The sequence below is a fragment of the Ursus arctos genome, unplaced genomic scaffold (genome assembly GCF_023065955.2).
Source record: "Ursus arctos isolate Adak ecotype North America unplaced genomic scaffold, UrsArc2.0 scaffold_2, whole genome shotgun sequence".
NCBI classification, from domain to species: Eukaryota; Metazoa; Chordata; class Mammalia; order Carnivora; family Ursidae; genus Ursus; species Ursus arctos.
This window is the reverse complement of record NW_026622874.1, coordinates 72,474,465-72,708,160: the sequence shown is the minus strand read 5'-3', so window position 1 is coordinate 72,708,160 and position 233,696 is coordinate 72,474,465. Positions and strand designations below refer to the sequence as shown.

General features: G+C 51.4%; 7 protein-coding genes and 2 long non-coding RNA genes across 35 annotated transcripts; 5 read left to right on the top strand and 4 right to left on the bottom strand.

Annotated features, from left to right (window-relative positions):
• Window positions 1–1,156: 1,156 nt before the first annotated feature.
• Window positions 1,157–27,689, bottom strand: LITAFD (LITAF domain containing). 13 transcript variants are annotated; one of them, XM_057314793.1, is made up of 12 exons: window positions 27,405–27,689; window positions 27,092–27,255; window positions 26,858–26,962; window positions 16,542–16,670; window positions 14,028–14,132; window positions 11,485–13,249; window positions 11,027–11,134; window positions 7,660–8,157; window positions 6,005–6,106; window positions 4,660–4,795; window positions 4,346–4,471; window positions 1,157–4,114 (listed from the first exon to the last, which is right to left on the bottom strand). In XM_057314793.1, the coding sequence occupies exons 8-11, from the start codon at window positions 7,772–7,774 to the stop codon at window positions 4,363–4,365; spliced, it is 462 nt and encodes a 153-aa protein (XP_057170776.1). In that variant the 5' UTR covers window positions 7,775–8,157; window positions 11,027–11,134; window positions 11,485–13,249; window positions 14,028–14,132; window positions 16,542–16,670; window positions 26,858–26,962; window positions 27,092–27,255; window positions 27,405–27,689; the 3' UTR covers window positions 1,157–4,114; window positions 4,346–4,362. The 13 variants fall into 13 exon arrangements, 10 of the variants coding, with proteins under 10 accessions (XP_057170776.1, XP_057170775.1, XP_048080508.1 ...); XM_057314792.1 differs by lacking the exon at window positions 1,157–4,114 and adding an exon at window positions 18,168–18,370 and having other exon boundaries at window positions 4,332–4,471; window positions 16,542–16,673; XM_048224551.2 differs by lacking the exon at window positions 1,157–4,114 and having other exon boundaries at window positions 4,332–4,471; window positions 14,028–14,128; window positions 16,542–16,673; window positions 26,743–26,962.
• An 88-nt stretch (window positions 27,690–27,777) lies between these two features.
• CARHSP1 (calcium regulated heat stable protein 1) lies at window positions 27,778–39,812 on the top strand. The gene is made up of 4 exons (XM_026520353.4): window positions 27,778–27,845; window positions 35,270–35,434; window positions 36,144–36,266; window positions 37,991–39,812. The coding sequence occupies exons 2-4, from the start codon at window positions 35,277–35,279 to the stop codon at window positions 38,151–38,153; spliced, it is 444 nt and encodes a 147-aa protein (XP_026376138.1). The 5' UTR covers window positions 27,778–27,845; window positions 35,270–35,276; the 3' UTR covers window positions 38,154–39,812.
• A 1,787-nt stretch (window positions 39,813–41,599) lies between these two features.
• Window positions 41,600–63,083, bottom strand: PMM2 (phosphomannomutase 2). 3 transcript variants are annotated; one of them, XM_026520348.4, is made up of 8 exons: window positions 62,941–63,083; window positions 57,788–57,899; window positions 55,588–55,664; window positions 54,811–54,902; window positions 52,523–52,622; window positions 52,319–52,394; window positions 51,107–51,222; window positions 41,600–43,047 (listed from the first exon to the last, which is right to left on the bottom strand). In XM_026520348.4, the coding sequence occupies exons 1-8, from the start codon at window positions 63,019–63,021 to the stop codon at window positions 42,946–42,948; spliced, it is 756 nt and encodes a 251-aa protein (XP_026376133.1). In that variant the 5' UTR covers window positions 63,022–63,083; the 3' UTR covers window positions 41,600–42,945. The 3 variants fall into 3 exon arrangements, with proteins under 3 accessions (XP_026376133.1, XP_057171240.1, XP_044247474.1); XM_057315257.1 differs by lacking the exon at window positions 41,600–43,047 and adding an exon at window positions 49,924–50,397 and having other exon boundaries at window positions 62,941–63,063; XM_044391539.3 differs by lacking the exon at window positions 41,600–43,047 and having other exon boundaries at window positions 49,924–51,222; window positions 62,941–63,068.
• On the top strand, window positions 43,894–52,920 carry LOC123002180 (uncharacterized). Of its 2 annotated transcripts, XR_006411803.3 has the most exons (4): window positions 43,894–46,008; window positions 47,508–47,711; window positions 49,415–51,265; window positions 51,433–52,920. It is a non-coding gene; the product is annotated as an uncharacterized LOC123002180 (long non-coding RNA). The 2 variants fall into 2 exon arrangements; XR_008960427.1 differs by having other exon boundaries at window positions 49,415–52,920.
• A 162-nt stretch (window positions 63,084–63,245) lies between the features above and the next one.
• Window positions 63,246–69,612, top strand: TMEM186 (transmembrane protein 186). Its single transcript, XM_026520350.4, has 2 exons — window positions 63,246–63,284; window positions 67,102–69,612. The coding sequence occupies exons 1-2, from the start codon at window positions 63,282–63,284 to the stop codon at window positions 67,735–67,737; spliced, it is 639 nt and encodes a 212-aa protein (XP_026376135.2). The 5' UTR covers window positions 63,246–63,281; the 3' UTR covers window positions 67,738–69,612.
• Window positions 69,613–77,351: 7,739 nt separating this feature from the next.
• On the bottom strand, window positions 77,352–158,182 carry ABAT (4-aminobutyrate aminotransferase). Its single transcript, XM_026520355.4, has 16 exons — window positions 158,051–158,182; window positions 114,153–114,267; window positions 104,752–104,849; window positions 103,060–103,089; window positions 101,656–101,773; window positions 98,134–98,183; window positions 91,931–92,011; window positions 91,187–91,279; window positions 90,624–90,686; window positions 88,399–88,462; window positions 87,744–87,892; window positions 86,490–86,627; window positions 85,577–85,744; window positions 84,231–84,377; window positions 81,689–81,800; window positions 77,352–80,545 (listed from the first exon to the last, which is right to left on the bottom strand). Exons 2-16 carry the CDS (start codon window positions 114,220–114,222, stop codon window positions 80,424–80,426), a joined length of 1,503 nt encoding a protein of 500 aa, XP_026376140.1. The 5' UTR covers window positions 114,223–114,267; window positions 158,051–158,182; the 3' UTR covers window positions 77,352–80,423.
• A 2,016-nt stretch (window positions 158,183–160,198) lies between these two features.
• Window positions 160,199–190,664, bottom strand: METTL22 (methyltransferase 22, Kin17 lysine). Of its 11 annotated transcripts, none has more exons than XM_026520357.3 (11): window positions 190,564–190,647; window positions 187,408–187,573; window positions 185,423–185,779; window positions 182,897–182,937; window positions 182,664–182,808; window positions 180,025–180,096; window positions 178,563–178,616; window positions 177,654–177,734; window positions 177,341–177,443; window positions 175,501–175,669; window positions 160,199–162,368 (listed from the first exon to the last, which is right to left on the bottom strand). In XM_026520357.3, the coding sequence occupies exons 2-11, from the start codon at window positions 187,511–187,513 to the stop codon at window positions 162,327–162,329; spliced, it is 1,170 nt and encodes a 389-aa protein (XP_026376142.1). In that variant the 5' UTR covers window positions 187,514–187,573; window positions 190,564–190,647; the 3' UTR covers window positions 160,199–162,326. The 11 variants fall into 11 exon arrangements, with proteins under 11 accessions (XP_026376142.1, XP_057170846.1, XP_057170845.1 ...); XM_057314862.1 differs by lacking the exon at window positions 160,199–162,368 and adding an exon at window positions 167,644–171,730; XM_044391556.2 differs by lacking the exon at window positions 160,199–162,368 and adding an exon at window positions 174,071–174,328 and having other exon boundaries at window positions 190,564–190,664.
• Window positions 190,665–190,751: 87 nt separating this feature from the next.
• On the top strand, window positions 190,752–195,103 carry LOC125283431 (uncharacterized). The gene is made up of 3 exons (XR_007191289.2): window positions 190,752–190,838; window positions 193,741–194,076; window positions 194,741–195,103. It is a non-coding gene; the product is annotated as an uncharacterized LOC125283431 (long non-coding RNA).
• A 22,684-nt stretch (window positions 195,104–217,787) lies between these two features.
• Window positions 217,788–231,637, top strand: TMEM114 (transmembrane protein 114). Of its 2 annotated transcripts, XM_026520361.2 has the most exons (4): window positions 217,788–218,007; window positions 218,287–218,367; window positions 229,950–230,087; window positions 231,405–231,637. In XM_026520361.2, the coding sequence occupies exons 1-4, from the start codon at window positions 217,788–217,790 to the stop codon at window positions 231,635–231,637; spliced, it is 672 nt and encodes a 223-aa protein (XP_026376146.1). The 2 variants fall into 2 exon arrangements, with proteins under 2 accessions (XP_026376146.1, XP_044247537.1); XM_044391602.1 differs by lacking the exon at window positions 229,950–230,087.
• Window positions 231,638–233,696: the final 2,059 nt, after the last annotated feature.

The window sequence follows — 233,696 nt, the reverse complement described above, 5'->3', positions numbered from 1 at the left end:
GTGTCGGTCTTGCCTTTTCCTGCCCCAGCAGTTCCCACGGGGGCAGCGGGGGCGTCTTTGGAACGTGTTGCTGGCCTTTCTCGGAGCTCCAAGGCCACAGTCTCGGGGACCACCACGAAGGGGCGCATGTTGCTACAGTGGTGAACAGCAGGGTCTGTGTGTGTACCGCTGGGAAGTGAGGCTTGGGCGCAGACCAGAGCGCCAGGGTGAGGTGCCCCGACCCCAGGCCCAGGTTCTGTGCCTGACGGGGGACAGTGGAGTCTCACGACCGTGTCTTCCTAGCAGGCCTCAACCAGGGCTTTCCCGCCGGCCGTCTCTGTTTGCTTTGAGGCACATGGTGGAGGTGTGCTTGGTGCTGGGGACAGAGACCCGTGAGGTCGTTGCCGAAGTGCCCGGTGCGGGGCAGACGCTGGCTGTGGGGCCTACGCTCAGCTCCGCTGCTGAAATCTGGGGAGCAGCCACATGCCGTACGCCAAAAAAGTAAGCCTGGGTTCCAGGAGAACTTGATAAAACCGGACAAAAGTGGTCAGAGGTCACGGACCCCTGCGTGGAGGGGCCGGCAGCCCGAGGAGGGGATGCCGTCGGCCCAGGTGCAAGCCTGCCTGAAAACGCCCCTGGTGCCGGGCCCTGCCCCTCACGGACACCACGGACGGCCGTTCCAGATGTGGTGCGAGAACCTTGTGCCCCACGGAGTCCTGTCGGGGCGCCGCAGCCTCTTCCTGCGTCTTGCCGTGTCCTCGTGGCCCAGAGTGCGAGCTGTGGCCAGTGTGCCCGCTGAATTCCTGAGTGCTGCCCAAGGGGCTGAGTGTGGATTTTTTTTTTTTTTTTTTAAAGATTTTATTTATTTATCCGACAGAGATAGAGACAGCCAGCGAGAGAGGGAACACAAGCAGGGGGAGTGGGAGAGGAAGAAGCAGGCTCCTAGCGGAAGAGCCTGATGTGGGGCTCGATCCCAGAACGCCGGGATCACGCCCTGAGCCGAAGGCAGACACTTAACCGCTGTGCCACCCAGGCGCCCCTGAGTGTGGATTTTTAACTTAAATTGCTTCAAGTGGCTAACCTCTACCAGGTTGGAAAAGGCCATTTTTTGGTGTTATTTTCTTTCTTTTTTTTTTTTTAAGATTTCATTTATTAGCACAAGTGGGGGGAGCGGCAGGGAGAGGGAGAAGCAGGCTCCCCGCTGAGCAGGGAGCCCGCCGTGGGGGCTCAATCCCAGGACCCAGACATCATGACCTGAGCTGAAGGCAGACATGTCACTGACTGAGCCACCCAGGCGCCCCTGGAAAAGGCCGTTCTAACCAGATTTTCCCTATGTTATGGGTTGTTCCAGCAGTTAGTTCACTTGGAGCCTCAACTTAAGACCTCAAACACTAGTAGGTTTGCTTGACCCTTTTCATGAAAGCAGAGTCTTCCAGGGCTTTCACTCACTGGATGGAAGCAAAGTTAAATAAAGACGAAGCGTCCCGAGGTCCCTTGCCTTACCACCGGGCACGGGAACGGGAACCTGTGCAGACTCGCCCTTCCCCACCTTTCTCTTTGAGGGAGGCTTTGAAGCCAGGCCCCTGGGGGATTTTCAGAGGGGTCAGAGCAAAACCGTAGGGAGGGTCCTGCCCTCCGAACCACCAATGGGTGGATTCCGGAGTGGGCATGCAGGTGTTTACAGCACCATCTGGCCAGACTTGATAGAGGCTCGAAGATGTGACAAAATGGGGGCGCCTGGGTGGCTCAGTCGGTTAAGCACTTGTCTTCGGCTCAGGTCATGATCTCCAGGTCCTGGGATCAAGCCCCACAGTGGGCTCTGCTCAGCGGGGAGTCTGCTGCTCCCCCTGGCTCTCGTATGCTTGCTCGCTCGCTCTCTCATAAATCAATCTTTAGAAGGAAAATGTGTTAAAATGTTGGAAGGGAAAAGTACACTCAGAGCCCCCTTGGCGCTTACCTAACCCCTTCCTCACCAGTGAAGAGCTGGTCCCTTCAGGCTCCTTTCTGCCGTCAGCCTCACAGCAGGCCGGCGGCAGAGACAGGTTCAGGGCCATGCCTGGCTGCTGCCCGGGGTGCATGCTTTCAACCCCCGGCCTGCGACCACAGGCCCTCTCTCCTGGCCTCTGCCCACACAGCACAGCCTGGCCTGGGTGCCCACAGCTACCCGAGGTGGCTTAGCTTCTTGAGCGCTCCTGGGAGTGGTTGGCCCCCCGGCTCGCTGGCTTCTTAGCTCACCTGCCCCTGGGCAGCAACACACTGTCCGGCCTGCATCTGTGATGCGGGGTGGGGCCCCTTCCCATCTCTGGGCTTTGGCCATGCTTGTGGGAGAGAGTAGCTAAGAAAACTGTCAGCTGTCCTTGTAACAGTCGTCACTGTGGAGCACGCTGTGATGCCTCTGGGCAGCCCAGAGTGACTGGTTGTGCAACCTGGCTGGGCTGTCGACCTGCCACTTCCCAGGTGCTCCCCAGCCGGCCATCTGGGGTGGAAGGAGCGGGGCTGTTCCCATTTCCCGGTGAGGGGGGCTTGCAGGACCCCAAGGTGGGGGCTCGCTCTGAGCTCCGGGCCCTTGTGGCTACGCTGCCCAGTTGGCCCTCATGGAGAGGTGTGTGCCGGGAGGAGGCCATGACCCCCCAGCCTGATTCTACAGTGAGATCTGGGGACAGGACTACCAAGGCAGTGAGGAGGCCCTGGGATCATGGGGACAGTAGGGAGTGGTGGGGCGGAGCACCATGGACATTATTTAGCCCAACCGTTGCTGGAGGAGGAGTCTGTGCATCAAGTCAGAGTCTGGGTTTTCATTGTGAATCTCTGGATTTTTAAGTTTTCGAATGACATTTTCTTAACCCTGGGCAGTCTGAGTCAGGCCCCGGGACTGATCATGGGCTCACGGCTGGGTGCTGGCCAGAGCTGCGCAGGACCTCGGGGACCCACAGCCTTGGAAGAAGGGTACGGTGACGGCGGAGCCAGGCCAACAAAGGAGGACCCGGAACCCCGGTGCCCTGAGGCATCGAGAGCAGCACTGCATGGGCCGTGACAAGTCCCTGTCCTAGGACGGAACACTCCTGTCTGCGGACCCATCTGGGAATCCCAGTCAGAACCAGCGAGCTGCTTGCTGAGCATGGAACCCGAACAGACCCTTGAGGTGAGTTGGGCAGGTGCAGCCAGCTCCAGCTGAAGACCGGTTGTGGCCTCGTCAGCAGGGCCAGCACGCCTAGCACGCCTCTGACTGTCCCCACGTGGCTGGGGCGCCTCTGCACAGGGGTGGAGCTCCTCCACACCCAAGACAGGCCCAGTCCCAGTGACGTCTCTTGGGTGCTCGTGGCCGGCAGGCTTGCTCACTCGCCTCCCCTTGCCGTAACTGTGTCCCGCCGTGGTGATGGCACCGTCGCCTTCAGACACGGAGCCCAGGCGGGTGGCCACCTGGTTGTGTGCCTGGGGCCTGTCTCCCTGGGTTCAGCCGGCACCCCACCCCGTCCTGATGAGACGCGGGTCCCTGGGGCCTGAGTGCGCACTGTGCGTCAGATGCTCGGGAGACCGGCCCCAGCGGCTGCGGCAGAGGGCCCTCCCGCCTGGGCTCCCCCATCTGTAGCTGGGGGCACGCTGCCCTCCTGGGGGGCGGTGCAAGGAGCATCACAGCAAATGTAGTTCTTTTAAAAAATATAAAGCGCCAAGAGGGGCACCAGTTCCCTGTCTTCCCTGCCCCTTAATTCACCCACTTTCCTTCCCCTTCTATAGGGAGTTCATTTTCCTTGAAAAGATGAATAACATTCATCTTATTTTGCAAAATAAAGTTCCCTTTTGCGGGGCGCCTGGCTGGCTCAGGCAGAAGAGCGCGGTCTCAGGGGTGTGAGCTCACGCTCCGCCTCAGGTACAGACGCTACTTACTAAAATCTTAAAATCACCTCCCTTCGTTGTGCCCCTGGATTCCCTGTAGGCTCTTCCAGCCCCTCCCCAGTCCCTGCAGACCCCAGACCCCGTGTTACCCAGAGGGGATCCTGTTCACCTGCTTGGGGCCCCTCATTGTCCCGAGCATTTGCCAAAGCCCGTTGATCTGTGAGGCTGTGGATCATGGGGAGGGAGGCGTCCCCCCCTGGCTGGAGGTACAGAGATGTTCCCGGAGCTGCCAAAGCTCGAGCTGATGGGAAGGGGCCGGGAAACAAAGAGTTAGCTGCACTCTGGTTTCTAAGGGATCAGAACGGCTGCTGGGGAGCCTGAGAAGGGGGGTGGGATACCCCGCTCGCCCAGATGCATTCACCAGTGGCTACCTGAGGACCTGCTGAGCCCTCAGGGCTAGCCCCACCCTCCCCAGGCCGGGAGGGACCCCAGCAGGACAGACTTGGGCACACACAAAGGGCACTTAACGGACCTTTATTTCGTGGACCTTCACAGGCGATGGTAGCGGAAGAGCTCTTGCTGGCACACGGGGCACGTGTGCTTCACGTCCATCAAACTGTGCACACAGAAGGGGAGGAAGCAGCAGCCCAGGAAGCACCTGCAGCCGCAGGAGCAGCGGGGTGTGGGCCAGGGCCCCGCCTCTGGGGGTAGGGGGCTCTGTCCTTGCTCTAGCCCTGCTGCCCCCAGGGGTGCTGGGGACCCTGCTGGGGCACCCCCCAAACCTAGCAGCCCCGTCCCTGGGGACGCTCTGGGCCCTTGCGGAGGCAAAGGGGGCGGGCCACTCACCCAAACACAAAGAGGCCTGTACACAGCAGCCAGGTGAGGACCCCTGGGACCGGGGTGGTCACTGTGATGATGTAGTTCCCACAGTACTGACATATGGACCGTATGGGGGTGGCATACCCCATCCTGGTGAACACTGCTAGGGGTGGGGGAGGGAGGCTCAGACTCTAGCCTCCTCCTCACCCTCCCCCGTGTCTGCCGCCGGCTGGGCCCTCCTGCAGGTTCTCCGTGCTCCCCTACGTGCCTGGGGCCCCCAGGGTGGGCTCCGGCTTCCCCTCACAGTTCCATTTCCCACCACCCACTGCCACTGGCCTTTGGGACCCAGGGACCTCCCTGTCAAGACACCCCGTCTTCCCTGGCCAGGGGACCCAGGGAATGTGTGAGCATCTCCGGGTTTAAACCAGGCCCCTACAAATCAGCGAGCCCCCCGGGATAGTGGGCTCATCTGTCCCCTTTCCAAGGTGTCCATGCCATCAGCCAGAGCGGCTGTGAAGTCCCTGCCCTAGGGAAGAAGCTCCGACACCGTGAAGCGTGGTGGGGGAAAAAAAAAAAAACCCGAGAACCCACCTGTTGGCATTCTCATGTCTTCCTCTTACATTTGCACAGTGGGGCCAAAAAAATGTGTGTTTAGCTATTTAAACAGCGCAGCCATTTCCACAATCTTGGGTGTGTGGAGAAAGGAGGGCTCTGGTGGTGGCTGAGTCCCAGGGAGCTTTGTGTTCTGGCCAAGGGCTGGGGGTCTGGTCTGGACAGGCTGTCTGGAGCTTATGGCCTTTGCAGGTGCCAGTCCCTCTGGGTTTGGGGGGAGGGGGAGCCGGGATTTGGAGCCCCAGAACCTCGACAGCCGGGGGTACAGATTCCCTGGTGGGGCAGGGAGCTAAGGAAAGAACTGTGTGGCTAGAATGGGCATCCCTAATGGTCTCTCCAGCCACGAGGGGGTCATCTTCGTCCTGCCCCCCCGGGGAACGTACAGCCCAGCCCTGCGGCGCTTGACCCTGGGAGACCTTTGAAGTGTTCTCAGTCTCTTGGCACGCTCATGAACCTGGGCAAGGGGCTGCTGTCCCCTCCTCTGGTTAGGGTGGTGCACGGCTGAGTAGGGAATGGGGTTTTACCAGGATTTCACTCCCAAAGCCTCTCCTGAGGCCCCCCGTGGACCAGTCCCCTCTGCCACTGATTTCATATCAGAGAGGCGGCGGCACGCGCCAGCTGGGGGGGTTACACGGCGGGGCGGGTCTGTGAAGGGCTTGCAGAGGAGGTGCCCTTGGGGCGCGGAGTCTTGGCGAGTGGTCACGGTGGTGTGAGTCTGAGCCCAGGGAAAACGAGGAGGGGAAAGGGTAGAGGCACTCACCCGACTGAACCCCCTGGGGGCCTTGGATGTACATCGGGGGAAGAACCTGAGTTCCTGGAGGCGGAGGACCGGGAGGAGGACCGGGAGGAGGCGGCGGCGGCTCTTTGGGGGAGAGAAAGGAAACACCCTCAGGTCCCAAGGCCTGCGGACAACGTGGCCAGCCTGAGGTGTCACCCATTTTACAGGAGGGCAAGATGAGGCCTGGAGGAATGAATGCCAGTGGCTGTACAGTCTAGATGGAGCAGCTGAGGTTTGAATCCAGAGATTTCTGGCTCCAAATGTGTCCTCTTGTCCTAGGATGTAAGAGCTTCCTGGAGGCACTGCCAGGAAGCTGAGGATATAAAAAAAGCACGGGGCCCACAACCTCTGTTTACCCCCCCCCCCAAAAAAAACAAACAAAACATTTGTTATGTGCCAAACTCGGCTAAACCTTTTATATATCTCACTCCATGGACTCTTGCCAAAACATCAATGAGACAGCCATGTGGGATCATTCTAATTTTGCAGACGTGGGGACCAGGCTCAGAGAGGTTAAGTAACTTGCCTGAGGTCCCCCCAGTAAGTATGTAAGTTGAGGACGCCCCCCTCCACAGCACACGCCACTGTGTGTGAAGCCCCCTGCCTCCGGTCAGGACAGCTCCAAGAGGGGCAGTGTTTCATCCACTCCTTCGGAGGAGGACTGTTTGGGCCCCAGGCCTGCCCACATTCCTCCCAACCTTGCTCCCTCCTGCCCCACAAGGGGCCGTCTTTCACACTGTGTGGACAGCCAACCTGGCCCCCGGCTCCCAGCCCTTGGCTGACCCTGGAGGCAGGTGCAAGGCTGTCTGGACAAGGAGTTCTGGGATCTGGAAACCCACAGCATGGTTCAAGAGGGAGGAAGATGGGAACCCCACCATTGTAGTGACTATGTGGTCGATGGATGGGGGTCCACGTGTCTCTGTGGGGAAGCATAAGGACCCTTTGCATGGGGACCTGCGTCTCCCAGGTTAGGGGCCTCATGGCTTAAAGGGAGCAGCGTGGGGATAGCCCCAGCCAGGGCCTCTTCCCACAGTGGGGGCAGTTGGAGCACAGGAAGCCCCTCTCCACGTTTTGCCACAGTCTAGACCCTGGGGGCCAGGAAGAGATTTCATACTCACCCAGTGCCCAAAGCAGCTCCATCTGAGGCTGATTTTTGTACCGATTTTATAGATGAGGAAAGTGAAAGCCAGGGAAGAAGTAACCAGTCACCTGGCCTCACAGCTGAGTTAGCAACTGTGGGCCCTGCATCAACCAGCTCTTAATCCTCTCAACCATTTTCCAGATAGAAAGTGGATCCAAAGAGATTGACTTGGCCAAGATCTCATCAGCAGGGTCACGACCCCCCAACCCCAGCCAGTCTGGGTTGTGTCCGGCTATGGGGGTGGGCAGGGGACAGGTCATACCTGATACGAGGGAGCAAATAGTCTTCTTCCTTGACTTCTTTTTAACACTTTGAGAGGGCATGGGATGTTGGAGACCCCACTTTGTCCCATTTGGGTCACACGGTCCCCAGGTTGGTAGGGGACAGCAGGAGGACTGGATTCAGCCCCCAGTTGAGCAAGGGGACCCAGAGTCTCCTCTCCTGCTTCCTGTGGGCCCCAAAGTCAACTGGTCACTGGAATTCGGGGGACTCTCACCTCGGGGAGGGTTCCATCTTGGTGGCCTGGGCGTCCTTTGTTCCAGCAACGGTATCCGGGCAGCGTCAGGTTCTGGACTCTGAGCGGCAAAGCGCTTGTCTCGAGGAGTCCCCATGATGCTGCCTGGCTGCCCTCCGACCGGAGTGTGGGCCTCCCTCTTCCCAGGCCTGGCTCAGGTGGAACAGCCATTGTGATGTGCGTCCTCACAGTGGCTGGGCTGGGTCTCCTCTCTCTGCAGGAGGGTGGGGTCTCCTGCCCGGCGTGAGCAGCCTTCGGAGGCAGCCCTTTTCCCACTACCTACTGCCCTCCCCGGGGCCCAGCCGAATCCAGACCTGAGTTTCCAGAACGCAGGGGTCTGGGCAGGGGGCGGGGGGCGGGGGGCGGGGGGGGGGACCAATCTGGAGACTTAAAAATAGGAATCCGAAGAGAGCTAGTGATTCTGCTCTGGGGAAGTCCTCGTCATGTGCGCGAAGAGCCAGCTGTGTGGATGGTCGTGACCTGTTATCGAGAAACGTACAGAGGCATATGGACACACGCAGCACACACATGGGCACTCGTGGACACACGTATGTAGTGTGTCCGCACAAGTCCCACCACCTCCCTCGCCTGGTTAGCTGTGTGAGTTTGGGCAAGACGCCAACTTTTCTCCAGCCGTCCATCCCTGGGCTCCCCCACCCGTGAAATGGGGTTGCTAGATGCTGCTTTCCAGGATTGTTACAAGATCCTGAGAGACAACCCAGGTACTGCGAAGGAAGCTGGCATGATGGCCGCAAAATGATTACTGGCCGAACAGCCCAGAAGAGACACTCCCAATTGCAGAGGGCAGCCTCTGTGTCCAGAGCTGGTCTGGGGCCTTAGGTAGGGTCATGGCCAGCAAGGACAAGGCCAGGATTTGTGCCAACAAAGGCACGAAGGGAGGGCTGTGTGCTCGGCCGGTAAACTCTCTCACAGAATATCGGGGAATGTCCCAAACAGCCCTGCTCGTCCCTCAGTTATGACAAGTCTGGGGGGAGATGGGATTTCCCATAGGACTCAATAAGGGGGATCTGCTGTAAGTCGCACACAATACTATTCCTAGAAATCCATCCTTAAGACAGACCAGCGAAAGTATCAAAGGACGTTGGCACAAGGCTATTTGATACAGCAGAAAAGACTCGAAATAACCCCAATGTCCATACATAGCCGCTCTGAAACTACCCAGAATGAAGGAAGGGTGGGGAAGGAAGGAAAGAGGAGCGAATGAGAAAAGAGGATACATTTCATAAATTATTATGGTGTACTCTCCAGGATATATTGCAAAAAAACCAATTTACATAATACTATTATAACCGTGTAGCCATATATGTATAAGATGTGTGCACACGTGTGCGTGTAAGGAAAGGGAGGGATATATATAACTTCCAGGATGACCCTTACCACCCATAATGTAGGAACTCAATAAATATGAACTGAGTAAATACAAACTAAAAAAAAAATTTCCAAGACGAAATAAAAGAACGAGTCTTTAAAAACTAAAGGTTGATGCTGCGGGAGGTGGGGTGGAAGCAGTTTCTCTCTCCGCCTTGCTTTATAGGTTTGACTTTGGAACCATATCATTACTTTCACTAATTTAAAAGGAAGCACGGACAAAAGAAAAAAGCAACAGCGAACAACGGACAGCAACGGAAAACACGGAAAACAAACAAATGTGGCAGCATATCAAGATTTCCTCCATGGGACACAAAGCACAAGCCATAAAAGAAAAACTTGAAAGACAACTTCATCAAAGCACCTGCTCTTCAAAAGACACCGCGGGGGGAAGAAAAAAAACCCAAAAAACGAAGTGGGGGGAAAGCTTAGCCACAGGCAGGAAGACAGTATTTGCAGTACAGGTATCCAGAATATAAAAGAACTCAACAATTTTAAAAATGCAATGTTGAAAGTGGACAACAAAGACCCAAACGGGTGCCTGGGTGGCTCAGATGTTTAAGCGACTGCCTTTGGCTCAAGTCATGATCCCGGGGTCCTGGGATCAAGTCCTGCATTGGGCTCCCTGCTCAGTGGGGAGTCTGCTGCTCCCTCTGACCCTCTCCCCTCTCCTGCACTCTCTCTCTCTCAAATAAATCAATAAATCTTAAAAAAAAAAAAAAAAACAACAAAAACCCAAACATATGTCAGGAAAGAGAATACGGCTGTGGCGAACAGACACCTGAGAAGGCATTCGGCACCACTAGCCACCTAGGAAATGTGAAAACCGTAGGTACCCCTGGTTAAATTTTTAAAAACAGACAGTCCTAAGTGTTGTCAAGAATGAGGAACAACTAGAACCCTTATAGGCTGCTGGTGTGCGAAATGACGCATCACTTTGGAAAGCTGCAGTTTCTTATAAAGGTAAACACAAGCCTGCCTGTGGCCAGCAATTCCACTCCCAGATTTTTGCCCAGGAAAGAGAAAAACTCATGTCCAAAAAAACACCCATATGAAAAGATTCATAGTAGCTTAGTATAATTATAGTATAGTTGCCAAAACAGTGTAATTGCCATAATTTAGAAACAGCCCAGTTATCTGTGAACAGATGAGTGGATAAACATTTATACCAAGGAATACTGCTCAACAGCAAAAGGAAGGAATTATGGATATACCCGGCAAGATGAGTATGTATCAAAAAAATAATTTTGGGGGAGGGGGAAGCCCTGACCTACATAACTTGTGATTCTATTTATTTGGAGTTCAAACACTTGGACGAAGCTAAGCTCCGGTGACGGAGCTCAGAACAGCGGTTGCTTCTGGGGTGGGAGTGGAAGGTTGACTGCAAAGGGCACAAGAGAATTTTCTAAAATGATGGAAAGATACCTGTCATGACTACATAACTAGTGATTTTTCCAATCTCCTGGAACTTGCACCCCTGGATTGTTAAGGTAAAAAAAACGAATATGAAGTGTGGCAGAGATGTCAAGCACCCCAAATTCTCATTTGTCATCAGTGGGAGCATATAAAGTCTGGAAGTTTCTTGCAAAACTAAACATAAACCTATCCTATGACCCAGATATATCATGCCTAGGCATTTCCCCAGGAGAAGGGAGACCTGTCCACAAAAAAGATACACATAATAAAGGCTCCTAGCAGCTTTAAAATAGCCCCAAACTGGGCACCTGGGCGGCTCAGTCAGCTAAGCGTCCAGCTTGGTTCAGGGCATGATCTCGGAGTCATGAGACTGAGCCCCATGTCTGGAGCTTAAGATTCTCTCTCCCTCTCCCTTTGTCCTTCCCACCTTCCCCTCTCTAAAAAAAATTAAAAATAGTCCCAAACCGGAAACCACCCTAGTGCCCATAAACAAGAGAACGGATAAACGAACTCCGGTATATTCACAGGCTGGAAAACTACTCACCAATGACAAGACGGCATCAGGCAGCCGCGTACGCGAGCCCCAAACGCGCTGTGTGAAAGCAGCCTTCCATAGGAGTGCGTACTGGACGACCCCACTTACATGGACTTCCTGATAAGACGAAAGTCACAGAAGCAATCAGAACAGTGCTTGCCAACAGTGGGCTTATTAATAGAAAGGGCATGGGGCGCCTGGCTGGCTCAGTTGGTGAAGCATCTGCCTGGGTGGTGATCCTGGGGTGCTGGGATCAAGTCCCACATCTGGCTCCCTGCTCGGCGAGGAGTCTGCTGCTCCTTCTGCCCCCCTCCCCCCCGGCTCATGCTCGCTCGCTCGCTCTCAAATGAATAAAATCTTAAAAAAAAAGGGGGGGGGGAGCTTGAGGGGACTCCGGGCTGGTGGAGATGTCCCACGTATTGACAGGGGTTGGCATTACACAGGCGTACGCACTTGTCAAAACTCACCGAATGGTACAGTCAGATTTGTATCTTTCATTCCAAACTTTTTCAAAAGCTGCAGATAAATACTGAATTCTAGTGTATGATCTATGGAGGCTGAAGTGTTAAGGAGTAAAGTGTGCTGATGTCTGCAGTTCACTTTTAGTCATCAAAAGGATTCTCAGATACATTTGTGAAAAAACAAATCTTGCAAAATGGTGACAGGTATAGGATTCGAGGTGGTAGCTCTGCGGGTGTTCACAATATCCACTTTTCTGTACGCCTGCACATTTTTTTACAATAAAACTGGGAGGGGGCAAAAAGTACTCAGATTAAAAGAAGAAGAAATCTCTAAAAGTGGAAAACAAATATAACTTCTATGTCAATTTGATGGTGAAACGATACAGAGCACACTTATTTAAATGAGGCACAGCACTGTAATATTAATGTGCAAAATCATACTTGAGCCACACGATCGCTTCTCTGAGGATCTCTCCCCACCGCAGGAATGGGCAGCAGCAGCCCTATTTGCTCCTCTGTGCCCAAGGCCGATTGAATCTGGTGGAAACGTGACCTGGATTAGGCCAATCAGATTTCCTCGTGTAGGACTTTGGAACTGGGGCAGCAGACCACTGGGTTTCTGCTGTTTGCATGAACTATGGGCATTTAAACCCCAGTGGCTGTGGGGGAGCTTTCATTACATTTCTAGAAAGGCAGAATGGCTCAGGTCACCCTTTTGTGATGGGGATGCAAAAAGCTACATTAACAATGGCAGTAGGAGGGGGGCGCCTGGGTGGCACAGCGGTTAAGCGTCTGCCTTCGGCTCAGGGCGTGATCCCGGCGTTGTGGGATCGAGCCCCACATCAGGCTCCTCCGCTGTGAGTCTGCTTCCTCCTCTCCCACTCCCCCTGCTTGTGTTCCCTCTCTCGCTGGCTGTCTCTATCTCTGTCAAATAAATAAATAAAATCTTTAAAAAAAACAAAACAAAACAAAAAAACAATGGCAGTAGGAGGGAGAACGGGCACCATCGATGTAATCTAACATATGGAGGAAGAGAGAATAGCATAAGCGCTCAGGGAGGATCTGCTTTATATATATACAGCGTGTGCAGGTAGCAATACAACTGTCCCCGGGCGGCCACAGCGCCATCTGCTGGCCATGGCTATTCCAGACGTCCGGCGGCTCCAGCAGGGAATTGGGCGAGACTAGGAGTGTGCTCTCAGGCGGCACATCTTCCTCCCCTGAAGCAGCTGCACCTTTCAGGATGTCCGCTGTGAGGTGTGGTAACCGTGAACGTGCCGTCTTCGAAGGGGGCGGATGTCTGGGCACGTAGGTGGGGTGCATGGCCTAACAGGAGCCCCGTACATCACGGGCACAGCAGATTTCTGCATTATTACAACTGTTTCTCAGCTGATGGGAGAAAAAGGCATCTTGAGGAAGCGCTTCCTTAATTCCCACGAAGGTGTCATCACGGGCACGCCCTCTCTGGCAGGGCCCTGAATGCAGCCCCATCTCCTCCGCAGTCCCTCTGATCTCTCTTGCTCCCTCACCGGTAACTGCGGCGCCCACACCCCGAGTCTTGAAAGCTCCGGTGCAGCATTCCTGCCCACATGCCTGGTCCCTTTTGCCTTCACCTGGTGACAGCTCACCACCACCTCTTCTCTGTTCCAAGGCAGGGCTGGGGGCATGTCCTCTGGAGCCTGTCCTCACCCTGTATGTACTGATGTCTGAGATTTGACGCTTGCTGCACCCCCTAGCGCCTGGCATGCAGAGGGTGCTCAATTAATGTAGGCTGAATGTGCGAAAGAAGGGAGGGAGGGAGGAAGGAAGGAAGGAAGGAGTGAGCTGCATGCTCCTCGCATCCAGACCACCCCATCTGGCTTAAAATCCCCTGGATATCCTACCCTGGGAAACAGGGTCCTTGTATAGAGTTGAGGCTATACATCTTGGGATGGGGTTGGGGACAGCCTCCTTCTCGGGGGGGTTCTGGGGGTGGGTTGTCCCCCTCACACAGGGTTGAATCCAGGTTGTGCCTCTGCACTGGGGCCCTCTGAGGGTAAATGAATGAGGGAGTTGATGGGCTGGGCTCTCAGCAGCCCCCACACACATATCCTGGCCACCGCCACCAGGGGGCAGCACCAGGCTGCACCAGTCAGCCTGGCCTTCTCCCTCGGGGCTCTGTGCGCCCCGCAGGCCAGGCTGTTAGGAGAAAGGGCATGAGGCCAGACTGTGGTGGAGTTGGCTTAGACCCAAGTCTCCGGCACCCAGACAAAGCCCCCCCCCCCCACAAGGGAGCCAGGAGGCCTAGCTGGGCTCCTCGGGGCCTCTCTGTAAGCACCAGCTCTCCACCAGACCCAGGACTCCTGGAGGAGTGGTTTTGTTTGTTCATTTTTCACCTCTGCATCCCCAGAATAAGGCCTGGCGTAGAGGAGGAAGCATTTAAAGTGGGGGCACTGTCACTCGCAACCATGTGTGACCCCGGGGCAGGCATCTTCACCTCTCTGCACAGTGGGTCTGATGGTAATCCTTGCTGCCAAGAGTGTTAGGAAAATTTCATGAGACGGTTCTACCTTGGTGGCCGATCCTTCCCGCAGGCCGACGTTCCATTCTATTCCTGCCCCTGGGCACTTGCACTCGCTGCTCCTGCCCCCAAACGCTCTTCCCATGAGCTCTGTCTGGAATGAACAGGTTCATGTATTCGGTTACTTGATCAGTGTCTGTTGCCCCTAAAATGCCAGCTGTGTGGGAGGAGGGACCTCATTAATTTTGCTCACATTCGTCTCTCCAGTCCCTACCACAGTGCCCGCGACACAGCAGATGCTCAATCAAGCTCTGTTGCATGAATGATGAACGCAAGATGTCCGTGTGAAGAACCCAGCTCTGTGCCTGGCCTGTAGAAAGCTTGCAACGCGTTAGCAATTAGTAATGTTAATAAGCAAGACACTAATACGCAGAGTCATAAAAGCCAGGGCGGAGGCAGGCCATCCCAGGAATGGCATGAGCCTGGAGTTTTGGCAGCTGAGGGTTCTGGGAGCCCCCTGGTCCTCTCCTGCTGTGTGACCCTGGGCCGCTCACTCACCCTCTCTGGGCTATGCTAGCTTCTTGAGCAGTAAGGCTCTGCTTAGAAGAAAAAGGCAATGCAACTGCCCCACCCTGCTTCCTGCTTATCCTCTCCTCCCAGAAGGGTCCACCTCGGGCAAGGAGGTGATGGGAAGAGGAAGGAATCTGGAGGAATGAGCTGTAACTGTCATTCTCGGGCAGGTGCGGGGCAGGGTTTTCCCCAGAGCCCTCCCTTCCGGCTGCTCTGTCTGCAGGGGTGCCGGGAGCCCTGGGCGGGGACTTGCTGGGTCAACTTGGGGCATAACCTAACCTCTCTGAGCTGAATTTCCAGCTCTGCCAACTACCCTGTCTGCTTTCTCTTCCCCCCAGCCTGGGGCGAGCTGGGGGCTGGAGGAATGTGAGGAGGTGTGAGTTGCTGTAAATGCCTCACCCCCCAAGCCCCCTGCCTCTGGGGGCCCCGAAAGGAAAGCAGGTTTCTCCTGCCCTGGGTGCCCATGGAGGCCTTCTCACTGAACAGCAGGCACCTCGATGTGAGGGGGTGACAGGGTTACTGCTTTCCTGGGTGGCTGCCGCCCATCCCGTGCCCGCAGAACTCCGGGATAGAGCCCCCGAGGCCTGCCTGGAGGAGAGGGGAACTTTCTAGACAAGAGAGAGCTCTCAGGGTCTGGGGGAGAGCCCCAGGAGCTGTGTGGTGGGGGCGTGTGGTTATGCACGCTGCTGTCTGCGTGTGTGCACATAGGGAGATGCTGGTGTTGCTCGTGATGTGAGTCCTGCTGGGTTGGGGGGCATGTCTTATCTGCATGGCATGTCTGTGTGCAGAGCAGGTCTGCACGTGGACATGTGTGTGTCCCTGCATCTGGGGTGGGCTGTGTGACCGGGACTTGCCCTGTGTGTGTGTCTGCATGGGAGAGCTGTGCAGACGTGGCATTTGGGTGTGGGGTGTATTCACATGGGTGGGCTCCTGGGCCCATCTTTTTCCTCCTTCGGCCAGCAGGCGTGACCAGCTGACCTGGACCTCGTCCTGAGCAGCTTCCAGCCTCGAGAGCTGCCTGGAGGGGGTCAGCCCAGGTGCAGCAGGGCCAAGGGCAGGACCCCCTCCACTGGCCTCCCCACCCAACTCCTTCTCAACTGCAGGCTCTCCTGGCGCCATTTTACAGAAAGGGAAACCGAGTCATCCGTCAGGCCCCTCATCCTTGACAGATCTCACTGCATCCTGTGGCACTGCTGCGGCCCCTATTTCTTCAATGTGTACTTACTGAGCACCTACTATGTGTCAGGCATACAAAACCACGGGAGACAGACAAAGCACCTGCCCTGGGGAGCTCACATTTCAGGGGGTACCACATTGGTTCAGGGTGGGAAAAGGGTCCCCTCTTTTGAGGTATAGTGACCAGAAGAGGCAGCCTGGGAAGATGCAGGGGAAGAGAGTTTCCAGCTGGGGGAACAGCATGTGCAAAGGCCCTGAGGTACCCGGTGGAGCTGCAGTGGTGTGAGCAGAGGGATGTGAAGTTGGGCAGGGAGTGCTGAAACTTGATAAGACCGCCTGGGGCTGCTGCACAGAGGGGCAGGGGCTGGAGGCAGACCAGGAACAGGGAAGCAGTGGCCCTAAAGAGACAAAGAGAACTAGGCAGGGAGAAGCATGTGTTCCCAGAGCCCAAGCTCCCATCCCTGCTCCAGCCCAGGGAGGCCCCTCTCTGAGACACTGGGTGGGGTGACACATCCTGGGGGAGGGAATTCAGTCTAAATGGCCTGGGGAATGAGCACCTTGGGGTGTCACATGGCAACATTCAAATCTTGGCCTGTCCAGTTAGTGCTGTGTGACCTTGGGTAAGTTGCATTGCCTATCTGAGCCTCCTTTCCCTGTTTGTAGAATGGCACAATTCCTCTGGGTTGCGCTGAGGCTTTAAGAAGTTCAAGTGTGCCGGGCACATTGTAGGGAGCAGAACTGGGTGGCTACCGTCTTTACGAGGGCCACACCTACATTTAAGCAACAAGTGTTTCAAAGTAATAATAATAATGCTTACAGTGTAGCAGGCTGTGTCCTAAGCATCCATGAGTTCTCTGACTTCTACGACACGACCGCCTTTGCTGACAGAGGTGCTGACGTCGTGCCCATTTCACAGATGAAAAACAAAGGTGCCGAGAGAGGGGACCTGCTGAAGAGACACCCAGGCGTTCAGGACTCCAGACCCGCCGGATCAACCCCAGCATATCCACCCCTGTCTTCTGACAGATCTACACCTCCAACTCGCTTATGCTCTTTACTGGAGTTCTCTTATGTAAACTCAATCCCAAGTGTTAGAGCAGATGAGTCTGGCTTTCATTTAAAGAGCAACAGGAAGTTGCGGAAGGGTTTTGAGCAGGGGAGGGACATGGTGACAAAGATTCTCTCCCTGGCCAAACTTTACTTCGGTCCCTCTGAGCCCTCTGCTCTACTAGGCAGGAATCTGAGCTTCTGACCCTGTCCTTGTCGAGTCTGGTTTTGGCAAGAACGCTGTCAAGCTGGTTTAGGCAGAATCCCCTTCCCTCAAGATCTTACCAAATCCCTCATCCCCGGCACAGACCGGGGGTGCCTGATTGCCCTGGCCTGTCTTTGTCCTCTGCAAGAATCAGCTTAGCCAGAATCCACCCCTTCCCGGCCATACTGGCTCCTAACGATTTCCCACTCGCTGGTCCTGCTCTTTGGCTATATAAATCCCCACTTTTCCGTGCCATATTCGGAGCTGAGCTCCCTCTCTCTCCCTTAGTACAAAGCCCCATTGCCGTGGCCCCTGCACCTTTCACGACAGTCCTGAATAAAGTTTGTCTTATCGTTTTAACAAGTGTCATAAGTCATTTTTTCTTTGGCAATAGTCGGATTTATGCTTTTGAAAGCTCACTCCGGTTGCTGCACCGAAAACAAGCACAGGCGCTGGTACTAGGGGGAGGCACAAGCCATGGGAGGGTGTTGCTCCTCCTGGTGAGACGGAAGAGGCCGCGGTAGCGATGGGAAGAGAAAGGGGGGCAGGTGGGACGACAGTTCTGATGAGGGAAAGGAAGGCAAGCTGAGGACAGAGCAGAATCTGACCCCCCCACCATGGGGTATATGTGACATTCCTTGTGCACTCCAGGCTGCCCTAAAGCGAAGGAAAGGAAAAACAAATAGGTAACCTACAGAGACCACAATCCTGCAAGAACTGAGTCTCCCTCAGTTTACAAATGTCTTAGCAATTTACAAGAACAAAGCATTCCTATCAATAACCTAGCTTCCAGAAGGAAATGTAGATACAATTACATGTCTTTATAATCTGCAGCCCATGGACAGATACTTGAAGCGGGCCAGGTGTAATGTTCCTCCAGGAAGCTCCCAACTATCGTACTGGTAATGCCTTCCTAGAGGGAAAAACCACCCTAACTTGATGAAGGCAAGGCCTCTGGTATCCTAAGAGTCTTCTTTAAAATATGAAAGTACTTTCTGGAAACCCCCCTCTTTCCTTACCTCCCCCAAGCCCACAGCATATAATCAGCCACCCCTCACAACCCTGGGGCAGCAGCTCTTTCTGCCCCTGAGTCCTGTCCCCGCGCTTTAATAAACCACCACTTTGCACCAAAGATGTCTGGAGAATTCCTTCTTGGTTGTCGGCTCCAGACTCCACCCCATTGAACCTCACCTATATTCCAAAACCCCATCATATGGCGTCCAATATGGGGCTTTGAGCCTTTACATCTGGACTCGGAGCTTCGGTGCAAACTTGGTGAGTACTTTCTCTCCTTTCCCTTTATTCTCATTCCAGGGGCTCTTCAAGGAGTAGGGTCTTACTGGAACACGTTCGTGTCGATAGGTCAGGCTGCAGTCCTCTAGCCCCTGGCTGCTCTATGGGGAGAAGAAAGCCTGCCTTTTGGCTGGAAGTTAGTACCCTGGTCGGGATGGTAATAAGACCCGGAAACTTGATGCCCTCTCTTTACTGCTGTCCTAATACAAAGTCGTCTGTCTTGGGCACGGGACAGCCACCTAAGTCACAGGACAGCTGCCAATCTTAAGACTCCCTTGTGAGGTTTCCTCCCGATTGATCTAACGTGATCCCTTCCACATCCCTGCTCTAGCCGCTTCTGGCTGTGGGGCCTCCACTGGGAACCGGCCAAAACCAGTACCCGATGGAATTACAACCACCCGGGGGCGTTTCCTAGGGAAGCTGGCTGTAAGGACCTCATGTGTTGGAATGTTGCTTAGACCATGATGGATTTCTACCTTTACTGTTTTCTGCCAATGCCCTCTACTAACTATTTAAATTACAAAATTGGGTAATTCCCCTTGTAAGACTTTTCTAATGTTCTCCATGGGTTTAAAATGGTGGGTTCTTCAAGGGGAGGTATTTCGGTCCAAATGCCGGCACCCATTGTAGTCCAGAATATGACGGGGAAGCGGGGGGAGGGCAGGCCTCCTTCCCACAGGGGCCTTTAACGGTGGTGGTGACCACAGTGGTTTGGTTAAGGGACGCCTTGGGTCACTCTGACACCAGGAACCTCTGACATATCCTGTGCGTGGGATGCCACCCGGGTGTTAGGAGGGGATTTTCTTTGGTAACGGACCCTCTCTAGCACCCTCTCTAGCATGGGATGGGAGCTTCTTCGGTCCCCAAGAATGCTCCCTTGGGATGACTTTTAACCCATTGGAATCAATTCGGATTGCAACACTTAGGAAAGTACAGATCTCCCTTAACACTGCACGGCCTCAGTGGGATCTGTCAGTGAGATCTCTTCTGCAAGGAGCAGGGCGAATGGACCTAGGGTTCCTTCTTGCTCGTACCTCGGCCTTTGTTGCTCTACTCCAGCACCCCAGCGGCCTCTGGCAGAACGTTATTAACTGTAATTATCTAAATAGGCCTCCGAATACACCCAGGTTGATGGAGGAAACGCAGGCCATTCCTAGCAAAGGGGACTCGGACTCTCTCACTGTTCCTCCTAACGGACATGGGGGCTCCTCCCTCACTCATTTCCTGGGTTAATGGCTGTAACTGGAGTCATCTGTGGTTAGCCTCCCTCGGGACTGGGACTTCAAGAATATTCCCAAGCAAGCTGCCGAAACTCCCTTTGTTTCGGGGAGATTCCCTGACCTCTCCGGCCTTTACATGGACAGCCTAGTCCCCCTTGTTGGCGGGAAGACAGGGCGTCTGCTCCTCTGTTGGAGCTGCTGACCTCTAGAACCGGGAACCCTTTCTCTGCCTTCTGGCAGCACCTGGCCTCTTCTGTGTCCCCCTCCCGCTTCTGCTGTTTCTGCACCACTTGGGGTGCGGCCTCCATGACTGGCTTCTGTGCCATCCTCGGTGCCTCAGGCACCACGGCTCCCTCTCCCTTCACTGTCAAGGCACGAGAGGAGCACCGCCCGGACTTCAACACCCCCCGCTCCAGATTTCCCCACCAGCGTCTCAGGTAAAAATCGAACATGGAGAGGACCCAGGTGGAACAGCGTTTGGTATTCAAACGAAGTTGAGTTTGTCGGTTTAATTAAGAAGGACAGGTCTGTCAAGTTATCAGCACTAAATGTGAAACTTATTCTATCGAGGTTTACTGAAGGGCAAGCCAACTCGTGTTATTTCTGTTTCAAGCTGTTAGTAAAAAGATGACTGAAACGATGGCTGTCTCACCAACGTGTTCAGGGGCAATTGTTAAAATAGCTTTCAGAAGTCTCTGGTAACCTGAAACCTTGAAGTTATTGGATGATAAATGGAATTGAATTCATTGGACATCTAGGTCTTTTCCAAACAGAACAAAGTGCAAAAGCATTGAGTCCTGGACGCAGGTTTGTACTTCTGACTACTTACTGCAAAAAACTAAGGATATTTGAGTCTGTTGGTAAACATGCTTTGCCCAACTGATTCACAAATTTGCCGTCTCCAAGTTTTGCTGCAGCAGTTCACAACTGGTTACGACTGAGTTTTCACCAGAGACTAAGGTTTCTCAAGAATGCAAAATTCTGCTAAATGTAATTAAGACTGGGGCGCCTGGATGGCCCAGTTGGTTAAGCATCTGCCTTCGGCTCAGGTCATGATCCCAGGGTCTTGGGGTCGGGCGCCCTGCTCGGCAGGGAGCCTGCTTCTCCCTCTCCATCTACTGCTCCCACGGCTTGTGCTCTTTCCCTGTCAAATAAATAAATAAAATATTTTTAAAAAGTCTAATTAAGACCTATGGAAATGAGGGAAGCAACTCTGTACGTAGAAAAGTAGGAGATGTAAGAAAGATATAAGCAAGGGGAATGTATTTTTTTGTTGAAGGGAAAAGAAGGTACTTTTGTCCATATAAGATGACTGTTTGGAAAGATGGCATGGGGACAAAATCTGAATGCAAAAGAAAGTTGTAAAAGGTTTGCGAAGGGAAATCTTTGGAAAGGAATTTTAGGTGTGGTCAGGACGGACTAAGATTGAAATGAATGGATTTGAAAGTACACTGGTAGACGACTGAAATTCTCTGCTCAAAAGAACAAAGGTTTCTTGAATTGTTCATCTGCTCTGGATAAGAAAATGTAAACAAAGTTTTTTTTCTCTTTTGTCTGTCCAGAAAGCCAGTTTCTATATAGGTTTTGTCTTTTACCAGGTTTTCCATTACTTGGTTAAAACTTCTCAGTATTAAAGGAGCTAAGTTTTGCTAACAACTATAGAACCCTACATACTTGCCTTTCAAATCTCTTATTGTCACCTTGGTTAAATAAAAATAATTTTTGTAATGACCTGTAATCCTTTTTAGTCCCGCGCTTTAAAACTTTCTAAGGTTTTAACAAATCTTCCCAAGATTTAAATTGTAAATGAAGTCTCCTCAACTCATTAGGCCTTTTTCTTTGGTATGCTAAGTTACCCCGGAAGTACTTATCATAACAAATGATAAGCCTTAGGTTACACTTGGGTAAATGCTGTTAACTATTCCAGAGATAATATGCAATTCCTAAAGTTTTAATACAAGATCATCACTGGATATTTTGATCAACTAAGTGTTATGTGTCACAGAAATAACCTGACTTCCTAAGAATTTCCAGAACTAACTAAAACTGCCTTCAAACTAAACAAGAAATAGTAACATGGGACTAAGTGAATTGGGAAAAATATAGTTTTTTCCAACTCTTAGTTGAAAAAACTGCTGGTTTTCTAATATTTGCTCTTCCAGAGAACTTTGTCTCAAGACATCTGTGACATACAGAAATAATTAAACAAATTAAAGCGGTTAACTTTTCTATCTAAACCCTCCAAAATTCAAAAGGGTCTCAGTAAGTATTCTTTCTTCCACAGCAACCATGGTCATTTGTATAAGTTCAGTAAGAATCTTCTGCTTGTAACAGGACACCACTGGAAACATCGGTTATTTTACCAAGGCTCTGACTGGAATGTCATTTGAGAGACATGCATAGACTCAGATATGACCAAACAGCTTTAAGGAACTAAGGCTGACTTTATGAAACCTGGAGCCATAAAGCCCCTTGGAAATGTTGACCTGATACCTTGCTTACAGAGTTCCCAGCAGCCTCACCAGGTGAGTAGAGGATGTCACTTTCTGGCAGGTGCAGGAACCTCGGGATACTTTGGGGACCTCGTGGAATCTGCCCACATCTACAGGAATTGCAGGCATGTCTGATGGCAAGTACTTGGCTTGGCTTCTGGCCTGAAGAGACTACTAGAAGTTCAACCTAGAAATTCCTTATAAAAAGTTCCAGCAAAGCAGATTCTAAAAGATCTGTATGATCAATCACTATTCTTGCTGAGCTCACGCAAATAATTACACCAAGTTTGTTAAAACTGGACTTGTTTTGCAAACAAATTAGTCTTGATTTGGCTATCTCTGATCAAAAATGAGGGTTGTTTTAGAGAGAAAAACTGTTTTATTAACAATACTTTTGTGGATGTTAAATTCTAGGTCTGATTGTCTTTAAATGTCTGTTTACCTAAGCTAGACAAACTTGAGGTAAACTTCAGAGAAACAGCTTTCTATTTCTACACAACAGCTCATGTATACATGATAATCTTCATGCTTTTTATTCTGTGGGGCTAATAACAGGACCCCATGGGCATAGGATTATTCAAACAACTGGGAAATGGGATAGATTCCCCAACAATTGTATAACTCAGCTATCACCTTGACCAATTCTATGTGGCTGGGATTACAAAGTCCTTCCTTAAAAGCCAGAGCATACCGCACTCCATAGGGTTAACTATGGGCTTGTGGAGATAATGGATGACCCCACTTTCCTTCTGACTGGACTGGATGATGATCTGGGGATGCCCTTATCTCTTGAGAAGTCTTTCCCCATTTGCCAGTGATTCCTCGTTAATTAAGACAGCAAGGCTAGACCTCCAACAAAGAGGGCTTCTTAGTGGCTTCATCCCTCATAGGTTTTATTTGCCCTGGAAGCCACCTCTATGGAGGCACAGTTACAAGTCGAGACTTCAGGCAAGCAAACAACAGCCCTTCCGTAAAAGGGGCCTTAAAGCTCGCTATGGCAGGGGGCGCCTGGGTGGCACAGCGGTTAAGCGTCTGCCTTCGGCTCAGGGCGTGATCCCGGCGTTGTGGGATGGAGCCCCACATCAGGCTCCTCTGCTGAGAGCCTGCTTCTTCCTCTCCCACTCCCCCTGCTTGTGTTCCCTCTCTCGCTGGCTGTCTCTATCTCTGTTGAATAAATAAATAAAAAATCTTAAAAAAAAAAAAAAAAAAAAAGCTCGCTATGGCAAAGTCCCTGACTGTAATGACGTCATGTCAGGTCCAGAACGTCTTGGAGACCAAAGGCCACCAACAGTTGATAGGACGTGGACTTATTAGCAGGCTATGCTTATAGATAAGCCTGAAATACCTGTCAGACTTTAAGCACAGCTACCCTTATGCCTGCACCTGACCACCACAATTCTGTAGTATAGAACGTAACTGTTCAGAGGTTATCGATTCTGTCTATGCCAGCTGACCAGAGTTAAAACATGCCCCTAGTGAAAATACAGAGGACAGTTGCTTTACTGACGGCAACAGATTCATGGAAAAGGGAATAAGAAAAGCGGGGTACACTACAGGGCTCACTCGTGCTTTGCAATTGCCAAAGCCTTAAAAATTGGTATTTATACTGACTCCAAATATGCGTCCCTAGTCCTACATGCTCACGGAGCCATTTGGAAGAAAAGAAGTTATTATCAAGCCATAACTCCCCAATCAAATATGGGCCTGAAATTATCACTCTTACGGCCGTACACCTTCCTAAGAAAGTAGTTGTAATTCACCTCAAAGGACATCAACGGATACGACCTTAGAATCTCTCTCTTTTTTTTTTTTAAGATTGTATTTATTTGACAGAGAGAGGCAGCGAGAAAGGGAACACAAGCAGGGGGAGAGGGAGAAGCAGGCTTCCCACTGAGCAGGGAGCCCAGAATGCCGGGGTCATGACCTGAGCGGAAGGCAGATGCTTAAGGACTGAGCCACCCAGGCGCCCCTGACCTTAGAATCTAAAGGAAATAATTCACTAGACCCTGCGGCCAAGCACACAGTACAAAATAAACGAATATTAAGTCTTTTACCAGTCTTAATTCCAATGAGGTCCGTAAGTCCAGCCTATTCAGACCAAGAAATGCACAGAACTGGCTTGTTAATAATGAAGGAAACAATCTTTATACCTAAAATAATCAATGGAAGGTAATACAGAGTTTATACCAGGCTACTGATTTGGGTTAAAGGCCATGCAGGTGACAAAAACTTTGTGAAGAAAAACCGTCCCTAGATTTGGACTCCCTTGGTCCCTACAAAGCGACAATGGACTGCCTCTTATTACACAAATTCAAAAGACGGCCCTCCAAAACTGGAACTGAATAGCGGTTGATATAGTGACTGCAGTTAAAGGAACCCAGAATTAGATGACTATCTTCTGATGGGGCCTAGTGGCTATGTGGCTCTGACTTGTGTCCATGGCTTCCCCCAGGCTGGAAAGGCCCTGTACTCTTGGGTTCTGCCTGGATGCATCATGAAAACCATAACCAAGCCAGCTAACCTTCGAAATTTAAAACCATGGTGGACACGTTCTGTGTCTCACTGGTATGACCACCTAGCAACCGTCCTTGTTACCTCTTTGAGACTGGAGAATGTTGTTTGACACAGGAAAACTCTTCAGTACATGGTCAAAGCCCTAAAAGACAGTCAAAATAGCATTTCTCTACTAAATACTAAAGTACTACAAATACGTGAAGCAGTTTCACCAAACAGAATGGCATTAGAAGTTCTAACGGTCACACAAGGCAGACCTTGCACTATCATGAAAACAGAAGGCTGTGCGTGCAGTCCTGATTACCACAAAATACTGCTGGTTTCTAACTGCTAAGGATACTCAAACTGGCCCTTTAAACGATCTCTTGCCTTTAGCGATTGCTTTAAACTCCTGGACTGGAGGCAAATTATCAAAGGTCAACTATCAAAGATCTTTTATTCAGACTTCTCTTTTTCGTTACAATATTAACCTTCTTTTGTCATTTCCGGAATCTCCCTTCCTCATGTCAAGCCTCCTCCATGGCCATAACTTCCAGCTGACAGATGATCCCTTCTACTCAAGGAGGTTCATCTGTGTCGACCTCACTGGATTCAGCTGCCTCGCCTTTCTTAACTCTCCTGTAAGTTCCCCAACTGACCAATATTGACTCAGAGGTAGGGACATCTCTACACCCCTATGCAGCAGGAAGACATTACAGAAAATGAGACCTTCCATCTTCAACAACGTTTAAGATTTAAGGGTCAAAAATGTTCAGGGGGGAAATGAGGGAACAGAAGGCAAGCTGAGGAAAACAGAAGCTGACACCCCTCAACACCCTCCCCATGGGATATACTGTGACATTCCTCACGCACTTCTGGCTGCCCTAAAGCGAAGGAAAGGACAAACAAACAGTTAACCTGGAGAGATCACAATCCTGCAAAACCTGAGTCTCCCTCAGTTTACTAATGTCTTAGCGGATTTACAAGAACAAAGCATTTCTATCAATGACCTAGCTTCCAGAAGGAAATGTAGATACAATTAAATGTCTTTATAATCTGCAGTCCATGGATACTTGAAGCGGGCCAGGTGTAATGTTCCCCCAGGAAGCTCCCAACTATCTTAATGTTAATGCCTTGCTAGAGGGAAAAACAACCTTAACTTGACAATGGCAAGGTCTCCGGTATCCTGTGACTCTTGTTTAACAGAAACCTCCCTATTTCTTTACCTCCCCCAAGCCCCTCACAACCCTGGGGCAGCAGCTTTCTGCGCATGAGTCCTGTCCCGTGCCTGTGCTTTAATAAACCATTTTGCACCAAAGACGTCTGGAGAATTCTTGGTCATCGGCTCCGGACTCCAGCCCACTGAACCTCACCTGTATTCCAAAACCACATGAGTTATACTTTGGGGAGAGGAGTCTCCACTTCATCCCTGCTCTTAGACTTTACCTGGCTGCCAGCAGTCTTCAAGATGAAGTTTCCTCATGGAGACCCATAAATTTAGACTCCTGCCACAGCAACTCACTCCCTCTCCGCTCTCCCTGAGTCCTAGCCCCAGCACACTCCTGCCTCAGGCCCTTTGCACTTGTTCTAACCTCTCAGGAATGTCCTTTCCTTTGTCTGTTTAATTCCTGATCTTCCAGAAGATCTCAGGTCAACCAGCACTTTCCAGAGAAGCCTTTTCTGGCTTCTCCATCCCCGTTACTGTCCCTGCTGTGGGTATGGCGGGATTTTTATACCATTGTGATTACTGGTTTAACATCTGCCTCCCCTCTTATTAGACTATAAGCCTCTGGGGTGGAGTCAGAACCCACATGAGTTTTCTGTAGTCCCAGGCTTGTAACAGAGCTCAGGTGCAATAAATATTTCTCAGGCGGCTGAATAGATAATTGGTCCTTACTGGGGAGAAAAGTTAGGTCAGATCTCATCTGCTGCTGGCTCAGGTCTGGCCCTTAGGCTAGTGCCATCGGATGGTGGGCTGAGGTCTCGAGTCGCAGGAGGCTCAAGCTGTAACAATTTGGGAGAGAGAACTCCTCCCTGGGATCTGTCTTGTCTGACAGGGCTGAGGGCAAGGCCCTCACTGAGCCAGGGAGGCTTATCCAGCCCACCACCTGGCATCCTCCTTATCCACTGGCCTGCTGTCTCAAAAGGAGATGACTCCTCCTGGGCGGGGACTGGGTGGGCACTTTTTACTTCTGGATGCTCAGCACCCCAGAGCCTGGTGTGGACGGCACACCCAGGGAATGACTATAGCCCAGAACTGCACCAAACCTGGGTGTGAAATTCTCAGACTGTGATTAGTTGAGAAGGAAGAGAAACGCTGTTCCTCTTGCTGTAACAAACGCCACAGACTGGGCGGCCCAAGCAACAAAAATAGACGTCTCACAGTTCTGGAGGCTGGGAAGTCCAAAATCAAGGTGCCAGCAATTCGGTTCCTGGTGCAGGACTCTCCTGGCTTGTGGACGGCTGTCTTCTTGCTGTGGTCTCTTCTCTGTAGTGGATCAGAGAAGGAAAGGAGGGCAAGAAAAGGAGAGACTGAGAGGCAGGCACAGCTGGTGGGCTTCAGCAGGGCCTAGAGGCCCAGGACAGCTCCGGGATCCCTCCCCCACCTTCCACCAACCTGAGCCTCGGTCCAGGGCTGGGCTGGCTTTTAGGGGCTCCTCTTGCTGGGAAGTGCTGTGACGAGGTGAGGGCAGGGAGGTGTCACTTCTCTGTGCCTCAGTTTCCTCTTCTGTCACACAAGAGTCTTGTCATTTACTTGCACAGACAGGGGACTCAAGGACTCTAGGAGGGACCGAAAATTAAGTAAACGAGAACAAGTCAATAGCTTTCCCTTTTTGTTTTGTTTTGTTTCTTTGCTTTTTTTTTTTCCTTTTGCCCCCCTTTCTTCCCCTCTTTTCTTCCCTTCAGTTCTTGGCTTGTTTCCCTTCTACCTCTCTTTTCACTCCTCGACATTCCTGGAGCTCTTTCTCTCCGTCAAGATGGAGGCGTCCCGGGCCTTCCGGATTCTGGAGCGAGGGTCAGCTTCGGGCCGGACCTGCAGCGGCTGGTTAGGGGAGGGGCCAGCACGGGCCCTCCACTCCTCAGGGGGGTTGCCGACCTTACGTGCAGCACCGGAGGCATCTCCCCCGGCTCCCCCGCGGGGCGTGGGGCCGCGCTCCCGCCAGTCCCGCGCGCGGACACAAAGGTCCCGTCGGGGCTGCCCCCGCGCGCCCCGCCCCCTGGCCTTCCGCTGCTTGGACCCGCCGCCCCACTGGCTGGGAGCTCGTGGGGGCGTGGCCTCGGCCGGCCCGCCCCGCGGACCACGCCCCCTCCCCAGTTTCTCGGCTCTCGCAGTCGGAGGCGAGCAGCTGGCGGAGCGGAGCGGGTCGCGGGTAGGCAGCTTCTCCGGATCCCCCAGAGGGGTGTGGCGGGGTGTCCTCTCCCGGGCTCCGGGAGTGCGGACGGACGTCGGCCTCTTGCGGCCGCCGCCCGCATCCAGCCCCCTCTGGCAGTGTCTTCCTGGCCGCCGGCAGAGGGCTTCGGGCTGGGTCTCTAGGCCCCGAAGAAATGCACGGGCCGCCGCGGCCTGTTTGGGGAGAGCAGGTTACTCATCCCCGGGAAGGGGGCGGGTGTGGCAGCAGCGGGAGGGATTTGGGGCGGACGTCGGGCAGCGCTTGCGGCGTGCAGGGACAGCCTCCCCTCGCTTTCGCCCGTGGAATGGACCGCGAGTGGGGGACTCGCGGGGCGGGGAGGGGGCGCCGACCCCCAACCGGGTCGGGCTGCGCTGGCGGTGGGACTCCGGTTGCTGGGGCGGTGGGGGCGGAGGGAGCCGTCCTGGCGCCGCACGATTGGCCGCATCTGGGGAGGAGGAGTCACCGGGCGCTCGCCGAGTGTTTGCGCCCGGATGGGGGGCCTCTGGGCGGAGCACAAAAACTTCACCCGCGCCCACAGTCTCCCTCCCCGCGGGCCCCGCCGGCAGCCCGTTTGCAAGCCGGAAATGCAACGTTGTTTTTTGATTTTTTAAAAAGAAAACCCCGGCCCCCACATCTTCTCTGGGGTTGGAGTGGGTGTGTGTATGTGGGGAGGGAGCGACGATCAGCCGGTTCCAGGCAGGGCCTCCGTTCCCGTTGGTGGAGGTGTCTCACTGCAAAAGAAGAGGCCTCCCGCCTCAGTTTCCCCATTTGTAGACTAGTGGTATAACTTCTCTTCTCATAACGGGGTGTGAAAGAATAGAAAGAGGAGGCGAACCCAGCCCCAGGGGAAGCGTTAGCTACTGTCATATATTTTACTTGCTTTTTTGACATTTCTCTGTCTCCGCCTCCAGTCTAGCCCCTCCAACCCTCTCGCCTCTCCGAAGCCAGAGAGAACTTGTAAAAACAATCGGTTCAGATAACCCCCGCCTCAAAATCGTCGCTGATGTCCCTATTGTCTAAGCCCCAAACTTGTCCACAGGGTTTTCTGTTACCTTCCACGGCGACCTTTTTCCAGCCTCCGCCACCACCTTCCTCCCACCCTGCGCCTTGGCCCCTGATGGTCCCTCTGTCAGGAATGACGCCCCCCCCCCCACCAAGTGACCCTTTTAAGACCCAAGGCAGCCTCGCCTCTTCGGCCAGCTCCACCTACTTCTGGACTCCTGCTCCCCAGGGGGGGATTGGTGACCAGGTTCTCAGTGCTGGGCTGCTCGTCCTCCCGCCCCCACACCCCCACACAGGGCAAGAACAGGGCCCTGTAGCGTTGCGGACCTGAGCCAGACCCAGTGGGGCCCTGGGGCCCTGGGTGGCCGTTGAGGGTGGGTTCCCGTGGGAGGGGAACGGTCTTTCTTTGTGCCGCGGAGTGGCCAAGTCAGGGCTTTTGGTTTGTGTCCCATCAGCAGGGACAGCAATGGGAGGGATTATTCTAGATCGCCCCATGCCTGACAGTTTCAACATGAGCGGCTCAAGTATTGTTGGCTGAGCCCTTTGTAGCTGGCACCGTCTGCACCGCGTCCGGGGGCCATCCGGGATACTGCATTACTGTCCCATTTGACAAATGAGGAAACAGGCATGGAGCGGTGAGGTCGCTTGCCAGGGGTCAACGGAGAGCACAGTCAGGCCTGAAACGCGGGTCAGTCCCCCCCCCAAACCCGGGGGAGGGGGGAAGCTGGAGGCAAGGATGCAATACGGGAATGCGTTACCCCGGGGTGATGGGATCCAGAGTCAGCTTCTGGTTACGAGCTGGGGGATCGCAGGGCCCCTGGGTGGGGGGGCGCTGGGGGACCTTCTCCGTCGGGCGGGGCTGGTCCCAGCTGAGGCCATCGGGGTGCTCCGGGGTGGGGGGTCAGGCGGCCACGCTGGAGGGGCCGCGTCGGGTTCCTGGGTTGCCGGTCCTTGGGTTTCCCGCCTCTTCCAGCACATGGGCCCCGGAGGGCACTTCCCGGCCAGGGGTCTGGCCGCGTCTGGCCGCGGGCGGCACCCTCCCGCCTTGTTTGTGTTTCTGCGGCCGGCCCTGCTGGCTCCCGGCAGTGGCTGCCCCGCTGCAGCCAGCCGCCCCCGGCTACACTCCGCGCCCCTCCCCTGGCCGTCTCCGCCCCTCCTCTGCCTCCCCTCCATCCTCGCCCTCCCCGCCACCGCGGGCTCTCTCTGGAACAATGGAGTGGGAGGTGGCAGAGGCCCGCCTCGGGTCCCCTCCTGGGGCCTCTCCCACTTCCTAGGACCCCTCTGTCGGGCTCCGCCAAACTGAACTGCCCCTCCACCGCCAGCCCTCCTGTCTGCCGGGTGGGGGCCCAGCTGGCCTGGAGGTGGGGACGAAGTCACCGCGTCTCAGCCTCAGTTTACAAAGAAGGAACCCTGGTGCCCTAGAGTAACTTTGTGACTCATCCAGAGCCTGACCCCTGTCGGCCCCCCAGTTTCTCTTCCACCCTCTCACATGGGGTTGGCACCTGCCAGCCCACTGTCTGTGAAGGTGGGCAGGTCATCAAGCCGCCCCACTCTGGTGCTGCTCTGTTCCATTGACCAGTGGCACCTGCCTCACAGGGAGCACCTTAGAACCGCCCAATCCCATTCCCGCCCTTCCCAACAGAATCTGCATTTTATCACCATCCCCGCAGACTCTTGGGACTCCTAAAGTGTGAGACCCTATCTGGGCCTTAGTTTCCCCACCTGTAAAATGGGTGTGATAAAAGCTGTGCCGCCGTGGGGATGACTCTAGTTCATGTATGTGAACTGACCGCGTCGAGCCTGACACGGAAGTCGGTGGGTGGTGGGCAGTGGACATCCGGTGAATCAAAGCACAGCCTCACTCTTGTCCCCTTTCCTGGACCATGGCTGGTTCTCCAGTGCCCTGCCCCCCTCCTCTTGTGTGGGCTGGTTCCGAGCCACCCCCATGTGCCAGCAGCGGCCTGGCCCTGCAGCTGGGAAGTGTCCACACACATGATGCCCAGCCCTGGCTTCCCCCGGCCAGAAACCCATGCAAGGCTCAAGACCCCCAGTTTTCAGCCTAGGCTTGGAGTGGTCTGGCTTTGCCAAGAACCACACTGAGAAAGAAGCACCCAACGTGATTGAACCCAGTTCTTGTTCCCCTAGTCCCCCTTCCCCCCATCTTCCTGCCCTCCAGGAGAGGTGTGAAAGCTACCAAGAATGGGGTCTTGGGAAATAAACTGCAAACTCCCTCTCACTGAAGTATAAATGGCTGAGAACCGCTGCCAAAGCTCCCCTCCCTGGAGTAAGCACTTGGCTCTTTGGCCCAAGACTGATTATCCTTGATACGGTTGTTGGGTTCTCAGGGCAGGAGGTGGGGGTTAACAGGGGGTCTGCAGGTTGTCTGGAGTCCCCAGGTAGGTGGGTGGGCTGAGGGGAGGGGTGGGGAAGGCCAGAGCCTGGGGCCTGCCTGGACTCTGAGAACCTAATAGGAGGACATGCAGGGCCTGTGGAAAATTCCCACGCTATTTTGGGTTGAGGCCCCCTTCTCCACCCTTTCCGGGGATGAAGGCCCTGTTGACACACCCCTCCCTGAGGGCAGCAAGGGTGGGAGTGACTTCCTGGCTCCCTCACCTCCAGACCTTGGGTCCCCCTCCCCTGGCTCTGGGCACTGTTTAGAACCTGGGGTTGGAGCTGACTGAGGGAAGGGGAGCGTGACCCCCTGCTCACTTCCTCAGACCACCTGTTTTGAAAATGCAACCCCACACCCATGCTCCCCTCTTCTCCTTGCTTTTTCTCCAGAACATTTCCCAGTTTACTTACTAGCTGGGGGGCCCAAGGCAGGCTGCTTGACACTTTGTGGCTCAGTTTTCCCATCAGCGAAGTGAGGATGAACGAGTGGAGATGGGTGAAGTCCCTAGCTCCAGGACATGCTTCTTGTCCCGGTGGTTGTGGGTCTCCAGTCCCTGAGCCTAAGCTCCTGAATTTGCTGCCCTGGTGTCCGTTTCCTGCGCATAGTGGGTGGCCCAGTAACTGTTGGAAAGGATGTAGCCTTCGTCAAGGTCCTCAGGTGCCAGTGCAAGCCCCCAGCTGACCTTGTCCCCTGGTGTGCTCACATAGGGCAGCGACAAGCACTTGCTCACAGCACAGCAGCCGTGAAGTGCCCTGGCCGGGGACATTTGGGCCACTTCGCTGCCCGTCAGGGGCCCATCCCAGGTCTGGGCTTCAAGCACCTGCTTACAAACTGCTCCCAGCCATGGGAAGATGCAGGGAGTTGAGGGGTACATGGGCTGGTGGCGAGGGGGCTGGTCACAGAGGGTGGGCCCCACCTCAGCTGGAGACTCCGACTCTGCTGGGGGTGTGGCTGGCCCTCTGTACCCCCCTCCCCATCTGCGTGGAGTTGGGGGGGGCAGCAGCAGCAGCTGCAGGGTTGGCTCCGGGGTGACTGGCTACCCCCTCCCCCAGCTATTTTCCTTACAGCTGGACTCTGACCCTGGCCTCCCCCACACAGAGGCTATTCACTCCTCTTTCTCTCTGCTGGGTCCTGGCTGGCCCCCAGCCAGGCCTGCTCCAGCTGCCCCAGCTGCTTTCTAGCTCAGATGGGCTGAGAGAGGCAGGCAGGGCGGTGGTGAAGGCTCCCGGGTCTCCCCACGCTCCCCGCCCAGGTAGTGGTGCCCTCCGGGCCCCACTTTCTAACACTGCCAGGTGAGCATGGCCGTTGCCACTCCTGCTGGACTGTGCCAGCGAGAGCACACCAAATTCACTGTGGCTGCCAGCCACTCCTCAAGACTCCCAGTTTTTTGAACCCTTGTCATTCAAATACTGGTCAAGAAGGGAACCCTGCTTTCCTCCAGCCCCAGTGCTGGGCCCTAGGGACATGGAGGGACCCTGTGCTGCCCTCAGTTGCTCATCCCCAAGGCCACATGGGTTCCCATTGGCATCCGTGAGAGTTGGGTGTCTTTGGGGAATCAGGGATGCTGGGGTGGAGAGAAGGGGGCCCCCAATTTGGGCCTGTTTCATTAATTCAGGGGGGAGGTGGGCATAGTAAGGAGCATGGGACAGGCAGACAGACAGATGGGTGTGAAGAAAGGAAGAGACACATGATGATGATGCCCCATAATTTATCAGCTGGCCCTCGTCTCCCCATCCATGGTGCCCACACTGCCTCCTTGCTGGCCTTCAGCCACACCTGGGCCCTTGCCAACCTCAGGGCCTTTGCACAGGCTGTTCCCCCTACCTGGAAGAGCCTTCCTGTTTTTCAAATGGTTGACTCTTGTTGTTCAGGGCCCCGCGTGCACCCTCATTAGAAAAGCATTCCCACACTCTTACTTTTTATCTCCTGTGTATTTCTTACCAGCCCGTTTGGGAATCTGTGATGATCTTATTTATATACTTATTTACCTATTTATTTTCTGCCTCCAAATTCAGGCCCTGTGTCTCTAGTGCCATGACCAGGGCCTGGCACCAGTCACCTGTTCGTGGAATGACCATGTGATGACAGTCACAACAGTCCTAGCTGGTAGTACTGCTCACTTGTGCTAGGTAGATGCTGAGTGCTTAGCGTGGATTATGTGATTTCAACTTCGTAGCAGTGGTGTGAGGTCAGATGTGCCTGACTCCAGATGAGGGCAAGGAGATTGTGGCTGGCGGGTGTGTGTGTGTGCGTGTGTGTGTGTCCCCTGCCTCACGCTGCTGTCCCCCCTGCTGTCCCGGGAGGCCCCGGCAAGGCGCTCCTTTTTCTGGGCCAGCCCCCTTCCCAGAACCCCAAGCACTGGAACATTCCGGGACTCTATGACCTGTGCTGCTGGGTCATGCTGGAGCCCTGACCCCCAGCCCAGCAGCTGGGGCCTTTATGAGGTGGGGGCTCCCCGGTCCTCCCTGGCCACGGCTGCAGCTGAGAGAACGGTTAGGAGGTACTATGTCACTTCCTCCAGAAGGCCCGCCGGCCCTCTCTCTTCTGAGCAAGACAGAACTAAGGCCAGACAGGGGAGTGTGGGGGGCTGTGGGTAGAATGTGGGGGAAGGGGGCGGGGGAGAGGTTTGGCCCTTTCGGGGGAGAAACCAGGCCTGGGTCTTGGGTGGCTTGGGTTGTGGGCAGAGGGCGCGCTCCTGGGCGATGGAGGTTGAAAGCCCTGGGCATGGGGCCACAGAGTCACATCAGTGAGGGAAGCAGGGTGGCAAACGGGGGTTCAGGGTGATCAGAGCTTCGAGTTTTTTCCAAGAGTAGTTGGAAGCCCCTGTTAGAGCTGTGTTTAAGATAGCCACCGTTTTACTGAAAACCCTGTGTGAGCCCCACAGACCCGTCGGGGCTGCTGCCGCCCCACCTTGCTCTGCGTGCCTGGGCCAAGTGTGAGTTCAGGGCTCCTCTGCCGCCCCGGCCGTGGGGCCTGGCTCTGCTTCACCTGCCGTGCCATCACCAGCCCCGACCAGGTGCCCAGGGACGCCCACTCAGCGGCCCCACGTTGCAGATGGGGAGATTGGTCCCAGAGAGGGGGAAGGACTTACCCAAAGCCCTCCGGCTCCTGAGCTTTGCTCTTTTCCTGTGGGGCTTGAGCCAAGGCCGAGTCGGAGCAGATACCTTAGTGGTCACGTGTTCAGGGCAGCGGCCACGTCCTGCTCTTGGCACAAGTGCCAGAACAGGGCAGCAGCTATGGAGTCCGCTCCCCCCAGTGCCCCCAGCTGGGGCTGACCCCGCCTCTGATGCATGTTAAGGGTGACCGGAGGAATTGGCGTTCCTCACAGCCAGTGACCCAGGCAGGGTGCACTCTGAGCACCTGCATACGCAAGGGCCTTTGCAGTGGCCCGCCGCGTTGTGTCCCTCGGGCTCGCTGTCCCAGATGCAGGCTGGTGACAGCCCCTGGGGGATCCAGAGCTGGGGTCTGCGTCTCTGGTTTGTGTCCAGACTCCCTTGGAGGAACACTGTGTGCTCTTCTCTCCTTTGCCCCTCCACTTTCCCCACGGCGCCTGGCACTTAGCAGGTCAAGTTTGTTGGGTAGCTGGAGTGTGACCTAGGTGGCTGGCGCTAAAGCCTGCCTGCCCTGCCTCCCTCCCTCGCTGCCTCCTTCCCTCCCTCCCTCTCACGGGTATGGACTCAGTGCCCCTGAGTGTGCCAGGATCTGTGCTGTGTACTGGGGACGTAGAGGGGACTGATGGCGTCCTTGTCACGGGGCAAGCAGGCATTTCCCAGCAGAACGATGCCAGAGGGAGGCCATGGCTGCCACAGGGCCGTGGAGGCACCTGACCCCGCTGGGGTAAGCCAGGCATGTTTCTGGAGAAGGTGACCTCTGTGCTGAGTGAGCCTCGTGCCTGCGTTCCCCGGCCGAGAGCAGTGGGCCTCAGATGGCAGACTCTCAGACACGGGGGTGGGGTGCATCTGGGGGCCCCCTGTTGCAAGGCCCCTGAGAGCCCTCTGTCTCTCCCTAGGTTAGCCATGTCATCTGAACCTCCGCCGCAGCCACAGCCCCCAACCCACCAGACTTCGGTGGGGCTGCTGGACACCCAGCGGGCCCGTGATCGGTCACCGTCGCCTCTTCGGGGCAACGTGGTCCCCAGCCCACTGCCCACCCGCCGGACAAGGACCTTCTCAGCGTGAGTCTTGGGCTAGCCTGGGGAAGCTTCCTGAGATAGGTCTCCTGTCCAGACCCAGAGTCATTGTGTCTGGCCATCTCTGTGCCTCAGTGACCTTGTCTGTCAAATAGGGAGATGGGTTGGGGTAAGGACTGATGGTGAGAGACTGGGAAGGCATCCTATAAACTCGGTGGGAGGGGCACAGCCCCAGGTCCCCTTGAGCCTGCCCCAGCCTGGGGGTCATAACAAATGGGAAATCAGTGGGGTCTTAAATCATTGGGTGTTAACCACACACAAGCTTCTTCCTTTGCAAGACCTCAGCTTCCTCAGCTGCAAAATGGGGACAGTAGCAGGTTGGCCACAGAGCTGCAGAGGACCTGCACGGTGCCTGGCAGATCCAGATCTCAGGCCCAAGGAGTAGAGGCTGCAGTCCTCGGAGGGATGCTCAGAGAGCTTTTAGTCTAACCCTCTTTCCAGATGGAGAAACTGAGGCCTGAGAAAATTTGCCAGGGTCACCAGAGAGTCACTCTTGCTGGAATCTGTGTGAATGGTTCCCAGAGTTGTGCAGTGCACAACCTGCACAGCTGTACATTGTGGCCCTGGCTACTGACTGGGGCACAGCTTTTGCGTTGGGGGGGTTCTGATATGAGCTGGGTGTGCTGCCCGAGAGTGAGTGACTGTTTTGGAGGGCTGGTGGGGGCCTCCTCACACTTTCCCCATCTCTTATCAGGACGGTGCGGGCTTCTCAAGGTCCTGTCTACAAAGGAGTCTGCAAATGTTTCTGTCGATCCAAGGGCCATGGCTTCATTACCCCGGCTGATGGTGGCCCTGACATCTTCCTGCACATTTCTGAGTGAGTCAGGGCTGGTTTGGGTGGTTTGGAGGTGCGGCAGGTGCTGCCTAGGCCCCAGCGAGGCAGGGGAAGGGTGTGAGACTCTGCCTGTGACCTGTGTGTGACTGTATCTGGGGGTGGGGTGATGAGACTGTACTTGGCGGTGGTGTGTGGGGGAGGCTGCAGGCGATGACAGTCTGCCTATCTGTGTGTGCAACGGAGAGCGAGGGCGCGAGCGAGCACGCACTTGGGTGTGTTGAGAACCTCTGGGATGGATCTGAGTGCCCTTGTGTATCTGATGGATGGGGAGCGGGTGCCCCTGGGAGCTGTGGGAGCTGCGTTGGACCCGGGATCTGGTTTTCGGCTTACCGCGGGGGAGGCCACTTGGTGAGGTTGGGGGCTGCGTGACCTCTGTGCTCCAGGAAGGAAGTCTGGAACTGGACCCTCTCCCCTGGCACTTGCTCACTGACGTCCGTCCTTCCTTCCTGTGTGGAAACCCCTGGGAGGCCCAGGGCGCGGCTCACACATCCGAGGCCTCAGGGCTGGAAGGCAGCCAGCAGCCTGCGTTTCACTCCCGCCTTCAGCTATGTGGGGACCTCATCCGGCACCCCCTTTCCCCTGCCCCATTCTTTGGGCCCTGCACCCCCCATCTTTCATTTCAGTCTGTGGCAGCCCGAGTGCCACCCCACACAGCAGACCAGGCAATAGAGAAAAATCACGTTTTTGCAAATAGGTAGGATACTGCTGCACATGTCTGTCGGGATGGGCAAATGATCCCTTCTTGACGCCTTCCCCCCAACGTTCTTACACATCAGGCCTTACGTGGGCCTGTCTCCAGTGCACACACGAGAAAGATGCTGGGCAACGCATCTGATGTATGGATGCACACGTAAGTGGACGTGTACATGTATTTTTATCTTGCCTCTGTCCAGAAGGGATTTGTAGTGGTTTACAAGGATATGCACAGTGCACCATGAAAAATAAGTTAGTAAGGAAAACACGGGGTTGGGGACCAAATCAGAAAGGTGGAGAAATGGGGGTGTCTGCTTGCACGGCCGGAAGTGGACTGCAGCTGTATTCCTGAGATTCTGGGCGGCCAGATCCATCTGCTAGGGGATTCTTCAGTCAAGACAAACCAGTTCCAAGAGCTGGGGGGATGTTCCTCTTGGAGGTGTCTTCAAGGGGGCGTCAAGATGGGCACCTCACCAGGACGGGCAAGATGGTGGCTTATACCCCGTCGAACGTGAGGGGGATGTTCCTGGGGGTGGTCACAGGGAGAGGACGCTTTCTAGAACTAGCTTTAAGCATAGAAGGGACTTTCCTGCGAGCTTGCTGAGTGCCTGGGGAGTCAGAGGGCAGAGGTACACGCAGCTGGGTTTGGGGGGCTCCTGGGACCAGGGTGGATGTGCCGCAGGAGCTCAGGAAACTTGCTGCACCAGCGCTCGATGGTGACGGGCCGGCCTTGTCTTCCTCTCTTGGGCTCAGACCGGTTCTCCCTGCCCTTCTGTCCACAGGCCCATATTTAACGGACAGCGTGGGCCCCTGCACAGGCTGAGCCTGGTCTCGGCCTCCACGTCAGGGGAGGCAGAGGGGTGACACGGCGCCAGCGAAATGGCGTGGCTCCCTCTGGTGGCAGGGCAGGAGGGGCAGTTCCTCTGAAAGGGGTGGCCCTCTGACCAGCTGGGGCTGTGGTCCTGGGCCTTTCTGAGTGCTGGGCACTGAGTGCTGTCTCCCTACCCCTGCAGTGTGGAAGGGGAGTATGTCCCCGTGGAAGGCGACGAGGTCACCTATAAGATGTGCTCCATCCCCCCCAAGAACGAGAAGCTGCAAGCCGTGGAGGTGGTCATCACCCATCTGGCCCCGGGCACCAAGCACGAGACCTGGTCCGGCCATGTCGTCAGCTCCTAGGAGAGGCCGGAAGCACCCCTTTCTCCTCGGCTTGCGGGAGACTCTGGGGGGAAGAGGAGGCAGGACCAAACTGGAGATGCCAGTCTACCGCTTGAGATGGGGCTTCAAAGGGGGGAGCCCGGTCCCTTTCCAGTGTCTCCTGGAAGAAGGGGCATGGGGGGCAGGCATGGGGGTGCTCTCAGCCACCAGCAGAGCCTCTGACCATTGCAACAGCCTCTCACCATCTGAAAAGCATTAAAAGCATGGAAAAAGGAGGGGCACCCGCTGGTGGCTGAGTGGAGGGTCCAACCCCAGCCCGGGGGTGGGCCAGGCGGCGCTTCCCCAGCCCACAGAGTCCTTCGTTCCCCTGGAGTCTCAGAATCCCCAGGTCCAGTCCGTGCAAGGGCTGACGGGGGCCCTGCACATTTCCCAGGATGCATTCTTACCCATGTGGCCATCTTCCTTGTGCCCATGGCCCCGGGCCCAGGCCCTTCTGATGCTCCTTGTGGTTGGTTCTAGGGGAGCTGGCTTCATGGGGCAGCCAGGGAGCAGGGAGAGCAGGGTGGGCTCTGGTGCCTTGCAAGTGGGAAGTGTCACCACTGGGCACCTGGGGAAGAGAGTTTCCCTGGGAGCCCTGAGCTTCCCCCCGGCCATGCCCTGCTCAGCGGCACCCTCTCCTAGGAGCCCCGTCTCCTCCTGCCCTCAAGGTGAATGATCATCACTTAGAAGGCATTTCACATCCCTGGTCCTTTAGGTGGTGGGTGGGGGTGGGAGAAGGGAGGGTCTTTGTTTAAAATCCGACCTTGGTCCAGATCCATCCAGAAGAGAGTTGGTAGCTTGCTTCTGGGCAGCCCTGGTCAAGTCAAAAGTTGAAGGAGAAATGCACCTTTGGTGATGGGGTTTCTTGCAAGAAATGCTTAGGATTTTTTTCTTTCCTTTTTTAATAACGAAGGCTCTCAGCCAGAGCCAGCCCTGTGTGCACTTCGCTGCCGACATTTCGACCCTTTGTAGATATTTGCCGTAAACACATCCTTAGGAGTTTCTCTGCAGTGGTTTGGGTTGGCTTTCGTTGTGATTTAAAAATAGAAATAGCTGGGTAATAATGTTTTGAAATATGGGGCTTATGTGTAGTCAGGAAATTGTGTGTCAGTGCAGGGAGTGAACCCTGGAAAGCTTTGGGGCAGCCGGGGGTGTTGCAGACGGGGGAGGGTGGCCAGCGGGTGCCAGGCTGGGGGATGCCAGGGTGGGGGATGCTGGGAGCAGGAAGGCCCTCGTCAGGTGTTTCAGTCTGTGGTCCTGTTTGTCTTTCGGTCTGGAAAGGGCTTCCTTTGAAAGGGGTTGGAAGGTAGAACTATTTTGTTGACGACTGGTGAGTTTTTAAAATATACAAATAAGTGTGTTGACTGTGTGTGTGTGTGTGTGTGTGTGTGTGTATTGGCAGACAGCGCAGTGAACAGTTGGTCTGCTTTTTCCTGGCCTGTGGGGCCCCTCGAAGGGTCCGCGCACCCCTGCCTCCTGCTGGGTCTGTGGAGGCCTTTGTCGGCCACAGGCCATGCTTTCAGAGCTCCTTTTGGGAGGACGTCTGATGTTGGTGACAGAGCTGGGAATAGCATCGAGGATTCCATCCACATCTTTCCTCCCACCAGCCGCCTCTCTCTCAATAAAGTGTGTTTTGTGCAAGGCTCTGTGTTGTTTGTGACGGCGGAGGCCGGCTGCCTCTCCTGTGAGCCAGCAGGTAAGGGCGTCTCCCCCGAACGCGGCGGACACAGTCATGCTCCGTCATTCTGCTTCACAGGCTGGTTTTTTGGGGTGGTGAAGAAGAGGATGGGATCATGCCTTTTCCCTTAATCCTCCTTCTCCAGCATCGGGCAGCTTAGCAGTAGAGTCGGGCTTCGTGACAACAAAATGCCACTTGCTCCGTGGATGCACTTGAACTTTTACTGTGTGAGCATGAGTGGCGAGAGCAGGGGCAGGCAGACCGAGGGAAGTTTGGCAGTGGGAGGTGTGAAGGCCCAGGGCCTGGGTGGGTGTCCAGGAGCGCAGCGGGGAGGTGCAGGGTGTGGTGGAGGCTGGGCTGACAGGCAGGGCTGCTCTGGGTCGGACTTGCCCAGCCAGTGTCTCTGGAGGGAGGGTAGATCATTTTTGATGGTACAGACCTGACTATTTTTACTGCAGTACTGATTTTCAGAGTGTATTCGGAACAATTACAACAGGCCAAGGAACCCGTTTAGGCAGGAGCCAAAGTAGGCGTTCATTCCAAACAAGGAGATCTGTCGAAGTGCTGTGCTCAGCATTACACAGGTGGCAGAACCGGCAGGTGGGGGAATCCAGCTCTGAGAGAAGGGTGGGGTGGCAGTGGGACGGAGCCTGGGGGCCTGGCTGCTGGGACCAAGTGGCCTGATGGAGCCAAGGTCAGGGGGCTATGGTGGAAGAGGAAGCAGTCCTTGGAGAGGAAGTGATTCAAGGCGGCCAAATCTGCCAGATCTTCCTGACTCCGTCCTCTACAGCCTCGGGGCGCTCCTGCCTAGTGTCCCACCTATCCGAGCCTCCCCCTTCCCTCTCCCTCGGGATGGAGTGCAGGCGCCTCACTGAGTACAGGAGGGCCTTCCTGGGGGCTTCTCCCTCAGGCGCCCCGGGCTGTGCCCTTCACGGGGCCGCTTCCAGGGCCAACCTCTGCTTCCCTCTTGCTCAACACTTAGCCACCGTGTTGAAGTTTCTTGTGCTGGTGTCTGTGCTGCCAGCTCCGGAAAGCTGGGGGGTGACTTACCTGCACCTGGACAGCAGGGCTGGTAGTGCCCGCCTTACAGGCTTCCCGGGGCTTTGAGGAGTTAGTAACAGCCTGGCTGGAGGTAGCTCGGTTAGGGTTCCTGTGTGGGAGGGCCCGTACCCCACCTGACAGAGGAGCAAACAGGCTGAGATGAACCCGTCCTGAGTCATGTCGCTGGCCAGCAGCAGAGACAGGATGTGAGTCCCCCAGGACCAGTGTGGGTGAGGCGCAGCTCCTGGCTGGGGGCTGCGGGGGGTTATGGAAGACCAGAAGACAGAGGCGTGGAAGGCGGGGTAGGTGGGAGGCAGGTTGGGGAGATGCTGGCAGCACAGAGGGAGGCCCCCGGGGATGGTGAAAGGGGCCCAGGGGGTCTGCGGCTGAGTGGGAACCCAGGGAGGGGCTGGCCCAGCCAGTTTCAAAGGTTGGGGCAAGTTTGAGTTAAGACTCCATTGTCTTGCTTTGCTGTAACAAGGGAACTTGTGGATCCTTACCCAGTGGACAGGAAGGCGAGGAAGGATCTGTGGCAGCCAGGAAGCACAAGACCCTGGCGCTGCACAAACCCTGGGAACACCAGCATGAGACGCAGTGGCCTTCAGCTCTGCAAGGGCTGGGTTTTCCTTCCAGGATCCTAGAAGATAGCACAGCTGATCGTCCACTTCACCATTCACGTAACCGTCAAAGAAGGGAAAAGCCCTCAGAATGATAAATAGGAAACAAATCAATTTTAATTTGCTGCTTTTCATTGTGAAAGGTCATTACAGTATCATTGGCAAAATCCAACAAGGAAAGGTACCCCTGGGTGGCTGTGTCCTGGTAACCACGGAGCAATGTCCACCCTGTGTGTGGTCACACAGGCAGACTGCCCCCCAACTGGACCCCAAGCCAAGATAAGCCTGGGGGGCAGGGCTGGGAGGCTTGGAAGGACCCAGCGAATGCTGAGATGCAAGCACCTGGTGGGGTGGGGGTGGAGCGGCAAGGGTGCAGACCCCCAGTCAGATCAGCCAGCCCCAAGCAGAGGCCGTGCTGTGGCCTGGAGTGGACGGAGGGTTTGTGGGTCCTGCTGTGTCCAGATTCAGAAAAGTGACCTGTGAACCGTTTCCTTGGAAAGCGCTCTTCCACGGGGCCCCAGAGATGCCTTCCAGCAGCATCAGGACCTCGCCGAACTCAAAGCACAAGTGAGGGTCGCAGGCCCAACTGCCAGACGGCTCCCAGCCCTTAGGTCCAGGTCTGGGTGAGGCCAGGGCAGACAGGCTGGTTCACGAAAAGATCTGCAGAGCAGCCATGCAGCTCAGGCTCTCACGTGATCCCTGAGAAACTGGAGGGGAATGAGGCCCTCTGGGAGTCAGCCAGCTCCAGTGTCGGGGGCCCGGCTGTTGGGGGCCCACTTGCTCCCATCCCAACGGGTGGAGACCCAGCGGGTTCTCCTCTAAGTGTAGTGAATCTGGAACTCGCCTATGCTGCAGGCCAGCTGAGGTGCAAACTCCTTGGGGTCAGTGGTCACTTGGCAGCCATCTGTCTGCGTCCCACACGCTACTGAGCTCAGTACTGCCTGGTGGCCAAGGGTCCTCCCCAGGCTGACGCTCGGGCAGGAGCTTCCCTTCTGTCCTGGGGAGGGATGGCTGTAAACATCTTGTCCTTTCTCATCACCGGATGCCCCTGCAGTATCCACACAGGGATACCAGTTACGTTTTTCACAAGACCCATGAGGAGGGAAGGTCCAGGCACATTCGTTCTGTGTCACTTTAGAATGATGGGGAAGGTTCCCCCAAAACCGTGTGTACCGTGATTGCACGTATGGAGGGTCTGAGACTCGGGGGTGGGGGATGAAATCGGGTTGGAGGTATTCCTTCCAGCCATTCTTGACAAGTCTGGCTGCTTCTGGCACTGGGGGTGGAGGCCACATTATTGGGGCCACAGGACGTGTGGGGAGCCTGGTGTGGGCCGGGGGTTGTGGGCATGTGACGGAGGGAGGGATCCTGAGTGTGACCACCAGTGACCCTTCAGACCTGTCAGTGGACGCCCTGCCCACCCTCGGGAAAGGGGCTGTTAGGAGAACAGCTTTTCACAGATCCTGCGGGTGTCCTCAGGGGCCGTCACCGTGTAGCCCACGGTCCTCGGGTCGATGAAGATCTCATGGTCATTCCCACCCTGCAAAGACACAAAGATGTGGGCGCCTAGCTTCTCCTGGGCGCGGGCAGCCAGGGAGCTGAGGAATTGGCAGTTTTACCAGCGGGGAGGCCGGCTTCGGTTACCTGAGCCCCCGGGAGAGGAACAACCCGAGTACAGTCATTACCGAGAAAGGCTTTATCACCTTCCCTTGAACTGCAGTGTAGCTTGGAACGTGTAATTATGCCTATGAAAGGAATCATGACGCTCTTGTGAAGATCTGTCTGAGGCTCATTTTTCTATAAAGCAAGCATGGCAGGTGGCAGCACTCTCTGCTGCCGTGTTCTAACTGTGTGCCCAAGCTCTTCTCACAGGCAGTGTGGCAGGGCTGACAGCTCCCTGCAGCGCTGCCACTGGAACTTGCTGTGACACGGACACACCAGCCTCCGAGCTGACAGCAGCCACAGGTGACTACTGAGCACGTGATAGCATGTGGCCAGGGCGACAGAGGAACAAGTTGATTTGATTTTGATTCGTTTACATTTAAATATCCCTGTGTTTGCTGTGTGAGCCTGGCGCCCAGGTGTCGACCCTGCCTGTACCACGGACGAGGTGTGAGCCAGCTGCTGGATGGGGGGTAGTGCCGCACCCCGCCCGCAGCACAGTGGGGGTCACCAGGTCAGCACCCGCCCCTCAGCTCATGTGGCTCCAGGCGTGTGCACACATCCCTTCTCCTGGGCCACTTCCAAGAGTGGAGTGTAAGACTGTTTCTGCTGGGCCGTGTACCTGGGTTGCAGGTCCTCCAGTCCGTGTGGCATCCCTACCCCGCCCCTGGTCTCGGATGAATGAAGTAGCCTTCCTGCCGCTCCCGCACCCCGAGCTGCCAGAAAGCCCCTGCTTTGCTTCTCCTAAGGATTCTATAGGAAAAATCTGACATCCCTTTATAGGACTCGTGGACACAGTAATTCCTACTGCTCTCATTTTTGTGAGAATAACTTCTCCCCAAACTTCAGGACGGGCTGCTGCCGGGGCCCTAAGTGCGCCAGGTGGAGGAGTCAGGTTAGGGGGCCATGAACTCGGAGCCACGTCTGGGAAGGTCCCTTCCCAGCGCCGACTGGGGGAGCTGCTGGGGTCCTGCCCTGGCCTCGCAGGTTTCTGTGCTGTCAAGGGGCTCGGGGTCAGCTCTGAGCGTCATCCCCACCATGTGCTCCCCACCAAGCAAGTAAATGTAAAACCAGTTCGTGTAATTCTTAGAATCAAAGTTGGATTCCTCTTACAAATAGCACAGGAGGTAAAAACCACTGCAGAGAACCTAACATAGTAAAAACAGATTTGTGCACTATCCAGAAAAACCAAACATCTATTGGGGACACATTCACTCTGTCACTCATTCACTCAGGAGGGAGGAGTCTGTATACACGCGTGAACCCAACCAGCCCGGGGAGCACCTACTACCTGCCCTACCTGCCGGGCAAACCGAGGTAGGGGCAGCCTTCACAGCTTGCGTTGGGGGGTGGGGAGAGGGCAGGAGACGGAAGTGAACAACTCTGCAGGGCAAAGAACAGAGAGGAAGAAAACCCCGGGGGGACAAGGGAGGCACCCATGAGCAGAGGAAGTGAGGGGACAAGCCATGTCCAGGAAGGTGGCTCAGTGGCCAGCTAGGCCAGGGAGGTAAGGACTTGGGATTTTTTGTGAAGCCACCCAGAAAGCTGCAACCTGGGGACACGATCAGAGTCACCTTCTAGAAGACGGACTGGTGGGGGATGTGGGGGATGAGGACGAGGAGAAGCGCGGCGGTTAGGAGGCCACAGAGCCACCCTGGGTAGGAGGGCAGATGCCCTTCCCCAGGGGAACGATTCTGAAGCAGCTGCCCCACCTGTCCCTCCCAAGAGACCTGGTCCATGTGGGGACAGATGTGCACTTAACAGATGACAAATTTGGCATGACTCTCCCATGGCCCTGCTTGGGGGGGCGGGGGGAAGGGAGCTGCCTGTGGAATGGGACTGCGAGGCGAGCTCTGCCACTGTGTAACCTAATGGCACCAGGTCCAGAGACTGAAAACAGCCCCCCCCCCCCCCGGCTGGGGCTGGCTCTCCAGGCCCTGTCTCGGCTCGGCAAAGTTGGCAGCAGTGTCTCCAGCCCCACCGCCAACCTCAGACTTTAACTCCCTCTTCTGCCAGGGGACCGGCCTCCCCTCGGGCTCCCTGGGGCTGCACAGAGTTCGCCTGCGGAGTCAGAGGGAGGTCAGGAGAAGCAGAAGCGCAACGCAGAGCTGGTGTGAGCACCCTCCTCTAGAATCAGGCTTCAGAGAACCGGAAATTCCCGACATCGGATTTGCAGAGGCACCATGGGTCACTGTTCTGGGTGGGGAGGACCCGTTTCTGAGAGATCAGAATGCCGGATCACATTACCTGAGGGCGCAGAGAGGCCTGCAGCTCAGTGCAAACAGTCCATTAATATTTAAATCCCTACAAGGCCAAGGTCTGAGTGCAACGGAAAAACAGAAGGCAGTGCCGAGTGGGGTCCAGTCTCCCTGCCACCCGGCCATTTCCACACACGCTGTTGCTGAGCTGCTGGGGAGTGTCTGGTGAACCCTGAGAATCCTGGCGGTGGAGCTGAGGAAGGGAGCATGCATCAAGTGTCCTTGGCCTGTGGGCCCTGCTGGGCAGGAAGCAGGGCTGGGCGGCTGGGCCTTGAGGCAGTCTCTGCTGAGAACACCCATCTGGGGCTCAAGCAGACACCCCCCTAGCTGGGAGTCCACTCCTGGCTCACGTGGACGTTCATCTCTGGGCAGTGTAACAGGATTGATCAAATTTCTAGGTATCAGAGTACAAAGGCCAGAGGGACAAGGGCTCTATCCTCAAAGCCCTGGGAGAGTGGTACTCCCTGGGTTGAGGGGACAGTCAATGAGGGAGCTTTACCGACACTTCCAGGGCCAGTGTCCCTGGCCCATGGGCTGCTGTGTGGGAAGCCAAACGGATCTGAGTGCATGCTGCGTGACTGGTATGTAGCTGTTTTCTCAACGTGTGATCATTAGCTGGGGACGAAAACAGTCACAACTTTCTGATATATTTGAAACCGATGTATGCCCTTAGGTAACTGTACTGGTTTTTCCTAGAAGTCAACTGTTAAGCTTAAAAGAAAAAAAAACAACAAGCCTGACCCCATGGTCATGACGTTTTGAAAACAACTGGGTGATTCCAATGTACTTCCATGATGGGATCCAGTGGCTTACAATCTGGTGACTAATCAGCTTGGGGTGTGGTGGAAAGTGAGCTGGTTTGCTGTCCTGCTAATGCCCCTGGGGTGACCCTCAGGGTCTGCTCATGGCTCCAGCACATGCCCTCATCCACAAAACGGGGCTGAGCGCTGTGTGAGGGGGCTAGGCACAGACATGCATCCTGGAGAAGCTGATTTGTAGACACCAGTGACCATACCAGGGGTCTCCCTGAGAGCTGGCCACACTCTAGGGGCCTGAAGCTGGGGTCCCCCTGAACAGAAGAGCTAGAGCAGGGGGCTGTTCCTTCTTTGGGGCTTATCCAGTCCCCCCTCCCGATCTCAGGGGCGACAAGACCACAGATTCTGGTGTCCAGAAGGAAGGCGGGTCAGCTGAGACTGCAACAAACACCCGCACCCATGGTGCCCCTGTCCAGTGTCCTCCTTCCTGTCCTCCCATGGGGGAGCTGGTGGAAACCCCTAACCCGGTCCAACTTCCTTCCGTCAGATCTTGGGGAGCAGCGATTTTCCCAGGGGTCCCTCTGTGAGCAAGGGACTGCCCTCTCTGTGCTAACCTAAGCCTGCCGCTAGCCCCCTAAGACCTGGGTCTCAGATTTGGCACTGAAACACAGGAGTAGTAGGACAGGTCTGCGCACAGGACACATTCTGTGCCCTCATCAGCCCTCAGGCATCCTGAGAGTGAGCATGGGAGATGCCAGACATGGCGAGGATGCCCAGGCCATGCCCAAAGGCCAACTCCATCCAAAGCCTGAGCAGGAACTCAAGGCTCGTCAGTTAACACGATCACTCACCCTGTAGGCCCCCAATCTCTCAGAGCAATCTCATACTGAATGAGCTTTTCTTAACTTCATTAAAAGCTGCAGACTTGGTGGCCTGCTGGTTCCCCTGCTGGGAGAGGCAAGTCCTGCTGCCTCTCCTGAGCCAGCCCTGGGGTAGCCACCCTCCCTCCAGGACCTCCCTTTCTTCCCACTGCTTCAGAGGAACCCACAGGGCTGACAGGCACCATGGCTCACGGACACAGAGATGTGTGTGGTCACCAAGTGGGCAGCAGGGGCCAGATTTGGGTCTTCTGGGTTTCAAAGCTGCCTCTTCCTACCAGGCCGATGGGGACCTCTTTGAAGCTTATTTTAAAGACAGAGCTTCCTTTTTAACGTTTGTGGAAAACCAAGTGTTGCACGATTTAATAGCAGTTTGGAGGCGATGTGGGAGAGTGACGAGAGGCTTGCGGATGCCACCCAGTTGCTGACCCTGCACCTTGCCCCCAGCCCTGCACAGAGCCCGCTGCCGCCCATCCTGCACACCTCGCCAGGCTGCCCAAGGACCGGAGGACAGAATGTCCAAGTGCCCAGGGTCTGAAGTGCTTTAGAAGCTAAAAAATTTAGTTTTCTTCCTTTTCTCAATTTGATATTTTGAAGCTTCATTTTCAACAGACAGCACATTCACAGAGTTCAAGATTTAAAAACAGAGTGGTAAGTGTCTCTCCCATCCTTGTCCCGGGCCCTCAGGAGGTCTGTTGTCTGCTTTCTTGGGGGTCCCTTCACATTCCCTTTATGCACTTACAAGCAAACGTGAAGACAGATTACTTCCCCCTCTTTAGACAAAAGTGGCGGATGTTACTTCGGTTGTTTGCACCTTACTCAGCTCGCCTGATAAAACGTCCCAGAGATGGGTCGGCATCAGCAGTCTGTACAGCCACGGGGCGTTCTGCCATGTGCAGGCTGCTGTGTACTTGGTCGGGCCCCTCCTGCGGCAGGGCAGCGTGCCCCCCAGCGCTGCCGCTCCGTGTGTGCCCTTCCCGCACACAGGAGCATACAGAGAGCTCCATCACCCAAAAGGATCTGCTGAGTCAAAGTCAATCAGCTGTCGATGTTCATGACGTGTTAGAACGTTTTCATGTTCCAACTGCCTTAAAGCCAGGAGGCGTTAAGCCAGCAGAAGCTGTCTAGCCTGTGAACATGGAAAGCTGGGGGTGGGGGTATCGGTTGGCACAGTCCTCCCCCCCCGCCACCCCGCAAAGCCATGCAAAGCAGTGTGGGGTGCCTCTCTCTGTGCCCTGGCCATCCCTTTCCCTGCAGCAAACCACGGCACTCCAGGCCGGGGGTGGAGCCTCGAGGCTGCACTCAGAGCTGGGTTTTAACAGACCCTGGTTGTTGTGGCTGATGGGCAGGATGGGGGGCTGCTTTCCAGGACTGACAAGCACTTAGAAAAGCTTCACCCTGCTCTCTGGGGGTGTTCCAAGCAGGGAAGGCGGGGAGGGCCTTTGTGTAACATCAGATCCCGCCAGACGGAGGTGGCTGCTAAGGCTGGAGAGGCCACCAGGCAGGCCCGTAAGTCTATGGTGCTTGGCGGGGAAATGGTTTTTTTTTTTTTTAATTAAGTAGGCTCCACGCCCAGCATGGAGCCCAACATGGGGCTCGAACTCACGACCCTGAGATCAAGACCTGAGCTGCGATCAAGAGTCAGACGCTTAACCGACTGAGCCACCCAGGCACCCCTGGGAAACAGCTTTTTACTGACAGTTCTTAGTTCAAGTGCTGTTTCCTTGGAAACTGGCAAAAACATTTGTCCTGATGCTAAGAAAGAAAATCTATCACTGAATAGGAGAAGTTTAAAGCTAGTGTTTGGATGGCTCTGTGCCTGTTTAAAGGTTTAGATGGCTGGACTGTTACTTCCCATTTCCAGGAAAGCACTGACTGACAGCGTCAGAGAGGGCAGAGAATGGTCACCATGGCGTCGACCACCACAGTCCCAGGGCCTCTGCTGGGGAAACGGTCATACAGCCCCAGGAAATCTCATTTTCAAAGAATATTCACTAACATGGAGAAATAAAATACGTACTGAGAACAAAGGAGAGAATCAAGTAATGAGAATGCAGGGTTCACTTTGGGGGTCATGTACGCCCACAGAGAAAAGGCTGGGAGGCGCGTCAGCTGTGACCACATGACTTACGCTTTCTCCCTCGAACTTTCTCTAATGCTCTACAATGAAAATATGTTAAGAATCAGGGAAAAAAAAAAACCTCCGTAACTAGTATCCACTTTTAAAAAGTAGGTAAAACTAAAAACCAAGCACACAGAATCAATGTGTGGTCCTGTAGCAGCTAAACAGCCCAGAAAACGCTCTAATTCAGAGGGAGAATTCCCCAAAGCAGGCATTCTCTGCTTCTCTCCAGAACCGCATCCCATTCTGTGAAGTCCCCGCTGAGGCTCCTGGTGGCGACCCGCACACAGCAAGCATGTCACCACTGAGAAGAACCTGGCTTTGCCTGTCCCAGCAGCTCTCTCCTCAGCCCACCAGAGCTGGCACGGAACTGGGAGGGCTGCAGAGGCGCCTGGCCAGCCCTTAGATCCCGTGTGAGTGCATTAGCTTGCTTTCTCTAAGGACATCAAAGTCAGACGGAGGCTTCTTTCAAAGCCTGCATTCAAAGCATTTCTGCATCTGAAGAATTTCACCAAATGGACGCAGTTGTAAATCACTCTGTCATTAAGAACGAGGCTAAAAGACACAGCTCCAGAAAAGCTGTTGTCTGGGAACTAGAGAACGTTCCCCACCGCGATGGAGGGACGGTTTGTCAGACTGGAAAGCCCACGGGCTTAGAGACAAGGTGGTCTGTTCTGGTGACACCAGCTCTGGCACGAGCTGTGTGACCCCAGGCAAGTCACTTCCCTTTCTGAGTCCTGGTTTTTGTTTTTAAAGATTTATTAATTTATTTGAGAGAGAGAGAAAGAACACGAGCATGGGGAGGGGGAGAGGGAGAGGGAGAGAAGCAGATTGCCTACTGCACAGGGAGCCCGACATGGGGCTTGATCCCAGGACCCCGAGATCATGCCCTGAGCCGAAATCAAGAGTTGGATGCTTAACCAACTGAGCCACCCAGGTGCCCCTGAGTCCTGGTTTTATCATTTAGAAAGATGGACTCGAGCCTATACTGATCAGAAGTCCCTTTCATGCTAGAGGACCCTATGTGGAGACCTGGCTGAAAGGCGGGGAGGTCCACCCCAGAAAAACCTTAGCAGAACGGCAAGTACTCTGCAGTGGACCAGAGACCAGACGGTAAGAAAACTCCTGATGTGCAGCATTCAGGACACACCTGCTGGGTGCAGGATGGCCACAAAGCCCGAACCAGGACCTCCGATGGCAAGGTAACTCCCATCACTGGGCGGCGTGTGAAGGGAAGCAGAGGAGCCCAGAGGGCGACAGGAATTTAAAGGAAGAACCCAAACATGGGCCCAGGGCTGGGCAGGGAGTGGCTGGTGCTGAGCCTCCTCTCGGGGCCCACCTGTCCCAAGGAGAGCCCTGTCCTGGCACCACGGTGGCTCTGGGGAAATCCCTACTCTGCCTCCCTCCTCCTACCAGTGCTGGCCTTTGACACAGCTCTGCTCTCAGCCCTGATATAGATTCAGTCCTGGACCTGGGACTTCCGTCAGGGACAGCTCCCCAAACCCTCCGTGTGTGATGCCCACCGGTGAACAGTCCCTGGCATGGTCTCCTGAATTTCAGACTTGTGAGATTTCCTGTCTTCCTACCATTTAGGATGCCTTGTGCCCAACTCATAATGAATGCCCCTGGGGGAAAAACAGAGTGGAAAAATGACATATAAGTGGCCAAGGGCTTGGAAGTGCACAAAGGACTGGAGAGCAGCACCGGGAAAGGTGTTTTGGAAAGCTGCGAAGTGCCTGCCCCCAAGGAGGCATCCGGTGTCTGATTGCGAAGGGAGGGAGGCTGAATTGCATCTCTCACAGGACAGAAGCCACTGCTCAGTGAGAGCTGGGCCAGTGGGGGAGGGGAAAAGGCCCATGTGTTCATGTCCCCTTTTGCAGCGCAAACCGAATAGTCCAACTCCAATATATGCTCCCGTACTTACCGGCATGGTTTTGTCCCCGAAGAAATAGATGGTCTTATAGCCGTCATTTTCCACATGTCTCAGGCAATACCTTTTGTCCCAGCCATCAGGAAAGACATCAATGCTGATCTGGCCTCCTGCGCAGAGGGGAAAGATACAAAAGCTACAGGTGGAAAGGAGGTAAGGGCATGGGGCTGAATAAAACGTGTGGTCTACTCGTCAGCAACTGGAGGGCCGAGGTTGATTTTTAATGCCCTTTTTTGCTACTTATGCTACTTTAGGGACTGGTTCTAGAAATTAATGTAACATTGCTTTTTTCCAACATTATTTCACCTAAAATCAAAAAGCGAGACAGACCGCCAGTTCAGGACAAGGAATGCGTTTGTGTACAGCGCATGGGTCTAAATGAAGCACGCTGGTGGAAAATCTGGTAACAGCTTCATTCAGCTGGGCCGCCCCGAGCTTTAACACGCCCTGGTTCCCAGGCAACAAGGCCCAGGAGGCTGCATGCAGCTCATCTCGCAGGAAAAAGGAAAAGCACGTGGAAGGTGGTTTGCAGGCAGCTTTCAGGGGCCATGAAACCATCTGAAAGCTCTGTCAGACGTTCACCTCACGGTCCAAGAACACTTAAACATCTACCCGTTCGTCTATCAGACATGATCCCTTTGCAATTCCGGTTTTCCTACAACTGCACGCTTATGGAGGTGATAAAACAAGAGGGCTTGACGCAATGACTCATCAGCGCTCACAGAAATCCATTTGCTTCAAGCGTCTGACAAGTGTATTCTACCAAAAACCAAGGCAAGACACCAGCATCCCAGGAAGAACTCCGTCGGGCATCGGAAACGTTTGCACGCCAGTCCGCTGTTGTAGATACAAACTTTGTGAGCTCAGACGAGTCCCGGGCCTTGGTTTCTTAGTTTCTAAAACCAACCCAACTGACTGCTAAGGTTCCCTGCTGCTCATCCATCATAAGATTCTAGAATCTATTGGGCTGAGCGCTATTCTGGGCCAGGAGGAGAGGTGCGGAGGGTGGAATCCCGCCAGGTGAGACTTTAGAACCAAACCTGGCACCCGGCCCCATGAGGGCTGACCACACAGAAGTGCTTGCCCCTGAGCCCCTCTTGCCCAACTTCACACCGAGCACAGTCCCATTTCAAGAGCTCGCCGGTCCCCGGCAACCCCCTGGGCAAGCGGTTACTAAAGCCCAAAACCCGCCTGAATGCACGGTACCTATGGAGAACGTGACGCCTTTTCCTGCAAACTCTTTCTGCAGGTCTGCTACGAACTTCTGTCTGATATTTTCTTTCTGAGAAAAACAAGGAGATACCGATTATCTAGCGCATGGCAGTTTGGAAGGCACCCTTCAGCCGCCGGCCACAAGGCTACACATCTTATCTCCTCTCCAGAGACCCAGGCTGTGTCCGAGGGACTCACTTTATCGAGTTCATGAAACTCAATGCGTTCTTCTTGGCTGCAGCTTCTCCCAATCGGGGACACGTTCAACATCCCGTTTCGGAACTCAATGAAAGTACCCCTGGAGAGGAAAGGGGACGGGCCCCAGAGAGACATTATTTATGTGGGCGACGTTACAGATGGGTCAACAGGCTCAAATTTCCAGAAGGCAGGGGTTGGTGTGTTCGACATTTCACAGGGCTGGGCTCAGCCACACGGCAGCCATGGGCCACATGCGGCTAATCTGAATGGAGATTAGATTTCAAAGATGTAGCATGAAAAAGGAATGTCATCCTCATTCGAAATGTTCTATGTTGACTATGTATTAAAGTGACTGTATTTTGACCATACTGAGTTAAATAAAACATGATGAAAATTAATTTCGGGGGTTCCTTTCTTTTAATGCAGCTACAGGAAACTTAACATTGCACATGTGGCCCACATTATTTCTGTTGGACAGTGAATCTTATCGTTAATAAAGAGCTATGAGGGGCGCCTGGGTGGTTCAGTCGGTTGCGCATCTGTCTGCAGCTCAGGTCATGATCCCAGGATCCTGGGATCGAGCCCCATGTCGGGCTCCCTGCTCAGTGGGGTCTGCTTCTCCTCCCTCTGCCTATTTGTGTGCTCTGCCAAATTAAAAAAAAAAAGAGAGAGAGAGATGAAAATGATTACCATCTCTCAAGTTCCCTGAGGAGTCTGAAAATTCATGCACCTGACACCTTTACTAGTGACCTCTTGAACCCACCGATCTGAGCAGACAAAGCTACGGGAAAAGGCTCTGAGGGCTGCTTGGCGAGCCTCCATCATTACCGAGGAAACACCCTGTGGCCAGCTGCTACTAAATGACCTGATCACAGAAAACGAGAACAGCTTAACACTTTTTTAGCTACTTTGAATAAAGATGTTTAAAAAAAACCCCACCATTTCCCGCCACTGCGTTTCCAGTTTGAATCTCAAAGTAGTTTCTTAAAAGCTCAAATAACTGTGAGCTATTTATCCATTACAGTGCAGTTTAAGTGTTTTGTTACTGTGTGCTCAGAAGTATCTTCTAGTTCTCAACCCTGATGCCTCTCTTCCCTGGCCCATTTCTTCTGTCTTCCGCACACAGCCCTGATCTCGAGCCACCAGCCACCTGTGAATACCGGACACCCATGCCCAGCATTGAGCTGAGGGCCTGCTTCAAGGCCAATGCAACCTCCTGCGAGGCTGTGTGACTCTGGATGCCTCTTGGAACCTCACAAAGGGACTAATACAGGCATTCTGGTTACCTCTAAAGGGTCTTGAGAAAATCAAATGTCCCAGTTTTTGTTAACTGGGAAGCAATGAATACTCATTAGGTGAAGTAAAAGCAAAATCTCAACCGCTGAATCCTTTCCCCGGCTGTGCTCAACCTGCATAGAAGCAAATGATACAACAACACATGTGCATCTAAGATGCTTTTTCAAGATCCCCCACCTGGGATGTCCTGGAGCTGGTACAGACCAGCCCTGTCCCCTAAACCTTCTACAGGGACCCTGGTGATCATTCCTAGGGGTAACCCTAGGGCTGCGGGTCCTAAACTGTCAGAAAAAGAGCTCGATGATTTCTCCCCAACTGAAGGACATAGTATCCCTCTCATTCCCAAGGGAGGGAGGCTGATGCATTTTAGAAAGGCTTCTGTTCTCAAAACCTAGGATTAAGGAAGTTTATCAAGTGATTAATTCCTCCCTGAGAATCTGGACTCATCTGAAGCCTTCCTGCGCCTGTGTGACTTATCTGTGGGGTGTACAGTGAGACTGGCGAGGGTGTGGGCAAATGCTGATCCAGGTGGGTCTCAGCTCTGTTTCCTGAATTCAGGGGGTATCTTGTGCTCATTTGAAATTACAGGTCTTTGGCGACCACAGAAGCCAGAAGCGATGATATTTTACAACGTGAAATCTGACTTTCAAATGACAGCGATTAATGCAGATTTTACGTCACAGTGTGGGCCTAGTGAACAGGGCTGTGCATGGGGTCTGGCCTGGGCCTCTGGGGTGACTCCCGGCTCTGGGGCTCATGCTGCTTTTCACACTGCTGTTTTACAGGCCTTCCCTCAGACCCACAGCCTCATAAGTGTCTAGTTTCCGATTCCCATCATGTGGAAATGCCATCATTTATGGATTCATTCTTCCACTAGAAGGTTTCCAGCAATGTCTTACTAAGCACAGGGCCCAGGCCTTAAGTCAGCACCAACCCAGCCAACGCCACTTCTACCCAAGCCAGTGCAGCCTCTTTGCTGAAAGCAAACCCACCTCTTCTTCGGGAGTTTAATTTTCGCAATGTAGCTCAGACAGTAGTTGATTAAATCTTGGATTAGGGCCTCGCCCAGGTGACCTTGAATACTCTAGATAAAGAAAATACTGGGGTTACTTGATTTGGGGGTGGCCTTTTCAAAATAACTTTACAGCAAACCCGGGTCTTCAGCCACTACTGGCCAAGGGTCACTAGGCTGATGTGGTGGCCAGGGTGACACGCCCCACTACCTTTTTCCTTCTTTCCCTGCTTGAAAACATAAGGCAAACCATGAAGGGCTTCAGTTAAAGCATTTCCTGCTTCATGACTCAAGATTTTTGTACTCATTATCTTTCAAATGCTTCATGGAAGACCCAAAGAGGTTATTACTGCTGCTTTTATTCAATTAAAATATCTACAGACGCTGACAGAAAGTATATTCATTCCACTTAGGCTTTCTCTTATGTCTGAGTGGAATGATCTTGTTACTAATAAGAGCTACACAGGACCTCTTAAAAATGCTTGTAGCGAGGCAGCCTTCCCCAGTCTTTGCCAGCATAACAGAAATATCAGATTAAGTATCCTTAAAAAACAATGATAAAAATTTAGTTAACAATTTGGAATATGTGATAGTCATATGTTCAATATTCAAGATGTAAGAATACAGGATGGAGACTCACTCCTTCCCCTGCTCCTCGCTTCCCGGATACACCTCCCCAGAAGGATCCAACATCAAGTATCTTTTTAGAAAACATTTTAATAATAGTATATAGTCATCTGGACACTCAAGAACCTACCTGTTTACACAAGAGTTTCCCATCTTTGTATGCTACTAGGCCATTTTCGGGAAACACATAATCATATTTTTCAACCACTGCAACCGAAACAAAAGAAAAGTTAGTGTACAAGGAACTGAAGCTGGAGTTTCTATTTCTCGATTGACACGTATCGCCAATAAAATAGCTGAACTCCAGTAAGGACTGTGAAAGGGTATCTTGAACAGGTTCGGCAGGTGGGGAAAAAACTCCTTAAAAAAAATTCTTTTTTTTATTTTTTTATTTTTTAAAGATTTTATTTATTTATTTGACAGAGATAGAGACAGCCAGCAAGAGAGGGAACACAAGCAGGGGGAGTGGGAGAGGAAGAAGCAGGCTCATAGCGGAAGAGCCTGATGTGGGGCTCGATCCCATAACGCCGGGATTACGCCCTGAGCCGAAGGCAGACGCTTAACCGCTGTGCCACCCAGGCGCCCCAAAAATTCTTTTTTTTTAAAAAGACTCTCTAATTACAAATGTACAAGATGGCTGGAGATCGGGGACTTGGTGGCGGGCCCTCTGACTCTCTGCCTTCAGCCCCCTCTATCTGGAGAGGAAGATGGGAGCCAAGGACGGCCCCCAAGCCTCCCTGTGGACCCGCATCACCAGGGCAGCGATGAAAATGTGCAGAACAGGCTCTGCTCTCAGGCTTTCTGATTCAGAACATGCAGGACCAGGCTAAAAATCAGAATTAAAAAAAAAAAAAAAAATTTTTTTTTTAAAGGTCTTTAGGTGATTCTTATATGCAGCCAGATTTGGAGACCACTCACATAAATCTAACTGGGTTCTCAAACTTCACTTGCGTATTAAAATGCAGACTCCCAGGTGCCCTGTGTTGGGTGGGGCTCTCACATCTGAATTTTCACAAGTTCCTCAGGTGACTCTCATACAGCTGGGTCTTCAACTCTCTTCCAGCTTGTGAATGTTTTGATTCTGTTGTTTTGACTCACACTCTTTGAAATCTACAGACAGTGCCCTACCCTGACATAAAACCTCTCTGAGCCTGTAGTTAAAAACATGGCCAGAGGCAGAAAGGGCCATCAGGGCCAGGTAACAGGATTTCCGGGGCTTAATGCGCCCTCTTATGTCATTTCTAGCGTTTCTAAGTAGAGCATCTATGAGGAAAATGAAGTGTAAGCAGAACAGAGAGCTTTAAAGAGAATGCGCAGTAACTAATCCAGTACACACAGCTTATGCCGATCTGGACTGCAAGATACTACAGCTAAAACACTGGTTCCCCACTGGGGATCTGCCCCCCAGAGGGCATTTGGCAATGTCTGGAGCCATTTCTGATTGTCACACTGGGCGTGGAGGTGCTCCTGGCATCCCATGCGGGGAGGCCACAGGGGTGGTGCTGAACATCCTAAGTGCACAGGAGAGCCCCTACAACAGAGAATGATCCGGCCCCAAATGTCAGCAGTGTCCAGAACGATCATTTCATCCATCTCTCCACCCTCTAGTTCTTGTAGGCCTGGCACCCTAGAGGCCCTGGGGCTACAAGATGAGGAATCCATAGTCCTCATCTCCAAGAAAAAAGGATGGATAACCAGAGAGTTTCCAGCGAGCAGAGAGTGCTCTGAAGGCGGCAGGGCTGTGCATCACAATCTCCCAGGGGGGAGCTGCTGAAATACGATTCCCGGGCCCCAGAGACCTCAGCATCTCCAGTGAAGGGGCCAATAAGAACCCCTGGCTTCCTGGGGTCCTGCGCTGGAGATCCTGGTTCAATAAGGAGGGCAGGAGGCTAGGTGATGCATGATTAGGGAACTCTGGGAACACTGTGTTAGGGTAACAGAGAGGAGGCCCCTACACCCGGAAGGTGCCTCAACACCTGGGTGAGAAGGACGGTCAGGAGATGGAGCCTGAGCTGAGCTAGGAGAGTGTATGGGGACAACCCGAAGCATTCCAGGCAGTGACACACACACTCAAACTTCTGGGCGACCCCACCCATGAATCTGAGTACAGATGGAATGGTCCACCACCAACTCCAGAAATTTATTTATAGCATTAAGAACAGAGGAAAGAGAAAGCAGAGAGAATGTTTGTCTAAACAAGGCAGCAGGAAGTCTGCCACATGGGGAGGAGGGCTTGGGCCTGCCTAAGGTACTTAATGGCCACAGGTCCTAATGTCCTCATAGGAAGCTGTAATTAACCAAACATAATCAACAACGTAGAGTTTACTTACCATCCTTTCCCAGCTGCTCCTGCACTTTCTCAAAGTCCGACCCGCCTACTACTCCAATTTTGATCTTCTGTCTCAAGTTCTGTAGAAAGCCATCCATTTCTTTGGTAATTTTCTACATTTCAAAAAGGAAAATAAAAAGTCATGAGCCATACAGTAACCAGGAAATTAAAACTCTTAAGAGTGACGCAACCCGGAGCGCCTGGGTGGCTCAGTCGTTAAGCGTCTGCCTTGGGCTCAGGGCGTGATCCTGGAGTTCTGGGATCGAGCCCCGCGTCGGGCTCTTCCGCTGGGAGTCTGCTTCTTTCTCTCCCACTCCCCCTGCTTGTGTTCCCTCTCTCACTGGCTGTCTCTCTGTCAAATGAATAAATAAAATCTTAAAAAAAAAAAAAAAAAAGAGTGACGCAACCCTTATTTTCATATATGCCAATTCAGGCTCTAGGTGTGTGGTAAGTCCAAATATTTTAGTTGTGATCTGGGGACATCAAATTTTTACCAGAAAAAATGTGTTAAATTTTACTTATTTTTACCTATCTTAAAACACACAAGCAATATATTAACAGCTGCTCTGTGCTGGTTCCAGCTATTCCTCTCTGTGTTCATATGTAAACAGGTCTTATTTTCTGAAACACAAGTGGACTCATTCTATGTCTTGTGCAGTAACGTGTTTTGAGCGAGCTGCGATGACTGTTCCATGCCGATACAGACAGATCTAGAGCATTCCTTTCAAATGCTACACTGTGCTCCACTTACAGATATAAGCTGCTGATTTTAAAACAAAATACCATAAGATCAAAGAGGACGTTCAGAATTGATTTGTTATAATCATACAAAACCAAAAATAAATAAATAAAGTACAGGAGCAAGATCACTAGATTTTTTTAATCTCTCCTAAAAGAAAAGCTCCTATCTTTCAACAGTGGTCTCAATGGCATAATTTTATGCTTAAGTCCAAACTGTGCACTAATTCAACAGAAATTATGAACGTGAAAATATATTACTCTATTAAGATAAATCACAATTCATTTTTTAAAGTTATTTTGTTACTTTTAGCAATCTGAATTGTATATTTACATGGGGTATCTTTAATTTAATCTTTTTTTTTTTTAAAGATTTTATTTATTTATTCGACAGAGATAGAGACAGCCAGCGAGAGAGGGAACACAAGCAGGGGGAGTGGGAGAGGAAGAAGCAGGCTCATAGCAGAAGAGCCCGATGTGGGGCTCGATCCCAGATCGCCGGGATCACGCCCTGAGCTGAAGGCAGACGCTTAACCGCTGTGCCACCCAGGCGCCCCCCCCCCCTTTTTTTTTTGAGAGAGAATCTTAAGCAGGCTCCATGCCCAGCATGTGGCCGGGCTCAATATCATAACCCTGAGATCATAACCTGAGCTAAAATCAAGAGTAGGATGCTTAACTGACTGAGCCACCCAGGCACCCCCAATTTATTATTTTTTAAGTAAACTCTACCCTCGATGTGAGGCTTGAACTCATGACCCCGAGATCAAGAGTCACCTAGTCCACTGACTGAGCCAGCCAGGTGGCCCTCACACAGTTATCTTTAGAAATGAAGTTAGCAGAAATTAAAAACAAAAACAAAAGCAACTTCAATACATAAACTTCTAGAGTTCAACTCTTCTCTTTTGCTTAAACCATTTAAGAGTAACATACACATAGGATTAATAAAATTGCACAGAAGGGCTTATAACAGAGCACAATCTTTCCTACACCTTCCGTGGAATCTCAACTTAGCAGACAAAATCTAGAAGTGCAGTGGTGGCCTCTATGAATCAATGACTGTGAAAATGGGTCCTGGAGCCCTCCAAGTGGCTTACTTTCACCTGATGTCAGGATGGCAGGAATGGGGGAAGATTCCCTGGATTGCAAAAGATTAAAAGTGCAATACTTCCATCTTCAAGCAGAACCCAAAGCTCAGTTTATTTTATCTTATCCCCTGTGCACACTGATGAGCTCCATGGTACTGTGGCCATCAGACGCGTCTGCAATCTGTGTGCGTGTTAGAAGGCACCTTCTCATTTCCAAGTGGCAGCAAATTTTTTTTACAGGAAATAACACCCAGCTGCTTGTGAGCCCAACAGAGCATCTAAACTACCCAGGGCAGGAGAGCTCTTTAGAGCAAAATAATCACAGAGCCAAGTTGTTGTGACGTTCCCAAATAGCTCTTGTGTTGCTAATCACAAGGAATTCTTTTAAATCATCCTAGGCGAAATAAAACACAGAGAAAGATCCAAAAGCTTGAAACTGAGGTCGAAGTGTGTTAAAAATTCACCTTCTGAAAAAACCAACTATAAAAGACTTTTTGGGGGACAAAAGAGGAAAACTGACAGGAGCAAAGAAGAGTCAGCAGAATAGGGTGTATGGGCCGGCATGGACCCGCCGTCGGGTTCTGCGAGGTACGACTGCAACACAGCCACATCCATTCACTTGCGTAGTGTCTGAGGACGCAACGACACAGCCGAGTAGCTGTGACAGAGACCACGTGGCCCGCAGAGTCTCAACTCTTTACTATCTGGCCTTTTACAGAAAAATGTTTGCCAACTACTGGACTGGGGCATTAAATAATAGGAGGGAACTGGTGACAGTTTTCGTAGGTGATGGTGATGATAGCAGTATGGTCACCACACATGTCCTCAAGAGATCCAGGCTCAAATATTTAGGGGTGAACTACCATGATGACTGTGGCTCAGGAAGTGGTACAGTGAAGAGTAAGAAAGGAGGGAGTTAATGTCATTCGATGCTGAATTTAAGTGGTGGGGATGCGGCTGTTCTGTATACTAGTTTCTCAGGGATTCTGTACGTCTGAATTTCTTTTTAGTTTTAATTTTATTTTTTTAAGATTTAAAAGTAATATCTACACCTAACGTGCAGCTCTAACTTACAGCCCCGAGACCAAGAGTCACATGATCTACCGACTGAGCCAGCCAGGTGCCCGTTTGAATTTTTTATGACATAAAGCCGGAAAACAATTCACTCAGGTTTATGCCCCCCTTCTTTTGTTCTAAGTCTCAACATTTTTAGATGGAATAGCATTTCTTAGGAAAGTACTCAGCACAAGAAAATTCTACTAAAATAGCGATATGTGCGAAGCTCTGCACTCCATTCTAATTAGATTTTATCTACTTATATCGTATCGGGTTTCAGCAGGTGCAAGGTAACTCATTCTTCTGCTTCCGGACTGTAATATGCTTCTCAGTGTTTACGAATGCATGTATTGAGGGAGGGAGGGTATTGTATTATTCTATAATGAACAGATCTCTTGCTAAAATATTCTTATTTTTTACCTGGAACACCTGGCACACAGAAACAATTTTTCTTTTGTTAAGTTCTTTTTTTTCAGTGTTAAAATTATTAGTTGGCTGCAAAGACTATCATGTTTCAAATGTGTTATGGGAATACATTGTGGGTTTCTTTGCTATTTCATACTTCATGCTCATCTATCCTGATTCTTTCTGGAAGGCAGAAGCACCTTCAAGAATGGCATAACCAGTAGCCAGAACAGCTTCCTCTTAGAGCAGTGGCAGAAAATGGCAAACTTAGCAAATAACAAGGCCCAGCAGCCCAGAGCCTTGTACCAGATTTGCTGTGAGAAACAGAGGTCATGGTTTCATTGAGTCTCGGTTTCCTCATGTTTAAAAGGGTAAAAGAAATTATCCTATGTGGGATGAAAAAAGGAGAAAGGTTGAGAAGATCCAATTATATCATGTAAAAAGATGTGGAATGTGACCCTAGACCATCACAGCCCATGGGCCAAATTGAGCAGCTGGTTGTTTTTGTAACAAATAAATAAAATAAAGTTTTATTGGAACACAGCCACACTGTGCCTTCATAAGGTCTATGGCTCCTTTTGCATTAAAGTTGACTAGTTACAGACCACGTGGTTGGCAAAGACAAAAATTTTTGCTATCTGGCCCTTCACAAACAATGAATTGCTGTCTTTGGCTCCAGATGGCCACGAGCTTCTCTAACAGTCCAGAAGTGTGTGTTGGTCACTGAATCTGAGTCAGAAAGGGCCTCTGGGGGCGCCTGGGTGGCTCAGTTGTTAAGTGTCTGCCTTTGGCTCAGGGCATGATCCTGGCGTTCTGGGATCGAGCCCCACATCAGGCTCCTCTGCTGGGAGCCTGCTTCTTCCTCTCCCACTCCCCCTGCTTGTGTTCCCTGTCTCTCTGGCTGTCTCTCTGTCAAATAAATACATAAAATCTCTAAAAAAAAAAGAAAAAAAGAAAAAGAAAAAGAAAAAGAAAGGGCCTCTGAAGAACTTGCAGTTGGGTACTGTCACTAGATACACTGACCCTGTGTGGTTCAGAACGGCAAAGCAATGTTATCTAAAGTCACACACATTTAATGTGGACATGTGGAGAACACCACTGCCACCCTCCGGCCAAAATTAAGAAGGTAGGGATAGACAGAGAAGTTACTGAGGTCACTTGTGCCCAGTCTCAAGTTTGAATGGCTATTGTTCTGTGACCAGTCCATGCAAGGAGGTCAGCATGAGCTTCGTCACAAATGCTTAGCTTAACTTAATGAAACCTATATCCATGCCTGTAGCAGCAAAATCTAGAAATGGGAAGCAAGCTTCTGAGGGTTCAAGGGGGCTCTCAGCAGGCAATCTGAAAAAATCTAGGTCTCCTTCCTCACTCCTGCTGGAGAAGGGGGTGGAGAAAGGGGGTGATGGCAGCGGCTAATATTTATTGACTATTATTGAACACGGTCTACCATACCCAAGATACTTTTATCAATTTATTCGATTTCATTCGACCCTCACGAACACCATATGAAACTGGGAAGGTCCCCACTTAAAGCCGTGGATGCTGAGACTCAGAGGTTAACTGACTTGCTCAAGGTCAGACAGCTGTCAAGAGGGTACAGCTGAGACACTCTTAGGTCTGTTTGACCTGAAAACGTAAGTTTTTCCTATTAGGCTACAACGTACAGCTCACAGGTGACAGGACTGAGGAGGGCACACAGCTGGCAAGGGGGCTGAGCTGGGGTTCAAATCCAGGGCATGCGTTTTCCAGAACCGCGTTTTCCAACCCCATACAAGTTTTTCGCTTTCAAGGGTTTTTCGACCCCGTGCCATCTCTCCGAGCACCCTGAGGGTCTGCACCCGCTGCCACCAGCCCGCCGGGCGCTGCCTACCTGTCGCGGGGCCGTCAGGGTCCCGTCCACATCGAAGAGGCATAGCGCTTGGCCGGACGCCGCCATCTCGCCGGTTTCCATCCACTCTGGACAGGACTCGTTGGCAACCAGGAACCCGGCGCAGAACTTCCGGGTTCGGCCCCCCCCCCCCCGTGCCGCAGGGCACGCTGGGAGGAGGAGGATCCATTCCCACAGCGACGGGGACTTGCGCCAGATATTCCTTCGGAACCACAAATCCCAGAATGCAATGCGCCAAAACGGCATCCTATTCCGTCCGAGCAGTCACCGCTAGAGGTTCCGGGAGCAGAGGGCATTCACTTCCGGCAGCAGGCAGCGGGGCCATGGTAAGGAGGCGGTTGGCGGGAACTGCGGGAGGTGGTGCGCTTTGGGGGGTGGTGCGCTTTGGGGGTCGTGTTCCAGGCTGGGCAGGCAGGCAGATTCTTGGGGTTCTGATTCGGAGAATCCGGGGGGTTGGGGGAGGACTTTCGGCGTGGGTTAAGGCTTGCAGTGCCGCGCCTTCTTGCGCTTGGGTCACGTGGGCCGACAGTAGCGCTCACTGACATTCACTGAGCACTGTCCCCGGACTTCAGATCCTCGGGTCCATCAAGTGCATTTGAGGGCTGTGAAACCGTTGTCTCATTTGGTGTGTTGTGAATCCCCATTGTGAAAGGCGAAGAAACGGAGGCCCAGAGAAGTGGAGGGGTTTGCCCAAGGAGTCACAGCTAGTGACTGTAGGAGCCAGGATAGGAACCCAGATCTGGCCCCCGAGCCCAGAGAATCTTTAACTGCACTACTCGAGGTGTGCATCTGTGCACCTGATAAAACCCATGTGCTGTGGTTTGGCGCCTCCCCCCGACCCCCAAAACTGGGCTCAGAAAACAGCGCTTCCCCTTCACCGAAGATGATGCTTTAACCAGATAATCAGGAGGTTATTATAAGTATCGCAGTGATTTGTTACTCTTTAGGACATTGGTTCCTGCTGGGGAAAGTGTTCCCACAGCCTTATGCGTTCAGTGCCCAGCCCAGAGTTGGCTGTACCTAGGTATTTGTTGAATGAAGGAAGGCTCTGCCACCTTTCTTGTATCTCTTTGAACTGCCTGAAGGAAAGAGGACCAGTTTGAGAGTCAGACTCCGCGCCACTCACTAGCTGTGTGTCTTTGGGTAAATTTCTGACCTTCTCTGTGTTTAGTTTCCTCAGTGGTAAAGTGGAGGTACAGTTGACCCTTGAACAGTATGGGTTTGAACTGTGTGGGTCCGCTTCTGTGTGGATTGTTGAAAATAAATACATTGGAAAATTTTACGGAGATTTGCAACAATTTGAAAAACCTGGCAGACAAACTGCATAGCCTAGAAATACTGAAAAAATAAAAAGGTATGTCATAAATGCCTAAAATGCAGGTACATACCAGTTTATTTTATTTACACCCGTAGTACATACAAGTTTGTTTTAAAAAGTTTATCAGAATGCACACAGAGGGGGCGCCTGGGTGGCGCAGTCGTTAAGCGTCTGCCTTCGGCTCAGAGCGTGATCCCGGCGTTATGGGATCGAGTCCCACATGGGGCTCCTCCGCTGGGAGCCTGCTTCTTCCCCTCCCACTCCCCTGCTGTGTTCTCTCTCTCTCGCTGGCTGTCTGTCACATAAGTAAATAAAATCTTAAAAAAAAAAAAAAAAGAATGCACACAGAGACTTACAGACCATACATGGCATCATTCATAGTCGAGAAAAACAAGCCTGAAGATGCGGTATTAAATCCTAACTGCATAAAATTACAGTATGCTGTGCTACTGTAATAATTCCATAGCCACCCCCTGTTGCAATTGCTGTGAGCTCAGGTGTTGTGAGTATGTCCTTAATACGGTGTGTTGCTCACCATCTCCACGTGAACACTTCGTTACTAGTAAATTGCAAAAGGCAGTAAAAAGTGATCCCGTGGTTCTCGCGTATTTTTCATCGTGTTTGGTGCAATATTGTATACCTTGAATAACAACACCACGGGACCCATACGAAATGCCAGTAGTGATTCTGGAAGTGCTTCCGAGAAGCAGAGAAAAGTCATGACCTTACGAGAAAAAGTTGAATTGCTCGATATGTACTGTGGATTGAAGTCTGCGGCTGCATTTGCCCGCCATTTCAAGATAAATGAATCCAGCGTGAGGACCATTGTAAAAAAAGAAAAGGAAATCCGCGAAGCTGTTGCGGCAGCTACGCCAGCAGGCGCGAAGACCTTGCACTTTTTGCGAGATACTTTTTTATCTCGTATTGAAAATGCAGCTTTTATGTGGGTGCAGGATTGCTATAAGAAAGGCATCCCTATAGACTCTAATATGATTCGAGAAAAAGCAAAGTCGTTATACGACAACTTGGAGCAAAAGGAAGGAGAAGGAACTAAAGCTGGAGAATTCATTGCCAGCAAAGGATGGTTTGATAATTTTAGAAAGAGGTTTGGCTTAAGAAATGTCAAGATGGCAGGAGAAGCAGCTTCTGCCAACCAAGAGGCCGCCGATGAGTTCCCACCTCAACAGCTTGTAGACCGCCCAGCAGAGGAATTAACCGAAGGTGCCTCAGTGCTGATGAGAGCTTCCGGACCAGTGCCAGATGAGGGAGATGTAGAAGCAGCAGAGCCAGAAAACAAGTTGACATTAGACAACCTGGCAGAAGGGTTTCGATTATTCAAGACGGCCTTTGCCTTCTTTTACAACATGGACCCTTCTGTGATCCGGGCACTGAGACTGAGCAGATGGTGGAAGAGGGATTGGTACCGTACAGAAACATCTTCAGAGTAATGAAAAAGCAAAAAAGTCAGACAGAAATTACAATGTATTTCCGTACAGTTACGCCGAGCGTGCCCGCTTCTCGTGCCTGCCCTTCCGCCTCCTCCACCTGTCCCACCTCTGCCATTCCTGAGACCGCCAGGCCAGCCCCTCTGCCTCCTCGTCCTCAGCCTACTCGGTGGGCAGACGACAAGCATGAAGACCTTCCTGCCGATACGCTTCCGTGGAATAAAGAGTGAATGGTCTCTGTGCGGTACAGTTCAACCTACCTGTTGTGTATGTGAGTGAGTGTCTTCATGTGAAATCTAGTAACTGTATGGCAGGAACTGCGGGAGACGCTTTGTGTCCCCCTCTGCCTGGGTATTGGTCCTGTAGAACGTCATGAGCAAGACTCCTTTGCAAGTGGGTAGCCTATCCTTAGGGGCTGTAAGGTGAGTGATGTTTAATATAAAATTAGCAATGTGTCTTCTTAGTGTTTTGTAACTTTGCTTTTTGCTATCAAAGATTTAGTTACCCTGCAGTATACCCCTTCCCTCCCCCCCCCCCCCATAGGAGAAAATGCACATCAGCCTATCATGGGGCTAAGTGGTTTTTTAAAGAAGTAACAGTGTTTCCGATACTGTATTCGGAACCTGACTGTAATACTGTATGCCATAAGAATTGTATAAGGATTCATTCATCGGTGTACAGGCCAGGCTCCTGGGAAAAAATAGTATCGATTACACTAGGCTGCCATAAAGCAACCCCATTACTGCTTCTTTTTACCAATCCATGAATCACTGTCCTTATAAATAAATAGGAATCTCCCTTTCTTATTATCCTTCCTTTTTTGTGTCTAGTGTCAGTAATGTGTGTACTATTACAGTGTTTTGTGTCCTGTAGGACAATGTTGATGTGGGTACTGGCAATTCATCTTGGAAACAAGGTAAACTTAATGGTATCGATAATACAGTACTGTAAATGTATTTTCTCTTATGGTTTTCTTTATCACGTTCTTTTCTGTAGCTGACTTTATTGTAAAAATGTGGTATACAATACATGTAACAACAAATATGTGTTAATCGACTTAACCAGTAAGGCTCCTAGTCAACACTATGCTATTAGTCGTTGAGTTTTTGAGGAGTCAGAAGTTATATGTGGATTTTTGACTGCATGGGGGGGTTGGTGTTCGAACCCCTGCATTGTTCAAGGGTCAACTGTACTGGCACCTGTCTTGCACAGCTTGTGTGAAGCTCCCATGAGCTTAAAGCATCCTTCCCTGTGTCTCTGGCAATAGTAGCAACCTCACAGGATTGGCAGGAGCCTCTGGGTAAGATGCTCTGCAGATGTTTATTTTGTGATCAGCATGGTTGAGTTCTTGAGAGCAATGGTCTCCTGTCTCCCTTCCAGGCCACCCTCCTCCGAGCTGTGCCACGGTTGGCAGGCCCAGCTGCATGGAGAAGGCCTGTCTGCGGGCTGTGGTGCCGCACCGGGCAGGATCCTGGGAGGTGGGTGGGGAGCAGGACCCCCACCCTGAAGGAGAAGCCTGCAGGTACGGAGACAGAGAAATTCCAGATGGTCTACCGGTTCGACGCTATCCGAGCCTTTGGGTACTTGTCCCAGCTGAAGGTGGCACAGACGGCCCTGACGCTGCTGGCCCTGCCGCCTGGCCTCTACTGGTACTCGCACGGCCTCGTGACTCTCGGCTCCTTGTGCTTTGCGGGCGGGATAGCTGGCTTCGCCCTGGCCATGCTCTGCTGGATGAGCCACTTCTTCCGGAGGCTGGTGGGCATCCTGTATGTGAACGAGGCAGGCACTGTGCTGCGGGTAGCCCACCTGACCTTCTGGGGCCGGCGGCAGGACACGGACTGGCCCGTGGCCGAGGTGGTCCCTATGATGGAGAGCAGGGACCGGCCCCAGGAGCTATTTGTGCGTATCCAGCAGTACAGTGGGAAGCAGACCTTCTACCTGACCCTGCGCTACGGACGCATCCTGGACCGAGAGCGTTTCACACAGGTGTTTGGGATGCTGGACACCCTCAAGTGAGCCGGGAGCTGGGCCTCCAGCTGGCCCTGGGACGCCTGGATCTCTAGCAGGAAGGCCGAGGGTGTGGGTGAGGCTGAAGAAGGGGACCAGGCAGCTGGAGACTTTGCCAGGGCCTCCAGGCCCTTGTCTTTTGGGATGAGGAAAGTCATGAGGCAGGAGCTGGTAATCGGGTTTACAGGAGAGGTCCTTATACAAATTCTTACTGCCTTTGTGTGTGACATTCAGCCAGATAATGGCCAGAAGTTTCTGTTAACAGCCAGTTGTTGGAGGAAGCCATGTCGGGTTCACGCAAGCTGTGCTGTGCTGAGAAATCAGAAGGCAGGGAGGTGTGGCAGGGGGAGCACAGGATTCGGAGTGAGAACGCTTGAGTGCTGTCAGGTGTCAGTTCCCGGTCCGGGGGCAGGTTATTGAGTCTCGCTGAACCTTGGTTTTCACATTGGTGAAAGGGAAAGTCCTGCCTGTCTCATGGGATGGGTGTGAGAATAAACGGTAAATGTCAAGGTCAGTGCAAAGGTGATGGTGTGGTGCAAGGCTTCGAGGCAGTCAGGAGGGATTTCCCAAGCCCTGTGCAGGGCCCCCTCAGGGACTCAGCCTCAGAAAGGACCGGGAAGAAGCCTAGATAAAGGTGGGTCATTTGACCCCGCCAGGATGGTGACCGCACAGTGACTGGGACAGGTGTTGGCCTGGCGAGCACAGCACCCCTGCCAAGATGGTGTTCACCACCCAGACGTTGGGAGCCCTCCTTTCAGAAGGCTCTGCGGTGTCCTAAAGTGAGATGAACTGTATTCTGGTGCATTATTTTATAAACTAAAGCTAATGACATGCACTGCCTTTCCCTGTAATTAGTCATACACGTTTGTCATGCAGTCTGTAACAGAGTAACAAGGGAAGACGTGATCTTTATAATTCAGAAGTCAGTAACTACACGCTTTGTTGTGTGGACTTAAGAGACTTTTGTATTGCGGTAAAATATACAGAATGTAAATTTATTCTTTGACCGTTTTCCAGTGTACAATTCAGTGGGATTAAGTACATCTACAGTATTGTGCAACCGTCACCTCTGTCCATTTCCAGAACTTTTTCGTCATCCCCAGGAAAACTCTGTCCCCATTAAACATAACTCCCCATTTCCCCCTCCCCCTGGCCCTTGTGACCACTCGTCTGCTTTCTGTCTGTGTGGATTGGCTTATTCTGGACATTTCACATAGACGGACTCATAGACCCCGTGGTCTGTGATGTCTGGCTTCTTTCACTTGCCCTCCTGTTTTCAAGGTGCATCCAGGCTATAGTGTGTATGAGCTTCATTCCCTTTTCTGGCTGAATAATATATGTGTAGACTGTTTTGTTTATCCCTCCGTTGATGGACATTTGTACTGTTTCCAACGTTTGGCTCTTGTGGGTAATGCTGCTGTCAGCATGGCTGTATAGAAATCTGAGGCCCTGCTTTCGGTCCTTTGGCCTGTGTGCTGAGAAGTGGAACTCCTGGGTCGGAGGGTGACTCTACATTTAACTTTGTGAGGAACCGCCAGGTTTCCCACAGTGGCTGTGCGGTTTTATATTCCTCAGCACCGCGTGAGGGCCCCAGTTTCTCCATGTCCGTCTTTTGGATAATTGCCATCCTAGTGGGTGTGAAGTGGTCTCTTACTGTGCTTCCAGGCTTTTCTAAAAACATAGATGTTATCCTGTATCTGGAATTGCTGGGGTTTTTCCTTCCTGTAACACATGACTGTCTTAGCTGTAAACCATTAAAAATATTCTGTCACAAGAAAATAAAAACCTTGTAACGATGAGAGCTGTCTCATGTTAACTAACCATATTGTAATAATTGTTTTGCAACATATAGACATAAATAAATCATTACGTTGTACACTTTAAGTTGATACAGCGGTTATATGTTGGTTATAGCTCAGTAAACTTGGGGAAAACAATAGGCAGCACACCTTCCCTAAAACAAAATATGTAGATAATTTGATTTTTTCATTTAAATACTGTGTAAAAACAAATTCAGAAATTGCAAAATACTCCACTGAGTGGCTGTAGCTGGTCCCTTAACCTTTACAAGTCATTGCCGTTTTTCCCGTTGTTACAAAAGAACGTGGCATATCACGGGGTGCCAGGGTGGCTCAGGTGGTTAAGCACCCGACTTGATTTCGGCTCAGGTCATGATCTCACGGTTGTGAGATCAAGCCCCGCGTCAGGCTCCATGCCCAGTGGATTCTCTCCCCCCTCCACCCCTGCTCTCCCTTCCTCCCTAAAAAAAATGTTGGCATATCAAATATATGGAGAGAGAGCCTTCTCTGTAGGCTGAAAATGGCATTTTGAGAAAAGTCGCTAATACGAAAGAAGTTGGTTTTCTTAGTTAATTTATACCATTTCACAGACACGCAAGTAAAGCCTGTAACGCAAGACTGTTCTGTAAGCTTCCACATCAGCCCTTCATTCTGCCCAAATCTCTTGTGCCATGCCCTGCTCAGCACTAGCCACAAAGAGGGGCATTTGGGTCCCTCTGGGGGAGTGCGGGGGAGGGAGGACAGCCGGTAAACCAGTGCACATGCGTATTTAGGTGACCGGGAGCAGTGAGTGGGAGTGGGTCGCCATGAGGAGGCAGGGACAAGAGCAAGAGTGGGGTGCATGCTGGCGGCCGGCCCTGATTTGATCCTAACCTCTGGGGAAAGCCTGGAAGGTGAGAGAAAGGCGAGAACGGTGGAAGGAAGTATGAAGTGTGGGAGCTTTTATTTTTGTATATTTTTAAAGATTGTATTAGAGAGAAGGCACATGCTTGGGGGAGGAGCAGAGGGAGAGAGAGAAGCAGGCTCCCTACTGAGCAGGGATCCTGATGGGGGCTCAATCCCAGGACCCCGAGATCATGATCTGAGCTGAAGTCAGACGCTTCACCGACTGAGCCACCCAGGTGTCCCAAAGTGTGGGATCTTTTAGAAAGAAGAAGAAACAGCACTTCGTAGTTTGTATTCAGTTGTAGTTAAAGATGCAAATGTAAAGTCGTTGGCTTGTGGGTTTGGTTCCTGAGGTTGGAGACCCTAGTCTGGGGTGTGTGTGGTTGTGTGCCTCAGGTGTTCGGGGACGCTGGGCATCCACTGTCTGGGCATAGCTGTGGTTTTCCCAGACCCGAGGGCCCTGCATGCAGGAGAACACTCTCCCTGAGCCCTGATCCAGAGCCTGGGCGTCCTTGGGGGCCACCCACCCATTCAGAAGCACTGGCCCTTTCTTCAGGGGAAATGGCATGTGGTTCCATTGACTTATTGTTTCAGGCTGACTCTCAAAAATGGGACCAGAAGCTGAGCACCTTTCCCCCTGTGCACCCCTGCCGTTCTGATCCACCACCCTCATGTTTCCTCTGGGTTGTTGCAACCTGCTGCTTCCATTATCCTTCCCCTTCTAGGGTCTGTTCTCCCAGCAGCCAAAGTGATCCTCCGATTTTGTTTTTGTTTTTTAAGATTGATTTATTTAGAGATAGAGCAGGAGGAGGGGCAGGGGGAGAGGGAGAGAGGATTCTCAAGCAGACTCCCCACTGAGTATGGTGCCCCAATGCAGGGTTCCATCCCAGGACCCTGAGATCACCAAAGTGATCCTTTATTTTTATTCTTTTACTGTTTTTAAAGGTTTTTTTATCTATTCATTTGAGAGAGAGAGCATGCCCACAAACAAGAGCATAAGCAGGGGGAGTGGCAGAGGGAGAGCGAGAAGCAGACTCCCCACTGGGCAGGGAGCCTGACCTAGGGCTTGATCCTAGGACCCTGAGATCATGACCTGAGCCGAAGACAGACACTTAACCCACTGAGCCACCCAGGCGCCCGTAAAGTGATCCTTAAAAAATAAATAAATAAAATAAAGACTCGCACAGCTGTTCTAAAAACTGAAGTCCTTACCGTGGCCTGTAAGGCCTGATGTGGTCTGGTTCCACACCTACCCCCTGCTGTTTTCTCTCATCCAGGACTCTGCCCGCAACCACTTCCAGTCACATCCAGCCTGCGGTCCCTTCAGCAATCCAGGGCACTTCCGCCTCAGGGCCTTTGCTTAGGCAGTTCCCTCTGCCTGCAAACCTTTGTCCCTAGATGTCTGCATAGAGCTTGCTCCCTCTCTCCAGTTTCTGTAACAGGTATTGTTATTTATGCTCAAGAAGTTGCAGTGAAGATTTAATTGTACAGAGAAGAGTCAATTATATGTAGCCGTTGGTTTCCTTCCATACTGTTCCCTCACCTCCTTACCAGCTCTTTCAATGACTGTGAGCCCCTTTCCCCAAAGACAGTCTTTGCCTATAAAATGTCTTTTTTCAAAAAAAGATTTTATTTATTTCACAGAGGAAGCACAAGCAGGGGGAGCAGCAGGCAGAGGGAGAGGGAGAAGCAGACTCCCCACTGAGCAAGGAGCCCGATGCAGGGCTGGATCCCAGGCAGACACTTAACCGACTGAGCCACTCAGGCCCCTATAAAATGTCTTAAGAGGTATAAATGTTTTGACTTTGACCTCATTAAAGACAAGAATTAGCTCAAATAATCTCTGGTGTTGGTCTAGTTGTAAGCTATTACCTGAGTGAACCTCACTCCTGGAGATTCTGGTTATGTCTGGGATGGGTCCCCAAAATCTTTTTGACAAGCTTGAAGGCAATTCTGAAATGCAGTCAGGCTGGGAATTTCAGAAATAGACTATCAGGACAGAAAACCCCAGAGTAACTCGTGCCTCTGTGGACGTCGTGTTCTTGGGTCCAATTTTTTTTACCTAAAGAATAGGTTCTCAGCTCTGGCTCCACGTGTGGAATCACCTGGAGAGCTTTTTAAAAATATTGTTGCTCGGGGCATCTGGGTGGCTCAGTTGGTTAAGCGTCTGCCTTCGGCTCAGGTCATGATCTCAGGGTCCTGGGATTGAGCCCCGCATCAGGCTCCCTGCATAGCGCTTCTCCCTCTCCCTCTGCCTGTCACTCTGCCTACTTGTGATCTCTCTCTCTCTCTGTCAAATAAATAAAATCTTAAAAAAATATATAGTTGCCCAGGCCTATAACCAGGCATTGCTGTTGTCAGGGCTCCCCAGGGGATTCTCACTTGTAGCCTGGGTTGATAGTCGCTTTCCTGAGGCATCCTCACACTGGAGGTTAGAACCCCGTTCTCACCAGCCGTGGCAGGAAAGAGCCTCCATTTCGATGTGTTGTCTGCTCACACAGCACCAGCAGAGGGCACACACAGCAAATGCATTGTTCCCTCCCCTCATTCCAAGCCAGAACCACAGATTCTGGCTTGACCACTGAAGGGCTCCTGCCGTGCACCAGGAGGGCAGTACCTGGCAGCTGTCCGAACTCACCTGTGCTCAGCCCCTGTGGATTCTGGCAGATGCTGGGGTATCTGTATTTTTATGCTTCCCGGGTAATTCTGAGGCACCCCGACTTTTGAGAATCACTGGGATTTACCCTTCCTGAAAGCCGTGCAGATGATAAAGCAGCTTCTCAGGAGATACAGGTGGTCTTGAGATTGAGCAGGTGGGTATATTGGCAATTCCCCCACTTTGACGACAATGCCAAAGTAATAATCTCATAGAAATACCCAAGCAGACTTACGAGGATGTTCACTGAATGTTTTTTTTTTTTTTTTTAAAGATTTTATTTATTTATTTGACAGAGATAGAGACAGCCAGCGAGAGAGGGAACACAAACAGGGGGAGTGGGAGAGGAAGAAGCAGGCTCCCAGCAGAGGAGCCTGATGTGGGGCTCGATCCCACAACGCCGGGATCACGCCCTGAGCCGAAGGCAGACGCTTAACCGCTGTGCCACCCAGGCGCCCCTCACTGAATGTTTCTAATAGCAAAACGAAGGAACAGCAGTGACAAAAGTGGAAGTAAACTGAGTTTTTGTTAGTAGGTAACATGGGTGAATAACTGTTGGTAGAGCCACACTATGGACTATGACATGGCCCTCAGAAAGATGATGTTGAGGGGGGCCTGGGTGGCGCAGTCAGTTGAGCGTCCAAATCTTGGTTTCGGCTCAGCTCATGATCTCCAGATTGTGGGATTGAGCCCCACGTCGGGCTCTGTCCTCAGCGAGGAGTCTGGGTTTCTCTCTCCCTCTGCCCTTCCCCACCATGCACATGTTCTCTCTTTAAAATAAATAAATACATCTTAAAAAAAAAAAAAAGAATGAGGTTGAATGATACCTGCTGATGTGGAAAGGTAACCATAGGGTAGTGATCAGTGGAAAGAAAAAGTCACAACAATATAGTTTGGTGTGGTCTTATTTTTGTGTTTGTACAAGTCACATAGATTCTAATTTGTTCACAGTGGTTACGGTTGAGGGTAGAAGGGGGTGGAGAGGATGGAGGGAAGACGTCCACGTTCAACTTTATAACCTTCTAATACTATTTAAGTTTTCACAGAGCATGTTGTCTGTCTTAACAAATGAAGAAAAATGCTGTGGAAAACAAGGTCTCTTTCAAGTCAGCTTTCTAGGTGGAGAGAAGTTTCTCCACTATGAATTCCCATTCTGGACTTGGAAGCTGAGCTGACATTGGGAAACATTCAGTCGTGGAGATAACCAGTGACATGGTGATATTTGTCCCTCCTAGAGTGGTTTTCCCGCTTGTCTGCTGAGATCCGTCTGGACTCTGGGCGCCTCCATGCCATGGGCTGGGTATAATTTAGCTGCAGGGAATGGGGTGGTCTGTATCATCTCTGTTTCCATAAGGTACTTGCTATGGGCTGAAGGTGTATCACCCTCCCCCTGACATTCAGATGTTGAAACCACAGCCCCCAATGTAATGGTGTTGGGAGGTGGGGCCTTTGGGAGATGATTAGGGTCCCCATGATGGGATTAGGGCCCTTACAAATAAAGAGGCTTTCTGTGTGTATGCCCCCAGGAAGGCCATGTGAGGACATACGGAGGAAGAGGTCCTGACCAAGAACCTGATCATGGACCTCTGGCCTTCAGAACTGTGAGAAGTACATGTTTCCCATTTAGGCCGTCCAGTGTATGGTTGTTGAGGGGGTCATTAAGAGGGCGCGACTGCCAGCTGACCCTCTAACTGACCCCAGGCAATCGGAGGCTCCTCAGCCCTCCGTTGTCCTTGGAATGTAGGTTCCGCCTGACTTCTCTGTTTCGGAAGGTGCTCAAGTACACAGCCTTGACGTGGTGGTGTGGTGTTGAGACCACCCGCACAGCGGACAGCCCTGCATGCAGTGAAGGCCTCCATACAAACTCTTAAGATTCTGGCAGGTGGGTGTGGAGACCTCCTCATCTTGCAGCCACCCAAGATAAGCCTTGTAAGTTAAGTTCCCTTGCCTATTACCCCTGCCACCTGCCCATTTGGGGTGGCTTGCCTCTCTCTCCGGTCTCGCTCTGCCGTCTGTATATGGAGGCCAGTTCCATTTTGTACCGGTGAGCTCACAAGGGGCTTGTAAACCAACAGTGGTGTTCTGTGTGCCACCTGAGCAGCCACAGGCGGTCCCCAGAGCACGGCGAGGGCAGCGTTAGCCGGGACATTCAGGTCTGCACAGCTGGGAGCTGGTGTCCTGCCTGCCCCGGTTACCAAAGATGAGACTGTGTCATTCGAGGACCATGTTCCGTGTACTCCCCAGTGCGGATTTAGCAGGCTTTGCTGCTTGGGGTGGGAGTGAGGGGCGCAGTCTGGGGTAAACCGCCCAGACGGCCAGCGGTAGGAGCTTTCCTTTTGCTGCTGCTTTGTGACTTCAGGACTTGTGAGTCCCCACATGGAAAGCAGCAGGGCTCCTTTGAACCCCAGGCAGAGTCCAACTTTTATGGCCTTGTTTTGATCCTGTGGCATTCAACTATAAAATCCTGCCCAATTAATCAGCCGGGGCCCATACCATCTGGCCATGTTTGTACCAACTCTGGTGACAAAACATCTGTTTCACTGATGAACAGTTGAGATATACTCCGGGCCTCAGTTGGACTTGTATCCGTTTCAGGAAGTAGACTTAATATCTATGAGTGGGAACTTAACGTTGACAGAAACATATCATTCTTGGAACCGTATGTGAGACTGTATGTCCTGCCACGTTGTAGCTGTGACCAGTTAGAGGAGTTCTCCATGCTTTGGGTTCTTCATCTGGGAAGCAGCGCTGACCGTAGCTCCCACGTAGGGCGGTTGTGGGACCGACTTACTACCTGGAATACACTTAAAATACTGCTGGGTCCCTGGGAGCATTTGGTAAGTGCTAGCGAGCACTGCTATTCGCAGCCTCCTTTTGCAGAGAGGTTCCGAGAGGTCAGGTGACTTGCTCAAGGTCACCCGACTAGAAAGCCGCAGAGTTAGGTCATTCCCCTGCAGTACCCTGCCTCCCCAGCCCCGAAGGAGAACAGAAAGTAGAAAACAGTGTCTGTTTTTAACAAAGAGTATTTGACCTCGAGGTTTTGGTGCCTTCCACCACCCACCTTAGGAAGTTACGTTAAGAGCTCACATGAACGCCGACTGGTGCAGGTTGACTTTCCAGGGCCGGTGGGCAGGCTGGCAGCTAGGCTGGCCATGAGAAAGGTCCTGGAGTGGAGACAGTCCCCACCCGCACCCAATCCCTCACACACACGTTTGTTTATACACTAATAGACCATCTTTCATACGTCTGCGTGTTTCGAATCCTGGCTTCCAAGCAGTTCCCCCTAACCTCTCTCAGCTTGTTTCCTCATCTTAAAAATAGGCATACAAATATACAGCTCGTGGGTTTGTCATGAAAATTATAAAGCCCCCACAGAATATGCTTGCACATAGTAGATACTCAACAAATGGTAACTGTCATTACTAGATGGGATTATTTTAAAAACACGTTTAATGGTAAATCTTGCCTTCCAAGATGCGTTTTACAGCTGAGAGAAGTCAGAACCACACAGGGTCACTGACACAGCTGGGAGCATTAGTGAGGCGGGAGCCCACGATCCCCGTTGCAGCTCATGTCTCCAGGTCCTCTTGACTGCACTAGATTCCTGGCTGGTCTCTCGGCTGCCCCGTTCTTCACAGGAGCGCTCAGCATGGTGGGTGACCCCCTGCTCCCAGCCTGCGGCACCTGAGCCACAGAGTGGAAATGCCGTGCCTCTCGGCAGAGCGTGGAAGGCCCTCCACAGCCGAGCCCTGCCTGTTTCTTTGGTCCGGTCTCTGGCTCTGGACTCTCTGTGATCACGCCACAGAATGCTTGCCCTCACCTCGCCTTCATGCCCCCAGTTGGCTTTGCTCTGGGTCTGGACTGCCTCCTATCCCTCCTCAGAGTCACTGGAGCAGTTCCTGCTTGATCTTGAAGATGGAACTCAGGGACTTAACTTCCACCCCAACTTGGGGCCTGCCCTTTGTGCCTCTACAGCATCTAGGGTCCGCTCTTATTCCAGACCCTATGCTGGCTTGCTGTGACCCCTGCCCCGCCAGAAGACGGGCTGAGTGTAAGGACCATGCCTTGTCCACCCCTGTGGCCCTGTCACATGGTAAGTCCTCGACGAGCCGTGGTGAGGTTAATGGCCTCACAGTGCTTCCTGAGCCCAAGGCGGGCTTGCGTGCAGAGTGATCGCCCAAGACATCCCTAAGCTGTGTAGAAGAGGTGCTTAATACGTACTTGTCAAGCAGTGACTTAACAAAACTGTTTCCAACCCCAAAAAGGCCACGTTCAAGCTCATGTTTCCATTATAAATTTTTTTTAATTAAGAATACTGATTAACACAGGAAACAGATTTAATTCACAGAATTGTGCATATGGTCATCAGTTACATTGTGACATGTTAATTTCTTTTATCATTTACTGGCACTGTCAACAGAATACTGTAAACAAGATCACTTTGAACGCGTAAGTCGGCGGTGCTCCCTAGCTATGGTTCTCTACCACGAGCTGATATATGTATGTGTGTATATATATATATATATATGTATATATATATATGTATAGAGATAGGTATAGATATACAGGTATATTAACGTTGTGCACAATTTTGCATGGTTACTGAGTGTCAGTAAAAATTATAAAAAAACACCATTTATAATAAAAGTGAGGATGTGCTAAGACTTGCTATTACACGACCTTGTTTTCTGTAAAAGTGACAAGACTTGCTAGAGACAGTTACTAAAGTCTATGGCACTGACGGGAGATGGATTCATTCCCAGACTGTTGGCCACAGAAGCACTCCGCGGGCCCCACCCTTGTCAGCCACCTGTTGGCTGGGCTCCCCGTTTTTACCCACCTCTCCCCTACAATCTTGAGCCCTGCCGAGAGTCTTTCCTTGAAATTCTTCCAGCTATACCCCCACCCCCAAAAGAGGATGCCTCAGGAACTCATGTGATGCCCTGAGCCAACAAGAACGTGTTGATAAATGGCTTAAAAAGTTTCACGAGAAGTAACTTTCCTTGGTAAGGAGTGAATAAGTCTGGAAATGACCTTCCAGGTAAAACAATTTCATTTCTCTATGATTGCCCCGTGGGAGAGAACAAAATATTTATAGCCACTCTCTCCACCGAAGAGAGTCGAGTTTCTGGTTGCGCTCTGGCTTGAAAACCTTTTGGACTCTGGGAACCTTACCGAATGTTTGCATCCAATGCTAAACTTCTCCAGAGAAAGCACACTTATGCCAATAAATGAATTATGGTTCGGGTTGCATCTGGCTTGTTTGTTAAATAAGGCCTTGAATCTCGGGATATTGCCTGTGGAATCTGGATCCCCAGTGGAAGGTGTGAAACTGTGAACTGATGTGTCTTTGAACGTGCTGTCCCCATTTCTGTGACACTCCTCGCCTTGTCTGCTTGGAGAACTCTTGCTCATTCTACCAAACCCTGCTCTAGTGTTACTTTCTCCCCAAAATCTCCTGAGCCTGCCTGGCACTCCCTCTGATTTCCTGACGTTCCCATACACCTGTCACAGCACTTGCCACTCGGCTTGCTGGTTGAAGAGTCTGTTGTCCCTGATGCAATGTGAGTCCCTTCGCAGCAGGGACCATGTTGTATTCCTAGTGCTTATTTAGCGCTGGGACTGGGACAGGGGAGGGACTTAGTGAAAGTTCCATGAAGGAATGAGAGAATAAACAGATGAACATACGAATGAGTGGAACCCTGCACAGAGAGGGGGGCAGACATCTCCGTTCAGCTGGCAGAGCAAACAGTGACACTGACACCGACACAAGTCCTTCTGAGAAGCAACGGCGAGCACAGACTGCGAGATGCAGCGTGTGCCAGAATCCATGCATCTGGCTGCGTCTGTTAAACATGAAACATGCTAGTGCCTTTCCTTCTCTACACACAGAGGTTGAGGACCATGTGGAAGCAGAAAAGAAAAAGAAACCACCACCAGTCTGAGGTCTTTGGATGATTAGATATTAGAAGCGCCAAGTGCTGAACTGAAAACCTTGCTGTGTCCGGCTCCCGAGACAGCCGAGCAGCCAGCGGGAGGCCGAGCGCTTCCCTCGGGGCAGGTGTGCAGCCCGGCCTCCCGGGTTTGCCTGCTAAACGCCAGTCCACTGCTGTGGGACAACCAGAGGCTCTTTGTAGGAGCATCAAAAGTCAGATCGGTTCCAAGAATGTCTCGCCTCCAGAAGAGGCCCCTTAGCCTCCACCACCATCCAGCTAAGCATTTAACTCTCATCGGCCTGGTAACTACCTCCTCCGTGTCGGGAAAATCTCTAATCTGGAGTGGCAAGTACAAGGAAACCACCTTGAACTATCAGGCCGTCTTGCCGCTCTGGCGCCTTGAGTTCGTGGTGCTTCCCTCAAGAAGGAATCTAGTTCAGCAACTCATTCCCTGTGCTGGAGCAGAGGCGGATGGGAAGTTAGAGAAAGAGCCCCTGGGGCGAGGGGTCATGGGTCAGACCCCAGATGCCCAGGGAAACAGGAGGAGGTGGCTCTGCTGTCCCAGGCCCTGGGCTTCCGCTCCTGGGCGACTGGCTTGTGCTTCTGACCTTTTGGCTCCTGTGTGTCCCCGTGAATGCTCAGGCTGCCGCTTCCCCCCCACAGAGGACTGGGATGACATTTAACAGAGGGGACAGAGTTGGAGGAATGGAGGGTGGCAAGTAAGAAGTGCCGGTGATGCCACCCAGAGAGTCTCCAAGGCCCAGCCCTGTCAAGGACAGAATTCACAGTTTAGAGGATCCCCAGATGCACTGAGTGGAGCAGCCCTAGTCGCCAGGAGGCCACAGGACCCCTTCCCACACTGCAAGCTCCAGCCTAATATTCCTACTATCCTCCCTTTGAGTGACCTGTCCTTTGCTGAACTGTGCACGGGACCTGCTCAGAGCTCCAGGGCCAGGTGGGAGGGGGAGAGCGAGTCTGTCTTCATTGGGCAAGGTGGCCCGCATCCTCCATCACAGAATATGGCACTTGAGAGGGACCGGAACCCGGGAGTCCCAGCCACCAATCCCAAGAGCAGCTGTCATTTCCTTGCCTGGCTTCCAAAGAAACTGTTGGGGTCAAGGTGGGCACATATATGGCCAGAACCCTCATGGCCCTGCCGAAGACAATGTCCAGGGCTTACGCAGATTTTCTGGGCTTAGACCCATGTGCGTCATTGGCTCTGCAGGGAGGAAAATCAAAACCAGCCCCTCCCGCCCGTCCCCTCCCCCCAAGCCACCACAAACATCCCTCCCCACAAAGAACCCTTCAGTTTACGCATTCGCCTCTGATACTTTAAGTGAAAACATGAATTAGGCAAACTAATCAATTTGACAACAGTTGAGATCGGGGCTTTCTCAGAGCGTAGTGGAAATGGCTTCTTTACTTGAAGTCAGCTAAGATGTCGCTGAAAATATTGAGGAACAGGTGTGCGTGGTGATCTCTGAAGACCAGAGTGGGGCGGAACCGAATGGATTTGTCCCCGCAGCCTCCCAACACCACGCCTGAAAGCAGAGGCAGGAGGGGGGTCAGCGGCCTGGACACAGAGCCACGCCGTGGGAGGGGGGGCTGCACGCGGCGCATCTTCCTTCTGTCCAGCTTCCGTCTGTCCTTCCACCCACCTTGCCGGCCGTTCTCTCTCTCTCTCTCTCCCTCCCACCTCGAATACCTGTTCTGCTGCCCCTGAACCAGGCCCGCTGAGACCTGCCTTCCAGAAACTCGTGGTGGGGTCAGGAAGGAAAGAAGCAAACACAGAAATGATGGAGTGCGGGCAGGCCGGCAGCAGGTGCGAGGGGCAGAGCTGTCACCAGGGTGGGTCAGGCCTGCTGATTTTAAAGGGTATCTTCACCACTAACTCGCCAGGTGTCCTGCTCAAGGTCTTGTCACACCCCCAAAACTCAGCTTTCTCATGTTAAAGAGGATTCTGAGATGGAGGAGGGAAGGGGCCGAGTCTATGCTTGACCCATCTCAGGCCCTCTGATCACACACTTTGACCCCCCTGAGCCTCTCCCGTGGCATCCCATAGCTCTGGAAGAAGCCCGGACTCGTGAACAGGCTCCACAGGCCAACATAATGTGCACCTCACACTCTGTTCTAGAGGCTTCCCCACTCTGTAGGCTCCATCCAGCCTCAGGTAATTGCACACATCCCTCCCTCTGCCCGAATGCCCTTCCCCAACTTCAGACATGATCAACCCCAGCTCACCTGGTTGGACTTAAGGTAAAATGCCTCTTCCTCAAGGAAGCCTTCCCTGATTTCCTGGTCTTGACACACACACCCCACTCCCGGCTATTCCATCCTTAGCCCCTTTTCTTCCTTTCTAGGATGCAGACTGCAACCCATGGTTTATGAAACGCTATCTCACACGTCGCCTTCCTGCTAGACCGTGAGCTCCTTGAAGGAAGGGCCCTGATGGTCTAGTTCCTTTACCATCTCAATTCTCTCCTCCGTTGATGCAACTCACCTTCTCAGTGAATATCGAGTGAATGAATAAGGAAATCCCACTGGCCACTTCCCCTTCTTTTGAGAAAGAGCACTCAGACTGTTTTCAGCCCCTCGAGCCCCCTACTGCCTCACGCCCTGCAGTGCACCCTCCCCAGGTGACCTGGGTCCCTGATGCAGCTTGGCTTCCGGTCCTGTTCACATACCTTTGTTTCTGGCCATTAAAATGAGTTTATTCCGTATGGTTTCATCGGGAGTGTCGAAGGAGCAAAAGGTGCCTCGTCCTCTCACTCTGCTGATGAACTGGGGGTACCGGGCCTGCAATGGGGGGAAAAGGCTGCGTCAAAGCCCGTCACCTGGGCAGCAGCCAGGCTGTGGCTGAAGCGCCTCACGTGCCCTCCAGGGTCTGGCTTTCAGGCCTCTGCAGGTCTGGCAGGACGGCTGTGGGGCTACAGGCTCTGGCTCTGTACACATCCAGTCCTGAGTCCAAAACCCACTCTGCCTCTCTCTCCTGATGCAACCTGGGGTCAGTCACGTAAGTGGCCCATGCCTCAGTTTCCTCTTCTGTAAACCGAAGGATGTAAATGCTCTTGCCCACCATGGGCCGTGGTTGGAATTTAGCGGCACAAGATTTCTATGTCAGGCTTAGAGCCTGGCACTCGGCAGGTGCTCAGAAGACGTTAGCCATCTTTATCAGCGCTTCCTCTAGAAAAGCTGAGATTCTGGTAGGAGAGGACACTCATACTCACTCCGGGCTCCGAGACTGGGTACTGGGTTGAACAGTGCTCCCCTCCCCAAATTCATGTCCACCTGGAACCTGTGAATGTGACCTTACTTTGAAGTAGAGTCTTTGCCAATGCAAATAGGTTAAAAGGAGGTCACACTGGATCAGGGTGGCTCTAACTCCAAGGACTGGCGTCCTTACAGGAGGGAGACCTGGACAGAGATGCAGGCATATGGGAACAATGGGGGCAGAGGCTGGAATGAGCACCCACAAGCCAGAGGACACCCAGGATTGCTGGCAGCCACCAGAAGCCGGGAGAGGTGTGGGGTGGGTTCTCCCTCTGCGCCTCTGGAGAGAATCACTATGTATCCCGCTATCTGGATTTCGGACTTCTGGTCTCCAGAATGGTAAGAGAACCATTTCTTGTTTTAAACCACCCAGCTTGTGGCCATTTGTTCCAGCAGCCTGAGGAAGCTACTGCAGTCATTCGGTGTGGAAGATCTTGGTTCTTCTCCACTCCATCATTCATGCGAAGGAAAGGACAATCAGCAGGGCTTGCATAGCCCCAAATAATCTCAGGGCAGTTAAGCATCCCAGTCTTGATCTGAGCTCAGGTCATGATGTCAGGGTCATGGGATCGATTCTCCTTCTCCCTCTGCCCCTCCCCCTGCCCATACACTCTCTCACTCTCTCTCAAATAAATAAATAAGTCTTAAAAATCATAATCTCAGGGCAGTTGGGGCAGAGCCGAGGGGCAAGTGTCATCTCATTGGTGGAAAGTGGAGATAAAGCCACATTCTGGTGGTAATAAGGGCCCCTATGTGTGCCAGGCACTTACATGCACGGTCTTGAATCCTAACTCCACCAGCAGAGGAGGGCCCATTTGGTTTCCACAGGTGGGGAAACTGAGGCTTGCAAGTCAGTGCAGCACTTCCTCTGCTTGTTCGGGCACCTGCTGACTGGCTGGAGGGTCTCAGCTGTTCTAATAGCCACATTTTACCCCTTCAGTGTCTGGGCCACCTGGGTGCCCCCAGAACATGGACTTTGCAGTCCACTAGAATCAGGTTCCAACCCCAGGGGTGCCATATGGAAACTGTGTCACTTTGGACAAGCTAATGATCCCTCCATGCCTCAGTTCCCTCATCTGTAAAATTGGGATAGTAACAGTGGCTACACTCACAGTATCCCTGCTGGACTTCACCCCATGGGCGTCTGAGAGCCCACTCCTGGCCGGGCGTGCAGCAGGCTCTCAATAATGGAAGCTGTTACCACTACTGCGTGACCGCCCCTTCCCCACCACCCCTGCCATCAGCCCTTGGTGTTCTGCTCAGGTCATGGGCGACTGGACCCTCCAGATCCTGGCAGAAGGGCTCTTTGTGACCGTCAGCTGGAGAGGGTCAGCTGACCTCCAGCTCAGGCACTGAAGGCGCTCCCGGTGGCCCCGCCCCGTCTGGCACAGTCCCTGTGCACATGTGTGTTGGGCAGGGGAAGGTGTCGGGCAGGGAGCACAATATAACAAAGACAAGCCACGATAACCGAGAGCTGTGCTGTCCCACGAGCACCCACGCGTGGCCTGAGATGTGGCAAGTGCAAGTGGAGCCATGCTGTCGTGTAAGGTCCAGGGTGGGTTTCCAAGTCTTAGTGAGAGAAAACGAAATCGTGACTATTTTCTGTGTTGACGGTAGGCTGAAATCATGGATGCAATGGGTTAACGTAAAATACATTATTACTAACTTCACCTCCTTCCTTTTTACTGTTGGTCTGCTTTAAAATTGCTTCTGTGGCTTGGCCCGCTGGAGCGTGATGCTGTGGAGTGGTACATGTGAGAGGATAGGAGGGACGAGGTGACAGGTCGGGGGTAATGAGAGTGGGGCGTGTTGGTGAGGCTTCCCAGACGACGGATGCCTGAACTTAAGAGAGCCAGGGACTGGGAGTGGGGGAGGGACAGACCCTCCAGAAACGGAGAGCTCGGATGTTGCCCTGGGGGTGGTGGGGGGCCACGGCTGGGGGTCCGGGAGGGGTACCTGGAGGTCCAGCAGCCCCGTCAGCAGGGCCTTCCCGGCGTGCGCTGCGTTGCTCAGCAGGTCCTCCCGCTTGATGATGTTGATGACCTCGGCCAGCAGCAGGTTCTTGGACGGGTCCCCCAGCCAGGTGTTAAAGATCCGGTACGGCTGGAACGAGGCACTGGGTGTCGGAAGGCTTCACATACAGGCACACCCTGGAGGGTCCTGCTTCCCTCAGACACACTTGTGCCTCCTTAAGAGGAGAGAACTAGCCCAGCAAGCATCTACCAAGGCCAGGGAAGGTAACGCACGGCATCTCACTGAATTCTTTCTGAAACAACCACCCTCTAGCTAGGTGCTACTGTTAGGGAGACCCAGTTGGCCCATGCCCTGGACAATCCCTCAGTTCTGGGGCAACCACGACAGTTGGCCCTTAACTACTATAATCCTCATTTTATAGAAGAAAAGCCAAGGTTCTGAGAGGTTAAGTGATTTGTCCTGGAAAATAGAGGTGGTGGGGTCAGGAGTGGATTGATGGCAGTCTACCTCACAATGACCACTGATTTATTTCTCCATGAATTATTCAGGTGTCAGTGTGGCCAACTAAAACACACCTCCCAGCCTCCCTCACAGACAGGAGTGGCCGTGTGACCAGACCCGAGTCAAAGTATTAGAAATAGAAATGTGGGATTTCTCGGAAGGCTGCTTTATAAAGACAAGAAGGGGGCCACTTTGTCCTTTCTTCCTTTTTCCTTCCTACTGCTTAGAATTGATATGTGATGGCTGGAGCTCCAGCAGTGATTTTGGATCATGAGGCAATCTTGAGGGTGGAAAGCACATACAGGAATAGCGGAAGAAAAGATCCCCTGATAACTGTGTGTGTGTATGAGAATCCCTATGTATATCTGGCAGTACAGTGTCATGGTTTAGAGCATGAGCGCCTCGTTTGAAACCTGGCTTTGTCACTTAACAGGCTGTGTGACCTTGGGCAACTTACTTAACCTCTCTGTGCCTCATTCTTCATTGGTAAAATAGGAGAGAAAAATAACACCTACTTGGTTAGATTGTTGTAAGGATGAAAAGGACATGAGAACTGCTTAGAACTGGGCCAGGCAGAGTAAATGCTCAGTTCACAGCAGTGGCTATTAAGATTATCATATGGACCCACAGAAATCAGGAGACTGACAGCAGGCTTCAAGGAAGTTGCCCTGCACAGAGCTGGAGAGTTGGGTGATCATAACCACTGGCTAATTACATTGGTAAGAAGTGGGTGTCAGGGGCCCTCTGTGATCTGGTGGGTGTCCGCTCAGCTCCAGGTTTGGAGAAAGGAGTGATGGTGAGCCCGGGGAGGGCGGGTGGCTACTCACAGCATTAGGCCTGAACTCTTCCTTGTGGAAGAAGCCCCCGGTCATCATCTTCTTGCTGAAGGTCATCACGTCCACAGGGTCGGCCAAACCCCAGTGCTCATGGGCCCAGAACTTGCCAGTGCAGCCCCCTCCCGTCTGGACCTCATCCACCAAGAAAGCACAGCCGTGCTGGCCGAGATGGGAGAGAAGGAGCAGATCAACACCCACTACCGTCAGCCAGCATCCAGCCAGAGACACACTGCCTTCTGGTCTGTGAACCAAACCCCTGTTCCTGGGCCTTGGAAAGCAGCTCCGTCGGAGCTGGAACAGGACTGTAATATCGAGTATGCCCTCTGCCTACACACAGCGATGCTGCATTCAGCTTCAGGCCCCGAGCGAGTAAGCGGACTCTGAGGGCCAGCGGTCCCAGCAGAGAGGCCCAGAGCTGCCTCCCAGGCTCCAGCTGTCCTGCCTGCCAGTTCCGCTCACCACCCCGACTGCTAGTTACTGAGCATTGGTGTTGAGAGCAGCTCCTGTCTTACTGGTTGCATGTGCCAATTGCACGTGCATGCGGTATTAAACACATGATACTCGTCTGGAGTCTGCTCATTCTGCATCTGTTGAGTGTGGACCACACTGGGCTGAAATATGAGGTGGGGTCTGGAGAGAGAAAAGGAGGCAGCTGAGGCCTTCCCAGGCATCCCTGGATTGGGAAAGTCCCTGACTAACATGGCACGGTGGAGGCTGATTCTGCAGTGACATTTTAGGGAGAAACTCCTGGCCTTGCCCCTGCCTCCAGCACCTCTACCCATGAGGCCACCAGGCAGCCTCTGACCCTCTGGACACACGCGAGGACCCCAGAGCTAACGGTTTGCTCTGGAGAACCAGCTGGAGAGGCTCATGGCCCTGACCAGCCCTGGCCCCATGCACTGACCTTCCTGGAGATGTCTCTCAGCTTCCGGAAGAAGTCGTCGGATGCGTGGTTGTCTCCACCCTCAGACTGGATGGGCTCCACGATGATCCCGGCCACCGTCTTTTTCTTTTTTCGATATTTCACAATCAGATCCTCCACCTGCAATCCCAGGGGGCAAGTAACAGTGGTTGGCGGAAGCCCTAGTAGGGCAGCATCCGCGGATGGGCAGGTGGTCCCCCCCGCACCACCGCCCTGCCCCAAGTGATGCCAAACGTGTTCGTGTGCACTGCCGGTGAAGACTGTGGCATCCATTCAGACCCGCTTGTGTGGGTGGGAACGTGCCCTACTTGGGCCTGGTGTTAGCACCTGTGGGGGTGAAACTAAGGACTCAGGCCACAGAGGGACTGAATGAGACCGCCCGGCCCAGGTCCGGCATATGGGAAGGGGTTGCAGCCGCTGCTGCTAGTATGTACTATGGCTCCTGTATCGTTAGTGTGATGTTACTGGTGGGACAGTCCTTTCTGTGCAGAATCTCAGATACGCATTTGTTTAAAAAATGGTGATTTCTAAAAAAACTGCAATTACATATTTAACTAACTATTTCTATTGGACAGGGCTGTACTGGACTCCATTCTCATCTTTTCTCTTTGCCACTAAGTACCCAGCACCTAGCACCTTGCTTCTCACGCAGTCTGAGTTAATTATTAACTGATCAAAAAGGATGACGTGTCTAAGAGGCAAACCAGCCTCATCTGAGCTCAGATTCCAGCCTGAAGAGTTTCCAGTGTCTTTTCCCCAGCGAAGACTCCTTCCAGAGTCTAACGTGGAACGCCGGTATGTGGAACAGATCGAAGGAGGGCTGCTGGTTGCAGCGGAGGCGTGGCAATAGGGGACTGCCCGTCCTCAGTCCCTCCCCTGCCCTCGCTGCAACCCCAGAGCCGCCCTAGGACTTGGGAGAAGGCTGAAAAGCAGTGGACAGGGTCCTAGGCATCCACTTTTTCTCTGGGCTGCCCCATATTCTCATAAAGCCTCTCTTGTTCTGGAGTCAGCAAAGCTTGCCCCCAAAGAAACTTAAACGATTCAGAAATCAGTACGAGGAACAGGGTGATGGATGCCAGGAGGCAAAATCAAGGTGTCCCCTTACTTTTCCTGGTGTGGAACATGTGGGACATGAGGCCCTTCTGTCCTGAAGTCCGTCCCAAGGACCACCACGCAGGTCCCAGACGAACTCTGCGCTCCTCTCTCCCAGGGGGGAAGGAGACGGGGCAGTGTTACCTCTTCCAGACAGCGGGCTTCTTCCTGCTGGTTCTCTTTCACAAACTCTTCCAGAGGGTATTTCAGTCGTGGGAACGGTGCAATGGGCCAGTCGAAAGAAGGGATGTCGATCTTGTGAATAGCTTTGGAGTGCGTGGTGGCTAAGCATCCTAGGCCAGCAAAACAGAAGGCGGTTGGGCTTGGGAAAGCAGGAGGGACAGTCTTTGAAAAGGAGACCACGGGCAATTCAGGCCACGTCTTCCAACACCCAGGGAGGCCTGCTGCCTGGAGTTCGTCTGACACCCTGATGCTGAAGCAGAACCCGTGTGCGTGCATGCACGTGTGAGTGCGTGTGTACATGTGCGTGTGTGCGCGTGTGCGTGTGCACTTTGCTTTCTATTCGTCACAGGCTCAGCACAGGCTTTGAAGCCACGGAGCCAGGGTTTGAATGCTGGCTGTGGCACTGGCCGGCCTTGGCATGCTCCTTCCGTGCCGAGCCTTGATCTCCACGTCTGCAAAGGGGGAATGACAATTCCCCCTCTGCAGAGAACGGTGTGGAGTCAGTGAGACACTACGTGAAAACGGCCAAGGCAGGATCTAAGGCGACCGTCACTGCGGTTGCTGCTGTTACTCGAAGTTTAACTGCCGCTGGGGGATCACACTGGTCCCTCCTTACCCATGGTCCTCCCGTGGAACGCGCCCATGAAGGAGAGGATGCTGTACTCGGGGCAGCCAGGGGCCTAGGACCAAGAAACAGTGGTGGTCAGTCACAGTTGTAGGGCTGGGGGACCGTACTGTTGCCCCCGCACACCTAGAGGAACACACACGTCTGTAAAAAGAACCTCAGTCCCTTCTCAGGACCAAGTGACAGACTGAGTTAAGGCCTGCATCCAGCCCACAGACGTTCTGTTCAGCCCTTAAAGTAAAAATGTTTCCAATCAAGAGATTTCATATAAGTATCTAAACTTCTGGCTTCTTACAAGTTCTGCATTACCTGGGCCCATTTTCTTCTCGTGGCCACAGCATGTGGCCAAGCCTAAAGGCTGGGCCAGCACGCCGCCTCGGGCCCAACACCTGCCTTAGGCCTTGTCACCTGCTGGGCTGCTGCAGCTTTTGAGTTTCGAATCCTGGGCTTCCACTGCTCCCGTGGAACAGGTGTCTCCTGGGACACGAGGCTGGATTAGGCATCTCACCGGAAGTGCTCCAGGCCTTTGGAAGGGGTCTGTGGGGCTGGGGCCGAAGTGGCAGGCTCTTCCAATGGAGGCTGCCCCTGGGCTCAGGAGGGGTGCAGGAACTCCCACCTGGACAGCACAGCGGCCTTGTTTCCTGACCCCCCCCCACCCCTGGGCCAGACGCGTTTCCAGCTCCAGGCAGACTACTGGGGACCCAAAGTTGCTGGGAGGCTCACATCAACGTTTTCTTGGGCTGGCTGATCTCCTCCAGGTCCCTGAGAGCCCTGGGGAAAAGCATCCTCCCACCCCATCCCCCAAGCAAACTCTGGAATACCCTCCTGTCACTTTCTTTCCTTGTTTGTCCCAATGCAGCCACTAAACCGGAGCAACGGGATCTACAAATGTCGACGGAACAAGACGTCCGTGGGGGTCAGGTGAGGAGGGAGGGCATGGTCCACTGTTTTTAAAGACCAGAAGGAAAAAGAAAATGCTTAAGTTTATGTAGGTTTGTATGAATAGAGAGAAAGGGGTGGATTGGGGGAAAAAAATTTAAGGAAGCATGAAAAGAAACTGAAAACAATCTTACCACCCAGAGGCAACCCACTGGAAACATATTAGCAGGGTTTCTTCCAGTCATGTCCCGTGTATTTATTTACATGGTTGACAGCACAGTGTCCATACCATTTACATTCCACTGTTTTCACTCAATCACAGCACGCGTGTCTCCAGGCCAAGAGAAACCCTTTGTGACTGTTTTTGTAGAATCTTGTGGATGTATGCAGGGGGTCATTGAGTTCAGTGGCTCTTGATTTTTTTTTTTTTTTTTTTTTTTTAATAGCGGTAGACACCTCTGTCTAAATCACGGAATGCAGGAAGACGGGCCTGCTCTGGTTGAAGCTGGCTGGGGAACTTGGGACCTACCCAACTGGTTCTCCTTGTGCCCCCATCCGCACACCTTACCTCCAACACTGGCCTCCTTGGCACCTCTGTGGACCACTGGGGTTCCATTTGGAACCCCTACACGTCATTCCCCTTTCCCTGTTACTGGATACATAGCTGGTTCCCAATCTTTCCTGGTTATCAAGACTGTAAGTGCCAATGGGTTAAACGCCCTTGTACGTGCATTTATGCTGACATTTTGGATGATTCTGGAGAGTATATTAAAGGCTCCTCAGACAAATTCGGGCAGCTGTCCTGGGAAACTGATGAATGCCAGTCAGGAAGGGCTCCACTCAGCCTTGACGCCAGGGGAATGGACCAGGGAGTGGGAACGCTTGGAAACCCCTGTGTAGGGATGCAATGTCTGTGTCCCTCCCAAATATCCATGTGGAAGCCCTCACCCCCAATGTGATGGTGTTTGGAGGAAGGGCCTTTGGGAGGTGATCAGGGTTGGATAAGATCATAGGGTGGGGGCCTGGTGAGCGGGTTGGTGCCCTTAAGGAAGAGACCCCAGAGTGCCTGCTCTCTCCTGGACATGTGAGGACATGGTGAGAAGGCATTGTCCAGAGGCCATGCAGAGAGCCTGGCCCAGGGAATGGAACTGACCTTGACCTTGGACTCCAGCCTCCCAACTGTGAGAAAATACATCTGTTGTGTAAGCCGTCCAGCCTATGTGTGGAATTTCGTTATGGGTGCAGAGCTGCGTGAGACACCTCCTCCCTGAGAGGGCCAGGGTCCGTGAGCCAGCAGCAGCTGGAGGGGCCGGGGCAGAAGGGCCCACTGCGCTTACCTGGTTGATCATGCACGTCTCCAGCTCCTCTTTGGAGAAACCCGTTTGACCCCTCTCCTTGCTCTGACAAAACAGAACAGGCAAAATCTCAGAGATTCCCCGGGGCGGAGGGGCTTCCACACCGCACTCAGACCCATGTTCAGTTCGGGTCCCTAGCGAGTGCTTTCTCCCGGCTGATCTATACCCCGACCGGCCCCCCGGGATGTACTAAGGCATGAGGCTGTTCGGTGTGCTCGCAACAGCATAAGGAGAGGAACACGCAGGTGCATTGTTGTTCTGACAGCAACACCTGAGAGCTGCTGAGATGGCGAACGTGATGCCAATGAAAACCAGTGTAATGACATCAGGTGACCGGGCTCTTGGCACCACCCCCCGTGGGATGCTTGGGAAGCCCCGTCCAGGCAGTGGCCCTCTCTGGATTTTAACCGTGGTCACTGATGTTCAGTACTCCGGCCAGGTGGGATGCACAGCTGGACAAGGGGCGAGTGTGTGGCTGGGGGCTGGTGAGCCTGTGCGTGCGTGCGTGTGTGTGTGCGCGCGCGTGCTCATGCCCCAAACCTCACCCGGTACCACATGAAGATTGTCTTAAAGGCATTTTCGTTGGAGCACGAGCCGCAGGACATGGTGATGAGCTGGGACATCCCTTTGGGAGCCACCTGCAGGGGGAGAAACAGCTGTGGCCTCAGCTCCATCTTGACTCCCATGTGGCCCTAAGCTGGCGCGGAGCCTCCACAGGGGCCCATGCTGGGCACTGGGGGCTGTGGGGCACTGGGAGGGATCCAGGAAGGTCCTGAGAGCAGCAGGACTGGGGGAGAGTGGAATTGGGTTCTTTCAGGGGGTGGTGGAGAAGCCCAGGAAAGCCCCAAGGCTGGAGGGCAGGGAGGAAAAAGCCACAAAGAAAAGCTCAGATTGTCCTGCCCAGCATACCCACCATCCCTGAGATGCCCACATTTTATGGGTGGGAAGCTGAGGTTCAGAATGACTAACACCGAAATATTGGGGGGGGGGGTGTGAATAATATGCAAAGCTCTGACTGTGGAACAAATATTAATTTCCCCTGGTTCCTTTTTCCTGCACACAAGGAATCCTGTTTGTTTTCTTCAAAAGGAAAATTAAAAATGCTCTTTGTGAAAGAAACCGCACAAGAGCAAGACTGAAGTAAAGTAGACACACCCCATCCTCAAATGTGTGGCTCTAGATCCTTTCCTCCCCCTGCTGGCACCCCTCCAAGAGATGGAACCGCCTCCCAGCAGGGCTGGAGGGTGGAGGCCCGTCCCAGCAGCGGTGGGCTGTTGCCGAGGACTCACCGAGAGCAAGGACTCCCGGAGCTTCTCCACGAAGTTCTCCGGAGGAAGGATTCCAAGGGCAGGTCTGTTGATGAATGTACTCTGCAGAAAGGCAGGAGACCGACAGTGACTTCTCAGCCCTGACTCCGCTCCCTGCAGACCAAGGACCACCCGAGAGCTTTTCACAGTGGGTGTGTTCAGAGAGGTGTTCCCTAGGTGCTGGGAACAGCCGACTTCCCTGCACTTTCAGAGAAATCCACTAGGGTTGCTCTATGTGTAAAAAAGTACCATGACGCTTCCTAGTTGTGATGTATTGCCCTGTAGTTCTAGAAGACGCTACCATTGAGGGAAGCTGGGAGAGGGTACACTGTGTACTTTTTTTTTTTTTTGCAACTTCCTGTCAATTAGAATTAAATTACAATTTTATAATTATAATTTTATAATTAAACTCTAATTATGATTTTTAAAACCCACCCATCATAATGGCTAAAAAACGGAGTGGACACTAGCAAGTACTAGGCGAGGGTGTGGAGCCACCAGGACCCTCGTTCACAGCTGGTGGGAACCTCCACTGGGACAGCCACTTTGGGAAGTGGTGTGGCCGTTTCTTACAATGTTGAACACACACACGCCCCGCCAATCAGCAATTCCTCTCCTAGGTATTTACCTCAGGGAAATGAAAGCACATGTCCACACGAGGACGTGAGTGTAAGTGAACATGTTCGGTGGCTTTTATTTTGATTTGCCAAAACCTGGAAGAAACGACCCGCATGTCCTTCTGCGGGGGAAGGATAAGTGAAGTGATCCCTGCACGCCAAGGAAAACCACTCAGTAACAGAACCAACCATCTACCGACACACACAGTAACGTGGAGGGACACGGAAGAATCTCAAAGTCACGATGCTGAGGGAAAGAACCCAGAATCAGAGAGGTACGCACCGCATGGTCCCCTTCACAGGACGTTCTGGAAAAGGCAAAACTAGAGGGACACACAGCAGCGCACGGTTGCCAGGGGCTGGGGTGGGATGGACTACACATGGGCTGGGGGAATGTCTGGGTGCTGAATTGTTCTGTGTCTGGGTTTTTAAATTCTCTGGTAACAGAGAATTGTCATCTGGCCTAAGGGACAGTCCCACACTCAGGGGGCCGCCTTCTTGAAGAAAACCAGCCCCTCCCTGCCTGATGGCTTCAAAACACAGGCATGCCCGCTAGCTGCCAACACAACAGGGCTGGAGGCACACACCGGGCCAGGGGTCCCAAATCTCCCCGCAGGCTGGTCTGCAGAGACTTGCTTCAGAGTGAGGATAAAGGAGGAAAGACGCCGACCGCAGGAGAAGTTTGGAACATGTGGGGTGAGGCTGTGTGCTCAGATGGAATAAGACTAGAGCCCTCTCCCCCTGGAGGTCCAGAGTGCCCCAGGCAGGGGTCGAGAAGGGTCCAGGGAGGGTCTGCACAATGGGTAAACAACGAGGTTGCCAGGAGGTGGATTTGGGTTTTAAAAAGGAATTGGGCTAAGTGCAACTTGGCATCCTGGACTGGATCCTGGAAGCAAAAAAGACATTATTGGGGAAAGCGGGGGGATCTGAACGAGGTTTGCTCTATATAACGTGCCCTTGTTAATTCCTTAGTTTTGACGTGGTGCTGTGGGGAGGGGGGGTGGCGCTGCATGAACTTGGTGAAAAGCAGTTGGGAACTGTCTCCACCTCGTCTGTACATCTGAAGCTAGTAGGCAGTCGCATCCCCTAGTTAAAAGCGGGGGGGACTGACTGGGCCCGGGGACTGCTCGGGTTCCTCTCTCTCAGACATAATCAGTGCAGTAATCTTGGCGCAAATCCAAATCGTGCCATTGCTGCAGAGGGAGGCCTCCCGGTGGCTTTGCAATTTGGCTTAGACTGTTAGAAATCGGGGAAGAGTCATACTCTGTTGTTTTTTCTGCTTTGTGACCACCCAGGTGAGTGTAGGACAAGTAGCTGGGGACATTAACCTTCCTCCCTGTAGAGTTGGGAAAACTGAGGACCAGAGAGGTCAAGCAACCTGCTGCAAGTCACACAGAGAGGAAAGGGCAGAAGCACGACTCAAATCAGGCTTGCCGACTTCAGATTCCATCCTTTGCCAGACACTGCAGGCAGTTTCCACCCAAAAATGTTAATGCAGGATGTAAGTTTGCTTGGTGCAACCCAGAGATGTTGGCTGGCCTGTAGGGGCCTTTGAGGGGCATTTCCTTTTAGCTCCGAACTGTTCGTGGGGCCCCTGAGAAATCAAGCACATCGTGAGATCAGGGTCGAGGCGAGCTGCCGTTGCTGGTAGTGGGGGGAGCGGCTCACGGAGGGGACAGTCGCTCTGGCTGGCAGTTTGACTGCCTATCTGGGACCAGGGAGGATGTGGGGGTGTGTTCTTGTTCAACAAAGCGTGACATTAAGAACAGAAGATTATCTGGGACATTGGGTAGCAGAATCAAATGAGGACAGGTTTCTAGAACACTTGCTGTCAGCCTCAGCCGTCATAAAGTGTGGTGTGGAGACAATGGGCTTCGGTTTAAGTGGCTGTGCAACCTGGGGCACAGGCTAAACCTCTCTGGTCTTCAGAGTCCTTATCCCCCAAAATGGAGACTCCTCCCTTGGTGCCTGTAAGGGGCCAGTGAGGCGGCCGAGCATGTGATGAGGCAGCCGCTCAGTCAGGCCCGGGGGTCACGGTAGCAGCCTGTGTCTGAGCTGAGGAGCTCAGCACTCCCAGGTATCGTGGAGGCGAGGCTGCTCTCGTCACTCAGTGTGATGACTGTGCACTGACCGTGGCACAAACGGTGGGCGGTGTCATGAGCGGCCCTGGTGACGGAAGACATTGGAACCAGAACTGGAACCCAGAAAGTGGATCCAGGGGCCACGGCTTTGTTTTCTGCAGCCACATGAAGTAATGAAGTTGGAGTTAAAGGGTGATGTGGTTGGGGTACAAAAGGGTTGATTGGTCCGTTTGTAGGACGTCAACGACCTGGCAGGAACCTGCCCTTAACGGGCAAAGGACCCTAATCACCAGCTGAGCACATCTCCAGCCAAGAACTGGGAAGACCCAGGATGTCAGCCAGTGGTCCCCCAGCCTGGTGCCCCAGGTGTTCCCCCTCCCTCTGCCGAGCTGATGGCAGCTGCCAGTTCTCTCAGACTGGGCCAGGTGGCTCCTTTCACTTGGCCGAACCCAGACTTCTGCAGGACAACAACGTCAGCACAGACTGAGGTCCAGACTGATGCAGACCGGGACCTCACCAGCACCCAGAACAGTGCCGAGCACGCAGGAGGGATTCAATCAATAATTGATGATTGAAGAAAAGTCAAAAAATAAGGCTAAAGGAGGAGCCAGACAACCAAGGGCTTTGCATCTGAAGTGGGGGAGTTGGGGTGCAACCCAGAGGCAGTAGGTATGGGAAAGAGTTCCACGCAAAGTGCAGCTCGGAGGAGGTGGGCATGGGCCTGTGGGTGGGGGGCTGCTGGAGAGCGGCTCCTGGGGTTGTGCAAGGCCAGGGCTGGTCCCGGCAGGGTGAGGGGCGAGAGGCAAGAAGTTGAGGGGAGGAAGGAAGGATGAAACCAAGTCTCCAGGGCTCCTGGCAGAGACAGGTGGGGGCAGGGCATCGCCTGAAATCACGTGTTTTCGGGGATGATTCTGCCTCCGGAGGCAGCTGACACCGCAAATGTGTGTGACATGTTTGTTGACACATTTTTTTCAGCACCAACTGCCGAGGCATCTGGGATCTGCACAACGTTTCGAAACAAAGCCAGGCTTTGACTGTAAACATCCCCGTGGAGCCTCCCAAACGGGCTCACCAGGCACCTTCGGGGCGGGGTGGGGGGGCGCCCACTTCCGCTCCAACAGCCCCGAACCCCTGAACTTGGCAATAAGAGGGGCGGATGTGTCCCGAAGCCCCTCCCTGGCTGGGCACAGCCATCTGTAAGGGGGGACATGTGGTTCCTTCCTGTTACCTTGAGCTCTGCCGGTTAACAGGGACAGGACCTTAAGCCTGGGGAGTCAGTTCCCAATGCGCCTGCCACCCACCCCTCCCCTGCCTTAGATCTCTCTTTAGGAGTCACACTCCCTGCGTCCCTGAGTAGAACAAAAGCTCTGCAGCGACACGGGGTGTGGGCGAGGACGTGGAGCAACTGGAACTCACACGCTGCCGTTGGGAGGGATGGGCTGGCAGGAGCCGCGGCAGCCTCCTGTGTGTGCGCACTGCCACACCAGTGGTGGCCAGCGGCAAGGCACTCACGTGGTCCCCAAAGCACACGTGCTCCAGTGTTCCCCAGCGGTCTCTGGGGGAGAACGACCCAACGGCCCAGCGGCAGTAGGACGGCTCCGTTCACTGCAGTGGACGCACACGGGGGAAGGCCATAAAGCCCTGGACACGGATGGTCTGCGGCTACATACAAGGATGAATCCGGCAGGTGGACTCGGAGGGAAACAAGCCAGACATGAGAAAGACATGCACTTGCACGACTCCACGCACGTGGCCGTACGGAATGGAAGAAACTCACCTGTGCCCTTAGATGTAAGGGGAAGGGACCCGGCCGGAGGCATGCTGTGGGGAGCAGGTGGGGTGAGAAACCTCGTCCCCCCGGGATGTGGGAAGCATGGATGTCTACATGGTACACAGAGAGCGTACGGCAGAGGGGTATTGTAGATGCTACCTCGGCCTCCAAGAAGATGCCATACCTTCTTCCCATCCTGCACCGGGAAAGCATGACATGGCCAATGGGGCTTTGCAGACGCGATTAAGGTTCTGATCTGCTCACATAGGGAGATTATTCTGGATTTTCCAGGTGGGCTGAGTGCAACCACGTGAGCCCTTTGTTAAGAGCAGAAACAGAAGGCAGGCAGAGAGGACTGGCCTGGCCACGGCTGGCTTGAGGACAGAGGGGCCACACGGAAACCACAAGAATGAAATACCAACAGCCCAAATGAGCGCAAAAGCAAATTCTGCCCCACAGCCTCCAGCTAAGAGTTGATGTCTGCTTTGTGAGACCCTAAGCAGGGGGCTCAGCTGAGCCCTCCTGACTCCTGCCCATGAAATCTGTGCCACAATACACGGGTGGTGTTATAAGCTTTGAAGCTGGTGGTAATTGGCCACAGCAGCAATAGGAAACATGGTGGCATTAACATTGCACCATGGTGGGAACAATTAGGAAAATAATATCTAAAAAGGCTCCTTAAGGAAGTAATAATGAAAGTAGAGCTGAGAAACACTGGGTTATATGGGACAGTTCACTGAGCAGTGCGCTTGGGGGGGTTGCACGTCTGTGTGTGTGTTACATTCAGTGTGACCGACCAGTGTCTTTCTGCCCCTCTCCTGCTGGGTCCTCATCGGGGGGTCCCTCTACCCATGGGGCCCACACAGCAATGTCTGCAGCTAGGTTTGGTTCTCATGACTGAAGAAGGGATGCTCCTGGCATCGAGTCGGGGAGGCCGGCAGTGCCTCTGAACCTCCTACGGTGCCCAGGACGGCCCCCCGTCAGAGAACCACCTCTCCAACCATCACCAGTGCCGAGACTGACATCCGGCCTGCATGATCCCTAAATCTGCACGTGGTCAGGTCCCTGTGGCGCAGCTCTGGCCTCCTTTCCTCTTGTGCTCCTCATCCTCGCAGCTGTTCTCCCTCCCACTCCCTTCTCCCTGCAGGGGCCCTGGAGACACCTGCTTCTCCCTCAGTCACTTCCCTGGAACCCTTCCCTGATCCTCGGCCCCCGCAATCCCCGACCCTCAGCCCCCGCAATCCCCGACAAGCCCAGGCCCTGTGCGTTTTATTCCCAGCACTTCCTCTGGCTGTGCAACCTTCGACAAATACTCAACCTCTCTGTGTCTCAGTGTCCTCATCTGTAGGATGGGGATAACAATGGGCCCTGCCTCAAAGACTTGTCAACATTGTAGCTGTGAAGTACTGAATGTACCGTTTGGTACACATTTCACTCTGGATAAATATCAACCACTATTGCCACCATCATTGTTTCATGCCAACACAGTACTGTTTGCCTCATTCTGTAGCACTTAATATGGATGCAATCTGATGCTTATATGGGAGTGGAGCTCTGTGGTTTTGCTCCCAAGGCATTCCAAGTGCCTAGTGTATAGTGTGTGCTCCATAAATATTTGTGGAATGAATGAATGAATGAACGAATGAATGGGCTATTTCCAAAGGCTGCCCAATGATCCTCTGGATCGCCACGAACACCGCATGACCAGGGACTCACCGCGTTTTGAGGCTGTTGGATCAGCTTCAGGAGAGCAGGGTGGCTGTAGCCTGGGGAGAGAGGGCAGGGTTAGAGTCCTGGTTAGAGGATGGCACCCAGGGTCCCCTCGCCCCTCACCCACGGCTGCTTTCCCCCTTCCCTTCCAACCCCGCTGCTCCCTTCACAAGGGGCCTCGTTATCCCTTGCAGACAAGACCCATTCCTGGGGCCCACCCAGACCTCTGGACTCAGGATCACTTGGGCTGCTGCCAGAGATTTTCCCAAATTCTCTAGCTGATCCTGAGGCCTGGGTCTGAGCCCTACTGGGCTAGACACACAGACGAGGCAATGAATGCAGGGTTAAGGCCCACTTCAGGACCAGGGCTGGGAGTGGCAGCAAACTGCAGATGTGGCCCTCACCCTCCTCCCCAGGGCCACTGCTGGGGTCAAATCACGATACGCGTTTGCTCAGGAACCAAGCAAGTGAATGGTGCAGCTTGCAACTCGTGACCCGCACCCCCGCCCTCCCCTCATACATTTGCTGCTTCCCAGAGTTCCACTGCATCGACTGTCCAGACTGAGCCTGAGGTTGGACGACAGGGCTTAGGATACCCTTCGACTCAGCAGCTGGTCTTCTATGAATCTGCCCTACACACATGTACAGTGAGCAATGCACGCGCATCTGAACTGTGGCACTCCAGTATCTCCAGGCTTGAAAGCAGGCTGACACCCATCAGGGGCCAGAATGAACAGAAAGCCCGCTGTGCACAGCGGATGCTCAGTCAGGGGAGTCCTTTATCGTAGAGGACGGGGGACGATGCACGGCACCGGAGCCAGAGTGTCCCGGGTTCAAGGCCTGTACAGAAGGTTTCTGTTCATTGTTCCCAGTCCTGGCAATGGCTCCCACGGGAAGGCCAAGTCTGTGGGGGGCACAGAGGTCAGGAGACTGGATTGGAAGGCCCTCCGACGCAGTGGCCAAGTGTTGCACTCAGTAGACAGCAGTTGAACGAATGAATGACAGATCCAGAGACACGGGTGGGAGCCCAGCACTGTCGCACGGGAGAGACCAGCCAGTGGATCTTAGCACAGGAAGTAGACCCTGGAGGGAAACTCTTGGTGTCCAACTATCAGAATTTTTACCATATATACCTTGTACCTATTTTCTTTAAGCCAATTCATTTTTAGACTAAATAAACTTACTTTGTTTTTCTTTCTTTATTTTTTAAGGTTTTATTTTTTTTTTAAGTCATCTCTACAGCCAACGTGGGGCTTGAACCTACAACCCAGAGATCGAGAGTCACATGCTCTACCTGCTGAGCCAGCCAGGCGCCCTTAAATGAACTTACTTGGAAAGGAGACTTGCATCACTGTGGTGAGAGGCCCACCCAAGGCTCTGGGCCTGGGGCCTGCTCTGCTCCGCCAGAGGAGGCTAGCAAGTTCAGAGGGGTGGTGAGGCCCTGGCACCATGCTGGGGAGACATTCTCCCCTGCAGCATCAAAGAGTGAACAGACTTGAAGAGCCTTGTGGTTTCACTGCCTGCTTGGGAGAAGGGTGGATTGGTGTGTGGGTTGGGGGGTGATCTGGGGGTCCAAGGGGACAGAGCTGTGAGCAGCCTCCCTGCCCTCCTGCCCTTCTCGCAGGTGTGCTGGACCCAAGGCTGCAGGGTGCTCATTACTCAAGGAAGGAGCACTCTGTGGGTTTTTTCCAACTGTATTTTAACCAGAGGTCTTTCAGCTCTGGTTCTTTATCATGCTGTCTGGGTGTTTATGACTTTTCTGCCTCAGTAGATAAGCCAGTTCCAGGAAAATCTTATTAAACCACAGATGCAGCTTGTCTTATTGACTTCCGAGGGAGAGATGAGAGCAAAGCTGGTCCCTCTGATCAGAGAAATCTACGTCTGGGATTTTTACGCCGTGGGACCCTGCCCTGCAGGCCAGGGCAGGGCGGGGTGGCCATCTGTGAGGCTGCTATCAAAGCAGTAAGCTTAGGAGACAGAGGGCCTTCGATTCAAATCCTTGGATTCCCTGGACACGCTGGGAAAACTCTGTGACCTCTTGAAATCTGGCCCCCACGGTAAGCTGGAGATGATGTTAAAAGACCTGCAGTTACAGGACTGTTTTGGGATCTAATGGAATAGTGTGTCAGGTGCTTAGCAATATGCCAGGCCTATGGCAAATTCTCAGCCACTACCAGTTAGAAGAAATCATCTCAAAGTCTACAGATAGGGGAGAAACGGCAGCCAGGGAAGAACTTTCAGAATCCCTGTGGTTTCTCAACTTCTGCTGACCTGACCTCTCACACCCCCCCCCCCCACATTTGTTGGCTGGCTGGGGATGAGAACTGCGGGAGGCATGTGGGGGCTGGGGGGTGGGAGGACGAGGAGTTAGCTGAGAAGAGAAGGGTCTGTGGCCTGTGGCCGTTACACGGTAGAGCTAGAATTTGACCCTGCGAACTCCAGAACCGGCCCTTTCACTCCCACCCAGAATGCGGACGGGGTTGTGTAAATCATAGAACCCGAAATGCCTTCAGAGGCCAAAGTGTGTCTGAATGATGGGCTTCACAAAAGGAACGAGTCACCTTACTGTCTAATCGCATCTTAATAGGAAGTAAATAGGGACTGGCTTCATGCACGAAGGGACAAGCTTCACCAGACGAGACACTCAGCCCACAGACCGTTGAGCACAGCAGCGACCTGCGTGTGAGTCAGCCCTATCCATCCCATTGTCTGCCATGCCCTCCTCCAGCAGCGAGCCACGCTCTGTATGGGCCGGAGGTGAGCCTGTGAGGCAGACGCTGCTGGTGCCCCCGCTGCTCACCTTGACTGGGCAGGCCACCCCTCTCTCAACTGCCTGTGTGAGGGCCGGTGACAGCTCCAGTTACCTCTCTCTCTGGAAAACTGCCCTTGGTGAATGGAAGCCCCTGTGCCCAAGAGATGAGCCATGTCCTTCCTGCTGGCAGCTAACAGGCAATGACTGGCACTGGGGTACAGAAAGGCCAGCCTCTTTGACGCTGTCTGGGACCAACTCTGAGGTGCAAGTCATGCTCCAGAGCCCCCTGTGGGATCAGGTTATGGCGAGTCTCTGGCTGAGATCTCATCCTTCTTAGCCTTTCTCTCTCTCCCCTATCTCCTGAGAGCATGCCCGTAATAAGCAATGTGCATAGAACCCCTGCCTCAGGCTCTTCTATGAGACCTAAGGCAGCTGACATTAAAGGCTGGGGTCCCACAGACCTGGGCTCATGTCCCGGCCATGCTTCCTAGGCAAGCCACATCACCTCTCTGAGCTTTGCTTATCTATCTACAAAATGGGGGTATTAATACATACTCACCCTGTGGGGTTTTGAGGAAGAGTCAATGAGAGAAGAGAAGATACATAAACTTCCTATAACAGAAGTCCTACCAAATACTTGCTCCTTTTCTCTGCCCTTAAGGGAAGTGTCTGGCAGCACACAGGGATGTGTGTCCTGGAAGGAGCATCTGAAGTCTGGACCACCACAACTAACAGAGAGAGGAGGTACATATGAGGGCAGATTTCCCAGCTCTTACCTATGGGGACAGAGGAAATCTGGGAGTAAAGGTCCAACATCCGGTTGCCATCCACATCGACCAGGTAATTGCCTCGGCTCTCTTCATAATTGCAGAAAAAGTGCACCGCCTCTGCATTCTTGGGGAAAGCAGAGACTGATTCAGGGTCACTGCAATTCCCTAGATTCTCTGTCTTTCAGGAGGAAGCTTGAACTGGTGAAGTAAACCATGTCCTGCCCATTCTATGGTCACACAGAGGGTACCTGTGGGTGCTTACATGGATGGTTTGCTTTATAATAGTGTGCTAAGCTGTACATTTGTATTTTACGAATGTTTCTGTATGTATTTTATATATCACAACAACAAAAGTTCAATCTGAAGAAGATTCGGATGTTAAAATGATGGCAAACCTTAGAGCAACCATGAAGAAAACTAAAAAATATATAGTAATTATGAAAGAAATGGAAGTGGTACACTAGAAGATATCCACTTAATGCAAAAAAAAGTAAAAGAGGAACAAAAATGAGACACAGAGAACAAAGAGTAAAATGGAAGATATATCAATAATAACATTTAACTGTGTGTGCATTAAGCAACCCAATAAGAAATCAGAAACTGTCAGACTGAATAAAAAGATGCAACTATATGCTGTCTCCATGAAACATACTTTCAGTTCAAGAATACAAATAGGTTGAAAGTAAAAGGATGGAAAAAGATACATGATTCTTACAGCAATCTTAAGAAACCTGAAATGGTTTATATTAATCGACAAAATCAACTGTAAAACAAACAAAAATGTTTCCAGAGGTGAAGTCTACTAAAAAGATATAATAATTATAAACATGTAAGCACCTGATAACAGAGCCCCAAAATACATGAAACAAAAATGGGCGGAACTGAAGAAAAATACAGTTATAAGAGAACAGCTGGCAGCTTCAATAGCTGGCTTTCAATAGTGGACAGAACAACCAGGCAGAAGATTAACAAGGAAATAAGACTCGAACAACACTCTAAACCAACAGATCCCACAAACACTTATGGAACGCTCCACCCGACAGCGATAGGGCATACATTCGCCTTAAGTGCATGTGGAACATTTTCCAGGATATACCATATAAAAGCCTCAGCAAAATTTAAAAGGATTGAAATCACACAAAATATGTTTCCCAACCACAAAAGAATGAAATTAGAAATCAGTAACAGAAAGAAATTTGGGAAGTTCACCAAAATGTGGAAGCTAAATAACACATAAATAATAAGTCAAAAAAGAAATCATAAGGGAAATTAGAAAAAAAAAAAAAAAGATTTAGAACAAAGTCAGTTGCATTTTTTTTTTTTTAAAGAGCCAGCACAGCCTAAATGTTTATGTCCCTCAGCTATGTTATAACAGAGGAGTGGAGGGAAGGCGAGCTCACCCTCACTTACCTGAATTATATTCAGCTGTTTCATTAACTCCTGCAGGCAAGAAGAGCAAAAGCATTACAGCAAGGACACACTCTTAACAAAGAAGCTTCAAGTCTTTCATATCTTCCCAAGTCTTGGGACTTTCCCCCACCCTTATGCCAATAACTTCATAGTTAATTAGTCAGCAATATTATAATTATTTAAAAATTGCTTAATATAAATAGTTGGCAGGAAACTATTCCTGCCAGTTACATTACAGGTAACATTATATTACATGTAACAGAGATTTAGAAACTTGGAAGGATAACAATAAAATAAAATATTTAACAAAAATATTTAAGCTAAAGGTGTTTATCTAGTGCTCATAAAAGCATAGGCTCCTTTTTTTAAAAGTAGGCTCCACACCCAGTGACCTTGAGATCAAGACCTGAGCTGAGCTCAAGAGTTGAACGCTTAATGGGCTGAGCCACGCAGGCGCCCTAGTTCCCTTTTCATTTGGGAAAAAAAGGCTTTAAAACCCCGTTGTAAAAAAATAAAATCAACCGAAAATACAAACTTGCACATCAAAGAACCATTTGTAATTATAACCTGAACACTCCAAAAACTACACGTCCAAGTGTATATAGAGACTGGGAATTATAAATTGGGAATTGGGAGCTATTTGCTTTACTATTACAAAGATTTAATCTCTAAGAATAATCCAACATAGAATCAACTTTAGCAATTAGTGTTGTGAAATAATATATTTCCACATAAAAATCGAAACTAATATTGACTACAAGAATGTAAAACAATCATCCCAGGTATTTCACCACCATGAAATGGAAATCCAGCCCCACCCCCGAAATGTATAATATGCAGGTTGTGTAGCAACCTTGAGAAGAGCCAACTTCCCTCACGAGACTCATCTTGTACCTCTTCCATCTTATGCAGTAACATCTATTCCAGGGATTCAGAGCAACCCAATGGGTCTCATATGCCATGTCCTGTCACCCTGCACGCCTCTCCTCATTCCATTCCCCTTGTCTACAACAGAATAATGCACTCCTTTGGTGAATTCTTCCTTTTTATCCTTTAAGGTCAAGATCAAGGGCCTTTGCTCTCCCTGCCCTGTGCCGTCTAGCATTGCCATGTTCTTCCACCTTGGTCAGATGTTCTGCCCCAGACCTACACTCTGGACTCAAAGCAAGCCATCGGACTTCCTTTGGCCAACAGAATGAGGTAGGAGTGATGGTAGACCAACGTGGAGCCTAGACCTTAAAAGACCCATTACGTGCTCTCCTCTGCCATCGCCATGGGACGAGCCCAGCCCAGCTTGCTGGAGGATGAGAGACACGTGGAGAAGAGCCAAGTCACTGCAGTGACCAAGACAAGCTCAGCCTAGATCAACTGGTGGCCAGTCATCCCCCAGGCACGTAGATGGGCCCAACAGAGCTGCCTAGCTAACTCCCGGTTAACCCCAGATGCATAAGCCATCTACTGAGGTTCTGTGATTGTTATACAGCATTATTGTGACAACAGACAACTTGCATCTCCTCTGAGAAGGCCTCTTTGACTTCTTATGGCAGAATGGCCTAGTTAATGTCCTGATCTCTAGTGGTAAGCTCTGTGAAAGCAGCTAAGAATGCAGGTCTCTAAGCTTTGCTGTGTCCTTGCCTCATGGACTCCTTTCACTCTGTTCTTAAGAACACCACTCAAGGGTGCTCAGCTCACCCGAGATCTAGGCCCTGGGACTTCAGTCTTCATCAGGGGCCCGTCATAATCAAATTCGACGTCAACTTTGGCTGCGGCCTGACTGATGTGTCTGGAGCCTGTAGTAAACAAAGATGATGAGAATGCCGGTAACAGTAGATAGAATGAGAATTCTGCCCTAATAGGCACCCAATGTCCCCAACAGAGACAGTGTCGGGACCTCAACCCCATCCTAGCCAGACCACCCCTGAACATGGAGTCTGGCCAGACCTGAGCATCACAAAAACACTACAGATTCCAACAAATGGGAAAGCCCGGTGCTAGTGAGGTTGTAGGCAAATAGGCGTGCTCATGTTCTGCTGGTGTGAGTATCAGCTAATGATGCCTTCTGATTCCTTTCTACTGAGCAATCTCATTTCAGGATTCATCCTAAGAAAATAATGGGACCAGTACACAAAAATGTAGGTTACAATATTTATAATAATATTATCTTTCAACAAGAAGACAACCTAAATTTCCAACAATGGAGAGCAGCTAAACACAATATGACATATTCCGTCACTTCATGGACATGGAAATTTTTATTTTATATATTTTTTTGAGAGAGAGAGAGAATGAGTGGGGAGGGGTAGAGAGAGAGGGAAATCTTATGCAGGCTCCATGCCCAGCACAGAGCCTGATATGGGGCTCGATCTCACAACCCTGAGATCATGACCTGAGATGAACTCGAGAGTTGGACACCTAACTGCCTGAGCCACCCAGGCACCCCTGGAAATTTGAATTTTTATGTACATGGAAAGATGGCCATGGTATTACCATGCGGAAAGGTCAGATTATAAAAATTATCCAAATTTTGCCAAAATTTAATTTATACCCAAACTTATATCCAAATGTCTATATAGACTAGAGTTCCTCAGCCCTTAGCACCACTGGCATTTTGGGCCAGACACTCTGTTGTGGGGCCGTCCTGTGCACTGGACAGTGTTTACCTGCATCCCTGGCCTCCACCCACCAGATGCTAGGAGCACTGCCCCTCGAGTTGTGCCACTAGTTGTGACACCCAAAAATCACCTAGGAGCGAACAATCCAATGTCTAAATTCAGGTGGTCCCTGGGGCACCTGGGTGGCTCAGTCGGTTAAGCATCTGCCTTTGGCTTGGGTTGTGATCCCAGGGTCCTGGGATCGAGTCCCATGTCAGGCTCCCTGCTCAGCGGGGAGTCTGCTTCTCCCGCGGCCCCTTCCTCCGTCTCATTCTCTCTCTCTCTCAAATAAATAAATAAAATCTTAAAAAAAAAACAAACCTCTTTTAATTTTCAGGTGGTCCCCACTTACAGATGCTTTTCGTTAAAAAAAAAAAAAGTTTGGGGCACAAGTCATTTGGTTGAGATCCATTTCATATTTTTGCATCGTAATCAATGGATAGAGGGGAGTTCCTAGGCTAGACCCACAAGGCTTTTGAAGCTCAGCATGTGGCTGAGATAAAGGGCAGCCTCAACCCCAAATCTTGATCCCTGACTGAGAGAGAGCTGAGCTGTGGTTAGCTCAAGGTAAGTGTGGGGTGACTGACCATCAATAACCCCAGCAATCCCCTTAATACCCCTGCTCATCCTTGATCTTCCTGGCACATAAGTGGTGTCCGGGAAATGTCAGCTCCTCTTACTTGAGTTGCATCAAACTAGGGAATCACTAGACACTTTGTGTAAACCATATACATGATTTCATTTCTCCTTATGCAGCCCTACAGGATTGTTTCTATCTTATAGGAAAGCAAACCAAAACTCGGCGAAGCAAAGAACGTGCTAGGCTCTGTCTGGCCCTCCTTTCCTCCCTCCCTCCCTCTCACACACACACAGTTTGCCAAACTCTACAAAGCCATATTAGAAAACATATTTAAAATCATTCTTAATTTTCCATAATTGCTCTGGATATCAAAGAGGGTTTTTTAATTATTTATGTAACAAAATGTAGCCCTTTGAAAAGTCCAGTTACTCTTACGTTAAGTCATGCAGCAGCTGGATTTGTCTTCTGTTTGATCTTAAAATGAAAAGGGAATCCCTACAGAGTTTGTTCCATTAGCTTGAGTTAAAGGCTGTGGAACATATCAATGACTTCTTTTTTACATTAAACTGTTTACTTCTTCCTTGGCCAGCACTCAGGGTTACTGGTCCAGACTGATTCCAGCTAGACCTGCACAAAACGAGGACACACTTTTGGACAAAAAACAGTTCTTAACTGGTGCAGATCCTGCTCTGTTTCCAGTAAAGTGGGAAAGTGAAAAATTAAAAATTGCAAGCTGTCCTCCAATGAGGACACACAGGTCTGCTCGTCCTTTCTCCAGAAAGTGTCTGACACGTGCTGCAGCAGCCCTCTTTCCTGGGATCTGGAAAGTGGAAATGCTGGCGCTGGACGCAGCTTCAGTGGGAGCCGCAGCTGAAAGGGTCTCGAGAGGAATGACAGGAGTGAGTGCGGTTGTGTGGAGAGGTGGGTATGAGGACACCAAGGCTGCCAGCAGACGGCAGGAGGGGAGTGGAGAGAGGGCAAGAACTCATCCCTGGGGATCAGGGATGGATGGGGTGCGAGACGGAGAAGCCGAGGGCCAGGTGGCAGGCTGACAGGTCTGTATCAAGAGCTGTATCAGTTCCTACCATGTGCCAAGTCTTCGTGGGTGTGGACAGAAGAGGGCCAGGACCCCCTGGGCAGAGATCCTGAAAACCACAGCCTGGTAAGTTTGCTGGCAATGGTGCTATCGAACACGGAAAGATGGGGCAGGTAACACAGACTCAGCCCCCGCTGTGCGCCAGGCAGGCCCTGCCGAGGCGAACTCCCATCTATTGTTTTAATTTATCCACAACCCTCTTGAGAGATTATAGATGAAGAGCAGAGAGGTTAAACAACGTTCCCAAGGCCACACAGCGAGTCACTTGTAGAGCCAGGATTTAAGCCCACGTCCAAAACTTTTGCTTTTCCTACTCTATCTCAATTTTGACTTTTCATAGAGAAAATAACCAAATACCAACACAACAAATATTCTCTTAAGCATTTTTTAAAAAGTAGGCTCCATGCCCAGCAAGGGGCTTAAACTCACGACCCTGAGATCAAGAGTCGCACACTCTACAGACTGAGCCAGCCAGGTGCCCCAGAATATTCTCTTAATGATGATATATAATCATGATATATAAACCACAGGAGAGAACAACCAGATTTCCTTCCCTGGGATCTCTTACAAGTCACACGAGCAGAGAGGTCCATTCATCGGGAATTTATGGTGAGCATACCCAGCAGCAACCAGAGTAGTTTCCACGGATTGTCTCACTTAAGCCTCACAGCCCCCTGGGAGGTAGATGTTATGATCATTCCCATGTTACAGAAAAAGACACTGAAGCTCAGAAAGGTCAACTAGTTTGCCCAAGGTCACACAGCTGGTAAGCGGCTAAGCTGAGAATTTGTCCCTCAGACCTCTCCTTTCCCAGATACTATCTTTCATCTCCTCTAGGGCCTGGCTCTGAAATGAAACATTTTCAGTGAAACAACTCACTTCCTTCAAAGACAAATTCCTAGAGGCACAAAGCAGCAAGGAAAGTTTGAATGAATACTGAACCATTCAGCATTTTCATTCATGAACGAAGCAGCACAGCCAGGAGACAGGCATGTGCCCCAACACCTGAGACCCTGCACGGAGAGGGCGCGGGCAGGAGGTGCGCGGTCGGGGGGAGGGTCTGATGACGATGCCTACCACCCTCCGGGCCTCGCCAATGCAGAGTCAATGTTTAACTCCAAACTATAAAAACAGCCATCAAATGTTTTTACTGTTCTCTTGATCTTTATAGTGAGAGTAATAAACGAAGGCCAGTTTCCCAAACAGCAAGGGCTCTGGACGTGAGCTTGGCCAAGGTCAAGTTCAATTAGAGTAGTTTGCCTTGCTTTTCTTTTAAAAATCTTATCCTCCCTCCTTCCAACTGTCCACACTACTTATCATTTTTAACCATTTAAGATTCTATAATATCTGGAGAATACTAGTAGCACAAATTGCTACATGCAGTCCCAGAGAAGTATTGTTCCTTAAAATCTGTTTAAATCTGACAAACCTCCAGTAAGAACTTCAAGTGTAATCTTTCGTCCCATAGAGGTGCCCAGACTTGTGCTGGGGGTGCACCTGGCTGGACTCCACTTTCTCCCTGCTTCTCTGGGGAAAAGAAGACTGGCTTCTGCATGGGGACGATGTGAAATTAGCTCAACTAATGACCTCCCAAGGTGAGAGGCAAAAAACTTCATGAATCAGTTTTGCTGTTATCCTCAGCACATCGTCCTGTGTGTCCTGTTTGGATCTTTTCCTAGCCGTGAAAAGAGCGTCACACTTCTTCCAGTGACATCTCGTGGTTTGAAAGTCTGGGTCTGTGTGGTCAGTGACAGCTGTTGTCTTGAATGATCTACAAAGGCCAAATATCAGAGAGTAACCGTGCCACCGACACTGGTAATTCTGCGTCTGATTTAGCTTCGCAACCTGAATACTGGCATCATGTTGGCCGGTAAAAATCATACTTTTATGGATGGTCATACCATAATCATATCTTTGTGTCCTCCGTAAACTTGCAGTGGATTGTGCGATTGTGACCCACAGACACAGACAAATTTCTCTAGGCACGTGGCCACCATCACTTTTCTAGGATCTGTGACTTTCACAGATCCACACAAGGTCACTGGTACGAATGCTGTGGGCGTGGGCCGACTGAGCCGGGCTGGAGCCACTGAACACAAGGTCACACATCACCTTCGTGCAAATAACGGTTTGCTGGGGCTCTCCGGAGGACCCCAAAGAGGGGTCCATTCCGTACATTTCATGGTCCAGGCATGAGACCCAACAAGGAGCCGCTTTGGGGGCACCTTCCGCAGCTGTGGCAAGACAGCTGCCAGCCCGAGGGCCATGGCGTTCAAAGATCACGAGTCGTCCGCTGTTCTTGATGTGGAAAGACCACAGTCCGGCAGAGAAGATGCGCCACGGCTCTTCCAGCTGCAGCTGCTCACACGCCCTCGCGTCTTAGCACCGTGGCAGCCACCGCTGGGGCCCCTGGAACCAGTGTAAACGCCGTGTTCTTCCCAGAGGTTTCCGCATCAGGGGGCAGCTCGCTTTGGAGGAATGGCCCTCACAGACACCATGCGCTTCCGCCTCACCAGATGGAAGCCCGGACAGTGTTCTCTGCTGAACAGGTGAGTTCTCAAGTATCTGAATTGCATTCTTTGCTGCGGCTGGGTGCCCCTCAAAGCGCCTTCTGCGGGCTCGTCCTCATCTCTGGGCTCTGAGGATATTTGTAAAGAGTTCTTTGATCCCTTCACGGAAGAGATCACCGTGTGAGTGTGCCACACTCACAGGGATACCTCCTTACAGTGAGCGCCAAGCTCACTCGTAGCGCTAACTTCATCACAGCCAGAACGACGTGTCTCTGTGGAGTCTCAATACCCTTTCCAGAATGACTGACTGGTTTCTGTTGTCCAGAGTCAGAAGAATCGATGGCTGTTGCCTGCATCCGAGGATTAGGAGTTTCTAGGGCTTCTCATCTCTGACACCCCTGTTCTGGGCCAGTTCTGTTGCCTCCCCACTTGGAGGCTGTAACTCTCCCCACGTTGGTTGACTTTCCTGTTTTTACTTCCCTTGCAGGGTGAGCAGTGAACACTTCCTGTCCAATATCACTGTTCTCAGGAACACGGGCAGCCTGCAGAGCTTTCTTCTTCCTGACTTTCTTTTTCCTGCTTTCCCCTCGTTCCAGCTGATGTCGGAGTGGACGCTGCCTGTGTGCTCCTTCTCCAAGGAGGGTTTCTGATGCAAACGACAATCTTTGAAGACCTGCTGTTGCCTCTGGGTGGCTCTTCACCTTTTTAAATCTATGCTTGGGGCAGGAGGCAGGTGATTGTGAAGAGGGGGTGTCTCCTCTGTTCCTGGCATTTCCTTGCTCTGTGGAGCACCTCGGTTCTTGCCCAGGCTCCTGGAAAGCTTCTGTCAGCCCAGAGGAGGACGAGGTTGCGGTGATGGCTGGCTAAGCTGGACCACTGGCCCTGTTCTGTTAGCTCGCAGTCATTCCTCGGACACACTGCAAGCCGCAGCCTCGTGACACAGCATTCACATTCTCGCATTCTCCTCTGTTCTCCTTTAACCTGAACAGAGGCATCTGAAGCAGGAACACAGCCACGGACTCCGAGAGCAGGAGATGTGGCTGCTCAGACTGGGACTCCCGTGGATGATGGGGACCCAGGGACCAATCCATCCCCACTGGCTCTCCGTTTCTAATACCCTGGCCATCATTTTACTCAGCACCAGGGGCACCGCCGCCGTCTGTGTCATCTGCCAAACTGGAGACTGCAGGGGCTGAGGATGAGCTTGATGACAGAGGGTTTCCTTCTCTGTCACTCTCCTGGGCATTCTGGTTCTCTAAGGGGCAGGGTACTCTCCAGGCTGTTCAGGTCTTTTGCCAAACACATCACAGGTATGGTACGGTCAGAGGAGAGCTGTGCACTATGTCGCCTCTGAGTAGCAAAGTTCTCCTGTTCTCTGGAAGGCAGCATGCCACTTATTTTTTTGATAAAACATTCATGGAGAAAAATATCAATAATTTCACCACCCAGGGATAACCACTTTGCTGTCTAGTCTCCCAGTCTCTGCACTCCATTTGCCAGGATAAGATTATCAATGATTTGGGGGAGGGGCACGAAGCAAAGCCATTGGAACTGTCTCAGCCATAAGCCACCGTGTCTTGAAGCGATCCAATGGGTGCAGACATCACATGAACACCTAAGCACAGAGGGTGTGGCAATGGGCTGAAGCACGCTCCTGCTCTCCCTCACTCCGGGGAAGCAGGTACCATGTTGTGAGCTGCTCTGTGGAGATGTCCATGTGGCCCCAAATCCAGCCAGAACCACGGGAGTGAGCTTAGAAGCAGATCTCCCTGCTTCCACGGTGAGCCTTTCAATGAGACCACAGCCCTGGCCAACAGCTCAGCCGTACCCTCGTGAAAAACCTGGAGCCAGACATCCAGCTAAGCTGCCCCCCACAGATTTCTAATCTACACGAACTGTGAGATAATAAGTAAATAACTAATTATATAAAATAATAAATAAAAAACATTATTTTAACCTGCTAAGTTTGGGACTAGTTGTCACAAGACAATAAATAACTAATATAGTGGTTAAGGCTACAAGTTTTGGGCCAGCCTGGCTCTCAGCTCAAAGCCCGGTTTAGCCACTTGCTAGCACTGAGGCTCTGAGAAAGTGATATAATTTCTCTGAGTCTCCCTTTCCTCTTCCAGGGGACTTAAATGGATTAAAGGTTAGCTAAACTTTTACAACGATTTCCTTATTGCTACTTGCCCCTCTACAGTGCAGGAGTGCACATACTCCTGTAGCTTTGCCAACACTGTGGTTTCGTATTAAAAAACTCATATCTATCTACCCACCTGTCAATCATGGATCCATCATCTCTCTATCGTACTAGTTATGTCAAAGTGATAGGCCAAAAGAAAAGAAAAAAAATCTCACGGTGTGGTTCTCTCCATCTGGCACAAGGGTGCTGAAGAAAGATTCATCTCTGGCCAAGAAAATGCAGAGCGGGTAACTCTGATTTACTTGTATCTGTCTTGGTTTTTCATTGTGCTTCCATGTCCATGCTTGTAAAATGGGAGTCAGGCCACTCCCCACCTAGTGGAAGCTTAAACAAAGAGCTTTCACATGAACTGTTCCTTCTGAGACAAGAAATGTGCAAAGCAGGGAGGACCACCCCCACTTTCCTGACAAGAAATGGAAGCTCGGAGTCCTGCCCACTGGTCAGGCTCACTTGGTGAAATGGGGTCCACTTGTAGGAGTCTTGACCCACCGCTCTTTCCTTGTTGTCTCCTTGGGAAGGCTCCAATGTCCTTGAGAATGACCTGCAAATGCAGAGCCACGCTCTCTTGTCACTCATGTGTCCCCAGCACTGTGGTGTTCCATAGTACTAGCTTGGGATGACTCTCCCTCCTGCTTGGAGCACACCATACCTGCACCATCAATCAGGTTTCTGCTTATTTTTAACATAATAAGGAGTCAGCGTTAGTATGCTTCTCTTATAATTGCCTAAAAAAACCCAAAACCTCAAAACCTAACTCCTCGAGGCTACAGAGTTCAAGAACAAGGGAAGGCAGAAACCGTCACAGACCAGAGGAGACCACGTGACAGCTAAGTGCGCTGGGGGAACTCAGGCTGGATCCTGGGACCCAGAAAGAGATGTCAAGGGAAAACCTGGTAAAATTGAACGAGAAGTCTGGTGTTTGGTTAATAGTAACATACAAGGTCAGCTTCTTAGTTTTCAAAAAGAGCATCCTGGTGATGTAAGATTTTAGCCGTGGGGGACATTGGGGCACAGGGGACCTCTCTGGACTATCTTAGTAATTTCTCTGTACTTGTAAAATCAGCCCAAATTAAAAGTTTTATTTTAAATCAAACCCTGCTAATTCTCCTGTGGGAGAGAGAACACGTCTGCTCTTTACCCCACCCAGGGTATAAACACCAGCATTCGACATCCCAACCAAGGCCACGGCCAGCACTTGTCTTCAGAAGGCAAAGGAGACCAACAAGAAAGGGACACCACGATGACAAGCACAGGCTCTGAGACAACTGGGACAGGCTGGGGGGGTGGTGTAGGGTTCCCCTAAGGGGGTTACCGCTAGCTCCTCTCTCCCCCAGAGCACATGGGGGAGGGATGATAACCCAGTGTTTGCAGCCAGACTGACTTTGCTTCTCTGAGGCTTGGCTTTCTCACTTGTATAATGGGATTCATATGTGCCTTCCTGGTGGGGCAACTGGGAGGGGGGGTCTCACGAGATCCTGCATGTGAATAAGGCTGGCCTGGATAAGCCACCTGCACTCTGCGAGGTGGAGAGAAACAGAAGCCCAGGAGAGATGTGGCCGCAGGGCGGGTGGTGCTGTGGGCCAGCTAGGTGTGGGTGGGTGCAGGTGAGGGAGAGCACGGTGGGGGCGGCCACATCCTGTCCAGTGCCCTTGAAGCCCACTTGGCCTTTAGGTCGATCACAAGGATGCTTATGGCCTTCTTGTTTCTTGGCAGCAAGCTAAGCTGTGTGTTTTCCCCAACAGGCCCTGTGAGGACAGGCTGGACCCTTCCGGCTGCTGGGGCCACCACTCCAGGCAAGCAACATGGCCCCAGGCCGCATCAGACTCCTGCCCACCTCAGAGCTGTTCACGCAGGGACAGGAGCACACGGCAGGGATGGGAGACTGGTGGGGGGCAGTGATGGGGACAGTTCTAGTGTGTGTGAGGGAAAGCCAGCCCCAGAAGTACTGGCTGGCCAGTCCCTTTACCCCCAAGGGCTCTCTCAGCCCAAGAATCCCCAGTCCGGACTGTGTTTTCCATCAGGACCAGTTCTTGCCAAGACCCCCACGGCTTACTGGGCGCGAGCAGGCGGTAGTTGTTCTGAAAGGTGCAGGCCAGCCGCCGGCTGAGCAACATGAAGGCCATGATCCTCTCCTCCAGGAACGGAGGCCCCCTTCACACGCTTCCGCCCTGAAAGAAATCAGAAATGCACAGTCAGGCCAGCCAAGGGCACCTCCCTGCCATTTCCCACATAGTGGAGAAGGTTCCGCTGACATCACATCCTTTGCTTTCATACTGGAGATACACTTTACAAACCAAAGGCTGGGGGCACCTGGCTGGCTCAGTCGGAGGAGCACGTGACTCTTGAGCTCTGGGTCAGGGGTTCGAGATCCACGCTAGTTGTAGAGATTCCCTCAATAAAAGAGTTTTCATTTGACCTTGACCACACCCCAGGCAGGCTCACTGTGCACATTTTCTGGAGGGAAAACCAGAGCAAGGGGACAGAGCTGGCTTCAGATCCCTTTGCAGGTGAGCTGACAAGCTCAGCTGTCATCCACCCGGGACAAGCCAGCCTGACCTGTGAGACGGGGGGGCTCAGACGGAGGAGGATTCAGAGCAGATGCAGTGGCCGCACAATATGGGCAGCTGGGAGCCCCCCATCCTGTCCCCACACAGAACACTTGTCCCCAGGGCTGTCTGGGAATCCCAGGACCCTGTGCAGTATCTGGTAGCCCATGTTGGGAAGTGCATGTTTTCAGTGGTGTGACCAACCTTAGAGTTCGCTGGAGATGGGGGGGGGGGGTAGTTCCCTTGATGTGGCCCATATGTTGATTCCCTCCAGACCCCTCCCAAGTCCGGCCCTCCCTGCTTAGACCTGCCAGTTGCCCGCAGATGGGCCTGGAGCAACACCCTCCTCGCCCCCGTTTGTTTTCTTTTATCACCTCTCCCCCCCCACCTGCCCCCTACCCAGGTCACCATTCAAGTGTGATCCCCCGGCATCTTTTGGTTTGTGGGTCTTCTTGCTCAATCCCTGCTTCATTATCTGCAGTGTGTACTTTCAGTTCTATTGTGTTGGATCTCAGAACAATGCTGGAGCCATTCACGTCTCACAACTTGTGGACCCTGTCACCCGCGTCCTTTCTTCACGCTGTGCTAAGCTCTTTGCATAGCGCACTACTAATATTCATTATTTTTATGAATTCCCACGGCAATGCTTTGTGGTCCCCTCTTTACAGATGAGGACACTGAGGCACAGAGAGGTTAATGGTGGATCTGAAAGCAGATCTGTCTGACCCCAGAGTCGCTGAGTCGTAACACTGCATAGATGTCCATCCATTCACTCTGAACAAAGCACGGAGGAAGCGCCAACTAGAGGTGGCGGGCAGGCTTAGCAGCAGGGTTAAGGACATGGGGGGGTGTCTGGCACCAAGCTAGGATGATGCACTGGCAGTGCTCCCAACCCAGTGCCCCCAGAGCTAATGGGACGTGGGGCTCTATTATTAGAAGCAAAGACTGAACAAAGGAGGGCAGCATTGGCACTGGTTTAAGGACTCACTCATTCCATGAATATTCATGGTGCACCTACTATGTGCCCTTCCCTCCTCCCCCATGGGCACTGGGCACAGGGCACGGGGATCAGTCAGATGCAGTGTTTGCCTTCCAACCATGACCATGAGCAGAGCACCTAGAGGTGCTGCTGACACCACCCTGTTTCATCCCCAGAGCCCCAAGAGGTGAATGGCTATGTCACCACCCACTCTTCACAGATGTGGCAACTAAGGCGCTCCCTGGTAAGTGGGTGCAGGAGGTAACTTTGGGGTGTCTGTTCAGCACACTGTGTCTCCCCGCTCTCAGAAACCTCCCCCTCTGTCTACAGGGGTGCGGACCTGGCAGCCCTGTCCATGCTGTGTGAACCCCTGGCCACAGCTGACTGGATGGGGATAGGCCAGAGTCCTGGGAGCTGTGGGGTCTGCCACCTTCTACCCCAGGAGAGGAACCGGCATGCAAACAGGGTGTTTCAGGGCAGAACAGTGTGCCACAGAGAAGCAGCTGCAAGAGAGGATGGAGGCCCTGGATGCAGAGGCTCCCTGGTCCCACCTGAAGCCTGCAGCCCAGCCTGGCTGTGAGCGCACCACTCACTGCTGCACCTGTCAGGGCCAACCCGAGTCTCCCCAACCCCACATCCCTGGGGGTGAGCCGGTGCGGTGCGGTGGGGGAGGGCCAGGAGTGTCAGGCTCATAGATGTCCCTCCAACTGGAAGGAAACATCAGGACTGAGGGAGAAGCGTTCCCATCCTACTGGTCCAGAAGAAAGCTCCCTTTTCTGCCTTTTTTTTTTTTTTTTTTTTAGCTTGCTTGAGTATCTGGATTTCTTTTGCTTACAAACACAGTCCAGCTAATAGCATGGTTAGAGACTCAGACTGAACTCCACATCTTGGGAGCGAGCTGGGAGTGCCTGACTGCTGCTCTCCTCCTCAGCACTGCAGGTGCAGGGTGTCTAAGGATAAAGTCTCTCCTGGGGGGGGGGGGGATCTGGGAGGCATCCCAGGAGGAAGTGACTGTCGTCTGAGGGAGTGGGGTACGGTTCTGGAGGGTGCTTTATCCCCCTTGATGTGCCCAACCATCCAGCGGGAGGGTGTCTCCTGTGCTGGAGATGAGGGCATGGAATTTTGGAGGGGTTATGTATTTGGCCCTGGTTACAGGAAGGTCTGGGACTGTCCGAGCCCAAATCTCTTCCTTTAACTCATGACAACATCGATTAACTCAGCGAATAACAAAACATCTCATTCGTATCAGATACTGGGGCTTGATGAATACAAATGGTCTAGTTCAGAGAGGAAATTTTGCTGCTTTTCACCAGAGGAAATGTTATTGAGGAGAGCATGGGTCTGGAACGTGTGACCATAAATTAACTGAGAAACCATACTCTTCCCTTGATAACTCAATGGATTAAAAAAAAATTTTTTTTAAATCTATTCCAGCAGCATAGCCAACTCAAAGCAAGCCTGTTAATTTAGCAGCACGGTGACTATGCAGAACCAGCGGCTTCTGTCTCTCATTTAAAACCATTTGTCTCAAACGGGAGCACTTAAGACTCCACACAATTTAATTTCCATTAAACATGTGTTTGAAAAAGCGAGAATCTCCGAGCACGCACATATTAACATTTGAATGCTCTGCAAAAGTGAGAGTCACCTGCACACTTTCAATTACAAAATGTCACAATGGGAAATATATGGCCGTGACATTTCGGTGGCCTGCAGTTGAAATTGACCTTATAACAAAACCTGATCTCTATCAGACATGAATTCTTAGCACAATACGCTTCCAACAATCAAAACAGTTGATGTCATGTGCGCACTTTCTCTAGCCCACTAATTCAATCAACAAAAATTAATTAGGTGCCTGTTACAGGCAAGGCACTGCATTATGTAGGTACTGAGATGGGCAAAACGCTCCTCTCTTTCTGAAGCTCATAATTTAGTGGCAGAGGAACGAGGGGAGAGAACGGGAGAATTTAATGCACTAGGCTGCTTTCCCTGTCATGTCAATAAATCCTTAAAATAACCTGGCAAGATATGTATATAAGAATTTTCCAGTTCACTGTCAACAAGTAAATCTGTATAAGATGGGATGAAATCATGACTTGTGCTGGTACAAATACATAAGGCGCTGAGGGAACACCCAGAGAGATTCATTCTGGTGGGGGTTACGATGCCAGTGAGCTGTCACCCAAGCTTCCCCTTTAAAGGTGAGCAGATTTTCAGAAGCCACAGAGGAAAGGGGAGGTAGAGGCTCGAGCAAATGCTCAGGGGTGATGAGACGTGGAATGGGCAAGAGTCGGGTACATGGCAAGGGCGGCCAGAACACAAAATCACAGAAGGAAGGGAAGGTGGAAGGGAAGAGGAGGCACAGGGTTGGCTGGAGACCCCCTCAATGTGGGGCAGGGGGAGCCCAGCTCTTCCATCTTATTCAGAAGGGTCCTGCTCAGCCAGGTCCACAAGAGGGGTACACAGAACAAGCCACGCGTCAGTGAGATGCTGGGGTCACTGTCAGCTGAGGAGGGGGGCTCCCGAGGCATGTCAGAGGGCACCTACTGGGGTGAGGGTTGAGAGGGAGGAAGGAGCCAGAGACTAGCTTCTAAATCCCCAGACTTTAAGACTTACAGATTCCTTGAAAAGTTAAACATAGGATTACCATATGGCCCAGCAATTTCACCCCTTTTGTTGTTGCTGTTTTTTTTTTTTTTTAGGATTTTATTTATTTATGTGACAGAGAGACAGCCAGCGAGAGAGGGAACACAGCAGGAGGAGCAGGAGAGGAAGAAGCAGTCTCCCAGTGGAGGAGCCCGATGTGGGGCTCGATCCCGGAATGCCAGGATCACGCCCTGAGCCGAAGGCAGACGCTTTAACGACTGCGCTACCCAGGCGCCCCAGTTGCTGTTGTTTTTTAAGTAAGCTCCATGCCCAGCGCAGAACCCAATGTGGGGCTCGAACGCACTGAGTGTGAGATCAAGACCTGAGCTGAGACCAAGAGTCAGACGCTCAACCGACTGAGCCACCCAGGCGCCCCCAGCAATTCTGCTCCTAAGCGTACATCCCAAAGAATGGAAAATAAGAGCTCAAACAGATACATGTACACACACATTGATATCGGCACCATTCACAACACCTAAGCTGGAAGTCACTCAAGCGTACGTCAATGGCCGAACAGGTAAACCACATGGAGTCCTTCTCCACCATAATGAGGAATGACGTGCTGAGAGATGCTACAAAGTGGATGAACCACAAACACCTGACACTCCATGCAAGACTCCAGACACACAGGGCCACACATGGGTTCCATTCGTATGGAACGTCTATTACGGGTACATCCAAAGAGACTGAAAGCAGGTGAGTGGTTGCCAGAACTGAGGAGAGGGGCCAGTGGGGGAGACTGTCTGACGGGGTTTCTGTTTGGGATGATGAGAAAGTTCTGGACCTGGTGGTGATGTCTGTCTCATTGTGAATGTGCCAAAGGCACTGAGCTGTTCACTTACAGTGGTTAATCGGTAATCTCGTTTTATGTGAATTTGACTGCAATAAGAAAATAAAAGTAAACAAGAGAATTACAGAGCTGGCCCTCCCTTTTACAGATGGGAGACAAGATAAGGGTGTGAGGTCATGCAGGCCTGTGGTGGAGTTCCTGCCTGCTACAGCTTGTCATTTATCCTGCTTGCTTCAGTCACTCCCTTAGCAGATATCACTGTGTCCTGCCATATGCCAGGCGTTGTGTGTAGGTGCCGGAGATGAACCAGTGACCAAGACTGAGATTAAACAGAGCTGTGATAGATTAGTGATGTCTGTCATGGGTGCTGTAATAGACACTACAGATACGTGTGCGGTGCCTGGAGCCTGGGCTTCAGCTCTAAAGCTCACTGTCTTATGTAACTAACAGAGCAAAACTGACGAAAATGCTCTGAGCCTCGGTGTCCTTATTTTTGGGATGGGGAGAGCGATGCCTCTCTTACTGGTTGTGCTGGGAATTAGGCACAACTGATGTGAACAGCCTGGCGGATCATTTGAGTTTCCTCCTGTCTCTGACTTGTCCCTCCCTTTTGTATTCTCCGCTGATGATGCAGTGCTTGATTCTAGAGCTCTGTGGTCTGAGGTCCATGGAGATTTCTGGGGTCACCGAGGGAAGGAGTCCAAAAGAAGGCAGATTCTCCCTGGGGACATGCCCTGGAGCCTCTCAGATGCAAGGCAGTCACCAAGGAAGGCTCCCTTTCCCCAATGGTGATGGCAGGGAGCTGGGAGCCTAGGGGTCCCACTTGGGGGCAAGTCCCTGAACCGCTCGGGCACGAACTGCATCATCTCGCCTAGATAGGGGCACCTATACCCTCGGTGCTCTCTTGGCTTCCTCTCTTGCTTTCCTTCCATCATTTTCTACGTGGTCCTCAACATTTTTAAGGATAATTCATCTCACATCACTTTCCTGGCTGAAACACTCCAATCACACTTAGAAAAATGCAAACCCCGAGAGAGGGGATCAGGCTTTCCTTGTTCTCCGGGGTACCCAGAGCTCAGCGCAGTTCCCAGGTCAATTTATGCAGCGAGTGAACTCAACATGTCTGAGCTGTGAAACGGGGACAGCAACAGCTGCTTTTTAAAAAGATCCATCGGAGGACTCATATGAAAATTAGTGCGCAGGTCTGAAATTTGTGCTAAAACAACAGCTTCACACTAATATTCCCCTCCGCCCAAGTCTGGAGTCATTGTGTACATGACTGTCTACCACAGCCCTTGCTTGGCTCAGGAACTAAAGACACATGCCTCTCCTGGCCTCAGTTTCCCTGCGTGTTGGATCACATAGTTTCCATGGCCCCTTTTAACCCCAAGAACCATCTGGCCAGCATGCCGAGAGACCCACTGCATTGCTCCCGACCCCCTACTCCTGCCCCAGAGGCGGTATGAGCATCTATGTTTCTGCTCTGTCCCCCACGCCCTATGCGATCTGCACATCTGGAGACAGATATCAGTCAGGTGTCAAAGGCAGGCTAGCATCACACAAGGATATCGTTCCTTGATGTGATTAGAACTGAAAGGGAAATTAAAATCAACCCATAAACTACATAGAATAGGAACTATCCCAGCACATGGTGGGTGAGGGTAATTTTTGTTTGAGGCATGCGGACACCTACAAGAAAGGCAGTTTCTTATTGTGTGCCTCTGTCAAAAGAAGTGGCAAACCCTGGTCCAACCAGACAGCAAGCCCTCCAGGCCCACCCGCCTCTCACCATCCCCTTTTCTTTAATTAAAATGCTAATTAGTTCTCTCTGCTCCCTCTTATCTATCTCCTGCATTCCTGTATTCGGGCATTTGGAGGGTGGGATGGGATGGGGAGAGGCCTGTGCAGTGTTTAAATCAATGGGGCAAAGGGGAATTCAGGGAAAGGGCGAAAAAAGAAAATGCTCTGGAGGAAGAAGAAAAGTCATCAAAGTGTTGGCTGCTGTTTATTGCTCACTTGCTATATGCGATGTACCTTCATACGTAATTTCAGGCATCCGCAGGATGGCAGTCTCAGAAGGCTGATGGGCTGTTCCAGGGTCTCCGAGCTCAGAGCCAGTGGTTCTTACCCTCAGCTGCCTGTGAGAGTCTCCAGGAGCATAACACCTACGGTGGGCTCCACCTGGCACAACTAACCCAGAGTCTCACAGGTGTGACAAGGGCACTGGTGAAGCCCCCGAGGGGAGGCTGAGAACTACTGTCATAAGAGGTGGATGATGGACCCCACTTGACCCAGGTCTACATGATCCCCATCTCTCTAGAAATGGAGGTTTTCTGACTGTGAGAGTTAAACATCTTAAAAATACAGGGAGAAAGAGGCCCATGCTGGCCATTTGGAGAGGTTGTGCAGGGTGCTGAATGTGAAACCAGACTCCTTTACTTGCTGTGTGACCTTGGGCATGTTAAGTAACCTCTCTGTGCCCCCATTTTGCTCATCTGTAAAATGGGGCTAATACCCCTTGAACCTAACTCATGGGCTAGCACAGTGTGAACTGAGACGTGACACTTGGGTCCCTGCTGTATCCTCAGTCCCAGAGCAGTGCCTGGCTGCAAACAATCTTTGAAAAAATAGTAAGGGCTCCATAAACATCCTGAAGATGGTGTCTGACTCACCTTTCCACTATGTTGCCTCGCAGGCCCCATGAACACAAATCTCTGCATGAGACATTGGCTAGAAATGGACCCCCAGGCCTCTCTGGGGCCCCAAAAGATGCTCTGTCTCTCATTCTCCTATCTGCTCTCGGGGCCAAGACAAAAGTGCTGGCTGAGGCGTGGGACATTCCTTTCCCGTCTGCAGCCCTGGCTGTCTGTTGGCTTTTCTGCAGACTCAATGGGACACAATGACACACAATAACCAAGTGCGCCTCTGTTGTCAGGGCCAAGGGTCGCCATGGCAACCAACAAAGCCAGAGCCCTGGGCCTGTGCAGATGGCTAACAGGGCCCCATTCACCCGGCTGTGATGGATGGCGCTGGGACAGAAGGCTTTATCTGGGACCTGGCTTCCCTCCTCCAGCGCCAGCTCCCGCAGCCTCTCTGGCTGTCTCCGCAGCACGGGCCCCAGCCCTCCCTCCCTGCGTGCATGCTGTCCTATGACCTGCCTCTTGCGGCATCATACAATCATCAGTGACTCGTACAAGGGGAGGGCGATACTGTTCTTGGAGACGGTCAAGTGTTAACTCCTCTGAAAGGCAGAGGTGCAGCTGAGAAAGTCACGTGAGTCAGAAATGGGGTCCAGATATGGCATACACTAGCTGGATGACTCTGCACTCATTGTGCAACTCACCAGGGCCTCATGTTCCCCATCTGTGAAATGGGAAGAATGAAAGCTACCCATGAGGCATGAGCGCTTTGCTGCTAGAAGGCAGGTGGCCCCCAGCCTGTGAACAGGGGAAAGGGGAAAGAGAACAGACAAGGCTTCAAATCCAAGCCCTCCAAATGGGAAAGACAAAGAAGCCTTTGTTCTGGGGGTAGCACATATTTGGAAGGAAGCGTTTGCAACTGTTGAGTTAGTTTTGTATTTCTGACCCTACAAGGGTGAAGGATTGAAGGAACAGAATCTGGTTGGAAAGGATGCTTGTGCCAACGCGGAAGAAGCTACCCCAGGTGAAAGCTGCAGAAGGAGGGTCTGGCCTTTAAAATCTGTTTGATTCCACAGGTGTGTACGGAGCACCAGTGCTTAAGCCCCCAAGATGCCATGCCAAACAAGGACATGTCCCGCTTTGTTCTCAGGGAAGAGAGCCAACAATAAAGAAATGAGGTCCGGGATTGGAGGAGATACATTGCCTGTTCAGAGAAAACAAACCATTTGAAAGACTCCAGGCGCTGCTAAGGATGCAAATACCACAGCAGGTAACAAAGGAGCCGATTTCTTCCCTTCAAGGTCTGCAGGGCGGGCAACTCAGGAACACTGTTGCTCATTCGAGCTACCACATGTGCCTGACAGTGTTCTACCTTCCCTTGGAGCTCTTTTCACTTTTCAACAATTCAAAGGCTTGTTCATTTCTATGTGCATGCAGGGATCTGCTACAATTCAATGAACCAATGCCTACCATGTCAAGGCTCAACACACGGTGTTGCCTGTTCCCAGAAGGCAAATGGTACTCTTCCCATTTTTCAGGTGGGGGAGAGGCTCAGAGAGGTTTTTTCACTTGCACAAGGTCACACAGCTGAAGACAATGGAGCTGGGTGAGAACCAGGGCTGTGTCAGATTGAAGACCGAGACCTGGCCCCATTGCCAGGATGGTGGCTTCAGTCCTTACCCAGAAATCTCATTAGACAACTTAGGTCATTACATACAATTTTTACAGGAACCAAGAACTTCAAACCAACAGTTACCACTGTCTGCAGCCTTCCCAAAGACTCTACTCTTTTGGCCACATGTTCACTGGTAGGGGCCTACGACTGCCCTGACGATTCCAACCTCAGGTCACACTTGGGCTTTTCCCTGTGCCCCAACACTTGTCTCTGCTGTCCCTTCCAGGGTGCAGAGGCCCCTATTCTATGAGGAGCCCCATGGAATGGAGGGTCCTGGAAGAACTGGCATCATTAGAGGTCCTTAGTACTTAAGACAGCTCCAGGTAATGGAGAAATCTTGCTGAGTATTTTAAACATAAATCTGTGAAAAAGAGTTTGTCCACCATTTCTTATTTCCTAATTTTTCTGGCTCTTTAAACATTTTGGTGCAGGTGAGCCCATGGAGGGTGGGTCCAGGGATATAGTCATGAAAAAGCACCCCAATTCATCACCTTCTGTAAAGATTATTCCAATCACACACAGGCAGGCTCACCCCTTGCTTTGCATGTGACCACGGTGGCTGTCAGTCACATGACCGTGGCCAAACCGGCAGGCCTTCCCAATGGGAGACTTCAAACGTTCTCTCGCACAGCCCTAACTCCCTGCCTGGTAGCTTGCTCTTCTGAGACAGAACACATAATCTGTTCACTTAGGGAGCGCTTGGAGTCATCCCCCGGGGTGTCAGAGGGCAGATGGCGGGAGCCATTAACCGCACAGCTGACACTGCCTTGTTTAGCTTATTTTGCAAAAGGAGAGGGGCCTCCGGAGGACAAAAACGTGGCACCAAAGAGAGAGCTCGGATTTAAGCCTGGAGAAGAAGGCTTAGCGGCTTTCAAGGCCAGAAAAGTGTCACTTTTGCCTAAAAACAAGCAAACAAAAACAACTGCTTTCCCTCTGTTTTGTCTACACAGAGCCAAACATCTGGAGTGGATACAACTGGGATGGAATGTATCCTGGGCTGGCCCCCTCCATGGCAGGGAAAGCCATCCAGGTGTCCCAGCGTCCCTGGTGCCTTGACTTCCATCGGGAGGCTTCTCCACCTTCCATCCCTTTAAGAGAAGTGCCTCTGTTTTAGGACTTTTTTTTTTTTTTTCAAGGATTTATTTATTTGAGAGAGAGAGAGCAGAGGAGGGGCTGAGGGAGAGAGAGGATCTCAAGCAGACTCCCCGCTGAGAATGGAGCCCAACAGGGGCTTGACCCCATGACCTTGAGATCAGGACCTGACTTGAAATCAAGAGCTGGATGCTCAACCGACTGAGCAACCCAGGTGCCCATTTTACGACTTTTTGATACCTTTAGGGGAAAACAAACTTGCTAAGTGAAAAAAGCGAGTCCCTGAAATGATACTCCTTGAGATGTACAGAAACCCTGGTTATCCTCCAGGGAAAAGAGAAGAGTTGGGGGAACAGGCTGAAGGGGAACAGCTACATAACGCAGCTGCCCAGTCCCACTCTGACTTGAATATTTCCTGTCTCCCACTACCCCCAGAATTAAGGCCAGGTGCTTGGCCGCCTACACGGTTGCCCTTCCCTGCCCTGTAGACACTGACCTGCTCACACTCTGCTCTTTCCTGCCTCCAGGTCATCCATCACCCACGTGCTAATGTCTGTCAAAATGTCTTTCCTGGTCCTCCCCCCCCCCTACCGCCTCCTGTTTATATTCCCTTAACTCTTGTGTGCTTTTTCATCGTGCACCTCTGGCCACCTCTACCAGGAAGCCTTCCTGATTCACCAGTTCAGGGTTAGGTGCCACTCATGTGTATTTTATTCAGCAACCTAACTTCATTTTTTAATGAAAATGTTCACATACTCAGGGTAAACCTGGCTGTACCCACCATCTCATATCAACAACTGCGAGCGTTTGCCATGTGTACGTTATCTATAAACTTATATGCATATTCTTTTCCAATTCACCTATAATGTGACAATCTCTGTCTCTCCCTTTAGCCAGGGAAATTCATTCATTCATTCATTCATTCATTCATTCATTCATTCATGGATTCATTGTCAGGTATTTCCTGACCGCTTACTGCCTGAAGATGCAATACTAAACCCTAAGGACCCAGGTGCAGGGGAGAACCGGAACCAAAACCGCAGAGTCTCTGCCTTCTGTTCCAATGGAAGGAACAGACAATAAATAATTTCACATTGTGATAAGGATCATCAGCGTCACTTGATAGTAGGCGACTGATTCGGCTCAGCAGCCCCACATCACACAGGGAAGGCTCAATAAACGTGCTCAATGCTCTGACCGTGGGGTCCCACTGAGACAGCCTGTGTTCTTGGTCCCTATGGCAAGGGTGACAAAGAGGGGGACCGAGATGACTGGGGATCCATCTACCTGCTTAGGCCTGGGCGCCCCCCCCCCCCCCCAGTTGGCTCTCAGGATAGCTTTTCGAGAGTGGGAACATCTGGCTCACAACACCAAAGAGTCACGAGAGATTTTATAAACACTCCCTGTCTGTGTTCTTTCCCTATTGCTCTGAGGGGCTTTAACATCAAGGTGGGGAAAGAAACACAAACAACAAACACAACGCAAGAGGGTGGTTCCAGCCCTCTGGTGTGGACTCTGGGGGCTCGGCGAACCCGGTGAATCTGTGTGTTTAAGGGTCAGGGGCCTGCGCTGTGTCACACATCTTGGAAGCCCCAGGACCAGGCTTCAAATCCAAGTCTGCGGGACTCTGTGGCTGGTGCCGTTCTGCTTCCCTGCGCAGAGAAGTTAAGTCAAGGGCCCAAGTTCATCCGACAAAGAAGGATCAGTGATCTCGGCTTTTAATTCCTGAGTTAGTTCTTCCAAGTTCAGCGTTCTTTCTGCCCACTGTGCTGCCTTGCAAATATTATTTCGGCCACTCGACAAACTCTTTAGGTATAAAAATCAGTATCTTGGGGCATTTCGAGGAGGAAGGAAAGAGGAAAAAAGGCTGGCCAGCAGCAATGACCCCACCAGAGGGTGCCTGATGGAATTTGGGGGGAGACGTGGGTCTAAGCTAGAACACCAGGGCTGGAGTCTGGTTTAAAGAAACATGGAAATTGATTCCCTGGGCTGTCACCTGCTGGCTGGTTCGGTTTACAGTCATGATGGAGTAGCAGGTAATCTGGTCGAAGGCAGGGCTGTCCCACAGAAATAAAATGTGAGCCTCAAATGCGACCCACATAAGTCATTTTATACTTTCTAGGGCCACGCTAAAAAAAGGAAAATCAGGGGCGCCTGGCAGGCTCAGTCGGTGGAGCATACGGCTCCTGATCTCAGGGTTGTAGGTTCCAGTCTCATGTTGGGTGTAGAGGTTACTTAAAAATAGAATCTTAAAAAAAGTCAAAACTGGTGAAATCTAGTAATCTTATTTAACCCAACATATCTAAAAATAGAATCATCTCAACATGTAATGAATATGATTATTAAGATATTTTACATTCCTTTCTTTATTTTGTACGACATCTTCGAAGCCTGGTCTAAGTTTTACACCCACGGCACATCTGTATCTGGACGAGCCTCATCTCAGGTGCTTGCCTGTCACACTTGGGGAGTGGCCACCGTGCTGGACGCTGCAGGCTGACACACTGTGTTGGGGCTGGGGTGGGCCTGAAGTAGTGGACGTGTCTGGCCGGGCCTGTCTGAGCTGCGATGTGGTGACAGGGAGTTTAGTGTAAGAGCTGCTCCCGGTGGCTGTGCAGACAGGACTGGTGAGTGGGACCCAGTGCAAAAATGAATATTCAAAGCTCCTTGTCGAGAAATGATTAAGAATTTCAAGATGGTGACAGTAGAGCATTAAACCAAGTGTGGGGAAGGGCCCTGGTGAGCGCGGGCCCTGTGTGACCACATGGGTCACAAGCCCGGGAGGCCGATCCTGGGTGCAGACGAGAAAGACCCTTCCGGCGCATTCATCCTTGGTGCTGGGACGGCACTAACAAGCGTAACCAGCAACCACAGCTACAAACATTTACCGACCGCCGACTCTGGGCCAAGCCCTGTGCTAAGCTCTTTACGCACGATACGGCACCTTCAAATTTCCAAATTTCCGAACAATCCTATAAGTAGTTGCTATCACTCTCCGTTAACAAAACAAACCAAAACAATAGAACAAGAGCATTCCATAAACCCTGAGCACAAACGGTCTGAGACACAAGTACGTCAAACTCAGGCAATTTCTCACTGACACAATGCCATTACCTAATAGCCCACATTCAAGTTCGCCCACTTGTCCCTGAAACGTCTTTCATACTTGTTCTTTGTGTTCCTGGCGCCACCGCAGGACCGCGCGGCTGCGTCCGCTCACGTGGCTCCTTGCTCTCTTTTAACCTGGAACCGTCTCAGCCGTCCTGCCTTTCATGACACGGGCCCTGTAAGAGTCCAGGCCAGTTGCTCTGTATGTATTTCATCTTAAGGTCCTTGTAAAACAGACTGCAGCTCAAGGGCACAGGGAAAAAGGTCTGCAGGGTGCGTAACGCCAGGGGTACTAGGTATCGGGGGGCAGGTGGGAGAGGGCGTACAGCACCAGGTCTACTCGGAAGTTAAAGATTCCCTGGAGGCAGGGACAGCGGAGGTTTAAAGGTGATGAGGGCCTTGCCAGGTGGACGAAGGGGGTGAGGCCGTTGTAGATGGAGGCCACGGCGTAGGGGGACAAGACTGCCATCCTGGAGGATATTCGAAGGGCAGCAGTCCTCTGAGGGTGAGGGAACCAGGCCAGGGGACTGGGGACTGTCCCTCCTTGGCCTGCAGCCTTCCTGAGGCCATCCCGTCTCTGACCCCGTCCTCTCTCCCAAGGTGCCCCAGACGTGGCCAGCCTGCAGTCAGCATTCACCCCGAGAGGCCGGCCACCAAGTCTCCCCAGTGTTCAGGGTCAGGCGAAGCACGAAGGATTCCCTTCCAGGGGTGCTGTGGCCACCGGCTCTTGCACGCTAACTACAAAACGGCAAGTCATCCGGATTCCCACACTGCGCCCTGCAAGTGAAATTTTGCTTTCTAAGCCTGCTTCCTTCGCACTGCCTCTCGGGGCACGGGCTGCCGCCGTGAAAAAAACCCCAACAAACTCAAAATGAACTTCTAATTGACCTCAGAAGTGTGAGATGTGAGGGGAGTCACCGCCCAAAGCTCCCTCCTACATGCTCTTGGCATGGGCCATCCTGGCTGTCGCGCAAAAGATTCTCACGGCAAACTCTGGTCCCGTGGAGGGCAAAGCAAAGTGCCCTTGATGCCCTCCCCTCCCCCACCCTGGGCCTTCCATTCCCGAGTTTCAAAGAGACAGGTGTATGTGTGAGTGTGCTGTTTGAGTCCTCAGAATGTAAAGGAATGATTTATTTTAGCGCTTGAGCAAAAATACCTTTCAAGGTGACCCTTGCTTTATTTCCTGGGGACAGAAGGCAGACGCCTGTAGAAATGCTTCTGCAAGCCCACGGGCAAAAGCAAATCCCTTATCTGTCATTTTAATACCATTTTTATTTTGTTCCCACTTTATTTTTTTTTAATTTTTTTCTTCTCCCCCCCACTCTGTTCCCACTTTAAAGGGGCTCATCCCACTGTGCTCCTGCCACTGAGCATCCTTGAAAAATCTGTCGCGTACAGTTGTGCGTCCTTCAGACCAAAAGCCACACACACACGCACTTGCACACACGCGCACAGGTACACACATGGGCACACACACTTGCACACCCAGCAGCACAGATAACAGCCACTGACACATGTTGAGACACACCTCCATATACCAGTAGATACACGCAAATACATCTCTCTCTCTCTCTCTCTCTCTCTCTCACACACACACACACACACACACACACACACACACACGTCTGCACTCACAGTGCCTGGTAGTCAGGGTCCTGCAGCAAGGCCAGCTCCCGCCTGCTTAAAACGCCTTCTCTATGCCATTCTGCGGAGTCCCAGGGATGAGACTGGCTGGGTTCATCCTAAGAGGTGCCTTGGGGTACCAGCTCCCCCTTAGGAGGATGCTCCGGACTTCCAGGCAGTCCCCGAAACATGCGCTCAGGTACGGGAGGGAGGAAAAGAGCCTCAGAAGCAAAGCAGGTTTGAGCAAAGGACGCTCTCAGCCAGTTCCCAGCAAGTGCTAGAGGCAGGGGGATGGAGAGGGGGTGAAGGAGGAGGGCGGGAAGAGAGTGAGAGGCTGAGAGGTAGCTTCACAAAGAGGTTTCAGGCAGAAACAGAAAGGAAAAGATCCATACGGAAACAAAGACAGAGGCTGAAAAAAAAAAGATAGATAAACGTGCAGAGAAAAATAGAACATGGGCTGTTTAGACGTTTTTAAGCCCAGCTCAGTTGAGACCGGAAGGATGAGCCACCTGACATGGGACCTTCTGAAATAGGCTCTCTGCCTGCCCCCCCCACCCCCGCTTCTCCATCCAGGGGCCTCTTGCCAGATTTTTCTCTCATAGGCTCGGGACCCCTGGAGTACAAAGCAGTGATCCAAGGCTTCCAATTTCTAAATGAACCCCCTCCGCCCTCCTGTGGGGGCGGCACAGCAGATCTGCCTATGGCATGGCCCCAGACATGAAGGGGCTCTGAGGGGCACCAAGTCATCTCCAAGACCACCCCCCCCCCCGCCCCGCCGCCCCCGAGCCAGAGGGGTGGTTCTGGCTGTGACCATCCACGTGACCTCCTCTCCAGGTGGGGGTTTGGGGCATCAATTACTATAGCCCCCCCAGTATAGCCCAAGCTGGGGTCAATGCCTGTGGCGGGGGGGGGCAGAGAGGAAATGGGGATGGTTGGCTGCAAGATGGGGAGGGGAGAAGGAGGGGCGACACAGAGCTTTCGGTCATGTGCAGCTCATCAGTTGCCATGACGACAGCAAGGGGGTGGGGGCACCCGGATGGGAGGCTGCGAGAGACATGTTGGTTCTAAATCACGGTGACAGTACTTCAGTTGAGCTATTACGCTGTTGCTGTGGCAACCAATGGGATCAAATCGCAGAGGAAATCTATAATTATTACAAGCCAGATCCAACGAACTTGGCGCAGTAATCAGCTCATTAGGGCAATTCAACGTTAACTCTGGGAGGGAGCAACGCCGACCCCAGCCCCCAACTCTGGGAAGAATAAGGCCAAAGATACCCTGTAAGGCACATCTGTTGGTGCCACAGATGGGAATCCAGGAGGCTCTCTTAGCCAAAGGAGGAGAATACCTATTAAGTGAAACCACATGAAATCGCCAACCTTTGACCATTGAAAAATATTTTCCATGAATTTACTGTGGAAATTTCCAACCTACAGGAACACTGAATTTGACAGTGAATACCTGTATACTGCCTCCACCCCCAGCTCCTGCTGACCCCATTGTACCATGCTTGCTTTATCACACGTCTACCCTGCTATCTACCCGTTAATCCTCTGTTTCTGGCGCGTTTCAAAGTAAATTGCAGACATAGTGATGTGCCTGTCCCCCTCAAATACTTTAGCCTGCATAAAATTAAGGATTCTGTCATTTTTGAAAAACAAAGGCAGCAATTTCATACGGTTCAATCTAAACAGAATAAAGTCTAGATTTCTATCATCCATCTACCCATCTGTCCATCTATCCATCCATCCTTCTGTCCATCTACCCACCCATCCATCCGTCTTCTCTTCCATTCACCCATCCACCTGTCTGTCCATCCATCTGTCCATCCATCCACCCACGCACCCATCCATCCATGCACTCCAGGGAGAGCTCATGTACACTCACGATTTCCACAGAAGATTCACCATCCCCAAATCTTCCTTCCTGGGCCAGTAGACACCACCAACAGGATGTCCTGCATACCGAGCTCAGTAGGTTCTCAGCTAAAATCATCGTTTTCCCTTCACACACTTATTGCCTTTCCTATGTGCAGCATCTCAGTAAACACACCCGATTTGCTCAAGTAGGAAGCCCGAGACCCATGCTTGGTTCCTCCGTCCCGTTCCCTTCGCTCAGCACCACACCCTGGATTTGGCCTCCACTGTAGCTCTAACCTCCACGCCCCCTCTTGCTCTTCCCCTTGGATCAGGTCCCCAGTTTCCTGGCTGGACAGCTGCCCCAGCCTCCCAGCGGCCACCTCGCACTCCCTCTGCTTTTTGCACACTGCCCTCCAGTCATGAACTATCTGGCCATGTGGATAGTGTGGGGGAATGGGCACCTCATGCATTGTTGGTGGCGCTACACATTTATACACATACCTGGGAGGGCTTTTTAAAAAATTTTTTTAAAGATTTTCTTTATTTATTTGACAGCGAGAGAGCCTGCGAAAGAGGGAACACAAGCAGGGGGAGTGGGAGAAGAAGAAGCAGGCTCCTAGCAGAGGAGCCCGATGTGGGGCTCGATCCCAGAACGCTGGGATGACGCCCTGAGCCGAAGGCAGACGCCCAATGACTGAGCCACCCAGGTGCCTCGGGAGGGCATTTTTATCAAAATCTACAAACTTTTAAATGCACCAGCCACTTTTCTGCAGCATCATGCTGCTTGAAGGAATTTGCCTCATTGATATAAACGGAAAGCAGCCCAAATGTCCACCACTGGCAACTGGCTAAATGAATTCTGGAGCATCTGTAACACAGAATAACATTCACCTGATAAAAAGAATGAGGTAGTGCTTTATGTACTGATGAGAGAAAGTGTTCAGCCTATTAAGTTCAAGCATGTTGCGACACAGCATGTATGGGGCAAGGTGTCCTGTGTCCCCAGCACCTTCTACACTTGGGCCCCAGGTTGGTTTGAGACATAAGTGGGTGCCAGGGCGTCCAGGGAGCACGGCTTTGAGCTGCCTTTTCTCTGCCACAAGTGATAACACTGCTCCCCACCAGGCTGGAGACCAAGAGGCCCGGGGGTGCCCTTCCTGCCCTTCCAGTCTGCCTCGAAAACGCACAGCACCCCACCTGCTCTCCCAGGCAAGGTCACCCAGCAGGCTGCTGGACTGTGTTAGGTGTTGGTCTTCTCTCTGGTTCGGGGGACGCCTGCGGACGCCTGTGGCCAACATCTGACTGGAGGGGAAGCGAGACTAAAACCTGCCTCTGGAAAATTTTGCAAGGTCGACAGGAGAACACCTGGTTTCCGGTTCCTGCTCAGACCCTGAGGGCTCCTGTGCCTCCCTGTCTCCCCAGCTCTATGTGGGGCTGACTGTACCTCCTGGGGCTGTTCTGAAGGTCAAATGTGGCAACAGGGGCGAAAACAGCGTGCCAAGGTCAGCTTGCTGAACCACTGAGAGGTAGTTACAAATGTATCTTCAGGGTCTACTCAGCCACCTCAGAATGCTCATAAGCACACCCAGCACGTATTTCTGTCTGAGCACCTATCCTGTGCTGAGGACGCAGCCCCGCACTTCACATACACGGTTTCATTTAAGCCTCAAAACCCTTTGGTGGTAGGGATTTTTGCTCCCACTTTGCAGATGGGAAAGTCGAGGCACACAGAGGTTAGGGACTTCTCTAGGAGCATACAGAGCATGATGCTACCCAGATAAGCCCCTAAACTTTCTTCCTTCTCTTTTTTTTAAATAAAATTTTATTTATTTATTTGAGAGAGAGAGCACACGTGCATGAGGGACAGGGATGGAAGGAGAGGATAAGCAGACTCCCCACAGAGCAGGCAGCCCCATGCGGGACTTGATCCCAGGACCCTGAGATCATGACCTGAGCCAAAGTCAGACACTTAAGTGACTGAGCCACGCAGGCGCCCCAAGCCCCTAAATCCTTCCGGCAGTAAACTTCAGGCTTTTCCCATTTCTTAACCATTCCTGCTTCTTAAATCATGCCTTTAGATCAGTGCTGTTGAAAACAAATATAAATGTGAGTCACAGAAGGAATTTAAAATTTTCTAGTGGCCATATTACCAAAAAAAGGGGGGGAAAGATTAAATTAATGTCAGTTGTATGTTCCATTCAACTTGGTATATCCAAAAGTCTTCATTTCAGCAAATAATCAATATGAAAATGAATCAAGGAGATGCTAATATCTTTGGTCCTGCTACATCTTTGAAATTCCATGTGTACTGTATGCTTACAGCACCTGTCAGTGCAGATGAGCTACATTTCAGGTGCTCAGGAGCCACATGTGGCTTCCTGGAGAATGCAGCTTAGCTTATCCACTCCTGGAATGAGTCCAAACCTTAATGATATTGCCCATCATTTACTGAGCACCTGCTACATGCCTGGCCCTGTTCTAATTATTTCACATATTTGAGTCCACTTATTCTCACGACTCCAGGAAGCAGGTGCTCCTATGAGCTAAAGAGGAGAAACATGTAGCCCAGGTAGTTTAGGAACATGCCCAAGATCATAGAGCTAATTACCTACCCAAGGAGCTGGAGTTTGAACCGAAGTTCATCCAGAAACCTGGCCGCTCCCATAGCCACCGACAGATGCCAAATATCCCATTACAACACGTCAGTCACACAGGTCTGTAAAAATTAAACTCCCAAGAGGAGGATTTGACTTGTGGCTCTTAATTTTAAACAATCTGATTAATCAATATGCAAGATCATTTAAGCATTAGCCGAAAAGTCCGCAACTCATCTGAACTTTGTACCCGCATGGGACCTTAAGAATCAATAATAAACCAGACAATGAATGCCCCCACCCATGTGCCTCCTTTCGTCTGGATGGGATGTGAATTAGAGGGACTAGTCAAGTCCAGCATCTAGCCCCTCGGAGCAGCTCCCTGTTGGACACAGCGGTGGCTTCTTCCTTCACGGGATCGCATGTGAAAAGGCAGGCTGGCTCTTGCTTGCCCCTCCTGTTTGTGCCAAATCTGACCCATGACTTGTAAGAATTGGCTGTGTCTCACTGGGGATGGGGATGGTGGTGCTGACACTGCAACTGGCTCTGGGGAGATCCTGGCCAGAGCCCGAGAGATACGTGCCCTGGAGCTGCCAACATCCCATGTTACCCCCGGGTAACATGCACCGGAGCTCGGTCCAGCCAGCTCTTTGGTTCCATAGTGTGGCTGCTGTCTCAGAAACGCAGGCTTCACTCTTGCCTCTTGCAAACTGGCTTAGAAGCCAACCACACTTTGGTGCTGACTTCTTGAACAGGACCAGAATTACCCGGTCATCAGCTGGAGGATGAAACTAGAGAAGGGAGCAAGAAAGGGAACTCTGATCTGCGTCTGAAATATGACTCTGATTCATCTGTGTCTCTCCTTCATTTCCACGGCCTCCTTCAGACCACCATGGTCATCTACTGCTGGGACAGTCACCTTCCTGCTCCCGCGCCCTCTGCTTGTTACTTCTCAGCTCAACATGGTTCCCAGACTTTCATGAGGCCTCTGAGACACTGCCCAAGCAACCCCTGCCTCTGATTCCTGGAAAGCACAGAGCGCTGTGGCCTCAGGGCCTTTGCATGGGCTATTCTTGCTGCCTGGATGGCCTCCCCCACTTCTCCTCAGTCAACTTACATGCACGCCTCAGATTTTGAACATCCTATGTTACCTCCTCAGAGAAGTTTTTTTCTTAATTGTATGGAGATAAAAGCATCTACTGCAATTTCTTAGAGTGGTCTTGTTTCTCGCCACTTACCACCGTTTGCACATGTATATTCATTTGTGTATCAGCTGAATATGTGCCTTCCATGCCATTCCCCAGAGATGCAGTGCATCCCTGCAGATGGCACAGTGCCTGGGACACACGACGGGCACGTTCAGTGTCTGCTGAATGAATTCTTACTATTCCCATCTTACAGATAAGAGACCTGAGGGCTTGGAAGAAAAGAAACTTGCCCGAATAACACTTCTATTTTTTTTTTAAAGATTTTATTTATTTATTTTGACAGAGACAGGCAGCGAGAGAGGGAACACAAGCAGGGGGAGTGGGAGAGGAAGAAGCAGGCTTGCAGTGGAGGAGCCTGAAGTGGGGCTCGATCCCAGAATGCCGGGATCATGCCCTGAGCCGAAGGCAGATGCTCAATGACTGAGCCACCCAGGCGTCCCGACACTTCTATTTTTTTAAAAAAGTTCTCGATGTCCTACTGTGTGCAAAGTCCTAACCCAAAGGGTCTAGAGGCTCTACCAAGAAATGTGGGCAAATGGCTCATATGCAGAAATAGCACAGGAACTGTGAAGCCTGCCTGCTCTCTTTAACCGCTTTGTGAAATTGAGGGTGTCATTACGTGCGGAGTCAATGTCCTCTCATTCCTGGGTGAAATGATACCCAGAAGGAAAAACCAACCACAACCAGGAGTTACACTAATGCCTTTCTGATCTCAGGTGTGAACGTCAGAACATCACCCCTGGCTCTCCAAACAGACCCTGCTGGAGAGTATCTTGGTGCTCCCAGATAATTCCACCTTCAGAAATTTAGCTAACGCAAATAATCCTAAACAGAGGAGCAGTTCTGCCCTCAGAGATGGTCACAGCAGGGTAGTTTATAAGAGTGGATAGCTGAAAACAATGTGAACAACAAGCAGTAGGGGATCCCCCTCGAATTAGCTGTGAGATACAATAGCTTAATCATTTACCAAAAACTATGTAAAAAAGCAGGGAAATGATTTTCAAAGCAATGTAATGAGAAAGAACCGGGAAATTTTACATGCAGTCTGGCTATAATTTTGTCAAGGCACAAAAACAAAACCATAACCCAGTACACCGGAAAGCAAGGCTTGAAAGAAAGAAATGTGTTTTCTGTTCAACACTTTTATCTTCCATCTATGGAGTGACAGTCTACTTTTCTGAATTTTCTGAATCATCGTAATGATGTGTATTATTAGTTTATTCTGATGTTTGGAGGGAAGATGCCTCCCTGGCCTTCTTGAATAATATACAGAAAGAAGGCATAAGAGGGGTGAGTGCAGCCTCCGTTAATGGCATGCGAGTGCGTCTAGACATTTAATTATAGGAAAACAACTACGGAATAATTTGACATGGCATTAACACAGAGCCCAGAGGCCCTTGAAAATTGATCCGTGCTCGGTGGGGTTTCCGAAGGTGTGGAAAGAGGAGATGAGCTTCCAAATGGACTATAAAAAGTACATTAGATTTCTGGCACTGAACCAGGTCAAACTGGATGCCAATCCCCAGGTGGAAATGCTTGCAAGGTGAAAGTGGGTCAGCGTCGGCAGGAGTTCAATTGACATGAAACAGGACTTCTCAGCTCACCCCAAGACGGCGGCGGGAGGTGGGGAGCGTGAGCTTCAGCTCGGAGTCTGGGGGTCTGGGGTTCACAGAAGGTCCCGGAAGAGGACGCTCTGCTGCTTTGCCACCCTGGGATTCAGACTCTAGGCTAGGGGTCCATAAATGCTTGCCAGCTGCCTGATTTTGCAAATAAACATTCTGGAACATGCGATCATTTGCGGCTGCTGCGGCTGCCTTTAAGGGCTAGGCTGGCACAGTGGAGAAGCCATGACAGAAACCCTAGGGCCCCAGGCCGAGGGCATTTACCGTCTGGCCCTTTGCAGACAGTTCGCTGACCTTCCATCCAGGCGCTCGCGGCCTTGAAACCGCAGATCTGTCCCATTTTCCCAATAAGAAACCAGTGGTCCGCGTCCCATTCCATGAGAAGTGTGGTTTTTCGAGAGGGCTTGCACACCCTGCTGCTTTCCACAGCGGACGGTGTCTGGTTTTGCTGCCAACGCGTCAGCGGTGCTGGAGGGGTGTGCTTCTCCAGACTTGGCCCCTGCGGTCGGCCTCGTTTTGCTCTATCGGCCAGTATTTATAAGACCCTTTCCCTGGCAATGATCTTGCATTTTAACAAATAAATTTAAGTGATTTTACATCACTATTCTGTCTGGAAAGCAGTATCACTTAATACAAATAGTAGGCTCCCATCAAAATGACACGATGACAACAGAGCTGCGTGCTCATCTGCACCTGGGTTCAGGCGCCCTCACGAGGCTCCAGGCCACCCCACCCTTCTGGGTGCCCCCTCTCCGGCATCCCATCTAACCCATCAGTAATCCCGCTGGCTTCCCCTTGGAAACAGATCCGGAATCTGCCCCGTTCTCCCACCTCCACCACTGCCACGCATGCCCAAACCCCCAGGGCGCCCCCCCCATGGCCTCCTGCCCAGAAGCCACGCACAGAAGGACAGCGTATGATCCACTTCCATGACACATCGGCAGCAGGCAAATTCACACAGACGGAAAGTAGACTTAAGGTTACTGGTTGCTGGAGCTATTGCTTACTGGTTGCAGAATTTTTATTTGGGGAGATGAAAAGGATTTGGAACCAGAGAGCGGTGAGAGTTGCATAGCACTGTGTGTCATTCATGCCACTGAATTGTACACTGAAAAATGTCAAATTTTGTGACATATATTTTGCCACAATTTGAAAACATTAATAATGTCATATACCCAAACCCACTGAATTGTACGCTTTGAAGGGGTGAATTGGACGGTGTGTGCATTATGTCATGATAGAGCTGTTAAACACGAAACAACGTGGCGGAAGTGACATGGTGCCAGTCCAGGCACGGCCCCTGACTGCCTTCATGGAACAAGGGACTACCTGGGAAACATTTGAGCCGTGAGAAACCCAAGTCACCAGGAGAGGTCCCGGAGGGGAGACCCACATGGAGAGAGAAGTCAGGAGCACTGCGGTGCCAGGCCTGGGGGTGAAGAAGCCATGTTGGACGTCCAGCCCAGTCCAGCCTTTGGATGATGCCAGCCCCAGCTGTACCTGGCCCAGCACTGCATGAAAGACCCTAAGCCAGGAGCACTCAACTGAGGCCAGTCAACCCACAGAAGTGGGGGAGATAATGATCAACCGTTGCCTGAAGCTGCTAAGTTTTAGGGGCTCACACCGTGGAAGCCACCTAGTAGAGGGAGAGCCCTCGGGGGGCTGCCTGCCACAGGAATGACGATACACAAGCTCGGCATAAAATATTGGCTCTTCTGGTCACTGCCTTTAGCTCTGGCAGGTCACTGAAAGTCAGCTTCCTTACAAGGGGCTTACCTGCTTTATCAGCTGGTTCTAAGGACAGACGATACAGCCAGGGATGTGTCCCACTTTGTCCACCTCTCTGGCCAACCCTGCTGGCCTGCCTGATCCCCCAGCTCCCCTCTCTCAGCAAGCTCTGATGGGGCTGGGCTTTAGGGGCCATGGGCTGAGGGGGACAAAGCTACTGCTGGAGGAGAGCTGGGAGCTCGGCTGCTCTGTCCTCCCTCTGGCAGCAGCAATACTTGGGCACACGGAGCTGGAGGCCTACTGCCTTTGGAGGGGGTACGGTCCTGCTGACACCTTGACTTTGTGGAGTTCTGGCCTCCAGCACCATGAGAGAGTCAATTCCTGCTGTTTAAAGCCACCTTGTCTGTCGTACTTTGTTGTATCAACCCTGGGAAATGTGTGCATTATCCCAAAGAACGTTTCTACCAGTCACATGAGAAAGGCCCTGTTCTCATCACCTCCAATCTACAAACTATTGTGTCCCCCACTTTAACATGTACACATGCGGGAAGGAGCCCAAGGTCCTACACATACCACTGAGGCCTGGGTCTGAACCCAGGCACTGACTCTACCTCTCGTGGCCTGATGTCACTCTGGATAATTCCAGGACATCCTCTCTTTCTGTCTCCACCCGAATCCAAGCTACTTCTCCCGCAAGCAGCCTCCTCAATGGTCTCCCTGCTTCCACTGGGCCCCCCGCCATCCACTTTCCAGGGGGCAGCTGGAGGGACTAAGCTCCAAGTCGCCCAAAACTGCACCACGCACCTGCTGTACCCCTGACCCTGCCCGGAATGCGTGCCCCCCACCTCTGAATGGCCAGCACCTTCTTCAGCTCTCACCTCCCTCAGAGAGGCCTTCCTTGACTCCCATGACCACACGTCACCAGACGTGATTTTTGTTGTGGCCTGTCATGGTTTTCTCGTTTCTTCATTGATGTGGCTGTCTTCTTGCATTAGAATGCAAGCTTCTGGCCTCTCTGGCTCACCTCTATTTCCTAGTGAGCGCGCAATATAAATTATGTGAATGTTGCTAAGTCTTTGGGATGTGGACACATCTGTGGATGGGAGCAGCAGGATGACTTAAGGGAAACTTAAGATCAACAAATGATCAATCTGGGCAGCTACTCTCTGGGGAAGTAGGCGGTCTTGGGTTTGCTCAGACAGGCCTGTCCAACGTGGGTGCACATTGGCTGCTGGGAACCTGGCTGCTGGGAACACTTCCCCATCTCTTCCTCAACGGTCCCATCAGCCGGTCCGCATCTGCAGACAAGGGCTGGTCCCGACTCCAGGAACACAGTCAGATTGCCGATTCACAAAATTAAGGAGGGCAACCTTTTCCCCTGGGGTTCTACTTGCAAGGTCACACCAGCCCTCTGTGTGTCTGTGCTGAGTCCTGGCAGAGTGGAATGAGCAATAGGACTCCGAACGACAGAGGTAATAGGCACTAGGGGTTATGGGCATGAGCTGGGCCCTGAGACGCAGGTTCAAGTCCAGTCGTGCCTGTACTATGGTTGCAGATCTGGATAAGTTACAAAAGGGAAATAGCCAGAATGTGCAGATTTTGGCTTGATAACTAAGAAAGCTTCTTGCATGGAAATGGGTTCCACTCCAGAGGCTGGACAACCCTTCTAGGATGCAGGAGAGGGGCTTCAAGCAACCGGGAAGGGGCTTGGTTAGACTGGATCAGCTCAGTGGTCCCTCCTGGCCCCAGGTTCTGAGACTCTGTGCCTGTGTGACTGCCTACTCTCCTGGGGCCACTGCTGTGCTCTGAGAAATAGCAGGTAATTGATGTCCCGGGGCAAACTGCTCCACTCGGTTATCACCGATAGCTGCTTGTGCCTGTGCTCACCGTGAGTGCTATTCATTCGAGACTTAGCAGCGCTCCGTTGCAGGCAAGACCCGTTCCCATTTTGCAGATAGGGAAACTGAGGCTCAGAGTAGTTAAGGCAAAACTCACCCCCACCCTTGCAGCAAGTAAGTGGCAGCTGGGGTTTGAACCCATATCTTTCTGGCCGCCTCACTTTTCTGCAGAGTCACGAGCACGGTGCTATGGGGTGATTCCACAGAGACGGAAAGCACAATCTCTACTGTCCTTTGACTCCTGCAGGAAATGAAAACTCCAGCAAGGCACCGGCCTCTTATCGCAGCCAATGCGAACAAACCATCTGCTTCCCATTTGGTCTTTTAGCAAAAACCTCTGAGGAGCGCCCCCCCCCCCCCAATGCCAGCTCAAGTGGGGAGATGTCTTGTACACTCAGCAACTTTCTCCTGAAACCACGTGGCACCAACATGCCACTCTTATTTCCAAAGGACGTCCCTTAGCAAAGCTCGAGGAGCCTGGGAACAAAGAGCTCTGGTCACAAGGACTGATGTCGGTGGCCCCAGTACCAGTGGCTCAGGCTCAACGCCTGGGATCCCTGGCCGAGCGGTGTGGGCAAAGCCCAGCCTGCCAGACCTTGTGTCCCTGTGAAATACATCGGAAATGGGGAGGTGGTCGGGGAAGCACAGCGTGTGGGTAAAGAAGGGAGCGCAGGCTGTGTCCCCAAACTGGAACTCGGGTGTTAGAATGTGGTGGTCTGTCACATTTTCCTTCTCCTTCTCTGCCTGGGAGCTCCTGCCTGGATGTGGTGCATGGCCAGGTTTCTAAGTCACTCCAGGAGTGGCTCAGCCTTCGGAGAGCACCTGTCACGGTCAATTCCAAGGGGCCATTCCACTCAATTACGAGCTCCTCTTTTAGCGAAGTGGTGGCAGCGACTGTGAAACTCAAATATAAAACTCTAAAAACCGGATAATCAGATTTTGTCCAACTCTCCTTTTAATGAAGGGGAAAAAAAGCAAGGCTCAGAAAAGACAAGCAATTTGTCTGATGCCTCATCGCAGGTTCTAGATGGCAAGGAACAGGGTTCCATTTCTAGAGGGTCTGTCTGCCTTGACAACCAAAATCTCACAACAAATTCTGTGAGGTGGGTTCTATCATTACACCCATTCTCCAGATGAAGAAACTGAGGCTCAGAGTCACGTCACTTCCCAACACCCACTGAGTCACCCCCGGTCCTTGGGCCTAAAACTGCATCAGTGTGCGGGTATGGGTGCCTGGGACGAAGCGCAGTGAGTAAAGCAAATAGATTCAACTTAAAGAAATGATGGTGAGGATAACGCTGGTTTCCACTGAGCAATTACTCTGTGTGTCAGGCACTCTTCTGAGCATCTCCATGTATTACCTCATTTAATCCCCACCACGACTATCACGGTGGATACGATGGTTACCCCCATTTTACAGTGAGGCGCAGAGAGGTTAATGGACAAGCTCGAGGTTTTACTGCTCAGCTGGGGATTGGACCCTGAGGACAAGGACTTAGGTGGTGCTTGGGGAGCACACAAGCTGTCTGCAGGGATTTACTAGACATCACCTTAAATGCTCGCATGGCCCAGTGGTCACATCACCTTTGTCTCTCCTGGCGCGGATTTTGGGGGATGGCCACACCACACCTGCAGAGTGCAGTCTCCTCACCCCTTCTCCTCAAGCTCCAGATAAGCTCAGGGGATCGGCCAACCACGTGGCCGGACCTCAGGTAACCGGGCACCCGCAGGGTGGCCCAGCCTCACCATCCATAGCCTCCACCTCTGAAGACCCTGGGCCCAACCCCCGAGCCACCCTGAGATGGGGTTACCTTCCAGTTTTAGCTGGCACCCTTGTGAGGACAGAAATCATTGTTGTTTAGAAACGTACAAGGTGGGGCACCTGGGTGGCTCAGTCAGTTAAGAGTCTGCCTTCAGTTCAGGCGATGATCTTGGGGCCCTGGGATCGAGACCTGCACGGGGCTCCCTGCTCAGTGGGAGCTGGAGAAAGATGAAAGAGAGTGGTAAGCCTCTGTGAGAAGGAGGGCCCCGACAATGACCCTCCCAAAGAGAGGCGGGCACCCTGGCCTGGGGCAGCCAGAGGACCTTCCTCCACAAATGACCGGGGACCTGCCCCAAGCAACAAGAGGCTGCCTCTCTGGGCCAGACTGTCCTTGAACTCTTAATCACTGAAGATGGGAATTTCAAAATGTTCATGAGAACAGGACCTACCTCGGGGGTTAAATAATACCTGTAAAGTGCTTGGAACAGAGGCTAGCCAAAAGGTTTCGTGTGCCCTTTTGTCCCTGTGAAAAGCAGAGCCGTGCGCTGCCCCCGCATCGCCTCCATAGAGAGCCCTGACAGCCAGGGTGGCGAGCTTCAGGTACGGACATCCCTGAGCCCTGCAGCGGGCTCTGCTCATTCACGCTGGGGACAGGATGCAGAGGGGGTCCCTGCAGCCCCCCAGCTGAGCCTTGGCAGGACTTACCCAGCAACCCCAGCGCCTGGAAGGGGAACATGCCTCATTTCATAACCATCTCTAGGTTAAAGATTACCAGTCCCGGGAAAATTCGGTTACCATCTCCTACCTCCTATGACATACCTTTGGCTCCTTTAAAGGTCTGAACCAAGTGAATCTCTAACTGTACTGGGGAAAGTGTTTATCCAGTTGCGCAAGGCAGTGGAATCCCTACAGGAAGGGCAAGGAGAGGCTTGCACACTTGCTCCTTCCCTCAAGAGAAACGTGCAGACAGCGCCCTTGGACGAACACAGTGACCTTTGGCACACCGCGCTGAGCAGCATAGCCTCATTATTCCTCGTTCCTAGAAGAAGGGCAAGAATGTGGTATGGCAGGTGCTCAGGGCTTTAGGCCCCTGCGGGGGATTTCTCTCCACTTCCCCCATTCACCCAAGGGCGAATTTGCACTATTAGAAGGGCCTGGAATGCAGGACCCGGAATGGTGAGTTTTAAAGTTGAAGCCGAGCTCAACAGGCTCAACACAATGGGTTCAGCTGCCCCCTCCTTACTGATGTTATCTAAAGCATTCTACTGACTCCAACGCAGAGCTCCCATCCTAGTGGCAGAACCCCCAGAAACTCCGTGAGAACCAATCACCAGGGACAAGGAGTCACAGAGACATGTGCTCCCCAATGCAAACGGCCTCTAAAAATGATAGAAAGGGTACAGAAAAGGTGTGCTATTAGGCAGGAACTCTCCACCTCAGCACTTATGGATTTTGTGGGCCAGGTCCTTCTGTGTCGTGTGTGTGGGCTGCACGGTGCCCCACAGGATGGTTAGTGTCGGCCCTGGCTTCTGCTCACTGGGTGCCGATGTTGCTGCCTCCCCCCTGCCCCCACAAGCTGTGATACCCCAAGGTGTCTCCAGACCTTGACAAAGGTCCTCTAAGTGTGGGAGGAGGGGCAGGGCACAGTTGCCCCAGAAGAAATCTCTTCCTCTTAAGGAACGATGGCAGGTTATCCCCTCCAAGGGGACCCACAGAACTGTTCTGGCAAAGCCGTTCAAACTCCAGCTCCTGTGCTTGGTTTCTGGGGAGCAGGGGCAAGTTTGGTCAAATGGGTCTGAAATCATGTCATGGTTGTGAGGGGGCTCCCGAGAGGGTGCTGGAAGCAAGCACACGGACCGCCAAGCACAGCCTAGAGGCTGAGGACACGGAGGTGCGCTGACACAGGGAGCAGGGTCCGGCAGAGGTAGGGACGTGCAGAATTCTGTATCCTGCTTGGTTTTTACCCCCTGACCTATCCCACCGTAGAGGGGAAAGTCAATCCTTATTTCCAGACCGTACCATCTCTCTGGGCTCTGAAACCTCCCTGGAGCTCCCGACTGCTTCGTCCTCTAGCCAACAAATTCCTGCCTTGAAAACTCCCGAGGAACACAACAGATGCCTGGATTCATGAAAACAATATCAATCTCGTTGGCCGCGTCTGGATCTCCAGTCTCGAAACAGGGATGGACCCGTTTTAATGAGATTTTGAGTGCTGGTGTATATAGATCTCCTCCCCACCTCCCAATTCTGTAAAAACCCAGCAGACATACATCCTGATTAAAATCTTCTCAATACTCTACTTAGAAAGAACCCAAACCTCACGCTGGCTACAAGATTAAAACAGCAGTGCCAAAAGCAGGATTGGGGGTCTTAGGCCATGATACTCCTCTGCGCAGCTCATGGCACGGACCTGGGGACATTTCAGAATCCTGACTCAGAACAGGGCTGTAACGATACAGGTGAAGCTGTATCATCAGTCTGACCCACTCCTTATTTTGAAAGGAAAACAGAAGTACCACTCAAGCTTAGAAATTAAATTTGTCGAGAGCTGGAAACTATCCTATTTGTCCCTTGGAAGCTGTGTGGTCTTAGGCAAGTGACTTAGGCTCTCTGAGCTTCCGTTTTCTCATCCGTGGAGTGAGGACAGCAGCGCCTCCCCAGGGATGACGATGAAGAGTAAGAGGAACAGTTCCAGCCCACGGCACGGCATCTGGCCCCAGGCCCGTCCCAGCAGGGCCCAGCAGGCAAGACTTGGTTGCCAGGCTGGGGGCAGAAGGCTGTGCCGGGCAGACCTGCACGGAGGAGCTGTCCCTTCCACGCTGGCAAAACCCAAGCGCTCGGTGCCAGGTGCTGCGGGATGAGGCTAAATGAACGGAGGCATCACTCCGAGGTTGCTGCACATTTTTTCCTGCAAAGAAGCAACCCTAGGTGTGCTGAAAGGACTCTTGGTTCTTAATCTGGATGATTCAAGGGGACTCTTGTTATTTGCTCAGGATAATTGTTAATGATGGTACAAAAACCAGCCCTTGAACACAGTTCAAAGGCCCGGAGGTCTGGTCCCGCTCACTGTTCTAATTTCCACATATACAACCTTCCCCTCCTTCTGTGTTCTCCCATTTGGATCTGGTGTCTGTCTCACATAGGCTTCTGCCTCAGAGCCTTTGCAGATACTGTTCCCACAACCCCAAATGCTTTTCCCTTGCTTCTGATTCCTTAATTCCTATACAACTCATGACACACCTCTTCCAGGAAGCCTTCCCTGACTTTTCCCCTCCAGATCAAATCCCCCTCTTCACACACTCTTAGAGTCACAGGCCTCCCCCTTTTGTGGCACTGCCACATTGTCATGGCATCTCTGTTTCTATGGTTATTTGGTTTATGTCTGGCTGCTCACAAGACCACAAACTCTTTAAGCTGTGTTTATACTTAAAATCATATCCCCAACATTACACTGTCTGGGACCACACTGGGTCCTCAATACATTTTCATTAAATTGTTAGAAGTGTTGACTGCTGGGTGAGTCTCTTCAGAGGGCAATCTGGCACATTCCATCATACTCTAAGGCTACTGTGGTTAGGACGACATGGCGTGGGGGCAAAGACAAACACCAATGCAACAGAACAGAGAACAGAAGAACAGACCTACGACAAAGTGGTGGTGATACTGGGTCAATTAGATTATCTCTACGGAAAGAAACATTTCTCGTGACCCTCCCCAACGCAGTACATAAAAATCAACCCCTGGCGGTAGGAAACATAGATCTGAAAGGTAAAACATGGAAGCTTTTAGGAGATAAGAGGGGGCACTGTGGATGACCTTGGGTTACTGAAATAGGACACAAAAAGCATTAACTGTAAAAGAAAAGATTAATAATGTGAGCCATACAAAAATTAAAAATTCCAATCACTGAAAGTCACCACTGAAAATGAAGATCACACCACAGGGCAGAAGCTATTTGCAAAACATACAACTGCCGAAAGGATCATTATCAAGCATGTCAAAGACTCCTACAAAGCAGTAAGAGAAAAACCAGACCATTCAAAAGAAACATGGACAGGAGATCTGAACAGGCACTTCATAAAAGAGCAAATCCAAATGACCAAGAAACACATAGAAGGGATGGTCAACTTCAGTAAGTAGGGAAATTTCAAAAACCACTAGACACCCACCAGAATGGCTCAAATTACAAAATACAATAGCAAGTCAAGGTACTGGAGCTGGATGGGATATGGAGCAACTGGAAGTCTCATACAATGGCCGGTGGAGTCTGAAACTGGCAGCCACTTTGTGCTCATGGCTGCACAATGTGTTACAGCCTTACTGGGGCTGCATTGTGTTTCTTCCTTCATACATCAAAGCCCCAACCCTCAGTGTGATGGTATTTGGAGATGGGGCCTTTGGGAGAGAGGAAGGTGTAGATGAGGTGGCGAGGGTGGAGCTCTCACCGTGGGATAAGTGTCCTCATAAGAAGAAGAGACACTGGAGCACTGTCTCTGCCATGTGGGGACAGAGCGAGAAGGCGACCAGTGCAAGCCAGGATGAGAGCCCTTGCCAGAACTTAACCATGCTGGCACCCTGATCTCAGACCTTCGGCTTCCTGAACTATGTATTTTGTTATGACTCCTGGGCAGACGAAGACAGACCTCAAACTGCAAACAATGCAAATGTCCCCCAGCAGTGGGGCAGATAAAGAAATGATGGCCCGCGCACACGCTGGACTACTGGTCCACGATGAAAACGAACAGACGAAGCTACAGGGCACAGCAGTAATCAATCTCAGATGTCAGGGCATGCAGAAGACACTAGACACAATGGAAAAAAGCAGGCAAAACTAATCTGTCATGAAGGATGCATCCTTAGGTAGTACAAGAGCCAGAGCAAGGATGGGCTCTGGGAGAGACCAGAAGGGCTTCTGTGGGGCTGGGATCACGGTTAAGAAGGGCTCGAGGAGCCGGCTATTTCCGGCTCCCAGTGGGTCGTCTACTCGCTGACTTGGTTGTGCTTATAGGACCGCTAGTTCTGTGAAAGAAGACTGAGCTGTTCTTTTTTGTTTTGTGTATGTTTCCATATGCATGCTATATTTAATAAGAAAAAGGTTCCAGAAAGGATTTGGGGGAAAAAAATTCCCTACACACATAGCTTTTGATGTAGCAATTCCACTTCTAGGAATTTAACCTCTGGAAGTATTTGCACATGCGTGAATGACTATGTGCATCGCTGTCTGTTGCTGCCTCCTCTGGGACGGCAAGATACGGGGAGCAATCCGGAGCCATCGACAGGGGCTGGTGCGATACGTGCCCGATACCACAGAAGGCTCTAGAGCCATGAAAAGGGTAAGAAGAGCCCCCTGCAATATATTAAGGATAAAAAACAAAGCGTGAGGGGTGCCTAGGTGGCTCAGTCAGTCAAGCATCCGACTCTTGATTTCGGCTCAGGTCGTGACCTCAGAGTCCTGGGATGGAGCCCTGAGTTGGGCTCTGGCTCAGCGGGGAGTGTGCTTAAGATTCTCTCCCTCTGCCCCTCCTCCCCTAAAAAAAACAAAACAAAAAGAACAAAGTGCAAAACAGTGACCCCTTTTAAAATATTGGAGCTGCCTCTAGGGAAAGGAAGAGGCCCAAGAGATGTGCATAAGGAGGGAAATTTACTCTTCTTTGTAAACTGAGTTGTACTGTTTGGGTATTTTACCAGCATACTCTGCTTATTCAGAAAATAAATGACCACTTAAAAACAGAGTAAGTACAGACAGACTGGGCGGATAAAAGCATGGGAAGGAAAGGAGCAGGATTATGACTCTCTGGCCCCTGGAGGTCACACATTTGAAGATGGGTTTTGGAGCCAGGCAGGTCTCGGATCAAGTCCAGTTTCTGCTCTTCCTACCTCTGACCTTAAGCCAAGGGGTTTAAAACTTTCTGACGCTGCCTTCATCCACAAAAGAGGAACTTCCCATCTGGGTACCGAGAGCATTAAATGAGATCATCCAAAAGAGCCTGGTGTCTGGCAGGTAGAAAGCATTCAACCATGTTCGCCCTGAACATCCTACCCGGTAACCACCACTATGTTGTTCCAAGACATGGTATCCTTGTTGCCATTTTACAGATCAGGAAACTGAGGTCCAGAAGTCACCATCTCCAGGGCCTTCAGTGAGTTGGCAACACAGTGGCTTTCCAAGTCAAGTGACCTTTCCCTTGACCCCTCACAGGGAAAGGAGCATCGAAGAAACAGAACCCAACCCACACTCATGGCACGCCCTTGAGGCGGGGAGCACACGGCCGACTGGGATTGATGACTACAAATAATCTGAGTTGTCTGTGGGAGGTGGCCGCTGAAGGAAGCACTCTGGACTTTCTTCTGCCTACTGCCGGTCTTATTCAGCAATTCTGGCTTTTTAATTCTGTTTTCTCATTTGCTGCAGCAGCTGGTCAAGGGCTAAAATGTTATTACTCCTGTTGACTGATTAGGAAATGGAGGTCAGACGGGGTGGGGGGTGGGGACGATGCATGCAGTGGCATCTGTGTGGCTCAGGGTTAGGCCTGGGGCCTCGGGATCTGTACACCTGGGTTTCTCTGTGGACATGTTGCTATTACTCTGAAAGCCGGGGCGAGTCTGCCATCCTCTCTGGGCCTGCACTCCCACCTCTGCAATCTGACCAGTCTTTCCTCCAGGGACGTGAGCAAATATGCATAAACCCCTTAGGACAGCCCTCGCCATAGCCCTAGCACCCACTGAATCCTGGGCAAATATGAGCAGCCACCACTTATGGGTCACTGTCATTAGGGTTGGCAGAATCCAGGGTCTCCTGAAGGTCTCCTCTTTTCCCTGTAGGTTATGGTTACTCTGACAGCCTAGCTCTGAATCCCTCCTGCACCCTGTCCCCAGGGCAGAATGTCCATGTCTTTGTATGTGCTGCTCTTGTGTGAGCTCTGCTTTCGGCCCGAGAGGACTGTGCACTCAGGGCTGGGGCAGGATGCCAGGCTCGCAAACCCACATGAAGGCAGTAATTTGCACAAGTGCTCCTTGCCTTGGTGTGCTCATTTCCAGCCTGTCCCCAGAAGGGCGCTCAGCCTGCAAAGCCAGCAGAGAGCTATTTACAGCTCTGGGCAAGGAGAGGGGAGGCAGGCTCTGTTCCCACACAGGAACAGCCCTCCCGAGGTGGCTTGCTCTTTTGGCTGCTTGTAAGAGGCTGTTTGGCCAATCCCGTCCCCAGAAGAGTTCTGAGGTCCTAAAAGCTTTTGCTGAAAGGCCAGCGATCTGCCCCAAGGGTTGTCTTGTTTCCTCAGGGAACTCGTGCTCAAAGGCAGATGGGAGAAGGTGTCCCTAGGCTTCCCCCAGTAGAGCTACCAATGGGTTCTAGAGATCTAGACGGAGGAGGGGATACAGTAGACCTGTCAAATCCATGGACAGCGCTAGCCACTCTACTACCACTCTACGTCAGAGACTGACAAACTATGGTGGAGGGCAGGGGTGGGGGAAGACATCCGGTCCACCAGCCCATTTATGTAAATATAGCTTTATTAGAATATAGACTTGCCCATTCATTACATTGTCTCTGGCTGCTGTCGTGGTACAGGTGAGTAGTTGTGATTGTTAACCATATGGCCCCCAAAGTCTCAAGTATTTACTATCTGCCCCTTTACAGAAGAAATTTGCCAAGCCTTACTCTAGGTGATGTCTCTGTCATCTCATCTTCTATCGTGCCTCTCTGATCCACCTATAGTTGGAGTCTGCTCTCCACCCAGCATCCAGAAGGATCTTTCTCCAGTGCCAATCAAATCAGGTCACCTCCTTGCTTAAAACCCTTCCATGGTTCCCTATGGGTCTCTGCGTCAAGTCCACGCATTATCATGGGTCACCTGGATATCCATATGGCCCTCCTGCAGCTTTCCCTTTCCTCATTGATACACCCTGAGCTCCACTGAAGGCCTCCAACATCCTCTCAACATTGGTTTTATAGGGTAAAAAATTGTGTCTCAATAGAATATTATGCATTATCTGAATACAGTACAAACTTTCAGGTTATCTGATTCTAGCCCTGTTCATTACTTTTGAGCTATTTTTTTCCAATCCTTTGTAAGTTGTAGGAAACTGATAGACAAGCAAATTCTGTCTCGTCCAATCATTTTCTCCTTCCATTTGCAATTCATTTCAACATTCCTTCCCTCCATACACGATGCTTTAGTTGACTTTGCCTTTGAATTGGTTCTAACATCTGCCCAATCCCCTCATTGAGTGAGCTTAATACAATCTTAAACAAATGTCTCTTTTTGTGGGGTTCATGATTTTACCCTTTTTTTAATCTGAAGATTTTTTTCTTTTTTAAAGATTTTATTTATTTACTTGAAACAGAGAGAGAAAGTACAAGCAGGGAGAGCGACAGGCAAAGGGAGAGGGAGTAGCAGGCTCCCCACTAAGTGGAGAACCTGGTGTGGGGCTTGATCCCAGGACCCTGGGATCATGAACCGAGCTGAAGGCAGACAAGACACTTAACCGAGTGAGCCACCTGGCGCCCCTGAAGATTTTAAGTTTTCCATGAAGTTTTTGAGCCTCCGTTCATGTTCTCTTTGTGAAGAACATCTTTCCTGCCTTTTCCTCCCACACTTTCTTCCCCAGCATCCCCGGGGTTTCTCTGAGTTCCAACCTCTACGTACTCCCAGGCTACCCAGGACACATCTCGCCGAACGGCAGCTGTTCTGGTCTGTCTCCCCACAGCTAGCCTAGAAGATCCTCTGGTGAAGCGGCTGGGTTGCTATCTCTCCCTCGTCACGCAAACACACCCCTAGTACTTTACATGACACATGGACGTTGTGCAACACGCGGACACAGTAATGAATGAATGAACGTCGGGTGATGAGACTGCTCACCTAGACAGAAGCCACTAAGGGCGAGACCTTATTCTCTTCGCTCAACATCCTACACATGATGCAGCGTTGGCACCTGCTGAGTACACAATAAATACCTGTGAGTAAATGAAAGCATACCACCCAACTTCTGGTTCTTGGCCTACTTTTTTTTTTTTAAGATTTTATTTGAGAGAAGGAGAGAGCACACAAGCAGGGGGAGGGGCAGAGGGAGAAGCAGACTCCCCGCTGAGCAAGGAGCCCAATGTGGGGGCTCGATCCCAGGACCCCAAGATCATGACCTGAGCTGAAGGCAGACACTTAACCAACTGAGCCACCCAGGCTCTTGGCCTACTTTTAAGTAATCTCCCATTTTTCCGCTTCGGAAGAGCAAGCCCAGCAGCTTCCGAATGCCACCCTCCCACACCAGGCTGTCATGTGTCACCACCGCGGCAGTTCAGCCCCTCTGGGTCCTGCGCCCCTTGAGGGAGTGGACGACAATCTCTGTTCTGCTTCATGGTCATCTTGTGACCTTGAGCAAGGCACTGCCCCTCTGGGCCTCTGTTTTTCCACGGGTCAAGGCCTCAGTTCAGACATTCCAAGAGATAAAATACAAAAGGCAAAGATAGGAACGACCAGTAATGCCCAAGTGACGTTCCAACCCAGACACCATTTACACTGTAACAAATGCTGTCAATGTAACTCATTGGCAAAGCTAAGAGGGCCCTAGCTCTGAGTTGTGAGGGTGACAGAGATGTCCTAGGACAAGGTCTCCAAAGTTGAATGTGACCACGAATCCCACCTCCCACCGCCAACCTGGGATATTGTTAAAATATAGATTTGTATTCTTTTCTTTTCTTTTAAAAGATTTATGCATTTTAGAGAGAGAGAGCAGGGAGAGAGGCAGAGGGACAGAGTATCTCAAGCAGACTCCCCACTCAGAGCTTAATCCCATGACCCCAAGGTCACGACCTGAGCTTAAACCAAGAGTCAGCGGCCTAACAGACTGAACCACCCAGGCGCCCCCAATAGTCTGCATTTCTAATGAGTATCCAGATGCTGCGATGCTGCTGGGCACTGTACCACGTTTCCAGAAGTAAGATGCTAGGACACAGTGGGTCCCAGCTTTGAAGAAATTCTCAGTGTGGCCAAGGAACAGATTTCCAGCATGCTGCCAATAGTCCAAGGCAATAAATATGAGCCCCTAAATGGGAGGTGTTGGTAGTTAAGCCTGTAGACCTCTGAGAAAGGACAGGTTGGCAAGGTGGGGGATTCTGGTGCAGGGTTCTCAAAGAACATGGAAACAAGGTTGGGAGCATTCTGCCAGGCCAGCGACCACTGAATCACCAAGTCTGGTGGTGCGGCCCACCAGTCTGTGTATTAACAAGCCCTCCAGGGCTTCTTATGCTCAAGCGTGAGAACCACCGTGCTAGGGGAAGAGAAAGGGTAGAATATTCTAGTTTGAAGAACAGTGTTTTGTTTTCCCATAGTAGAATTTCAGGTGCATGTCTGGGCTTTATAAATTGCATTAATCTATTCATCCATCCATTCACACACTCATCCATCAATTTATCTAACCACTGAAGTGGTTGTGTCCATGCATCCACCCATCTATCCATCCGCCCATCCACTCACCCACCCACCATCCAACAAGTACGTCCTGAATGTCCACCATGAACCCTTTTAGGCACAAGAGATTTGACCAGAATTGTAAATATACACATCTGTTTTAGCCTCTAAACCGGTGATTCTCTACCAGAAACGTTTGCCCCCATGGGACAGTGGGTGATGTCTGGAGACGTTTTTGGTTGTTCCAACATGAGAGAAAGTGTGCTACTGGCCTTTAGTGGGGTAGGGGCCAGGGATGATGCTAAACATCCTACCATGCACAGGACAGCCCCCAAAGTCAATAGTGCTGAGGTTGAGAAACTTTGCTCTAGACTGGAGGCCCCTTGTGGGCAGTAACTGTGTTGTAGTCACCTTGATATCCCAAGGTCACAAGACTACCTGACCCACAGGAGCTGAGCATATGTTTACATGCAAGAGGAAATGGCAACATAAACATACATTTACGTATATAAGGAGCTCTTAAAACTCAACCATAAGGAGAGCTGGGTGGCTCAGTCAGTTGAGCGTCCGACTCTTGATTTCGGCTCAGGTCACGATCTTGGGGTTGTGGGATCGAGCTCACATAGGGCTCGGCGCTGAAGGCCGAGGCTACTTGGGATTCTCTCCTTCTCCCTCTGCCCCGACTTGTGCTCTCCCTCTCTCTAAATAAATAAATAGAATATTAAAAAAAAACCTCAACCACAAAAAGTCAACCCAACTCAAAAATGAATAAGGGACTTAAACAGATGTTTCTCCAAAGAAAATATATAAAAAGCCAACAAGCACACGAGAAGACGCTCAACATCACTAGTCACTAGGGAACTGCAAATCAAAACCACAATGAGATACCACTTCACACCTGCTGGAATGGCGGTAATAGTAATAATAATGATAATTGGAAAATAACAAGCATTGGTAAGGATGTGGAAAAATTGGAACCTTGGCATGCTGCTGGTGGGAATGTAAAATGGTGTCGTTTGGCAGTTCCTCAAAAGGTTAAACAAAGAATTACCATGTGACTGATCACGTGACCTAGTGGTTCACGCCTGGGCATATAGTCAAAAAAATGGAAACTAAAATTGTCTTTAAACCAAAACTTGCACATATGTGTTCATAGCAGCAGAGAAGACCAGGTGTTGGAACACAGTTTTGGTTAATCCTCTCATACCCTGCTCAGTAATGAGCAGGTCCTATTACTGCCCCTCTTCCCACTACTTTTCTTTTTGCTTTCCACTATGAACCCCTTGCCAAAGACGGGGAAATGAGATGCTGAGAGGTATAGTGGTCATGGCATGAGGCCATCATGCTGGTAGGAGCCCAATTCAGCTGTAGGCACTCTGCCCTAGAGCCCACTGGAATTCTTTTTTTTTTTTTTTTAAGATTTTCTTTATTTATTTGACAGAGAGAGAGAGACAGCCAGCGAGAGAGGAACACAAGCGGGGAGAGTGGGAGAGGAAGAAGCAGGCTCCCAGCCGAGCAGGAAGCGCGATGTGGGGCTCCATCCCAGGACCCTGGGATCACACCCTGAGCCGAAGGCAGACGCCCAATGACTGAGCCACACAGGCACCCCAGACCCCACTAGAATTCTTTTTTTTTTTTTTAAAGATTTTATTTATTTATTTGACAGAGAGAGAGACAGCCAGCAAGAGAGGGAACACAAGCAGGGGGAGTGGGAGAGGAAGAAGCAGGCTCATAGCAAAAGAGCCTGATGTGGGGCTCGATCCCAGATCGCCGGGATCACGCCCTGAGCCAAAGGCAGACGCTTAACCGCTGTGCCACCCAGGCGCCCCCCCACTAGAATTCTTAAGGAGTTCCCTAAGGCCAGGGCAGAAGTTCAGCCCGAGATGGGGAAGCCTCAGGATTCCTCTCTCATGGCTCCCAAACTCTCAGGAAGGGCAGAGGCCTGAGTTTCAGCCACTGGGACTGCTGGCATGAGCACTTCATGTCCCCAGAGAGAGGGACGGGTCCAGGCGGGAGTGTGTGGTCCTCAGACCTCGCCTGTGCCTGGCACGCTGACACTGGGGACAGCGGCAGGCTCCTCCCGTGGGCTGGAATCCCACGGTCGTACCTCTTGGCAAGTGACTCAGAGCTAAGTCTGTCAACCTCTGTGTGCTGTGCTTTGCTCATTTGTAATGCACGGGAAGCTGGCTAGAGGATTCCTCCTCCTCTTCTTCCCCCATGAATATATTCTTATACATACATAGGTCTCTTTCATGCCCCTTGCTTGCTTGACTAATCATTCTCATATGCATTCACATATATATTTTTTTATATAATGTGTATATTAATTCTGCAACTTTATTGTTTTTACTAAATGTCTTGGGGAACTTTCCAGGTGAGGAATGTACATCTCCCTCATCTTTCTAAAAAGACTGCTCATTTCCCTGTGAACGCACTGTGATGGAGCCCCTCCCCGTGCTGGTGCTGCAAAGTTCTGCAGCAGACATGCCTGTGTTCGCAGAGCTGCATGCATGAGTGAGCACTGCTGCAGGAGAGTCCTAGAGGTGGGAGGGCGGTGTGAGCTCTGCAAGAGAGAGCTAGATGACCTTCTGAAGACGGCTCCAGAACCAGGTTATTTCTGAAACTGTTGCTGGCACGAAAGTTTCTTTGACCTCTAGCGGGGAAGGGGTAATGCCTTTAGGCAAGCCATTTAACCTCTGTGAGCCTTAGTTTGCTCATCTCTAAAACGGGAAGCCCAGATCAATGAACATGAAGGCACTCTAGAGGTGGCAAAGTCCTGTTTTATGTGAAGGATTGAGATCATTGTAAATGCTGAGAGGCTCAGCGGCTGGACACCACCCCCTCCATCATGCAGAAGGCAGAGCAAGGAGCCCGAGGAAGGAGGATGCTGTGCTATGTGAAGCATCAAGGACGTGCAAGACATCTGCGTTAGGCCAAAAGTTCTCAGTGGGAGGGGTGGGCGTCATTCTGCCCCCAGGGGATGTCTGCCAATGCTTAGAGACAGTTTAGTTGGCATAACTAGAGAGGCTTGTACTGGCATCTACTAAGGAGAGGGGCCAGAACGGAGCTCAACACCCTCAGTGCACAGGACGGCCCCCGAGACAGAGAATTATTCCGCCCCCAATGTCAACACTGCCGAGGATAAGAAGGCCTGTTCTGCGGCTGTCTCTTATCTGATGCCTACCCCCCATTCAAAGATGAGGGAAGTGAGCCTCAGAGAGGCAATGATCTGCCCAAGGCTCCCCGACCCGTCGACTCTTGGGCTCCATCTGACTTTATGGTTTGCGGTCCGACAAGCACAGGGTTTTATGACTTTGCACTTGAAATCACAACCACTGCTTCCACCCACTTGTTGTAGTAACTACGCACTTTACAAGGATTAACTCGTTTTATGTGGATAAGGTTAATAATCTCCTCGAGATCACACACCAAGTAGCAGATCTGGGCTCTAAACCCAGATAAGAAGGGTCCAGGGACCGATCTCTTGACCTCTCTGCACTTCAGTTCCCCCTCATGCTCTGAACTTTTCACCTTGGCACCCTGGACTTGGCTCCCTGCTCTAAATTGGAGCATGACAGCCAACACTTTAGCTGGAGGCAGGGGGAGCCCCCGCCTCAAGACGCTCCCATCTGCAGGGATCCGGTCGCTGTTGCCCAGCTGGGTGGTTCTGGAACGTGGCGGCCAGTTTCAGCTCTGGCCCCATTCAGTGCCTCAGGAACAGAAGCCATGCTCTGAGCAGGGACAGGAGGGAAGGGGCCCGTCCAAAGTTCCTGGAGCAAACCCAGCTATGCAACTGAGGCTCCTGCAGCGATCTCGGGGACCAGCACATTACAAACCATCTCGTTCGCCGTCCTGGGTCGATTTGGCTTTTGGCAAGTGTCAGTTTGGTGGTGAGCTCAGCAAAATCTCCCATGGGGTGAGCAGTTAAGTGCAGACTCTCAGGAGTGGATTCTACAAGGTGGCCTGTCTCAGGGGGTGCTGTGTTTCAGCTCTGCCCCTTCCTAGCTGCGTGACATTCTCAGAGCCTCTGCACCTCCCCTGACAAGTGGAGAGGTCAGTCCGAGCAGTTCCAGCTGTAAATGTGAGGACTGGAGCTCCTGTCCCGGACGCCAGCACCCCACAATCCCTGGAGAGACTGTGACCAGCTTTGCTACCCACAGACTGGATGACCTTGAGCAAGTGTCTTCCCCTCTTTGCGCCTATGTTTGCTCAACTGTCAAATGAAGGGGCAGGGTCTTTAATCTAGAAGACCTCTAGAAGCCCTTTAATCTAGAAACCTAGAACTCCAGACTTACCTCTCCCCGGGGCTGACCTCTTCGGGCATCCAGGACACACATTCCTCCATACCCCATATCCCGGGTGCAGCTCTAAAGAGCAAGGCAAACCTCCCTGACTTTCTCTTTCCTGTCCTTCACCCTTGCCTGCTGGGGAAGAGCTGTTCCCAGCCCCCCTCAAGTCATTAACATCCTGACCCTTAGCCCAGCAAAGCTAACACTGTCTCCAGCCCAACAGATGGTTCCTGCAACATCTACCTTCTTTGGCCAAGTGCCCAGGGAATTCCACTGAGCAGTGCCCACTGGAGCTGGGGGGTAAGGGGGCAGCCCCAGGGAGCAAGCTGGGCCCCCCCTCTCTGCGTCTGACAGTCCCTTTGCCAGGGGAGAGGTTGGACTGCCTCCAGGAAAAATATCCTGAACACCAGCCCTTTGTGTGGGGGATGGGGGGGGTCCCTGGTGGTCCTGCTGCCTCAGAGGCCATCTCTGCTGTCAGAGTTCAGAGGACAGTATAAGGGTCCTTCCCTAGGCTCAGGATTCTGGCTTTAAGGGCTTCATTCTTATTAAACCTCCTCTGGTCTGATCTCTGGCCATGGTGGGAGAGGAAAGGTGGGATGGAATTAGGTGGACCAGTAAGGTGTGGGAGTAGAGTCGGGAAGGATGGGATTTGGGAGAGGCGGGGAGAGTGGGTGAAGGGTGTTAGTGAGAGGCTGTTGGCTTGAAAGGGTTGGAGAGAGGTGGAGTGAGGTGGGTGACTTGGTTCAGATGGGTGGCCAGACCCTTGTCCTATCACTGAGTATGAAAGCCCCATAATGTGGTGGTGTCTGAGGCAACCATGTCTCTGTAAGGGGTGGAAAGGGGGTCTTGGGTGGGGTGGGGAGGGGAAGGGAATCATTCATATCTGAAGGCAAATCCCAGAGTCCAGTTGCTGAGGTGGGGTAGGCAGGGAGGTCCCTATTGGGTTTGAGGGGGACATGCTGAGTCTCTGCCCTGAGATTTCCCTGTCTTAAGGAGGGGCTTATTTCCTAGGATATCTGGGAGATCTCATTTTCCTTGGAGGGAGGATACTGTTATCTATGACCTATCTAAGACCCTCATCACTCTGAAGTGAGGGTGGGAGAAGAGATCCAAACTTAGTTTCTCAGGAAGGCCGGGAGGTGCATTGGTCTCTGAAGAGATCCGGGGGGCCCTAGATACGTGCGGAGGTTGGACCACACTTTGGGAGGGTACATTCCATTTCAAGGGATAAATTAGGGAGGGGAATCCTATCTCTAGGGCCTGGGGCTAGGAGGAAGAGCCCATTTCTGATGGGAAAAAGAGGGTATTTTGCTCTCTGGGAGGTGAGAGACCCTCTCTTTTTGGGGGAGGGGACCCGCGTCTCGAGAGGATGAGGGCCCCGATTCTGGGGGAAGACGCCCCGTTTTTTGCTCCCTGGGTGCATGGCCAAAGGACTCCATCTCGCGTGGACGGGCCCGCCCCCACGCGACCCGGCGCCGGGCCCTTACCTCCAGGCCCGGGCTCCGGTCTGCGGACTCCGATCTGCCGGGCTCCGACTTGAGGTTCCTGCGCTCTGAGCTCCGGGTGCGTCCAGTCTCTGCCCCACTTCCCCCAGCGACTCGCGGGGTTTCCTGGCTCCGCCGAGCTGCGCTGGCCAATCAGCGCTGCCAGCCCCGGCCCTCGCTCGCGCCGCAGCCAATGAGTGTGCCCGCCACGGGCCACCGCCCCCGGGGGGGAGGGGGAAGGCAGGGCGGGGGCAAAGTCCGGCCTCCGGGGGCGGCGGAGCCGGGGGCCTGGAGGAGGGACCGCGAGGGCCGGGAGCGAGGGTTGGGGCTATGGAGTAGGAGGCTGAGGACCCTCGTCAGGACGGAGGGGAACCTATCTGATGGGGGGGTGGAGAGCGCGTCTCTAAAAGGGGGCGTCTCTATAGGTTGGTTTCACCAGACCTTAATTACCTCCTGTCCTTTTTCCTGGGTCCTGGGGGCTGCGGGTGAGTGTAGCTGCCCCGCCTGCACCCGGCGCCCTGGCTCCGGAACCCTAGATGTGCAGTCGGAGTCCGTATGATGCTCTGCCTCTCTCCGCCCCCTGGGGCGGGCGTTCAGGGCCCTCTCGCTCAACCCTCCCAGCTGCCATTCACTTAACACCTCCTGCCCCACCAGCTCCGCAAGAGAAATGGCTTGTGCACCCTAGAGGCAATGCAAAGAGCACTGGACATAGATCCGTCTGCATGATGTAGGGCAGATCACTGCACCTATCCTCACTGCACTACACCCAATCCTCAGTTTCCTTAACAGCAAATGAAGACAATAGTGATAGTATCTCCTTCATGGGTGTAAATGAGGTTGTAGATGTGAAGATGATTTAATAAAAATTAAAATGCAGTATGAATGCTAGTTGATATTAAAGGGTGAATGACTCTTAGCCCAGTAGCTTTCTACAGGTATTTGAAAGGAGGATGTATTCATTCAGTGGTAGAGTAAAAGACACAGAAATGGCCCATCAGAACAACATGTGATCACCAAGAGCTCATAATGAATGGAAATCCCAGACCCTAAAAGGCCACGAAAGAACACAGCTTGGTTTTCCCTATTCATCCTAATCAATCATTATTTCTTCAGTCTGCTGGTATCTTGCAGGAACCTGAGATCCCTCCTTCCTGCTTTCCAGGAATCCAGGTTGCCCTATCTCTGGTTAGGCAAGGACTGTCTTCCTAGAAATTAAGGAATTAAGACAAATAAAGAACAAACAAATAAGCAAATAAAAAAAACCACCCCAAAAAAACTACCTGCCCTCTAGTGTGGTCTATGATGATAGAGACCAAAAAGAAACAATAAATAAGAATCATTCAAAGGAAAAGACAGAAAATATAACGGATCTACGGTTCTACTGAAATTGAGAGAGCTTTGCCAAATCTTTTTTGGTATGTTAATCCTGCCACCTTGTTTGCAGAACTTCATGAGGCCTGGGTTATAAATCAAGCAATTTTTCCTTAAAATCTAAGCCATGCAGATAATCCTCTTTACTGCCCAAAACCCGCCCAAAGACATAAATGGTCAATAAACATAGGAGGAAATAAAGTTTGTCAAAGAAAGGCAGGTTAAAGAGACGGAAAAGTTTCATCTACCAAAAATGGCCTAATTTTTATTATTATAACTACTATTACTTGTGGGGGTTTCAAGGAAGTGGACAATTCTATGAATTGCTGATGGGAGTATAATGATTAGAGCCTTACTGGAGAGAAACTGGATATTCCTATTAAAAACATTTTCCGGAACAACGAATGGTGCAAAGGTTTAGTAATAAAGTGGTTTAGTGTCATTTTATTTACTGTAGCAAAAAACTGGAAACATACGTACAACCAGAGAGACCCTAAAGGGAAGTCTGTTGAATACTGAATGGTATGAAAATGTCATCTCAAAATACTAAGTGAACAAAGATATTCACCAAAAAAGTTTATCTGGTATTGTCCTGTATTTGTTAAATTTATATAAATAGACCTGGATAGATCAGTGCTGTCCAACGGAACTTTCTGTGATGGCAGAAATGTTCCGTATCAGTGCTGTCCAAGATGGTAGCCACTGGCCATACACAGGTCTTGAAGATTTCAAATGTGCTAGTCAACTGAGAGACAGAAATTTAAATTTTATCTAATTTTTGGTTCAGGTCAAAACGTCCTATGTAGCTAGTGACTATCACATTGGACAGCACCAATACAGATCGAGAGAGACAGAAAAAAATGAATGCTCATTAGTATAGTTATAGCTGTATGTTAAAATTATAGGTGATTCTAATTTTACTTTATTTACATATCACTAACTTCTAATTTTCTATAACAAATATATATTGCTCCTATACCAAGAAAAAAATATTTAAAATGAAAAAAAAAAGCAAAAGTTTAAGCCAAATGCATCCCACCATCGGTTTTATATGACCTGCAATCTATGATATAAAGTGGGTTTTATATTTTAAATGGTAGAAAAAAAATTATATTTTCTTTCACATGACAATGACAACAAAATTCAAATCTCACTGTGCATAAATAAAGTTTTATTGGCACACAGCGATACCCCCTCACCTATGCATTGTCTGTGGCCGTCTTTGTGCTACCATGGCAGAGCTGAGTAATTGTGGCAGAGACTGTACAGCTTGCAAAGTCAAAAATATTTACCACTGGGGCCTTTTTAGAAGAAGTTTTCCAAGCCCTGGTCCAAGATGATCAGGGGAAACAAACATGCACAGAACCCACTGGGGGTTAGGCCCTGGTACTGGGTATTCAGGAGGAGCTGCGTTGTTTCTGGTTAAGAAGGGGTGCGAGAGGGATATTAACAGCCAGGTGCTTTGCAAGCTGATTCTCAAGTAGCTTCATTGTGACACTTGTGAAGAAAACCGTCAGCACGCTGGCAAGGCCTTTCTCACATTAGCTCCCCTTGCATTTTTCATAGTCTCACGGTTCTCCTATGGGGCTGTTTGGGGCCGCAGGTGTCTTGCAGGGGATGCCGAGAATGTTTTCCAGGGGCTGGCTGCAACCCAGGATGGAGCTCCTTCCAGAAAAGCATCTCTGAGAAGGGAAATGAGTGCAATGGAGCATGAAGCTCTCAGGGCGCCAGCTGTCTGAGCAGGAAAGGCCCTTAGAGATCGGCCACCCATTGTACAGAGGAGGAAACTGAGGTCCAGAGAGGGGGATGAATTTGCCTGGAGCCAGACTAGAATGTGTGTGCTGTATTTCTTAGATCTGTGCTTTCCAAACTCCCTGCTCATGAAATAGTACAGTGATATCATGGAAGGCATTTGGGTATGAGGGAAGGGGGACTGGCCGGGGACTTGGTAGTGAATTCCAGATCCACCTCCCAATGGTCGTGTGACATTGGACAAGTCACTTACCCCTCTCAGTCTCTGTGTTCTCATTTGTGAACTGAACAATTAACGTGTCTACCACACATCCACGTGTAAAAGAATGAAGCTGGGCCCTTACCTCACACTGTATACAAAAATTAACTCATAATGGATCAAAGACCTAAATATAAAACCTAAAACCATAAAACTCTTAGAAGGAAACACAGAGGTAAATCTTCATGACTTAGGATTTGGGAATAGCTTCTTAAATATAACACCAAAGCAGATAAATTGGAATTCACCAAAATCAAAAGCTCATTTGCGCATCAAAGGACATCATCAAGAGAGTGAGAAGACAATCCACAGAATGGGAGAAAACATTTGCAGATCATGTATCAGAAAAGAGTCTAGGACCCAGAATATATAAAGAATTCTTACACCTCAACAACCAAAAGACAAACAACCCGATTCAAAAATGGGCAAAGAACTTGAATGGACCTTTCTGCAAGGAAGACATACAGATGGCCAAGAAGCATATAAAAAGATGCTCATCATCATCGGTCATTAGGGAAATGCCGATCAAAACCCCCCGAGACACCACCTCACACTCCCTGGGGCAGCCGTCATAACACATGGAAAATAGTAAGTGTCGACAAGGATGTGGAGACGTTGGAACCCTCACACCCTGCTGGTGGGAATGTAAAAATCGGTCACTGTGGGAAACAGTCTGGCAGTTCCTCAAGAAGTTAAACATGAGTCACACCATATGACCCAGCAATTACACTCCTAGGTAGATATCTAAAAAAACTGAAAGCAGCTGTTCAAAACAAAAACTTGTATATGAATGCTCATAGCAGCACTACTTACGGTGGCCCCAAAGTGGAAACAAGCCAAATATCCATCAGTGGACAAATGGATGGACACATTGCGGTACGTCCGTTCGGTGGAGTATTATTCAGTCATACGCAGGAATGGAGCACTGGCACATGAACCCTGAAAACAAAAGACCATATACTGTGTGGGTCTAGAATAGGTAAATCCATGGAGCCAGAAAGTAGATTAGTGGTTGCCAGGGGCTGGGGGTGGAAGACATGGGGGAGTAGTAGTAGAAATGGGGTTTCCATTTGGGTTGATGACAACATTCTGGAACTAGACAGGGGTGATGGCTGTACAACACAGTGAATGTGTTTAATGCCACTGAACTCTTCACTTTAAAATGGTAAATGTTGGGGCTCCTGGGTGGCTCAGTCGGTTGAGTGCCTGACTCCTGATTCCAGCTTGGATTATGATCTCTGGGTCGTGATACAGCTCTGTGTTCAGGGGGAGTCTGCTTCTCTCTTTCTCTCTCTTGTTTTCCCTCTTCCTCTGCCCCTCCCTCTGCTCACACTTTCTCTCTCAAATAATTAAATCTTAAAAAAATAAAACGGTAAACACTGTGTTATGTGTATTTTTCTAGGACAAGGAAAACATGTCTAGCACAGTAAGTCACTGTTTGGGGTAAATGCCAGGAGTTCATCCTTGGCCCCTGGTGGATGTCCACACATTGGCAGCTGTTATTATTACCAGCTTCCCCAGTGCCCTGCCCGATAGTGTGAGGTTGCCCAGAGTTCACACATTCACTTGTTCAGTAATTCATCTGTTCATTCGTTCAGCCAGTCAACAAATAAGCAGTTAGCATCTACTCTGTGCCTGGTGCTGAGCTGTTCTAGGTGTTGGGGATTTGAGGTCCCACCTCCATGGAGTTTCAAGACAAGAGTATAAGAAAGGCAAACGTGAACTAAGGAAACTAATTTCTGATAAGTGCTTTGGGGGAAATGAAAAGTAGCATGACGTGCCCAGAGTCAGAGCAAGTACATCAGCCATGATGGGGGTCGCCTGGAAGGATGTGACATCTGCACGGAGGCCAAAATGCTCAGAGGGAGCCGGGGTGAGGTTTTCCATGCTTTTGTCCCTTGTGCTGGGCTCCTCGAAGACCCAGGAGCCACCTCTGGCTCTCCTGACCTGCATGACCCCATAAGGTGGGGGTGCCATGCCCAGCTGCTGGCTCTGACATGTCACAGATGTGTCATACCCCTCCTCTACTGTCATTACAATGACTGGGTCCCTCCAAGTTGCCAGCCCCGAAGAAACACAACGGTGCAGTTCTCCTAGCTCGGGACACACTGAAAGGACAGGGGAAATGTGTTGTCCCCTAGTGCCACTCCCATGCCGTGGAGGGCTTCCCAGACACAGTAAACGCATAGGCAATCCCTAACACGAACAGTTATCCTGCTCAAAACGTCGTGAGTGCTGAGGTGGAGAAACTCTGTGTTAAATAACACGTATGTACTTTCAATAATACGGAAGGCGCTCGATACATTCTAGGTCCCTTCCTCCTGTGGCTGGAGACGCATTCATATTCACTCCAGTTCTTCTTGCCAGTACATGTGAGGGCATTTCGGGGGGTCAGATGAAGGGGTGTGGCTCCCCTACTCATCTCCATTGCTGGAGAACTTAGCTAAGTATTTATGTCTTATCTGAGATCTCTGAGGACCTTGTTGGCATGTCTGAGATCTAGGGTATTTCTGAGATCTCTGAGGACAGTACTTGGCAAGCAGGAGGGGCTCTATTAATACTGATACATTTCACTGTGTGCAAAGGACAATATCAAGCAGGATGCTTGAGGGAGAGTGCTGACTCCTCGCATCTCTCCCTGGGGGAGCTCTTGGCCCCAAGGAGCTGTCCATCAGCTCTGTGCTGAAATTTCACCAAACAGATCAAACTCTTCCCCCAGGGCCAGCGAATCCCAAGTCCTTACTAACCCCTGCCCCGCCCCCCCATTCTTCCCTCTCCCCCTTACAGACAACAGAAGATGAAAACCAGGGCACAGAGTGGTAGAGGGGTTATATCCTCAAACTCTGGAGATCTGGCTGGGACAATGAGGAATTCTGGAAGATGAGGATGATGATAATAATGCCTGTGTGACTGGGCCTGCACTTGTGTGAAAGCGTGTGCGGCAGAGTGGAGGGCTTGCAGGAGTCCTCCACCAATGCTGGTGATTACCATGACCATTTTCAAAATCATCACTCTCATCATCTGGGTTCCTCCAGAAGCCGACCCTGAGACAGGACCTGAGTGCTTTATTGGGGAAGGGATCCAGGAGACACCAATAGGGGTGGGGTAGTGTAATAATGTGCTCACAGTGGGCAGCCAGGCTGGCATCCTGCTGGGGAGTGCAGGGAGCTCGCTTCACAGTTACCCTACGGAGGGGCAAGACAGCCGGGGCATACAGACACCAGCAAGTACCAACCATTGGTCAAGGACTGCCGGCCCAGGGTGTCGACTCCCCAGTGCTTCATCTTGTCGTTTTTGGGTTGGGCAGGCTGAGGTGGCCATACAGAGCCCTTGGGCTGAGTCTCAGGCAGTAACAATTCGAAGGCAGGTGAGCACTGGGCAGGACATCGGTGGTGGCTGCCTCCCCACCCCCCCAACATCAATGGCTAAGGTCTTTTCTTACTTTTTTTTTTCCTTTAAAATGACTTCAGAGCAGTTTTAGGTTCACAGCAAAATTAAGGAAAAGGTAGAGAGATTTCCCATGTACCCTATTCCACACACATTCACAGCCTGCCCCCACCAGATGGGATATTTGTTGTGATTGATGAATTTGCATGGACACATCAACGCCCAAAGTCCATGGTTTCCATCAGGGTTCACTCCTCCCCATTTAGGGTTGGGCGGATGTATCATGCCGTTGTCCGTCATTACAGCATCATACAAACTAGTTTCATGGCCCTGAAAATCCTCTGTTCTCTGCCTGCTTGCCCTTTGCCCCTGGAAACTACTGTCTTTTTTCTGTCTCCTTACTTGTGCCTTTTCCAAGAATGTCACAGAATTGAAATCATATGGTATGTAGCTTTTACAGATTGGCTCTTTCATTTAGTGATACACATTTAAGTCTCCTCTGTGGCTTGTCATGGCTTGGTAGCTCATTTTTTTTTAAACACTGAATAATATCCCATTGTGTGGATGGATTGCAGTTTATTGATCCCTTCATTGAAAGGACATTTTGGTTGCTTCCAAGTTTTGGCAATTAAGAATAGAACTGCTACGGGGCACCCAGTCGGCTCAGTCATTAGAGCGTGTGACTCTTGATCTCGGGGTTGTGAGTTTGAGTTTGAGATTACTAAAAAAATAAAATCTTAAAAAAAAAGAACAGAGCTGCTGTCGACAGTTATGTGCAGGTTTTTTTGCATGGACGTCAGTTTTCAACTCCTTTGGGTAAACACTAAGGAGTGCCATTGCTGGCTCTTATGGCAGGCGTATGTTTAGTCCTGTAAGAAACCTCCAGACTGTTCCAATGTCGTTGTACCATTTTGCATTCCTACCAGCCACAAACGAGAGTTCTTGTTGCTCCATATCCGGAGTTTTCTGGATTTCTTCCTCCTCCTCCCCCTCCTCCTCCCCTCCTCCTCCTCCATCCTTCTCTTTGGCCACTGCTAAGGATTTAAAATGCCATTCTCCTGGGCTCTCATAGTCTGTGCTCACCTCTTCCATAGCGCTCATGAGTTCATTAATTCAGTCGTTCCATCACAAACTCACTAGCTGATTCAAGTCCTCATTTGCTCATGTGTATGCTCGCCCATTTATTCTCCACACTCACCAAAACTGCTGACCCGCAACTTACTGTGTGTCAGAGAGGCTATTATAGGATCTCTTCCGGGGCTGGGAGCTCCTCAGGGACAGGCCCTTGGCCCGACTCACGACCCCACGCCAGGTGCCAGGCACAGCGCCCAGCACAGAGCAGTGCTCAGTATGTGTTTAACTGACCTGACACACATTAGAGGAAACGGTCTCTCTATTTTTCTTTCTTTCCAAACCGAACACCCCAGGAAGAGCCAGGCTTGGTGGGGACTAGATAATTGCTTGACTGATATTTCAAAGACCTTTCCACGAGAAAAGGTCTTCCTGAAAATGAATCCTGGCTCCCTGGGAGTTTGCGGGCATGAAGTGCGTGCAAATGCTCATTCTCCTGCTGAACCCAGAGGCAGTAGATGGAGGAGCTCAGCTAGAAGGTACCAACCTCGTATCGGCTCTAGGGAGCAGCTCCCGAGTTGGATTCACCAGGATTCCAGGCCCAGATCAACTGCTGCTCTGCAGCTGTGTGACTTTGGGCCTGTCACTGACCCTCTCTGACCTCAGCTTTCTAAAGGCGGATGGTAGCTTCTCCTTGCTGGCTGCTGAGAGCGTTGAATGTGACAGCTCGTGCACATAGCTTGAGAAATCAATGCTGACTCCACAGAAGGCCCCCCTCCTTCTTACGAGGACCATCGCATCAAAACTGTGTGTGTTGAAACACCCTGCACCCGCTTCTGTGACCCCAGGGAGACGCCTCTGTGACTCCCATGCCACTTCCCTGCGTGTCGCTAAGGCCTGACCTCTGCTGGCCCTGAGCGGGGGTGCCCACGCTCTAGGCTGCCTTGGCCAGCCTCAAGTCTGTGATACAGCACAGTAAGCAGAGCTGGAGGTCCTGCGTGAGCAAATAGAAGCTACTGAGGTCTGGAGTGCTTAGAGGCTGCCCTGGAAACCGCCTGGCCTCTAGTCAACCCCCCGTGAGCCTCCACCCAGCCTGCTGCTCACAGGCTGTGGGACCCCTGGGGGCCCCTCCTCCTCTCTGACTCTTGGTTTCCTTGCCCATAGGCCAGGGTCAGCCCAACGAGGAGCTCCGACGATTGGGTTTCAGCCTGACTTCCTGAGCACCTCCCCTGAGTGGCTGTCACAACTGGGAGGAGGGAGCCGCTCCCCACAGCGAGTGGGTGGCAGCCAGGGATGCTGAACTGAACATCATGGTGCACAGGACAGCCCCACGACCAGTGCTGAGGTCGAGAAACCCACTCTAGTACTGCTCCTCCAGGTTGACGAGTGAAACCCAGAAAGGCCCAAATCACTCCGTGGGTGTTAACCCAGTTCAACTTCTCCGAGCCTCCGCGTCTTCCTCTGTGAAGTGGGGCTAAGAATCACAGCGGGGTTGTGGAGAGGTGGAAGAGAGAGACCCTGCAAAGCGTCCTGCCCAGGGCTGTACAAACAGCCAGAGGATTAGGAGTGGGAGGACCCTGTCCCCACCTCTGGAGTTTAGTTCTGATTCTTCCCAGAGGGGCCGCCCGCTGCCTGGAACATCCAGGTGTGCGTTGTCGTGGAAACCTTTCAGGGATGGCGTACTCAAGAGCTTGACTGATTTTTTTTTTCCTCCTCAAAATAACCCATGCTGTCAGTCAAGTAACACTCAGGCACAGTGGTTAGGCAAGTGAGATGGTTTTGCCATCATTAAAAGCTGAGCAGGGCACCTGCTTGGGGGAGTTTCCACCCCGTGACAGGCAGTTAATAGCAATGCCACAGCGAATAATTAATAATAGTGACGATGATGGTGATGGCCGCTGTGTCCTGCACGGCAGCCCCCCACCCCGACAGTTTCTGTGCCAGATGCTTCACACGCACATCAAGTACGACCTTGAGTGTGAATACAGTATTGTGCCCGTTTTACAGACACGGATGCCGAGGCTTGTAGGGGTGAGTGCTGGGGCTGGTCTGAGCCCAGTATGGATACCAGGTGCCATGCTCGAACCATCGAGCCTCACTGCCTCTCAGGAGCCTCCAGCAGAAGGGGGTGAGGGGACAAGGCTCAGTTCATTTTATCTGTGGCCACAGCATCCAAACTGTCAGCTCTAGGTTCTCTTCTTGGTGAGCTCTGAAGCTGGAAACACTACCACCTGCCCCTGGAGCCCATCTCTGAGCATGGCCCTTCCTGATCCAGACACCCCTGCCTCAAAGAAGGGCTCTTGCTTGGCTCTGGTATTTGTTGCTTTGTAAAGCCTGAGACAGAATCAAGTTCTCAGCCCTGGCACGCCTAACGCTTCGATCTATCCCAGGACGATGGTACAGCACAGCCTCCAATCCACACTGCTCCTGCTTGCCTTCAGACAAACAATCCCTACCCTGAGCAGGAGGCAATAGAAAGAATGCTAGCTACAGAGTCAGACAGACCAGGGCATGGACCCCACCCTCGTTACTTCCTAGCCCTGTGGCCTCCAACAGCCTATGTATGCTTTTAAAGCCTCAGCTCACTAAGCAGCTCTCAGAGCCAACGTATCACTGTATGATAAATAGCAGGTTAGTTAGGGTGCCCCAAGAGTCACTGGGGACCCACACTTTGGAGCAGCTGCCAGTGGCTAAGGGGACTGAGGAGACCCTGGGTTCCTTGGGGGCATTTCCCGCAGTCAGTTCATGAGGCTGGGGCGCCACCTTGTGGCGAGGGTCCTCCATTGAGCCAGCCCCGAGGTGAAGCGAGATGAGGCCGGGCCTCCTCAAGCCTTGCAACCTGGACGAGGAGGAAATGACCTCCAGGCTGCTTGGGTGATGTGAAGGCAAGAACAGGCTTCGCACCTGCCTTTACCATTGGCTGGCCCCCAATAAGGAGCCTGGAGAGCTCGCGGCTTCTGTTCAGTGCATTCATTTGCTCATCCGTTCATTTTGCCTCCCCTCTCGGTCCCCCTCCCCTGCCCCTCATGGATGTTCACCTAGCCCCTAGATGGTTTTGCTTTTCTTCATAGCCCTCATCAAGCCCATCAAGGTTATAAGGCTTAAACCGCTAAAATGTAATTGTTTTAAAACTGACAGCATATGTCAGTCTTATATAATCCACAAATGAGGGACAGTGCAGGATGACAAAGCCGGTTCAACAGAACACGAGAAACAGGGATGTTTACAGTATGTGGGAAAAATGACGAGATGAAATAGCCGTATTAGACACAAATTTGGTTAATGTCCCACGGGGCAAAACGACTGTTTCCCTTGGAGCTATTTTCCTACTGGACAGAAAAGAAAGTCATCACATGGTTTCAGTTTTACAGAACTGCAAAATGCTTGCACCCTGAGCAGTCGGGTACACAAACATGCTCTTGCAGATGCTGCAGCGTGCAGTCACCTTTTGGCCTTACTTCTGGTTTTTTTTTTTTTTTTTTAAAGATTTTATTTGTTTATTTATTTAACGGAGATAGAGACAGCCAGCGAGAGAGGGAACACAAGCAGGGGGAGTGGGAGAGGAAGAAGCAGGTTCATAGCGGAGGAGCCTGATGTGGGGCTCGATCCCATAACGCCAGGATCACGCCCTGAGCCGAAGGCAGAAGCTTAACCGCTGTGCCAAGCAGGCGCCCCTACTTCTGGTTTTTGGATCACTGTTCTTTACACAACCTGATGCACGCTACGTATTTATGTTTTTTGCCTGTCGCAAAAAATAGGGTTAGTATTGGACTCCATGAGGGCATGGATGTGAGATGTCTCGCTCTCTGCTTCCTCCCAGACACCCAGTCAACATCCAGCATATGGACAGTGGTGGACAAATATTTGCAGAATGACTGGGTGTGTCAGGCTTGGGTTTGAATGACACCAGTCCTGTCCCCATGGAGCTCACCATCTGTTAGGGAGGCGTGCAAGAAAATAGACAACTCTCACCCCAAGTTTTAAAAGGATCATATCATAGAAGGCTCAGGGGCTGTGGACACCTGGGGAAGACTTTCTGGAAGAAGAAAATAAGGAGAGTGGCTGGGTGAGAGGGGTCTCAGAGGCTGGGGGACGGGTCTAAGACTGTGGTGCATTCGGGGAGGAGGGAAGTATGGCAGACAGGATGGGGCTGGAAAGGTAGGCAGAGGCCAGACCTTGAGGGCCTAGTGGGCTCTGCAAAGGAGTTTGGGTTTTATGCAATGACCTCGCATGGCAGCTGTCTGCAGGAGATCCTTGGCATTCATGACTGATATTCCGCCTGAGAAGCAAGTCTCCAAATTCACAAGGATGTAGATGTTCACAGCAGGAAGATTTTCCATTATATTTACATGCTGAAGAAGAAATATTTTCAAAGGTCTCACACATCTGCTCATAGTATCCTTCTACTCAATCTGCTCTCAGTGGAAGGGGTGGTGGTGGGGTCTTCATAAACTTCCAAAGACAGACTCGCCTGAGTCAGAAAGCTGGGTGTCATCCAGAGCCCCTCTTTTTCCTGTACCTGCCCCTCCACTTCTGCCCTTTTTATTCATTCCATCAATGAGGAAATCACAAGACTGAATGCCAGACTGGGCTGACAAGAATGAGGGCCTGTGTGGGGGCAGAGATCGGGGCTGTCCCCAAGGGTCCAGGGCACTTTTCACTACACAAGTCTACTGACTTCTATAATAGCACTGCCCTTGGTGTTTCCAACCGAGGGCTAAAATGCACAAAACTATCAGATTGGTATCAGTCTGTTGGTAGACAGGCTGTAACATCACTTAGTAGTTCATGGATTTAAAAGCCACCAGTCGGTTGCACGGTATTGCTGGGCAGAATCACTTTCCTATGTCGGGTAAGCAGATCCCTGCCGATATCTGCTTTGGGACACTGCATGGAGCTGCCATGTGAGAAACAGCACAATCTGGAGGGTGTCCTTGGTTTGAGCTGGGATCCGGGATTGAAACTCCTGCTCTTTCCAATGTCTGAGGCGCTGCTGTGTGCTGGGCAGGTGCACTGGCCGAACGGTGGGGGTGGGTTCCAACTGGCAGTCCCTCCCAGGATGCAGGAGGCTGCAACCCAACTAAGTGAGAGTCCATTCACTTAGCTTTCTAGGAGCACATGGACGGGAAACACAGCACGCACAGAGGTGTCATCCCATTGGGAGGACCATGCACACAGCTTTTCTGTCCCTGCATCCATGGATGGCACGTGTGGCTGCTGTGGCTGAGGGCCAGGACATGTGGGTTACCTTGACACAGAGATGGCAAGCTGGGTCTCCTACTGACATTCCACATCAGAGTCCCTTAAGGCCAAGGTCTGCCTGTCGAGTTACAGCTCCCCGAGTCCAGGCCTTCCTGCGCACAAGGGTCCACTGCAAATGGGCAGGCACCACGGTCTTCACTCTATGAAGAGCTTGGTCTCTGAGGTGGCTTCCCCAGGAAGCGTGTCTCCTGCTGCCGGTAGCCCATGGGGTGGCTTGTTGGACCTGGGGTCGGCAGTGTGGAGGATGGCTTGCCTATTCCTCTGAGGGCCTTTTAGGTCCCCAAAGTGCCCCTCGTGTGTATGTGGATTATCGAATATAATCTCCACAATAACTGTGTGCAAAGACAGGAGTCTTACCATTTCACAGAGGAGGAAACCAGAGGCTCAGAGAGACTAGGCCACTTGTCCCGGGTTGTCTGGTTGGCCTGGGGCAGAGTCAGGATCAGAACTTGGTATGCTCAGCCCGAGTTTGTGCTCTTAACCAGGAACGACGTGTCGCAGCCCTGCGGCTCATGGTGACTGCGGGACCAGTAGCGCCAGCACCCCCTGGTGGCTGGTTAAGTTCCAGCATGAATCCCCACCTGGAGGACCGGAGTCAGAATCAACATTTTGGCAAAACCCCCGGCGACTTGTGTGCACAGTAATTCAAGAAGTGATGGGGGCCACAGTATCACCGTTGATTTTACTACATCTTTCCTGGGCAGGCTTGAACAACCAAGTCCCCTCCTTGAGCCATATAGTCTTTGATATTCTCTGAAAATTTTACCATGCGTAAAAAAAAAGAAAAAAATTAAGTGCAATGGCCTATCTAGATTAATTCCCTAGCAGAACATCTCGATGGTTTGATGATTCGGAAATATTGCTGCCAAACAAGCAAAGCCATAAAACACAGTGAGAAGGGGGCATTTCACCCCCGAGAAGTGAGAATCTGACAATGCTTTGAATTATAGTGGATCCAGATTAATGCCAGGCCCCACTTAAAGGAAGCTTTCAGGCCGAGTGCTTTAGACATGAAAGCACTCACCCGAATGCGCTGGGTGAAAGGCACGATGACTCTATTGCTTGGTAGCAGTTACATTTATGGGCTTGTGCCCAGGAGTGCCCGGACAATGTGTGAGTGCTGACACATCGCCAGCTGGGGGTTCTGTCTCGTGGGGCTCCGTTTTCAGGACTCGTCATTAATATATCCCATTGTGAGCTGCAACTCTGTTCAATGATGGCAAGTCTGTCGGGGAGGGTTTTGTGTAGGAACCTCGGAAAATGGGAAGAGCTCAAAGGCTACGCTTCTCAAACCCCTCACTGTGCACAAATCACCGGGGTCTTCTCCAAGAGCAGATTCTCAGTCAGGTCTGGGCTGGGGCTGCTATTGCTGCTGGCGGACCGGGAAACTCACTGTGAGAAGGGGGGTGGAGCACAGGCCCCAAGCCCAGCTCTGCCACTCGGCGGCTGTGTGATGTCAGGTCGGTGGCCCAACTGCTCTGAACTTCATGTTTCTCGTACATAAAATGGGGATGGCTTCTGCTCTCTAGGATCTTCGGAAGACTGAGAGATGATGTGTGTGGATCTTCTTCCCACTCCCAGAGGGGAGGGTGAGACTCCTTCTCTGCACATTCAGCTGACACCCGTTTTTCTTTCCTAAAGAAGCTACTGTTCTTCCTGATCCGGATTTCTCACTCTTGGCACTCCTGCCACTGGGGGCTGTCCTGTGCGTTACAGGATGTTTAAGCAGCATCCCTGGCCGGGAGCACGTCTCCTGAGTTGTGGCAACCCAAACTTTTCCAAACATGGCCAACACCCCTGGAGGCAGCAGTGTCCACGACTGGGTAGCAGCCCCCCAAGCAACGGCTCCTATTCACCGTTCGTTCAACAGTACGTGTCGAGTACCCACTCTGGGCCAGACCGAGTGCCAGGAATGTACTGATATTTAAGACAGATGAGGCCCTGACCCACGGACATTTTTTCCTTTTAGAGCCGTAGTCTTCACAACTGTTAAATGGGTGTAACCAGGCTGAAGTCCCAGGCGTTGGCAAGACAAAGTGAGTTAATCTGGTGTCTGGATGGAGCTGGAGAGGCAGAGACACCAGGAGGGTATCTGGGCTCTTGGGGGGGTGGGCAGGGAGAGGAGCACGCTGCCCGGTGTCAAGTGTGCAGGAGCAGCAGGACAGGAGAGAGGAATCTGTGGGGAGGGCCAAAGCAGCAGGAGGGTGGGACCTGAGCTGGGAAGGAAGAACAGGGAGAAATGGTGGGTAAAAGGGCTTCGAGCAACAGGTAGAAATGGGAGGGGCCCAGAGAAGAAGAGAAATGATCAGACAGAGATATGCGCACGTGATGCAAGCGGAGAAGCGAGCCCAAGGAGAGGAGGGGAAGAAGCCGAAGCTCTGGGAGGAAACGCCGTGAGGCGGGTCTGGCACGAATCCGGGTCAGCCACACGGGACCAGGAAGAGTGGCTCGTGGCTGTTCTAAGCTCACCCGATTTTGGTTACTAAGAGTTCAAAGAGAAAATGAAGGGCTCTTTGCCAGCTCCTGCCACCTCCTCTGAATGGGCCTTGCCAGAGGGACGGGGACGGGACATAGACAGCCTTGGAAGGCAATGAGGCTTCTGGGCCTCATTCTGTGTAGTGTTATTACTGTAACTGTGGCGACCATCTTGAACACATCTGTAAGCAGATAACACAGGGCAGCACGAAATGCTACCCCGGTTCTGGGTTCTCTGCCCACCAGGGAACCTGAAGTCACAGACTCAAGTGGGATCAAGCAGAGAACACCTGCCCGACGTGGCACACATATGACAAGACGGCAGCACGGCAAAGAGGCAACTAGATTGACTTCCAGCCCAGACAGCAACAGACTCCAGAAAACAGTCCTGGGGCATATAAAGTCCATCTGCCTTATTTTTAAAATGATAGACAATCTCAAACACATTACTTTGTGAGCTTCCGATTTTATTAGAAACGTATTCTAAGAACAGTCGAGAAGCCATGCTTGTGGATGCGACGGGTCACATTACCGGTTCCACAAAGATCTTCCAGAGCTCCTGCAGGGGACAGAGAAAGCAGAGTCCCGAGGTTCACAAGGAGATGAGTCCCACAACACGCGAACCACGGGGAGCACGCACGCTGCTGAAGGAGTGGAGAGCTGCTTCTGAGTCTCTGCTGCTCTGGGCTGTTCTTTCTGCCCCACTATGGAAGAGAAGCTGGATGGCTAAGTTCTGGCATTCATCCAAGACGCATCAGAACGTCACACGCCAAAATGGACCAGAAGAATGGCAGTAAGTCACAATTCTTCCATTTGGGGAGCTGTTAAGTGCCATGTCCTGTGACTGCTGATTTTCGTAAGGAGCTGATTTTCCTGGCCATGTGCTGCTCCTCCTGACCCAGGCGGGTGGAGAGGGTATAGACACACCAAGTTCTTAGTGGAAACTTTGAGTCTTCACCGGCAGAAGTAGAACGACTGCTGTCTACAGCGAGACGGGCGGGCAGGGAGGCAGCCCAAAGGTGGCGTAGCCTCCTCACGCTCGGCAACCACACAAATCCAGTGCCGTGCTTGCCTGGGGAGCCTGAGAGGGAGAGCCCTCTCCCCTCTCCTCCTCACAACTAGGACTGGTCTCCACAGACCCACCACAAAAGGGGTGGTCACAGCCAAGAGGCAAAAAGAACAAAACTCATTCCTTCCAGACCTTTGGACTTGCAGCTCCTGATAATTATAAGGGATTTTCAAGGGTAATTTTGTTTCTCAGGTTTCCCCCATGAGCTGGGTTTAAAAACCATAATAGGAAGTGATAAGGCTGTAGGATTAAGTCCCAGCTCTGTTGCTGCCTGGTGGGGTGATTTACCTTGTCCTGGCATCCACCGAGACAGGGGAGGAAGGAGCTCGGCCTGGTACCTAGCCCACGGGCCGTTACTAGCACAATTACTCAGAGGCCGAGTTTGACGGACCCACTGTGCCCGGTCAGAAGGGCCATCGGTCATCAGTTAAGCCTGCCTTGTCTGAGAGGCCAGCGAATTTCCACAGTGAAGATGTGGCCTCCGGCACTGGGGTTCTGGCATCGAGAACCCCACCAAGTGCCCCTCACTGACTTCCTGTGTCACCAACCACTTTCTGTGCTTGGCCCTCCTGCCTCCGGAGCCTGAACTGCCCGCAAGGAAAGAACACGCTCTAAAGTCCAAGGTGACGGTTGGCCTGCAGGCCCATGTGCAGGGCTAAGAATGGGGAGAACCCACCACAGCTTTCGGCTGCTAGCGCTCCTCCACCCCGATAGCACCAGGGTGCGGGGCATGTGTCTGGAGGACCCTGGGGTCAGCAGTGTCATGCACAGCAACGACGGCCCGCACATGGTGGGGGCCGCACCTACCAGCTGCTGGATGCGCTCATACACGAGGAGCTGAGGGAAGGAGGCCTCCACCGGCTCCACCGCGAAGCGCAGCCGGCCGTCCGCAAGCCTCTCCAGCCGCTGCAGCCAGGAGCGGAAGTGGTCGTAGGCTTCGCACGTGACGTCCAGGTGTCTGAGCGTGAAGTTTAGCCTGCGAACAAGCAGCCGACACACATGCCTCGCCTTCCTGCTGCTCCCTGACCTCACTCCCCACCAGCGGGTTTTCACTGAGCGCCTACTGTGCACTGAGCACTGGGTACTGCCTTCCTGATTCTGCAGGATAGCCCAGGAGGTGGACATGGTCCGTTTTACAGACATTGCAATGGAGGCTCAGAGACACAAAGTCAGGTGGCTCAGATACCACCACCTGAAAGGCCCTGCCCTGAGCTACTAAGTGGAGCAGGAGGCGGATGCAGACCGCTGGCTTCCCCTGCCCCGTCCAGCGCAGAATCTGCACATGGGGTGCCCACGACCATTTTTGCAGTGAGTGTATGAAGGGCAGGAACTGAGGGCAGTGGGCGGAGGAGGGTGCTGGGAGGTGGTGGGTGGGGAGCCATCAGTGGGCGACTTTAGAACACGTCCTTCCGAGTCCTCCCAACCCGGCCACTCGGCCACCTCTACACCATAACCTGCAACACGATTTAACCTGAAACTCAAATTCTTTGCCTTTTCCCCTTTTCTTTCCAAGATTTTTTACTACAAGAAACTTCCAACAGTGTGATCAACTGTCCCAGCTTCAACCACTGCCAGCTCACGGCCGCTGTGGCCTCTGCCTCCCCACACACTCAGACTGGATCATTAAAAAGCTAACGCCAGCCATCACAGCGTTTCCTCTATAAACACAGCCATGTGCATCTTGAGAAGATAAAGGCTCTTCTGCTTCTTTGTTTCACCCAAAACAGATTTGATGATAATTCTTTAACATTCTAATATCCACTCAAGTCTCTTGAGGTTTCCCTCTGACTATAAAATCAGTAACCAAGTGAGGTCCACATGCTGTCATTGGTCACGTGTGCCCTGAAGAAGCTCCTTGATATTACCCGTATGAACGACACTGTGATGGATACGCCCGGGGGGACAGTGAGGACACAACCATGATCGCTTCCACAGGGCAGATTTCTAGATGTTGGACTGCTGCGTCAGTAAGCAGGGCTGGTTTCATGGCTTTTTAAGATTTTATTCTTAAGTAATTTCTACACCCAATGTGGGGCCAAACTCACAACTCCAAGATCAGGAATCACGTGCTCTACTGACTGAGCCAGCCAGGTGCCCTGGTTTCTCGCTTTTGCTACATACTCCAAACTGCCTTCAGAAAAGTTGTACCCTAGCATAGGAAGTGGGGAAAACGATGTAAGGTGTCCAGCACCGTGTCTACCACAAGATGGACACTCCCTCAATGGGAGCTTAATGCTTCAGGATGTTCAAGTGCAAACGTCCTGGAGGGGCTCTGTCTGCATCAGGAGAGGACAGACAGGACCGGGGCCCTGAGGAGACAGATGGCATCCCGGAGGGGAAAGAGAGGCCCTCAACAGAGCGGTGGCCACGTGTCCCGGCTCTGGAGTGCGGCTGCATTCAAGTGCTCGTCCGCTCATAGACCAGCCATGACAAGTTCCCTGCTGCCCCTCAGCCTTCCTCTCTCCACTGGTGAGGTGGGGGCAGTGGAACCTCTGCACCGGGCTGGCCAGCGGATGACAGGAGGCCACCAGTGTAAGGGGCAGCACGCACTGGCACATGGCAGGTGCTCAGTGAGCGAGTGACAGGACGACACTGATAGATGCACGCTCAGAAGGGGGTGTCAGGCTCTCAGGGTCACGGAGCTCACCTCTTTTCCACAGACAGAATGGCTGTGCAGGCGTTTTTCAGTTTGTGAGCGAGGCGGGACAGTGTTTTAAACAGAGCGTCGGTTAGGTCATCGTCGTAAAACACTGCGGGGAGGGAAGCAGGCGAGGGGAAAATGCAACCATCAGGGAGATCTGTCCCTCGGAGGATCCCCGGACAGGGCGCCAAGGCCCCATGAACCTGCAACGGCAGCAGCTCGCAGGCTGAAAACCGCAGGCGGGTGTGGTGGGGCGCCCAGGAGGCCGGGGAGGGCTCCGCGGAGGGGCGCGGGCGCCACTGTCACCAGGACGTCTTACCTTCGGCTGCAAGCAGGATGGTGGTGTGGCTGTACAGGTCAGAGACATCCTCCTGTGACCAGCTGAAGGGGACCTCTGGGTCTGTGAAAGGAGAAAGGCCATGTTGCGCACGTTCGTTTCTCTGTGGGCCAGCTCTGAGGCTAAAAGAAGCTTCAGGAGAGGAACAGTTGGGGGTAGCTCGGAATGGCAGGCAGGTCTGAATCCTAGCGCCCCAGCTTCAGGGTCACGGCTGCCCACACGGCAGCCAGAGGTCTGCCTCTGCCACTGAGGGGCAGGCACTGCTACCCCCACGAACTTCCTGTGTGACCCTGAGAAAGGTGTTTCATCTCTCTGGGTTTCTGTTCCGCACCAGAATGGGCTTAGTAACGCTGCCCTCAAGGACTGCCAGGGAGGCCAGGGGACCTAAGGTGCTAAATGCTCGGCAGGTGACAGATACTCAACAAGCCATGATTTTCCTCGCCTGATGCCGGACAGGGAAAGAAATTTTTATACAAAGAGTGAGCAAGCATGCAGGTCTGAAACAGCCTGTATAACAAATTTAGAAACCTCTCCCACCCAGTTGGCCCTGCAGCCACAAGGCTGACTCCCCGCCATGGACAGAGGACAGAGTGCTGTGCTGGGAGGCTACCTTCCAGCCCTGGGCAGGTGCTTAACCCGGAGCGTCCATCCTCATCTGTAACTGGGGGACTACTGTGCCTACTGTACAGGGACACTGCCAGTCTGAGTGACAGAGCGGGTGGAAGCTGCCAGCAACTGTCACTCATCAGCAGATGGAGCGGAGTGGCTGTGAGCTGAGGGACTGTGGCGACAGCTGGGACCCTCTGCTCAGCCCAGGCCACAGGGCTGACAGCCTGAAGGTAGGACAAGGGGCAGTGAGTCTTCCAGGACACGGGACAGGGAGACGCGCACCTGTACACAGGTCATCTTTGAGCCAGTCCAGTTCTTTGACCTTAACTACACCTCCTGCAAAAGCAAAACCAAGCAGAATGTCCAAACTCAAAATAGGGAAAAGCCTAACCCTTCCCATTCTATGTCCAAATCCCTCCGTCCCTCCGCCAACATCCTCTCCACGTCCCTCCTTCCCTGCAGCATTTTTTGAGTGCTAGGTCTCAGGCCTCACAGTGGACACAGGGAATGCAAAGGGTTAGGAGGCATGGCCCTGTTCTCGGGGACCAGCACCCCAAGAGAGGCTGGCCGGCCAGCACGCACCAACAAGGCTGTGTGGTCAGGGCACTGCTGAAAGGACATGCCAGGGGCACAGAAGGATGAGAGGAGCTTTGGTTTCAGACGGGGGTGTGAGGGGAGGCTTCAAAGAGAACGTGAGTCATGCCTGCTCCTTCCTTCCAGCTCTTGTTGACTGGGCATTCAACAAACAATGCGATGGGGGACCACACAGACAGGCCCCTGCCCCATGGAGCATGTGGCCTAATGGGGTGGCAGATACCTATCAACCAATCACGCAGACATCAAAATGCAATGGTTCAAGGTGAAATGAGGCTCTGGTAGGGAAATGTGACCTTGTCTGGAGCTGAAGTCTGGGAATCCGAGTATGATGAGGAACTGACAGGAGGTGTGGGACCCTCAGGCCAGGGCGGCCGGCACGGAGCGGGTCCTGTGAGGCAGGGACTATGGATGGCAGGGCCCGACCCCCACAGGATCTGGGACAGGCAGACAAGTTTGGTGTCCACTCAGACAGCAACAGGAGACCTCTGAAGGGTCTGAAGCCCGTGGGCTGGAGTGGCCTGATCTGAGTGGGAAAGTGCCCCCCAGGTGCTCGGAGAAGGCCTGGACAGGAAGTCTAGTGAGGAGCTGCCGCCATCTATCACGTCAACTCATTTCTGCAAGTGCTGCAGAAATCCAACAATCAGGCAGAGGGGGTGGTGGGACGGTCCGGGCAGAGGGAAGAGCATGTAAAATGGTGCTCGGCTTGCTAGACAGGGCTGGACGGCGAGGCTGTCCGGGGAAAAGGCAGGAAAAGCAGGCATGGGTCAGACCAGGAGGTTTGGGAGCCAGAGGGAGAGCTTGGACTTCACCCCTGAAGATTTTTGGAGAGTGAAGTCTGTCTCATATTTTTGAAAGGTCACTCTACATGCTACATGGAGGACAGCTGGGAAGGGTCAGACAAAGAGCTGGGAGATCAGGTGGGGGCCACTGTGACATCTAGGAGGGAGAGAGCTGAAGCAGGAGCGGCAGTGGGTGCGGTGAGGAGAGGATGACGTGAGGACAGAGTCATCACATCTGAAGCTCTGTGAAGCCGGGACTGTGCTCACCTGGGTGTACAGACCCAGCTCCCGGGGTCACCGTACCTGGTGTTTGTCCCACCTGCCAAACAGAGAACCCTCCTCCCAGGGGAAGAGCTGCTGGGCCTCACCTCCGGCGGCAGTCAGGTGGCTGTTGAGGGCAATGTTTCGCTGGCACATGGCCAAGAGATCTGTACCGACATCTGGAACGACAGAAGGGCACGCCATAAAACGCCAGCGACCACCACACTCATCTCCAGGTTCGACAGCCTGACTGCAGAGAGGTGCACAATGTCAAGTTTCTCCTGTGTGCCTACTGCCAACATGAAGCATGTTCATTTTAAGGCCCTTTTCGACGATCTTTCCCTTCAGTAAGACAGGGGGCTGGTGGGGACAGACTGTGCAGTCCAGAGGGAAGGGGTGAGAGCTCCTGTTTTGAGTGTGTATGCAAGAAACAGGTGTGGGTGTTTGATGTGATTCATTGAGACACAGAGCAGGTTTCTACACGCTGGGGGCATGCTCTCGGCAGCACGAGTCGCTGTCGTGGCCATCCGCGTCTCCTGAGCCGCCCGCTGCTCTGACGAGGTGGTGCTTCCCCCTTTCAGCAGAACTGAGCCTTGGTACCGTGCATTTTTGATGGCGCAAGGGGTGTGGGGGGTGGGCATTATACCAAAACTTGATTTTCACTTAGAAGAGTGTACACGTGGAAGGTACAGAAAGCTGTGTGAGTGACATGTGCCCAGCCCACTATGGCTGTGGATGCCCCGACCCCGTCTCATCACCCACTGAGGGCTCTCCATTCCAGAGAACGCGCAGAGCCTGGGACACACCTATGCCTTTCCCGGGGCCACCGGGTAGAGAGAATATTGATGGTGTGTGCCTAACAGCACATAACCGGTTCAGCAGCTTGTAACTCTTTATGGGAGTTTTTGTTCAAATAGATCCTCTGTGGGAATCTAACATATAAAACAGGTGAGACAGAGCAGCGTCAGCTGAATGACAGTGGGAGACCAAAGCCTTGGGGCTGCCCCCCAATTATCCCTTTGCTGGCCCTTGAGGGAGCGCACAGAACTCTGCCCCATGGAAACCAGTCTGAACCACAGGCGCCCCTCTCCACCCGCCATATGACAGTGGCCGTGTATATGACCTGAGGCCAGCGCCTGACCTTACTCTTTGTCTGTCCATCTGGACGAAAGATGGTGGCAGGCTCCCTGGCTACTGTCCAGGGTCACTGTGAAGTCACAAGTGGGTGCTGAAGCATGTGAAAGGCTTTGCCGACTAGAACGTGCGGTGTAGATGCAAGCTCCCTTCTTTGTGCCAGGAAACCCCCCTCTCAAGGACAAGACAACTTGATTATATGCTGCTGTTGGGCACCAGGCACAGGGCAAAGCTCTTGGGTAGTGCACGATGGCTTCACTCTGGGAAGGGCTTGCTGATAATTTACATGCACCTTGGCACGGAGTGGAACCAGGGGCTGCCCTGCACACTCCCAGGCAGCGGCTAACGCAGACTATCTGGAAAGTGTGCCAGCATCACAGGGGATCCCCAGCATCCCTTTCCTGTCTCAGAAGCAAAAGACAGACGTCATGGGGATGGGAACTAAGAGTCAATGAGATGCAAACCAAAGCAGCAGATGTCCTCTTTCTGCCTAGCAGACCCTGAAGATTTAAAGTGCAGTGACACTCCCTTCTTATGAACTGGTACACGCTTTCGGAAAAAGCGCGTGGGGCAGAGTGGGGTGTAGTTGAGAGCACTGCGCCCGCAGCAAACTGCTGGTGTCACCACCGAACTGCGAGTTCATGAGATGCCATCACTGCGGGGTGCAGGAGGGTGCGAGGGTCTATGGCATTTTCTGTAACATTTTAGCAGCTTCTACGTGAGTCTAACACTATTCCAGAATAAAAAACTGAGAAAGAAATCACTTGGCAGTATGTATCAAAACCTTAAAAGGGGTCACACCTGCTTCTAGGAACCTAGTCTGAGGATCAACAGACAATGGTGAACAAAGGTGTTCACTGCAGGGCAAATCAGCAAATAGAAAAACAAAAACACCAAAACACATGGGAACCACCACAATGTCCAGACACAGAAAATGGTTTAAAAAAAAAAAAAAGATGAAATTGTACTTGGTCTTTAAAAGTCATATTTATAATTTCTAATGACTTTGGAAAATACTCTTCAAAAAATGTTTTTCCACATTTTTGGCAATGGACAGCAACAAACATACAGTCTGATTTCAGCTACTGTTTGGGAGTATGTACACTCAAAGAAAAAGGGGAAAGATGATGAAAACCCAGACACAAACAGTTAAAGCAATGGTTCTAAAGCTCCTGGAGGACAGCGACTCTGTTTTATTCACTCCTGGATCTCCTGCATCTAGGACTGCGTCAGCATCCAGAGGGCACTCAATAAACTGCATACTGCTGAACGAATCTGGGGATTGTACAAGTCTGAGTCAATTTGATTTGCTGTCCTGGGAAGTTTCCACAAAAAGTAGGCTAGACTTCTACGACCAGGGAAGAACGTGAAGGCTGTTTTCAAGCCTGACGCCAGGCTTCCGCGGGCTGTGGGAGGAGGCGCGGGCTGGGCAGCAGGGCGTCCTGCACTGTAAGTGCTCCTGCCCCTGCGGGCTGTGCTGGGCCATCCCAACGTTATTGAGAAAACAACAGAGAGTGGAGAAAACCAGCAGAATGGGATGGCAAAATCAACAGCAGCCGAAGTTCACGCTTCCTGACACAGTCAGGGCACGCTCCTGAGATGGTGGGCCTACCTGTACAGTAAACGGTGCGTGCCACGGTGGCTGCGATGATGCTGGCCAGCCCCGTGCCCGCCCCGAGCTCCAGCACGGTGCAGCCCTGGAAGACGTCCCGTTGGAACAGAATATAGTCGGCCAGGAGCAGGGCACCCCGCCACACCTGGGGGAGAGACAGACAGGAATGACAGCTGACGAGAGGCTCCAGGGAGACCCTTCGGGGCCACAGGAAGTGGATGGGACCTACCCACCTGCTTGCCAACATCCTCCAGGGGGGTGGCCATGGTGTGCTCTGGACAGGATGGAAACCAAAAGAGAAAGGGCCACAGTGAAAATGGGGACGGACAGAACACAGACAGACGAGGTGCATGGCATTCTGCAAACACGGCCAGATGGGTGCTGGAGTTGAGCGTTCTACAGAGCGGCAGAAAAGCGGGTTGGGCGACAGTCGGAGGGGCTGTGTGAGCGTCACTCACAGACCAGGCACGGAGGCTTGACCACATAACTGGGAATCTCTGCCCCTCAGCCTGGAGACAAAGGTCACCCCCCCCCATCCCACTTTACTGTGCTGGGTAACTGTCACAGCGTATTTACATCGTCTGGATCGGCTCTGTGCCGACAAGTCACGGTACGTTCTACATGTTTCCTACGCTCAGAACCACACCAGAAATCAACAAAGTAAGTTTGAGTTTATATCCTTTTTTAGGTGAACTATGACAAGGCGTATTCTCAAGCACAAAATGTATTAGGATAAAATCTGGTGGCGGTATGGGGCAGGGGGAGAGAACAGAAATAGGAGACCAAAGAGAAAGGGGAACATGGCAAACATCTTTGCTGTGAAGAACTGGCTCTCGCATTCTTAAGCAAGATGGGGATGGCTATCAAATTAAAACACGCACAACACATGCACAGTGGTGGAGGGGCCCTGTGTGCCCGTCAGACTTGCCATATGCTCACAACGAAACAGGAGAAGGGACCCAGGGACCAAGGCAGGACAGAGAACCGCAGGGTTGGAAGCAGCATGGGTGGTGCTACCCACGCTCCCTCCACGAGGGTCTGCCCTACGGGGGGCAGCCTGCCTGCCCCTAGTGTTTGCTCCCCCAACACGGGGTTCGACCTCATGACCCTGAGGTAAAGACCTGGAGCTGAGATCAACAGTTGGACACTCAACCGACCAAGCCACCCAGGTGTCCCTCCCCTCCGGGTATTTTTTAATTGGCTACTCAGATGGGTCCATAGCCTGAAAACAATGACCTGGTCTGTGGTCAGAGGAAAAGGGTAGTCAGGAGACTAACATCTGCTTAGCGTTCACTCTGTACCAGGCCCCATATAGGCACATACTGCTCATTGCTTATTAAATGACCAACAAAGGGCAGTACCCTGGACCCCAGTTCATAGGTGCAAACATAAGCCCTGGTGGGCACAACAGCTGTCAAAGGTCACCTGGCTTATGCGGGGTGGAGGTGGGTCAAAGCCCAGCTCTGCAGGATGCCAGAGTCCAAGACCTGGTTCCTTATGTCACACCTTGCAGACAGAAGCATACAGCTGGGGATGGAACACCCAGGGGTTATCCCTGCAGCTGAAGTATTTATCGCCTTGCCACTCCACTCCCTCAGATTGACAGCGTGCTGAAAGGAAGGACCTCACCATGAAGTCCCTGAGATGGACAGGCCGGGAACCTGGCCATACACTGGCACTCGGCTGTGGGACTTCGTTCTCGGCCTGCGGGATGGTATACATTCCCAGAATGTTAAACACACACACCAGAGGCTGAACCCTCAGTATGGAATAACCAAGTCTGCCACTCCTCCCTCAGGGAGGCCAATTAAGTGAAGGCTGAGAGTGAAATGAGCCATCATAGCCCCCCACGTCCCCCCAGGCCAGAACTTTCCAACGTTTTGACCACCTGACATAAGACATAAGCTAAGGTGGGGTGCCTGGGTGGCTCGGTCAGTTAAGCATCTGCCTTCGGCTAAAGTCATGATCCCAGGGTCCTGGGATGGAGTCCCATGCTGGGCTCTCTGCTTCTCCCTTTCCCTCTGTCTGCCGCTCTGCCTGCTTGTGCGCTCTCTATCTCTGTGTCAAATAAATAAATAAAATCTTAAGAAAAAAATTAAAAACAAAACCAAAAAGAACATAGCCTCTGGTGTCACACAGACCTGGGTGCGAATCATCACTCTGCCACTGACTGGCTGTGTGACCTGGGGCAAGTTCCTCAACCTTTCTGGGTCTCAGTTCCCACCTCTGTGAAATGGGAATGCTCATCCCTGGAAAGGCTGTGAGGAATAGAGGTAATCCACGGGAAACATGGAGTATGGTTCTGGTGTGAATTCCATGTCACCCTTGATGGAATAGACTAGAACACAGCCTGCCTGGTTCTGAGCAGCCACTCAGTAACTACCTGCGGTACAGACGTGTGGATGGATGAGAGCTGCTGCAGTTTTTGAGAGTGCCCTAACTGACCCCGTGCCCCTGACCCACGCCAGTGCCCAGGCTTACCGGGGCCTCAGATACCGTCATGGACCCCGGGTCTTAAGGAACAGACTCAACCAGGAGCTCTTTTCCCCGCCAGTGAGCAATGCTGGGGGTGGCAAGACAGACCACCTCCTGGCTGTGGAGATGGACATGGACTCAGAACCTTCCTCACTACCCCCCAGCTGCGTGGCCTCAGGCTTGTCACTTCCTATCTGCGTACTCTCCCTGATCCACAAACACACTGGGCCCTGAGCCACACTGCGGTGCTGCGCTGGAGGTGGGAGAGCCACACCTGTATTTACCTATTCTGATGATATCCTGGGGGCTGCTCTCTTGTGCTTCATCTGCCAAGGGGTCGTCTTCCTCCTGCGTTAGAATCGTGGGATGTACCTTGTCTCTCGGAGGCCCTGCTGGCTCAGGGTCCGAAGCCGCCCGTGGTCTCCTCTCGACGTCCAAATCCCCATCCTCGTCCAGCCGAGCTCCCACTCCCTCCTGGCTGGTGATGTCACTACTGCAGCCACTCCCCAGAGGGGGTCTGGCGCTGCCCGGCCTGGAGGGGGGCGTCTCCTCTGCGGGACCCATACCATGACGGCCACCCTCAGTCCCTGAGTCTGTCTGAGAGTCTTGGTTCCACAGAAGCTTGAACTGGGACAGGAAAACTGAAAGGCAAGACGAACACAAAAGGAGAATATCTCCAAGCTGGCACCTCCTCGTAGAAAATCTGATTTACACCTGGACAGAGTTTTTAAAGGCCAGGTTGAGGCATAGTAACGGCCCACAGAAAAGGCTCGTTTGACTCAGCTAAGAAGCTGGGGCCACTGAGAGCAGCTAGCATTTGATGAGCATCTATTGTAAAGGTGCTCGGCCCCCATTATCATAGCCCTCCCTGCTGCTGTGAAGATAGTGGGGCCAGCTGCACTTCACAAATGTGGAAACTGAGGTTTAGGGAAGTTAAGGGAGCCCATAAGGCCACACAGCTTTTGACATGGCTGAGGCAACCCTCAAACCCCGTCTGCTCAACTCCTAAACTGATGCCCTTCTCACTACACTGTTCCACCTGTTAAAGACTGGAGGACAGGACAAGGACAACAAGTGGCCTTCCCCATCCGGTGGCTAGAACGTCACTGGGACCAGCTTCAGTAAGAGTATGTGTTCCTGAGAGGCAGGCTGGGGGTGCAAGTGTTCAAGAGGACAGTCCTGGGCTGTAGTCTTCCATCTCCCCAGGCTATCTGACCCCAGTCCAGTCACTGATCTGTTCTGGATCTCCGGCTCCTGAATTCAGGGTCCCAACTGGGACACAAGGGAAAGAGGAGTATTAATTACACTACAACAAGCTAATACAGGGTGATCAAAGCTGGGGAGGATGGCCAGGGATGACCTGTGTGAGGTGACATTTGGCTGGGAGGGAAGAACCTTCTGGGTTGAAAAACAGCAAGAGCAAAGGTGCTGAGGGAGGAAGTGCATGCAGTATATGAGGGACAGAAAGGAGCAGAGAAAGGTAAGTGTGAACACACAGGCAAGGGCTGGGTTGGGCTGGGCCTCACCGGCCAGGGTCAAGAGTCTGATTTTATTCTAAGAGCAAAGGGGAGCCACTGGTGGGTCTGAATCAGGGTGCTGATATGATCTTCATTTTCTTTCTTTTTTTTTTTTTAAAGATTTTATTTATTTATTCGACAGAGATAGAGACAGCCAGCGGGAGAGGGAACACAAGCAGGGGGAGTGGGAGAGGAAGAAGCAGGCTCATAGCGGAGGAGCCCGACGTGGAGCTCGATCCCACAATGCCGGGATCATGCCCCGAGCCGAAGGCAGACGCTTAACCGCTGTGCCACCCAGGCGCCCCTGATCTTCATTTTCAAAAGATCCCCTTGGCTGCTGGGGAGATGAGTAAGGGGAGGGTGTGCAGAGCAAAGCCAGGGAGCCCCGGTGGGAGGAGCTGGAGGCCCCAGCCTATTGACAAAGGGGGCCGGACTGGGGTAGGGCAATAGGAGCCTGAACCCTGTCTCCCGACTGGACCATGTGCTTCCTGAGGGCAGGGCTTGGTTCATTCCCTTTTGCATTTCCAGCATCAAGTCCAGCCCACCCACTGCCAACCCTGCACAATGTAGGTGCTCAGGAAAGCACAGGACTTCAGTCAATGCAACAAGGGTACTTAAGAAGTGGTGTGAGGGTAACAGCTGAACAATGCAATCCACCTAGTCTTTTACCCAAAAAGAGGAGCACGAGAAAGCAGAAAACGAAATGAGATCCACAGGGGGCTGGGCCCCTCAGCACAAGTCTAGGACCTTACCAGGCTGCCCCATGCCGTTCAGCCGCACCATGAAGTGCCTGTGGTTCGGGGTATAGAGATGGACATCTGAGAGCACAGTGTCACTTTTGAAGGTGACCTCATCCATGGCTGGGGTGGGGGCCAGCTACCATGGCCGAGCTCCACGTGAATCATGGGACAGCAGCACCTGGAAGGCAAGATCAAGTCCTCAGGACAGCAGGTCCCAAAGGGGATCGTTATAAACACTCCCCAGCCCGGTGGTAAACAGCTTTGCAATACCCTGGGAGAAGACGCTTCCTTTTTTCAATTTGCTAATATTTTTCCTAAAGGAGAAAGTCTTGGAGCCTCTGCAAAGGAAAGAAATCCATCTAGAATTGTGTTATTTTGTTTGCAGTGTGTTCATTTTCACAGGAATCTTATTTATGGCAAAGGATTTGAATTTCCATTTATACTGATTAAGTTTTCCTTCCCTTTCAATTTTTTTCCCACTTTTTTATTGTGAAAATTTTCAAATAGACAAGAAAGTTGAGGGCATAGCATAATAAACAGCCATATACCCACTGTTTAGATCCAGTGATCATGAACACCTTGTCATATGGGGTCGACTGATCTGTCTACTTGGGTGAAAGTAAATCCTAGACATCACATTTTATCCCTAAATTCTTCCACAGTGCTGTCACACAACCATAAGACCGTCAGCAAATCTAAGATAATTTACAATTCCTTTGTACCATTTAAAACCCCAGCCCTTTGCACATCCAATTTTCTCCATTTCTCATGCAAATATCTTTTATAGCTGGTTTTTCCTAAAACAGTATTCAATCACAATTTACACTTTGCATTTAGTTATTTCCCATTTGGTTTTTTTTATTCTAGAAGTTGACTCCAATGGCCCAAATACCCTTTGTTGCTTTAAAACATTCTTTTTAAATAAAAAAGTGGGGGGAGGGAGTAGATCCAGAGGAAAAGCAACCAAGGCAATCACTGTACAGGTGAGGCACAGTTGTGGGAAATCATGCAGGTGACACAGCAATAATCAAAGTGCGGAAAACCACGCGTGCGGCTAAGGGGTGAAAACAGGAAGGCTCCCTCTCCAACCAAATGTTCTGTCTCATCAAAAAGCATTAAACAACAGCAGTGTGCAGAGCCATGGGCTGGGATGCTGGTGGAGCAGGCGTAAACCCGTCTCCCACTTTGTGGCTATGTGACCTGGGGGAAATCACTTCACCTCTCTGGACCTATTTCTTCAGCTGTATTCTCACCTTGTAGGGTTCCTGGGGTGTAAAGCAGTGAGCAGAGTCTGTGGCCCACAGCAGTTGTTAATTCCTTGTGTTGGGGTTGGTTTCAGGCGTTTGGCCCAAACGTGCCCATAACCCCAGCACCTCCTACAGGAGCTGTTCCTACCTGGGTAGGTGTGTGCACTAGCCGTTGTGTCCTAGGCAGGTCAGGAAACCTCTTGGGCCTCTATTTCTTCAACTGGAAAATGGGGTCATCATAACCCAGGCTATTCTCATAGTCTGAGCACACATAACTGGAGTTCCTACATTTAAGGACTTGCCATGGGGAAACCAAAGTTGTACCTACACAAAAAATTTTTGTGAAAAAGCTGACCCCTTGTTAAATTAGTCTCCATGCTGGCTTTCACACTTGACAATAGAAGCCAGCACAAAACAAGTGGGTTGTGAAGTGACGCTGTGAATCTAATAAAATGATGCAGGATTTCATGATGCCAGTGAAAGTGACGGAGGAGAAATGCTCCATCCTCAGGCAAAAGCCCTCAATCAATGAGGACTGGAAAAATTAGGCTGCATCCAAAAAGGGGACTAAATGTCTCAAAGTCAGATGTGGCTCTCCCAGGACCGAAAGATGTCCTGGGAAAAAATCAAGGACTTCTTACATATAGTTTTGGAAGGGGAAAAAAAAAAAAGATCCTCTGTGATGATGCTATGAAAGTCAAACACGAACCAAAGGATGCTATTTCTTGCTATAGGGCAATTTTGTTGGAAAAATCACATCCCACAAATGAGCATAATATTACAATTGCACACCAACTTTTCTTAAATACAAACAAAACCAAAACTCAAATTCTTCATTTCTAGCTCAATTTTCAGTTTTAAAATTCAAACTACCCAGGCTTCCTGGAAATATATCCTACAACTGAGTACCAGGAAGTGGAATCCCTTTAGAGGGCTTCTCCTAGAATCTGATTATCTGGGAACAGAGGTATCTTGTACCTACCTCCTGGCCTGTGTGAAGATTACATGAGACAATGATCAGTTTTAGGGTTCAGGACAGAGTAAATGGTTAACAAATAACAGTGGATATGGATCATTGTAGCAATACTAATTAGTACTGAAGAGTGTGCTGGAAGATGGAAAAAGGCAACAGTTTTTCCACTTAGGAATAGCTGACTCAGTGTGTCTGGGAATGTTACAACTGGATGCGCTTCAGTCCCCTCTCCTCACTGGAAAGGAGGGAAAGTACACCCAGACTGCAGATGGGACCCCCCACCCCCCCACCCCCGCCGACGTCCCTGGGGCTGCAGGTTCATCTTACAGAAGCTTGGCTCTCTAAAGTCGTGGCAGCCAGACTCAGTCGCTCTCAGTCTGTCTCCCCTAGGGTTCCCCCCAAAGGCAGTTTGCTGGAATCTGGGGATTGAAATACCTCCCGCCTCCTAGGCTTTCCCTCTGCCAGGTGTCACTCAACTCAACTCATTCAACAACGGGGATTTGGGTGAAGTTCTATGACAGCTCGTGTCCAGGCACGGGATAATGCAGGACAGGACGTGAAGCATAGGAAGCTGCGGTGGGGGGGGGGGGGTGGCGGTCCAGGGGTGCAGGGGCGGAACGCAGAGTTGGAGTCAGGGGCTCCAGGGAACCTCCTCCCCTCCCAGGGCTCCTCTTTCTGTCTTGCCGCCTCCCTAAACGCCTCTCGAAAGGCAGTCACAGTTCGGCCTCGCCCTCCCTTCTTAATCCGGAACCTAGGGCGCTGCTTGGACCCCGGACAGAAACCCATGACAACAGGGTTCTCTCTCCCACTACCATTGCTCGGCTGGGGACACGGAGGCCGAGTGGGGACTTGGGCTTCAGGTCAGTGGGGGCCCGGTTTCAAAGTCAGGCTCGCTGCCAGCAGGCTCCCTGCACTCTCCTTATTCCGCCGCCACTCTGGAGAGCTTACCTGCCGCGAGCTGCCGGACGGAGTTCGGCCGAAGCCTCTAGCCGCCTGGGTCAAGTGGCCGCCATAGTAGGCGGCCTGCGCAGGCGCGGCCACGCCCTCTCTGCGAGCGCCCGCCGGCGCCGCGCCGTGGCCACGCCCACCTGCCCGAGCTTTTCTGGCGGCGGGCTTCCCTTCCTTGACTAGAAGCTGTGGACCTTGGTCCCTCGTACTTTGTGCCTTTCGCCATTCACAAAAACTGACAGAGACCTGCCATGTCGGGCATTGAGGGTCCTACCGTAAGTTATGACCCAGCGGAAATCCTACTTTGGGGTCACCTCTTCCAGAAGCCTTCCTTGATTCCCCCTTCTCCAGCTCACGTTGACCAGTGTCTGGGTTCCCGGCATCAGAGCACCTCGGACTCTGGTTGTCAGGACATGTTTCCCTGTCTCTATCACTCGGTTTTGAGTGCATTGGGGATAGAAGAAGCTGCTGGTTCACATCTGCAACCCATGCTGGACTTCTCCGAATCCAAAAGGAGAAATAGAATAATGCTTGTAAAGCAGTTAGCGTCCTCCTTGGCATGCTGCGAGCACCCAAGAAAAGGCAACTGTATTTACAAGTTATATATATACATTTTTTAGAAGAATTTTTTATTTTTATTTTTAAATTTATCTTTATTTTTTTCATCATCACTCTTTAATCCTCACCTCCCACCCACCTCCCCTCTGGTAACAGTCAATTTTTTCTCTAGAGTTAAGAGACTGTTTTTTGATTTCTCTCTCTGTGTCTCTCTGTTTTTCCTTTGCTCATTTGTTTTGTGTCTTAAATGCTACACATGAGTGAGATCATATGGTTATCTTCTCTGACTGATTTATTTCACTCAGCATTGGACTCCCTAGCTCCATCCACGTCCTTGCAAATGGCAAGATTTCATTCTTTTTAATGGCTGAATAATATTCCATTTTATATCTATACCACATCTTCTTTATCCATGCATCCATGGATTGACACTGGACTGCTTCCGTACCGTAGCTGTTGTAAATAATGCTGCTATAAAACAGGGGTGCATGTATCCCTTTGAATGAGTGTTCTTGTATTCCTTGGGTAAATACCCAGGAGAGGCATTGCTGGATCGTAGGGTAGTTCTATGTAATTTTTTGAGGAACCTCTGTACTGTTGTCCAGAGTGGCTGCACCAGTTTCCATTCCCACCAACAGTGCACGAGGGTTGCCCTTTCTCCGCATCCTCACCAACACCTGTTGTTTCTTGTGTTGTTGATTTTAGCCATTCTGACAGGTGTGAGGTGATAGCTTATTGTGGTTTTGATTTGTATTTCCCTGATGCCGAGTGATGTCGAGCATCTTTTCATGTGTCTGTTGGCCATCTGTATGTCTTCTTTGGAAAAATGTCTGTTCACGTCTTCTGCCCATTTTTTACTCAGATTATTTATTTTTGGGGTGTTGTATAAGTTCTTTATATATTTTGGACGCTAACCCCTTATCAGATAATCCTTTGCAAATGTTCTCCTATTCCATAGATTGCCTTTTAGTTTTATTGATTGTTTCCTTTGCTGTGCAGAAACTATTTATTTTGAGGTAGTTCCCATAGTTTATTTTTGCTTTTGTTTCCCTTACCTCAGGAGACATATCTAGAAAGAAGTTGCTATGGCTGTTGTCAAAGAAGTTACCGCCTGTGTTCTCAAGGATTTTTATGATTTCAGGTCTCACATGTAGGTCTTCAATCCATTTCGAATTCATTTTTGTGTGTGGTGTAAGAAAGTGGTCCAGTTTCATTCTTTGCATGTGGCTGACCAGTTTTCCCAATGCCATTTGTTAAAGAGATTGTCTTTTTCCCAGTGGATATTCTTTCCTGCTTTGTCAAAGATTAATGGACCTTATAAGCTATTATTGTTGCTTACAGTAGTTCATTCACATAGTAAACACCCCCGATGTGCTGAGGGTGGGGGGGCACATGCAGCTCGTCTGGTCAACAAGCCCGGTGAATCTGTTCTTCATCCTTCTAGGCCCTGCAAATGTGAGTCATGAAACTGTTACTAATCTCCTAGGGCTGCTGTAATAAGTCACCACAAACAGGGTAGCTTAAATCAACAAGAATTTTTTCTCACACAGTCCGGGAGGCCAGAAGTCCAAAATCAAGCGTCACCAGCAGTGTACCCTCCAAAGGCTCTAGGGAAGGATCCCCTGTATTAGTCAGTTCAGGCTGCCATAACACAATGCCATAGACTTAGTGGCTTAAACAACAGACATTGATCTCCTCATGGTTTAGGGGGCTGGGAAGTCCAAGACCGAGGTTCCAGCATGGTTGGGGTCTGGTGAAAGCTTTCCCCTTGCGTCGCAGATAGCACCTTCTCTCGGTCATCACCTTGCTGCTCCTTCATGTGCATAAGGAGAGAGAGGGAGCAAGCTCTCTGGTGCCCCTTCTTAGAAGGACACGAATCCTCCTCCGTGGTCGGGCTCCACCCTTATGACCTCATTGAACCTAATTTACTTCCTTAGAGGCTCTATTCTTCAAATACAGCCTCACTGAGGGTTGGGACTTCAACAAATACATTTCGGGGGGACACATTCAGTCCACACCAATTCCTTGCCTCTTTCCTTGCTTCTGGTGGCTCTTGGCAGTCCTTGGCTTATAGATGCATCACTCCAGTTTCAGCCTCTGTGTATTTATGTGTCTAAATGGCCTTTTGATAGGGTACTAGTTCTTCAAATAGGGTTCACCTAATCCAGCATGACCTGGTCTTCACCTTATTATATCTGCAAAGACCCTATATCCAAATAAGGTTATGTTCAGGTACAGGGTTAGGACTCGAACGTATCTTTTGGGAAGACAATTCAACTCACAATGGAAACTATCTTGGAAGGGATGCCGTGCACCCCCCACCCCCCCCACCCCCCCCCCCGCCCAGTTCGCCTGGCTAAGGCTCCCACAGCAGAAACACGCTAGCTCCCTGTGCCCTGCCCAGATTCCTGACCCAGAGAATCCATGAACTTAACAAAAGGGTTATTGTTTATGCAACTAAATTTTGGGGTAGTTTGCAACACAACAGGAGCTTATCAGAATAAGGGGGAGTGAGAGCCAGCCCTTCTTTGCAGGGCTCTGCAGGGGTCCGGGAGAGGTCCCTCCCTATTCCATGGCTCGGTTATTTACAAGTCACTCTGCTGGCTCCTTCTTGTTCAGGTCTTCCTTCATCCAAGAGACCACCCCTGAGGCTCAGAGAGGTTAAGTTCCTTACCGGGAGTCACCCAGCGGAGGTGGCATGCAGACTCATCTCCAAGATGTCCGAGTGGGAGTGCTGGATGAAGCCTTCGCAAAGGGCCCTTTCCTGTACGCCTCTTCCCGGGAGCGGCTCTCCCAAGGCTTGGCGACACAAGGGTTATGGTGCCGGCTCACGCATACCAGAGTGTATATTACCCCCACCGCCTGGGCTAATGACAAATCATGTATGCAACAAAGGAAGGCGGACGCACTGCCAGATGTGTGATAAGACACCAGCTTGCAGGAAATTGCTGTCAGGTGATTATCATTGGCTCGACTATTCAGAGCAGCCCCCTTTCCAAAGGTCGTGTGTTTACCAAATGCTTCGTGTGTCTTCCCAATCAGCTCTAGAAGATTTTGTCCTCCCGAGGGAGAGCTCTTCCCCTCGGAGGGCTGACAGCAGGGGATTATAATTCTGCCCCCTGCGTCCTGCTAGCTTCTAACAGCACCTGCTTCAAATGCACAATGGTTGCCTGCCTCTCTGTTTCCCAGTTCCATGAGGAGAGGCAGCCGGCTGACTTTTGGGTGGGCCAGTGCTGGGTTCAAATCCACAGCGGGGCCACTGGCTAGTCCTTTCCACTCATTCAACACCAAATTTCGGGGAACGTTCCACATGCTAGGTGGTCGGGCGAGTTACTTCCCTGGAACCTAACGTTCTAATTTCTCGAGTATTGATCATACCTATTCCGAAGTGTCATCTTGAGAGTGAGTAAAATGAACAGGAGGAAGGTTCCAGGCTCGACTCTCCTGCCTCCTTGGGGGTGATCTGACAGCCTCTGTTGTTTTTCAAAGACCCCACTAATTTCACTAATTTTACCGATTCACATTGTTAGATTAAAAAAATAAAGTTACATGGCCATACAAACTGTATAAATATTTATGTAAGAGAAAATGCTCACACAATGTTACATTTTTCCCCCAGGATGTGTGCAGCTTATGTAAACACAGAGAAAGAAGTCTGCAAAGATGTCTTCAAATTGAAGTAGTGGTTTCTTCTTGGGGGAAGGTAGGTTGGCGGCAGGTCTGGGAGGACTTTCAACCTTGGGCTTCTGGCCTCCAGAACTATGAGAAGGAGATCTCTGTGGCTTATGAGCCAGTCCATCTTTGGTGTGATGTTATAGCAGCCCGAACGAGTGAGTGTACGAATTGGGGGATTTAGTGTCTTCACGAGGCTCTGTAGATGGCACCACCATTTCCTTCAAGAACATGTTCATCACCCCAAAAATAAACTCCGAGCCCACGAGCATTCATTCCCAATTGCCCTCTTCCCTCTCCCCTAATCTGGTTTCTGACCATGGATTTGCCTCTTTGGCGTATTTTGCGTAAATAGAATCCTACAATATATACTCTTTTGTGTCTGGCTTCTTTAACTGAGCATGTATTTTCAAAGTTAATCCATGTCGTAGCATGTTTCATTACTTCATTCCTCTTTAATGGCAAAATGATATTTCATCATATGGACAGACCACGTTTTATTTGTGCATTCATTGGTGGATAGGCACTTGGTTGTTTCTACTTTTTGGCTATTATGAATAAGGATGCTATGAATACGCATGTCAAGTTTTTACATGGATGTAAGTTTTCCTTTCTCTTGGCTGCATACCGTGGAGTGGAGTTGCTGGGTCCTAGGGTAATGCTGTATTTGACTTTTGGAGGGCCGGCCAGCCTGTTTTCCAAAGTGGCTGTGCCATTTTTCATCCCCTCTGGCTGATCGTGAAGGCTCCAGTTCCCTGGAGTTTCATCCTGTTGGGGAATTTTTGAAAATGTAAAATGTGTGCTTCTGAGCTGTCACACCCAAAAGGTGAGGGCAGCAGGGTATTTGTACATCAAATCCTACAGTCATTGCTTAGGGCTGGTAATTCCTTGGCTTTTCTGGTCAGCGGCGTGTGAGCAGAGTGACTCCAGAGAAAATGTCCCGGGGCCACTTCTCAGAAGTCAGGCCCACAGGCACAGAAATGGCCTGGACAAGGGGCTACGGTGCCGTGTCTATAGCACCTGCCACCATCGTTCTTGCGAATTGTTTTAGGGTCGCCCAGCCAATCCTCAGTTCCTCCCCTGCAGTGTTAAAATTGCACAATTTAGGGTCTGTAGTGGGCTGGATAGTATCCTCCAAAAATTCGTGCCCACCCGGAATCTCTGAATGTCACCTTATTTGGAGATAGAGTCTTTTAGATGTCATTAGTTCAGGATTCTGAGATGAAATCACCCACTGTCCTAGAAGTGTCCTCATAGAGAGAGGAAGGCACTTGGAGAGAAGAAGGCCACGTGAAGACAGAGGCAGACATCAGAGTGATGTGTCTACAAGCCGGGGAATGACCGAGATTGCCAGGACCCCAGAAGCCAGGAGGGAGGCGTGGAGCGTTCTCTCCCCCAGAACCTCCTGTAGGAACCAGCCCTGTGGATGTAAGCGGCAGGAGAGCAGGGCCTTGAATGTCCTGGTTGTCCTTACCATGCTGTGCACCTGCGTTTGCAGAATGAACGAGAGACTGGAGAACCCGGGAGCACTGTGGGAGGCGCTGTTGCCCGGGAATGTCACTGGGAACACCCAATTTCAGAGAGGCTGGCCACTGACACCCCACCCACTCCCTGTGCGTGATGAGCAGGAGAGGTCTTAGTGATCCACTTAGACCTGGATCAAAATGTTCTCTTTTCAGATGAGCTTACAAAGTCGCCCTGTTCTTTCCTGCGTCTGGAGAGTAATGAATATTTCCAATTGTCATGAGCCTGCTGTGGTTTTCTTCTTCCCGCTAGATTATCCGGGTCCCAGGATGCTGGTGGGGGGCATGGAGCAGCAGCTTGTCTTCCCAGCCAGGCTCCCCCCCCTCCTCCAGTTATGGGCCTGTCCAACCAAGACATCCCATCACTGTATGTTGGCACTTATTGTGGGGTCCCAGGGCAATTGCTGGGGGTCCCAATAGTGGGGTCCATCACCTCTGAATACCGAGAGCAGCAGGAGCATGCTAGGGTTAAGGTGGGGGGCTAACACACCATATCCCTGGGGAAGGGCCACTCACTTCTCAACAGCCTTGGTCTCACATCTGATTTCTGTTTTTTTTTTTTAAAGATTGATTATTTATTTATTTATTTATTTATTTATTTGACAGAGATAGAGACAGCCAGCAAGAGAGGGAACACAAGCAGGGGGATTGGGAGAGGAAGAAGCAGGCTTCCAGTGGAGGAGCCTGATGTGGGGCTCGATCCCAGAACACGCTGGGATCACACCCTGAGCCGAAGGCAGACGCTTAACAACTGAGCCACCCAGGCGCCCCTCATCTGATTTCTATTTCATTTTATTTAAAATACATCTGTTTCCTTCGAGCTGGGCATGGGTTGATCTTCTCGAGCCAAGTAAGGGGTAGCGACTCTGGAATACAAAGCCACGTCCCGGTTATTGATCCCAGAGAAATGGAAGGCATGCCAGGCATCCTGCATAGTTTGTCACTATAGGTCATCATCACAGTCCTATACCAGAAGGCTTGCTGATTCCATTTTATAGATGAGGTCAGAGAGGTAAGATCCCAGGCCCAACATCCTTCCCTCCTCTCCTCTCCTTCATTTCTTAGAACATTTTAAAAAAATTAATAAACTTTATTTTTTAGAGCAGTTTTAGGTTCACAGCAAAACTGAGGGGAATTACAGAGATTTCTCATACACCCCCCTGTCCCCACCTACATGCACGGCCTTCCCCCTCTCAACACCCTCTGTATAGTGGCACATTTGTTACAGCTGAGGACCACACGTTGACATGTCCTCATCACCCTGAGTCCATAGTTCGCCGGCCATTCACTCTGGGTGGTGGTGACATGTCCATCATTGTAGAGTCACACAGAGTGTGTTCACTGCCCTGAAATCCCCTCTGCTCTGCCTGTTCATCCCTTTCTCCCCTCTAACCGCTGACGACCACTGATGTCTTGACCGTCTCCATAGTTTTGCCTTTTCCAGAACGTCCTCTCGTTGGAATCCTGTGGTTTGTCACCTTTTCACATTGACTCGTTTCACTTAGTGATGTGCATTTGAGTTTCCTCCATGTCTTGTGCTGGTTTGATAGCTCATCGCTGTTCAGTGATGACTCATACCGCACCGTGTTGACTGTTTCGGAGCTTAGTTATCTGTTCGTCTACCGAGGAACATCGTAGCTGCTTCCAAGTTGTGGTGATTGTGAACGAAGCTGCTATGAACAGGTTTTGTGTGACTGTAAATTTTCAGTTCATTTAGGAGAATGACTGTTCTCCAAGGAGCACGACTGTTGGATCGCCTGGTGAGAGTATGTTTAGTTTTATGAGAAACAGCCAAACTGTCTTCCAAGGTGGCTGTGCCATTTTGCGTTCCCACCCACAACAAATGAGGGTTCCTTTTTGCTCCGCATTTGGTGTTGACAGTGTTTTGGATTTTGGCCGTTCTAACAGGTGCATAAGCGTACCTCGTTGTTTTCATCTGCAACTCCCTAACGACTGTCTTAGACCATGATGAAATATAACATTGATGTGATACACCCACACAACATCCATGTCAAGTAGAGTAGTTATAGCAACAACACACATATAATTCCCAGGTCAAGATCTGTATATTGCCAGAACCCCCAGGAGCCTGTTTATTGCTCTCTCCTTTCCTTAGAAATAATCACCATCTTCCCTTTGAGGGTACTTAGGTTCTCAGTTATTAGTTTGTCCTTTTAGTTTTGTAGTAGTTTGCCTTCTTGAACTTAAAATACACTCACGTCTGTTCTTCAGTGTTTGGATATTGTTGCCCAACGCTCCAAGGCTGGTCTGTGCCGTGTGTGGTGCAGGGCACTCATTTTCACTGCAGTACGATATCTCATGGAATGAACATACCGCTATTTATTTAGTCACACTCTGTGATGGGCATCAGGGTGGTTCCGTGTCAGCAACCTTACGTCTGCTCCTTCAGCTGGATTCGGCTGTGTCGACCCCACGTGGAGCAAAAAAGATGCTGCGAATTTGTTCCGACAACCTTAACTTCACTCTCAGAGGTAGAGTGATGGGCAGAGCAGGTGAAATGCTAAGCTCTGGGCAGCCCCGTCTAGGAGGAAGTGCATTTAAATTTCTCCCTATGCCAACAGAGTGCCTTTTCATTATGACATCCGTATGCCAAAACTAACTGCAGGGACGCTCTCAGCGCCGGCCGTAGTTACCCGTTTCTTAGCGACACCTTGAAATCTGCACAGGTGTGCAGTCGTGGTCTTGACGTTCAGGAAAATGGTGTCCTGACAGATGACCATTGCTCTTCTCACCGGGATGCTTTCTCGTTTGTTTCTGAGATAACCATCGTCCCTCTGGGCGTCATGGCTGTAATGAGTCGGAACCTCCAAGAACACGTTGTGATTTGAAATGGTGAACTTGGTGGAGGGGAAAGAGGCTGGAAGGTGGAGAAAAGCAGGGTCAGGAGGGACCTTGGGCAGCATCAGGAAGGCAGGGGCTGGGAGTCCAGGCTCTGGACTTGAGCTGGCCTGGGATTGAGCCCCCCCCCCCAACCCTGGAAGACTGTGGGCAAACTCTCTAGCTCCACCTTCTTTCTGGGTGACCGAGGGCAGGATCATTCAGTGCTTTCTCCCCTGCAATGCTGCCCCCACATGTTAGCACCACTCCCTGAGAACAGAAACGGGGACTGTTATATGAGGGTGAGAATGCGGGCGGCTCCTTTCATTCTGCTCCAGCCTTTGTGGTCTGTCTTCTTTCCTTCTCTCCAATTTTCATTTTTCTCTATTGTAGCCAAAGATATTTTGTGAGCCTTCAGATCTCACAAATACACTTTGATTATATGGCTCGCCATCAGCTCCTTTTATCTTGGGAACACTTCCCAGGCCAAATCTGGTCAACACGGAGCAGCGAGGGTCTTGTGGAGAGTCTACATCTTCCAGAGTGTGCTTCAAGTGCATTGCCCGGGAACTGCCCACCCTGCTCCCACCCCACAGTGCCGAACACAGCGCCCAAGGCCAGGCACCAGCCACGTGCTTACCTGCACCACCTCTAACCCTCTAGGCCACCTTAGGGGGGACGGTTCGAGACTGCCCCCATTTTGCAGATCAGAGATGTGAAGTCACTTGCCTGCATTCACTCAGCTCCCAGGGGACTGACCCAGGCAAGTCTGACTCTGCAAATTGGTTCAGAAAATCAAGCAGGTCTTTTCAAATGTGCTTCCAACTCCCTGTTGTCAGGCTGCTGCGGGGCCATTCTTGGTCCTGCCCCTTACTCCTTGGGTTAGGTCAGGCTCTCTCAGAAACAGACCTAGAGATGAGAATTCACGTGCATGTGATTGAACCTGGGGAGGAGGGCTCAGGTGGAATCCAGCCTCTGCAGGCCAGTGGAGGAGTTTCCTGGGGGCTGTTGCAAGAAAGGACCAAGACGGGGTGGCTTACAACAGCAGAAATTCATTCCCTCATTGTCCTGGGGGCCTCTGAGGTCTGTTGGGCAGGATCTGCTCCCGTCGTCTCTCCCAGCTTCAGATGGACTGGCCAATCTGGGGACTCCCTGGCTGGTGCACATGTCTCTCCAGTCTCAGCTACTACCTTCACGTGGCCTTTTCCTTTGTGTCTGTGTCCCTCTTCTTATAAGGACACTTTCTATTGGGTTTAGGGCCCATACGGACAATCCAGGATGATCTCGTCTTGAGAACCTTAACCTAATTACACCTGCAAAGACCTTTTTCCGAATCGGGTCACATTCACAGCTTCTGGATGGATATATTTGCCGGGGGCGGGGGGTGTCACCATTCAACCAGTACAGCAAGGAAACTGGGCTTTCACACTCCCACACTTGTCAGCAGTCGGCTAAGGTCACCACAGGAAGATGTAACTCCCCGGCACTACCAGCTTTCTGCTGGTGTAGACAAGGATTCGGTGCTTTCGGTCCCCTGAGGAAAATCTCAGCCGCAGCCATGAGCTCACGGAAGCCAGGGTCGATGCACAGAGATGGTACAAGGGATGCACAAGACTGTTTCGGCTCTCTACTGCTGAATAAAACACAGTTGTAAAACCTAGTGTTTCAGGAGGCCATTTCGTTCTGCTCATCAGTGTGTGGGGCAGGAATTTAGGAAGGATTCATCTGGACTGTTTGTCTCTGACCATGCGGTGGGAGCCGGAGGTAGTGGGGGGTGGGCTCCCCCTCTGGGTGGGTTCTTCACTCTTGCATCTGGGAGATCCATGCTCCTAGTCTCTGTCTCTCTCTCTCCACATGGCCGGACATCCTCCAAGACCTCCCCATGTGCCATGGGCTTCTCACAGCACTGGCAGTGGGGGGCGGGGGGAGGTTCTCAGGGGAGCTGAGTGAAATGCATACATTTGGCTTCTCCCAGAGCGAGTGTTCCTGGGACCCAGATGGCAGTTGCAGGGCCCCCTTCCGTCCTGCTCTAGGAAGTTTCAGAACAGCACGTCCGCTGCATTCTGTCTGTCGGTCCAGAAGTCCTGAGGCCAGTGCAGGTTCAAAGAGAATTAGAGCCCACCTCCTGCGGCTGGGTGGAGCTCATGCTGGAGGGTCCAGCTGGAGAACTGACTGCACCCTGCCAACCATCTGTCTACGGGGCTGGGGAATCTCTCTGAACCTCACCTGAAAAATAAGGAGAATTATAAATCCCACAGGGATTGTCGTAAAGGCAATAAGCAGGCCAGAACTCAACCCAATGCAGCCATTAACTACCATCATTATTTCTTGATGCTTCTGCCCAAATGGTGCTTGGGTCCCTTATTACTTGCCCTAGACACTGATTGTAATTGTCCTGTGGGTTGTGACGTCATGGAGTTGTCACCTCCAATAACGCTCCGTGGAAGACTCTAGGCTCTGGCGGAAGGAGGACAGTCCAGTTCTCAGAGACCAGCCCCTCAGACCTGACAGAGCCACAGGGCAGAGGGAGCTGTCTGTGCATTTCCTGGCAGGAACAGAGCTGAGTATGTTTGGTGACATTTATTAGGAGACACACACGGTACTTTACTGCACTAAGGAATTGAGGCCAATAAGACTAGTGTCCTTAGAAAAAGGGGAAATTTGGACAAAGAGATAGACATGCATCCAGAAAGAATGCCAAATGAAGGAGGGCAGAGACTGGGATGATGCAGCAGAAACCAAGGGATACCAAAGGTTGCCAGCAAACCAGCAGAAGCCAGGAGAGAGGTGTGAACAGATCCCTCACGGCCTCTGAAGGAACCAACCCCGGCCAACACCTTGATTTTGGACTCCCAGCCTCCAGAACTGTGGGAGAAGAAATTTCTGTTGTTTAAGCCACTCAATTTGTGGTACTTTGTTACGGCAGCCCTATTAAACTAACAGTGCCTGACGCATAGTAGGTACTCAATAAATGGGGGCTTTTGTATTGTCTGCTTGAGTATTCCATCGGGATGGTAGGTGGGGGAGGAACAGTGTTGTGACTTTGTGGTGGTTTTAAAATATGTCCATAAATTCCGTGATGTTCCTCCCTTCAAATGGTGGGCCTTAGTTTCCCCCCTGCCCATCTTGAGGATTAGTGACTTCCTTCTAACAAACAGAACGTGGCAGGTGTGTGACTTCCAAGACCAGGGCATGAAGGCATTGCAGACTCCCACTCACTCTGCCTGGGGTCACTTGCTCCAGGGAAGCCATGTTGTATGGATGCTCAACCATGGAGGGGTCACATGGCAGGAACTGAGCCCTCCCTGCAGCAATCAGAAACTTGCCAGCCATGGCACTGAGCCACCTTGGAAGTAGACTCTCCCTCCAGCCCCGGTCCAGCCATCAGATGACCGCAGCCCCAGCCGCCATCCTGACTGCAGCCTCGAGAGAGATCCAGAGTTAAAACCACCCGAGCCTCCCTCACATTCCGAACTCGCAGAAGGTAACGACTGTTTATTGTATTAACTACCTCATGCCATTAACTTTTGGGGTAGTTTGTTATATAGCAATAGCTCATGCAGGAGACAAGTGGCAGATGACGAAGAGGCAGGCAGGTGGGCAAATGCCGGGCACATAGTAAGTGCTGAAGAAGTGGTTGTGATTGAATGAATGATGTGTGTCTCTGGTCATTGGGCTGGACCGTGACCCCTCCTCTTGATTCCAAACGTCATTGTCACAGTTCAGGCCACCTTGTTGCTCACCTGTATCTCTGCAGTAACTGCCTGGCATTTCTGACCCCAGACTCAATCACTCCAAAGTCCAATCCCTTTTCCACGCTTTCCCACAACCGCTCGACCCTACACAGCTCTGCATCTGTTTGGACGGCCTGGTTAGAAGCCCCTGGAACCAGCAATGGCTGATTTATGCTAAAAGATGTGATGACACATATGGGGAATCTCACAGCAAATGGAAGGAAAAGCTGGAGAAGCCAGGCCTTGAGAGGGACAGGGGCCAGAGAGGCCCAGGAAATTTAGGACGGAAACAAAGGGACCTTTTGCAAGGCATTATCTTAGAAATGAGTCAACCCCATTCCCTAAGCATTTTCGTCATTAGGTTCTGTGTTCATGAGGCAAATTCCAGAAACAGGAGCATCTGAAGGGTCTATCTTGCTGCAAGTGGGTGGGACACCTTGAATGACAGCCCCACCAAGACTGTGCAGTGGAAGGCATGGTTCTCCTTCGAAGAAGGGGGAAGGGGTGCTGGGCAGCCTGAAAACCCAGGTGCCCACAGACAGTCCTTCTCTCTCCTAGTGGCCAGTCACAGCAGGCTGCTAGCTGTTTCACTAGGACCATGCTCTCCTTCTGGGTCTTTGCACCGAAATGCCCTTCCTTGTGACTTTCCCTGTTGATAAGTTCCTACAGATTCTCTACCTTTTGGAGTCTTCCCCATTCCCTTGCCCGTGCTTCCGCAGGAGGGTCGGTGCTGGCTTCTGTCTGCTCCTGGAGATGGCTCTTCCTTCTTCCTCCTGCCTCTCCAGTTCCTAGCCAGCCCCTAGCCAGCTGCTGGTCCATTTGCCAGCTCAATATATATTGACTTTTTGTATGACTTTGGTTATTATTCCTGTTCTGTGGGATTTTAGCCATAGGCGAAGAGGACAGCTTGTACAAAAACAAATTTTTCGGTTTCTTCTTTCCCAGGTGGGAAAATGCATTGCCACCAAAGCAGCACTGAGCTCTGGGGAGAAGGAGAAAGCAAGACAGCTGACGGGGGGGGGGGGAGTTCAGGGAGGGTGGGCTGGTCGGAAGGGCTGCAGGCAAATGGGGCAGGTTGCATGCTCTTGGGGATAAGCAGGCTTCCACAGGAGCTGGGTGGAAGTTGGGGGAGGGAGCTGGAACGCCAGTGGGGACGGGGGTGCACAGGCACTGAGTGACCTGGAGTGGGATAACCAGAACCAGCAGCCATCCCAGGAGAGGCAGTGTGATGTGGCCACCAAGGCTAGGGCTTTGGGGTCTTTGCTAATGAGCTGTGTGACTTTGGGCGAGTTATTAATGTCTCTGAGCCTCACTTTCCTTCATCTGTAAAATGAGGATCATGCCCACCCGACAGCATTATTTTAGGGACTCAAGGAAACAGCTCAGTTCACTACCTGGTATATAATACTTGCTCCCTAACACAGATTCCTCTCTTCAGTCCCTCAAGAGTTCATGTAGAACCAGCCAGCCAAATCCTGCCGGGTTAGGTTCTGTGTTCGTGAGGCAAATTCCAGAAACAGGAGCATCTGAAGGGTCTATCTTGCTGTGAGTGGGTGGGACACCTTGAATGACAGCCCCACCAAGACTGTGCAGTGGAAGGCATGGTTCTCCTTTGAAGAAGGGGGAAGGGGTGCTGGGCAGCCTGAAAACCCAGGTGCCCACAGACAGTCCTTCTCTCTTCTAGGTCCGCTCTCTCCAGGTCCACTTATTTGCAACTGTTTATAGCTGCTTTTGTGCTACAGAGACAGAACAGTTGTGACAGATCATATGGCCAGGAATGCCTCAAGTATTTACTATTTCAGCCCCTTAAGTAAACGTTGGTTGAGTCTTTATCTGTATATGAGATATGTATTTTCTATAGGAAACCTCAGCTCTCTTTAGATTTTCACTGATATGTCGCTGTAGGCTAGGGGTCTACAGCAAGCCTCAAGTGCTAAAGGCGTCAGGCTGGTCAGGCCAATCCGTGGTTTGCTCATGCAGACATTTCTGCAGGTGAATACACTATTGTCCGTTTTTCCTGAAACAGAACATCTCTGTGTCTCATTGGTCGTGTGTTTGTTTTCCACGTTTGACAGAGATTGGGTAATAAGAAATGCACTTATTCACCCAATAAGCACATGTTGCGTGCTTGCTGTGTGCTCGGAAGGCTTCTGTAAGCTGAGTGTAAAGCAGTGAACAAGAGAGACAACCATTCCTGCCCTCGTGAGGCTTATATTCCGCTGGCGGGGACAGACAACACACCGGCTCCTGTACAGGGCCAGGCGGCTGTAACTCCTGTTAGGAAAGGCAAGGCGTGGGAGCAGCACAGAGAGATGGGGCTGAACTGGACAGGGTGTCAGGAAAAGTCAGTCTGAGTGGGAAGCTGAATGTGTGGTCTGTCTCTCGAGGATGGAAATGTCTGTACTCACGGAATGGGCAGTGTGAAAGAGGGATGGAAAGCTCCTTTGGTGCTGGGGCAGCCAGAGACCTGGTCCTTGTTCTTCTTGGAGATCACACTTTAGACAGATAGGAACAACAATACTCATTGCCAGTTTATGACTGTTTCCGTCATCTGGGTAGGGCCACGGAGAAGCAGCCAGCCCCTCAGCCTTCCAGAGGGCCTCCCCTGGGCCGGCTGTGTCGCCAGCAGCGTCAGCAGCCCTGGGCCCTTGTGTGTATATCTGACCCCGGGGGCACGTCAGCTCATCTTGGCTCTGACCTTTGCATCCAGCCGGTTTTGTTCACAGAGGCTCTCGGAGGGGCTGCTTTTTGCTGCACACCGTCAGGCCTGGGACTTGTTTTGCAGACATGCTGACAGCCGCTTTCAGCTCTTAGCTCCGGAGCTGCCCTGAAGTTTGAAAAGGTTAGCGCAGGGAGGTAAGAGATGAGGGGTGTGATGTGAGCTCCAGAGCTGATGGTGGTGGCCTGACTGTGGTCTGCCCCTCAACGTCCATGCTGGAATAATCATTGCTAATGGGGGTGGCTGTGCCCACGCTGTCTGCAGTGCTTCCTTCCTCTTGGGGACCACTCTGTCCCCTGCTTATGGTTCTGGGAGGGACCGTCAATCATGACACTTACAACCCTGGGAGATGGTCATGTGATCCAGGAGGACCAGTCATACAGCCCTAACCTCCTGGCAACATAATTCTAGAAAGGGGCATGTGACCCAATCAGGGCTAATCAGATTCTTCTCTGGGATCAGCCTGTGGGTTTTGGGAAGGGGATGCTCCTGTTCTCTCAGGCTTGCTAAGTCAGGAGGAAATAAGTCCGGGGCCTTTGCTTGTCATGTGGCTAGAATCTGAAAAACAGAAGCAGGCAGAACTAATGGAATGGTAAAGGCAGACTCCTGATGGTAGATATCCTTCCAGGTCCTGGATACAGCCACGCCTGGAGCCAGCCACCTCTTTGAACGCCCCAATTCTGTGAGCCCTCTTTAGCTTAGACTGTTTTGGGCTAAGTTTTTGCCGTTTGAAACGAAATGAGTACAAGCACTGTGAGATTTACTGAGCCCTTCGCCTTGTGCCAGACACCATGTTAAGAATGTAGTAAGTGTTGTCTCACTCATCTTGGGCGAGTCACTTCACCTCTTGGAGACTTTATTAGCTGCCATGTAAAATGGGTGTAATATGACAAGAATAGGATTGCTGCGGGGCTTAAGTGAAGTAAAGCATACAAAGTGCCTGGCAGATAGCAGGTCCTCACTAAATATTAGATACTGTTCTCGGACTAGGCACTCTGTGATGGGCATCTTTGTATGTTCTCTTTGGAGAAATGAGCTATTTCCCCAAGTGGAGTTCTAGAATCAAAGAGCATATGCGTGTTAAGGTCCTCAACCCACAGCACCCAACTGCTCTCCAGAAACATGCCGATTTTATCAGTTCTGTGTTGCTGTGTAACAAAGCACCACAAATTTAGCAGCTTGAAAGAGCACATTTCTCTTTATTTCACTGACTCTGTGAAGTGGGAACCCAGGCATGCCTTGGTTGGGTCCCCTGTGTGTCTGTCTTTCATAAAGCTGCAACCGTTGTTGGTTGGGGCCAGGGTCTCATTTGAAAGCTTGACTGGGGAAGGGTCTGATTCCAAACTTTCTCAGGTGGTTGGCAGAATTCAGTTCCTCCAGAGCTGTTGACTGAGGGCCTTGGTTACTCACCGGTGATGGCTAGAGAGCTGGATGCAATTTCTGGCTATGCTGGCCTTGCCAATACAAAGTATGCATGCTGAGAAGGCAAACAGAGAGAGTCTCCTGGCAAGATGGACATTATAACCACAATCTTGGGTAATTTAATGATGGAAATGACATTTCATCAACTTTGCTGTGTTTGTTTAGAAGCAAGTTGAGGGTCCTGCCCCACTCACAAAGAGGGGTTTACATGTGTGTGATTACCAGGGGGTAGCATCATCGGGACTATGGTTTTCTTTTATGAATGGTGCTGTGTCCTGCCTGAGAAATCTTGCTTAACCCCAAGTCCCAAGGCCTCCTCCCTTGTGATTCTCTAGTTTATAGCTTTGGTGTTTACACTTAGATCTGTGGTCCATTGAGAGCCCATTCTTATATGTGGTGCAAGGTAAGGATTGAGGTTCGTTTTTACTTTTGCATGTGATGGCTAATTGAGTGATGCAATTAGAGTTGAAAAGAAGACTCCATAAGCAGTATGATTGCAATTCTAATAATCATATCTTACATGTTGTGAGTGCTTACTATGCGTAAGGCTCTAGCTAAGTGCTTTACCTGCATTATTTGCTTCTCACAATGATCGCATGAAGGAGGAACTAGTGAAATGTCTTCTCAGTGCTATGCAGTGAGAACCCGCCCTCGACTGACTCATAATGACCGTTGAGATATTTTGTTAAATTAGCAAACAGAGGTGTTGAGTATACTACCTTTTGTAAAAAGGAATGCACACACACACACACACACACAGGTGTACAAACCCCTATTTGCTTGCTCAAAATACCTCTGGAAAGATACAAAGAAATTGCTAAGAGGGGCACCTGGGTGGCTCAGTTGGTTAAGCGTCTGCCTTCAGCTCAGGTTGCAATCCCAGGGTCTTGGGATGGAGCCCCGCATCGGGCTCCCTCCTCAGTGGGAAGTCTGCTTCCCCCCTCCCCCTGCTGTGCTCTCTCCCTCCCTCTCTCTCTCTCAAGTAAATAAATAAAAAATCCTTTAAAAAAGAAATTGCTAAGAGCGGTTGCCTCTGGGGAAGGGGACCTGGTGACTGGGATCAGGAGAGGCAGAGACACTTTGCGTGGTGTGACGTTTTGTACCTTTTGAATTTTAAAACTTGTGTATATCACAACGTGTCTCAATTTTACCTACACAGGGAATATATAAAGTTAGACAGAAAAAGAAAGAACTGGTGGTCTACCTTCAAAGCCTCTGCCCTTGTCCACCATCCCGGCTCTATTTATCATTTTATTGCTTTTTCCCACCAGCGAACTGCAGACGATAATAGCATCTACCTCATGCAATTGCCGTGAGGACCGACACAATGCATGTAAATGCTCAAGAACAGCACCCTGCACCCAGAATACACTTAATAAATGCCATTATCGTTATATTACTCATAGGAAAAGGATTAGACAAGAAATGCACCTCCCATCTTAATAGAGCTTTCTCTGCTATGGGATAATAGGAAACTTATTTTCTTCCTTTTCCCCAAGATTAAAAAAAAAAAAAGGTTACGTACTATTTTTATACTAAACATTTCCACTCCTTCCCAGCCTGGACGGTCCCAGGAGTCCTTGCCTGCAACTTCTCCAAGGGGTTCTATTCAGACTGAGTAACGGCCAAGGTTGGGGAAGGCCAGGCCTGTCTGGTCTGTGTCTAGACGCCTTATTTCCCCTGGCTGTTGTAGAAATGAGATCCTTCTTCATACTGGAAATATGCTTCTGAACAGAACTCCAAGGGCTGGGAGAAGGATGGAAGGGGGTAGGGAGGGTGGGCTAATGCACTTAGGTTAATAGACGTCAGTTCTCATTTTTTTCAGACGGGAGATGAATGCTCGGGGAGGGTCCAGATATTCAAACAAGGGTGGAGATAACTGACTTGATTGTTAAAGCTTCCAGCTCCGCTACTATTTTTGTCATGATGGTCTGGAACGACAGGGGAAACTGGCTACCGAGCTGCTTTTCGCCACGTGGCATGCGCAGATGCTGCCCAGGGGAGCAGTGGAGGGAAGCACAGTCAGGCGGCCTGCAGTTCAGCCCCGGAATGCCCTATTTATGCCCCAACTGCAGATGCCATTTGGCTTGGGGGTCCTCTCTTTCAAGAAGCCCTCTTTGACTGCCTGCTGGGGACTTCCACTGTTTTTTGTAGTAGAGTGGAGACTAGAACCTGTGTACTCTTAGAGACTGGGTGAACCCAGATTCAAATCCCTGCTCCTTTTGAGTATTTAGATAAGTGTTCTAAGCCTTGGTTTCTGCATCTCTAACATGGGGTGATGGTGAGCCCCCATCTCATTAGGGCTTGTTCTGGGCAGAATCAGGGACCCCAAAGGTGTTCACATCTTCTTAATCCCTGAAATGTGCGACTCTCTTAACTTTCCAGGGCAAAAGGAAATTTACAGATGTGGTTAGGTTAAGGGTCTCGAATGCAGACGGGGAGATTTTCCTGCATTTTCTGGGTGTGCTCCGTGTGATCACAAGGGTCCTTACAAGAGGCAGGCAGGAGGGTCAGAGGGAGAGAGTACAAAGACAGAGGCAGAGCTCAACAGGAGAGAAGGTGCCACGCGGCTGGCTTTGAAGATGGAGGGAGGCGCCACAAGCTGACGAAAGCAGGTGGCTTCCAGAAGCTGGAAGCAGCAAGGAAATGGATCCCCTGGATTCTCTAGCACGAGTGCAACTGGCCAACACCTTCGCTTCAGCTCAGGGAAACTGATTTCAGACATCTGACCCCCAACCTGAGACAGACTCATATGTGTTCTGTGAAACCACTTAATTTGTGACGAGTTGGCACAGTGGCCACAGGAAACTCCTGCTGGCTTGTTGTGAAGCTCAATTCTCATTGGCATGGTAGGGTGAGGGAGACCCACTGGGGTGGAGGTGGACAGGGGGCTCTCTGAATCCCTGGTGTGGGAAGGGGCTTCTGGGTCGGCACTCTACAAATGGCATTTGTCATCAAAGAGGATGATTTTGGCCTGTTTCTGTGACTACCTGTGCTCTGTCGTGTGACATGTATTCCTTCCCTTTTCCGTGTCCCCCAGGACACTGTGAGGTCCTCGGAGAAGGAAGGGGACCTTGTCCTATTCCTGTGGTTTCCTTAGTGCCCAGCACACAGTCATTGCTCAGTAAATGAGAACTTGCCAGGCTGAACGTAGGTGGCCCTCTCCTCATCTTCTGCGAGGGCTTGAGTAACTGTACCCTTTCCCTTTTTGGGTCCCCCTCTCCTTCTGCAAGATGTCTGGGCTGATGTTGTGATTTTTTTCCAGCCTCTGCTGAGCCAAAGTATTGAGATATCTGTCTCTCACAGTCTCTCACTGTAGGTCCTGGCTGGGGAAGGGAGGGACAGTGGCCCCAGCAGCAGGCGGTGTCAAGGGAACATGACCTTGGAGATCTGGTTGGTTCCAGACCTACCACTTGTGCTGTTCAGAATCTCTATCAGTGAATTTCTAGCATGGCCTTTGCATTCCCTGGCCTCAGAGGGCTGGGGGAGCTGACTGGAGGCTGGTGCGGGGCACTGTTGTGGCAGTTTTGGCATTTATGATCTGGAGAGGTGCCTTCAGGGGCAGGGCTGGGGCAGGCGAAGGTGGCAGACCTAATTGTTTGGATTCATACCTGGATGGGTAGTGGATTAGCCCCCAGTTTGGGGCTGGCCTGGGTTGGAACAATAGGTTCATGTCCTATTAGCTGTGTGACCTTGCTGGGTCAAACTCTGAGCCGCTGTGCTTGTCTTATCAAGCAGGCACCCACGCTAATAGCCAGAGCTAATGCTTGCCGGCTGTTCTTACGGGCTACCCAGGGCTCTGCTCAGAGCTTCACATGCCTGATTCCAGCTCACATCCTCCCAATCCCAAGGTCAGGGTCATCCTATGCCTTCTCTACAGGTGGAAAAGCTGAGGCTTGGCGAGGCTTTGGACCTTGCCCAAGTCCCAGGCTAGGAAGGGCTGCAGGTGCGGTTTGCAGGTGGCCAGCCTCCAGAGCCCCCACCTCTGGAGCAGCAGCACCTCCTGGATGCAGTGTTACTGAGGTGAGGTGGTAGAGCCACTGTGCCTGGTGCTTGGCGGATGTCCACTTTCCATAGGCGGTGCTGTTGTGATTACTGTCATTCTGGTCATTGCCTCCACCGTCACTCTCTCTCCATCTTCAGCTTTCCTGAGCTCTTCCTTCCAGTTCCTTTTGTTCAGGCCTGGGCAAGTCTGAATTGGCTTTTACAACTTGGCACACATATATTTGCATATATATAGATGTGTATACGTACTGAATACATATATATAATCTGTATATTCATTCACTGGTTTTTAGTTTATCTACAGAGTTGTGCAACCATCAGCACCATCTAATATTAGAACATTTGTTTCATCCCCAAAAGCAACCTCATGCACCTTTACAGTCCTTCTTCATCCCCTCTCCCCCCGACAGTTAATTTTATGTCAACTTGACTGGCCAAATTAAACATTTTTTTCTGGTTGTGTCTGTGTGGGTTTTCCCAGATGGGATTAGCATTTGTTAAGAGGGTAGATCTCAGGTTAAATATTCTTACCACAAAACAAAAACAAAACAATAAAAAACAAAACCCCCACCAACAACAAAACAACCACAGGACACAAGGGAACCTTTGAAGGTGATGAATACGTTCATCATCTTGATTGTGGTGATGGTAACACAAATGTATACAAATGTCTAAACTCACTGAATTGTGGACATTAACCCTGTGCAGTTTTTTTGTATCCCAGTTGTACCAATGATAAGTTGTGGTGGTGTGTTTCTCTGATAAAATTGATGTGAGGAGTCAAAAAGGAAACATACCTGATGTGTCTGCCACATTGTAACAGTTTAGCATGTAAGCTGTTCCTGGAAGAGAGTTCCAGAAGAGGACTCTCACTAGCTCCTTTTACCGACGAGGAAGCCCAGGCTCAGAAAGGGGAAGTAAGCAGTTCCAGATCTTTCAGCAGGCTGGTGGTGCTGGGACCCAGGCGCACTGTCTTCTGGTCTTAGTGCTTTCCCTACCACATTGCTCCTGGAAGCAGCCTCTCTCAGGCCAAGGGATTTGTATGCCGATTTGGGAAGATTTTCCTGGAAATGCAGGAAAGGCAGCCTGCTTTCATCTCCTGGCACCATGCCAGGTGTGTAACGGGGAAATTAGACCAGTGGGTTACTGATCCCTTTTCATTCTAAGCTAATTACATCATATAGGGTATGAAGAGTGGCAGCCAGCTCTTCTAGGTGTTTCTAATGGACAGATGGAGGCTTTGCACTTAAATAGTTATGAATGGGTCAAGTCTGTGGAGTCCAACACCATGACCTCAAGAGACTTAATAAACAGAGACCATTTCTCTCTAGTGCTGCAATCTTAATAACTGTACAGATATTCTGGCTATATGTCTAAAGCCCTGAGTTTGTTCCTTATGGGTTTGCCACACAAAATAAGCTCTGTGCTTGCAGGAAGAGACTTTCGGGCAGAATTCATTTATTAAATCAACAAATCTTCATTACACATCTACTGTGTATTATGCACTAACCTAAAAGCCAACAATATGCATTGGATAGGACCAACCTAATCCCTGTCTGCATCAGTTCACAATACATTCAGTTGCAAACACGGACATCCTAAAATGGGGGCTTAAACAGATTGGGGTTTATTTTTACCTTCTAAAAGTATTTTGGTGGTAGGCGATTGAAGGATGGGGCAGGTGTTTCAACAATGCCGTTAGAGACTCGGACTCTCTATCTTTTTGGATTTGCCACCCACAAGGAGGTTTGTCCCCATGGTTGCAAGATGGCTGCTGTACTTTCAGATATCACATCTGTATTCCAGGTGGACCAAAAACCTTCTCCCAAGGTCTTTTTGCTTTTCTTGGAGTTTCCTTTCCCAACAGACTCTACCCCATCAGTCAGAAGTTTGTCACGTGCCCACCACTGGCTGAATGGTGTCTAGAAATGTGAAGGGGGAGTTGGATCAGGATGATGTTGGATGAGCTATCCTATAGTATCTACCATACTGCCTGAATGTCCAAAGGAGCAGCCAGACAGGTAGCAAATAACTTCCTTATTAATCATTAATTACTATTGGAGAATCTCAGTATATGTCTTTGGCTGGGTTTCTTTTGGATTAGACCCCGAGATAGGGATTCGAGGGCAAGTAATTTTATTTGGGGGGTGATCTTAGGACACACTGGTACAAGTGGGGGAATTAAGGTGGAGAAGGAAAGAAACCAACATAAGCTGTACCACTGAGCAGGTCACTGTGGTAGGCAGCTGGGGCTCACCTAGACTGAGAACCTCATAGCTTTGTCCACCTCTAAGGGGTGAGAGAGTTGGGGCTATTTATCTTCCCCACCCACCCATCCTTGGCTGTTCCTGCGGGCATTCCCTCTCCAGCAATTCCAGCCTTCTCCCCCAGGGAGAAAAGTCCTGCATGGAGAGTCACTGGGGTGTGTGGTTGGGTGCTGTGGGCATGAGCTGGGAAGTTGCATGCTGGAGGGGAGTGGTAGGGCATTCACCACACGTGAGTCAGCACATCATAAGAGACTTTAACCTATGCTGGGGTGTTAGTTAAACCCTTCCTGAAGAAGTAATTTCTGAGACCAAACAAGAAAAAAACAGTGGACCTTCAAGTGTCCCAGTTAAAGGGGGCAGCACGTGCAAAGGCCCAGGACAGGAAAGAATTTCACATGTTCAAGGACTGGGTAGGTGAGGCTGGTGAGGCAACTGGGGCCTCAGGGCTGCAGAATTGCACGGATCCAGATCTCTCTAATTAAAAAAAAAATGCCTCCTTTCCCATGATGCCTGGTGCTTCATAATGAGAGAGAGGTAACCATTCTTCCTGATGTCCTGATATCCTCCCTCCTTTCTGCCCTCCTTCTCTTTCTTTTAAAATATTTCCTCCTCCTTACATTCTTAGAGTGCACTCCCCCCACCTTGTCTCATTGTGCTCTCTCCATGTTTTAATAGTAACGTTGGTCTGACTTTGCATAGGTTACAACGTGCTTTTTACATCAGTCGTCAGCACACGCTCATCCCATCCTCTCAGAGTGCCCCTTCTGGGACTGATAGGTAGGAGCACCCCCATTTTACAGCTAAGGAAATGGAGGCTCAGAGAAAGAAGGCAACTTCTCTGGGCTCCCAGAGCCTGTCAGACACTGATTTAAGACTCAAAACCAGCCTCTGGGACCCCTACCCGACGCGTCCTCCACCACGCCAGGACCCGGCATGGTGCCCGGTGTGGCTTTAATTCTCAATGCTGTGGCTGGTTTGGGTTCTGCCTCAGAAGCCTTCCGATTTTATCATGCCTCTTCAGTTGATGGGCTGAGTAATGATATTGTCCAATGTTTGATGTGCTTCCATCTTCCTGAAAAACATTACAGTCTGTTTTCTTCAAGAGTAGCTGAGCACGATTAGGTAGATTATATTAAAATCCTCAGGAAAAACAGAATGTTCAAAACCAACAGAGTTGTCTTTGCGAAGGAAGCCTGGGAGAAGCCCTTCTTATGTCGGTGAGGGAAGTGGGATCTGGTGGAGGCAGGCACACAGGCTGGGTGTAGGGGCATCTGCTGTTTTGGTTTCCCTTCACCTCTTCTCCCCTTCTCCCGGTTCTGGTAATAGCACCTTGGTGTTCCTTTGAGGAGCCAGCTGGGTTTGCCAGATAAAATACAGGACACTCACTTAAGTTTGAACTTCAGATTGGATAGCAACAATAAAAACTTTTTTTTGTATAAGTATATTCCAAATATTGCATGGGACATACTTATACTACAAATCCATGCACTGCTTATCTGAAATTCAAATTTGACTGGGTGTCTTGTGTTTTTATTTGCTATCTTTGATAGCCATGACACCTCTTAGCTCAAATGTTGGAGTGAGACAGATCCACCCTACCTGGGCTCCAGGGGCAGGCAGGTGATCTAGACTTGGCCAGCCAATTCATTTTATCCCTCCCACCCACAGAGATTGGTCAGACCTGGGGATATCAGCTTCAATTTTGGAAATCTGGCTTGCACCGCTGAAAAAGAGGTTCTTTTTGTCGGGGTTGCTAATCTGTGAAAGACAGCCCCGGGGTGCAACAAATGAGAGTCTGGGTAAGAATGAAGCCAAGAGAGAGAAAAACAGCCGAGAGAAAGAAGAAATTCAACTTTAAAGACATCCTTGGGGGGCCTGGGACCAGCCTCATTGAATTTCACCTTCGTCTTGGCTCCCTAGTGCTGACGGAACAATTGAGCGCTGTTTTGATGATGTTGCAAGTGAAGATAACAGCAACAGTGGGGTGGAATTGAAAGCAAAGGTTTCAGTGGTGACGGTGATGGGAAAGATCAATCCTAATCATGTCCGTGGTGGAAAGAGTGACGGAATGGAATGGTGTGCACAATCAAGGGGAGGATATGTTCTTGCGGGTGATAGTTCTGTTCAGGGTGCTGCTGCGGCTGATTATGAAGGCGAGGAGGCCAATGATGAGTAAGATGGTGTTGGTAAGGAGAGGAAGGTAATAAGGAAAAGAGTATTTCACAGCCCCCGTCTATCACCAAGTCCTATCAATTCTGCCCTCCTTATTTTATTTTATTTTATTTTATTTTATTTTATTTTATTTTATTTTTTAAGATCTTATTTGCTTATTTGAGGGAGAGTGAAAGTGAGAGAGATCGTAGAGGGAGAGGGAGAGGCAGACTCTGAGCAGGGAGCCGGATGTGCGGCTCAATCCCAGGACCCTGAGATCATGACCTGAGCCAAAAGCAGAAGTGTAACTGACTGAGCCACCCGGGTGCCCCCTACCCTCCTCAATTTTAAAAGTTACGTACTCACGTCACTGTCTGTGCACGGCTGTCACCACCCTAGCCCAAGCCACTAGCAGCTCTTGCTGTTTCTACTGCTAACTGAACTCCTTGCTGGCCTTCGTGCCTCCCTATAGTCTATGCTCCATGCTAAAGCCAGTATGGACAGTGAAATTTCAAAAAATGCAAAAATGTAAAAAAAATGTGAATTCACTTCTCTGCTCAAACCCATTCAGTGGCTTCGACTAAAATCCTAACACTTAACATGACCTCAAGACCAACATGACCTGGCCCCTACCTGTACGCCAGTCTCGTTTCCCTCTACTTGCTTCCCTCTCACTGTGTTCTAGCTTGATTACTCACTCTTCTTTTGGTTTTTCTAGAATGTACCAAACCCTTCGTATAAGTCATCCCCTAGGCGTGAAATGCTTTTTCATCCTTTGAGTCTCAGTATCCATGTCACTTCCTAGGTTCCAAATCCAAATAACCTTCCCTTGTTACTTTCTCTCATGGCACCCTGTTCCGAGGACACTTTGTTTAATGATTCTCTTGCCAGTTAATCAGTTTTTGAGTCTTGGCACCATGTTTCTTTAAGAATGTGTCACAGGAGTGCTGCAGCTCCTAAGGCGAGTCATCTCCAGCATCTAGAATCTTCCTCTGTGGACCCCTGTGTGCCCTACAAACATGATTATTTTCTCTCTGTGTCCTGCTTTGAGAAGGCTGAGAAGCCTACACCGTGCACTTCGTAATGGCAGGGGCTGTGTTTGAGTTGCTCATGCCTAGATTCTCAACACAAGCTATAGAGTCTGGTACATAGCAGGCACTCAAGAAGTATTTCTTGAAAGAATGAAAGGTTTTATGGTGGTGAAGAAGATGGTGGAATTGATAAGGATGATGGTGATGATGATAGTGATGGTGGTGGTGATGATGGTGATGATGATGGTGGTGATGATGGTGATGATAATGGTGATGATAATAGTAGTGATGGTGATGTGATGGTGATGATGATAATAGTGATGATGGTGATGGTGGTGATGGTGGTGATGACAATGGTGATGATAGTGATGATGGTGATGGTGGTGATGATGATGGTGGTGATGATAGTGATGGTGGTGATGGTGATGGTGGCAGTGATGGAGGTGGTAGAACTGATAGACTGGCCTAGCCCATTGCTTTAAGCACTTTTATTAAAAAATGGATCTACCTTTTGCCTCTGTAGTCAACTTAGAAATATCAGCTGAAGGTGGATTTTGCAGGAAGGATAATTGGAACTGGAGGAAGAGGGATGTTGAAGACTAAACCCGGGGTAGGGACTATCAGGCTGAGGAGGCCCCACTGTCTTACTCCCCCAGCTTTCTGGGAGGCCGCTGTCCTGCAGTACAGCACCCACATCTCCAGCACCTGTCTGGGCGCTCCCCACGGAGGAGGAGGGGCGCACGTGGGGTGGGGGTGGGGGCTTGGGTGGTGAGGGAAGGCTCAGGGCACAGGGGGCTGGAAGGGGGAAGTCTAGGTCGTAGACTAGGACCTCCTGGTCCTAGAGCCAGGAGGGCTGGGGCAGAAAGGGAGAAGCAGGGCAGGCTGGGTCGTGGGGGGTGGGGGCGGGGGGGCTGTTCAGGAACAGTGGGGAGATGATCCGAGGGAGAGTCTGGGAGGTAAATGGGGGGTGGGAATGGAGGGCTGAGGTCGCGTTCAGGCTGGGGTGGGGTCTGAGGGAGGAGATTGAGGTCCAAGTGGATTGATGAACGGTCAGATGGGGGTCTGAAGGTGGAGGTGGAAGTCTGAGAGCGCAGGTATGGGATCTGAGAGTGGCGGTGGCACGGGAGGGCTGGGAGCCGTTTGGGAGGAGCGCGTGCAGGTCTGAGGGCGCAGGTGAGGGTCTGAGGGCGGAGCCAGGGCGAGAGGGAGGTCTTCAGGACCGAAGGCCCGGGCAGCTCCCAGTCCGGAGGCTCAGGAGGAGGAGCTGGGAGCCGCGGGCGGCGGTCTGCGGGCTGGGCTGCGCCATGCGGGTGCACCTGGGCATGCTGGCGAGCGCGGCGGCGCTGACCGGGGCGCTCAGCTTCGTGCTCTTGGCGGCAGCCATCGGCACGGACTTCTGGTACATCATTGACACCGAGCGGCTGGAGCGGGGCGGCCCGGGGGCGCGGGGCCGGGCGGGGCCCGCCAACCGCAGTCAGCTTGAACCTCTGAGCTCACACTCCGGCCTCTGGCGCACCTGCCGGGGTAAGGAGGAGCGCGGGGACCCTGCGCGGTGCCGCGCCCGCCCGGGACCTGTTGCTGGGTTCGCAGCCTTCCCCTGAGCCCCAAAGCACAAAACGCGGGGTCTGGGCCCCGGGCCAGGTGGGAAGAGGGCTCTGGAGTGGGGCCGGCTCCGGCCGCGGCTGCTCTGGTCTCCGCAGGATCCGCCCGCGCGGGGTGGCATCTAGGGTAGGCGTGGGGGTGAGACCGCGGGCTGGGGTCCCAACTCCAGGTCCACACCCACTGATTCTTCCGCCCCTCCAGTCCAGAGTCCGTGCGTGCCGCTGATGAACCCCTTCTGGCAGGAGAACGTGACCGTCAGCGACTCAAGCCGACAACTTCTCAGTGAGTCCGGGAAGGTGGGGATCGGGGGAGAATCCCAGGTCTGGACACCGGTTTTGGAGCTCGTTTCTGAAGAGCGGGGCGGCGCCCTGTGGAGGGGGCGGACGGCGGAAGAAGAGAGTGGCATTAGGAACAGGGGCCAGGCCTCTCTTGTGCCACAAGTCACATTATGTGGTTTAGGATTCATTCGACAAACGTTGATTGCAGGCTTCCTCTGCATCAGGCACCATGCTGATGATTAAGACCCAGGTCGTGCCCTCCAGGAGCTCACAGACTAGCTGTGGAGACAGATGGGGAAATGCGCAGTCACATTTCAGAGTGACAAGCAGCATGAGGGAGGGTGGGTGGGAGTCTGAAGAGACGCCTCAGGAGCTGAATGCTGAAAGAGAGGAGGTCTGAGCCCATAGACCTCAAGGCACATCCCATGTCAGCCTCTCAGACCCCATACCTGCGCTCTCAGACTTCCCCCTCTGCCTTCAGACCCCCATCTGACGCTTCATCCCTCCCAGTGGACTGCAAACTCCTCCCTCAGACCCCACCCCAGCCTGAACTCGACCTCAGCCCTCCATTCCCACCCTCCATTTGCCTCCCAGACTCTCCCTCCCATCACCACCTCCCCACTGTCCCCGAACACCCCCCGTGACCCAGCCTGCCCTGCCTCTCCCTTTCTGCCTCAGCCCTCCTGGATCTCCCCACACCACCGCCTAGACTCCCCCCTTCTAGCCCCATGTGCCCTGAGCCTTCCCTCACCTGCCCTTCCCAAGGCTCCCCCTCCTGCCCCACGTGCACCTCTCAGGGCTGAGAACAAGCACTTGGCAGTAGTGGGGATGCAGTAATATCTGTGGAATGATTCAAGAAAGGAGATCGGGGCAGAGAGCATCCCCCTCCCCCGGGGCCACTGGGTCTGTCCTGTTCAGGGCTGATTTCCCAGTGCCTAGCACTGTGCTTGGAACTCAGTAACAGTGGGAAGACTGAATGAGGGAAGCGAATGCGCTGAACAGACACTTCAGAAAGAAGGGACCTAAACATAATAGTTTGGTGAATTCACTGAGGCTGGCAGTGGCCCAGACGTGGAGCTAAATGCTTTCCATCTATGTCTTCAGTTAATCTCTACTGCTACCCTGTGAAGTTAAGTATCATCTCCATTATTACCTTCATTTTTCCAGCGAAGAAGCTGAGGCTCAGAGAAGTACCATAGAAAGAATGTGATAAGGAAGGGAGGGCTGAGTTCACAGACCTTGAAAAATGTGGGCTGCTTTTGATGGACTTGTTGAGGCTTGGGAACAAAGACCAAATCACTAGCATGGCCCATAAGGGCTGCCAGGGTGCTCTCCAGTTCCGATCTCCCCCTTGCTCTTTCTTCTCTGGCTATGCTGGCCTGGGGCCACTTCCTGAACCATGCCCAAGTTCCTTCTGCCACTGGGACTTTGCATATGCCATTTCCTCTGCCTGAAGTCTCCCCACTCCCATCCCACCAGCTTGACTTGGTCAGCTTCAACTCATAGCATAGGTTTTGTGATATTTTTTGAGTTAAAGTTTGACTCCCTCATTAGACCATGAGTTCTATGAGGACGGGGACCATCTCTGTCTTGCCATGGTTTGATGCCCAATATTTAGCACGGAACCTGGTGTGGGGTGGGGTCACAAGCCCACATTTGCTGACCCAGGTGTGAGAATGGGTACAAATTGTATTATGTTAGAAGCGGAACATATTTGTTAAATGAACGAATGAGAAAATAAGTGGAACAGAAGTCCAGTGGTGTGTGGGGAAATAGTTAATAATTGTCTTTCTGGGGGGAGGAGGGAGTCTTGATTTGAAGCATTTGCCAATTTCTATGGTGTAAACATTCCCACTGGGGTCAACTTCAAGCTATCAACATGATGTCATCTGGCTCCCCCAATTCCTAAAAACTTAGCAATTGTTTCTTACGAGCTGATATAACCCAGCTGCTACACCCTGCATAAGGTTCCCCTAGACACTTGACATATGTGGGAGGTTGAGGGAAGGTAGAGGTGCCATGAACTCTGTCCTCAGCCCCAAGCTGACTGGGAGTAATTTGGGGTGTTCTCAGAGCATTGTTGCAAGAATAATCAAGAGTTCCCACCCTTGACGTGAGGGAAATGAGAGTCAGATGCCAGCTCAGACCCTTCCCAGGATCCTCTGGGATCGTGGGACAGGTGTCTTCACCTCTGAGACTCAGTTTCCACATCTACCAAAATGAAATGTCAAAACCACAAGGAGGGTGTGGTCAGAGTTCCATAAACCAGCTGGCTGATAAAAGTGACCTTACCTGGGACCTCACATAGTGCCTGGTTGTTGTGGGATCTCTGTGTTGCATGAAAGTGCTGGACACCTAGTAAGTGCTCACTAAACACTAGTCTTTGCTATTCCTTCCAGCCTCCTTAGATGCAGTCCCATCTCTGGAGCACTGACCTTTCGCTGGGCTCGGTGCTGGCATTTAGCCGACTTATCACATCTCTGGGTAAACTTGATGACTGAATATAGTTGTCATTGGTCTGGCTTCTTTGTGAAACTTAATAATGCCAACAACCCTGTGTGCTCCAGGATTTTGAGAAACGGGCAAAAATCACATTCAGTCTGTTCATCTGTTCAGTGTCAGACCCAGGTCTCAGCCCCAGCTTCAGCGCCAAGAAGGCACGCAGCCTTGGGTGCGTTCCTATAGCTCTCTGAGCGTAAGTTCCTGTGTGGGCAAAGTGAGGCTATCAGTCACCTCTCTTCATAAGGATATGGCGAGGATGCAATGGAAGAGTGTATTTAAAGACCCCAGTGGTGCCTGGCCTCTGTAAGTGCGCCTTGAGTGGGAGCTGCTATTATTACCATTATATCATCCAAGAAAGAGCAGCTTGCCCCTTCAGACCACATGCTCGCTGCACACCACCCCCAGAGGGAGAGTTTTCTCAGAATCTCTTTATCCCCAGAACGAATTTTGAATCTTGTCCAAGCCCTTTTGTTATGTGAAGACGTTTTATTCCTTTGAGGACCTGCGCTGAGGTCACAGAGGAGAGAGGACAGTTGTCAAAGCAGCGTGTTCTCCGAGCCAGCCTCCTAGACAAATCCCAGTGGGGGTGTATGGAGAAGAACTCTTGAATTTTCCTGCAAGAAACCCCAAGCAGAGAGACCACTCCAGGGCCCACTAAAAACCCAGCTTGCTTGGATGTTTTGTTTTCCAGATTAGCTCTGGGGATGTCATGGGTTTGATTCCCTGGCCAGGGACTGGAATTACTTTTGGTGGAGGAGGAGGGGATCATCAAATTCAGTACCATGTTGAAAAAAGAGCCTCGATCTAGGAATAACCAGGCTAGCTGTATCAACCAGAAATCTTTTGGTGAAACGCAAATCATCCTTATTTAAACAAGAAAAGGAATTCCCCGTTCATGGAACTGAAAAGTGTGCTGGGGATCCAGAGAATTAAACTCAATTTCTTTCTTCTCCTCTCTGGGCTTTGCCTCTGTTTGGGTCCTGCTTTCAATAAACCCTCTCTAGTCTTAGCAACCCAAGCAGAAGGGAGGCTCTCAACTTCCCAAAAGTCTGCAGAACTTCCAAGTAGGCTTTGTGTTGGACCAGATTGGATCATATGCTCAGGGCTGAGCCAATCCTTGTGGCTGACGGGATGGGATGTGCTGATTGGCCGGAGTGAGCCACGCTGCTTGTAACAAGGGGAAGGAGTAGGGCCAGTCCCATCATAGATAAGGCCCCCACATCTTACCAGGTGTGCCTTCTGGCCTGTATCCTGCTTCCATAAACAGGCTGCTCTGAGATGAAACAACATCACGTAAGCAAAGTGCTTAGCATAGACACATAGTAGGAGCTCAATTAATGTCTCCTGCTCTAGGTCCCATTGCCTCCCTGAACCTCAGCTTCTCATCTGTAAAATGGAGCTAATCACAAGAGACTCGTTTCCTTACTTAGTACATATGTATTTCACTCCTAGCTCTGGGCTAGATGGAGGGCATAGAACATGACAAGACAGGTGTGGAGCTTGCCCACACAGAGCTTAGAGTCTAGTGCAGGAGACAGATAGTAACCACATGGACCAATGAGTAAATAAAGGTAAACTTGTTTCCAGTAGCATTAGGTGTAGCAAAGGGGATGAAACAGGGTCACACATAAAGAAGGATGGTGGAGGAACCTTCCAGTGGCACGGTTGAAGGGCAAGAAGAGGAACAGCCAATGTTTACGGGACAGTCTCTGCATCCCCCATGCTGTCCTGAGGGCTTTGCATCTGTCAATGCACTTCATCTTCGTAACAATTTATGAGGCAGGTATTGTTACCATCCTTACTTTTCAAATGACAAAACTGAAGCACAGAGAGGTTAGTAAGTTATCAAAGTTTGCACAGTAACGGGTAGATCTGGGATCTGGAGCCAGGTGGTTTCTGCCCTGTGGGAATGATGCGACAGGGAGTAGAATTCCAGTGTAATGTGGGTGTGCTGAGACCGAGGCCCTGGCAGGCCAGAAGACGAGCTCCTCGCCTGTTTCCTTGGTTCCGAGTTCCCCATCCTATGCTGCCTCTTCCAACTGGGCATCAGAGATTTGAATTACAGGGTGGAAGGGTAGGAGCAGAGCTGAGCTGTAGGATTGAGGGTGGGGTGTTCCAGAGACAGCTAGAAGGCTGGTGTTTCTGGAGGCAGCACAGAAAGTGCTTCTTACCGGGACCTTGGGTCCTAGAGAGGTCAAACGCCTAGCCCAGCATAGCCCAGCAGTGTCTTCTGAGGAGACGAGGTTGGAAAATCACAAGATTGGGTCTCCGGTCTCTCTGGGTACCGGGCTGTTGCAGTGGTGTGGAAAATTAAAACCAGCCCTCCTACGATGCTTGGTGCTGATTGCAAGAGAGGAGATGGTGGGGGAGAGAAATAAAGGGATTGGGGACATAATGGGATTCAGAGTGGTCTGAGTCCAGGAGGGAATTCTCAGTGTGATTCATGCATAGCTGTGCGGTAGGTGGGGAGGGAAGTGGGGGGCACCGGGGTCTCAGCATCTCTGGGCATGAAGGCCTGGGCTTTAGGCTGCCTCTCAGGTGCCTGTTGAAAGTCAAGTACACACTTTAAACAAATAAAGAAACAGAAAATTCATACTCGATGTAATTCCACTTCTTGGGATCTATGCTGTGAGGTTTCTAAGAGTCTCACCTTAACCATTTCTGTAACAGTGGAGAACAAGATATAGCCTTGGTGCTCATGGGTGGAAATATGGCTAAGCGTCTCCATGTGGTATGTCCATTGGAAGATTTTGTAGTCCGTAAAGAGAATACACTAATGTGCATGAAAGACCAAGAAATACTGTGGAGTGAAAAAAAAAAACCAAGTTACAGAGTGTTATGGGCACGATGGCATGGACGGTCCAACGCATTCTGTTTTCAGATGTTGAAGTGTGACCAGCTGTGCCCTTTAGAATTAGAGAAGCAGGTAAATACGTAAGAAAGTATGAATATATGGGGACAAGACTGGAAGTATGTGTGTCCAAGCATTTTCAAGAGGTTCGCAATGGGGAGGAGAGGACAAAGGAGGAGTTGAGGTGGTGGCTGCATGGGTTTTGTTTTCATTTCTTCTGAAATGAATGCTATCATGTCTGTTGTAACGCAAGCCCCGAGGAGGACTGCCCTAGTGGTTGGATTTCTCTGTAGTGTGGCTCTTGGAACTACAGGAGCCCTGCCCACTTCTCCAGCAGCAAGAGCTGGGGCACATGCGTCCTTCCAGATATCTCCTGCCCCCGGGCCTTGGCACATGCCGTCCCCTCGTTCAGGAATACCTGCGCCCATCTGACCTTGAAGCTGAGACCTCCTCCCCTTGTCCTGAAAGCCCTTCCTAATTTCCAGGGGAAATTAGGGTTAGACACCCCTTGTCTACCATCCCGCCACCCTTTTGTCATCCTCTTTTGCTGTTCCATCCCAGCTCTGAGACTTGACACCTGTACCTTCTTGAGCAACTGACCTCAGTACCTTGAACCTCATTTTTCTCATCTGTGAAATGGGCATTAAAATTCTTACCTGGTAAGAGCCCAAGGTGCTTGAGGGCAAGAAAGAAACAGTTATTCTCACATTTGGGGCTCGTAACAGCTTGGCAAAGTCAGGGCCCATGGTCCAATGGACAGGGGAGGAAACAGAAACAGGCTTTTGGGAGGTGATGAACATTCGCTTGGTAAGAGGTGGCGTCAGGATTTGAACCTAGGTCTTTGCTTGTTGTAGAGTCCTGCTTTTTCCGTATCACAACAATGTATCTTGGAGCACTCGAAGGGATCGAAGATGCAACCCCAGTTCTCAGAATGACTGCATTCTGGTCACACCCCAGATTCTAGAACAAATATTCACCAAAATGCAAACATTGACTTCCTTACCAGGCATGATAAGGACTGACTATTTCTGAGCCCTTCTATGGTTTGACCATAGAGACAGTGTGACATTTTCGCCTTTGGGAAATGGTTCGTGAGATGCCCTGCTTTTGTCAGCACTTCTGAAGTTTTCTTTAAGAGCACAGCGATTACTTCACTAACCACCCCCAGGGCGTCCTGAGCTTGCTAGTGTTGTGGGACTGGAAGCCTGGTTTTCCCATTGAGCAGTTCTTTGAACAGTGTGAGGATGGGAGAGTCACGATCACTGTTTCCTTGGCGTGAACATCTTTGCTTGCTCTTGGGTTTGCTGTTCCCTTTGCTTGCAACAAAGTTGTTTTGTTTTGTTTTGTTTTGTTTTGTTTTGTTTTTCTCAACAAAATATTTTTGAATTGAAAGGTTTCTTGCCCTTGGGCACAGATTGGCCCTCAATGAAAAAAAAGCCCGTCAACATTTATTATTATTATTATTATTATTATTATTATTATTATTATTAATTCTATATAGTAATCTTAGGTACCATCTGTCGAGCTCCTCCCATAAACACTGGAGCGGATTAGAAGGTGTCAACACCCACCCCCCCAAAAAAAAGATTTGTCCATGTCCTAATCCCTGGTACCTGGGGATGTGACCTTATTTGAGAAAAGTATCCTTGCAGGTGTAATTAAGTTTACGATCTTGAGATGAGATCATCTTGGATTAGCTGGGTGGGTTAACTGCATTCTATGACAAGGGTCCTTATACGAAAAGGAGAATGAAGTTGGGGGCAGAGACTGGGAATGACACAGCCACCAGCCCGGTGGTGGTTGCCAGCATCCTTGGGAGGTTGGAGGAGGCAGGGAAGGCTCTCCCCTGGAGCCTCTGGAGGGGAGTGCCATCATGGGACACCTTGAGTTTGGACTTGTGGCCTCCAGGACTGCCGAGTACACGTTTCTGTAGGAGACACCCGGTTTGTAATTTGTGATGCCACCCCAGGAAACGAATTGCAGTTACCTTTATCCAAAGCAGTGCCCCCCACTCCCTGCCTACCCCGTTTTCCTGCATCGTCATGCTGACTTCCTTCATGAGACCTCCCAGCCTGTGACTTTGTTTCCCTGCTCGTCTGTCTCCTGCCCTGGACCCTGGTCTCCAGGGTGGTGGGGACTAGTCTGCTGCGGTGTCCCTGGGCTCTATGGCAGAGCATGGCCCTCATTCGGGGCCCATAGGTACGTGTTTCCAAACGCGATGTGGTTGGAAATGGGTACAGTACTCACAATCAGTCTTCATGCGCCATGTCTACGGTCCGAAAATAACAAAGAGCAAGGTGCACATGCACACACACACACACACACACACCATGAAAATCTAAGCCAAACTTCGGCAGGAGATTTTACAACTCTCCCACGGGAAGCCTGTTCTTACCCAGACATTGAATTGAATGTGTATGTCAAGTCAGCTCACTGCAAGTCTGGGGAACTCACACGTGGCGCTGCTGGCTGGGGCTGAGCCCGCTCCAGGAAACCTCATTAATTTCCAAATGAGGAATGATTTCACTTCCCAGCCATAGTCTGGAGGCAACGCCATACAGGGGGACAGATCTTCCAGGGCCAGGTTTTCACCCCAGCTGTTGTGCTTTCTGGCCCGAGATTTTTCTAGGAGGGAAGGAAGGAAAGGAGGAAGGGAGGGAGGGAAAGGAAGGAAGGAAGGAAGGAAGGAAGGAGGAAGGAAGGAAGGGAGGAAGGACGAGCCTCTTGTCTCCCTGACTTAACTGAGGTTGGTGGCATTTACAGGGTTGAGGACAAAGTGACTTGGTCCCATTGGAAGTCGGGCTGGGTTCTTGTCTCCATCACTGTTATTACTGGCAGGGTTATGATCTATCTAGCACTTACTCTATGGGACGTGGTACCTGCATTTATGCTTTTCCTTGTTACCCCGTCATCTTCATGCACACTGTCCTGATGGTAATCATGTTAGCCACATATTATTGCCTCCTTTTCACAGATGTGGAAACGGAGTTTCTGCCAAAGTAAGAGACACGCCCAGGGCCCCAGAGTCAGAGCCCAAATTCGAATGTGGAGTACTTGACTTGAAGTCCGTGGTTTGAACCCCTGTGAGGTCATCTCTCAAACTTCTTGGTTTCTTTTTCATTTCTTAGAAACTGCCATATTTTCTTGCCTTAGAGAAACACCATCTAGCTCTTAACTAATTAATGAGGTTGATGAATACCTGTTGGGCACATCACCATCACCATCCCCATTGGGCTCTACTGGAAACTCAGGGATACAATCATATAAGAGGAACGTGTTCAAGGAACCTACAGCTTAACAGGAAAGAGAGAAGAGGGAGCTGCCCTCCACACTAGGTAACAGACGCTAGGCTAGGGCGACTGTGGGGAGCTAAGGGGGCGCAGAGCAGACTGTGGACGTGGGTGTAAGGGAAGAAATGAGCTGGACTTGCTCTCAAGAGCAAGAGTGAAGTATTTATTTTCATACCTATCTTGCTGCCAAAAGGACTGAAAGAGGCTTAGTGCCCAGCTCATGGTAAATGATCAATAAATATTTGGTAAACGAATGGCTGGTGACAAAGAACTTCGCAGTTGTTTCCCTTTCTGCTTTGGCTGCTGGGAAGCTCAGAGCCAAGATGGCGGCTAATGTTGAGATCTTGGCATCCTGAGACCCCAGATTTCTTCCATCCCACTCTCTCCCATCTCCACCCCAATTGACTTTCATGTAACTCCTTTTCTACTTTCTGGTTTTGTAATGTAAGTTCTGATCATGCCTTGTAGTGTAACTTGCTTCTGACTCACCAGCTATCTGCAATTTGGGGACAGGGAAGGGGGGTAGGGGATGTTCTTTCTCTGGCCTCCCTCCTCTCACCTGTTTATCCCTCACCCACCCCCTCTCCAGTCACTGTTCTCATCAATGGAACTCAGAGCACATATTCCCCACGCGGTGTTGGGTTACCGTGGAGGGAGCTGGGCAGGAGCCGGGGAGGGAAAGCTGGAAGCCAGTGGGCTGGACAGCCTAGGATGGGGAAGCAGGACAGGCAGAGAGCACCAGAGGGACGTGGGGGAACTGTACGTGGAGGAGGAAAGGCAGGGTTGGGTCTTTAGGAAATACTTGGGTCTTGAGAGCAGGGGCTGCTTTCAGTGTCTGGGGAGCGAGGGGCTGGGTGTGCTTGGGGCTGGCCTGATACGGGCAGCGTTGCAGAACTCGAACTCCCTGCTGAGTCCCTGGAACCTGTTTAGTCTCCACTCCCAATCCACCTCTGTAATACTGGTGCCCCCCGATCCCCGAGGCCAGACCTGCCCCGGCTCCAGGCCACGGTATGCCTCTGACTCCGCTGCCTCTGCTCCGGTCCAGCGGGCATCTCACACTGACCGAGCCCCAAACCCAGTGCTTCCTCCCTCATCTTCCCACCTGTGCAGACGGTGGCGCATCCGTCCAGTGCTCAGGCCCCACATCTCACTGCTTGTCTTGCCCCTCTTATTCTCACACCTGAAACACCGTTGCCCATTTTGTCTTCAGAATATACCTGGAATCTGACCCCTTCCCAGCGGCCCCGGCTCACCTTCATCCTTACCAGGGTGATGGCAATAATGCCCCATGGTCTTCCTGCTCCATGTCTCTGTTTTCTCTGGCAGGCTGGGTGGCTCAAAACCCCAGAAGTGTATTGTGCCACAGTCCTGGAGGTCAGAAGTCTGAAATGCAGGGGTCCGTGGGGCTGGCCCTCCCGGAGGCTCCGAGGAAGAATCTGGTCCCTGCCTCCCTGGCTTCTGGTGGGGGCGTTGATCCCTGGAGGCCCTTGGCGTGGGGCCATGTCCCTCCAGCTCCGTCCCCCATCTTCACTGCATCTTCTCTGTGCTCTCGCCTGCCTCCTCCCAAGGCAGTAGTGATTGGATTTGGGGTTCCCTCAACTGCAGATGATCTCACGTGGAGACCCCTCACTTCATTCCATCTGCAAAGACTCTGGTCCCAGATGGGGTCACCTTCAGCGGTTCCAGCCAGACAGGAGCTTGGGAGCCCCTGGCTGTCCCCTGCCCCCCTCTGCTGTCTCCTCTCGGTATAGCAAGCAGCGCTGTCTTGAGAAACACAAGTTAAACTGCGGGATTCTCTTGCCCCAGCTGCCTGAGTTCACAGTCCTGTGCGTGCTGCTCTTAGCTGTCTGCCTTCGTCTCCTGCAACCCCTCTCCCCCATGCTCTCTCCACGCCGCCCCTGCCAGCTTCCCTGGATGCCTCCCTCCCACCAGGCACAGGCCCTGCTGGAACTCTGCACCTGCTCTTCCCTCGGCCCCCCATCCCACCCTTCCTGACCTTCATTCTGCAGGCTGCCTCTCTCACCTGGGGGTGGGGGGAGGCTCTGCGCGAATGTCACCTCCCCCGTGAAGCCACTGCCCCAGCCCCTTCTGTACCATGTGCACTGCCCTCCCCAATCACTTGTCACCATCTCTCAACTCTGTCACTTACTGATCTGTTCAACTGCTGGACTCTACTCACAAGAGTACTGAGGAAACATGCTGAGTGAATACACGAGCGAACACAGCAGTACCCGCCTCGCAGGGAGTGTGAGGACGTGTGCTTGTGCGACCCGAAGCCTGGCACAGATGAGCCTCCACACCTGTTGTTACCTTCAAGAATTAGTTTATCTTACTATTGAACACTAGTCGATACACAGTGTTAGTTCAGGGGTACAACACAGGGATGGGACAATTCTACGCATTGCTCAGTGCTTTTCACAACAGGTGTATTCACCAGTCGTCATCGTGCAACGTTCTAACAGGATTCCTGACTACATTCGCTATGCTGTACTTTTCATCCCTGGGACTTATGTATTTTATACCTGAAAGTGTGTATGTCTTCATCCCCTTTATCTGTGTCACTTATCTCCCCACTCTCTCTGCTCTGGCAAATGCCAGTTTATTCTCCATATTTCAGAGCCTGTTTTCTGTTTGCTTGTTTGTGTGTTTTGTTTTCTGGATTCTGCGTATCCGTGAAATCATACAGTGTGTGTGTGTCTTTCTCTCTCTGACTTGGTTCACTTCCATAACGGAATATTACTCAGCCATGAAAAAGAGTGGGATCTTGTCATTTGTGACATGCTGTTACATCATCATCATCAGACATGGTAGTAACAGTGGTGTTATTTTTTTTCTCCCAGCATCTGGGGGCTGGCCCATAGGTGGTGATCAGTAAGTGTTTGTTGATTGACTGAAGGTTGTTGGTAACGCTCCTCTGCCTGCTGTCCTCCCCTCTCTTCTAAGCCATGCACGGGACCTTTGTGATTCTGCTGCCGTTCAGCCTGATCCTGATGGTGTTTGGGGGGATGACAGGGTTTCTGAGCTTCCTCCTCCGAGTCTCCGTCCTCCTTCTGCTCACAGGGACCCTCTTCCTCTTTGGAGGTAGGTGCCCCCCTTGCACGGTGTGTGAAGTCTCCAGAGGGGCTGCACATGAATCCTTAGTCAAGGGGGGGCGGACATCCTCTCTGGGGCTCGGTTTTCCCATCTGTGACATCACAGCCAGAAGGGATGAATGGGTCCCAAGAGAGAAGCCGAGGGTGGGAGCAGGTCCTGAGGATTGTTTTGCGGTTTCACAGATGGCCGTACAGCTTCTGCTTGAGGGCTGCGGGCTGCGGGCTGGCAGGAGACCCTCGCTCTCTCATGCGCCTCTGCCCTTCTGACACATCTTGCTTTGATCGATCGATCTATTTTTTTAAAATATTTTATTTATTTATTCGACAGAGATAGAGACAGCCAGCGAGAGAGGGAACACAAGCAGGGGGAGTGGGAGAGGAAGAAGCAGGCTCATTTCGGAGGAGCCTGATGTGGGGCTCGATCCCATAATGCCGGGATCACGCCCTGAGCTGAAGGCAGACGCTTAACCGCTGTGCCACCCAGGCGCCCCTGATCGATCGATCTATTGATCGATTGATTACACCAGGTAATGCCTGGGTTAATCCCATTTGTTTGGCAGAGCAGAGGCTTTCAAAGATGGGATCCAGCACAGGGCTGATGTCCCTGCTTCTTGTGGGCTTGAAATTGTCCTTCCTCAGACACAGAACAGGAACAGAGGTGATGCATACACTTGGGGTCCAAAGAGGAAAAAAAACAGAAAAATGTCTGGAGGTGAAAATAGTGTGAGGCTCAGATGTCCTCCGACCTCTGCTATTACTAACATTGGCATTAAGAGTTTACCCAGGGACTAATTCTCGAAACCACTCTGCCCGCTCAGACTGTCTGTGGTGGCGGGAAGTCGAACCCACGCTGTGCCGTGCGGGAGCCTCGAGCCGGGCTGCAGAGCACTTGGCGTGGGGCAGATGCCCGGGAGGGCTGAGATACTCGCTTACATTAATTTCATTTCGGTTGAAATAGCCCCCTGTGACCGGCAGTGTGATTGCTGGAGCTCACAGCCCATCGGGCGAGACGGACATTAGTTAAGCAGTTTCACCAACAAATGCACAATTTCAGTTCTGACCTGACGGTGCCAGCGTGTGGTGCTGTGAAACCAAGGGGGGACGTGACCTACTCGGGGAGGTCCCAGGATTGAAGCGTGAGCTGAGATGTGGGGATGGATAGGAGTTTCTGGTGGCAGGAGGGAAAGGGAAGGGAAGGGAGGGTGCACTGGGTAGGGGACCAGCATGGGCAAAGGCCCTGTGGTGGGAGGGGCATGGATGTCTGGAGCCCTGGGGTTTGATCTGCTCTCCTTTGCCTCCCCTGCAGCCTTGGTGACCCTGGCTGGAATTAGCGTCTACATCGCTTACTCGGCTGCCGCCTTCCGGGAGGCGCTGTGTCTCCTGGAGGAGAAGGCCCTCCTGGACCAGGTGGACATCCGCTTTGGCTGGTCCCTGGCCCTGGGCTGGATGAGCTTCATCGCTGAGCTGCTCACCGGGGCAGCCTTTATGGGGGCGGCCCGCGTGCTCAGCCTGAGACAGAGGCAGGACCAGGCCATATGAGCCCGATACCTGGACTGGTGGGAGGCAGTGGCCTGGCCTGGGGCCCCAAGGACCCATCCTGTGGGCTGTAGCCTCCTCTTCCTCAAAGGCCACCAGTGGTGGCCAGTGGGCCAACCCAAGGACTGCTGTGGGCTGAGCTCTGGGCCTGGCTGTCATCTCCCTGCTGTGTGTGCTGCCTGGTGTGGTGTGTCTATGTTTTCTTGCTCGTGTGTGTCCCCATGGGCTGCAGGAGGCCGTGGGAATGCAGAACCCACCTCACCCGAAATAACAAAACAGCCCCTTGATCATAACCAGTACTTTCTGGATGGCAGCCCCTGTGGGCCTCCTCTGGTTTCATTTCAGTCCTCACCCCCGCTCATTGCATCCGCACCCCTTCTTTGCTAAGGACATGGAAGACCAGAGAGGTTAGGCAAGCTGCACAAAGGTGCACAGCACGCTGGTGGTATATTCCTCGCTCCAAGAACAGTGCTCAATCCCTTACCACAGCTTTCCCGAGCAGGTTCAGCGGGCTGGCTGCAGCATGATTGCTGTGTGGGGGTGCTGCACCCAACTCTGGGCCTCAGGCCTCACAAGACCTGGAGCCCCCGCCTGGGGCACAGTGTGAAACTGGGGGACAAGAGCAGAAATCTGGGCTACTCACCAACCACGTGGTGCAAATGTCACCCCCCCCCCACCTCAGCGAGGTGCATGCTCGTCCCATCCACAGTCCCAAGCACGACGGGCCGTTACTCTGAGCAACGATTGTCAGTGATCAGGGGCTCAGTACTGCAACATGAAATAGTCATCCCAAACATGGAAGCCCCGCCGAGCTTTCTGGGGGGCTGGCGTGCTGGTCCCCTCTCTCTGTCGCTTCAGAGACTGTGGGGAGAGCCCACAGCAAGCTCACCACCAGCAGGAAAAACAATCAGCAAGCTTGAGATTCGCAAGAAGGAATCAACAGCCAGACTCACCCAAAGAGGAAAGAAGGGTCAGCAGACTCACAACTAGTAGAGAAGAATATCCTCAAACACAGAGTCGTAACTCCTGGACCCAAGCGCCACCTGTCAGTCCTCATCTCACACCTGTCATAGAACTAGTTTCCCCGTGAACGTGTTGACTGAGCCTGCTTCCCTGGCCTGAAGTCCAAGACTGGCGAGATTCAGACTTGCCGGGCAAGCAGGACGAGGAGGGTCCTGTACCCCCGAAGAAGGCCCATTAGCAGATCTCAACCCTCAATGGAATTCAAAAAATGTGCAGGGGCTACGTGGGGCCAGTGAAATCTGTCTCAGAGTGGGGTCTGAGCATGGCTAGCATTTGAACAAATCTCAAGACAGGGAGGGGCCTGGCCTCTGGTTTACCCCAGTGCACCTCTGACTTTTATGGGGATCTTGTGAAAATGCAGGTTCTGATTCAGGAAGGAGGTGGGGGTGGGGCCTGCAATTCTGCGTGTCTAACAAATCTCCAGTAGGGAGGTTCTGTAAAGTCGCTTGCATGCTCACACTCACGTGCACACACGCGTGCACGCATGCACACACAGGGTCTTCTGTGCTTCATGTGGCAGGGTTTTTAGGTTGCTTCTGCACCAGCAAAATAGAGGTGTGAAATCCATGGTCATGGGCTGAGTCCTGGTGATGCCATTAGCTGTGTGGCCTCTGTGGGTCTGGGTGGGGGATGGCGCCCATCTCCTTGGCCCTTTGGCATTGAGTGTTCTCCAGGGAAGCCTGGCTCCTTTTGGGCAAACGGAAGTCTGGGTGTGACGTGGGCTTTTCTCGGTATATGTGGTGGGGGTGGGTCTAGGATATGAAGTGAAAGATTCCCATGGAGCTCGCTGATGGGGCCATCTTCAGGGACTAATTGTATTCCTTCCTCCCTCCCCCAGAACATTCCATCCCTCCTTTCGTCCTGGTGTTCTTTTTTTTTGTTTGTTTTTTGTTTTTGTTTTTTTTTTTAAAGATTTTATTTATTTATTCAACAGAGATAGAGACAGCCAGCGAGAGAGGAAACACAAGCAGGGGGAGTGGGAGAGGAAGAAGCAGGCTCATGGCGGAAGAGCCTGACATGGGGCTCGATCCGACAACGC

Bases quoted from the DNA above. Each gene is read 5' to 3' on its own strand.
- TMEM114 (XM_026520361.2), top strand. From the start codon at position 217,788: ATGCGGGTGCACCTGGGCATGCTGGCGAGCGCGGCGGCGCTGACCGGG. The intron at 218,368-229,949 runs GTGAGTCCGGGA...CTCTCTTCTAAG, and splicing joins CTCAAGCCGACAACTTCTCA to CCATGCACGGGACCTTTGTG. The intron at 230,088-231,404 runs GTAGGTGCCCCC...CCTCCCCTGCAG, and splicing joins GACCCTCTTCCTCTTTGGAG to CCTTGGTGACCCTGGCTGGA.
- PMM2 (XM_044391539.3), bottom strand. From the start codon at position 63,021: ATGGAAACCGGCGAGATGGCGGCGTCCGGCCAAGCGCTATGCCTCTTC. The intron at 54,903-55,587 runs GTAGGTTCTTGA...TTCTTTATCTAG, and splicing joins GGAAACTCTTGTGTAAACAG to AGTATTCAAGGTCACCTGGG. The intron at 52,623-54,810 runs GTGGGTTTGCTT...TTTCCTCTCCAG, and splicing joins ATTAAACTCCCGAAGAAGAG to GGGTACTTTCATTGAGTTCC.
- METTL22 (XM_057314859.1), bottom strand. From the start codon at position 187,513: ATGGATGAGGTCACCTTCAAAAGTGACACTGTGCTCTCAGATGTCCAT. The intron at 182,938-185,422 runs GTAAATACAGGT...CATCCTGTCCAG, and splicing joins CCAGGATATCATCAGAATAG to AGCACACCATGGCCACCCCC. The intron at 175,670-177,340 runs GTGAGCTCCGTG...GCTTGTTCGCAG, and splicing joins ATTCTGTCTGTGGAAAAGAG to GCTAAACTTCACGCTCAGAC.
- ABAT (XM_026520355.4), bottom strand. From the start codon at position 114,222: ATGGCCTTCATGTTGCTCAGCCGGCGGCTGGCCTGCACCTTTCAGAAC. The intron at 104,850-114,152 runs GTAAGCCGTGGG...TGTTTACTACAG, and splicing joins CTACCGCCTGCTCGCGCCCA to GCTCCAGACACATCAGTCAG. The intron at 87,893-88,398 runs GTAAGGAGGGAC...TTGCTGGCCTAG, and splicing joins GTTCCACGGGAGGACCATGG to GATGCTTAGCCACCACGCAC.
- LITAFD (XM_057314793.1), bottom strand. From the start codon at position 7,774: ATGGGGACTCCTCGAGACAAGCGCTTTGCCGCTCAGAGTCCAGAACCT. The intron at 6,107-7,659 runs GTGAGAGTCCCC...TCTCCCCCAAAG, and splicing joins AAGATGGAACCCTCCCCGAG to AGCCGCCGCCGCCTCCTCCC. The intron at 4,796-6,004 runs GTGAGTGCCTCT...CCCCACCCCTAG, and splicing joins CCCCCAGGGGGTTCAGTCGG to CAGTGTTCACCAGGATGGGG.
- CARHSP1 (XM_026520353.4), top strand. From the start codon at position 35,277: ATGTCATCTGAACCTCCGCCGCAGCCACAGCCCCCAACCCACCAGACT. The intron at 35,435-36,143 runs GTGAGTCTTGGG...ATCTCTTATCAG, and splicing joins CGGACAAGGACCTTCTCAGC to GACGGTGCGGGCTTCTCAAG. The intron at 36,267-37,990 runs GTGAGTCAGGGC...CTACCCCTGCAG, and splicing joins ATCTTCCTGCACATTTCTGA to TGTGGAAGGGGAGTATGTCC.